This window comes from Vanellus vanellus, assembly GCF_965231255.1.
Source record: "Vanellus vanellus genome assembly, chromosome: 18".
Classification (NCBI taxonomy): domain Eukaryota; kingdom Metazoa; phylum Chordata; class Aves; order Charadriiformes; family Charadriidae; genus Vanellus; species Vanellus vanellus.
In genome coordinates this window covers 1,635,091-1,855,281 of record NC_138923.1, presented here as the reverse complement: position 1 = coordinate 1,855,281, position 220,191 = coordinate 1,635,091, and the positions used below count along the sequence as shown (strand labels likewise).

The following is a 220,191-nucleotide window of genomic DNA, read 5'->3' as shown; positions in this document are numbered from 1 at the left end:
ATCTGCCACACGCTGTATGCCAGTTCTTACTCCTGGGGAAAATGCTATGGGATGAGAGGCCAGCAACTAACACAGAAAAATATTTAATTGCAGTCTCCTCCTGTAAAAGCCCAGATATGCAGCTCCGTGTCTCAAACATCTCCTAAAGTGTCAGCTAAAGGGCCTGTCCAAGCCTGGCAGCGCAGCCAGGACAAGTTCCCCTGGGGTGTTGCTCGTCAGGTTGCCATTCACGGGACAATCCTCGCCCAGCAGGCTCCCACGTTTCTGGCTGGCTTCGGATGAAATCTGGGACACCGATGAGTGTTCTGTATTTACACTCACGTTGTTCCTGGGCTATAAATTCCAGCACAGTGTTTCTGTTGCACTGTTCCGCTCCACCCAAGTGGAGCAAGGGGAAGGAAGCCGAGCGTTGCCTGCCCTGTGCCCTGGCACCCTTCCTGGTGCTTGCAGTCAGGGGGAAGCTCTCGGGGAGTCGCATGACCTCGCAGGGCAGTCTTTGCTGGAAAGGTTACTATGGTCAAAACACTGCCACCTCCTCCAGTGCTGGGTCCGCATGGTCGCTCATCCGTAGGACGTGAATTCCCGAGTTAAAACTGGCACAGAGCAGCGCGGAGCTGTCGCAGACGGCCAGTGAGGCCAGTGGTCCCGATCCCTCGAGGCACAAGGTGGCCAGGCAGGCTGGGGAGGGAAGAGAGAAGTCACTCGGGACACTTGGTTTGCTGAGATGAGACAGGACCACCCCAACCTCCTGCCGCTGCCCCTGTGCGTCCGGCTGCTCACCTGAGGAGGGTGAGCTGCACCCTCCCTGTGCCAGATCCCCGTGTCCAAAGGCATCGGGATGTGCTCTCTGGAAGAGAGACCCTCCACCCCTGTTAGCCCCATGGGTGCCTGCTAACGTGGACCCAGGCTGGGGTTGGTCTCTGCCCACTCCCTGCAGAGGAAGCAGGGATGGGTGGACAGACAGACCGACCCTGTGGGGCTCACGTGGAGGCGTTCCCCACAGGCCTTTTTCTCCCAAATTGTTTATGGTCCCAAAAAATTCTTCCTAAGGGCTGTGCTACACTCAACACGCAGCTTTGATAAACGAGAAAAGATAAAGAGAAACAGAAGTAAGATTTACAATATCCAGCACCACATCGGCTCTTCTGTTTGTGCCTATTATTAAAAAATAACACTGAGGCAGTATTTGTGCAGACACCAACTCTGCGCTGAGCTGCTGATAGAGCCGCCTTTGCCACGGGCGCACAGGCAACTCCCGGTGACTTACACCCTCCCGAGAGCGCCTGAATTAAGGCTGACGGCTGTGGAGGTCACCCAGTTGTGACGGCAACAGGATGAAAACAAAGCTGCTGCCCACCCTGCCGCCGCCTCGGCGTGCACAGGCACCGGGGTGAAAGATGAGGTCAGCGAAACAGAAGGTGAGAGCTTTTTTTGTGGGAGATCATCAGGTTTCTATTTTCATCCTGTGTTAAACAAGTGCCTTTGGAGAGGTGCTTAGCCCTGGGGAGTGTCTAATGCCGATGACTTCTGCCGCACTCGGTGCCTGTCTGTGAACCTGAACGGCTTCCCAAGAGGTCTCTGCGTTGCTCCCGAGCCTGCTGCCATGGCACGGCTCGGCAGGGAAACAGCCTTTGTATCCAGCTCAGGTGAGGACTCGGCCCTCACCAAGTCCTCCAGCAAGCGGGGGCGAACCCTCAAACGCCCGCGATTCCCCTTCAAGGGGACAACCAGGGAGAGGGCAGCTGCCGGCCAGCCCCCGACCCTCCACCGCAACTTCTGTTCTCTACAGCTTTCCACTCGTATCTGTGGAAAGCGCTGCAGCTCCCCTGTTCTTGATTTTTATCATTTGTCCTTTTGTTGCTGAACTTGGGTGTATCTTTAAAAGCCACCTTGTCATTGCTTCCTTTTAGTTTAGGAAGGACACCCATCATCTCCGACGCTATGCACCCAAACAACCCCCTTCGCTGGAGGGTGAGCAGAAACCCCCGGGGTTGCACTGGGGCACATCTCCACCCTGCCCTGCAGCTGGATTAGAGTAAAACCCAGAGATTTCAGGCTTCATCGTGCCCGTCACCACCAGCAGACAGAAACGAAGGAAGCGGTTTTGCTATCCCAGGGTAAGGCACACTGAGCGGGCAGGACCCTCCCCTACCTGCAGTGTCTCGGTCCCAGACCTTCACGGTGCTGTCGCACGAGGCCGTGGCAATGGTGGGGCCCCGCGCTGGGCCCCGGGGAAGGAAGACACATGAGGTCGTGGTCTGGAAATGCCCTTTGTACTCGCGCACTGGGTTCCGTGTCTGCCGCAGGTCCCACAGCTGCAAGGCAACGGGCAGCGTTTAGAGCTCAGGCTCCGTTACCGTCACCTGCCAACACAGAGCTGTTTTACACCGAAGGAAAGGTGGGTTTGGATAAAGAGCTCCTCACCAATCCTCCAAGTACAACATCTACTGCCGTTGTCCCCTGCTCACGCTCACAGTCCTGGAGAACTTCAAACCCCGAAGGATTTTCACTGTTGGTGTGCGCCCACACACAAGCGTGTGCCCACCCCCATTAGAGCTGATGGGGTAAGACCGTGCGGGCAGATAACCCCGCTGCAGCCTGCTCCCGCCCTCGGCCCCGCGCTGCCTGCGACGGGACGGTCTCCTCCTCTTGGTGCTCACACACTGGGCTGAGAACCTGCAGGGCTAAATCCCTGGTTTGGAAACGCCTCGAGCAAGGCAGGGGCCCCTTACAGGCTTTCTGCAAGAATCTGGTGCTCCTCGATGCCATTACTGACACAAAATCCCAGTGCTTTAATTGGGAAGAACGGGCAGGAAGACGCTGAGCTGTGGCCCTGGCTGGTGACACCAGCATAAGGCCAACCCAGCGGGAGCAAGCAGATCCTCAGAGCGCTGATCTGCTGCCCTGCGCCGTGTGCCGCGGACATTGGAGAAAAAAACAGAAAAAAAAAAAAAAAAAAAAAAGCAGGATTTGCTGCCCAGCAGACTCACGGTTGCCTCGCCGCCCTCCCCAGCGGAGCCGCTGCTGCTGCTGAGGCAGTACCGCCCGTCCCGGCTCGCGTCGCAGCAGGTCTGGATGTGCTGCTTGGCTGGGAACGTGTGTGCCACCCGCAGCCCCCGGCTGTCCCAGACCCTGGAAGGAACGGGAGTGGGGAAGGAGGACTCCAACACAGCAGTTCCGGGACGGGCTCTCCTCGGTGCCCTCCCGCACCCCCCCGCAGTGTACCCTCGCTGCCGTCCCTTCCAACACGCCGAGCTCCCAAAGCTCTCGCTGCACCCTTGTATTTAGCTGTCCTGGATCCTTCTCAGCTGTGCTGAGCTTTTTTTTTTTTTTTTAATAAGTTCTCCTTTTTACCCACAGTCACCTCCCAGTGCTGCTTACAGCCACGGGTGTCCCCATACTGTCCTCCCCTGGCAAAAAAAAACACTCTCCAAGACCGACGTGAGCTGGAAGGTGGCCTCCAGCTGCCCCAGCAGGGTACAGGAGACCAGGTGGTTATGACAACCAACCAAAGAAACAGCCCCTTGTGCACTGGCACCTTCCGCAACCCCCACGTGCCCGAGGCTGTAACTACCTTCTCTGTGGGCACGCGTAAGATTTACCTGAGGGTTTTATCCTCCGAGGTCTGGAGGACGTAGGGCTCCCCAGGAACCCAGCACAGATGTGTGACCTGCGGAGAGGAAAGGAAGAGCAGAAACCCACCTCAGCGTGCAGCCCAGGCCGGTGTCCACCCGTAGATCCAGAGCCACTGAGTTCCCGTCCTCTCCCTCCTCGTGCTGGAAACGCTCATTTCCGTGAGCAGGAAACATTGGATAAAGTGTTTTTCTGCTTCCCACTGAAGCTTCTCCCCTACAGCGTTTGATCCCAGCGCGGTTACTGGGGTTATGTGCAGGCAGGGAGGTGCCAACAGCTCAAGAGGACACAGCGCCACAGGAACAGGGGTACCACGGGCACCAGAAGACGGTACCCACACCAGTTCCACTGCTGGGCTGGTCCAGAAGGGAACGTAGCCCCCACTGCGCACTGTGTGTCTCAACAGCCCTGAGTTAGAGCGTTCATAAATTGCTGTATGTCTCTGGGGATCTTTGTGCTCCGGGATTTGTTGTTTACTGGAGAACGGAGTAACCAGCCTCAAGCTTTGGTCTCCCTGGGTGCGCAGGGAACCTGCGCGGCGCCTCAAGGGCTTTCGTAGCGCCGAGCTCAGGGCAAATTCACTCTACGGGGCTTCGCGTGCGAAATAACCGAGCGGGCAGCGAGGTGCCGCCGTGGGACGCAAGGAACCGGTGGCTCCTACCAGATTCCTGGAGATAGCAGCTCTGCCCAGACACTCTCCGGTCTCTATGTCCCACTTGCGCACGGTGTTGTCTCGGGACCCCGTGCACAGCTGGGAGCCATCTGCAACCACAAATTAACGTAAAAAACCAAAGTCAAGAAAAGTTGCCAAGAAATCCCTGGGGAATGGGAGCGCGTTGTTCCTCACCCGGGCTCACGGCCAGTCCCGTAACGACCAGGTCATGTCCTGGGAAGCGCTGGCTTGGCCCCGAAGTCCCGTGAAGCTCCCACATCATCACCGTCTTGTCCCGGGATGCGCTGAAGACTCTGCTTGAGTCAAGGGCAGAGGTGACCTGCCGGGGACAAGACAGGAGAAGCCGGTCGGCGTCCCCACCCGGCCCAGTCGTGCGCGGGGAGAGCACAGCACTGCTGCTGTCGTGTCCAAGCCCAAGACGTGCAGAACCATGACGGGGGAGAGCAGCCAGACCTCCAGACTCTGGTTCGGCCATGCTGCATGTGCAAACGCCGGATCACCCGACGCCCACGCTGCGACTCCTGCTTGATTCCGCTCTGCCGGGTCCTGGCCACAGGCAAACCCCGCCGCAGCGGAGAAACCGCCAGCTCGAGTGCGACTGCTGCAGCCGCCCGTGCCGTGGGGAACGTCGGGCAGCGAGGGTGTGCGACCCGCCAGTGGGACCCACATCCTCGCAGAACCGGGGAGCTGGACGGTGGATGGGTGTTTGTGGACCTTCTTCTCAGAAACCATTCATTTTATGGGAAAAACTTCCTTAAAAACCCCAGTGTGCCCAGTGCATGGTTGCTTTGAGCACTGGGATGAATGAAACACCCTTCATCCCTCCAGTGCCCCACAGCACAGGGGACCCGGACCCACTGGGACTGTCCCCAGTTGGAGGTGCACCAGCCATGCCGTGCACACCCCCCGACATGTTTGCTCTCTGAGTAGCGCGTTTGGCTTTGTAATCAGGATACCAGAAGGAAAATTAAAGCCCTGCAGTTCCCAGGCATGGCTGATTTGTAAAATAATGACCGAGTTTAGTGGAATGAGACCTGAAGGAAAGCGAACGGCATCTCTGAATCAAAAACTTGACCTGGTAATTCATCCTGAGTTTTTTTCTACATGGTCTCTTGCAGGGGAAGATAAGCACGCGACCAAACCTTCTGGAGCCCCGTTGGGTCTGGAGGCATCCACTCCATGCTGCTCCCCCGGACAGCAAAATATCGGCTGGGACCTGTGGAAACATTCTGAAACCCCAGTTTCTCTGACGGAGCGAAGCAAGCCCTCTGTGGCTGCCAAACCGTCGCCCCGTCACTCCTGGTTCCCCGGTTTCTGACAGGTAATAGCACAGGAGACCCCACCGCTCACCTTGGTGACCTCCCGCTCGTGCCCGATGAAGCGCTGCAGCACAGCCCCGGATCTCCAGCTGCAAACAGCCACGCTCTGCGGAGGAGCAGGGAGAGGCGATCAGCGGCGGCAGCCGGAGAGCAGCTGAAGGAGGACTATGCACATTCTTTGTTACGTTATACCGAGACCTGTGCGCAGTCTGAGCTTGAAAAGGGAACAGATTTTTCTGGTTTTGAGCTCCTATGGCAAATACAACTGCCTTTAGAGCCCTCCTTTCCCAGGTAACATAAGAGAAGGGCCAGTCCGGTGATTCCAAGCCTGGGTGAGAGCATTTGAGGTGTCGTGAGCTATGGAGAAGGCTGTAAAATTTGATTCAATGTGCTTCAGTATGTGCCCTTGCTCTAAGCTCATCTTTTCTCTCTAAATTCAGGAACCGACAAAGTTGTTACCATTCATGGGAATGTTTAAAGCTCACGTTCAAACCACATCACCTGATTTTCTCTCTGTCAATACGTTTTGTTGCCTGCGACCACGCTTTGTGCCCTGCGGTGGGGGGTAGAGGGGGCTCACCTTATCCCTTCCTCCTGACACACACAGGTCTGGTTTGAGAGCAGCCACAGAAGTGACAGCGTCGCTGTGCACGGGGCCGTGCTGCCGAACAGCTCGAACGGGTCCCGTCTCCTCCACGGAGCCATTGGCCCTGCGGCAGGCAGAGAGACAGTGGTGTTTTAAGGCAAAGTCCGGGTGACGTTCCCCACCCCCCCGAGACCCAGGTCTGGGGGGTGACACCCCTGGCTGGGCTGCAGAACGACACCACCCACCTTTAGAGAGCTGAAGAGATGCTGCGAATGGACAAACGCGTCTCCTGGACCAGGTGGGATGGAGTACACCACCTCTAGAGCTCCTAAACACTTTGATGTTTACTCACTCCAGGCTGGTGCAAAGGAGAGCTGTATTCCCATCATTGCAGCTCCACTCCCACTAATGCCGCTCTGCGCTCTCCTCTGCTCTGCCACCAGCGTCACCGAGCATGGCCACCCCCTGCTGCCAACCTCTGCCCACAGCTGGTCCCCGGGCAGGAACCACCCACCTTGCTGCCAGACACTGGGTTATCTTTAGACTGAACATTAGGAAAGAATTTTTCACAGAAATAGTGGTCGGGCATTGGAATAGACTGCCCAGGGAGGTGGTTGAGTCACCATCCCTGGATGTGTTTAAGAGACGTTTGGATGTGGTGTTGGGGGATACGGTGTAGGGGAGAACTTTGTAGAGTAGGGTAGATGGTTGGACTCGATGATCCCAAGGGTCTCTTCCAACCCACACAATTCTATGATTCTATGATTCTATCTCCTCTCGCCGACGAGAGCTGATGATGGTCTCCTAAGAGACAACGAAGCAGTTTGGATATTTGGGACGGACAGCCACCCCTGGAGCTGTCAGCCCCCAGCGCTCTGCCTTAGCCATCACAGAGCACAACCACTGGCCATGTTTACAAGCTCAGCCCCCGCTGCAAGTTATATTTGGGGTTTCAGTCCCTCAAAGAAGCTGAGCAGTCTTTAGAAGCAAGAGTCAAAAATGAAAATCTGATCCATACATTCAATTACGAAACTAAACCCATGTGCTTGCTATATTCTCTGTTTGTTTGCTGTTCTCTATTCACTCTCATAACTGGTTTATTAACTTAAGGCACGATTATCTGGGGTTGCTTTACCTGTATTTGGTGCTGTGGAAGCTGATTTTACTCTGCAGTTTCCCCATAGCCCTTCCGACCAGCACAGCTCCCACTACGGCCAGCGGCGCTGAGCATCACATCACCACCTCAGGGACCTGCTGCTGGGACGTGACCTGTGGGTGAGGAGACACGACATTACTGGGGATCCAGAGAGGTTTCTGCTTGTTACACACACGGGATAAAGTGCTGATAATACATTATCTACATCTTAACTTCATTTAGAATAAGAGGAAAAAGCTCAGAGGACAGGACATCTGGAGCTTCCAAGTCAAACTTTTTGCGTAGAGAAGAGCCAGCTTCAGAGATGAGGTTACCGGGACCTCACAGCTCAGCTTTAAAGATAGCCAAGCCCGGTGAGGCCACGATAGAGATGGAGCTGCTGCCTATAATTTTTCTAGCACCTTACACCTCCTCTTACTCCAGTATCTGCTCTTGACTTACGTATTTCCCGGTGATCCCAATCTCGACTGGGAAATGCAAACACCTTCAGCCTGAAGTTCATACCGCTGGCTGGTGGGACCGTAGCTATAGACCGAGATAACTGCAGTCACAGGCAGCCCAAACTGAACAGGACCAGCCTGGTTTAATGTAAAGCTTGACGTGGTCTTCCCGTAGGCTGAGGAACACTTTGGGAACAGCAGCTCCTATGTCCAAACCCCAGGTCCAGGCTAAAGCAGACCATCGTGCTAAGCCGGATGCCTTCAGAAAAAAAATACCTGCTGTCCAGGCTGGGAGCAGCCTGCGGGGTCCCAGCGCATCCCTCGCAAGCGGCATTGCCACAGTCGGTCCCCGTCCGGGCGCAGGAGCCTCCGGCGGAGCAGGGCTCAGGCTGAGGCCGCGTCTCTCCCTCTTATCCCGCCGGGTCGCAGACCCAGCAGAAACCAGTTTCAATGACAGTGAATTGCCATGGACAGTAATTGGCTTCTTCTGAGCTCAAGACATACTAATTGGATTTAGTCTGTGCTAGGTGTACGTTAGCGTTGCCATCTTCTGGGTCAGTAGTATTTTGTTAATAAAAATCAGAAAAACCCCACCTGCTTGCTCCAGCAACGAAAAAAATGTGCTTCAAGGGTCTGCCACAAAAACTTGAAAACCAAATACTGGCAGCACTACGCAGGAGCGGTTGGGTTTCTACAAAACATTCCCTTTCTAATTTTACCCTGACAGCCTTTGTACTTAGCAATTAGTAATACCCAGCTAATCTCCACCTGTCCTATCCATGAATTTGCAGGCTCAAAAGATGTGAAGAACAGTAAATCTCACAGTTGAGGGGCAGTGGTAATTCAGCAATTTACTCCTTTCAATCAGACCGAGTGTCCAAATTGTTTCAGTACATCGGGAACAGACATGATTTTTCTTTGACAATGGGAGAACTCTGGAAGTTGTTTTTCCTGCAAAACAAGATTCTAGGAGCAACCTAAGATGTAAATTCTGATTTTTTAATTACGATGATTACGCTGTTTCCCAACCAGCAGTTAGTTTCCCTGCTCATGCGGTTAATGTACACGTGCAACCGTCCCTCCCCACACACCAGCTCAGACGGAGCTGGATCACAGCAGAGAGCTGCTGGTGACCACAGAGGCTGCGAGGGACATGGGAGGTGTATCTCGTGTCTATCGGCGTTCTCCTGCCTCTTGCCCACTGCCAAAAAGAGTCGATTTTTCTGCATCCTGAACCAGAACAGTAGTTGCTCCGGTGGGATGTTCACCTGAGGTTTTACCATGAGGAGGTGTCCGTACACACATTATCATGGCCCTCCTCCATCACAAAGCTCTCTGGTATAACAGGGATCCCGCAGCAGCTGCTCCAGCCAAAGCTACACCTCCAGGAGACTGAACCTCATGCTGGAGGATCTCCCATCCCCCTTCCCCCCCCAAATGCATTGCTGAACAGAAATCAAAACCCTTTTTTTTACTAAATTATTTTTAAAAAATACCCCCCTCCCCCGCCCGACCGGTGCAATCCGTACCGTGGCATAAGGAAACGACACTACCCAAAGAGCGAGTGGAGACACCCTGGCAGCGCCCGCACCCCCTCCGCCCGGGGCGTTAGACATCCCGTAGAAGAGGGGTGTCTGCCGGTCTGTGGGGAGGGCACAGGGGCAGCCCCGAGTCCCCACAGCCGGGGGTGGCCCCGCGGCAATGATGTGGGTCCCCATAGCCGGGGGTGGCCCCGCAGAAACAACGCAGGTCCCAATGCGGGTCCCCACAGCCAGGGGTGGCCCTGCGGCAACAATACGGGTCCCCACAGCCGGGGGTGGCCCTGCAGCAATGACACTGGCCCCCACAGCTGGGGGTGGCCCCATGGGAATGATGTGGGTCCCCACAATGCAGGTCCCCATAGCCAGGGGTGGCCCAACGGCAACTATGCGGGTCCCCACAGCCTGGGGTGGCCCCGCAGACACAATGTGGGTCCCGATGCGGGTCCCCATAACCAGGGGTGGCCCCACGGGAACGATGCAGGTCCCGATGCGGGTCCCCGTAGCCGGGGCGGCCCCGCAGGTGTCGAACGGGTGCCTCCCGCGTCCCCGCAGATGGGGGGAGCCCCACAAGGAAGGAGGAGGGGCAGCCTGGCGGGTGCAATGCAGGTGCCGTCCAGGCAGGTGCCGGTAACCGGGTCAGCCCCACGGGAAGGCTATGGGGCAGCCCCCGGGGAGGATATGTGTCCCTAGAGCGGGGGCGGGAAGGATGTGGGGCAGCCAGCGCAGCCCCAGCCCTGGGAACCCGCTGAGGGGGGAAGGGGGGGGGGGGGATGCGGTGCCGCCGCGCACTCACCGGGGGCCGGGCCCCGCCGTCCCCGTCCCGTCGCGTCCCGCCCGTCCCCGGCCCGGGCGGGGCGGAGCGCCGTGTGGGCCCGGGCGGGGCCGCCACCGCCCCCGCGGCAGGTGCCGGGGCGCAGCATGGCCCAGCGGGGCGGGGGGCCGCTGGCGGAGCGGGCGGCCGACCTGAGGGTGAGCGGCGGTGGCGAGGCGGGCCGGGGGGCCGGGACCCTTCCCCGGGGGCCGAGGGCGGGCCTGGGACGGTGGGGCCGCCCGCGGAGGTGAGGGGAAACGGGACGGGACGGGACGGGACCGGCGGAGAGAGGGGCCGTGGCCGTGGGGGGCCCTGGCGGGGCGTGGGGCTGTGTGAGGGCCCCCCCTGGGGACGGAGGTTCTCTGCGGGTCCCCCAGTGGGGTGTGGAGCCCACACAGGGGGTCCCCTGTGGGGAGGTGGGTTCTCTGTGGGGCTCCTGGCAGGCTGTGGGGGCCCTGGTGGGGTGTGGGGCTGTGTGAGGGGTCCCCCGTGGGGAGGTGGGTTCTCTGTGGGGCTCCCGGTGGGGTGTGGAGCCCACGTAAGGGGTCCTTTGTGGGGAGGTGGGTTCTCTGTGGGGCTCCTGGCAGGCTGTGGGGCTGTGTGGGGCTCCTGGCAGGCTTTGGGACCACATTGAGGGGTCTCCCATGAGGAGGTGGGTTCTCTGTGGGGCTCCTGGCAGGCTGTGGGGGCCCTGGTGGGGTGTGGGGCTGTGTGAGGGGTCCCCTGTGGAGAGGTGGGTTCTCTGTGGGGCTCCCAGTGGGGTGTGGAGCCCACATAAGGGGTCCTTTGTGGGGAGGTGGGTTTTCTGTGGAGCTTCTGGCAGGCGGTGGGGCTGTGTGGGGTTCCTGCTAGGGTGTGGGGCCATGTGTGGGGTCCCCTGTTGGGGATGGGGGCTTTCTATGGGGCTCCTGGCGGGCGGTGGGGGCCCTGGTGGGGTGTGGGGCCATGTGAGTGGTCCCCTGTGGGGATGGGGGTTCTCTGTGGGTCCCCTGTGGGGTGTGGAGCCCATGCAAGGGGTCCCCCGTGGGGATTGAGGTTTTCTATGGGGGTCCTGGCAGGCTGTGGGGTGCCTGTTGCAGTATGGGGCTGTGTGAGGGCTCCCTTGTGGGGAGGTGGGTTGTCTGCAGGTGCCCCAGTGGGTTGTGGAGCCCACACAAGGGGTCCTTTGTGGGGATGGGGTCTCTCTGTGGGGCTCCTGGCAGGTTGTGGGGCTGTTTGGGGTCCCTGCGGGGGTGTGGGGCCATGTGTGGGATCCCCTGTGGGGAAGGGGGCTCTCTATGGGATTCCTGGCAGGCTGTGGGGTCCCTGCTGGGGTATGGGGCCATGTGTGGGGTCCCCCATGGGGAAGGAGGCTCTCTATGGGGCTCCTGCCAGGGTGTGGAGGCCCAAGTGGGGTGTGGGGCTGTGTGAGGGGTCCCCCATGAGGAAGGGGGTTGTCTATGGGGTGGTGCACAAGGACCCAAGGAGGCGTGGGGCTGGGTGGGGGTCTGGTGGGGGCTGTGTGAGCAGGGGGGGCTCAGGGCCGCCATGGCCCCACCAAGGCTGGCGCGCTGCCCACCGCTCTGCCTTCCAGAACAAGATCGTGGACCGGTGCGAGCGGCTCCAGCTGCAGAGCGCTGCCATCGCCCGGCACGTGGACGAGGTGCTGCCTGCCAAGGACCAGGCTGTCCTGGTGAGTCCCAGCCCCGTCCCCCCGTGTGGCATGGAGCGGAGGTGGCCCTGTGTGCTCCTGGCGGAGCTGCCGAACTCTTGGGGGGGCTGGTGGGTGTGCAGGGGTTGTCCCCCTTCCCACCCTATAGCTTGAGCAGGTGGAGTGCCAGCGTGCACCTGCGATGCCTGCTTCGTCTGCCTAAAATAATGTACACAAACGATACATTTCTTGGTGTTAGTGTGCAGCCATGAAACATCCCACTAGCACCAGTGTCTTACCGATTCCTGATTTTATTTGTGAGGACAAAAGACAGTTCTTGTGGTGGCTGTTTCTCGCTGATAGTGAATTCAGGAAATCTGCTGAGGGATGGGACTCTGGTCCCTTGCAGGTTGTCACTTTGGTACCAGGGTTAGGCCAGAAGGCAGTAGGCAGGTTTGGGACTGGTTGTCCTGTTTAACTCTGCTTGCATGGTGATGATTACCGTGACTCGGGCTCAATTATTAGAGTAATCTTAACAGTTGAGCCCACAGAGAGCTGGCAGAAGCGGTTGGTGCTCTCGGTTGCAGCATGGCTGATGTTTCTCCTCTCTCCTTGCTCTGGCAGAACGCAGCCAACGAGGCGCGGGAGCTGGTAATCCAGAGGCTCATCTTCGTGGGGAACGCGTGTAAAAATGAAGAACAGCGGTTGCTGGAGAAGGTGCACGCGGAGGACGAGCGGGTGCACCAGAGCATCCTGACCCAGCAGGTGCACTGGACTGAGGCTTTGCAGAAGCTGGCTGCCCTCCGAACCTACCTGGTGGACGTGATCACCAACCTGGATGACCAGGACCTGGTGGTGAGTACTGCTCCTTGTACCCAGGGATAGGTTAGCCCAAAAGTGACCCAGAGTTTCTATCATGGCTATTATGGGATTTAAATACGGTGTTCAGCAGCTTGCTGCACTGACAGCAAGGAGGCAGAGTTGGACAAGACCTACGTTTTGTACGTCTAGCTCAAGGAACCTCCTTCACCTGGTCCTGATAAGCCCCCATGGTTTCTTGGTGGTTCTTAGAGTGTCTACTCTGCCCAATTCTGCTTTTGCTTGCAGTGAGGTTCAGAACCAGCCAGGCTCAGCTCTCCAAGCTCTTGGTTTCAAGCTGCCAGCTCAGGATGGCTACGGGTTGAGAGCTGCTTTTACAACAGTTAATTGGGCCATCAGTTTTCTAGTGTTCTGTCTAGTTTTAATCAAAGTGTGACCCTTGGGAGCACCTGCAGCTCTTCTCAAGAAGGGTCTACGCTGTCACAGAATCACAGCATCCCAGACTGGTGAGGGTTGGAAGGGCCCACTGGAGCTCCCCCCGTCCCACCCCCCACCAGAGCAGGGGCACCTCCAGCAGTGGCACAGGACACGTCCAGGCGGGTTTGGAATGGCTCCAGAGTGGGAGACTCCCCGCCTCTCTGGGCAGCTGTGCCAGTGGTCTGCCACCCGCATAGGAGAGAAGTCCCTCCTCAGGTTAAGATGGAACTTCCTATGCTCAAGTTTGTGCCCTTTACCTCTTGTTCTGTTGTCTGGAATATCTCTGTTTGGGATATTAACTGTGCAAAGCAGCCCATGCTTCCCTTCGCTCAGTTCCTTTTCTGGCTATTAAATGGTTTACCCAAGCGGTTCCTCTCATAGACGTGAGCATGTAGGCATCGTGCTGCCTGCTCCTTGCTCCGAGCCTCTGCTCGCCACATGAACTTTGTGAAGAGGTGGGCAGCAGCTCTGCTTGGAAAAACAGAACTGACCCCTCGAACGGGAGACAGATGGCTGTTCCTCTGGTGGGAAAAGCAGCTTCTGTCCTGCCCTGGCACCTCAGCTGGCTGGGCTGTGGCCTCGCTCGAGAGAGCAGAGCTTGGAGAACGAGGTCCACAGATGCCTGGGGTAGAAAGCAGCGAGCCCCTCGGTTTCTCCTTTTGCCATGTAGCGGAGGGAAAATAGGGATCATATGTTCTCCACCTTGGATTGTTGGTGCTGGTATTTGTGTCTGTCAGGAATGGATATGTGTCATGTCACAGGACAGTGAAGGGCACGTAGAGCACCCTGCAGCTCATATTTGAGCAGGGGTCAAATGTTTTCCTACCACTTTGCTAATTGGGCTGTCCCTTGCGAACACACCATTGCCAGGGGGTACAGAAACAAGCGGGACTGATCACGAGGTTATCCAACTCTGGCTCAGGTCCTCTGTGGCTTCACCCCCCATTGAAGGCTTTGAGGGTTTTTTGCTGCAAGCACAGGTTGTTCTCGCAGCGTGTCCCCGCGGGCTGGGGGAGGAGGGGGGACCTCAGGGATGGGGTTTTCACCCTCCGGGCAAGGTAAGAGCTCCTGGATGCAGCCAGGCTGGTGTCTACCAGAGGGTATGGAGTCAGGGCTGGTTCTTTGTGGGTCTGAGACCTTCTACCTGCCCTGAGCACTCCCATGTATTTCCCGTGTGCCAGATGGTCCAGCTGTACTTGCGGTCTTCTGCTCTCACACTGCTTGCGTGCACAGCAGAGCTGTGGCAGGCTCTGTTTGGATGCTCCGGTGCCCTTCTCAAGCTCTTTGTCACCTGGCCACCCCATCCCACGGGCGCAGCAGACACTGCCCCTAGCTAGATGTGGAAGATGTATCGCCCTCAGCCATTCCCACTCATTTTCTGAGTCAGGGAACTGGAAGTTCTGCAGCTGAAAGAAACGGACCCAGCGCTGGGGTGAGGAGTGGTTTCTCTGGGTCGGAAGGAGAGCAGTACTCCCTGGGGACCGAGTTTGCCGTGCCCCAGCCTATGTTTGGGATTTCGTCTGTGGGGATTTCAGCTGTGATGACTCTTTCTCTCCTTGTCCCCAGCGTGCAGAACAAGAGATCTTCGAGAGGTTAGTACCTGGCTGCCCCTGGGCCTTTCCCTGAGCCCCGCTCCAAGCTTGCCTGCACCCCCCGCGGCCCCCGCTGTGAGCAGCATGCCATTGCTTGGGTGGCAGGTGACACCCCCTCTTTCCTCCCTCGCGCTGCTTTTGTTGAGGACGAGGACATAGCGGAGAGATGCCAGTGTAGCCTCTTGTCTCTGCTTCGTGTGCTGCACTGCAGCTCATGACAGAGTGCTCTGGCCCCTGGACATGCTCCATGTGCGGTGTCTCCCCGGTGGCATTGCTGGATGCTTAGGGGAGACCTTCTCCAGCTCCTGAGCAAACCCCACAGGGCTCCTTTGGAGATGGAGCCAGCCTGTCCCTGGCCCGTTGGCAGGAGGTAGGATTGGCCCCCTGGGAAGCTGACGTGCTCCTTGCCTGGGGACTGCTGGCACTGTGTCACCCAGAGGGACACCGTGCCCAGGCTGCCACCTTCCCTGATGGCAGGGAGGGGAGAACCAAGCTCAGGTGTCAGCATTTCTGACAGTCAGCATCAGTACCGCTGGGCTGCCCTTCCTTCAGGAAGCAGCTTGGTGGCCGCGTTTCAGCAGGCACTTCTTTCCCTGGCTGCTGCAGGGCGCTGGCTGGCCCTGGCCGGGCTCTGCTGCCCGGAGGACTTTTCAGGAGTATTTTTACCCGGATCCTGCCTGTGGAGAGTAAGAAATCAGCCACAGCACGTCACCAGCAGCCAGTGCCAGAGCCTTTACTTAGAACCGTGAGTTCATGTGTGTGCTGCAGCCCACAAGGACCCAGCAGATCCTCAATCTCCTGCGGTGCTGTCTGAAACCCAGAGTCTCGGCTTGCTCTCCTGTCGTATCCCCCTGTGCTCTGACAGCGAGGCTTTGTCCGTAAAGAGGGAAATCTGATTCTCTACTGCAGCCTGTTCATTGTGCTCCTCTTATACCTTGATGGCCGCTCTCAGACGCATTTAATCTGTGTTTGCTGAGTGAGGAGGCTGTTGACTCAGGCCACTGGGATTGTATTTTGAAACACTGAGGTCCTTTCAGAAGGGGTTGTAATCAAAGCCAACCGAAAGTATCGCCTGGGAGGAGAGTTTGTCCGGAAACCCCCAGTGCAGTTTCTCTGCGGCAAACGCTCCTCTCGCAACTGCCCCAGCTCATGTTTCTGTCACGCTTCCTGGTGATCTTAAACACCTCCCAGCACCGGTCAATAAATCATTGTATTTTGAAATAACTCTTGTTTTCCTTTGCTAGGACAGAGTTGGCGGAGGGAATCTTAGAGCCTCAGGAGTCCCCGAAGTTAAACTTTAATCAGACCTGTGTCCAGAGTCCACTGCTGCATCGACTATGGGCCTCTGCTGTTCTCTGCTGCATCGCAGGTTGGTGTCTCCCTCAGCTCTCCCGCTCTCTGGAGGTTCCTGCATGCTCATTCATGTGCTGCCCAAAGAAGCATCCTGACGCTGTGTCAAAACATCCTGTGCAGGGCACAGGCAGCCTGCCCTCCTCTGCTCTCCCAGCCCCTGCTGGTTACCTGTAGCCCCTGGCCAGGGGGGCAGCAGCGGCTGTAGGAGGTTTGGGAGGGGAACAGGGGCATGAAGCAGCTGGTTGTGGCCGAGAGGAGAACAAGGGGTGGAAAAGGCTGTGTCTTTTATCAGCTCTGTTGATTAACCTCACTTGGTTTCTTTTGCTATTCCCTGGGTCACTTGGTGACCGCGGTGAAGCTGAGGCTGCCATAGGAATCTCTGTCACAGACATCCCTCTTTACCGCGTTTAGCATTGGCCTGCTGGTGACTGTAAAAGGCGGCAAACTCACCCATGTGGCGTCTGTGGGACGCTTTGACATGTGGAATGAGAAGCGACTAAATGCAGTAGCTTTCTGTTCTTAAGCTGAGGTTGTGGCTCTGTGTGTGTTAGAGAGGTTTGTGATCTGGTTCAGCCCTTGCCGTACAGCCGAGGTCGCATCGGGGGCATTTCTCAGGCCACTGACATGCTCTGGGTATGGTTTTACCAGGCTGGTGTCAGCTGTGTTGAGCAGGGAGAGACGTTGTTCTCCCAGCTGTGATCTGCTTGAGTTGCTGATTGTGAAATGTTTGCTTTTACTCTTGCTGCCAGGCCACTGTTAGAGTGCTTCAAATGTATTTTTTCTTCCTCAAAGGTGGCGACATCCTTCACAATCTGAAAACATTTGTCCCGTGTGCCCCCTCGTGAACAATCCCTGGGGTCATCTTCCCAAAGCTTTTGCGTTAACCTGTGATTTTTGCTCATCTCACTCTTGATGCTGATGAGCAGTTCAGTTTTTCCCTGTTTCCAGATCCTTCTACAGGGTGTGAGCTTCTGGCTTTTATTACTCTTGTGATTTCCCGTATTAGCTTGAGAATCTGCGCGCACTGGACAACACCCTCATTTGTTTCTTCTCCTGCAGACTCTGGTGTTGCTCTCCCTTTGTGATTAGTTTCCCACTGTTTTGAGTCTTTGAGTGCTGGCAGTCACACAGACTCCTGCAGTTGTACGTTGGCAAAGCTGAGCAGGTTCTCAGCAGATGTTCAGAGCTGTCAAGTCACGCAGGAAACCTTTCCCTAATTCTCTTCGTTGTGACATGGGTTTCTTACGGATTCCTTTTCCGGTAGCATCCTTGTCAAATGCAATGACTCTGAGGCATTCGACCCTATTAGTGGGTCTGTTGGTGCTATTATTACACTCTGGTTTGAGAGTTTGGAGTGTTTTTGTGGTTACATTTGACATGCCATTACTGCATGCTGAGGATGCCTGCCATATCCCTGCGTGTATCACTAGTCCGTAGTCCACCCAGGACCTAGCCTTAGAGATTTAATATTAACTGCAGTGGTCCTAACTTTTGTTAAGACTCGGCAGTGTTATGTTTCCCTTGGTGGTCCCTCCTCCCAAAGGCAGTTGAACAGGTGGCAGTCTTGTTTGTTTATTTGCTTGAAAAGGAATTCCTAGCCTTGACGGTTTGCCCCATAGCCTCTCAAAAACTTGGAAACCAGTGGGAAAAAGGACCTCCATTTTGCTGTCAAAAATAAACACAATTCCTTTGATGTCTTCACTTGGCATCCAGGCTTCTGTATCGCTTACGTTTGGGGTTGGCAACTCCTTCCAGAAACCAAGAGACGGTGTAAATCCCCTGGCACCTTTCTGGGAGGGATCTCGGTTCACAGCCACCCATGTTAGTCCTGCTGGGGGACAGGTAAGTGGCCGTGCTGGCTGGAGACCTGGTGGAGGACCCTCTGCAGGGCTGACACAGACTGAAGCTGTCCCTGAGATGCTGGGCTGCTCCATGGTGATCTTCTGCCCCAGGGACCAGGCTGGGGCTGGATTCCACCTTGGTGCCTGAATCTAGCTATGAGGATTTTAATTTCAGATGTGTGAGTTTGGAAATGGGAACTTGGATTTTTAAAGGTAGTAAAATGTGCTGCAGCTAACATGTACGTACTTGACAGAGACATTAACGGTGTTAACTTACCTACTCAGCATCCCTTATCTCTCTAAAGAGGCACGACCGCTCCCGTGGGTACTGTGCACAGGGGAAATAGATTTTGGGGTGAGAAGAATTCCTGGTGGAGTTGTTCATCAGAATATATGGGAATATCTGAGGGCAGATTCAGTCATGACAAAGCACTTGTCTGTGTGGGAAAATTTACCGATCTGAATTACTCTGCTGTTACTGTGCCAGCACTTCCCCTCCCTCAGATGCTCTCCTGTAGCCGTAATTCCACAAGGAACCTACGTGGGTGTCACTGGGGTGGTGTTGCCTTGTGTAGATGATCCCTGGACATGAACAGCAGACTGTAACCCCGTACCTAGGTTAGATGTGTGTTGTGTGATATGAGGTTTAGTGTCTTCTGTCAGAGGAAGATAAAGTCTCATACCGCTCTGTTTTCTATGAATTCATAGCAGTGTTTGGCTTCCTGGAAAGTCAACCTACAAACAGGCAGCGTGGGCAGACACTGCTGCGGAGACCTACGGAGGGCACAGCGTGGCGGGCAGGCAGGCTGCAAAGCGTTTGGTGGCTGCTCGGTGAAATAAATCACCAAATGAATGAGGTTGTCTGCTTCAGCTGGGAAGGGATGCTGTCTTCAGCTCCTCTTTTTGCTTGCTGTTGCCTGCAATAGCTTCCACCTAACATGCGAGCGTGCATAGCACTTCCACCTTGTACAAACTGATAATTCAGCTGTGGTTTTTGTCTCCTGCCTGGGAGCACCAGGGCAGGTGTAGCCTTCGGGAAACCCCTCGACCCACGCTGCTGCCATTCAGTGCTGGTCAGAGGGATGCTGACCTGGGTCTGTGTAGGTGCTGGAGCAGGTTGGGCTCTGGGATGACACCATTCAGGCTGCAGCATAATGGTTTGATTCTTTAAGGGCCTCATCCTGCTGCGTGCTGGATGCCGAGCAGAGGCCGGTTGGGAAAGGGCTGGATGTGGTAGGGCTCTTGCTGGCAGCAGGGCTGGGAGAGCAAATGACTCACCTGCCCCAGCATTGGGGTTTACGAGTTGGAATGAATGAAGTGAGGGTGGGGGAAGGCAGGGCAAGGAGGGGTGCCTGCAGGGAGAAGCTTGGTCGTTCGGTCTCCCAGGGAGCAGGTGAGTCAGCTGGGCATCAGCTTCTCTTTGCATAGTGGATTTACAGAGCGAGGGAAACACTTGTGTGGTTATTCAGCGCTCGTACCTGATCTGCAGACCCCCTGAGGGGTCTCGTGGGAGGAGCGTGCAGCATGGCAGGGCGAGTGGTGCCGGGTGCTGTCGGCTGGTGGGTCTGAAGCGGAGCACCCCTCAATGGGTACAACCACCCTCCGGCCAGCCCGGCTCTCAGCCCAGGCTGCAGCTCCGTGGGGTTTGTGCTGTGGCACGAGGGCAGCTGGGCAGCACCTTAATTCACAGCAAAACCAAGTCATGGCTGTGCTCATCTCCAATGTCTGGTGCCACCTCCCACTGCTGCCCCAAAAGCACTTGGAAGGGTGGAGGGGGTTGATTCCTGACTTAAGTTTTATAGGAGGTAAGGGATTTCCCCTGCCCAGCCTTCTTCTTCCTCCTTGTTCAGGTATTACAGGCTCTGCAGGTTTTCTGCCAACGGCGCTGCTGGCCTTGCGCAGGTCCTTGAACTGCCCCACCTGGGGAAGGAAAAGTTGGGTCCTGCTCACCTGCAGTGGGTGGGAAGGGACAGGGCTCAGATTTGGGTGTCTCCCAAAAGTGGGATGAATCGAACCTGCCGAGTTCCGTTTTGTGGGGATTTGGGCCAGGGTCAGCGTAAGATGAGCAGCATCTTCTCTGACTCTGCAGGACTTCTGCTGCAAGGGTGGAGAGGTGGTCTGGTCTCTGATGAGTCTCTGTGCTGTTCTGACCCTGGCTTGGAAGGGGAGGCTGCAGGGAGCCCCCAGCACCGCAGCACCCCAGGGCAGCAGACTGTGCCTCTGATGGTTGTGACTTCTTTGGGCAGTTCAGGCAGGGGCCACCGAGCCAGCGCTCACCACGTGGCTTCTCTTGCAGGCTCACAGGAGATTCACATTGATGAGAAAACCGTCAGCCCTCACCTCAGCCTGTCAGAAGATAAGAAAACCCTGACCTTCAGCCCCAAGAAAGCAAAGGTGGACTTGGACTGCCCCGAGCGGTTTGACCACTGGCCCAATGCTTTGGCTACCACGGCTTTCCACTCGGGAGTCTGTGCATGGAAGATCAGTGTGGAGAAGAGCTGCGCCTACAAGCTGGGGGTTTGCTACAGCTCCCTGCCGCGGAAGGGGTCTGGCAGCGAAGCCCGCCTGGGCTTCAACGCTGCCTCCTGGGTCTTCTCACGCTACGACAAGGAGTTCAGGTTCCTGCACGCCAGTCAGCCACGGGCGGTGGAGCTGATCAAGTCTCCGGCCGAGATCGGGGTGCTGGTTGACTTTGCAGGAGGGGAGGTGCTCTTCTACGACCCTGACTCCTGCGCCATCCTCTTCTCCCATAAGGAGGCCTTCGTGGAGCCCCTCTACCCTGTCTTTGCTGTGGCACACCAGAGCATCTCACTCGTCCAGTGAGCGAAGCACTGCGCTTGCTGCGGGGGTGAATATACCACTGTATATACAGTGACCGTATATACACTATACGGTACCTTCATGGGGGAAGGGAGCCCAGACAGGGCTATTGGCTCGTGTACAGTGGTGTTCAGACACGACCTGCCTTCAAACTATGTCTGTTTTTCACGTGTTTTATGGCAGCTTTCCTCTCCCTGTGTGGGGGCGTAGGGTCAGGGTAATGCCTGGCTCTGCCAGCTGCTTTTAGGTGAATTGTTTAATGCCTCTCCAACCAAGGGCAGCTTTCCAACCTGATGGTGGGCTTTAGAGAGCAGGAGAAATATTAAAAGATGTGTTTGGAGAAGCTGCAGGGAGCAGACATGCAGAAATGGACATCACTGGGACACAGCTGGAGACATGCTTTTGGGAGGAGCGGCCCCATACCAGAGCAGGGACACTGCAGGGGGCTGTCACTCATGGGGAACCCACTCTGGGGCAGGGGCACACCGAGGGGCTGTAGCCCATGGAGGAGCCCATGCCAGAGCAGGGAGTAAGAAGCAAGGAGCAGCAGAAAGAAACCTAACCCGAGCTGCTCCTCGACGCGCCGAAGAGTGCGCAACATGGGGGTAACACGGGGAGCTGACATCAGGGAGGAAGGAGAGGTGTTGGACTGAAGATGAACCAAGGAGAAGGGCAGGAAAGGTGTTTTTGTAACTGTTTAAAATTTCTCTTTACTTCTCAACACCCAAATCAGTAATGCAAAGGTTATGTTAATTGGCAACACATTAAATTAAGTGAAATTCCCCAACTCCAGACTGTTTTGCCTTGCTCTATTGGGGGAAGACACCACTGCTGACCCTCTTCTGTAGTGTTGGAAGAGTGAGGAAGTACATCAGCATCAACACTGAGCGTGTCAAATACATTTTATTTTATGAACACCCCTCCTGCTCCGTGGGCAGCCGCTCCCTGTGCTCAGAAGCACTCGCTTCTTTTCCTGGCCCAACCAGCAGCAAGAAATCCCACGTCCAGGACTGGTTCACTGCTCAGCAGCGGTGCTGGTCCTCCTCCAAAACGCAGCTACCCCTTCTCAATACGAGTCAGGAGGTGGCTGAGTGTGGGCAGGACATGCTCAGGGGGCACCTTTGGCTCTGCGCCCTGCCCAGCAGCCTGCAGCAGAAATCCGTGCATGCCCACAGCTCGGGCTGCCCTGTAATCCCGGGTGTAGTCATCCCCTACGTGAGCTGCCTGCTCTGGGGGGACACCACTGAGGCGCAGGGCTTTCTCGAAGATCCTCCTGTCCGGCTTAGTGAAGCCTGCATCCTCAGAAGTGAGGATGAATTCGAAGTGGTGCCGCAGGTTGCACTGGGAGAGGATTTTTTCCAGCCGATTATCAAAGTTGGAGATGACCCCCATGCGGAATCCGCGCTGGCAGCACTGGCTCAGGGTCTCACTGGCTCCTGGCAGCACCTCCCAGTTATGGGCACTGCAGAAGTCACGGTAGAGGTTTTCTGCCATCAGTGTTACAACTCTGTCTTCGTGCACACCTGAGAGCCTGAAGGTCTGTTTCACAATGTCGACCCACCACTGCTGGGAGCTGAGCCCCTGGCCCCGGCCGTAGTTGGGGAATCGCCGGCTCTGGGCTCCATACACCTCCCGGAACGACTGACTGAGAGTCTCTGGCTGCACCTGGACCCCGTGAGCCCGGGCCTCGGCCGCGTAACTCTCCCCCACCGGCTGCCGCAGCCGCAGCAGTGTGTCCTTGACGTCCCATGTCAGCAAGCGGAGCCGAAGCATGGCTTTCGCAAAGCACAGGGCTAAGGGCAACCTAGAGCAAACAGGGCGCTGCGAACCAGGTGCTCTGCTGCAGGCGAGTCAGTGAGTGTGGATCAGAGGGGTGTGGGCGCTGTCCCTTTGCCCATGTCACACCCACTTGTGACAGTGACCCCCCCATGGGGGAGCTCAGGCCCCCTCTGGGGGGTCTGCATTAAGATGTGGCAGGGGAGGGAAGGGCCCTGCTCTGAGTCCCAGGGGGCAAAGTCTCCCACGCCAGGGCAGCTGCACCCCCACCCTCCCCCACCCCTCGTGGGTGCTGCTGCGGGGCCCTGCGTGGGGCTGCTGGGTGCACCGTGGGCTGCACCCACGGTATATGGGGTGGGTGGATTGGGGGCACCGTGGGCTGTGCCTGGGGTGGGTGTACGGGGGCACTCGGGCCTGTACCCACAGTGTATGGGGTGAGTGTACGGGGGGCACGCGTGGGCGAGGGGGCGTCCACGCGGGTCACACGGCGCGGGGTGGCCTCGGATCTCCCCTGGGTCGGATTCCCGGTGCAAGGGGGTGGGGGGGACCGGGCTGGGGATACGCGCGGTCCCGGGGCCCACGGGCGACCCACGTCCTGCACCCACCTGCGACGCTCCCCGGAAGCCCCGCCCGCGCCCTCCCGGAAGTCCCGCCCGCGCCCTCCCGGAAGTCCCGCCCGCGCCCTCCCGGAAGCCCCGCCCTCAGGCCCGTCCCGCCGCTGCCGCCTCCTCCTTCAGCCAGCGCAGCAGCTGCGGCGCGAAGTAGGTGATGATGGCGTCGGCCCCTGCGGAGAGACGAGAGGCTGGAGCCGCCCCGGAGGGGGGCACACTGGGGGTTGGGGTCAGGGTCAGGGTCGGGGGGGAGCAGGCCCCGGGGGCCGCCTGCCTCACCTGCGCGCCTGAAGGCCGTCATCGCTTCCGTGACGGCAGCCTGCAGGCTGAAGGCCCCGGCCTGGGCCCCGTGCCACAGCATGGCGAACTCCCCCGAGACGTGGTACACGGCCAGCGGGTGGGTGGGATGCTGAGGGGAGCGGTGGGGAGGGAGGTCAGCCGGCGGGGGACACCCCTCCCCAGGTCCGGCGTCCCCTCCCCAGTGCTCCAGCGCCCACCCCATGATGCGAAACCAACAGTAACAGCCCCCCCGGTTTGGATATCCAGATGGGCCATCCCAAACATACACCTCTCATCACCCTCCTCCTCCAGGGACACCCTGTGCCCTCATGGGCACGCAGAAAGGGCTTACTCGAGCCTTGACATCCCTCACGAGGTCCAGGTAGGGCATCCCCGGCTTCACCATCAGCATGTCCGCTCCCTCGTGCACATCCCGGTCCTGTGAGGGAAATACGCATGCAGCCCCACCAGCTCAGGGTAGAAGAATATTTTCCAGCAAATCCACAGTTGTTTTTCCCCAGAAGTTTTGACCTGGTGGCTGGTTTTCCCAGGAGGGATCACAGAAGGGTTTGGTGAGCCCTTAATGCCACAGGAGCCCCTGGATGGCCTGTGATGGGGGAGAGCGGACACTCCCCTCACCAGATGCACAATGCTTGGGGAAAGCCGGTGGCTGCAGTCCCTGGACCTGACACCCCAAGTCATAGTAGGGCATGGGGTCACCAACTCCACAGCTCCCAGCACACGGTCCTCAGGCCCATACTGGTGACCAACTCTGTAGCAGGCTCATGGGCCTCATGTTGCTCTGTCTTATGGAGGGGGAAGAGCCTTCATCATTTCAGCTGGTGTGCCTCCTATCCCCTTTTGACTCCAACACCTCAGGGCTTGCTGTCCCCAAACCCTGCTGGGTGCAAAGGCTTGTCACCTGGGCACCACATGAGGGTTTTCCAGTCCCCACAGCTATAAACTCATGACCCTTGGTGCTGCCCCTGGCAGCCCAACCCCAGCTCACTCACCACAGCACGCATCGCCAGGCCCCTGGCGCCCGGGGGCAGCTGGTAGCATCGCCTGTCTCCAAAGGCTGGTTTGGATAGCGCAGCATCCCTGGTGACCGACAAGGCAGAGGGCAGGGGATGAGGACCGGTATGGCCCCCCGTGCCTCTCACCTCATACAGCTTCAGAGACAGAGTAGGACAAGTGCCTGAGCCATCGGGGCCAGGAAAAGGGGCTCTCCTGACCCGCCTCAGTGCCTCAGGATCACTCTGGGAGGTCCGACAGGCCCAGGCTGGCCCTGGGAGCCATGCTTCAACACCCACTGCCCTCCCCATGCTCGGAGTCTGGGGTAAAATCATGTCAGATGTTTTTCTTTTGCTCTTTTCCATAGCAGGTCCCTCAGGGATGCCCTGTCAGGGTCAGGATGTTCTTGGGACAAGGTCTAACAGCTGACTGAGCTAAGGCTTGTCCCTAAAACCACCCTTTGGGGCAACACCGTCTCCCACAACTCCCCTCCTCAATGCTCCTGGCAGCTCCCTCCCTGCCTGTCTTGCCACCAGCACCCAGGACAAACAGGTGAAGAGGTGGTGTGGAAGATCACCCAGGTGATCCACCAGCAAACCTCTCCTGGACAAGGTACATTTGTCTTCCTTTTGCATCAGGAAGTAGGAGGAGAGTGCTCCAAAGCAACCAGGCTCTAGCTGAGCCCCCTTCCCAAATAACTATCTGGGGACCCACCTCCCAGCACTGGCTGGGGACATTCCCAGCTAAGGGACAGACCCACCTGAAGGGACCGTAAAAGCACGAAGCAAACTTAGCGCTGTAGCTCATCAGCGAGACCTGCAGAGGAGAGTGGAGCCATGAGGACCAGAAGCTCAGTGCTGCATCCTGGTGCCGGGGCAGTGGTGATTCCCTCCCCCGCTGTTTTATACTCTGCCCCACATCCTCCTTCCCCTGCCAGAGGGCTGGCACCTTGCTGTCCCCATGCCCAGCCAAGGACATTCCTTTCCTGTGTGCACCAGGGCAGGGAAATGTCTGTGGCATGTCCTTGGCAATGTGGGGGTTTGCTTCTCCCACTGCTTGTCCGGGTCCTGTTGTGGTGCAGCCTCCCCCTGGGCACCGCTCCTGCCTTTGGCACACGGAGATCCTGAGCTCACCTTGTTGCCCAAGTCATTGGAGATCAGTGCCGCCTTGATGGCCGCGATGCGTCCATCCATCATGTCTGAGGGAGCAACGATGTGGCAGCCTGCAGGGAAAGACCAGAGACACCGGGAAGTGCCTGAGGCTGTGACTCTGCCTGCAGGAGGAGGTGACCCCAGGGCCAGAGGGGCCCCGGGTGCCTGCAGCTCTGCCAGGGCCAGCTCGGAGCAAAAGCACTCCCAGATGGAGCCAGGCCCAGTTTGCTTTTGGGCCTGCTGAAAGCGAGAGAGGGCAGATCTGCGAGAGTCAGATTTGGGTACCACTGCCAGGAGACTCCCCACCTGCTTTGGCGTAAGCCAGTGCCACTTCTGCCAGCCGCTGGCAGCTGAGCTCGTTCTGGATAGTGCCGTCCTCACGCAGGATGCCTAGGAGACAAACCCGGGGTTAGGCAGGGAGCCAGCTGGCCAGTAGCCTTGATCCCTAGGGTGGCTCTTGCTACACAGATGCTCAGAGCAACAGCAGGGAATGTGTTGAGAGTTGCGTAAGCACCAGGAGAACAACGACACAGCCCTCCAAGACTGGACACAACATGTGGGTGCTCCAGGGAAGGGCAGACAGCGATGGGGGACACAGACAGGTGCTCAGACAAATTCAGATGGTCAGGGCGTGAGTGCCTTAACCCCCCATGCCTCCCACCCTGCTGTCAAAACCAAGGAGAGGTCTCCCAGGCTCAACTGCACCAGTACTGGGGAGCCAAGTCCTGAGGCAGGAGCCGGCCAGGCCCCACCAGCACCCAGAGCTCCTCAGCCAAAAATGGCAAACCAGCAGAGACTCCCAGTGCCAGGAAAATGCCCGAAGAGCTGCCTGGGACCCCAGGCTGGGCACTCACCACAGTGTCCGTGAGAGGTGTAAGGGCACAAGCAGACATCACAGGCTATCAGCAGCTCTGGGAAGGTGGTGCGGATCTTCTTGATTGCCTGGATGGCAGGCGTGTTCTCCGCATCAGCAGCGGAGCCTCTCTCATCCTGTGAGAAGAGAAATGCCTCAGCACGCACAGCCAAGGGCCTCCCACCAGCTCCTCCGTGGCAGCAGTTCTGCCCAGGTAACGTTTTCTGAGCCGTGAGACCCCGTAACACGGGGCGGTGTGACCACCAACGATGGAAAAGGGTGATGAAGTAGTGCCTCTGAGCAGTGAGTGCACAACTCAGGACCACTCTCAAGAGCTCTGGGAGCTTTTTGGGTCTCGTTGCAGTCTCCCATCCCCATCCTGCTCTGCTGAGCGGCCTGCAAGCACGCCCAGAGACCCTTAACAGCTGCTGTGTGATGAGGAGACCCCCTGTCCCCATGCTCCTCTCTCATACCCCTGTGGCGACCCCAAGCCTCCTGCCACCACCACGCAGACTGACCTTGTGGACCTTGCTAGGCACCCCGAAGATGAGCACACACTTCAGACCGTCCTCGATGAGGGGACGCAGCATCCCCTCCAGCTTGTTGACTCCGTACCTGAGAAGATCAAAGCAAAGCGGGGCTGCCAGACACCCAGACCTGCTCTGTGGGGCCAGCTGGTCTGCGACTTGGCTGCTGGTCTGTGAGCATCCACAAGCAGCCACGCCAAGCAGCAGCTGGAGGTGCAGGCGAGATGTTGCCTGAACACTGGGAGGAACAATCCAGGACCTTATCTGGGGCTACACAAGCGTTATCTACTCGGCATGGACACTCTCTGCTCTGAAAGGACGAGCGTGTCCTGTCCTTGGATCCCTTATCTCGGCTTCCCCGTTGCAGATCCATCCCACCTCCCCACAGGACCATTCCCCTGGGGGCCTCTCTGACCACAATCCTGCTAATGTGGCAGCGGATGGAGACGGGATCTGCCAGTCCAGCAAGATCTAATGGGGGACCAGCGCCCGTGTCCTTGCACAGGTTTTCTAAGCGCTGCTGGAAACCCCATTCCCTTCCAACCTCCTTGCGTGCTCAGCAGATACAACGTGTGAGCACTCTAGGACATCGTGAGACCCTGGCACTAGCCCTGCCAGTATGATTCCTTCCACTCCCGTGGTGTACAAATGCTCCTGCCCTGCCTGATGCTGGGGGATCCCCAAGGCAGGGACCACAGAGGGTTGGAAGCGTCACCCCTGGCCCACGCTCATCTCAGGCCATACATCAACCCTGCTGGGGCACGGGGCACGGCAGCAACTGGCACGCAGGTTGGCGGGGCTGGATTCTTACCTGGCTTGTCCAGGGAGGCTGGGGATCAGCTCCACTGCATCAGGGCTGTCACTGCAGGAGGTGGATGGGAGAGAGATGTGAGGACTTGGCATGAGAAGGAAGCCCCTACCCTAGGCTTGTCCACAGGGAATCTTCTGGGAAGTCCAAACCTATCTAAGAGCTCAGGGAGCGCCTAAGCCAGTCAACCTGAGGTTGGTCCGTCCCTAACCCAGAGAGCCAGGATTCACTCACGTGACAAAAATGGGGTAGATGAGGTTGGAGGCATCGAAGGCGGTTGCCGTGCACTGCCAGGAGCGCAGCACCGGGTGGAAGTAGCCACTATGAAGACGGGAGTCTGCCTGCATCTTGGGCCTTCACTGGGAGGTTGTGGAAAGAGTTTCTGAAACACTAGAAGAAACCGGCAGGTTGGTTAGTGGCGGTGTCCTGGTAAGCCATGGCTATCGCTGCATGCCTGGAGTGGGACAGGGACGGTCCTGCAGCTCGGCACACGCAGGGAGCATGAGCTGCAGCCCAGCCAGCTTCAGCCCCACTCTGCCCCGCGCTGGGTGGGTGTTGCAGGACCCCGCATCAGCAGTCACAGCAGGGCACTTCCCGTAAACGGATGATGCCGACTCCTCCCCATGAAACCTCCCAGTTCTGTGTGTGAAACCACCAATTTACAGCCACCAGCGTCCTCCCGCAGCAGAACCATGTTCACGTGGTTCAACACTACCACCCTCCTCGGGCTCTGTCTGCTCTGGCTTGGGTAACCGTACCAGCAGTTTTCTAATGAAAAGTCATTGCTTAATGCATTTTACTTTTGCTTTATAATTGTGTGATACAGGATTTGCATACAGAGTAGTCAAAAGCTGCTCTGCGTAGCACAAAGTATTTGTGGCCACAGTGTACAGGTGCAGTTACAGAAGAGTATGGGCACTGGATGAGAGAGGTGCAGCATCACCCTGAAGGTACCAGGGCTACAAACCTGTAGGTCACACAACTCTGGTAGCCACTTACTGCTGGATAAAGAAAACTTGGGAGTTCATAGAATCATAGAATGGTTTGGGTTGGAAGGGACCTTAAAGATTCTCTTGTTCCACCCCCCTGCCCTGGGCAGGGCCACCTCCCCCCAGCCCAGGTTGCTCCAAGCCCCATCCAACCTGGCCTTGAACACCTCCAGGGATGGGGCAGCCACAGTTTCTCTGGGCAACCTGGGCCAGCGACTCAACCTTTAGAGTAAAGAATTTCTTCCTAGTTGGGCAAAACAGATTTCAGGGGTAACAAAGAGCAATTACTCAATATACATAAATCAAGTGTTAGACATATTATTCTTGTAACTTTTTCTTTAGCCATATTTTCTTCTTATGTAAGAGATCTAGTAATAATTCTGCGATTAGACCATTAACATTTAAATTTCCACTAGCACTGAATTCTCACCAACACGTGGTTGGTGAGAGCGTGACAGAAGGGGCTGGGGGAAGGCGGCTGCCCCGGGAGGAGGCATTTGGCTGCAGCACAGAAGAGAGCGGCAGTTACGGCCGGGACACCCGGGGAGCCGCAACCTGAACAACAGACTGTTTGTACAGAGTGGCTTCAAGGACTCCGGCTGGCTGCACACACAGGGCCGTGTCCCACAAACAGTGCAGAGGAGCTGGGGGTGTCCTGGGAAACAAACAGCAAAGTCCCTACTGGGCACCACATTCTGTTTTGAGAGCTGATACTGGAGGGAGGTGGGTGAGAGCTGAAGACGAGCTTCCTAAAGAGCAAGAAGGATTCCTTCGCCAGCACCCCCGGCAGGGCAGGGCTTCCCACTGGGAATAGAGAGGAACATGAGGATGGGACCCATCTCAGGGGAGCAGCCCCACAGTCCCCAGTCCTGTCCCAGGAAGCATTCCCCAGCAATAAACTGGCTCTCTCCGGAGAGCAGACACAGCTCACACAGCATCCCAGGACGCAGGCCAGGGGAGAAATCTTTACACCAGCACTTGCGACAGCAGTCAGCAACAGAGCTGGGCAGGAGAGGGCCCCATTCTTCTGCAAAACCTTTAATTTGAGGTGCTCACCTATTTTACATGCTCAAGATCCTCGATGGTCTTAAAGGTCCCTTCCAACCTAGACGATTCTATGGTTCAGATATTCTAGTGCTGAGCCAAGTTCTCAGTCTGAATCAGGCCACCCCAGTGCACGGGCACTTGTAATACAGGGGCGTCGCCTTCAGTCCAGGAGTTTTGCATCCCCTGCAATTACCTCTACGTGGGGATGGGGAAAAAGGCACCTCTCGATTTCTTACAAGCTTACATGTATAACACCACCGTATAAAAAAATCAGATGGTGCTTGCGGGGATGCAGACCAGCTGACAGGCGCGCTGCTGGCAGTGTCACAGCCTCACTTGGCAAGTAATTTTTAGCCCTGGAAAGCTGCCGCTCCAGTCCTTACTCGCAGGGAAGGGGACAGCCCTCGGGTCAACTGGAGTCAGCAGCCCCAGCGCAGTGGCTGGGCTCCAGGCTGGGCTCCAGGCAGGCAGCGATGGAGAACAAAAGGCTCAGTGAACGAACCCCATCTTGAGAATCCAAAAAATGTTTTAAACAGTTAATCCCACAGGCAGAAGGGGAGGGGGGGACGGGGTGGGACCAGAGGCACCTGACTCTGTATGGGACAGATAAAGACCACAGCTCCAGAAACTGCCCTCTCTGGAGAAGGAGGAGTGAGGCACCCGGTGGAATTGCAGAGTGGAGATAACGGTCGGGATGGGTGGGCCCCGGCGCAGCGCCTGTCTGCTGCAAGGCCGGGGGAGCTGGGGCCTCCTTATGAGCCCCACGTGCAGGAGAATCTACTAAGGGTTGCAGGCTCCCCTTGCCCACGCAGGGCACCCGGTCGGATGAGGACACTGGGGTCTCACAGCCACAGAGCCCCTGTGTGCCCCACGGCTGCCCAACAGCTGGGGAAAGACGGCAGGGATGCAGAGGAAAGCAAAAGTGCCGTGATAAGGGGACGATGCACCACAGATGTTATGCCCTAAAATGGGGCTGTTTGCCCGGAGACCCCCTTTGGGCTCCCAGCAGGACACACGCACCTCTTTCTCCAACATTAAAGGCCCAAATCTCTCTTTCTAAAGCAATTTGCTTCACGCAGCCCAAAGCATCAGTAAGGAGGAATTTAAGAACAGCCCTGCAGCTCCCTCCGGAGCAAACGGCTCTGCAGCAGAGTGGTTTCACCTTTGCTCCTCCAGGCCGGGACTCCTCGAGGACCAGCCCAAACCTGCAGCGCCTGAACCCGCACCATCACCCAGCCCGGGCCGGCCGCGGTGACACCGGGTGCCTCGCTGCATGCGAGGAGAGGGAAGCGACTGCGGAACGAGAGAAGCGCGCACAACCTGCCCTCCCTTCCCCTCTGCACTAGCACCGATGAAACAAACTCGGTGGATGGGCTGAAGCCGGACCCGACGCACGCCAACGGTGAGCTGCGCAGCTCTGACAGCACCGCCGAGCCGACCGCTGCCTGCCCACCGCCGAGACGTGGGGAAGTTGTTTTCCAGCATTTTAGGACACAGAAAGGGGTCACAACTATTTAGCTAAAGTCCTAAGGACACGCAAGCTCCCGAAATCCCAGATGGGAGCGAGGAGGGATTGGAGCGTGTCAGGACAGCGGAGCTCCCCGTGGAGACAACGGAGCTGCGGGTTAATTAACAGTCACTAACAAAGGTGAAGATGTTACAGCCGATTTCATCTCCCAGGTGGGGTCTGGAACGGGGGATGCTCTGGGGGGGGATCTGCGCACCCCGGGAGGAGCGGGGGCTCAGGGGTGATGTCAGCCTGCTGGGTGCTCTCCCCACGTTTCCCACCGAGCGGACACCGGGCTGCCCTTGCTGCGCGTTACCGAGGGCTGCCTGCCTCCCTGCCCGGTCGGGCCCTGCCTCTGCAGCCGTTCCCGATCTCCGGCCTCCGGGCAGCCCTACAATAGGCCGGGGTCGGGGACCGGGGACCGGAGCCGGGGCGACCGCCCCGGCTCCGGTCCCCCGGTCCCCGATCCCGGCCCCAGCACTCACCTACCGCGACCGCCGCGTCCCGCCGTGTGACTCTGCTCCGGGCGCCCTGGTTATTTGCATAACCCCGCCTCTCTGGTTAGCATAGACACGCCCCCCCAATCTCTCCGCGGGATGGCGGCGGGAAGTCTCGCGCGGCGGAGCGCGGGAAAGGGCTGGAGGCGGCGCGGCGGGGGGGGCGGAGGAGAAAGGTTTTGGGGGGTGTTGGAGTGCTGGGGGGGGACACGGAACAGGGGTTTGGGGTGCTGGGGGGCCGTGCAAACAGGTTGTGGGGTGGACCTGGAGCAGAGGTTTGGGGTGCTGGGGGGGTATGGAATAGGGTTGTGGGGTGCTAAGGGGGCGTGGAGTAGAGTTTTGGGGTGCTCGGGGGGCATACGGCTGGGTTTTGGGTTGCTGAGGGGGCACGGAGCAGGGCTTTGGGGTGCTGGGGGGCCATGCAGACAGGTTTTGGGGTGGTGGTGGGGCCTGGAGCAGGGTTTTGGCGTGCTGGGGGGGTATGGAATAGAGTTGTGGGGTGCTAGGGGGGCGTGGAGCAGGGTTTTGGGGTGCTGAGGGCATGGAGAAGGGCTTTAAGGTGGGGGGGGCATGCAGACAGGTTTTGGGGTGCTGAGGGGGTCTGGAGCAGAGCTTTTGGCTGCTGGGGGGGCTGTGCAAACAGGTTTTGGGGTGGTGGTGGGGAACCTGGAGCAGAGTTTTGGGGTGCTGGGGAGTATGGAATAGGGTTGTGGGGTGCTAGGGGGGCGTGGAGCAGGGCTTTGGGGTGCTTGGGGGGCATGCGGCTGGGTTTTGGGGTGCTGAGGGGGGGCTGGAGCAGGGCTTTGGGGTACTGCAAGTGCCTAGAGCAAGTCTTTGGAGTGCTATGGGGGCCAGGAGCAGAGCTGGGGGTGCTGTGGGGGCATGGGACAGGGCTTGGGGTGCTGCAGGGGTCTGGAACAGGGCTTTGGGGTGTTGGGGGGGGCATGCAGCTAGGTTTTGGGGTGCCGGGGGTCATGAATCTAGGTTTTGGGATGCTCTAGGAGGACCCGTTGCCAGGTTTTGGGATGCTGGGGAGACATGGAAGTAGGGTTTGGGGTGCTGGGGGGGGGGACCCGGTGCTGTGGGGAGCAGGAGCAGGGCTGGGGGTGCTGCAGGGGCCTGGAGCAGGTCCTTGGGGTGCTGCGGGGCCTGCCAGGTGAAGGGCGGCTGGAGCCATGCTGCAGGCTTGGCAGCACGCATGCAGGACATGCTGTTTTCTCCATCTCGTGAGAGCAAGGGACATCGTAGAATGGTTTAGGTTGGAAAAGGCCTTTAAGGTCATCAAGTCCAACCGTAAAAGAGTAAGAATACTCGCAATATGCAGGAGATGCTTGGATCAGATTTGTTAATCTTCAGAAAGGTTAGTTAAATAATAAGGCATCTTTCCCAAAAAAGGGACTTATTCTGGTGCTGTTCTGCAGCTCCCACACAGTAACATCATCTCCTTCAGCTGCTGCAGAGCACAAACCCCGATCCCGTGTCTCTCCTCTTTCCCCCCAGCCCGGTGCTCCGCCAGCAGCGAGGGTGAGCTGAAGGCTTCTTCCAGCGGGGATTCAAACACCAGCACCAGAACCTCACTTCTCCGATAACTGGAAAACTAGTTCTCTCAAGTCTCCATGCTCCCCTCACAGAAAAGGTGGGTTGCAGCAGCCTTCATCCTCCCATGCTCTGTAAGCAATTTCACAGCGGGTTCACTTCTGCCTTTGCTGCACGCTCAGACGCGCGCTTACGCAACCGCAACCCGCTCATTTTATTACTGGCAGAAATAAGAGACTCCATTTCTGTAAAAAAAAACTTGGCTTTTATTGAGACATTGTTCCCTTCCAGAATATGCACCCCAGATATGTAATAGAAGAGGAAAAAAGAAAAAAAAAAGGAGGAAAAAAGAGCTAGAAGGCAGGCCTTTTTTGTTATTGGAGATCTTGGGAAGACATCATCAACTCAGTCTTTTCATCTGTCCCTGACTGCACGCCAGTAGGAACTAGACAGCAGAAAATCTTTGTTGATTCAGTTCTTTTCAGGAGCGGGGCTTGTGTGTGTGCAAAGCCATCGTGCCATGAAAGCAAAGGCAGGGGAGCTCTCCTGGGCAGCTCTGCATCAATTTTTTGGTGAAAAGGACATACTATTCCTCACAAGTGGTATTTTAAAACTGCACATCAGCAAACCTCATGGGTTTAACTTAAACATACCTAAAACTCTCCTCAAGTTTCCTTCACCAGACCATGGTTAAGTTCAAATATTCAGTTTATTAGTCTTCAAAAAGATCAGCCAAATAATAAAGCATTTTTCCCCAGAAGGAGCTTATTCTGATACTTTCTCAGAGAAGAGAAAGGAAAGGCATCAAAACTAACAATTCAAGTATAAAAGAAGAAACCTATATGAGTACTAGGAATACAATAGATTTCAATCCATCTTTCTTAAGGAGATATTTTAAAAACCACAGGCCTGAGGTTGGCCTTCCTTGGTAGGAACATCCTATCCTCACTGTGCCCTGGAGCCCGGCACGCTGGGAGGCAGTCCCCCTCTCTGGAATGACCATCGAAGGCTCAAGAGGGACCTTTGATGCAATGAGACCATTCCAGTTGAGGAAAAAAAAAACCCACCAAAATGCAGCACTCTATTCTACCACGCTGAAACCTGCTGTGATCACCAATCCATCTGCAGGAACTGCAGCGCTGCAGAGGGAAAAGAGGCAACACCACATCATTCCACTGGTCCCCACTGCTGACCTGCAACAAGCCTACCGCATGATACAGTCATCCTTTCTTCATGCTGATACATTTTTTAGCCATTAATTCTGCTTCAGATTTTTAATAAAACTCCTCTTGGTCTCCCAGGGCTTTAAAAAGACACAAACTGGGCACTTTTGGTATTCAGTTTACATCCCAAGTGCTGTGGAGTTTTTTGATTTAGGTTGATTTGGGGGAGAAAGTCAACTGAGTGGACCACTGGTCCTTGTACAGTTGTACTGTATTGCTCGATACAACTGGTAACTGTTACAATTACAGCAGGAAGAGAAGGCACAGCCAGAATGCAAGAAAATGAAGGAAAAAACCCAAGTTACTTGGATAAAAAGCGTAAATGTTCAGTTTCCAAGCCTCCTGACATCATCTTCTAGATTCTAAACCCCAAAGGGTTAATGATCTATTTCATTCAGCCCCTGACTTGGTTTAAGAGCCTATTCAGCAGTCTCTCAAGTTCTCCTGGCCAGCTTCTGTACTGAGCATCCAATGTTTCTTTTTTCCTCTATTTCAGAGCCAACCCAGCAGAAAAAGCTCAGTCCCATTCCTGACTGTTCAGAACCTGGGGAGGGTGCCAAGGCCCCCATGCACGGGGAGGAGTGGTCTTTCCACAAGAAAAGCTTTAGCAGAAGTCCTCTATGGAAAAGCTTTAGCAGAAGTCCTTTATGTACAAGTTAAAGCCAAAAAGGGCTGGGCCCCAGCAGAACAGTACAATGCTCTATGGGAAACAAGAGGGGACACAGCAAGGTTGATTTACAGCATTTATATCCCTCTGAACAAAACCCAACCCCTGCACACGTCTCATCAGCAAGCTCAGTTGTCCACCTCTTCCTCTTCATTTTGCTCTTCCTCCTCCATCCTTTCGTCATCATCATCATTCTCTTCCTCTCGGCTCTTATCTTGCTCCTCCGAGTCTGTCTTCTTGTCTTTATCTTTCCTTGCTTCTTTCTTTCCTTTCTGTTCACGCCTGTAAACTAAAAAGAGAGAACACTGAAAAATTGCAAGCCAGTGTTTCCACGGCATGAACAGTACAGTAGCTGAAGTCCAACATCCACTTGCTCTCCAGGCTTACAAGGGGAGCAGTGAACTCATAGCAGCAACTCACCCTATCATTTGAGCTGTGCTGACCAGCTCCATAGGAAATCAGGTTAAGTTTCAGCAGAAAAATGCTGAAAAGGACGCAGGAGTTCACATTTACAGGCAGCACCTAAGATTTTCCTTAGATAAACATAATAGGGGAGTGATACCAGATGAGACTTTCTCAATCCTCATCAGTTGTGAAATAATGTTATCCCAGTCCTGTTAAGGTGCACATTATTTATTCCCCAGGCAAACTGCAGTGTAGGATGCTGGGCAAAGAGAAGAGAAACAAGACAGGCAAGTAAGTGTTGCTTGTCCAGCGTTCAAGGAAAACAGGACTTGGTGCTGCTTAGACTCCCTTGACATGAACTGAGGGCGATACCTTCCAGTGATTCTTTCAAAGGGGCTACAAATCGCTGAAACTCCATTTCCTCCATGGCAGAGAGAACATCGCCAGCGTTCAGCGTTTTCCTCTTCCCCTTCATTGCAAAGTTATTTGCACTAGTCAAAAACAAGAAGGAAAATACAGTTAATTGGTACTGTCATTAACTTAGTCTTCTTTATTAATGTCACAAGCACCTTAAAAAAAACACCATCTCCTAAACATTTGGGGTTTTTTTAATCACTCAGTAATAGTAGTTTAAGATACCGTCTTGTTTACATCAGTTGTTTACGCTTTCATCGAGTTGCATTGCTTTCCCACAACATTAGTTTTCTGCTCGCATAGACCTTTTCTACAACTGGGGGGAAGGAGAAAGTCTGAAGATTGGCTGTAAGGTGACAATTCCACAAAGCCTCATAAACACTTCACACCAGAGAAGCAACTGCCTGCATGGTGTATTCTGAGGCAAAGACATTACTGTGTCCTCTGCGACCAGCCCCGAGGCTAACGAGGCTGGCTCACGCTTGCCTTAACACAGCCACGTGGTGAGTAGCTTGGAGAGTGGGCAAAGGGCTCTTGCCTTTGCCAGGAAAAGCCATGCAGCCATTGTCTAAGGCTCATGGCAGTTCTGGGGAACCTGTTGTCCCTGGTGGGGCCGGGGCATCTCTGTGTACAGAGCCGAGCTGCCTTCCCCACGGGTTGTTCGGGGCAGTCCAAACCCAACTGCTGCGGTCTGGCAGACTGGGCTGCACTAAAGATTGTTTTATTTATATAAACACCAGAAAAAACTCTCCAGGAGAGCCAGCAGAGAGGTGAATTATAAATCAACTGCACTGGTTCTCTGATACGACGAGTTCTTACCATGATGTTGCATAAAGCACAAACACACTCGCTGCTCGAGAGATTGCACTCCGAGCTTCTTTGGAAATATTTACTCCATCAGGAAGCTGAAAAACAAATTCAACTTTTATCAGCAGCTGCTATAAATGACTTAAACTTGCATAATTCCCATGTCAGTTCTGTTAGGGCATTCAGAGGGCTCAGCACAACTGGAAACTAAACGTTGTTCTTGGATGCTACCACAGAAACTCTGATGCCAGCTGAAAGCCAACTGCAATTTCACTGTGCTCTCTCAAACGCAGTCAGCTACGCAGACGCAAAGTCACTTCTGGGTGAGTGGTGGGTCTGGCCACCATCTCTGGGGTGGTTCATCCAATGACTATCGAATCCCTGACACGGACCGGTCCCCCTGCCATACCCAGATCCATTCATCAGCCCCTGATGGCTCAAGACCAAACATGTAACTAAATTAACAACTAGGAATCATTTGAGGTTTTTATATAGACAAGGCACCGCTTCTGCTCTGGTTCTGTCTGGGGAGCTGGCTCAGGAAGCCCCCCTGCGAGAGCTCCTCTGCCTTTGAACGGTCCCTTGAGCGCTCCTGGGGGTTTTGCAGCCTGGGCCGTCCCTCGGGCCGGGGGGGGACCCAGCCCCCGGGGACAGCAGGGCCGGCACCACCGCCCCCGCTCTGGCGAGGCCCCGCCGGGCGCCCGGCCGCGTTTGGGGCCGCAGATCCGCGACACTGCCTATACCCCGCCGGCAGGGGCTGCCCGGGGAGGGACTGCCGGTCGGCTCCCGCCCCCCCGCCGCCGGCGGGGCCCCCGCGGGGCCGGCACCCACCGCCTCCTTGATGATGCGGGTGATGACGGCGTTGGGCAGGTTCAGGTCCTCCGGTCTCTCCGCCATCCTGGGGCCTCCTGCAAGGCAAACGGGGCGTCACCGGGGGCGACCCGCCACAAAGGGGGGGGGGCGGACGGGACGGGATGGGGGGGGGGTGGGCCCGGCCGTACCTCGGCCGCAGCGGAGCGCGCGCTCAGCGCTGCCCTCTCACCTCTGACCCCTCCCGGCGTGCAGCGCGGCCCTTCCCGGCCGCCCCCGCGGCCGCCGTTGCCTGGTGACGGGATGGCGGCGGGGCGGGAAAGCGCGGCCCGGGGGAGGCCTGGGCTGTCGGGAGCGGGAGTCCGGAGTGTGTGGGAGCCGGGGCGGGTGTGTGCCGGGGTGAGGCCGAGGGGAGTCGGGCTGGGGGTTGGGAGTGAAGGCTGAGGGAAGGCGGTGGGAGCCCTCAGGGCAGAGAGTTGGTGCCCGTGGGGGCAGGTGCTTTGGCCCCCGAATGGTTTCTGGCCTGTCCCCGTGGTGCTGTGTGAGGGCATGCAGCGTGCCTGCTTTCGGCTAAGTCATGGCTGCCCCACAGACCCGGCCCAGACGGCTGTTTCACAAGACTTTATCTCTATTGACAACCTGACAAGGTGATTAAAGTAAGCTCAGAGCGCAAGAAGGGAATAACTTAATCTGATACTGTGTCAGGGTGATATTTGAAATTGAGAATAGTGATTGACAATGCAGCTTTTTTTTTCCCATATAAAGTGTGTAATTTCCAATAGCAAGGGCAGTGTTACTAAGGGAGGGGATTCTGCCCCTCTGCTGCACTCTGGGGACACCCCCCCGCAGTGCTGCCTCCAGCTCGGAGGGTCCCCACAGCAGAAGGACATGGAACTGTTGGAACGGGGCCAGAGGAGGCCCTGGAGATGCTGGGAGGGCTGGAGCCCCTCTGCTGGGAGGACAGGCTGGGAGAGGTGGGGGGGGTCAGCCTGGAGAAGAGAAGGCTCCGGGGAGACCTCAGAGCCCCTTCCAGTGCCTAAAGGAGCTACAGGAGAGCTGGGGGGGGACTCGTTATTGGGGGGGGGGGGGGGCGATAGGACGATGGGGGAACAGTTTTAAACTGGAAGAGGGGAGATTTCGTCTAGATATAAGGAAGAAATTTTTCACTGTGAGGGTGGTGAGCCCCTGGTGCAGGTTGCCCAGAGAAGCTGTAGCTGCCCCATCCCTGGAAACATTCCAGGCCAGGTTGGACGGGGCTCTGAGCAACCCGATGGAGTTGAACATGTCCCTGCCCATGGCAGGGGGTTGGACTAGATGGCCTTTAGAAGTCCCTTCCCACTCAAACCATTCTGTGATTCTGTGATTATTGTAATGGGGATACTTTACAGACATTTGTGAGACAAGTTTATAGGTAAAGGTAATTGTATTAGACATAGTGGTATGAGTGGTATGCTGGGGACAACATATAGCATTTTGAGTTCACAAAGGTCAGACCTGAAGAAAGGGGGGGGGGGAGGAAGGGCTTGCTGACTTTTCCAGGTACAGCGATTGGATTAATAAAAACCATCACTGTGTGTACAAATCATGTCTCTTGAGTCTTATTTTTAGCTCCTTTTAATGTATTCTGTTGTTAACTCTGTGGTCGCTTTATGGCTCTGAGAGGTGAGATGCTGCAGCAGGTGTTGCATTACTTTTTAATGAAGGCATGACTGATTGTAACCTGTCCATCTGTCACCCTACAGGCGGTGCTGATGTTGGCTTCTGGATGGCTGTCACTGGTGCTGTTAGGAAAGCCATCAGAAGCTGCTGCAGCGTTTTTTTTTGTTTGCAGTTTTGCCAGAGGGCGAGGTTGTTTTGTACAGGACTGGAGAACAAAGCCAGGCTGGGTGGGGTTGTGGTCTTCGCAGGGGGTAGGCTGGAGCAGGAACAGCCCCAGAGCCAGGGGCACAGCCCAAAGCTCCCCCGCTCGCCAGCAGAGCCAAGGTGCTTACTGTCGAGTCGCCTGTGTCTTCCTGTTAGGACGGATTCTCTTCTTTCTTGGAGGCTTAGGTCACTAGTAAAATAACAACTAAGGTGCTGTGTCTGTATATTTGTTTTTAATTACAATATCTGGAGGGTTGAAGTACATCTTTTAAAGTATTAACTTGTGTTTTCATGAGGTACAGAATTGTTGTCTCATGCTCTGTGCTTTTCCACTCAGGCTGGCTTAGCCAAGCCACTGCTTGTGTGTCACCGTGTTTATACCAGTGCTACAAATAACAGGTTTTTTTGTACCAGTGTGAAATGTAGTAGACAAAAGAGTAGCCTTGCAGTGGAAAGCTTGACTACTGCAGGTCACATTTAACGTGTTTCATGTTTTACATGTGAGTGCTAACTGAGACTAGAAAGCTATTCTAGTATAACAGCTCTGGAGCTACAGGAGATAAGGCCAGGCTGTCAGCTAACCGTGACCTAGGACATACCCATTCCTGAGGACAACCCTTGGTCTGGTTCTTCCACAATTTCGTTATGTTAACTTTATTTCACACTGTGTACATCTCAGTGGTTTGTTTGTCTTTTTTTTTTTTCCTGCTTAGTTAATTTGCACAAATTTTCTGTGTTGCAGAGTATTTAGATAGATGATACCGTGTTCTGGCTCTCCCTGCTGGAGTGGGTGCAAAGATGACAACTGCAGATGTGAACCACGGGGATGAAGCTTTTTGTGGTATGGTTACTTGTCAACATCCACAGTGCTGGGATACACTCTAGAGAACTGAGGAGGGACATCCTTGGATCCGTTTCTTTCATTTTTTAGAGCCTTTTTGGAAAGGGAAGGCAAAGTTACGGTTAAATTCTGATTTTCACTAAAGAATGGAAAAGAGTACTCTTGAGATAACTAACTTGGAGTCCTAGTGAGGTTAAGGCAGGTTTTGGTTCTCATATGAGGTAGCTAGTCAGGTCGAACAGTGTTCACTGATAGATTTTTAAAGCTGGAAGTGGTCAATAGGTTGCCCAGTCTGACCGGTATAATGGGTGCCGTCACCAGAATTTATCTCAGTAGCTTGTTCAGATAAAACCTCTCTACTGCAAGGTAAGTCAGCTTGGATGGCTGACATCAAGCAAGAGAGAATGTGTTACTTCCCTTGGCAGGAAAGGTTTTTCTACAGCAGGAAATGGCTTGTTAAATTTAGGTGCTCAACTTCCAACGTGTTTTTTTCCTCATGTGTATATGTGCATATAAGTGCACTCGCTAATGACTTTATTCCACCCATGGACCTCAGCAACTTGCTTTAGTAAAGTCCTTGTCAGTGAGGTTTGTGTATGAGCTGCCTGGAGCTTGCTTTATAAACTCCCTGATCACTTATTTCCAGTGCGTGCCTGCAGGTGTGATCTCCTGTTTAACCAAGTGATTCATCAGTATTAGACAAATCTTGCAGCCCTATCCTTAAGGGTTTTCTGCTGGCTGTCAACAAGAACTGGATCCCTATGGACAGATAATTAAGAAGAAAGAATAGTTATACTATATATGTGTAGTATATAAAAATACTATATATATGTAGTATTTCTCAAGATGCACAGGAGTCTGACCAGGTGCCCACTCTTCTGTAGCTGGAGGGAGCCCTTTAGTGGTGATTCTGAGCAGCAGAGCGGCTGTTGGGGTTGTAGTACCCTCTGTGCCCTTGAAGGATGGGTTGAGGCTCGGCGGGTCTCACGTGTGGCTCAGCAAACGCTGTGGTGTAAGAAGTGCATTTTTGGCACTCAGGCCCTGGGAACATGCTCTGCATATGGGTAAAATTGCAGTTGCTGTAAGGTAAATTCTTCTTGTTTCTCAGCTAGCAATTCTGGCTATTGTTAAACGCAGCCATTGTGGCAGCTCACTCGATCGTTTGTAATTATTAGATTCTCGGTGTTCATGCGCTTTACTTTCTTAGATGAACTTCCAACACGGACAATAGTAAACATCTCCCCCAGCCATTCTTCAAGGAGGTAGATTCGATGTTCCGAGTGGCACAGGACTCCTTCCACCTCTACTGCGCCCTCTCTTCTGCGTTGTCTGATTCAAAAAGGCTCAGAAGATGACACTGGTGTCAAAAGAATTACACTGAAGGCCTCTGTGAGTTTTAAGCCTGCAGTAAGGGTGGGTGCTCTGGTAATAGCCTACCCGTTTTTCTCAGAATTTTGCAAAAATGTTACATTTATGGTCCAGTTGCAGTGGACACAGAGTAGTGTTTGTGCTGTGCAGAATGCACTGGTAGTACAGACGGGTTAAAATCTTGCTTAACTTTACTTCTGTGAAAATGATACTTCGGTATCACCATAGCCAAAGGAATGATAATAAAAAGTACAGAATATTCCTGTACAGAGTAGTTGTTGTGGGACACCTATATCGTTTCCATCATTGTTGAAGACGTATTATGACAGGTGCCACACAAATCCTGTAATACAGAAGCTGTTACTGCAATGGATTAACCTATTCCTCTTCTAAAAATGGGGGAGGAAGTGCGCCAGAAGGTGGTACACGCTCAAGCTGATGTTCCCATCTGCAAAACCTTCACTCTGGGCACCGAAAACAATCCCATTGGCTCTGCTGGAAAAGGTTAAATGCAGAGATGGGGCTCTGTGAGGGCTTGAGCTTGCAGATCGTTAAGTAAGTTCGTAACCCCTGCAGGCTTGTGAGTCACTTCACACCTCTCCCCCCTCATTAGTGCTGACTGGATCCACCCTAAGCTGCCTTTGAGAGCAACTGATGGCTGGAGGTGAGTCAGAGGGGCATCGAAGTGCGCTGGGCTGGAGTTAGGTGTGTGCCATTGGAGTGCCTTTTGTTGGTGGGGGATGTTGTTACGGGTACTTGCATTTATTAGTTTACATTTGTCTGGGAGAGCGTCTGTGGCTACTCTGCTTGTTTTGCCTTTTTTTTTTTTTTTTTTTTTGTTTAAACACTCTACATAATCCTTTTTAAACAGAAATAAGCTTTTATTTTGTCATTACATTTTTTAAATTTTCAAGTGCGTCTGTCCTCCAACTTAGCTCTCATGTCTGGAATCATTCCCTCTTTCCTTTCCCTGGAGACAAAACAGGTACTGTAACGAGCAGCCCCTTTCCCAGTGGAGATTTCATTTGCACACCATTACCACGTAGATGTCACTTGTGCACTTTTTTTCCTACCTCAGGTCTGCTAAGGTTAGATCATCTCTGACAAAGGCTTACAAATACAGCAGTTTCATCCTTCTAAATACCTTCCTGGGATCCTATTTTACCATAAACTAGTTTGGCAGTTTTGACTATTGAAAAATCGCCAGCCTAAAATTCTGCTGATGGAGTGGACTTTCCTATCTGACCTAAGAAAGATATTTGGACAAATTATCTGTACGAGTTAAGAAGCTATTTTCAGCTGTGTGGACCGACTATTAAATTAATGCTAACTTTGTTAATTCACTGTGGAAAGTGCTTTGGAAAGGAAACCTGTAGGGTAACCTCTGATTTGCCTGTCATGCTGTTTATTTGCGTTTGTTTCAGCATGAATCTTGCTTCTATTTGTATTGTGGCTCAGAAAGACCTATTTTTCCAGGCCTGAACTCTGCAGCAGGGTCAGACGTTATCTCACCTGGACAGATGAACCTCCTGCTCTTTAATAACGTTGTAAAAGTGAGTGCTTTCAGCTTGGAGGGAGGGGAATGCCTTTCTGGCTACAGGGAACGTAATAGTTGTGAAACAATATATGCAATAATCAGGCTATGCTCTGCTAATTAATTCAGAATGCAAATTTATCGACAGAGGTGGCTTGAAGTGGCCCCGTTCAGGCTGAACTAACAGTGTGCCACCAACCAGATGGGATCCGACTCCTTCTGTGGCTGCAAAACGTACAGTAAAGTTGAGTTGACCCTATTGTAGTGAAAAGTCCTTGAATTGAAAATTGTTAGGAGCTGGACAACTATTTTGGGAAAATGTCTCATGTGCCTGCCTCTATTCTTGTGTTCTCCCCTAGGCATCACCTCCTGGCCACTGAGAGAAACAGGATGCCGAGCTACAGAGACCTTTGTCTGACCCAGTATGTCTGCTTTTATTTTCTTAAATATTGTTGAATTCTATTAGGAAAAGGCTCTTCACGGTGAGGGGGGTCACTCACTGGAAGAGGCTTCTCAGGGAAGTGGTCACAGCACCAAGCCTGTCCGAGTTCAAGGAGCATCTGGACGATGCTCTTAGTTGTATGATTTAATTTTAGGTAGTCCTGTGAGGAGTAGGGCGTTGGACTCAATGATCCTTACGGGTCCGTTGCAACTTGAGAGATTCTGTGGTTCTATGTGCCCACTTCCACGCTTGGGCAAAGGGGGGTCAGGGTCATATGGTTATGGGGAGAGGAAGAAGGCAGCTGCCCTTTCAGCGGCAGCCTTCAGCTAAATTAGCTTAATCCGAACACAAAACTGTAGGAGAACCTTGGTGTGTTTTACTTTACTTCGTGTTTGTGGAGACTAGAAGTGGGGCTTCACCAGAGGGTGAGGAAGATCTCTGCCAACAAAAAGGGCAACTTACCCCTTTCCTTTGCTGTTTCTGGCATTTGATCTCTGTCTCCCCCCATCACATGCCCTGGACAAATCCGTTTGCTATGCCAATACCTGCAACAGTTAATTTTCTGTGAAATTAGTGAGCTAAACTAGCTGACTGAGAGGTTGTTGTGCCAGACTCCGGGTGAAGCCCTGGCAAGCAGTGCCCATGTGCGTGGTGTCAGCTAGCAGATAGAGCAGCTCAGCGACTTCGTGTAGCTTCAGACTGTGCGTGCGATTCAGCTCAGGTGACAGGCAATAACTTTTAAAGCTGTTTTAACTTAATTACTTTGATCCATGTGACCATCCAAAGGCCAAAATCATCATTCCCAGGAGATCTTTTGCTATATTGAAACCTATCTCTTTTATGAGAAGTGTCACTAAAATTTTTAAAGACCCAGCTTGATTATTACATTATTTTTATTGCATTAAAATAAATCAGCAATGGCTTAATACCGAGCATTTGTCAAAATCCAGTCATGCGCAGCAACACTGCAGGCTCAGAAAAGCGTTCCTCTTGAGGTCTCTAATTGTACCCTACCTGCGTGCTAGCTTTGAGCGTTTCATTTTCCTGAGATAGCTGCTTCTAAGCAGGGTCTCTGTTCAGACAGTGGAAATCTGGTTGTTAAGCTGGTCCCGAATAGACATAAAAAATACCAAAAGCCTGGACTTTTTGTCCAGGAGGCAGTGTCAGAGTAAGTCATAGAGTCATAGAATGGTTTAGGTTGGAAGGGACCTTGAAGATCATTGAGTTCCAACCCCCCCGCCATAGGCAGGGACACCTCCCACTAGACCTGCAGAGAGAGGTGACAGCCAGTCCAAGAGCCGTGTGCTGGACGCAGCTCTGCGTGCGTGGCAGCAGGGGCTGCGGGCAGAGGCTCAGCGTGGCAAACCCAGAGATTGGGTAGCCCTGATGTCTGCACAAGAGTTTCTAAGGGGCAGCAGCTGCTCCAGTGACCTGTGGGACTAGGTGGTCCTTGTCCGGGATTGCTGTACCTCACCACTTGCTGTTGAAGTTTTCACTGTACTTCCAGGGTATTTTTTTTTTGCGTGTGTCTCTGCTTGACCTCGGTTGCTTTCTTGATCAGTTGCAATGCTGCAGAAGAAGTGGCAGGTGTTCAGATCAAACGTCCTCCAAGAGACCTGGAGTGTCTCATGGTGCTACTCTTTGCTAGTGTAATCGAGGGTTCAGAATGCCCAGGGAAGAGCTGTGCTGTGAGTTTATGTAGTGCTGTAATTAGCTGTGCTCTTATTCAGGTTGAGGCTGTAGGACAGGTATGTGTTAAGCACCTTGTTGTGAAAGTCCCGTTGCCTTAAAGGAGTGCAAAGCCAAGTGCAAAGCCGTGACATGGTGACATTGTGAGGTGTTTGTGTAACATTCTGAAATTAGGTGTGTGCCCAGCCTACTTCTATCCTGCAGGCTAGAAATCATAGAATGGTTTAAGTTGGAAGGGACCTTGAGGATCATTGAGTTCCAACCCCCCTGCCATAGGCAGGGACACCTCCCACCAGCCCAGGTTGCCCAAGGCCACGTCCAGCCTGGCCTTGAACACCTCCAGGAATGGGGCCTCAACAACCTCTCTGGGCAACCTGTCCCAGTGCTGCACCACCCTCAAAGTGAAAAACTTCTTCTTGATGTTCAAGCTGAACCTGCCCTCTTCCAGTTTAAAGCCATTCCCCCTCGTTCTATCGCTACATGCCCTAGTAAAAAGTCCTTCCCCAGCTCTCCTGGAACCCCTTCAGGTACTGGAAGGCCACTGGAAGGCTCTCCCCGGAGCCTTCTCTTCTCCAGGCTGAACAGCCCCAACTCTCTCGGCCTGTCCCCCAGCAGAGGTGCTCCAGCCCTCGGATCATCTTTGTGGCCTCCTCTGGACCCGCTCCAACAGGTCCATGTCCTTCTGATGTTGGGGGCTCCAGAGCTGGACACAGTACTCCAGGTGGGGTCTCACAAGAGTGCAGCAGAGGGGAGAATCCTCTCCCTCGCCCTGCTGGCCACACTACTTCTGATGCAGCCCAGGATACGGTTGGCTTTCTGGGCTGTGATCACACACTGCCAGCTCATGTTGAGCTTCTCGTCAATCAGCATCCCCAGGTCCTTCTCCTCAGGGCTGCTCTCCAGACATTCTCCACCCAGCCTGTATTTGTGCATGGGATTGCCCCGACCCAGATGTAGGACCTTGCACTTGGCCTTGTTGAACTGCATGAGGTTGGCTTGGGCCCACCTCTCCAGCCTGTCCAGGTCCCTCTGGATGGCATCCCTCCCCTCCAGCGTGTCTACCTTGCCACACAGCTTGGTATCATCGGCAAACTTGCTGAGGGTGCACTCGACCCCACTGTCCATGTTGCTGACAAAGATGTTGAACAGTACGGGTCTCAGTACCGACCCCTGAGGAACACCACTTGTAACTGGTCTCCACTTGGACATCAAGCCATTGACTGCAACTCTTTTGAGTGCGACCATCCAGCCAGTTCTTTATCTACCGAGTGGTCCATTTGTTGAATCCATGTCTCTTCAATTTAGAGACCAGGATATCGTGTGGGACGGTGTTGAACACTTTGCACAAGTCCAGGTAGATGACATTGGTTGCTCTTCCCTTGTCCACTGCCGCGGTAACCCTTTTATAGAAGGTGCACAGGAGCACCCCAGCTGTGCCCTGTACTCGATGCTTCCTCTAGACCCTGGGGGAAGAGGGGGCTGCAGCAAACCCACTGCTGGGAAAGTGCTGAGGTTTGTGTGTCTGCCCTGCACAACAGACTTTGCTAATCCCAGAAATCTGCCCTCGGGATTGCCCAGAAATAGCCTAAACCTTTTCTGTTGCAGTCCTCTTACCATCTGGGAAGCCAGGTAATTTTTCTCAGTCTGATGTAGTTTCCTTAGTTTCAAAGCCAGCTTCAACCTTGGGGGTTTTCTGTGTGCATATGTTACCCTTTTGCCTGGAATAACTGTCTAAGCACGTGTTTGGATTTGAATATCCAGCCAAAGGCAGATCCAAAGGCTGGCAAACTGAAATTTGTGTCCGAGAACTGTGTTAAATTTTAAAAGAAAGTCGTTAACTCCCAAGCCAACCAGCTGAACGTGCAGTTTGCTGGAGACTCTAATAGAAACGCAGGTTAAGGTCAGTCCCCAGGGGTTTGAATGTTGAGGGACGTTAGAAAGTCAGTACCTCGCTGTTGGGAGTCAGTAGAGAAAGGGGCCGTTGCACACACCACCACCACCATCTCTTCCCCGCATGCAATTTAATTTGTAACTTCCCAGTTCCGGAGCTCTGCTCCCTTGGGACATTTGTATGCTGTTTTTTTTCCCCCTCCTTTACAGTGGTGCCAAGGTCAAAGGCTTGTGGCAGCTAAATCACAGCTTGAGTGCAGGACGGTGGTGCTTGGACGTTGCTGGAGAGAGTGACCGTCCCATGTGGGAGCCATGGAGCAGCTGGGAGAGCCGGGGCTCACACGTGAGTGCTCAGATGATTTCTCTGCTTAGTTTGCAGTGCTGCTCTGTCTCCTGGGTGAAGGATGGATGATGATTGTGCAGGTGCCTGGTTATCACCACTGGAGCAGATGAGTCCCCCACATGTCCTTTATGGGGTGTTGGAGATGCCCAGCTCCTTGCAGGATCACGTTTGACCTCGGGGCTGTCCACTCGTGCCTTGCACTGCGGGGTGGAGCAGACTTGAATCTGCTGGGTTTGAGAGTTAGGAGTGATTTTTTGCACACAGTGAGCATCGAGTCCTCTGGGAGGAGGGTGTGGGGGACTTCCATGGCCGTGGAGACCTGGAGTCCCACAGAGACTTTTCTTTACCTCTTCTATTATTTTTTTTATTATTATTATTTTGAAAAAAAAACCTATCTAATGGGATTCTTTTCCCCAAACCTGCGAGACTGCCTGCTTTAGAGAGACAGTGCCTTTGTTGCTGCCTTGTTTGTCTTTCCTTTTGCCTCTTAAAAGCATTTTGCAATAAAGATGTGGAGAGGGGAGGCTTTGTGTGAGCCTGGGCAGCTCCTAGGAGACAAGGTGGCATGGAAAACACCTCTCGCCCCTTGCTGCCTGTGCTGGGGAGAGCTGCAGGCTTGGCAGTGCCAGAGAGGAACAACACAAGCTGTGGTCTTGATGCTGTCGTGGGGCTGTGTGGTGAAGGAGACAAGGACATGGCAAGGCTGGGCTGGTACATGCTCTGCCTGCGTTAACAGAGGTTCAGGATACCGGGGACTGCGGAGTGGATCATTTGCTTGTTCCCTCAGTAGGACCGCTTGCTGTTGCGTGTCCTGTGGGTTGAGATGTGCTGTGCTGGTCATTGATAGCCGGGGATGTTGTGCACTGAAATATGCAATCCCAGGCTGTATTTTTTTTTTCAGGGCCAAGTAAATTTGCTGGGATAAAGCTTTAATTTTGATGGGTGGCAGGTGGACATCACTGGAGATGTCAGCAAATGGATTCAGCTTTTGATAAGCCTGAAGGACGGAATGTTTTGAAGTGCCTTAGAAATTACCCTGTATTGCTGAGCAATGCCCATCCCACCTGTGTGCTGGTTCCTGATTGTCCAGGACAGTGCTTTGACATCATTTACCTGTGTCTGTGGTGCTCAGGCATCAACAGGGCTTCTGGAGGATGTGGTGAGGGATAGATGGATGTTGAGGACAGTGGCAGGGTCCTTCTTCAACCCTCCTGTCTAGGAGGTGACAGCAGCACTGATTGTGACTCCAGGCAGTACGGGACCTCTCTTCTGGGGACCTCCATCTGTGATCTTGCTGTTAGACACAGCTGTAAGAGAGGGGTTTTGAGCCTCTGTGAGGTTTCTGTGCAGATCCCAGGGCTGGGATGATGAGGGAGAGCTCTTGTAATGTTCTGTAATATAAATACATGTGACTCAGTTCCTCTCCCAGATGTTGCTACTGCTACCTGTGAGGACAGGGGAGGAAGGACAGGGGATGAAGTTGAGGATGTGTGTCCAGGGCTCTCTTGCATGTCAGCAGATATAGCCGAGATGTGGTAGAGGTTGCAACCTCTCCAGTTTCAGATCGACAATTTGGATGAGTTCTGACATTGGTGAGCTCTGCTGGAGCTGAAGGCTTCACTGCTGGGGAAAGCCAGACCTGCCCCGTGGTCTGTGCCCATGACTACAAGGACAGCACAGAGCAAGCCATGGGGACGTTTTTCTAAATGCTGGGGTGCAAATATCTCCTTGGGCAGCTGGGGCAGGGAACAGCAGGATGTTGTCGCATAGGCTGTCTGCTTGGCCAGGTCATCACTGGAGAGCCTGCGTGTCCCACTCCTGGCTGCTGGCAAAGGACCCGTTTCTTCTCTGGGGCTCTGTGTTCCCCTCCTTGTGTTTCTGGGTTTTGTCAACTGTGTTAATCCCTACCTTACCCAAAGCAGCTGTGCCAGATGTGGGAAGCCAGGTATTTGTTATGGGCAGAGATGCTTTTATCACAGAGCCCCAGGAGCTGGAGCAGCCCTTCCCCTCCTGTGTTCACTGTGGTCCACCAGACCTCACCCTGAGCTTGCTGCTTTGAGTGCCTGTTGGAGAGGCAGGAGCCAACAGCAGTGGCCTCCGCAGCTGCCTGTGGGTTACTGCGTCCTGAAGAATTCGGGAACTCTGGAGGATGCAGGGTAGCGCTGGCAGCTATGGGGCCACCAGCCAGCCAAAGGAGCTTAGTTGGTGGCCCAGGCTTGCAGGGTCTGGACTGCATCACCAGGCTGCAACTTCTGCTCGCCTCCCACACCTCTGACATTGTCAGCCTTGCTGAGAAAGAGGGATCCACCTTTGCCCAGTATTCAAATCCAGCAGTATTGTGAAAAAAGGCAGCTGTGTTGGAGCTGCTGAGAAACCAGAGGTTGTGGGAGCTCCTGGTGCTCTGGCTCTGCCTGTCCCACAAGTGCTTCTACTTTTTGAAGTGTCCTGCGCTGCTTGTGCATCCTCTGTGTTTTGATTAGGGCAGCAAAGGCCACTATGGTGCTAAAAAAACAAGCAGCAATTAGAGAATAAATCACGTCTTTGTTAGGGGTCCCCTCTTTACCCCACCCTGAACTCTGGATCCCTGTGGCTGGAGACAGTGGGAGGTGACTGGGGGCAGAGTCGGAGCCCGCTGGGGTCCCAGGCATCGCTGTCGAACGGCTGAGCAGCAGGAGAGCTGTGCCCACAGCTCTTGCCCACGGTTGTGCCTGGTGCCTCTTCCCCTGGGCTGTGCAGTCCCCTGGGTGCAGGAGGCTTCGGCAACGCAGCGTCCGTGGGGATGGATCTGGGAGCTTCCCTGAGCGGGAAGGCGACTCTCGCAGCCCGAGTGGACTCAGCTCTGGGACTTTTTTTGGTCCGCTGATCGCTGAGCTGCATGTCATCTGGCTCATGTCCTGGCTCGTGCCTCGCTGCCGCACTGTGTGAAGAAGGGATGGATAAGGAGGCACCTGGTCCCTTTCTACCACAGAGCAGGAGCTTTGCATGGGAGCTGCCAGCAGAAAGTCCTGCTAGGCCTTCAGAGGCTCTAAATATCTTAGGAGGCAACTAAAACAGCGAGTGGCATTAGCTGGCTGCTTGGCTGGGCGCCTTCTCAAGGCCCCTGCGGGTTGCCAAGGTCAGGGCTGAGCGCTGTGGGGGACAGGCAGCCCAAACAGCTCTTTGTCTGGAGGCCTTTGGAGACTGACGGGTCATTATTTGTCTCTCCTCCCGATGCCCAAAGGGGCTGTGATTTATGGCAGCGGCATAATAGGTGTCTGTTGGCAGTGATGGATTGGACTGTCCAGAGAGCATCCCTCCTTCCTTCCCTCCCTTGCTCACTCTGTGTCCCTTCTGTTGCTTTTCCTGCAGTTTCAGGCAGTTTTGCCAGTGTAAATTCAGCTGAATCAAGCCACTGCCCCTGCCAGAGAATAAGCCAAACTTTGAGGGAAAAGGCAGCTTTTTCTAATGAGCAAATAGCCTTTCCAAGTTGCCTGCCTCTCTGCACCAGGAGCCTTTGGCTAGGGGCTGTGAAGATGGAGCTGGGGGGGTGTTTTGGGGTCCCTGAAGGCACTGGGCAGTGTGCTGGTACACACTGCCACATCACGGGGCTGAGTGACAATTCCTGGCTCGGGAGAGCTCGATGTTGCATCAAAATCACAGGTCAGGCTCTTTTGCTTTTACGAATGGGATGTGTGTGTGGCGTGGCTCCATCACGGGATGAGGGATGCTGCTCTGCCCCGCTGCGCTTGCCGGGGAATTGTCCTGTGACTCCGCAGCTTGGGCTGTGCTTGCACTGGGTCTGCATAAGGGCAGCATAAGACGCTTGTGGTGCACTAATCCTGCGCTGCTCATCTCTGTGGAAGAAGCCTGGGCAGATGTTTCTGATCCTGAAGAGTTGCTGGGCCACGCTGGTCCCTCTGCTCTGTGCTGTGGCTGGGAGATATCGCTCCACCAAGGCTCCCGTTTCTGGGTCTGTGCACTTCTATCTCCATTGGCGTGGGATCCCGTGGCAAGTTCCTGGGTGGTGGTGTGATGACTGTGAGTGAGAAGGGGCAGACTGGGGCTGGTGTGCCATCTGCAGGGTGCTGGCCACAAGGAAACCATCTGATTCCTCCTTGTGCGGAGCCTCCCTGCCGCTCTGAGCACTTCAGCAGGTTGTGGGATGGGAACTGGATCTGAGCCGGAACCTTGCAAGACCGTGCTGAACACCTGGCAGTGGCAGGGCAGCATCTTCAGTGTCCTGGAGACCTGCTGATGGGCTAACGAAGCTCTGATGGGGCTGGTCATCTGTTTTGAATGTAATAAAACATAAGAGGGCTGAGCAGAGCCTCTGGGATGCACTTGGTGTGTGGCATGTAAAGGGCCATGGCCAAGGCTGCAGCTGAGACATGTGCCAGGGGTGACTCCCGCCGAACACGGGTCTGTGTTCTGCTGTGACGCTGCCTCTACTGAATCATCATCACTCCTTTCCATTCTGCACACAGGCAGGGCTGGGCAGTGGGGTGATGGCGGGGTGATGCTGCCAGCACACGCCACTTTCATGCAGAGCTGGCCAGGGGATGCTCGGTGCAGGAGACCTGGCAGTGTGGTATTCTGGGGAAGGCTGGGGCAAGGTGGAGACATATGCTCGTGGCAGCTAAAACGAAGGGTACTGCAGAGCCTGTGATGTCCCCTGTGTCCCAGCTCCCCGTCCTGCCACATCCTGTTCTTATATCCTCTTTTCTCTGGCAGGAACAGGGCAGAATCCCCCGTTGCTGGAGCTGGAGCGCCTGCCAGCCCTGATGAAGGGGCGATGTGGGGCTGTACGATCCTCCCTGCAAAAGCAGAAGGGACCGTCTGGGAGCAGGAGGAGGATCAGCCATGCACGAGTGAAGGGGAGAGGTAAGTGATGGGGGTGTGAGAGGGGCTGTGGGCCAGGGGTGTGTGGAGGGGCGACCGTGGGGAGGAGTGGTGAGGGTGCGTGTCCAGCACCTGGAACTCTACAGGAGATCTTGTCCTTTTCTGTCCCAGAGAGGTCAATATATTTAGTATTACTTTAGCTGGTCGCGGGCTGGGAAATGGAGGTGGCTGTGCAGCACTGATAGCAGTCATCCACACCGGCAGCATGTCTGCTCGGAGCCTGTTCTGGGCTGCACACTTGTCTCCCTCGACCTTCGCTTGTCAGGGCTGAGCTCTCCCATTGCCCACCTCTGCCTGGGCCCAGGGCAGCAGGACCTGTGAATCACCCACTCTTACCCAGAAAGCCCCTACAAGGCTGATCCAGGCTCACCACAGCCCTCCCCCCCCCCATGCTGTTGTGGACCCTGTAGCCTCACAGCAGTGCCACGAGGAACCGAACTCATTGAGCACGGCATTTGCTGCAGCATGGGGTGGCATGGGAGCAGGTCCGCTCTGCTGGGGACTCATCAGTCCCCCATGGGGTCCTGCACCGCGGGGAGCAGGGCTGCATGGATCTGTGGGTGGGAAGCGGAGAGCTCTGGGACAGCCCAGCCTTTGAGGAGGGGGTTTTCTCAGAGGAACCGTCTCCGTCATTCCTCCACGCTCTTGAGCTCAGCACTGGGTGCCTCCCGGTAAGCTGTGGCGCAGCACCCAGAGTTGGTGGGTGCATTGCCAGCTCCCGGGGGAAGGGAAGGACTACTTTGGGGTCTTGCAGAGTGACCCCGTGAGTCCGGGGGACTGCATGCCTTTTGTCTTGTCACATGAGAGCCAAGCAGGTAACCCATGCCCTGCCACCCCTCCCTTCCTTGTCTCACGCCCACAGACCCAATTCTCCTGCACCCCTTCCTTGCCTGAGATAATTTCCCCTGTGAATTCCCAGCTTTGAATGCTGCTGTCCCGTGTTGCTCTGGTGGGACGGTTCCCTGAGGAGCTGAGGACAAGCTGGCAAACCCGATGGCACTAACAGTCAACAGGGATTACTTATAGCCTGGCACGCTGCGGAGGAGAGGAAATCTTGCAGTTTTTTCCCCCTTTTCCCGGGAGCTCGTTCCCAGTGGCTCAGCAGGGCGGCCAGGGAACGGTGCCGGCCGGGTCTCGGGCCCGCAGGGGAGGGCAGAGCGCTGCCCGCACCCTCGCACATGGCTGCGGCGCGGGGCTGGGGCCTGTTTGCTCAGGCAGGTGCGGCTCCCGTTCAAATCCGCGGGGCCAATGGGAGCCGCGCCGTTCAAACGTGCGGCGGTTGGACGCGCGTCCCATGGAAACCCGGCGGCACGGCTGCCTGTCACTCCCGGCTGAAACGGCTGCTTGGCTTTCCCGGGCTAGGCAGGGAGGGCTCCAATTACCGGCTAATTAGAGGTGTCCTGCCATGGAGCCCGGCAATGTCCACAGAGTCTCGCTCTGCACTCGCCAGGCCGACCCCCTGGGAGCTTCTTTCTACCTCACCACCTTCGGTAAGCGCTGCGGCTGCGGGGAGCAGGGGGTGCCGCGGTGCCCGGGGGATGTGGCCTTGGCCCTGGCTGGTGCGGCACGGGGAGCCGCAGCGTGTCGCGGCCAAAGCCCGGCGTGGTAGGAAGGGGCCGGAGAACTGCTCCCCGAAGGCATTAACGCTGAGCGGTGGCCTGCTCGCTTCTGCCTCGCTGAGCCGGAATAATGTGTGGCTCCATCGAGCTGGCGAACCGGGGAGCGCCCCGAAACTAAGCTGCAGCTGCTGAGGCGTGCTGCGGGGCCAGCCAGATGCCAAATACCCGGGTTGTTTTGTCCCCCTGGATGGGCACGACCTGGGATCGCTGTGTAGGGTGGCCAGAGCTGTGGCCCCCGTTAGGGCAGAGCCCCAGTTTCCTTCTCTGCTCCTTGTGGGTCTTTCTGTGGCTGCCTCGGTTTTGCTGCGTGGGCTTGAAGAAGCCCACGGGCAGCGGTGGCTGGGCTCTGTGGGCTGGAGCTGGCCCAGCGATGGCTGGGCTACGAGCCCTCTGTGCCCACCCTGTGAGCAGGTGAATTTGGCAGCGAACGTCACGGCCTTCGGTTGCGGTGTGTGATGGCTCGTCAGGAGCTGTCTTACGCAGAGGGAAGCTGGGTGCCCTTCCCGGGTGCTGTTTTTTAAGCAGTTTTCTTTCAAAGCTCCCACTTGTTTTCGCGAGCAGGGCAGGCAATCGCGCAGCGTGCGGTTAAAGAGGCTGCGGGGAAGCAGAGAGTGGGCATGAGTGGAGCAGGGCGTCCCTTCCCTGGGCGGCCAGGGATGCTGCTCCTTCCCCCTTTTGGCTTGTAAGCCAAACTGCTCGGGACAGCCCGGAAGCTGAAATCCTCCTGTCTTTGTCTGTAGGGCTTATGCATGCCAAATAATGTGAGTTTTGTGGTGCCTCTTGGCTCTGTAACCAAGTCCAGGCCAAGCATCATCTCTGCGGTTCCCTTCACAGGCCGACCATTAGTGGTGTGGCACGTGGCAGGACAGAGCAGTGGCAGGACAGGGCCCGCACTACCCTCTCCATCTGGGTGACCCAAGAGGTGGTCTTCAAAAGGGCTGGTGCCAGAGCCCGAGGTTGTAGATGGTGATCTCGGGGTGCTCTGCCTTGTGCCCGTGGGGACCTCCTGCCCGGGCAGTTTATCTAACACTGCTTTCCTCTGGTAAGAATTCCCCCTGCCACGTACGCCCATGGTTGTCTGTTGTTCCAGCCAGGGCAAAACCTGCATTTTTCCTACAAGAAACTAGAAAAGTGTTTAAGGAGCAGAAACCCAAATCTTCCATTTGTCACAGATCATCAGTAAGGAACAGGTTTTCCTGCCTGCTGGGTCTGCTCCCAAAGGACACCATTCGCGTGTCCCCTCCCTTAGCCTGGCAAACTTCTCTCATGGGTGGGAACCTGTTTGATTACCAGCTTGTGCTTGCTCATACCCATTTTTTTCCTGTTCTCCTTGTGCCAGCTTTGTTCATCAGCTTGAATGGCCTCTCCTGGCCCTGTGGGGTCCAGATGGAAGGGACCTGGGCGCCCTCTCTGCTGCAGCCCTGCGAACCCGCCTGCGCCCTGCTCTCTGCGACGGGGTGGTGTACCTGGGAGCTGCGTGTGGGTCCTGTTGTGAGACAAGCTGCCTGCTCTTTTGTCTCCCTCTGGGCTTTCTCTGCACCTATTTTCATTTATATCGACACAGGTGACCTGGACAAGCTGTGTCAGGGCCACTCAGCTGAAGCTGTTTCCCTCAGTTCATGTTAGGGATGTAGCAAAAGATATAAACCCAGGGGATAATGTTTCTCTGACCCTCTGCTCTTGGTGTGAGGTGGAAGTGGAGCCCAAGAACTTGCCTTGGTAGGGGTTGTGTTTCTTCCCACACGGGTCTGGAGGAAGGTTACTGCGTCTGAAAAAACGAGCCAGTCTGTCCAGACTTTGGTACAGTAGATCCTTTCCACCAGCTCAGGCTGGATCATCTCTTTCCGACAGCAGCTTCCCTCTCCGATCCCGGCCCTGTACAAGCACTGGAATTGCCAGCGAGTGCTTCCCCGGCAGGAGCAGGCTGGGACCCCTCTGGGGTCGGGCGGGCTGGCTGGGGCGTGCGATTTGTGCCTTCGTGTGCTTTGGAGACACTTGGGAGCAAATGCATCAAGAGAGAAATATCATCTGCTCCTTATGGGAAGGAGAGGACCTTTCCCACCGATACTCCCAAATAATTTCTGCTAGGGGCCAGTTTGTGGTACTTCTGAAAAAGGCAAAACTGCCGATTTTCTCCCTGCTCTTGTCTCTTTGGTGCTGGTGTAGCCTGTGACACAAGGGCCACGGGCACTGTCCCTGCACCAGCAGCAGCAGTAAAGCACACGATGCACGAGGCCATGGTCCTGTCTGACCCCATCCTTCATCGTGCAGAAGCCTTGTCCCCATGTGCTGCCCTGGGAGCTGAGCGGCCCCAGCCGGCCCCAGCCCAGCGCTGGGCGTAGAGCTTCCTCCCCCCGAATTACCCAGCACAAAAGCTTCCTTTCTCCTCCCCAGGGCCCATTCATTACTGGGCTGACTCCTCGTCATGCTTGGTTAGACCGGGGCATTTTGCTTTCGTGTTGTAACGGTTGTTACATGCTAATAGTGGAAGAGCGAGAGGGTTCCCACAGCATCAGAGATCTGGAGATAGCAGAAGGGTTAAAGCCGTGGTCCAAAAGGCTGGGGTGGTGTGGTGAAACTAGGGGACGATATTCTCACTGTTGTAAATCAGTATTGACTTCAATAGAGCTGTCCCGATCTGCCCCACCTGGTTCTGGTCTTTACTTTCTCGCCCTGCTCTCACTTGCGCATGTGTCTGTGCACACACAGACGCGCATTTCCACGTGTGCACACGTGCGCTCTCAAACATGCGGATGCACACGGGTGTGAGCTAAAGAGAGATTTGAAAATTTTCTGTCAATGTATTTTTGAGTGAAAAATGAGATACGAGTTCTCTGAATTCTTTCAGGTTAAACAATCCCATAAGATATCCTCACCCCAGCAAACCTATGCCCTTGGGTACGTCTTTTGCAAAATGAAACGTTGGTTTTTAATCTGAAAGATGCTGAGGTGTCTGTAAATGACGTTTACAAGTTTATTTTGTTTGTGGTGTTTTGTAAGCTGCAAAACAAGTGAAAATGGGATATTTTGCTTTGGACTGAATGAGATGATGCTTTCAATCTTTTGATTCTTCGAGAGCATTGGGAAATGTTTAAGTTTGGGTTGATGCAGAACAATGACACAGATTGCAGACCGTGCATCCCCCTCCAAATCCACACGTCCTGTCCTGGGAGCCCTCTTGGGAAGGCGTTCAGAGGGGCAGAGCTCTCCGTGCCGGAGCGGGGCCAGCGAGCCGGGGGCTGGCAGCCCGCTGCGTGCCCCAGCGGCGCCTCACCTAGACCCTGGCAAATGCCGTCGGCCGAGTCTTCGTGCCAGTCCGAGTACTGTGGGTGGGTTTTTAGGGCTGATGCAGAGTTGCGAGTGCATGGGAAGGCGAGCGTGTAGCTGTAAGTGAGCCGGCCGAGCAGAGCGGCCGCCCTGGGACCTGTGCCCTTGCTCAGCAGGGGTTCGCACGCGTGGCTCTCCCAGGCGCCTGTGGCCGCTTGGGGTTTCAATGCTGGGAATCGGTTGCTGGCAGACAGGTCCAGGCAGTGCTGAAAATCACAAATTGCAGCTCCAGATAAGAAGTGGGAGCTCAGGGATCTGGCACGAGCGTTTCAAAAGGCAGTGGGAACTTCAGGTTGGGTTTGGAGCTGTGTAGGAGCTGGATTTTATTCTCAGCTGTGCTGAAGGGCCCTCACCTATGTGCAGAGCAGGCTGGGAGCAGTGTGTTCTACTGCGGTTGTAGACACTGTGTTTTTATGGGGTGACTTGAAAGAGTCAAGAGTCAAGCCCCAACTGAAAGAGTTGGGGTTGTTCAGCCTGGAGAAGAGAAGGCTCTGGGGAGATCTTATTGCGACCTACCAGTCCCTAAAGGGGCTCCAGGAGAGCTGGGGAGGGACTTTTTACTCGGGCATGAAGCGATAGGATGAGGGGGAATGGCTTCAAACTGGAAGAGGGAAGAAGTTTTTCACTGTGAGGGTGGTGCGGCACTGGGACGGGTTGCCCAGAGAGGTTGTTGAGGCCCCATTCCTGGAGGTGTTCAAGGTCAGGCTGGACATGGCCTTGGGCAACCTGGTCTAGTGGGAGGTGTCCCTGCCTATGGCAGCGGGGTTGGAACTCGATGATCTTCAAGGTCCCTTCCAACCTAAACCATTCTATGATTCTATGACTTTGCCTGTTGCCAGCCAAAGGTGTGTTTGAGAAGCTCCTTCCTTCCTTCTTTCTTTAGAAATAATCCTCCCATCCTGTCCTCTGCAGAGGGGTTTCTGGATTCAGACGCTTGCCTGATCACCCCTGGCCTTTGCACTTGGGTTTCAGCTGACCCTGTCCCAAGTAGACAAGCTCATGAACACTGAGGTTGGATCTGCCCATGTAGTCCACACTGAGAACAATTCCCCAGGAGGATCTTCAGGCTGAGCTGAGTTACTGCGGTCTGCTTCCTGTGGAACCCTGGTCTGACACTTCCCTGGCTCAATCCGTCCAGCTCCGTGTCCTCCCTTCCTCTCTCACCTTAGGTAGCTTAAAAGGTACTGGTGGGTAGAAACGCCCGCTGGGCTGCTGTCTTGTACAGGTGGACTCTGCAGCACCCGTGAGGGACTGCTGAGTCCCATGGTGAGCTCTTACTGCTGTGCTCTGCCAGTCCACACGGGGAGAAGTCTTCTCCTTAAAGGCTGTCTGTGGAATCAGTTAGGTACTGAGTCCTCCTTTAACAAGTCAGATCAATCTCCTGCTCCGAGAAAGATGCCGTCATTCACTCCAGGCACCAGATCTTGGCACTTTGAGCTCTCTTCTGTTGTGCTCTGTCCCATTGAGGGGCAGAAGCGGATGCCCCTGTGCTCTTATTCAGAGCTGATCTTTTGGCCTGTTAATGACTGTTGGAACCGTCTGCCTTTGATCTCTTGACCGTGCTCCTTGCTCTGCTCATGATGGTGGTGGGCAGCAGGTCCTCTGCAAGGCTTGGCAGGCCGGGCAGCGGTGAGCTGGGCACCCAAGGCAGGCAGGTTCTGCCTCCTGGCTTGGTGGATGGCTGTGGGTAAGCCAGTGCATCGCGAGCAAGGGGGATCTCCATCCAGATCTGCTCGAAAGTCATGTAGCTCCTCAAGGCTCTACCACCACCTCCTCAGCCAGAAGCTCTTGGTGCTGCTGTGCAGGGAGCCAGGCACTTCCCTGGTGGTGCTGCCTCACTGGGAGCCAGGAGTCCCGCTTGGTCCCAGCCCCCCCGGGGCTCTGCAGCACAGCGATTGCAGGATGGTGGAGCGCTGCTCTTCCATGGGGGTTGGCTGCTCCTGGCCCTGTTGGCCACCTGACAATTATTCAGTGTCAAAACACATGACTGAAAGCATTCTTGTTTAATCCTAGATTAAAACAAGTATTGACTCCTGGTTTTAGGAGATTACCTGTCTGCTCACCAGCCTGTACTGTCTGGGATCCCCGGGAGATGCAGGAGGCTGCGATGTGGGAGCTTTTGCCATGCTTTGATTCGGGGGGGCTGGGTTTGTGCTGTGAGCAGTGCTGCATTAGTCCTTATCACTGCGTCTTCTCGATGGTGCCAGCGATAATGAACTGTTGTTGGACGTGACAGTCAGCGAAGGGATTTTTAAGGCTTTCCCGTTTCCCCAGAAGCACCCTGGAGAGATGAGGCATGTGCAGTAGGGCAAGCAGGGAGAAGGCACGTGTGGAGTGAGGTCCAGCAGCAGCGGATGGATGAACCCAGGTTAGTGCCATGGCCCAGGGTCCCCCAGCGGAGCCAGCCTTGGCTGACCCTGTGCCGGCATGTTCCTGCCACCAAAGGCACCGGTTGTCCTTGGCCTTCGTCCAGGCCGTCTGCAGCGTGGCCCACTGCCACCTTCTGCGGGGGTGACAGCCGCTTCCACAGGAGCTCAGGGGAGAGGCAAAGGGGAAGTTGAATCTGGGCTGGAGGGAGGATTTGAGCACGCCGCATCCCTCTGTTAAAAAAGGGCTAATTCATCCCACGGCGACTGTTTCATCTTGGTGCTCCCACTTCCCCTCTGCCATGGGCTCGTGCCTTCTGCCAACGGAGTTTACTGTGCACTGAGAAAAAAGTATTCAAATTTTTCCTGGAATGTTTTTGCGTCTGGAGCCGTAAGACTTTCTTGGTTGCAGAAGATGTTTCTTCCCACCCCTTTCCCCTTGGCTCCCTGAGCGAAGCCCCCATGCCCAGGGGTGGGGAAGCAGGATGGGTTTGGCGCCATGCAGACCTCGGAGCGTGGGGTCCCTCGGGTGGTGTGCGTACTCTGCTTCCTTCACCATCTCTCCTCTCCTTTCCTCCAGGCCAGCTGAAGCTGTCCATCGAGGTGCAGGGCCGGGTCCTGGTGCTGCACGGTGAGTATCTCCCTGGGGCGTAATGGCGAGGTGGCTGCAGAGCCACGGTGGGTTAGTGATGGGGACAGCACTTCCATGCCCTTTCTTCAAGCTCTTTGGAGCTTCACGGCAGCTATCGGGAACAACTCTGTGGTAGAGCAGCATGACTCTTGAGGGGGCTCTTTGATTTAGGGGCCAAACCAAAATTTCTGGAGACGTTCGTTTCTGGGTGGCCACGTGTGTTTTGCATCCACCTATATCATTTTTTTTTCTTTAACTCCTTGTGAAGAGAAAACGGGCAAATATAATTTGGAAAAGAAAAATTTGGAATGCTTTGTCTCCACTGAAACATCTTTTATGTCGGCCAAAGCCATTTGCCAGGATTTCCAAATTGTTCCATTACCTCCGAATGCTGCATTTTTTTTTAACACCAGCAGTGTTAAAACCACAAACAACAAAAGTATTTCACCTGGTTGAGGCTGGGGTTGCTGTCCCTCAAGCCATGGCATGTCCCACTGGGGACAAGAGATGCTTTTCTTTCTCTGGGGACTGCTGGGTACCGGTGCAGGAGGGCGATGCAGCACCTGGGACACGAGCTCCATCGCAGCCATAGGGCAGGTCCCAGGGAACTGCGTCACTGCAGTTTTAATGGTGTTCGTTAGAAAGACCAATGAGAGATCAGAACTAGCTCTTTTCTTTAGGAAAAACCTGTCTGGAGACACTTTGGGGGGGGGGGGGGGGGGGCTTAGGATTGCTCCTGCAGTGAAGGATGTGTGTGTCCTGGTCTCCTAGCGCAGAGCTCTGCCAGGGGCACATCAGAGCTTCATGATAAGTAAAAGGTTAAAGAATCAAGGAAAAAGCCAAGAGTTTGAAATGGTCGGTGTAAAAATTTCTTCCCTGTGAGCAGACCCAGCTCATTGTACCCTGGATTTGGGCTGACAGGGTGACAGGGGAAAGCAGGGTCCTGGGACAACCAGTGCCCTTGGGGGTGGCTATGCCTTGGCGGGGAAGGCACCCCCATCCCAGACACCTCCGTGGCAGGGCGGGAGGGGATGGAAGAGGCTTTCTCTTGAGCAACATCCCACCTTACAGCCCAGCCTCTCCCTTGCCTGGATGGAGTGAAATGGGGGCAGAGGATGACCTGAGCCTGGTGAGGCTGTAGGGACTGCCCAGCCCCTGTTCTTCTCCACTCGGCAGCCGTGAGAGCTTGCTGCCCTTTTCCGGCTGTGCAGGCAAGCTTTGTAAAGAAGCAACAGCAGGAAAATATGTTGGTTTCTTATTTTTTTTTTTTCCTCTCCCTCCAAGCTGCGTGTGGCTCTGAGGGTCTGGCACAGGCTTTACCCCAAATCCCTCCATCTGGAGCAGCCCCGGCATGAGCTGGGTGCGAGTCACTGTCTCGATCTGATGCTGCCTCCAAAAGAGGGTCTGGGAGGAGGGAAGTGGTCCAGCAAAGAGGCAAAGGAGACTCATGGTCTGGGACCTGACATCCTGCTGCACATGCCGGATGCTCCGGGTGCTCGGTGGGGGCAGAAGGAGGCTGGGTGATGTGGGGTGATCCCTCTTACTTTTTCATTCGCCACCCCAATGTCTTTAAAACCCAAAGCAGGTCTGGCTGGAGGAGGAAGCGCTTGATACAGCCTGTCCTGGAGCAGCCTTGCAAACTGCTCCGTGAAACACCAGAGGGTCCTGCAGAACCCCTTTCCCCTTGTGCCACTGGGGTTTCTGTCGGGCTGACCATGTTTATTAGGAGCACATATCTGTCTCTGACAAAGGCAAAGTCACTGCTGCCTTACCGGGCTCATTAGGAGGGAGCTTAGCCTTGTTCCGCCAGCCCGTCCTGGACTACTCAGACTCTGCTGCACGTCTATTGCCTCCAGGCACGCGGCTGGGAAACGCAGGGTTCCCAAATGTCAGCAGCAGTGCAATGCTGTGTCCCCGCTGGCGGGGCTGCCATCAGGATGTGGCCGTTGATATTTAACTTGATGATACATTTGGCTCCGGGGCAGGGAGCCCAAAGCTGTGTGAAGTCAGGCAAACGAAATGCAATTTGCCATCCGGATGCTGAACTGCATCTGCCGCCAACCTCACCCCCAGATGCTTGTATTTATAGCACGGGTGTATATTATAGAAAAAATACAATAAAACCCTTCACCTGTTTATGGGTGCCCAGTGAGACCAGGCTGCTGGGGAGGTGTGCGCAGGATCCGGTCAGGGTCGGAGACGGGTTCATCCTGACCAGGAGGGAGCACCCCATGGAGCAGAGTGCTGCGGCGTAGGAAGATGCCTTCTGTGCTGCTTTGGAGCTTGACCGTTTCATTTCTTTTCCAGTCATGGAAGCAAAAGGTCTGATGGGAAAGGAGTGCCGGACATGCGACTCCTACGTGAAGGTCGGTCCTCCTGGGGCTCTGCTCGGGGAACTTGGTGCTTTCTTGGGGTTTTGGGGTTGGCTCCTCTAAGCATGCTCCAAGCTGCCTGTCCCTTCCCTTTCCTCCTCTGTCCTGCTCTGGCTGAGCATGCATAAGGGTGCAGAGAGGTGTATAGTCTCTTGCCCAGCGCTGGAGGGCTCACTGGTCTTGTTGGCATGGTGCCTGCATGGAGCCAGAAAAGCGGAGGACAGGACCCTGCTAAGGGCTGGGTCAACCGTTCATTGCAAGAGCATCCCACTGGGTGCCCAAGGGCTGGCGGGGATAAGTGTTTGGCCAGCACGATGTGGCTCTGGACTCTCCTGGAGGTCACCTTGGCAGGCTGCTCCCACCATGGTGCGCACAGTGCAGGAAGCATCTCCCCTACGAGGGGGCTGCAAGTCAGAGACCGGCCAGCAACGTTTGTGTACATCAGTCCTTCATTCTTCTACTGTTTTCCTTCCCTCCCCTGCCCTGAGGAGTTTTTTGTAACGCAATTACTTGACACCCACAGGGTAAAGCGATCTAAACCACCCGTTAACACAGGCTCAGCTGGATGTTTGAGGCTTAGCCATCCATAAAAGTGGCTGTGCCGGTCTCCTGCCCCCGCAGCGGCAGGGCGGGCAGCTGTGTGCCAGCGCTTGCTTTGAGAGTGCTAACACGCTGCTTGTTTTCCTCTGCAAAGATGTCGATCATGCCAGATGCTGACTGGAAATGCAGGCAAAAGACGAAGACTGTGCCAGACAGCAAAAACCCTGTCTTCCACGAGCACTTTCTTTTGTGAGTATGATGGGGCAGCGGTAGCACTGACCCATCTGTCAGCGCCGTGTTCACACTGCGCAGCGGGGGACCCACGTGGCTGCTGTCCTGGGGTACCCTCTTGAAGCCAAAACCTCGCGTTTGCTTTTGCATTAGGATCTATAATAAATGTGCATCACGCATGAACAGGTCTGCTGCCGAGATGAGGAGTGACAGACATTATTCTGCTGTTTTTTATAGCCGAAATGCCTTGAACTTTCGGGCAGAGCTCTGCGGAGGCTCACAAAGCTGTCAGCACACAGCATGGCAGCGGCGCTCCCGCACGCTTGGACTTTCTTGCTGGGCAGGAGTTGGGTAAACACACTCCGTTTCCTAGACCTTACACCTGCAATAGTATGGGCATCGGTGTGAATGAGGCAGGTAAAAGGATTTCCTATAGCTACGGCATGTCTCTGTATGGGAAAGGAGCTGTACGGCTCGTTGTGTTTCGGTGGAGCTTGTCATTGCCAGCGAACCAGTCTGTGTCCGACCTCTGTCCCCACGCAGCATTTCATCTGGCGCAGAGTGGTTGTTTCAGAGCATGAACTGTGGCATGTTCCATGCGTTTACCCTTTGATGTTGGATGTGTGTCTTTCTGCAAAATTTTCTTCCCCTTAAACCACCTGAGCGGTGTCTCCGTTGCCTGCCCAGGAGAGGTGACGTCCCTTTGCGGCTGTCTGTCAGGAACGAGTGAATTAGTGCAAGAGTGGCTTGTCTGAGGAGGTTACCATCTGGGGGGACGCTGCAGTGCTCCGTGCAGAGAACGGAGGAGAAGACCTGGCTCTGAGGAGGGCAAGGGGTCTCTCTTGCTGAGTGCTGCTGGGGAAGGTTGGTGCTCACGAGCTGTCCCCTCTACTTGTTACAGCCCAGTGCAAGAGGAGGATGAACAGAAACGTCTCCTGGTCACAGTCTGGAACCGAGAGAGAAATTCCAGGTAAGGGGTTGCCAGCCTGCTGTACGATCTCTTTCAAATGGACCTGGCGTGGCAGCAGACCTGCCATCCGCTCTGGCCACCCCACGTGAGCTCCACCGGTGCCCCTGGCCTCGAGGGCTGTCTCTGACATCAAGGCTGCCCCGCACAAAGGCTGCGGGTTGGTGAAGTGGGGGGAGCTGAGCAGCGGGGCTGGGACCGGGACCTGCTGGTGGGGTCATTCTCATGGGCAACCCGTGCTGGTGAGCACCACGCTGCGTGCAGGCTGGCGGAGAAGAAATCCTGCCCTTGCTGCTCGCTGTCGGCGTTGCTGCTGCTTGGTAGCCATCAGCTGGACCAGCGTTTAGAGCTCCTGCAGCCACTCACGCCTGCGCCACTGGCTGAAGCCAAGCGGGGCTGAAGCCAGGCTGTGGGCTGGGGACCTTCCCTGCCCCTGGGGACAACGCGGTGGGGAGGAAAGTCCAGCAGCAAGGGGGTCTGGCACCTCATAGGCTGTGCTGCCCGCTCAGGCAAGTGGCCTCTGCCTCCTCGGCCAAGCTCCTGCCAGTTTTAGGTGGGCTGGAGGTGACTGGGATGCTTCAACCCAGCTCCTCCTTGCCCCTGCTGCAGCTGAGCCGTGTGGTTACACCACGCTTGCTCAAAGCGTGGAGAGGTAGGCACATCCTGGGCACTGCCTGGCTCCTGGCATGGGCAGGGACGTTTGCGAGGTCCCCGCAAAAGGGTGTTTGGGGGGAGCTGGTCCCCGGGGAGTTTTTGACAAGTGTGTGCTGATGGTCTCTGACTCTCCCGCAGACAGAGCGAACTGATCGGCTGCATGAGCTTTGGCGTGAAGTCCCTCCTGACCCTGGACAAGGTACCTCTGCGCCGGAGCGCAGCGCGCGGGACTTGGTCCTGACCCTCACAGGTCGGTGGGTGGATGTAGTGCACCCTTGGGGCAGGAGCAGGTTTCTCCCACCGCAGGACAAAGATGCTTTCAAGGTCCCCTGGTCCCATTCCCAGTATGGATGGCCGCTGTGAGTCTGGTGTTGGTGTGCCTGCTGGAGGCAGGGATGGAGAGGCTGTTAGAGGAGGGATCCTCGGAGAGGGGACCGTCACTCCGTTCTGCAGAGACACAGAGAGAATAGCATCAATTAGGGGTGCAGAGAGGTGGCCCCAGCGAGTGCTGCCCACCCTGCCTGGGGGATAGGAGATGGGGCAGCCTCGCTCAGCCTGCCGGTGTGTGTCACAACTGACACGTGGCCGAGTGGGTGCCATGGTTGGGGACGCACTCCTCTGAGGAGGAGTCTGCCTCATTCCCTGTGCTCAGCAGCCAGGTCTTCACCTGCTGAGGCAGTGGTGGGGAGAGAGCGAATGCGGAGGTTCGGGGCTATTCCTGGAGGCAGTGGAACTGCCGGGTTGTCTCTGTGCTGGAATTCCTGTCCCTACTGCCGTGGATTTGGTCACGGTACTGCTGCCCCAGCCTGGCTGCTGCTCGGTAATACAGCTTTCCCATCAGCTGGGTTTGCCTTCCTAAAGAAGCCTGCAAGGCTGCTGCTGTAAATGACTCCCGCCGACCCACTAAAACGTGGAAATATTTCATCCTAGTTGCCAGTGGTTAGGGATTTCATCCCTAGACAGCCCTGGTCAGGTATCGGCACATCAGAGTATCTCGGCAAGCTGGAAGGGGTTTGTGAAAGTGTTAATACATCACCTGAGGAGTGGAAATTTACTCCCCAGCAAGAGGTTAAAAAGCAGCTATTTATGGCAATGACCTGAGAAGAGGGTAAGAGGTAGCTTGAGTGTGGCATCCTCTGTAATTTGGACAAGTGAGATGCTGCTTTTTTTTTTTTCTTTTTTTATAACAGTGATGACAATTAGGCAGAGCTGCTCTAAACTGCAGCTCTCCCCAGGAAGAGCCTCTGCTCTGCTCATATTTGGCCTCTCCAGAGATGTCCCCTCCTTGTCAGATTTTGGCAGTGAGTTTCACAAGGTATTGCTGCGTGCAGGCAGGATGAAGTGTCCACATGTGCAGCACCCACGCGCAGCATCCTACTCTGGCAGGGATGGGAGGAGGTGGTGGCATGTGGTCCTCCGGGGACCTCAGCTGGAGCAGAGATGAGCTGGCCCTGTCTCCTGGGTGCTGCATGATGCTGCTGGATATCCCCCCTCTCCTCAGTTTCCTCACTGTGGGTTTAAAGCACTCACTTTTAAACAACCTCTTTCCTCTGGCCTCTGGGACCATGGTTCCTGCAGCCCCGTCTGACTACTGGGCTTGGTCCAGGATGGGTGATCCCTTTGGCTTCCACTGGCTGCCCGGGGAGCAATGGGAGACAGCGGTGGCTCCCTGGGAGAGAGGTGAGGGATCGCCAGCATAGGTATGGGACGAGGGCAAAGGGAGCCCCGTTGAGGAGCACCCAGCACTGCTGAAGGCAGGTTTGGGCATCCTCCTCTGGCGATAAGGCTGGAGCTGCATCCTCCTTCCGAGACTGCCGGGTGCTGCAAACAAGATATGGACGGATTTACTGGAGACTGGCTGTTTTCTTGCACCCTGTCTCCCTCTAAAAGTGTGGAAGCTCATTAATGCAGTCATGCTTGGTCCCTTCTTGCAGGGGGGATGGGACTGTAGCTGTTACTTTATCCTAAGAGAAGGTCTCCAGGCTGTGCCTCTGTGTGCAAGCATGCCTGGGCATGGCACCGCTCCTGCAGTGGGACCCCTCTGGGGCTGCGGGCAGCCAGGCTGAGTTAAACAGGGGCTGAGTACCTGCCCCTGCATCGACAGCTTCTCTCCTCCCACCCAGGAGATCAGCGGCTGGTACTATCTCCTCGGGGAGGACCTGGGCAGGACCAAGCACCTGAAGGTGGCCATGCGGCGGCTGAAGCAGAGCAGAGGTGTGTCTCCCCACTGGGATGTCCCAGGGAGTGTTGGCAAAGTCTGGAAAGAGGGGTCAACCTTGTGTCTGTCCCCGTCCTGGCATGGAGCAGCCCCCAGCCCCATGGCCACCTCTGCCCCCACAAGCACTTCTCAGCCCTGTGATGCTCAGTGGGCACCAGGATCCCAAAATACCGGTGTGGGGGAGATCCTGGCTGGTTTATCAGGGTCTACACAGGCACTGAGTTCTCCCCTTCAACCCTTGCTTCTGCTTACCTGTGGCTGTCTGGGGCTCTGTGGGGACCCCAACATTGCAGCCACGTCTCTCCCTCTTGCTGCGCCTGTCATCATGCCGATTCCGGCCTCTCGGACTCCGGGCTGATCCCATGGCCAGACTCTGGTTCCTGGGGTCTGTGCAGGATGGTGGGGAGCTTTTCCTCCTGCCTTGGTCTTGCTGTGCTGCCAGGGCATGTGGAGGAGGACGGGTTGGCACAGCGCAGGGGGAGACAGCAGTGCCTCTTCCAGATGTGCAGCCACCCCACAGCTGCTGCCGTGCAGGGCTGCCCCAGCCTGGAGGAGATGTGCCCACGACATGTAAAGGTCTTATATATAGTGTGTAGATGCAGTGTGGAGGGAAAGGGATTGTCAGGAGACCTGTGCTGTTGGGCTGATATGGCCTTTCCTTTTTTTTTTTTTTTTTTTTTAGAGCCGATGCCTGTAAGTCAGGGTGCGGTGCAGGAAAGCCAGGATGCTGCGACCATGAAGCAGCTGAAGGTGGGTACGACGGGGCTATGACCCACAAGGGGTGTGAAGATGTGGGACTGGCAGCGGAGCCTGCATGGGGTGGTTTCAAACGAGCCAGGGGACAGAGTATTAGTGAGGGTGATGCTCAGGTGGGAGCTGTGTCACTCTCCCTGTCAACACCGTGGCTTTTATAGGCAATTAGTTATCCCCAGTTGAGTATCAATTGGTGGAGGTGGGTGATGTGGGTAGTCGCCCTACACTCGCTTCCCGTTGCCATACAGGGACCTCCTGTTTATTTAATATCTTGCCACGGAGACAAAGCACCCGCCATTGACTGGGAGCAATGGGGACTGGGAGTGATGGGGATGGGACTGGCCGGCTGCCTGCCACACAGCATCACACCCTGGCCGTCTCCACGTCTCCGTAGACGGGTGCGTCTGCTCCCCTCCTCCTTTCAGGGCTGTTTGCTCTGGGAAGGGAAAGGCCCATGGTGGAGCCTCGATGATTTATAGGAAAGGCAAGGATGGGAAATGGGAACACAAACACATGGCTTGCGTCGGAAATTGGGCTCAGCCGACCCTGTGATTTATCTGTGCCGAATTCCGCTTTGCTGCTTCCCTCAGCTGCATTTTCAGTTATTTGTTTTAAAGCATAGGATTGAGCAAGGCAAACAAAGCCAGCGCCCCTCTCCTCCCTTCCTCTCCGGCAGTCGCCACTGACTTGAAAGATGGTGGCTGGGAAGGAAGACCGATCCTCCTTCCAGCTCCAGCCTGGCGGCGCGGTGGGCTGGGACAATGCTGCCGGAGCGGCCGCGGGCAGTGCCTCCAATGGCTCTGCCATGCTGCTGGGTCCCCTGGGAGCGCTGGGGCTCCCTCCCAGCCTCCCCTGGCCCTGCCACCCAGCTGCCGTGCAGGGGAGCCCGGGGTTTGGGTTCCCTCGAGCCTTTCCTCTCCTTTCCATCCCCGTGTAGGAGTGTGGAAGGTGCTTTTTTCTCCATTGCGTCTCCAAGGGGCTGTGCGGCGGCGCTGGCAGTCGGGGCTGCACGGTGCAGGCTCGCCGAGTCCCGCTTTGCGCCCTGCTGCCGGCTGGGTTAAGAGCTTCTCTTTGTCTTTCATTCCAAAATTACACCACGGGTGCAATTCAGTTGACCTCTCTGCTTCCCCCTCCGTGACTCTGTGAGCACAAAGCGTCGGGACGTGTGTATCCTCTGGGTCTGTGCTTTCAAAAACAAACTCTGCTTTTTCTTTTTTTTTTTTTTTTTCTTAAGAAAAACTCTCTCATCCTTTATGAGTGTAACGAGTGCAAGGCGTCTTTTTAATGAAGTGAAGCTCGCACAGCCGGTGCCTGTGAAACGCCGCTTAAACATCCTCCAAGTGTTTGTGAGAACGTTGCAATAACAAAGTGCTCCGTGCGGCCGAAGAATGCCGCGGGAACAAAAGCCACATCAACAGAGCAGGGACTAGGGAATACTAAATAGTTGACAGGAATTTTAATATAAAACCCTCTCTCTTCCTTGTCAGTTAGGGTTTTCAGGAAGCCCTCTGGCTTATCGTAAAGCGGCATACAGCACAGACAGGGGCTGGGGAGGTGAAAGGTGGCTTCCTGCCATTCTTCTCTGGAGCTGGGTTCCCATGGGCGGTCATGCCAGTTTGACTGTGGTTTGTTCCACGCTCGTGTGATACAAGGAGATCGGGATTACGGCTGCTTCGGGGGACTGCATTTTCATGGGCTAACGGCGAGTTTAGGGTTTGCCAGCCATGAACCGCTTCAATGGACTCTGCAAGGTGTGCTCGGAGCGGAGATACAGACAGGTCTGTATCTCCCGGGGAGGGGGGGGAGCAAAAAACTATCTGTGTGCCAGCATGTGTGTGCGCGTCGCTGCAAGTCTCGGTGAAGTTTACGAGTGTCTGTGGGCTTTCTTGTCGTTTCTGGTCTACGCGTGTGCTGTTTGTAGGGTGTTGATTTGCTATCGTTATCATTTGTAAACGATAATATTGGGAATATAAGGAAAGCATCTTCAGAGAGGTGTCTCTGGCGGATCTCTGCCCGTTGCTGCGGTGTGTAAATGTGGATAGAGGGGGAGCGTTTACTGTGTAACTTGCGGGTGGCACGCCGAGGGTGAAAGCGCTAAGCTGTGATGTGATGTCTCAATTTGCCACTCGTTGGAGGAGCGGCAGGCAGGGCGGGCAGCTAAGTCTCTGCCAAGCTGCTACTGTCTCTTTTTAAAACTGTTTTAATGTGAATGTATTTGGGAATCGAGTGTTGCTTGAAGCTGCTTCATGAGAAGCAGATCGCTGTGCTCTGTGAAAGCTGGTGCGGGTTCTCTTGGACCCGCTCGGTGTGCGACGGCGGGTGCTGGTTTTGCTTGTGCAGGTCCCGGTCTCCTGCACTTTCGAACACGATTTCCCCTCCGTGGTCTGGATTGGGGCTCCCGGCTCATGCTCAGCTTTTCTCTGCGCTCCTGTGCTGATCCGTCCTGTTGCGCTAAAGCTGTGGTGGGGCACGGTAGATCCTGGGAATCACGCAAAGAACCAGCTTAACTGAAAATGCCCACTTCTTATCAGGGCTATAGCGACCATCTCACGCAGGGAGGCTTCTCTGCTTTGTATTAATGACAACTGACTGCGATTTGTGTCTTAGACCGTAATTTTGACAATTTCTTCTGCGTTTTTTGACTAAGTTATGGGTACAGTGAGCCTCCGCAGTGCTGGAGACTCTCACCACCTTGCCACCTGCCTTCCAGCTTATGTCAGACGTTCGTATTTCTGAGTTCTGTACTCGGCGGCAAAAATGGATGTTCGGCTCCCTGTGATGGCCATGGCGGTGGGAGCGGGGGAAAGTGAACCATCAGCAGGGAGAAGCTGCTGTTTAATGGCTCAGGGAAGGTGTCTCCGCTGGCGGTGGACGAGAGAGCCAGCTCAGGGAGGAGTGGGAGACTTCTCGGCACGGTGGAGACTTTGGGCTGGGGAGTGACTGTGGAGTCTCCATGGCAGGAGAGATGCTGGGCTGGTTCCCGAGATGCCAATGGTAACACTTCTGCAGAACTCAGCTCCCCTACGCTTTGTATTTGAGATGTGAGGTTGGTTTGAAGGTGCAGAGCCACCAGTAGCCTCCTCCACTGTTTGAAGATCCAACAAACTCCAGAGAGGAAAATACTCAGCGTAGTGGGATGGGACCTACTTTTTGATCCTGCCAAGGAAAGACAGTTTCTCTTTTGAAGCCTGATTTTATGCTGAGCAATCAAGCGGGGACAAGGTGCAGAGAAATGAAAGCTCACTGTGTTTGCCCTCCCGTGGTAAAGGAGCGAGGAACCAGTTCCCCTCCTTGGCAGCTTCTGCTGAATTCTTCGTCTTCTCTCTGACTGTTTGTTCTCAAAATAATACAGGTCAGATGTTGGATTTTTTCTTTCCTTTTCTCTGTCAGTAAAACAAGGATCTTGACAAACGTCTTAGGGGGTAATCAGGTATTTACAGGAACTGTCATGCTGGGCTGCTGCTGGAAGCCAACATCAAAAAATAAATATCATTTTATTAATAAGCTCAATGCTTCTTGAATCAGGAGGAGAAACGAGCCTAAATCAATACAGCATCCATCCTCTCCAAACTCAGCGAGAGAAAACATACTCACCCCAGCTAATGGGGTGATGCACGCAGAGCCCGCTCCAGCGCAGATGCCTGGCAGGCAGGAGCGTGCTGGTCCTCGCGGCTTCCTCCGGAGCAGAGGAGTGCTGCTATTTCTGTATTACCAACTGGAAATGAAGCATTTAAGTGACTTGCTTAGAGAAGCCGTGTTAGGAATCGGTGTCAGAGCCAGACTGCCGGGTTTTCCTCCCTAATGGCTTATCAGACCTTTCCTTGCACTTGCAAGAGTCATGAGTGGAGACTTGTGTATGCTCAATAAACACTCGTATTGTGACATTCCTCTCTGTTGATCCTCCGCTCGATTTTTGCATTGCTTTTCAGCACCTTTTCCACCCCACTTTGGCTGCAGCAAGGGAGAGACCCATTGTCCGTGGGGTTCATAGAGTGACGGCGTTCACCGTGACGGTTCCTTTGGGCTCTGCGACTGCTGCCAGAAATGCGGTGTGCCCGCACGTCCAAAGGCTGTGGGGCAGTGTGTGGGTGAAAGGGGGGATGCTCGCTCATCATATGTAGTAGCTGCTTTCCCACATAACAGGCGACTCCGGTGTCTCTCTTCAGATTACAATCCCTCGAGGAAGCGATGGGTTTGGCTTCACAATCTGCTGCGACTCCCCAGTCCGTGTGCAGGCAGTGGACTCCGGTAAGAGATCAGATCATTTGTATCCCTCTTGATTTGAATGCATGGCTCTGCTCCTGTTTTGCTTCCCAGAGCATGTTGTGATTCAGAAGCTCCCATGCCTTGCGGGGCTCTGGTTACCTCCGAGAAACTTCATTTAATGAATTTTCTGTTGCCTTTAAGGAGGTCTGAGGCCACCAGGTTAGTGCTGTGTCACTATTTTGGCAGTGTGGTGCAGTAATTTTTAGAGATTTTGTTCCCTTCCCTCTCCAACCTGAGAGCTGTGCGGCTGGTTGGGAGACCTACGGAAAGCATCCGGGGGAAGGTGTCAGACAGGGGCGCAGAGGGAAGCAGGATCACAGGAGCCCTCAGTTGCCTGAGTATATCCTCTTGGTGTGGATCTGCAGGATGGACTTGGCGTCTCTGTTGTAGCCGGGTGCTCCCCACTGCACACCAGGAAACACGGGAAGTTCGTGTGATAGCTCCGAGAACATTTATGACTTTGTTCCAGGCGCTGTGTGCGTGCGTGCCTGTTGGAAGGTGAAGCTCCGGGCTGGCTGGCCCCGCTTTGTTTTCAGGTGTGGGTGTTAGAGGAAACAGACTGGGTTTGGAGGAGTGAGCGATGCAAACTGTGAAGCTATTTGGGTGTCTCCTAGCCCCAGGGCTTCTCCTCCTCCTCATACTCCCAGCTCTGTCTGGCAGGTGACTGGCATTTGTCTCTTCTCTCCGTAGGTGGCCCGGCAGAAAAGGCAGGTCTGCAGCAGCTTGACACCGTGCTGCAGCTGAACGAGCAGCCGGTGGAGCACTGGAAATGTGTAGAGCTGGCACACGAAATCCGGTGAGTATTCACCCAAAGCATCGGTGCAGGGCGCTGGGAGAGATGGTTTGAGGGAGCCCAGGGCAGCGGGAGCTTTGAGCGGCTACAGGAAGGGGAAGGCTTTGAGGGATGCAGAAGACTGGGACAGGATTCTTTGGAGTAGAAGAAGAAAGGATGCAGGGGCTGGGGAGGGCAGGGCAGGGGCATTAGGGGGAGGAAGGACCGCAGGGTTTATGGCTGTCTGCATGCTGCGGGGTGCCTCACTCCCTACCGCTCCGTCTCTGAGTTGCCCCACGCCGTCTCTTTCAGGAACTGTCCCACTGAGATCATACTGCTGGTCTGGAGGCTCGTCCCGCAGGTCAAGTCAGGACACGAAGGCATGATCCGCAGATCATCCTGCAAGTCTGCCTACGACCTCCAGTCACCACCCAACAAGCGGGAAAAGAACAGCACCATGCCTCCGCGGCCCGAGCAGCGCCGGAGCTGCCACGTACTGTATGATGGGAGCGACGGGCTGGTGCTGAACAGCTGGGAGAGGTACACGGAGATCGGCAAGCGGAGCCCCAGCACCATGCCACCCCTGTCCCGGGTCCCCTCTGCTGCGGACCAGAACTACATCATCTTAGCGCCTTTGAACCCAGGGAGCCAGGTAGGGCTGCTTTCCAACCCCGCGCTCAAGGTGCTGCCTGTGGCTGGTGGCTGTGCTTGCTGGATCCTCTCTTGGGCCGTGCTTCAGTCTTATCGAGCATCATCTCTAAATGTTTGCGAGAGCGTGTGCCATTTTTACAAGCCAGACCTGTGTCCCTTGGTGGAGCTTTCACCGTTTTCCTAAAACACTTACCACTAGAACGGTAGAGCTGGGGTGAACGACCTGCTGCCTCTTGCCGGGGCTCGCTCAAGGGGTGAGGATATGGGAAGTCTTTCTACTGCGCAGACCACAGTGCAAGTCATTGCTCTTATTTTCTGCTGGCAACAGGGCAAAAATGATTTTTCACCACTCTGGAGTGCTTTGGCTTTGCTGGGTCTGGCACGCTAAAATTTGCAGTTGGTTGTTGTAAAGTCTCTCTCAAACCTCCTTCAGTGACCGTGTCCTTTCTGGGTTGTGTCTTACAGCTGCTGAGACCTGTCTATCAGGAGAACAACGCTACTGTGGGTAAGTTGCCGATGTGCTGAAAACGCTGCTCAGAGCACCTGGCAGAGCTAAACACGGTCTTTCTAGTACTACGAATCCCTGCCCTTAGCCCTGCCGTGCTGCGAGCGAGTCCCTCGTGTTTTGAAGACAGTGGCGGAAGCCTGGGGCTTTTGGGTGGTATAATCTTGCTGCTCTCTGCATCAAACATAAAAGCAAGACCCCTACCCCCAAGCCCAGAGGAGAGCACAACTGCTGTCACTGGATGAGCCTCGTGGTGAGAAGGTCTCTGTAGGAGCTCAGAGTGGCTGAAGAAGGGAGGCTGGTGGCAGGGACTTTCCATCAGGAGCATGATAAAAGCATAAAGTGTGAAAGTGCTGAACAGTGGTGTTGTGGCAGTTCCCCAGATGTGTTTTGGGCCTCTCTGTGACATGTTTAGCTTCTCATGCGTGATGCCTTGCTGGGGGTGCTAATACTGTGGCCCCTGCTTGGAGTTTCGTTTTATTACTAAGGGAGTAATGGGCGCAAACTTGACCACAGGAAGTTCCATCTCAACCTGAGGAGGACCTTCTCTCCTGTGCGGGCGGCAGAGCACTGGCACAGCTGCCCAGAGAGGGGGGGGGAGGAGTCTCCCACTCTGGAGCCATCCCAAACCCGCCTGGACGTGTCCTGTGCTGCTGCTGGAGGTGCCACTGCTCTGGCGGCGGGTGGGACTGGGGGAGCTCCAGAGGGCCCTTCCAACCCTCACCAGTCTGGGATGCTGTGAGTGAGGATGGCCATGGCTCAGATTTGTACAGACATGAGTGCAGGAGGAAGTGCCAGGTTTGGGGAATACTCATTTCCTGGGCTGCTACGAGGTCTCTGGCAGTCTCTGGACCAGCTCTGCTCAAAACCCCTTTGAAGTATAAAATCACTTTCTGCAAGGGGTATGCTTGGTGTTCCTGGAGAACCGGGCAGGGATGGGCTTGCAGGAAGAGCGGGGTGAGGTGTGCAGCACTGCACGAATCCTGGGCTGCGAGAGGGGGAGCAGAGACTGACGCAAGGTCTCCCTGAACTAGATGTCAACAGGCGACTGTCATTTCAGGTGGGAAACTGGGGGACAGAAACAACCCACGAACGATGATGAGTCCTGGAGATACTCCCTCGAGTGTTCCCTGCGCGCTGTTTGTGGAACTTGCAGTTGCAATTTTCTGCACGCCCAGCTCCACGCAGAGCCACCTCTTGCCAGTTCATTGATTCGGGAGCTTTGGGAGGCCACACTCGCACCCTGCTCTGTTAGGATGCCCTTAGGATGAGCTGTGTGTCTGTAGAGGAGCTGACCCCCCAGGCACGATCTTGCAGGACTGTCATTACCGCAGCAGTCCCTCCCCAGCGCGGGCACAGCTATCGGCACAATTTCCAGCTAGAAAGTGTTTGTGCTGCCTGTAAAGATGGGACAGTGTCCGTAGAAGGCCAAGTGTGGGGCTGGCAAAGCGGTGGTGGGGATGCAGGAGGGGGAGCAGCGCGGGTGTGAGGCCCCTGTGCCGGGGATGCTCCCAGCTCTGCAGCCGGAAGACTTTCCCGCAGCTCAACTGCGGGGGATGTTTTGTTCCGCGGATAACTGCAACTCTTTCCTGCCGTTTGCGGATCCTGTGAAGAGATGAGCTGGACCACGGGGACTTGTTCTTACAGCAGGGTGGAATTTGGAAGGATTGGGCTGCTTCCCATAGCGATTTTTAGCGATTGTTTTCAGTTTATCTTAAGTCCTCAGAGGGGAGAGTGCAGTAGTTAACCGGAGCGGTGATTAAACGTGGTGGTGCGGAGCTGCCCACCGGTCCCACAGTGACAGGAGCTCGTGCTTCGGGCAGGCTGGGTGCCTTTCTGTGCCAGCGTGCGGAAAACAGGACTTGTGCAGCTGATCAATTCCTCTGATAAAATGAGGTGATTTAGGGATAAGAGGGAAAGCAGATCCTGAACGGCCCAGACAGATTTTATCTGACCTGCGTTGAGCGTCTCTTGTGTTTTGATTTTATCTGGCAGCGCAACCGTGAAAAAGGGAAAAGGGAAAATGTCAGGGTTATTGCATTTAGAGGTAGAAACAGCCTTTTAGGTCACGAGGGCCCCCCCCCTGCAAAGGCAGGCTGTTACAGCAAGCGGTAAACAGCAGGTCTGGATTGCCGGCAGAGCACGGTCTGGCTCCGCTGGCCTTTATCTGAAAGTAAATGTGCCATTTCCTAATACTTAATGGAATATGTAATGTTGGGTAGGTTTGTATATTTGCTTTGGACGAGACCTTATCTGCTCTGAGCCATGTTCAGAAGTGTTTTGGCTCATTTCTGCTTGGGAAGGTTACGGGTATCCGTTACAGTGCAAAGGCAGAAGCCACTGTGCAGAGAGCTGCAGCGGTGGGAGCAGAACGCCGGGGGCTGGAGGGAGGGACGCTGCGGGGTCTCCGCTGGGACACCCCTCTAGCGGGGGGCTGCAGCAGGGTTTGCTCATACGTGTTCCTGAGACGGCGCTAACGCTCCTGTTTCTCACCTGGATATGTTAAAATCCAAGCGGGGAGGTCCGCCTGCTGGACCCCAGCTCGTTTAGTTCATGGGCTTCAGGGGGAAGGGAGAAAATACTTCACTTCTTCAGTGGGGCTTCTTTTGAAGAAGGCATGAACTTTTGGTTAGAGACATTCAGCGCCTGTTGGAGTCGTTGCCTGCAAGTTTTAGGACAGAGCGCAGGTTGCTGGTGCCCAGCGGGATGTGGTCTGGGGTTAAGGGCTCCTGGGAAACGTGAACCTGTCCCACCTTCTGTCCCCAGCCCGGTAGGTGCTGCTGCTGCTGGGGCGGGAGTTTGCATATGGCGGGAGAGATGTGCACCGTGGGCCTGGGGACATTGGGTGGCCAAAACTGTATGTCACCAGAGAACACCGAGGCCCTTGTGCCTAATGGATTAGTGTCACTAATGGGAAATATTTCACAGCTGCTCCCCGCTCGGCGGCCGTGCGGTCCCAGCACACCTGAGAGCGGAGCAGCCCAGAGGGCAGCAGCTCCTTTCTGGTCCTGGTCCTGTGTGTTGGTCTCATCCCAGCTCCGCATGATGGCTCTGGGGAGGAGGATGCCTAAAGCCATCCTTAGCACTGCTGCCTCCAACAGATCACCCACCAAACCACCGAGCTGCTCACAGCCAGTTGTGCCTACGGGCAACCGGGTCCCTGCAGTCTGTGGTGTTCTCGCCTCGTTGCATCGCTGCTGAGAAAATGATAGTTTCTATCCGGGCAGAGCATCCTCGGAGCACCCCACGTCCCGTGCCTGTGCTCGCGAGACAAAATGCCGGTGGGAGCTTGCTGGATGGGAGGAAGAGGCTGAGAAATCCCATATAGCAGCAATTGCCCAGCAATAGGGGAAGGAAGGACTCCACCCACACAGCAGTAGCAGGGAACAATGGTAATTGTTGGTAATTATCAATAATACTTTTAATCACAGGATTATCAATTCCATTAGAGATTCCGTCCCTGGTTTGACATGCCACCTAATGTCTCCTGGCCCCTACTGATGCAGACTGGCAGGTGTGGAGGGGCTGCAGGAGCTGGTGTTGGCTTTTTTGGGAAAAGTCATAGCTCTGCTCGAGCAGCAGAGGTGGGAGGCTGCAAAGGAAAGCTGCTGCGCGATCCCTCCTGTGAAAGAGGATAACGGCTCGCTGCGATGAAGAGGGACAGAGCGAAAAAACAGTCAGGCTGCAAGGACTTTTTCCCAGCGCCGAAATGTAATGCTGAAAAACAGTGAATGATGTATAAAGGATGAGATAATGCTTTATAAATACACCCCCGTGTCTGAGTAACCATCACATCCCTGGGAGCAATTTGGAAAGGCAAGGATTGATCCCATGTGCATGAATGTGTTTATCGCTTCTGTCCCTTTCTCTGACACCTCCAATCTTAGTATCTTCTAAAAACTGTGATTAGCCCATCACCCAGCGCCCCATGACATGAAATTCCTGCACTTTGCTAACTCCCATGCCCAGAATCCAGAGCAGGCAGGACTTGTGTGGATAAAAAAAGTGCCAAGGTTTAAATTCCCAGTGGTTTTTTTTTTTTTGCTCCCACCCTGAGTTAGTCACAGATGGTTTTCCTTTCCCTGGAAAGGAAAGGGTTCAGTGGTGCGGGCTGGTATTCCTCAATGGTGGGAACCTCCTTGGTGCTCCTGTGAGTCAAGAATGCCCGTGTAAAGTCATGTTTGGGGTTGTTGTGTATTTCTTATTTCATGCTTTCAGTACTGCATAGGGAGGTGCATATAATGGTACCACATCTCTTCCTCCAAAGTACTGTATTCACAAATTGCGCAGAAGGCAGCGTGCGCCCGAGCAGAGGCAAGACGTGCTGGCCTGCAGCTGAGCTTGCTGTGACTTCCTTGGGTCATCGTTTGTACGTACATAGATGTGTTTGTGCCGCTGGTGCGATCTGTCTCAGTCCTTTGGTCCAGCAAGCGAGCAGCTCTTGATTGAGCAGAAATGTCAAGGGACATCTCATTTTGCATTAGGAAAAATGAAGTCAGTGCTGTTATTTCATGAATCCTTGGGAAATTTTGATAGCAGAGTGACGAATGTCCCTGCAGCTTTTGGCTCCAGCTATTCCTCTCAGGCTTTACGTGCCCTCCTCCAGCCTGCAAGAGCAGGAGCCGAGCCCGCAGCGTGTGGCGGCTCTGCGGGAGCTCTCTTCTGATTCTGTGCTTCTTTCTGCTTCCTCTCTCGGTCCAGGAAATGCGTGTAAAGGGAAATCGCACATGGGCTCTGGGAGAAAATCCAGGCTGATGAAGACTGTGCAGACGATGAAGAGCTACGGGAACTACCAGAACTGTACCATAGTGAGGCCACACATCCCGCACTCCAGCTACGGCACCTACGTGACGCTGGCTCCCAAAGTGCTGGTGTTCCCCGTCTTTGTGCAGGTAAGTGCGGCTGGAAGCGAGGTGTTGTGGATCTAAAGCGGTCAGTGCCCGGCGCAGGAGGCTGCGTCAGAGCTTGCCGCTGTAGGTTGGGTCCAGGCTGTCACGCAAGGTGGATATATTTCCCCGCAGTATATACCATGAATGCATGGATCCCCTGGATGTACTCTGTTGGAGTTTCTTTTCCCTTTTGAGCTTTCAAATCTGGTCCTTGGGTGTTTGCTCGAGTCGGGAGAAGGTATCCCAGCTTCTGGGCTTCAGCAAGCAACTTCACATAATCAAAGATCAATATGGGTTCTTCCTGTTGGTTCTTTGTGCTGTTAATTACAGTGTGCAAACAAAGGATTTTTTAGTTTAGCTGGTGGCCAGCAGTAAAATCATGGACAAGGATCCAAAGCAGTAACGGCTCGACAGAGGATATTCTTGCTCCCCAGTTCCATAAATGATTTTCTTAAAATTTAGCCCTGAAATGGAGGTAGTAGCTCTAACTACCTCTGTTTTCCATTTTGTCCTTCATATGGCCAGAACCCCGGAAAACCTCATCTGATCCTGTACATTTAAGTACATTACTGATGAATACTTTCATCTCTGAGGCTGTGGGGAACCATCCCCCCTCCCCTGCTAGCAGCAATGACACTGTCATGTCAGCTCAGACTTCCTTTGGGCTCAAACCCACGATCCGTGTTGTCCGTCACTCTGGCCTGAGCCAGCGGACTGCCTGGGGGCAAATGCGGTGCTGGGCCGGTGCTGGGGGACAGGCTTATGCTCACCTCCGTCCTCCCCGATGGCACCCGGGTGGCCGCTCACGTTGGCGCCGTAACACGTTAGCACTGGTTATGGACTGGTTATGGACACAGGTTGCCTTTTGGTAGGAACCCAACAGGCACTTCTGCCTCTTTACTCCCCAAACTTGTGTCTTGGATTGAGTCTGGGGTGTTTCTGCCACTTCAGGAACTGGTTTTTATGCTTCGCGCTGTCTCCCGCTGCCCCCGCGCGCCTGCTGGCCGTGCTGCCCGGGGGGATCCTCCTGGGCTGGTTTGGCAGGATTTGTCCTGCAGTCGGGACAACTGAACCTGTCCCGTTCTTCTCCAGCGTTAAACAGAGAAGGCGCTGAGCGCGCAGCGTGGCCTGAGAAAGGGCGGCCTTCTCAAAGCTGCTTTAACTTGCTGCGAGAGTAATCCATAAAATCATGTAGCAAATATTCTTGTCTGAGGGACGTGAGAACTTAACGTGCCACCGTTGTGGTTGTGTTTCCTGCTAAAAAGCGCCCATGAGCTCTGCGCAACAGTTAACGTACAAAGAGGCGGGCGGCTGATTTGTCTTTTTATAGATGGGTCTGATGTAGGTGTTAAGTGTGAGACTTCGCCGTGTAGCCGGACTGCAGGCTTTCTGCCCTCTTGACCGCAGCGTGAGGTGGCTTCTCCCTCGATGAGTTACAGCTTCAAGCAAAGACAAAGTGGGTTTGGTGGGTGGAAAGTTTTTCTGGCAAACCACACTTCCAGTGGAAGGTTTGACTGTTTCTTTTTTTTTCTTTATTTTTTTTTTTTTTTTTTCCCCTTTTCTAACGTAGCCTCTAGATCTTTGCAACCCAGCCCGGACTCTGCTTCTGTCAGAGGAGCTGCTTCTTCACGAGAGCAGAAGCAGGACTATACAGGTAAGACCCTTTCCATGATCTCTGAGCTTTCTAAACATGCTCTTCTGCAGTCTTTACGTAGTAGATTGAGGAGGGAAATGTTTCAATGTGCAGTACTTACATTAACATACGATATTTGGAAAAAAAACTTGTCATCAGCTTATCATGGGATAAACCGAATACCAAAACTCTTCTCTGCTGGAAATCAACTTTTTCTCTTGTCTTCCTTCATGCTCACAAAGAAGAAACTGTGCATGGCAAATGCACGCCGGTCCCAGCCCGGCAGTTGAGGCCACCGGCAGACTCGGAAAGAGGGAGTTTAAGAATATTTTGTGCCGGGTTAGAGGACTAGACAGAGAACTTGTTACCGGGGTTTTCAGAAATTCAGTTCCTGAAACAGGTCACATGCCTCGTCCAAATTCCTCTCTTTTTTCTAACTTCAGCTTCTTCTCTGCAATGTTATCAGGGGGCTGTTTAAAAAAATCTGGGGAAACAGCTAAGCTTTGGCTACATGCTGAACCTGTGTATGTGACAACTTTCAACATCCAAACTGGCCGAGTGTGGACGTGTCGGTTACATTTGCTGCTGGCTTCACTTGCATCCCACGGTAAAGTCTGCAAAGCTCTGGAATTTGGGACGGAGGAAGCGGCAGCTGGGAGAGCCCACTCATGGATTGCTCACTAGCGCTGGAGGAAACTGCCATTTCTTTCGGGGCATTTTCAGAGAATCTCACCACCGTACAGAATAATTTTCTTTTAAATTTAGTTGGAGTGAACAATGTGTCATCTTCACAGAGCCACAGAGGAGTTTTTACTTCACTAATCTTAGTTTCTGGGTAACACCTTCCGGGTGGCCGCCAGCAGAATCCCAGAGACATGTCATATCGCTGGTCTGCGCAAAACAGTACGAGATGTTATGTTAAGTGACTCCTCCCTCTTTCTGGTTTTCAATGTGTAATTGATCCCTTGCTTTGACTTGAATCGCTATTTTTATTTTTTTTTTTCCTGCCAAAGTACATGAAAAATTGCATGATCGGTTAGGAAACTTGGCACTGATTCATAAATAAACTCTTCCCCTGTCTGTGCTGCTGTTCTTTGCGGCTCAGGCTCTTCTGGGCACCTGCGTGAATGAAAATCAAGTAGACACGTGGCTGTGTAGCACAGCTGTGGTGTGATGGCTTGGAAGCGTGGTGGCCAGCCTGAAGTCAGGATGCTTCTCCTGGGTGGTTTGGAGTTGCTTGTTTTCAGGTCTGTAGTAGCAGCCAAATGTGGAATAATTACGAATAACTAATGCCGTTTGCAGCCTGGGTGGAACATGTGTGTGCATGGGGGTCTTGATATTTAGATGATGGAGAGCCTCGTGTTTGGAGGAGGTGTGCTGCTCCGTCTCCAAACGGCCACGTTAGCCATGTCAGAGACCCAGCTGATCAGGGGGACATCTCAGGGAAAGGACTCTGTTTGCTTATAATGCCCTAAGGATGCGCATGAGGCTGGAAGAGGATTTCCCAGTTGGAGCTGCTGCCAGGAAAGGGCAGGATGCTGCGGGAAGGTGAGACACTGTTTGAGAACGATGGTGCCTTGAGGCCGTGATGTCTGGGTAAGGCTGGCAGAGGGGGAGGCAAGAGGGTTGTGACTAAGCTTAGTGGAAAAAAATAGCAGCAGTGAATGGGAACAAGCATGTGGCAGCATCTGCTTTGGGAGGCAGGAGTCTCTCCCTCGGTGGGAACCCTGGCGTGGTGCTGAGCTCCGTATTGCTGGGAGCTGGCGGTTGGAGGTGGCAACACTGGGACATCAGCCACCTCCCTGGGAAAGGGCTTCTCACATCTGCAGTGTGTCACAGGGTCAGGGCAGGCTTTGCAGAGCTTCAAGGAATCAGTGCAGGTCTCTCTGGAAAGCCGGAGACTCCCCTTCTCCAGCCGAGCAAGGGTTTGGTCCTGACAGGCTGTGGGATAAGGGAAACTAAACTTCTGAAGCCAGCAAGACCTAAACCAGCCTGGACACAATGGAGTTTCCCCTGGTACAGAAGGGCTCTGACTTCTTTTTTTGCTGGACTGGAGCTCACTCCCTCTCCAGCCTTCTCTGCTGCCCGAGCAGAGGCTGTCTTGTTCCTGATCGGTCCTTTCTTCCTCGCTCCATGTGGTTTTCCATTTTCCCTCTGCTCTTCCCACCCAGCCTCTCTCAAACTGGACCACCACTCCTGTGGTTTGCAGGAGTGTTTTCTGTGGGTTATTCCGCTTTGGCTAAGCGGCTCAAGAGAGGAGAGCCCAAGGGCCGGAGACGGAAGACCTGTTTCGTTTTCTTTTCAAAAAAACTCAGAATCTTTTCCCCATGGCAGCTTCCAGGTCAGGCACTGCACCCTCATCACTGAGCAAACTCTCTCTCCCATCTCCTGAAGGAGTCAACCTATCTCTCTGGAGGCTTGCCAGCATCTGTCCTTTCCCTGACCTTACCTCTGGGGCAATCCTTATTCAGGCCTTAATCACATCCTGTCTAGACTTTGTTACAATTCCCGCTTTTATGGTCTTCTGAGATCCCTCCAGCCCGCGGAGCGCCAGAGGAACCAGCGGGATGCAGGCGATTGTGCACGAGGTGACAAATATGGGCTTTGTCCTTTTCGGTCCATCTCTAATGGACCTGGAGGCAACTTTCCAAAGCCCCGAGGTACCTTCACAGCGTGAGTCGTGCTCGGCCCCTTCTCAGCTCTCTTTTCTGCCATGCCGGCAGGATCTGCAGGTCAGGATGGTCCTTCCGTGAACTCTGCAAGCTGCCCGCTCTGCCAGGAGCCTGGAGGACATGGACCATCACGCCCACGATTTATGCTCTTCTCTGCAGGGCAAGAGGCTTTTCTCTCTCATCCCGAGTGTTGCACTGCGAGTTCCCGGCACTCCTGGCCTGGGAAGGGGTTGCCAGGTCCCTGTTTCAGTAGGTGGCTGAAATTGGCCAACGCAGTGGGTTGACCAAAACCCTACTCCCTGGCACAGGTGTTTCAAGATCTTGTTTTCAGCCTTTTTTTTTTTTTTAGACACCTTAATTTGGGTGAGAATACCAGTAACCTGCACTTACCTCCTGCTTCCACCACACTAGTCCCACTTACTCTGTCCCTTCTTCTTCACTGCCTATTAATATCCTTCTCTTCCTCATGTTTTACACCATTTCCTCATCAGCACAGCCACTGCTTATGCTTATGTGTTTGAGGGGAGGTGCATGATCCCTTCAGGGCTTCAGTGCCTGCTCTCCCCTGATGTTCATGGTGGAAGAATATTTGATTCAGGTGAGCCAAGGTGAGATTCAGGGTTGACGGCGAAAGCCTTCACCGTGGATGTCCTTTAGACAAGTGTGGTGGCGTATCTTCATCAAAGTCTAGCTGAGTGCATAAACTCCTTCCCGAGTGTATAAATTCCTTGCCGGAATAAATGCCTGGGCAGAAAATAAAAATATGTGAGGTGGTAAAAGAGGGTAAACGCATTGTGGTCTAAAAGACTTTTGAGAAGTCTAGGAGAACATGCATTTAACATGGATACATGCAGAAGGAAAAAATCCAGGAGCAAAGGAGCAGGTCATGCTTAGAGAGTTAGGGCTGTAGCAAAGCAACACCTCAAAGGCTTTGGTTTATCACTGAAGGTGGTAAAGTTTCCCTGACCTGGGAGGTTTGTGCTCATCTGGAATACAACTGGAATACTGTGTCCAGTTTTGGGCTCCCCAGTTCAAGAGGGACAGGGAACTGCTGGAGCGAGTCCAGTGAAGGGCAACTAAGATGATGAAGGGATTGGAGCATCTGCCTTATGAGGAAAGGCTGAGAGCGCTGGGACTCTTTAGCCTGGAGAAGAGAAGGCTGAGGGGAGACCTTATTATGGCGGACAAGTATCTAAAGGGTGGGTTGAAGGAGGATGGAGCCAGGCTCTTTTCAGTGGTTCCCAGTGACAGGACGAGGGGCAATGGGCACAAGTTAGTACACAGGAAGTTCCGTTCAAATACACGGAGAAACTTCTTTATGGTTCGGGTGCCAGAGCACTGGCACAGGCTGCCCAGGGAGGGGGTGGAGTCCCCTTTTCTGGAGATTTTCAAGACCCGCCTGGATGCAGTCCTGAGTGATGTGCTCCGGGCAATCCTGCTTCGGCAGGGGAGTTGGACTAGATGATCTCTAGAGGTCCCTTCCAACTCTGAAAATTCCATGATTCCATGATCTCCAAAGTCCCATGCCTGTGTACGCGCACCAATCCCACCTGTGAAGCATAGACTGCTTCTTTTTTCAGACCGGGGCTCAGCTGAGATGCTGATGTACGAAGCTGTGGTAACTTTTAATCATGTTCTCCTATTGCTCCGGTCTGTGTGAACACTGAGTGAGGAACTGCCAGTGCAAAGCTGTGGCCAAAAAAGCTGTGACTTTGAAGCATATGATCAGGGGAGCGCTGAATAGAAGTGTCTGGGTGATATCACCCTGTACGTGGGGAGCTGCGTCATTCCTGGTCTGATGAGTGATGTCTGCTTTGTAGAGGATACTGAGAGTTTGGATGGTGTCACAAGAGGGCTTTGAGGATAAATCAAGATCTGAAAAAATAGAGGAGGATTGAGAAATTGATTTAGCTCAACTGAATGAATGGGGACATTTGAACTTTGCAGACACAACCCTCATACTGGTATCACTGGGGTTTCTCCTTGGACTTGCACCCGGTTCTTCTGGAGAAGAATCCAGTGCTGGTAAATAGAATATGTGTGTGGATCAGTCCTAGGGGTGGATACCTGTCTTAAGAGCTCCCCACGAAGGATTATAGGATTTCTCTAGCCAGCTGCAGGCAGCGTTCTCTGGCCAGCCATGCAGGGGATCATCACCATGTTCTCTTTGGCATCTGAAAGCTCTGTCATAAAAGACTGCCGCTGCTTCCTCGGCTCCCTCTGCTCTGCTGGGCACAGCTATGAGGCTATTGCGAGAGAGAGAGAGAACGATGGCTGGGAAAGCATCCACTGGCTCAGCTTTTCCTGCCGAGCGCTGGATCAAGCGGGCAGGGTTTGCGCTGATCCGCCGCGCCAGTGTCTCCGCTGATGCATCGCTGCGGTTGCAGTGTGCCAACCCCTCCCGGCCGTACCCCGAGCGGCAGTGCCTCTCTGCGCTGCTGAGCAGAAGAGCTCGGGGTTAGGAGGAGAGTCAACTGTTCTTAAGGGTGAATGGGGAGGTAATTTGGCTGCCAAGGCTTAATTTCTGGGCACCTTTTCGTAATGTTTTTGTTACCATATTTTGCTTTACCAGGCGTGGTTATCGCTTCCTCCTTCCTGCAGTGGGGCTCACGCAGTCCCGGCGCTGATCTCCTGTCCTCATCTTGGCGAAGCACACCAACCCGCTGCTTTCCACCTCCCCTCCTGCCTTTCGTTTTATCTTGTTTTCTTTTAGGAAACATGCCCCTTCGTTCTGTAACAATGCTTTCCCAGTTGTGTTCTGTAGTGAGTCAAATCTATCAGCAGAAGGGACTTTTTGCTGTTTGCAGAGGTGCAGAGCGCGCCCAGATGAACAGTGTCCGAGACATCCATGTCAGCCTCTATGGACATCTTTTTTTTTTTCCTTTGTAAAAATCTATTCACACCCCCCAAAAGGTCTGTGTGACAACTGCCGTGTGGCCTTGATCACTGTGGTGTTAACACTGGTGTGCCTCTCTCTGTCTTCAGAGGAGTCCTTTTCTCATGCCAGTTGTTTAACTTCTGATTTTTGGGTTAGGAAGTTAGTTCTGGGAAACACATAAAGATACTCTGACTCTCCAAGGAGGAGCCCAGGTGGATTCCGTGTCCTGCCGGGATGAATTCAGGCACTGCATTCCTTTTTTGTTTGCTCTTTTGCTTTTATGAGCCCTGTGATTTTTCATGGTAGATACCAGATCTGTTTGCAAAGGGCTGTTAGAGACATGCTGCAGCTTGTCAGCAGTGTGATGGCAACCATGGGCTCCAGATTACTCACTCCAGCCCTCCCCTCTCGTACCTGCTGGCTGCTGCCTTAGGGTCATCTGTGGTTCGAGTTTCCCGTGCTCAGCTCTGGAGGTGGGGTAAGTGCTCTACCAGGGTCCGCTGGGGTGCTCTTGGCAGGCTCTGGCTGTGTGGGTGGAAGGGACACCCTCGTTTTCTTCCCCCAGCAGCTTGGAGGAGCAGAGGGACCTCTATAAACCGTTTTGTGCGGAGCTGCTCCAAAATCAAGTGTCTTCCTGGAAGCAGCATCTAATAGAGATGCTCTAACGTAACCCGCATTGGCTGCGCTTTCATCTTCTCTGCATCCCGAATTCGATCAGTCCCGTCTTCCCATAAAAGCACAATGTTACCTGTAAATAGTTTTCGTGTATTTCTGTTTCCACGATTCCCTATTTAAATCTGCTTGGTTTTGAAGTGATTTTTTTTTTTTTCCCTGCTGATACTTCTAATCTTTTTATCTACCCTTTAAACTTCTGTGTTTATTAGGTCTTCGTTTTCTTTCCTCCGTTTCCAGCATGACCACTTGCTGGTCGTGCTTTTTCTCTCCTTCGCTTTGCTGAGTTGCTATCCTCAAAATCCCTGAACATCTCTTCTTTGAGGCTGAGGGACCTGGGATGGCACCAGACATGGCACCAGACATATCCCAGAAAAGTTACCTTTTGGAACAAGACGGGTATGGGAGAAAGATTAGTGCAGTTTGTACTTCGTTATTCCTTGCATTAATAATAAGGCCAGAAGTAACGAAGAGGGTGAATGTGGGCACTGGGCCAACAGCCTGTTGAGAGCAGAGGAAGGGATTTTCCAAATAATACAGTGGGAAACAGACACTCCCTGGTTTCGTTGTCAATTAAAGCTACACCAGTAGCTTATTGAGAATCCCACAGAAATGAATTTGTGCGGCAAGGAGAAATCTTGTGGCAAGGGCTTGATTTTTTATTTTTTTTTTATTATTTTTTTTTTTTTTTGCTTTCAAAGCCAGATGCTGCTGCCCTGACGTGAGACTCGCCGCCACGTGACAAACTGTTCCCCGGCTTGTCCTCCTGACATGTGTCCGTCAGCCGCTGGGCACGGAGACAAACTGTACTGGCAGTGTGTCCCCATAAACAGTGACTCAGTCCCTGTCCACAGCAAAGTCACCTTTCAGAGGGTGACTTGGTGGTGGCAGCAGTGCCAGCTCCCAGTAAGCCCCTGGGATGCTGGGTTGTTTGCCGTTTTTGTGAGAGGGTTGCTGAAATGCCGCAAAACCTTCCTTGCTGTCGCTTGGTGTTGCGGAGCAGCTTTGCCTTTGCCGTGGGAGGTTTCTGGGAGCATCCCAAGAAGCGGTTAAAAGCCACCACGTGCTCACATGCTGCGTCCTGTGGTGAGAGCAGTGCGTGGTTTTGGCAGTACGCAGAAGGTCCGGCATCTGATGTGCCCGCTGGCGAACTGCAGCTGCGTCCTGGCATCTTCTGAGTGTTGCTGCATGCCCCTAACTTCTGCTGGAGAGCAGGACAGGCTGAAACCTTGGCTACGGGTATAATGATTGCACCCAGCCACTCACCCCCAGTAGGCTTCTGGGTCAAGGATCTCCGGTACAGTGGAGAAGCTCATTTTTCTTATTTTTAGAGATCACACTAATCTGTACTGATTGAACCAGGGACCTCATGCAAGAGCCAGAAGCAGAACAAAATCTACCTTTTGAGCACTTATCACTGCTCTGGAGTAGCTCCCAGCTTCTGGGACACATGAGTCAGTGCTCGAGCACAGAGCTGGGCAGATACTCGGTTCGGTGTTTGCTTTCCACCCGTCAGCGCGGTTTAAAGGTGTCAAGTTTGTTCTGTGCAACTGCCGTCGTGGGTTCTGCTGTTGTAAAAGCCAAACTGTTATTTTCTCAAAGGCAGCAAAACGGGGCACGCAAAGGCTGAGAGCAGTGAGAAGCTCCTTCACGAGTGTGTTCAGAGAGATCACATTTGCTTTTAGGTTGCAACTTCTGCAGCGTGCTGGGATTAGTCGGCAACTTATTCCCTCCTCCCGCTCCTCTGATTTATAACTTATGTAAATGGGAAGTGACATGAGAGAGCGGAGGGTGTGTTTGCCTGGCGTTAAACTGTCGGGCAGGTTTATCCCTCTTGTCACGGGACTCCACAAGCCTTGGTAGGTGGCTGACAAGCCAGGGGAGCCTCATCCGAAGCTTGCTGGGAGCACCCTGCGGGGTGTAGCAGCAATCAGCCCCTTAGGGAAGGGGTGTCTGGGCTGCCTGCCATGGCTGGTGCGTCTCCTCTGGGTAGAGGATTTCTCCAGGACGCTGCCTCAGTGCCAAGGGATGAATTCCTTATAGCTTCTTTGCTGCTCTTGTGCTTCCAGGTGACCCTCTTTGTCTACTCCGACCTGCTGCTCTTCACCAAGGAGGACGAGCCTGGGCGCTGCAACGTGCTGAGGAACCCTCTCTACCTGCAGAGTGTCAAGCTCCAGGAGGGTGAGTGTCTGCAGCGGCAGTTGGAGACGTTTGGGGCATTTTCTGGGCCGCTAGCTATAAAGGTTTCTGGCCAGCAGCAGGATAGCACCCCACCATCCCATTGCTTCCAGTATGTAGCAGTACCATCCAACTGGTACTGCCAGGTCATCCTTCCTTGGGGTGCAGGGCCAGCATCACCCCTCCTATCCCTGAATTAACCCGGTCCCCAGGAGCTCCATCTCCTGGGACACCTCAGGGACACTCAGGTTACACCACTTTCCAGGGCTTTTTGGGTACACCTCTTGGGGATTTGGGGTTGCCTTCCCCAGGGTCTCGCTGTGCTGTGCTTTTTCCCTACCGGTGTTACTCTGCCCCCAGCGGGGGCTTGCGGGGGCTGAGAAAGGGAAGCGAAGTCTTGAGGTTTCCCCCGTGGTGCCTCGAGAGAGTTCAGAGGTTGTCTCCAAGGGAGTCTGGCTAAGCCCTACTGACCTTTACTTTGCTACTTCTCCCTTCAGCCGCCCACGTTTCCCCCCGCGCCAGCATCCCTCCCCCACACGCACCCCGCTGGCAAAGGCAGAGCAAACCCTGGCTTGGTGGGAGGCTGTGGACCATGCCCTTCCTCTCTTCACCTTGGCTGGGCTTTCACGTCCAGCTGAGGGCTCAGGGAGGGCTTCAAGGGCAGGGGGTGACTTGAAATCGGTTATTTCAAGTTGAAACACTGAGGCTGTACAAAAGATGGCCTTTAGCTACTCAGGGTCAAAAGAGGAACGAATGAAGTGTTCTACCACATCCTATTTGCTATGGCGGAGCCACTTCTTGGCCCTGGGCCCAGTCCCACCTTGTTCCTTCTTTGGTGCAGTCGCTCTTTGGGTACGGGCTTGTTTTGTGTACAGTTGCCCGACTGTGTCAGCGTGGGGCTGGTGCCCGGTTCCTCCTCGAGCCTGAGCAGTAGGTGCCACTGGACCAGGACCCCTCCATGGGAAATTGTCATTAGATATAAGGAAAATCTTTCCTGTGGTGATGCTGGTCAAGTATTAGGTTGCCCGGAGAGGTTGTGGGACCCCTCCATCCCTGAAGGTGTTCAGGACTCAACGGGGCACAGCCCTGAGCACCCTGACCTGGGTGCTTTGGGCAGGGGTTTGGACTGGAGACCACCAGAGGGGCCCCTCTCCTCCGGAATTAATCTGTAACTGTGCGAGATGATGTCTTTATGCAGTCCCGTGGCCCTGACCAAAAAGGATTAATCCAGATCTGGGCTGCTTCTCCAAAGGGATCATTTTCTAGATGAATTTTGCCGCTTCCTATGATATTCTCTGGCCCAGCTGTGGGCTCCGTGGATGAGCTGTGTCTCTCCTTGTGCCCCACGTTGTTGTGAGCTTCAGTGCTGGGGATCTGCGATGCTGTGCCGGATGCCATGGGCTGCCTCTCAGTTGTTATTTCCCATTTCCAGCAACGTTTCTGCTCCCAGATTAATTCACTGACCTATTTGGTGGGGGCAGAAACGCAGCGAGGGAGACAGGGCACCGCGGCGTGAGCCATTTAGAAAAGCCATTGAAGCTTCGCTGGGGGTCGGTTGAGTTTGTTCTCAGCGCTGCTTATTTCTAAGGAACGGACAAAAGAAATTGTTCCTTGTTGCAGTGCTTGTTGGTCAGTGTCCGCTCGTGGAGCGCGCGCGTGTGCCGCCCCTGGCTGCTCTCAAAGGCTGTTGAATAACCTCATTCTTGTTCACCTCCTTGAAGAAATCGGCTTCCCCCGTGCTGGTCCCGGCTCCGTGCACGAAGGCAGCTCAGCACGGGAATGTGCCTCCAAACCTTGGGCAGAGCGGTTGGATTTCGTGAGCGGTTTTCTGCCACTTCTTTCCTTGTTGCCGTAATAACTTGGCTGGATCACATCTGGAATAGCTTAAGAAGCCTCTCCGAAGGGGATGTTTGTCTCTGCAGCGCTGAACCACCCGCCCCGTACGCCGGGAATCCAGCACAGTTGGTTTTCGGGCAGCTCACCCTCTTGGTTTGGGCAGGGCCGCTTCAAAGGCGGGTGGAACGAGCAAAAAGATGTCCGTCCCTTTTGGCAGGGATTTACTGTTGGTCTCCTAAATAACTGAATGGCACATTAATAGGAACAGGCGTATTGCTGAGTATAACAATTGAGACATCTCCGGTACATTGAAGACCATTGTGATGTTTCCTGTTTCTGCCGCTCGCTGCACTGTGCGAAAGCAAATCAGTATAATCTGCTTTACAATGCTCTGTCTTCCTGCTTTAGAAGCCGAGCGTGGCCGATGAGCACCACACCGGCCCATGTTGCCCGTGCGACAGGGTTGGCTTCCTCACTAGATACTGTGGGAATTTCCACGCCGAGGTCGCCGTCGCCGCCTCTCTGGGATCTCTGCCCTCCCTGGGTGGGCGCGCTCTGATTTGGGACAAAGAAGAGCACTCCTGGTTTGCAGCTGAAATCACAGAGTCGTGGAATGGTTTAGGTTGGAAGGGGCCTTAAAGATCATCTAGTTCCGTCCCCCTGCCATGGGCAGGTGAGGATCCCTGGGCTGTGAGCCCCATCCCCAGCCAGAATCCTGCAAACATGGACTTTTCACATGCTGCTTTGCTGCCCCCGACATCCCAACGTGCCGTGTCTTACGGCAATCAGCTCCAAGATAGTCAGAAGCCCAGAGTATGATTTATGGGGCTTCAGATCCCCCGTGGCTTCTCCCCGCTGCCCCGAGGGTGCTGGGAATGCTTGCACCCTGCCACGTCTCCCTGGGAACGTGTGCCACAGAGGGTGACAAGCTTGTCCCCTCTCGGAGCCGGGTCTGGATGGGCACGACAGCCTTCGTCTCTCCCCACGCGCCCAGGGCACCACCCTGCCCTTTGAGCTCCGCTTTGGGTGCCCGATGATGTCCCATCCTCGTGAGGGAGCGGGATGCCTGCCCGCGCCGTGGACATTGCCACGGTCCCCTGGGCCGCGCAAGGAGGCTGTGGAAAGGAGCGGGACCATCTTTCCTCTTTTCCCATCTTTTTAACCCAACGCCCAGGGTGCACCATCCAAATCCTGCAAGCGGCAGGCGTTTTCCCCGGGGCGGCACGGGGAGGTGGGCAGAGCCAGGGCGGCGCGGAGAGCTGCTGTTCTGCCGGCAGCTGCGTAAGCGCCTGCCCTGCGCGTCAGCATGGGCGCACGGGATGGGGCTTAGCTGGAGAGGGGGACGTGTCCCCGCAAAACTCTTGCCGGCACTGAGCACTCGCAGCAGCCCAGCCCTGGGGCAGGGACGGGTCAAGTTACTCGGACAGACAAACCAGTCCCCGTCACAACGCATCAGGAAGAAACGGAAATATCTTAAAGTGAGGTGGTTTTTTTTTTGTTTGTTTTTTTTTTTTTTTTTTTTCTCCTGATCATTTCTTTTTAGCATTTCGCTGAATTTGGCTGAGAGTACGCGCTGTTCAGCTGCCAAAAAAGGTGCGGACGTAGCGCTGCGTGGGGAATGGAGCCCTGGATAAGCCCGGGCGGCTGCCGCTTCCCCGGCACAAGGTTGTACCTCTCCCCTTGTCTTTCGTGGTTCTCCATGGTCCGCGGTGCAGGAGATGAGCTGGGGCACAGCAGGCTCCGGCACGCCAGCCTGACCCTCCGGAGACTGGGAAAAAGCTCTGGTGGAAGAAATTTCCGTCAGACCTGGTTTGTGCTGAAATCTGCGCTCAGGGCTGCCCTTCCCGGCTCTGCCGCCGCTCTCCTGCCTCCCCTCGTGCCTTGCTGGGGGTCCGCACTGGCTCAAGCCCGGCTGCTGGGCTGGGCAACCGGTTCTTTACATCCCGTTTGTTTTCTCTCTAAAGGCAATTATTGGTAGAAAATGGGATTTAAGCAGTTCCTTAGCCCAGGCTGGCTCCCTGCTTCGTGTGTCCCGTAGGCACTGGGCTGCTTGGCCATGTGTAGCGGCGAGCCTCGGAGGGACAGGGGCTGCTGGCAGTGGAGGCTGCTAATGCTAAGATTCGTAGCTCAATGGAGAGGGATTTGGAAGAGAACTTAATTCTGATGGTTTTGGGCTTTGTCGGGATCACTTGTTATTGCAGAAGGAATAAACAGAGGCCCAAGAGAAGTGGATCATTCCCAGGGCTGATACGCTCCGACGTCACCTTTCTTTGCTGAGGGTGCATGTCTCCAGAGGGTGACTTGTACCTCAGATGAGCCGGGAAAGCTGGGTTAAAGCTCCTGAGAAAATATGGCTGGGACATGTTGGTCTTCTGCAGTCTGCTTTGCAAGGCAGCCTGGAGAGCTTTGGTCACGGTGCAGGGAGGAGCAGAGAGCCCGGCTGAGAAGATGGGGTCGTTTTTTGTACTGCTGACCACTTGGGAAGCAGAAGTGGCAGAAGGGGACGGTGGACTCGTGGTGTGCCAGCAGCAGGCTGGGATCCTGCCTCCAAACCTCCCTTGGGGGGGAAAAAGCACTGGCTGAGGGGCTCCTGTCAGAGGCTTTGGCTTTGCAAGGACGATGCTCCTCAATGGTTCTTCTGGGATTTATGGAAGAGTGTGCCAGGAGAGCTTGAGCATTGCTGTGGAGAGTGGTGAAGAGTTTTTCTGTGGTGCGGAGGTGAGGCAGGGGCTCCCAGCTGGGCCCTGCTTTCACGGCACGTGCTTTCAGCATGGCTCCCCTTCTGGAGGAGAAGATTTGGAGGGGCAGTGCTGATGCCCTTTGGCTAGTGGCCCTGGGGCCAGGCTGCTTCACTGACCCCCGCGTTGCCCAGGGTGGAGCGGGCTGAAGCTTATGAAAACACACGAGGGCTCCTCATCCGAGAGGTCCGCAGCAGTGCTCCCGGTGGGGCTGGGCTCCAGCATCCTGGTGTGGCACTGGCGTCCTGGTGTCCCCAGAGTGATGTTCCACCCCATATCTTGCAACATGCATTAAAAGTGAAGCTGGCAGCGGAGGCAGGTCTGCCATCCCCCAAAGGGGAGCTGGAAGGGCGATGTCCAGCAAATGCCTCCGGACCGTTGCACTTCTTCATGGGTTTCATGTTGCCTGTGGAGTGACCCAAGAGGCATCGGAGTCCCTCAACGGGTCACAGCTCTTATCTTGACATTTGGGCTGCTGCCTGCGGCAGAAGAATTGCTTTCCTCTGGGGAACAGGGTGTTTCCACTGCTGTACAGAGCCTGTTCCCATCGTTAGCACAGCTCGGGCTGTTGAAATGAAGCAGAGCTCGTGCTGACACTGCTTTGAATAGGATCTGCGGCTGTGCCCGGACTGCGGATCTGATCTCATGGCAGAGATAATGTCATTAAAAGGGTTATGAAAGCTGCAGCCCGGCGGTGCTGCACGCTACCAAGGGCAAAGCTGGCGTGGGGCATTGCTGGCACGAAGGAGCGCGCTGGCTCCAGGAGATGGGATGTTCTGCTTCAGAGTTGAGGTGACCCTGTCCTGTGGCAGTTTCATGTCCTTCTGCGAGGCTGATGTATGCCAGGAGCTGGCTTCCCTTGGGCTGGGGACACTCGTGTCTCACCAGCAAGGATCAAAAACCAGGGCAAATCTTCAGGAATGACTTTTTGCTGGGAATGGGGAACGCTAGGCCTGCAGGAACCAGCCTGGTGGAGCAGCCAGAGCGTAACACATCCCCTGGGACAGCTGGTGGTGAGGTGGGGAGCTGAACTGGGCTGCTCCATGACTTGGCAAGACATGGATCGCAACGCTGGTCATTGCATCGCCTCCAGCACCGCCTCCTTTCCCAAAGCTGTGGAAGCACAAGTCCCTTGAACAGGTCTTCTGACGGATGCTGGAGGGAGCTTGGGGAGTTTGCCCTCAGCCCGATGGAGCTGGATGAGGTCTCCCCCCTGCCCCACGTTAGCCGTTTCCCATTGCCCTGGGATTCGGCTCCGTCTCCTTGTGGAGGCACCAACCCCGGCCAGGGGCGCTGATGGAGGCTGGGACAGGCAGCACCAGGCAGAGCTACCACCAGCCTTGCCGAGGGCTCGGGGCAAGAAGCTGGGAATGAGCAAGGACGTAGGAACAGGAGCTGCTCTGGTTACTCCTCCTGGGAACGAGGTGTCCACAGGGGTAAGGCGGGAGAGACCCGACCCCGGTGCCCAGGACGGCTGCGTGGGCACCGCGGGGCCTCCGCAGCCCCCGGGAAGGAATCGGGCTGCACGTGCTGTTACAGGTCAGGCAGAAGAGCCTGTGCGTGGCCTCTGAATGAAAGGAACCTTTTTCCAAAAGGACAAACCCGAAGGAGAACCCCCGGGGTAGCGCAGTGAGTCCATGCAAGACAGCATGCGGCGCAGCCTGCCCGGCGCGCGGCCCTGCAGATGCAGCATACATCACTCCCAGATCGCAGCCTGGTACTGTGGGATGACAACAATAAATATTCATTAAACGCTGTCTCTTAGCCAATTCCTCTGCCAGTGGCTCCGCTTGCAGTAATGCAGTTGTAGCTTAATTTTGATCCTGGTTTTTCTTCTTTATAGGTTCAGAAGATCGGAAATTCTGCATCCTTTACCTTGCAGAGGTGAGTGTTGCTGTTTCCCAAATTAACTTTCTAGTAGGAGGTGAACGCATACTAACAACTGATCCTTTCTGCTGGGGCAAGGAGCACTGAACAGCCTGATTTTAACTTCCTTTTTTAATTAATTTGCCAGAGGTCTGGAAAGGAAACGTAATGGCTGCAGCCAGAATATATTAGTAAGAAGCTGCTAAAAGGAATCTGTGAACGGGGAGGCTGGGCAGGACTGGGACAGGTTTGCTTTTCCCCTTCCCCCTGCGCGCAGTAGGTGGATCTTCCTCCGCACATCTCACTTTCGATTTATCTTGGGATTCTTTTGCCCGGGGGCAGATTTCCTTGCCAACTGTTTTGTCTATATTTTTGAGGCATCTTGCTTTTCTTTATCTTCAAGCACCCGGGTTTGAAGCCCTCAAATAAAATAAGGAAGCTCAATCCAAAAGATGTTTAATCATAGCTCTAGAAACACGTGTGGCTGGTACGTGGCTAAACGCTCTGAACAGCTTTGGAATCACTCAGACATTGGCACTGTTGTGTTTGTGTTGCGAAGCAGCCAAGGAGACTGCAAAATTGGTTCACAGTGACTGGACCTACCTAATCATCGAATGCTGCGGCTTTTTTTTTTTTTTTTTTCCCTCCTTTTCGAGTGACTTGACTGTGTTCCTGGTTTCAAGGCCTTGTATTTTCAGAGGTGGAAATTTTGGATGTGGGAGAGATCCCCAGGGCGCAGAGGAGAAAGGCAAACATTGCTCAGCAGCACCGCGAAATAATAAGCTATTGTGAAAGTTGGATGAAAATGTTCGGAATGAAGGTTGTTCACCTTGAGCGGCTGGGAGTCGGGCCAAAGCACTATGACGAGTTCTCTCGCGTGTTTCCCTCTTGTTCCTTCCTTGTCTCCGCGATTTCTTCCCGGGGCGGTCGGGCAGGAGCTGCCTCCTCGGGGCTTTGCTCCGTGCGTGTCCCAGCGTAACGTCAGGCTGGCGTGATGTCTCCCTCCCCGGCTAATCCTGCGCCGTGACTCAAAGGCTGCAATGGACGTTCGTCAGCGACATCCCGGCAGCGGGATGAGGCACTCCTGCGTTGTCGCATGCATTCGGAAAAATGCACTTGGGGCCTGAAATTTGATTTAGAAGCTTCGGGCCCCTGAATAGAAGGGACTGAGAGAGAACTGGCTGTGTTTCATGAGATCTTGGGAGGGGAAGATGTGTCTTTGTCAAGATGTTATGAAGCGCTTGGCTTTCTTCTGATGCGCTTTAATGGCTCTCGCAGCTCTGGTGACTGAGATCTGTCACATCCATTGCAGTTGGAGTGTAGTAGTTGCATAGAAAAGGTGAAACATTTCCTTTACTACATGTACGCTCCCCCGCAGAGGACAGCAGGTCTGGACAGGCCACGATTATGGGATTCTCTTGTTCCCCCCGTCTGCCCAGGGTATTTCGGAGCAGGTCACAAGTGGAGCAGGAGCTTCCCGACCCGCGGTAACCGGTAGGTCTGCCCCATGCCCGTACCCCTGGAGGGGCTGCTCACACCCTGCGCTGTGCCAGCCCGTGGCTTTCAGGTGACAATGGGACAGCCCCTGGGTCAAAGACGGCATCCAGCCGAGCAGGACCTCTCCCGTCCCACCCTTTCTCTCCCAGACCCCACGGGGTTGCTTTGAGGCTGGTGGTCCGCCCTGGGCTGGGGAGATGAGACTGATGTGAGATCCTGCCTGCTGGGAGGTGATTCTCCATCTGCTTGCTTTGGCTGGGTCTTTGCTGCAAGGAAGGGAGAAGGTGGCTTTTTTTTTTTGTGTGTGCCATGAGAGCGTAGCACAGCTAGAAATAGCCGCCTTCAAGGTTAAGAAGACAGTGCAATTCTAGTCTCATCAGGCTCTCCAGCAATGGGCAGTTTTGGTTCAAAAGGGGAAGCTGAGGCACAGAGAGGGGGACGTGCCTGTGAGTCAGCAGTGAGCCAGGGCAGGACGGTGTCCTCCCGACTTCCCCACGGCTGCTCTTCTGGGAAACGGTGACCCGCAATCCCAAAAGCCCCATGGAGCGGCTGACCAGGCTGCCAGGACACGGGCTGGTGGCTAAAGCGAGAAAGCACCAACCTCTGATGTTGCGGTGTGGGGGTTGTGTGACTCAATGAACTGTCCTCGGTGGAGGTAGACCTCAGGTGAACGGAGACGGGTTCTTCTTAAATGATGGGATGCTGTCGTGGGAGCCAGCCTCGGAGCATCTAAGCATCTTCTCCCTGCAGGGAAGCTGAGAGTCATCTGCAGGTCATCTCTCTTTTCTTCTTTGCATTCCCTTTTCAGGAGCAAAGCTTTTGTTACAGGGTTGTGGGGGTGTCACCGGGAGGTGGTAAGCCTTGGCAGCCCGTGGGCGGGAGGGGACGGTCCCCCCCAAAGGCGTTCATTCCTGCAGGCTGGCTGCACGCAGGGGCGTTGCGGGGGCTGGGGTGCCTCGCTGGGTGGGTGGGAGCACCAGTTTGCGGTGTTAAGTTTATTTTTGCAATTCAAGGCATGGCCAAATGAAACCTGGGATTCGGGCCCAGTGAATACGTGGGTTTGGGGTGAGGGTCTCCGGTCCAGCCCAGCGCAGCTCTCCCCGTTGCCTGATGGACGTGGTGTCCGCTGGGTGCCACGCTGCCGTCTGTGTGACCTGGTGGAAGGCTCAGCTTCCATCCCGACTGTGGGAACCGGACGGTTTCCCTCTGCAAGGGCGGCTTCCCAGGGAGAGGGGCGGGCTGTGCTTCGGGGCTGCGCTCAGGCTGCCGGGACTCGGGGTGGAGGGGGGCACCCCTGGCAGGGTGCTGGCACCCTCGGGGGCCCAGCGATGTGGCTGGGTCCTGCTGGCAGATGTGGCTGTCCCGCTGCCCACCCCCACGGCTGCTCGTGGCAGCTGGAAAGCGTTGTATAAGGATGTGTAAGGGAAGGATGTTTTTTTGGTTTTTTGTTTTTTTTTTTTTTTTTGTCCCATGGCACCCTGAAGGGTCTCTTCTCCTCCTGATCTGCTCCTGTCCTGCTCTTTGCAGCAAGCGCTTCATCCCTGGGCTTGCCAGCAGCACTTTACCTGCCAGGAGCCTTTTGCTGGTCCTGGCTGGGATGGAGGTGGTGGGTCTGGGGGTTTGGTGGTCGTCATTATCTGAGCTCTTCTGTTGCCGTGATCTGGACAGACACGGCTTGGGAGGTTGGTAGAAGCTCTCAAGCTGCTGTTTCTTACCCACAAATCATCTGCGATGAGCAGTAATGTATTTAGCGCTGCTGTGGGCTGAAGGGGAGCCCGCAGGGCCGGGCTGACTCTGCGCTCGCCGCAGGAATAGCGCTTTGCCGAGGTCCTGAGCTGCCGGCTCCTGCCCCTTCTCATCTGGAAGGTTTGTGAGTAATGTTCTGACCCAGAAGGTCACATTTTTGCATTTGGATCTGGTGTGATCCAAAATAAAAGTATGTTTCGATGTCTGTGAGTTGCTTAATTTATTTTAAAAACGAGAAAGAAAACTCCAGCAACTGGAGTGTCATAAAAAAGCTACTCCTAATCATCCTGTCTAATTGCCTGTGGGTAAATCGCTCCACAGAGTTTAAGTCCTGTGCATTCTTCTTATTTACAGCCAGATAGCAAATGGTGATCTTTATAGCCCGGTGTAGGTTACAGCAGAAGGAGTGTTTATTTTACAGGCTCTTCAGCGTGTGAACTGCAGTGCTTTGAGGTCCTGAGTGCAGGTGGCCCTGATCCTGGTGGGGCACGTGGCCTCCTGGAAGGAAAGAGTAAATACGGGTTGGTGTTGGAAAGAATGCAGAAAGAGAGGAAGGTTCGCCACTGAGCTGTACGTTCTTGATGGTTTTGCTCCTCGTGGTGGTCATGGGGTAGCAGTGATAGTCCCAGCACGTAAGCCAGCTGGGATTTTGGAAGTGAAAGTGGTACCTTTTGATCTGAGGAATACTGCGTATACCTGGAAGCTTGTCTAACTTTTCAAATTGCCAATCGGTATGTGAAAAAGTACTACCAATGCACGCAAACCCGGTCTAGCATCTGTTTCATTTCAGTATTTTAAATCCAAATGAATCGGTTTAAAGTCGGTAGAACAGATGCCGCCTTGCGAAAGCTTTGGGCTGATTCAGTGTGAACCTGTGTTTCTGCACCCCAGAGAATTTGGAGTGTGGGATTTTGGCCCCGTTTCCCCCCCTGCCTGTGTGCCCTTCCCCACAGGGCACAGACACCTCCTGCGATGGCACGGGTAAAACCTGTCCAAAGAAAACCTGTACTGCGTGGTGGGAATCGGTAGCCTCGCAGGGAGCCAGTCCAGAGACGTAAATGTGGTCCAGGACTGTATTCACACCCTTCCCCGCTCCGGAAATATCCTACTGATAGGAAACTGCAGATCAGTGTTTTATTGCATTGTTAAAAATTTTTGATTCGGACCCAACACGTTCAGACCAAATTAACTTGATATTAAGTAGCTCAGTAAGTTTTTAGTTCGAAAAGCGCTAGCAAAATGGAGCAGCTTTTCCTCTGGAAGTTTTCATCTGCAGACACTAGAGTTTCTCTTGGGAAACTGCTCCAATGGAAAATCTTTCCCGTAGCGACTTCTTGGCCTGCTGGGATGGGCACACTTACAGACCCCAGCAAATTAGCGCTGTGGATCTATGCTTCATTGTGTTTTGCCTCGGAGATGTGCATCCTCGGAGATGTGCATCCTCGGAGATGCCTCGGGGGTTTTGCCTTGGAGAGGCATCGGGGGTTGGACTAGACTATCTCCAGAGGTCCCTTCCAACCCTGACCATTCTGTGATCCTGCGATCCTAACTCTGCACAGGACATCCTCTAAACAAGGGGCAGAGAAATGACACTGTCACCCGTTGTCCCCCCCCGTCCCATGCCCTGGCTCTGTGCGGACGCATCCCTGCACTTGTGGGGTCCCCAGTGGGCACCGTTCCCGTTTGCATCCTCGAGCTTTGAACAAATGCTTTTTAAACTGGACCACAGCTGTAGTGAGGGGCAACGTTGTAGCTTGTGTAAATGTGCTTCACTCCACAGTCTTCGCTGGCGACGTCCCAACTTTGCTTCGTAGGAGAATTAATTTCCCAAAGCATTCTCTGTTCCTCATGCGCGGCTAATTTAATGACCTCAGGGATGCGGCATTGCCCACTTCTGTCCCGCAGGGAAAGAGCAAGGAGAACTGAGGTTCCCCTCTCCATACAGGGAATGTACATGCTGGAAACGCAGTTTACTGGTGGTACAGAGGACTTTAAGGCTCAGGGACATGCTGTGACGTGACAGATATTATACACCTGGGTGATGTTGAAGCTCGCTGTTCTGGACATGTCAGCAGAACAGTTTGCAAGGAGCTTTTTTGGGCACTGTCCTGGCAGATCTAGAGGACGCTTTTTAGGCAGATGGTTTGGTGTTAGGGAAAAGGGCAAAAGGGCTGTCTGGGGGTGACATCAAACCTACGCAACCAAGGGAGCAGCTAAGGTGAATTTGTTTAGTAAAGGAATTAAAAAGGAGTTATTAATGAAAGAGAGAGAAAGAGTACAAAAGGAGCACAACTAGAGCAGATGTCCTCACTGGCACTTGGCTTGATGTGACACAACGCTTGGCCTGAAAACCTTGAAAGACAGGAAATTGATGTGGCGCTTAACAAACAGTTAAAAACTCTGGTCTGAAACCTCAACATCATCTTCTATGAGCATTGCTTTGCCAGGGAGGGCTTGGGAAGCCTGGCTCTTGCTTAACGGCAAACAATCATCGCTGACACGGTAGAAAACAGCAAATAATGCCTGATAAAGTGGGCATATGACTTGAAATTTGGGGAAGTAGGAGACGATAAGGAGGATGGTTCAGCGATAGAGCAGCGGGCGTTGGTTGTTAAGGTGGGTGAAAGCTGATGACGTGTTTTCATGTGATCCTGCGGCAAAGAGGACTGTACGCACAGGTCTGCGAGGGTCAGAAGTGGGTGATAAAAGCTTGTTGGGGGAAGGCTAATCAGAGCCGTGAGCTCCCGCAGCGGGAAGACGGTAACGATAAAAGTTTGAGGTTCAGTCAACTTTCCCATTCCTCTGTTCTCTGACCCCAAAGTGACAGCCGGAAGACTTGCATTTTGGGTTGAATTTGTTTCCAACCAAAATGGGATGGTTTTGGCAGGGGACTAAGCAAAGGAAGTTGTTCCCCTTTTCCTTTTTCCCAGCGTTAAGGAGGATCTGGTGCCCTGGGTTGGGCTCTGCTGTTGTGGTTTCCCCTCCCTGGTTCCTCTGCTCCCCAACAGGGCTTCAGCAGCCTGCAGGGTGTCTCGATCCCTCCTTTTCGAACGCTCCATCGATAGTTTTGCTGCTTAAATACGAGAAAATACTTACAGAGCTGTGCCCAGCTCTGACTCCACAGCAGCGCTGGCCAAAGGGCACGGTCTGCGAGCCCCCAGCCCAACTTGCCACAGTAGGGTTTTAACCACTAAAAAAAAAAGCAGTGATTTGGGAGTCACTCAGCCTCGCCTGAACACAAAATCCTGAATTTGGTGCTGTGATGGTCACCCTGCAGATGCAAGAGTGGAGGTGTACTGGGTTTTAAATTCCTGGTGAGAAGATCAGGTGTCAGCTGGCATTGGGTGCCGCAGGCAGGGTGGGAGAGGGTAGAAGAGATGAGAGTTTATCTGTGAAGTGGACTATGTGCTCTATTGAAATTAGATCTCAATTCCCTCTAATTCGTAATAGGAAAAGAAATGATGTTTGTCAGATTTGTGGGCTGTGTTATTTGTCAGGTGGGCTTCTAGTACTGCCGCAAGGGGAAAGAATCCTCTGGGCTGCGGTGGAGCGAGGACCACAGGCGAGGCTAGCAGCGTTGGCATCGGTCACGCCTAAGGGCTTCAAGTTGAGAAAATCTAGACGCGCTCCTTGCTGCCTGCTCTTGCCAGTTTTATTACAGGAATTTGAAGCACGGTGAGAATATGAAGTGTATTCCTCTGCCTTCCTCTTCCCGCTCCCAGCCCTGTTCAGCATAACGGGGGGACTCCCTCTCCTCCACCCGCTCTGCTGGTGATGGTCAGGAGATGTTACCCAGTGAATAATCCTTTCCTGCTTGCTGACATTTCCTTCGCTTCCCACGTGTCTCGCAAGCAGTGGCTCTTTTTTGGGATGCTGGAGCAGCTCACCAAGCAGGGCTGCATCCTGCCCTGCAGCACACCGGTGTGCACCGCTTTGAGTCACCCAGCTCACCTGAAAGGTGGAAGCTGGACGCTCAGCCCACACAGGCGGAATCCCTCCGCCATGTCACGCCTACAGCGACAGCTTAACTCTTTCCTGGATAGAGGTTTCCATTCCTCCATCCACAGGATGGCAGGTCCCAGCCACCGGCTTTTTCTATGTGTGATGCCAAGAAGTCCAAACTGCAGCCTGAACCGCAGGTGTGGTGAGACAGCGTCAGACCACAACTGCCAACATTTTGAAAAGTGCTTCTGAAGGATGTTGGGACATGAACTCCTGTGCGCATTACCCCAAATACTGATGCATTCTTGAAATCCAGCCCTATCCTACATCCCCATGACATGCCCCAAATTTCAACTGCAGCTGAAACATTCATCTGGTTCAAGCGTTTTCCAGGGTTAGAAGATGTGGAGCGACACCGGTAGCCGAACCCCCAGGATGGCATAACCCGTGGCCTGGGGACAGAGCAGCTGCTGGGCAGTGACGGTTCCCAGTTCAGGTCTTCTTGGAGCAGAAGTTCATACACTTTTTTTTTTTTTTTTTTTTTTCCCCCGGCTCTAATTCTGTGGTCACGTTTCCCTGATGCTGGCAAAAAGAAGGGCTGATATGCGGTTATGGTACTGGAGACATTTAAAAAAGCCCAGGCAGCAGTGGGTGATTTCGGGGAGGGGGGGGGAACTGCTGTTCCCTGGGGCTGGCTGCGCAGGCTGGAGCTTGCTGTCTTTGGGGCTGTGCCGGGGGAAGAGGGACGGATAGCTCTGGGGCTGTGTTTGCAGCGGGTGGGAGAGCTCAGCGTTGCTGTCGCTGCTCAGCTCTGAGCCCTCTCGCCCGAGAGGACAGGGCGTTTGCAGAACGGGAAGGCGGTGGACCTGCTCTCTGTTTGCCAGAGCGGTGTTTGCACAGCAGCTCCATGCCTGGCTAGTCTCAGGGCTGGGGATTCCCCGGAGACTGTTATCTGATGAGCCACTTAAGCACAACCTGCTGACCTGTGAAAACAGACCGAGTCCGGTGCCCTCGATGACTGCTCCAAAATGGGTGGAAAAGGTTCTTCAGACTGGCGTTTCCTCCTGGAGGCGTAGCATCCTCTGGGCTGTGCCACGATGCAGTGCTCCCGTGGCATCGCTCTTCCATCTTCTCCTTCCTCAGCAGCAGCATCTGCGCGCAACAGGGTGCGACTGGCCCGGGGTGAGCTGGAGCCACTGGTGGCTCTGCACCGTGAAGCAGCAGGTCCACTTTGTGATCTTGGTGCCTCTCCTGATCCATGTGTGTCTGTAGGACAATGAAAACCCATTTCCTAAGAGCCAGCCCTGGGTGTCACAAGGAAGGATGGGCACATCTATCCTTCGCCTTCATCTATAGAGCCTCCCTGACCTGAAAACAAGCCACACAGCAACGAGCTGTGGTTCTCTGCAGAGGTTGCTGTGCCCCGCACGCAGCAGCTCCGTGCCCATCATCTGCTCGAGCACCCGTGAGATCCTGTCCCCTTTTGGTCATCCCAGCTTTCCACAGGGCCCCCGCTGTTACTGCCAGTGTTTGTTTTTTGGGCACCACCAGTGTGCCCAGCAGTCCAAAAACCACAGGAAGAGACGTGGTCCCCCACGCCCCCCCCCCGGCACAGCTTAGCACGGGAGCAAACTGAACTTTCTCATCGGACCGAGCTCCGTGGGCCATATAACAACCAGCCAGCAGTTGCCTGTGTTTTGTGCACAGGATATTCCCAGGGCTTGCTGTTTCGCCGGTGGAAGGTTTGCTCTGCGATTTAAAAGCTATTGTAGTCTGGAGCCCGTTTCCGAGGTACTTCCCCTCTGGGATCTCTGCTGGGTTTGGCCACGGACCAACGCTCTGAACGTTGGAGGCCAGGGGCCGGGCAGAGCCGGGCCGGGCTGCGAGCCCTGTCCCTGAACCGCTTCGCCATGAACCCTGCAGAGGAGAAGAGCCCGGGGAAAGGAGCAGAAGGGCATCCACCCAAGGACCTGACCACCCCTGGGAGCACATCTGCTAGCATGAGCTGGGGGAGGCGACAGCGAGAGGAGAACGGCCCCAGGCCGGGCTGGTCACTGAGTTCCAGGCTTTGGAGGCGTCAGGCTGAGTCTGGCTCGTTCTTATTGTTATATCTTTGCTTTGCAGTGACGTGTAGTGCCACGTTTGTGTACCGGATGCTGTTGTGCTGGGTCCTGCAGAGAGGGGCATTTCTGCAACGTGGGGTCTTGGTGTGTAGGGTCTGCTGGTCCCTCCCGCGATGTGGTACCATTCTCTGGTGAGGTCCTCAGAATGGACTACAGAGCCGACAGTCCCTCTTTGGTTGGTGCCTGCTGGGGTAACCAGGAGCTCTGCCTGGCCAGACCCCTTGCCTGTCACCTCCCCGCGTTCCTGGGTGCGGTGGGGCTGGGGGAGCGTCTGCAGGAGCGAGCTTTTCCCATGGAGCAAAAGGGACCTCATCCTGCAGCTAATCCCTGGCTGTACCGGGGCCCGTTTGGAGCTTGTGTTGGCCGCTCTGAGTCCTCCTCTGCCATACGCGCCCTGTGTTTTCCTCCCGCTCTCCCACGGGCAGCGCTGGCGCGGGGTCTCATGCCGGCGCGGGATCCGGTGCTGCCCCGGAGGCTCCCGCGCCTGCCGGCACGCACCACCTGCAATAACATGTTTTTCAAAATGCTGGGGCGAAGGCAGTCAGAAAGCAAACTGGCAGCCACTTCAGTCGTTCGCTTTATCTGGTCGCAAACGCCCCCTTCACGCCATCTGCATCCTCCTTTCCCGGCACTGTGAGATTAAACCCCCTTTTTCTCTTTGTAAATATTGGCAGGCGAAGCGGCGGCCTCCCTCAATGAAAACAATAGCGGGGAGGCCGGTTCCCAGAGCCAGCCCCGAGCCAGGCGGTGTGCGCGGGGCACGGCGCAGCCCCGGCGTTAGCCGACCTCCCCCCTCCAGCCTCCCCGGAACGCGGGAGTGCTGAGCTGGGCAGCTCGGTCCCCCGGCAGGGACGGGGCTCCGGGGACGCGTGTGTCACCGGTAGAGCATTATCCCACATAACGGTCAGTCCTTCGCCTGCCTGGCTGGATCGCAAAGGATTTTGCAAGCAGGAGCCTCTGCTTCAGAGGCAAGCGGGGGGGGGGGGTGCTCAGCCCCTGCGGGCTGGGCTGGCTCTTTCCCCAACACAGTTGCGCATTATTTGGGGGGAGCGGGTTGATAAAAGAGGGAGAAACCGAGCTCTTCCCTTGGGAAATGCGTGCGGGAGGGGTTGAATGTCACTGTGAAGGAATAAAGTGCTGAGATCTCTGCTGTTGTAGCACAGAAATGATAGTAAAATACGTACACGTTGGATAAATGCAATTTTGGCTGTTTGTGTCCCCTCTCAGCCTCCCCCACGATACCCAGGACACACGGCGGGGTGGTTGATTCTCTCCTCTGCCTTTTGGACCAGAGGGCAATCTCCTCTCCTGGCTTTAATATTCCCAGGCTGCTGGGGCCCGGGAATTTCGCCGGCTCACTGAGGGGCACTTTGCTCTCGACAGCCAGTGCGGGCTGAGCATCGCTTTATGCTAAATTCAATCAGAGAGATGTGGACTGTAATTGAATCAGCAAGGGGCTGCAGAGCAGGGGTAGGTGAGCTGTGCATCCGTCACGAGCAAGGGGATATGAGACGTCCTTGGAATTGCTTTAAGCCTCACGCCGGGGGAATTGCAGGAGCTCGGTAGGGACGGGAGCGTGCAGTGGTTGCAGCATCGGTGCGGGCACCGCGCTCCTTGCAGCCGTACTCGTGTCTTTTAGGCTCTGCTGAGTTCTTGCTGTCATTCATTTCTGGCGCCAAGCGCGGGGCGGGGAAATGCCAGCCCGGATTTCCAGCCTGGCAGATTGGTACCCATCCTCTCCTCTGAAAGCACGGACAATTCCTAGGGACAAGTGGTTATCACAGTGGTACAGCCTGGTGATCTGCTGGCGTGGGACTGGGAGAGGCTGAGACATCTGAAAGAAGAGTGTAGCGAGGGGGAGGTTGTTCTCTTCTCCCAAGTAACAAGTGATGGGGCAAGAGGAAACGGCCTCAAGCTATGCCAGGGCAGGTTTAGATTGAATATTGGGCAAAATTTCTTCACCAAAAGTGTTATCAAGCACTGGAACAGGCTGCCCAGGGCAGTGGTGGAGTCGCCATCCCTGGAGGGGCTTAACAGATGGGTAGATGTGGTGCTGAGGGACGTGGTATAGTGGTGGGTTTGGCAGTGTTGGGTTGATGGTTGGACTCGACGATCCCTTCCAACCTAGACAGTTCTGATTGTATGATCTGGGATGGGAAACAGCACTGCAATGCTCCGGGGGATGCTCAGAGCGTCCCTGCAACTCCGGATCTGCGGGGCAAGGGACAGCCCCGCCACCCTGTGTCCCTGAATCACGAACCTCTGTTCCACTTTGATAGCGCTCGGTAATCCCAAGTGTGGATTTTCAATGTTTAAGCCTGTTTCTGCTGTAATAATACATGTGGTGATGTCCAGACACAAGAAAGATCAGACTTTCTCTTTTCTGGAAGTCTCCTTGGAGGGGCAAAGGACTGAACTAGAGAGCTCTTTTTTTTTTTTTTTTTTTTTTTTTTTCTTTTTTTTCTAGAGGTGACGTGGGAGATTGATTTATTTACCGCTTTAGTAAGGATTTCGGATTAAACTTGAATGAATTAGCATCCAATGAAAACAATGTTTTAAATGGTGTGACTAAAAAGCATTTTCCCTTTTGGTTGGGTTGTGTCTCTGGAGTGAAAAACCGGCAAGTTCCTTAGTTGTCTCTGACCATTCTGGGAAAAACAGGCTGTCGGAGACCTGCCCTTCTGGAAGGAAATCCTAGGGGGAAATGGAATGCCTTTTTTGTGCCCTTTAGTAGAAGACTTTTTTTCTTTCTGTGCAGTTTGGTCCTAAAGTTCTGCTTTCTTTAACTTTTCTTTTCTTCTCGTGTCTGGGCACAGAAGATGATCCAGCCGTGGGCATTTCTAGACCCTTTTAAAAATGAAAAATCCCAGTGGGCAGCAAATGTTACTAACGCTTCATTTTTAGCGCAAGAGATGAGTGGTTTTAAGGGCCGGGAGACACTTTGCTGAGAGAACTTGGTCAGAAGATTTCTTAAAGGAGTGGGATTTGGCCCAAAAGAAAACCTGTCCGAGAGGAACGGGTCCGTATCAGAGTGGGTGTGTGCAGGGAAGGGGCTCGGGCAGGAGGGCTCGGCTGGGATGAATTCCCATCGTTTCTCTTATTTCCTTCCTCGCTGCATGTTGCTCGCAGGCTGTGTGTGACCAGAGCTGGAGCGTCATCCTCAAACCAGCCCCTGGCGTGTGCTCTATGTAAGGAGCAGAAGAGGCGAGGCAGGTCGGGAGCTTCTCCGAGGTCTGCCTCCCTCCCAGCCCAAAGGCGCTCCTTTTCATCAGTTCACGCTACGGCACCTCACTAATGTTTGCGTACAGCAAAGAGCAATTTCTGTCCTCTGAATTAACTCAACAGAGGCGTTTCTGCCGTGGTGGCACAGGGCGCAGATTTGCTGGTGCTCTGCCCGTGCCTTACCGCTCCGCTCCGGCTTATTAAAGCCGCTCTGCACCACAGCAGAGCATCCTCTCTTGGGAGGAGATGCCACGGTGGAGCTGATTTCCCATCTATTTTGCTTTCTGCTGCCCGGAGCGCAGGACACTGGCGCGAGCTCTCCCGTTATCCCTACATTCAACCCATACAGTGTGTTGGAAGCAAGTAGTTTGCAAACGAAGCCGGGGCCTGCGACATGCAGCTAATGACCTTCTCTCTGCCTGTGTTTCCTTTACGTCAGAAGTCGGAGTGCTTATTAAGTTTGGAAGCTTACTCCCAGGAGCAGAAGAAGAGGATCTGCTGGTGTCTGGCTGAGAACATCACCAAGCAGCAACAACCGGCACCGGCTCCTACAGAGAACAAGGTAAGCGACCCCCGCGGGAGCCCAAAAACTCTGCTCGGAGCATCGCGGGGCTCTGCCCGCCGTGGGGGGGGGGACACTTTGCTGCGGTGACGCTTCTTCCAGGCGAGCTGCTCCGGAGGCGGGCGAGTGAGTTTGTAATTCAGGCGCTGCCGCGTCTGCAGCTCCCTGCCCTGCTCGGGGAAAGAGCTATTGCATTTGCATCCGCTGCCCCGAGCCGAGGCAGGCTCCGGCGAGCAGGCTGCTGCTGACGCCTCCCGGCATCTGTATTTGGACAGCTGAGGCCACGCAACCTGCTGGACGGCGTTCCCCCCGGGCTCGGCTCTCGGGCAGGGCTGAATGCCGAGGGAGAGCTTCAGGCCGTGATCTCTGGGTCCTGCTTAAAAGGCCGAGGTCATGGGAGCAGTAGCACGGAGAATTGCCCCTTCTGAGCGCTCAGAGGGGCTCAAGCGTTTGATCTGGACCCCACAGACGGCCTCAAAGCACAGAAAGGTCATTTGATGAGTGCTGTTTTTCATACCTAGCGAGGCAGCAGCAGCACTTTTCCCACGCTGAAGAGCTCCAGCCTGGCCCGACAGCACTGTTTCGGCAGCGCTGAAAAGTGAAATGCGAGCGTGGAGCGGGTGTGAAGCACTGTCAGGCACGCCTGCCCTGCGTGGAAGTGGTGAACACCTCCTGTCCGTCTCGCTCCGGGGCTGGGGCTGCCACCGTGGAGTTTTTTGGGACAGCGGCCATCTGTGCTGGAGTCATCTTGTCCCCCTGGGGGCTCAGACTGTTGGCAGGTGACCCACTGCTCTGGGATAAGAGAGAACCACGCTCTGCTGAGTGTGTAAAGAGCTTTAAGTGAGGCACATGTGGATCTTGGGGGTAAAACCACCCAGAGATCTCCCCTGAGCTGGTGCGTGGTGGTGGAGCAGCTCCTGCCCCACATCAACATGTGGATACAGCTTTGGTGCACGGTCCGGTCTGGCTCGAAGACAGATGACTCGCTCTCACTTGTAGGTGTGGGAAAAGCAGGAGCAGGCGGCTGTGCTGCTGCCCGGCTCCGGAGGCAGAGCGACGCAGCTTTTGCTCTGCCGCATCCCAAACTGGGTCAGCACAAACATCTCCGCAGGAGACAGAGCTTTCGGATTCCTTTTCCTGCACGTTTCAGACGTACTAAAATAGCAACAACATACAGAGCCTGAGAACCTAGTTACCAACCGGACCTCTAGAAATGCGGATAGCCCAGGGCAGATAATTCAACGAGGGGACAAGAATCTGCCGTGTCTCTTGTGTTCCTGCGATGCATCTCGCTGGCGCGAGGCAGTGGCTGGGCAGGGGGGTCCCAGGCTGCTCGGCACGGGGGGGTGCGTGCCACGGGGCTGCTGCCGGGGTTCGGCACGGCTCTGCGCTCGGCGGGGTGCGATCCAGCCACGGGCTGGGGCATCCTCCGGGATGAAGCTGTGCAGGGACATCTTCAAATCTGAGCATCTCGAATAGAGCCTAAAAGGGGGCATCTTGGCAGCTCTCCATCACGACACGTGGTCTGGGACCCTTTGGGTTTTCGGGTGATATGGCTGTTTGCTCTCCCTACCCCAGACTGTGTTCATGGCAGGGTGGGGGATTTTGGCTCTCTGCGAGACTTATGAGCCTCATGGCTCCGGGCAAAGCCCTGGAGAGTGTCTGCTCCCTGTGTTACGGAAGGAACCTGGCTGCTGAATAGGTGATAAATTCTCTAGAAGACAACGTAAACCATTTTAAGGCTTTTCTGTGCCTCAGTAGCCAAAAGGGTGCTCCTGGGGTGCAGCGGAGAGCCAGCGTGGGCCCTGCAAGGTTGTGACAGGGGGGTTTTGTCTCAGCTTGCAAAAGCTGATGGAAATCCCACTGGTGGGCTATGGGGCCAGGAGGGAGAAAAAGCGGCGTGAGAACAACTACCAGGCACTTAATTGAGTTCATAGCCCCATAGCCCATCCCAGCAAGGTATAAACTGCCCAGGATGCAATTTGAAAGCAAACCTGATCCTGAAATGCAAGGAGGAGCGGATGCTTGGTGGGTGCGCGAGCTCGGTGCTGGGTGGGCGGCTGCACACGGGGCCGGGCTGCGGGCAGAAGCGCGGCACGGGCGATCCGCAGCGGGGGCTGCTGTGACCAGTCTGCGCCGCAGCTGCTGCGTCGGGGCAGAGGTCTCCGGGGATGCTGGCGCAGCGGGAGGCAGGAGTTGGGAAAATCAGTCGTTTTTTGCAAGGGAGAAGTGGTCCATTAGCTTTGCTTGTTGCCTACAAGTCATTTGATCCTGGGGCTATTTAAGGAAACAGAAGAGCGTCTGTGCTCTGTGAACAGACAAATTAAACTGGAAATATCAGCCTTGGCATGGCTGATTTCTGCTCCAAACGGGAATCTGATTTGCAAAGCCTTCAAAACTGCTCCAGCTTGGCAAGAGGCAGCTCGTCTCGCTGCAGCCGGAGCCCGGCCGGGGGTTTGCCGTGCGATGGGAGCGAAGGGCCGGTGCAGCCGCGGTGCCAGGCAGAGATGTGCCATGTGCCAGCTGTGCGCTGGAGCCCGAGAAAGGGACACTGTCTGAGCAGAGAGTGGCTCTTCAGCAGCCTCTGCGGCTGCTGTGCCAGCGTGCGAGCTGGGAACCGCTCTCCCTTCGACATGTTAACGCTGCTGTTAATGCTGTCCCCGAGTCCTTCCCCGAACAGACAGTGGCAATGGGGCAGAGGATGCCCAGCAGGATGGGCACATCTGGAAAGGAGGGGCTGGACTGGCCAAACTGGTGGAGGAAGGTGTCCACTTCTTGGAGCTGTTGGAAATCAGACAAATTTTGGGCTTTGGGATGGTACCTCTTGTTTTTCAAGGCCCCCTGAGCCGTGCCTGGGTATGGCAGCACTACGGGCAGGAAGGTCCCCTGTGGCTCAGGGACATGGCTCTGCAGAGCTGTCAGCACCTCCAAGAATGTCTCCTGGGAAGACGGTGTCAAGCCTGGAGGAGGCACCCTGGATGGTGTCTGTGTTGGCTTGGCTGCTGCTTTCAGAGCAACTGGTTTTAGAGCAAAGCTGCTTGTTTCTGGGAGACACGAGCATATGGTGCATGGAGCATCCACTTCTGGAGACGTAGGAAGAAAAAGCCGTGAGGGATACAGCTGTGATGGTTCAGCCATGCTCCCGATGGGCTTTTCCTGCCAGAGTCAGTGCAGGAGGAGCTCCAAGGACAACCATGGCTGTTGGTATGGTCTGGCTCTCCGGCCCTGGTGTCCAGGAGAAATGGTGGAAGTGGGGCTCCGGTGGCTTCTCTCCTGCCACTGTAAGACTTGGCTGAACTTCACCAAACGATGAACCCGTCCTGCCTGCTGCAGCAGGTCACAGGAGTTGTTCTCTGGGTATTTTCCTCCACCTGCAGAGCCTTCCCCGCTCTCATTCGTAGGTCCAGGTCTGCCCCTGGAGTCTGCTCCCGGCCCCTGGGCTGTGCTGAGCAAGGATCCGTAAAACACATCACCAGGGTGACCCAGCTCGGCGACAATCGTCCCCAAAGAGGGAGGCGTGGAGCCTGGAGGTGGGCTGGGTCTGGTGAGGAACCACAGCAGCGGCAATGCGATTATAGCGGGAGCGGCTTTATGAATTAATCGAGTTAGCGAGGCTGCCTCCTCGGGCCGAATAATGACCATCTGCGCAAAGCACGGCGCTTTTCTTAACCTTGCATCGCTGCGCTGGCCTTTTTCCCAGCCCGGCCCCGCGACCAATTGCATTAGCACTATTGAAGAGATGGCAACTGCAGAGCAGGGGCAAGGACGAGGTGCCAGGGCTCCGCTGCCGGGGAAAAGATTAGTGGCCCCACACCCTGCTTATAACGAACCTGCTACGACCATCTAATTCTCACTGCTTGTTTCTTTGTGTCTTCCACACTCAGAACGGCTGATTACTCTTCCTTCTGACTCCGTGACCTGAGATTACCTCGGAGATGATGGCTGGCTGGCTCTGAAAGATGTAGATTGTCCTTAAACTAAATAATTACGGACACTTTGTGGTGTGGACTTTGGGCCGTGAGAGTCCCGGACGGGCGCTCCCCTTGTTTCCCATGGGAGGTGGTGGATCCTCAGCACTTTTCAAAGCTCGGCCGCCAGTCTCTCTCCTGCTGACGGTGCGAGCAGGCATGGACCGATCCTGCGCCCCGGCCCTTCCTGGCAGCGCTGGCTCCGGTGCTGGGAATGAGCCGCCGGCGGGTGCGTGGCCGGGGGGGACCGACCGGCCCCTTCCTGGCCGTTCCTCTGGTCAGGAAGGGCAGGGCTGTTTCTCTCACTGTTTACAGCGTGCTTGACAAGTGCAAGTAAATGTGCTGTCGACAAGAGCAAACAGCGTGTAATCGAGGGATGATTGAAACCAGGGCTGGTGCGGGGAGGGCTCGGCAGAAGGCTGCCGCGGCGGAGGGGCGGCCGCGCTCCCCCGTGCGCCGGCCCCGGCGTGGGGAAGGGTAAGCGTGGGTGACCCCTCTCTTGTCCCCTGCCCTGCCTCCTCTTCCTCGCCCCGAGCACCCTGGGGTGTCCCAGGCGGTGCACCCACTGTAATCCCTGTTCCCCAACACCTCGCTGCCTCCCGTGACACCCTTTCTCTTTCCACTGGGTCACCTCCCATTTGGATGGTGGCCACGAACACCCTTGAGCTGGCACAGCCAAGGGGCTGCTGGCGTTGGGGTGGCCGTGACAAGCACTTGGGTTGGCGACAAGTGGGGTGAACCTCTCTCTCTCTGATCCATTCATGGGGTGCTTCGCTCAGCAGGAGCATAGTCAGAGCACAGTTGGCTGTTTGATGGGGAAGGAGGGGAGGAATTTGCACCTTCTCGCTCTGTTTTTGGCCCAAAGTCCTCCTGTTTTGGGCTGGGAGCCCACTGCCCAGTCTGTGCCGGCTCTGCTCCGGAGGGTCCTTCTCACCTGCTGCTGCGGGACAGGTCGGGCAGGGCATGGCCAAGGGTGTGGGAAACCTGGACCTTCATCAGAGCCTGCTTTTCTTCCATCATGCCGACGTGAGAGGCTGGGCAGGGCTCAGCACATCACAGCAGCAGCCGGAGGGCCAGCCCGACCCCGGCCACCCGCTCCCCCAGCATCTCCCTCGTGCCGTCAGGGTGCTCCAACAGAGGAGAAAACCCTGAGGTTTGTTCTGCCACAATAAGGGTTAAAACATCAACTGGCAGAACTTACCGGCCAGGTTACAGAAGTAAAGCAAATAAGTGCGGTCTTCCACGCCGGTGAGCGCAGCCCGCCCTGGGCTGGAAAAACTCCTTACTGAGGAGGGCCAAAGGCTGGTTCAGTAACGCTGTGGGTTCGGGAGGCTGTGGGATTTGGAGACGCTGCCCCCCTGTGAGTCAGGCTCTGGTTCAGCTCCGTCCACTTAAACATCTGGAGGTCCCTGTCCCTGCCGTAGGTCCCTGTGCCATCACAGCAAATGGGACCCTCGAATCCACGTTGACGACTTCGATGCATGGTGACACATGGATCTCGCCCTCGGCAACTCCAAGAGAAGGACAGTGTGTTGACTTGAATTCAGCTGAGACAGGAGTTGAACAGATAGCAGTAGGAGCGAAGCAGGCTGCGAACATAAAAGAAATAGATGCAGTTGGAGCTACCCCATCCTGATCCATCCTGAGCCATATTCTTGCTGGGTTTGTAGCCCTCTTCCATGGGAACAAGCCCCACATGCAACCAGGGCATCCATGGCTATGTGGGGGGATTTTACAGCTCCCTGGGAGGCTTCAAACCGTGTCCCAGATGTCCCTTTATGAGTTTAAGGACACTCGCATGCTGACTGTCAGTTCCCTGCAGTGCAGGTGAGCCTGGGTGAGCGCTGAGGGATCCTGGGGCTCATCTTTCCCCTCGTCATTCCCTTCTCGCACAGCAGTTGGCTTCCAGCCCTAAGGGCAGGGACACAGCGCAAAGCCCGGGGGGGGGCTAGGATTCGCCTGGCCGTTCGCGTGGGGCTGGATGGGGTGCTGGGTTGGGCTACAGGGCTTTTTAGCATCTCCCCCAGCACCGAGCCCTGGTTCCATCAAGCTCGGGCTCCAGCCCTGCTGGCTCTTGATGCTGGCCCAGGTGGCATGGAGGTGCTGGGGGCTGCTGGCCCAGGACTGCCGCTCGCTCGGCCCCAGTGCCGCTGGCTCACGGGCTCCCAAGGCACGTGTGTGCCAGGAGCGAGCGGGGAGAGGCGACGGAGCAGATGGACCAGCTGAGAGCCGCAGCTCCGGCTTTATTTGTTCGTTTGCTTAGCTGGACTCCAAAACCATTAGGAAAGCAGACGTCTCCCCCTCCGGCAAACACCGGCTCCTGTTTCTCTGGCGCTGTGCGATGTTCTCCCGGCCATGTCCTGTGGCACCGATGGTCCTTCCCGCATCCCCCCTGAGCAGAAAGGCACGGTGGTGTAGCGGGGGCACGAGCAGCCACCGGCACTTCCATCACGGCCAGAGACGTTTTTAAAGCCTTGAAGGTCTGTTTCTCGTGAATCCCCAGAAGGGCTGGTAAGAGCGAGCGTGCCGGCAGGAGTGGCGCCGGGAGCCCGGGGGGGGTTGAGCCGCGTTGAGATCATTTGCACGGGGTGGGCGAAGGCACAGACTAAGTGGTTTAAGCCAGCGCTGCTGTGATTTAATGAAGGCGCTGGAAGTGCTTTGGCGCAGTGCTGCCTGCGAAGGGGGGACGCTGCCTGTGCCAGGCAGGGCTGGCACCATCCGCTCAGCTGGAGCGCTCCTCTCCTGTCCCCAAACCACTCCCGTTTCGGGTCATTGCCGACGCTTTTTACTTCTAGCGTGGGGTGGGGGGCTGTGAGTGTGTGGTTGGGCAGACTCTGAAGCCATGTGCGAGTAACTCCTTGCAAAAGTTGCTCCAATCCTGATGTCTTTGCAAAACCAAAGGATGTGTTCGAAATGCCGGGGGGGGGGGGGCTCTGGGTGGAGATGCCCGGAGCGGTGTGGGGTTGGGAGGCATGGCTTTGTCCTGCCCCCGCGGGGTCGTCCCTGAGGCTTGGCGTCCTGCCCTGTGACGGGCGCCTTCCTGATGGAGTGGCCGGGCAAGGCTGGACAGCATGGCTGCAGGAGGGTTGCGTTTGGCTTTGGAGGCACCAGTGTTGTTTATGGTACCGTTTGGGATCCCTCAGTTCTGTGTGTAGCTCTGGCCATGGCCCTGTTGGTGCCAGTTGCAGGCGGAGCTGCTCTGCCAGGTCCTCTTCTCTCGGTGGTTGTTTCCTTACCGTGATCTGTGCCGGTAGCAGCAACGGCTTCCAGCACCGACCTCATGGTAAGCGGTGTTGGCATAATCCTTCCCAATGGCTCTGCAGTGGCTGAATGCACCAGCTCGGGCTCCTGCTGTCACCTCCTCATCCTGCACAGGGGACAATGCTCTGCCCCGGCAGATAATGCTGCAGAGAGGTTCCCCCGCTGATCAGCACCGGGTCGCCCCCGGCAGGGAAAGGGTGCTGAGGGTTGTGGGCTGAATGCCAATGACAGGATCCGTTCCTTCCTTCCCCTGTCCCACCCCTCTGCTTTTTTACTGCCAGGGATATTTGTGCCCCAGATGTCATCTCAGTAGCCTCCGGCACCGGGTCCCACCGCGCTCACCCTGCGGGGGCCGGTTACCTGGGTCGACGAGGTAGGAGCAGGCAGCAGCTGGTGCTCGGCTTGGTCAAACTGGAGCTGTATCCCCAAAACGCTGGACACGATGCGGTGGGTGTGTGCAGGTTTGGATGGCGGCTGGGTTCCTTCCTGGCTGAAAGGGGATGGGGACCCTGGGCTGGGGGTGCTCTGAGCGTCAGACCTGCGCAGAGTGTCACAGACCCGCAGCCAGCCAGGTGGCCCCGTGGAGACACCGGGCAAAAACCCGCCGGGCTCGGCTCCCTTCGCCAGTGCAGGCAGGACAGGCGCTGACCACCGCTGCCGGGGTGGCCGTGCCGTGTTGCTGCTGTCGGTGATGGCATCGTGTCGCTGAGCTCAGCTCCGTGTCCAGTGAGACCGAGCGAGAGAGTTTTTACGTTTCCCGTACCGCTGCTAAGCTGTGGCTACCCGCGAGGAAGAGGAGGCAGCCCGTTTCTCCTGCTCCATCCCAGGAGCACCCATGAGCCTGCAGCTGGCGGGGAGCAGGGGGACACGTGTGTGCCCCAAGTCCATGCTGGAGGAGAGCCGAGCACAGCTTGTCACCCTGGCGTCAGCGAACGGTGGCCACGGTGTAGATAACCACTGGCAAACGGCTGTGACAACGGCTGTGCACACATACCCCGCTGTGCCGTCTCTCCGTAGCCGTCAGGACAACTTGACCATCTCAGTCAGTGAAGCGTAATGCCAGGAGGAGAAATGTCCAGCCAAGGCAGTCGGTCCCCACCCCAGTGTGTGCGGGGGTGTCATCAAAGAGTGCTGGCCCTTGCAGGAGAAGACAAGGGGCAGATGGCCGGGCATGGGCTGTCCCCTGGGTGGAGACCGTACACCCTCCCGTGTGTTTTTTTCCCCCCGTCCCTGCCTGTTTGGGCAGAGCCGCTCGCAGGGGATCGCAGTGCAGAGGGCAAAGCGCCGCGCTGCAGAGCTGTCCCTTTTCCGTAGAAAGCAGTTTGGGAAAAAACCCAACTGTGAACCTGCAGCAGAGTTTCATTTAGCGGGAAGCACCGGAATCGGTCTGCGGATTGGTGTTGCCCCGGGGGCAGGACAGGGCAGGAGAAGGGGGAGCTGCGAAAGCGAATGCGGCGGGTTTTGGGATAATCCATAGCTCTTCCTTAAGGCAGGGCTGTCGTCCACCCCAGTACCTCCAGGGATTGCCAGCAGAGCCGTAAATGGCACGAGGGAGCGGTGTCTGGGAGAGGCTGGGGCGGCTTCAGCTGCCGCTCGACACGGACATTAATAACGGCAGAGGCAGAGCCGAGCGCTGCGCCAGCGTCTGCCGAGCCGCGGCTGCGGGCACACGTCGGGGCCGGGGCCGCCGGAGGGAGACGCCGCTCGCTCGGCCCGTGCGCCTGGGATGCAACTGGGAGCCCGGATTTGGTAGGTTTTGCTTTCAGAGATTGCAGCCTGGGGGCCGTACCCTTCCCTGGGCAGGATCTGGCCGCGGATCCGGCGCAGCGCTGTTGGGAGCGCTGATGTCCTTTTAGATCAAAGGCGTCTGCTCCGCGCCGGTCCCGCTGTGCCCCTGCGCCGGGCCGGTCCCTGCTGTCTCCTGGGGAACCCGCTGCTCCCGCCCGGCTCCCTTTGCCGCCGAGCTGGGTTTGAAGGGTCGGTAATGAGCAGCATCGGGGGGGAACGAGGGGGCGTTTGTAGCGACAGGGGCTTTTTGAGGTTTCCTTGCAAATTTGGGCTGCGTACGGCCGCGCCATCTGCGTCGGCTGGCTCTCGCCGCGGGAGCGACATCGCAGCGCGCCGGCGACCCGGGCTTTCTGCTGCGGGACTTTTACAGCTTTTTGGATACTCTCCGTTTACGGGCACTGGTGACCAACCAGCAAATTCGGCCCTTACCGCTGAAATCGGAGCTGTGCGTGTGCCCGTAGCCTCAGGGGGATGGGGAGACACCGGGCAGGGGACACGTTGGGGTCCGGAGCTGGGGCTGCTGGGGCAGCTGCGGTTCGGGGCTGGCGGCTCGGTGCTGCGGCGGTGGCAGCTCTGTGTGAACTCAGCTGCTCGGCTGAAGTACGTGCGGCGTGGGGAGGTTTTGTCCCAGGTTGATTGCTGACACCTTCGGCAGGTGATCCCGAAACGCGGGGTGCAGGCTGTGCCTGCAGACCGGGCTCCCTCCTGCGCACCCTCTGCTATGGGTACGGCTGTTGCCCTCCGTTAAGCCTTGATTACTGCTCGCCGCTGGGCTGTAGGGAGCGCAGCGGCTCTGGGGAGAGGCACAGAGTGCGGCCGCTGCGGCGTCGGGGCTGGGCGATGCCCCATTGCAGAGCAATCGACTGGGGGTGACAGTAATGGGGTAATGGGATTAGCGCAGGCGGCCGCCACGGGATCATTTCCCCCCGCAGAGGAGGACTTCTCCTTCCAGGGCTCTGAGGCGTTTTAAGCCCAGGGTTTTTTGGGTGGTTCACACAGTTCACACCCCTGCAGGTGTCCCGCCGGAGGCACACATCCACCCTCGCCACGCTGCCCCGGCGCACTGTTGGATCCTCCTGTTTGGGTTTATACATCCGCACTTGCTTTTTTCTGTTACACTAATTGCTCTGTATCAATTATTCATCCATTCAGCGATGAAGCAGGGAACGGGGAGAAAGCCCTGCTGCGCAGAGCCCTGGGCTCCGGCCGGCCCCGCAGGGCCACGGCGGCTCAAGGAAGGCAGGGAGCGGAGCTGCTCCGGGGATGCTCCTCGTGAGCGCTTTCAAAATGATTCCCGTGAACATTTTCTCAAGTCTTGGTAGTTCTGCTTTGCGTTTCTGGCTTCGCTTTCTTCCTCTCAGCCCTGTGCTGTGTATTAGACGCTGCTTCCTGTAGCCGTGTGATTATTTGGCTCTTAGTGGTCACTTTTTAAGTCTAGAGGTGCTCATCATCAATGGTTTTGGTAGCATTTCACGGGGCCAGGTAGAAGATTCTGATCTGATGGATCTGGGCACAGTTTTTCCCATGCTAAGAACTGAAAGTGTAATTTTTTTCTTCCACTTCAGGAAAAAAAACCTGTTTTGAAAATGTTGAAGTTTCCCCGGGTGATGTAGGTGCTCTTTTCCCCGCATCCCATTTACCCTCAGGAGGGATGTTACCTCCGCGCAGGGAACGCGCTACCAGCAACGAAGCCATCTGCATCCTCCCCAAAATCCCCCTGGAGAGGGACTTGGTCTCATTCCCATGGAGTTAAATGCTTTTGGGGACAGGCGAGGCACCTTTGGGCAAAGGTAGATTTAAGGGCAGCGGGAGCCAGAGAGGTTCCTCCGTGGGAAGCACCCATGACAGCAGTCCTGCTGGCAGTGTCTCGGGAGGTCCATTAAATCCTCCTGGGGTGAGAGCACCGTCGGAGCGGGTGTCCTTTGCTCTCCTGCTCATCTCGATGTCCGACAGTCTGTTACCTGCAGGGACTTTCCTGCTTTGCCAATCCCTGATTTTGGCCGAGGGCTCCTGGGTGCAGGACAGTTCTCCCAGGCGTGTTTAGCCTCCTCTTCCCCAGCATCACTGCAGGAGAACGATGCACGTTGCAAAACCTGCGCATCCATGTCAGGAGCCAGGAAAGGCTGAATTCAATTTTCCTGTGTCCAGGCGTTACTTGAGCCACGGCGGCTCCGTGACTGCGAGGAGCAGAGGTTTTGAAATAAGAAGCTGAGTGCCTCCAAAAAAATCCCTGACCTCCCAGAGCTGGGGATTTAAGCGAATGCCACGTATCACGGCATTTCTGGCAGCGTGAGAGCTGGCAGCACTGGGCTCACAACTGTGCCGTCTCTGTGGCCGGTGTTTTCCCAGCTGGAAGTCCCGGCCGTGGGCCACCAGAAAGGACACGTTATTTAAAGAAATGCTGGAGAAGTCGAAGCCGCGCTGACAAACCCACATCTGTTCGCTGAAATTTGCTTTGCTGGCTTCAGAGCAGCAGCAATCAGAAAAAACTGATCAAATTGCAGACCGAAGAGCAGAGGGTTTAAAGTACTCCTCCGTCTTGGTTTCAAGAAAACTTTTGAGTCAGTGAGTGATGCCCAAAGGCAGAGAGAGTCCCGGCAGTGGGTTACAAATGCAGAGATTGAGGATGCTGGGGCAGGCAGGGCAACGTTTGGCTTTTTTTTTGGGGTGTGTTGAGGCTTGTTCAATGGGGAAATGGATATTAGGGATTGTATTGTTGTTGCTCTGATCTCAGACCAGTTATCCTCCTTCTCTAAAATCACCCCTGATAGCAGCCCTGGGCCTTGGAGGCAGCTCTTTCTTCTACTTTCTCTTCCCCTTCTTGGGACGTGCTGCCTTGGCCACTTAGTTTGAGATAGAAACTGAAACAGTGAAGTGCGAGACCCTCCGGGGAGGATGTAGTAAAGCCCCTAGAGCTTGCCAGCTCAGGACTGGGAAGACCAATGTGTTCAGTACGGGGAGACCCAGATGTTGAGGATGGGAAGATGCAGATGCTGAGAACAGGGAAACCTGCATATTGAGGACAGGGACACCCAGATGCTGAGGGCAAGAAGACACAGGTGTTGGGGGTGTGGAGATCCAGATGTTGGCCACTGGCTCCTGAGCCACTTCTGCTGGCCAAGGGCATGCTGCAGTGAGACCACGGGATGTTTTGAATGAGTCCTTGAGGTGGAAGGACAGATGTCCCCATCACCTCTGTTCAGACAACATCAGCACTGCCTCCTCCAGCAGCCCCTTGGCTGCAATGATGGTGAGAAGAAAACCTGGTTGCATCCCTGTCCTTGCTGGCCCAAACCAGCTTTGCACAGCAGGGTGGCCCTTGGCTTCGCGCTGGTGAAGCCCCCGGTGCCTCCAGCCACGATCAGGCTTGTTGGCTCGCCATGATGGCATTACTGCCGCTTTCCTTCCCTGCCTTCCCCCCACTTTTGGGTGATGTTTAGCAGAGCTCAGCCACGGTCCTTTCTGCCAGGACAGGATTTCACAGCCCCGGTGATGCTTTCAACCCGAGATGGAAACCTCGCTCGGTGGCAAGGCTCCTGCTCATATCCTCCGTGCCACTGAAGAGCAGCAGAGTCTCTGATTGAATTAGCGCAGGGATTTAATTTAATCCCCAAATGTCTCTCATTTTGAAGGAGCCTGTTCATTTCCTTCTAGGGCCTTATCTGATGTGGGCAACCTGCAATATTAAGCAGAAGGACCGGACAGATAGGGAGCTGTTGGGGAGGGGGAGGGCTTTGCAGGGAGTCAATTGAGGGCTGTGTGGGTTTTTCCTCTAATTATTTCATGAAATAATGATGACAGTGATTCCAATACAAATAAGACATAAACAGCATCATTAAAACACACGCTGGTGCAAATGGCATCCTTGCACGGCAAGGCTGGAAACACCGCCTTTTTACAAGAAACTACCACGGGGGGAGCGAAACAGCCCCAAAGATGGGGTAAACCGAGTGTTCGCTTTGTGCCTCCCACCAAAGCCGGCTGTTTCGGGGACGGGGCAGACATCGCACACGGAGCTGAGGACATGGTGGTCTCCGAATCTTAGTCTTCAGACTGACTGGGGCAGTTCAGGTGATGCTAAATGGCTGCCTGCAGTGAGTCGGGCTGGAAGGGGACAGAGCGGGTCTTCTCCACGCTCGGAAGTGTAAAGTGGGCCCTTTTGGCATGATAAAAAAAGGACAAGGCACAGGCGGACATGGGTGGGCTCCCCTGCGGGCTGCCCAGGAGGCAGCTGAACTCGAGCATCTTTTTGGAAATCTGTCCCGCTTCTTGGACCCGTCGGCTCAGGCGGGTGCTGCCGAGTGCCGCACAGTCTCTGTGCCATCCCCCCTCTGCAGAGCGGGCGCTGCCGAAGCCGGGGCTTAAACACCTCCGGGGTATTCCCTGGGGATGACGGCAGGTTTTGCAGCCCGACCTCTGCATACAGCTCCCTGGTGACATCCCGTAGTGGGTTATAATCCCCGTGCACCGGCTCTGCAGGGCGAGGAGGTGTTTAGCAGAGGGGTGGCTGTCCCAGGGGATGGCTTGCAGGGGTTTGCTTGTCCCCACTGTGGGGACACAGCCTCCATCCGCCCCGTGGGTCCCTCTTCCCAACGGGATGTGAGGCCGGATGGGCTGATTCCCGGGGCTGCTGCTCTTTTTGAAGCTGAAGTCAACCTAATTTGTACAGGGGTAGTGGCTTCGTTAACTCCGGCTTTCTGGTTGCCATCGGGCTTGTGAAAATGCTTGGGTCTTAACTGGGGATAGAGTGACGTTTTTTCTGAGTGACTTCCTTGCGGCTGATCCTGTATAAAACCCCTGCCCCAGCCCCGCAGGGTCTGTGTAGGTGGGAATTGCTTCCTGGAGGGAGGATTTTTCTCTGCTTTGGTTTTTCTTCCCCGCTGAGCTGGTTTTTCCCCTTTGGCTTAGATGGGCTCCGTGCAAAGGGACAATCACACGGAAGAGAGGACCCGGCTCTGGCAGGAGGGGCTCGTCGTAGGCTTCCCCTGCTCACGAAAAAACTTTGGAGGGTTTTTCCTTTGGGCTGCTCCTGGCTTTCCCCTTTGAAAGACCTTTCCCAGCTGCAAACGGCAAAACCCAGCGAGGAAGGCTTAAAAAAACTGAAAGGGGCTGGTAGGAGCAGTTGCGGTTTTGCAGGGCCACGTCTGCGCAGGGCACGGTGGGGCGGCCGTGGGGAGCCCCACAGCCCGGGCCACCGGGTCAGGGAGGCTGAGCCGCTGGTGGCCACGGCCGGGCTGAGCTTGGGCAATCCGCAGATGAGCAGAGCCCGGCGCTTCCCCTCTGCATTTAATAATACGGTGCAGGAGGGGCCAGAGCTGCCGGACGAGAGCTGCTGGTTTTCTCTGCCGACCTCGGGAAGATCTCTGCAGGGCTGAGCCCCCCCAGCAGCTCCCAGGGGGACGGGGGAGCCATCAGGGTAGGGATGATGTTACCGGCTCTGTCTGTAGCCGCAGCGGAGCCCGTCTGTGCCGGCTGTGCTGCCAGGCTGAGCCACCCGCCACCAGCCCCCCCCCCCCCCCCCCGGTTTCCTCCAAATCCACCGGTGCTGCCGGGTGCTGGAGGTGGGAGCTGGGTGGCCCCATCCCACTCCTGCCCCATAGCCACCAGCTCACTGCTGGTGGGAGAACCTGGTGCTTCAGGGATCAGGACCAGGACAGGGTGCTGTGGGAGTGATGGGTGACCTGCCACCACCTGGGGATGTGCGGACAATGCTGTCCCACCCCACCGGAGCGCTGTTAGGGTTGTACAAATTGGTGCCAGCCTTGTGGTTGGGGTGTTAGGAGCAGAAAGGCTCCCCAGGAAGGTGACCAGCGGGAGATTTGGGGTGCTTCTGCCTTCATCCTTCTTTATCTTCTCTTCTGGGCAGATGCTGGAGACGGACGCTGAGAAGCCAGGGCAGATGCACTCAGAGGACAGGAAGGCAGCAGCGGGTGATGCTCCTCCAGCTGCAGAGGGACCAGCTCCAGCCGAGTCCCGGGAAGCTCTGGGAGCCACCCAGGGTCCTCTCCTGTCGGAAAAGCAGCCGGTGGCCACTGAGAAAGAAGAGGAGCAGCCCAGCTCCCTGCCAGCCTTCATCATCCCTGAGTTGCGGCTCGACAGCACCTTCAGCCAGAGCGCGGCGGGCATGGCGGGCAGCACCACGGATGGCGAGGACGAGGAGGAGGACGATGAGGAGGAAGACGAGGATGAGGAGGATGAGGAGGAGGACAGCGATGAGCACTACTTGGAGAGGAACGAGGCGAAGCGCAGCAGCATGATCGAGACGTCGGGCTGTCAGCCCGTCTACACGCTGAGCGTTCAGAGCTCCCTGCGGCGCCGGACCCACAGCGAGGGCAGCCTGCTGCAGGAGGCCAAGAGCCACTGCTTCACCTCCGACACCACCCTCAACTGCTCGGACAGCCAGGGCACCAAAGGCCACTGGGCCCTGCCCTCCCCCAGGACCCTCAAGAAAGAACTCGCCAAAAACGGCGGCTCCATCCACCAGCTCACCCTGCTGTTTTCGGGGCACAGGAAGGTACGTGAGCCGGCGCTGGCTCCATGGGGCGGCCGGCTCCTGCTCGGTTGTGGGGATGGGGGAGCTCCTGGGGTGGTGGTGTCCCGGCGTGTGGCCCCTCTCTCCGTGGCCACGGCAAAGGTGGCATCTGAGGGGCCAGGAAGGTCCCTGCCACTGGCAGTCAGCTCTGGGAGATGCTTAGCACCCAGGGAATGTCACCCAGAGCCGGTGTGCTGGTGCTGTGGGTGGGCATCTCCCACCAATGCATCCAGATCCTACAGGATCCCATGTCCTGGAGAGCTGTGGTCTGCTGAGGCTGGTGGAGGGAGAGGTGCACCCGAGTGTCTGCACTTGCAAAGAGCTGCTTGCAGTGGTGGGGACAGGGAAGAGACAGGCTCTGGAGAGCCTCTGGTGACAAAGAGTCCTTGCTGTGCTCAGGGGTGCCAGGAGCAGTGCGGCTTTCTGCCCCGGCCAGCATCTTGCAGGGCTTTGAATGTTGCAGAGGGCCCATCTCAGAAAAAGGTTGAGGTCAGCAGCGATTTCTGACCCTGACGTGCAGAAAGGAGGAGCGGAGGGCCGTGCAGCAGGAGCTCAGCACCGAGCTGGATCGTGCTCACGGGGCGCCTGCCTGGGATGCTCTTTGCGCCTCCCCGGAGCAGAGCTGGCCTTGGCTGTGCTTTTGCATAACAAATATTTACAGGAAACAACGTGCCAATGCAGAGATTGTGTGTGAGAAGTGTTGCTTGCCCCATTCTGCCCGGGTGAAGCCTTCCTGCGGCGCTGGCCCAGCACCCTGCTCTGCCCGGCCATGCCCACGCCAGCCTGATCTCTGCCAGCGGCTGTGGGCGCTGCTCTGCCCGGGGCTGCATTGCCTGGCTCGGGACCACCTTGCGGTGCTCAGGACCATGTTGTGCAGCTCAGGACCATGTTACGTGGCTCCGGACCATGCCGTGCTGCTCAGGACCACTTTGCAGAGCGCAGGACCGCATTGCATGGTGCTCCATGGGGGCTAGCTGCTCAGCAGGAAAGGCTGGTACAGAGCCCTACATGCCACCAGGCAGGGCAGCACGATGGGGTTAAACCTCTCCTTGCCAGGCTCTTGCTGCTCCAAAAGCTACCTCTGATATTGTTTCCTGGAGCTCTTTTTGGGCTCAGAGTCCCTGGCCAGCTGGTGAGAGCTCTTACGAGTCTGGCAGGCTGCTCAAATGGGGCTGCTGTGTGAAAGGGTGACCCAAACTCTCTTGGAGGTTGTTGCCAACAGTTGTGGGCTGGGGGGGGTTCAGACCCCCTCCCAGATCCTATCGAGGAGGGACACCTTTGTGGTAGGGACGCGCAGATGCAAGGGAGGTGGTGGCAGCGTCAGCGCCTGGTGAGTGTCCCGTTAGGGCTGGCAGTGACGAGTCTCCTGGAAGGAAGGAGGTTTCACAGTGCCGCTGTGTGTGCAGCCCGGGAGCGCGCAGCTCCACGGCCGGAGGCTGCTGCAGCGCTGGCTGGGAGCGGGCAGGCTGCATGCTCGCTGCCGGGGGGGACCCGGGGAACATACCCCACTCCTGCCCCGGGTTGTCCCCAGCTACGTTTTCTGGGCGGATGTTTTTTCAGCAGGGGCAAACGGAGCTCCTCCTGGATTAAACCGCTCTGCTGCCATGAGACCGGGTTTTTTTTGGAGCAGGGACCGGGGCAGCCCGCGCCAGCGGTGAGGGCACTGTGGCTGCCGGACCTCCTGGTGCTCCCACTGCCAGCCTTACCGCAGCTCGGTCTGGCTCGGTACAGCCAGTGCCTTAACCCCCTGCCATGTGCCCCCCTGGGGCACCCCGTATCTGCTCCCGTTGCCCGGCCGAGGGACCAACCTGCCTGCTGGCCACAGTGGCCACGGGAGCTGGGCATGGTGACGGGCCACCGACTGCATGGGGTTCTGGGCTACTGCCATCCCCCTGCCTACGCTTTGGAGGGACTTCTGTCAGGCTGTGCCTTTTGGGAAATTCGACGAAGGTTTCTGGAGGAGGGCACTGATGTGCAATTCCCGTATGGATCCCCTCCAGCAGCAGCACCAAGCACCGGTGAGGCCTGCACCCGGTGGCCCTGGTGGCAGGACCGCAGCATCCATCAAGGTGCTCTTTTGATTTCCCCTCAGGGAATATTTCAGAGGGGCTCGTTTTTGTTGGCTCTTTTTAACGCCGTCGTGCCCAGGGTGCCTCCCTGCTCCCCTCCTTCCCGCGGTCGGGGCTGGGAGGTGGTTGTTTTAAGAGTGTATTGTGACCGGGGGCGCTGGGACTCCTCAGGCGAGCTCCGCTGCTGCCTTTTGTCCCCGAGTGCCGCGGAGCCTCTCTGGACAATGGCAGGAAACGTCCTCCGGCTGCGTGTCGCCCCGGCCAGCCCGCCCGCCGGGGCCCTATCTGCCTGGGGAAGGTGCTTTGCAAGGGCTGCATTGTTTGGGGCCGATAAACTCCGGAAACCCGAATGCAGAATGGAAGGAAGTGTCAAAAGCGTCGAGCCCCGGGGCTGCGGGGCTGTGCAGCGGGTTCCCACGGCACGGCCGTGGGGCGGCGATCCTGGAAAGCGCCCTGCAGCCCCCGGCAGCGCGGGGCTGAGCTTGGCGCGGGGTCGAGCTGGATGCGGGGCCGGCTGTGAGCATCTTCCAGTCTCCTTCAGTAACGGATGAGCCCCTGAGCTATGGCGGTCCCAGGGGTCCCCACGCTCGGCCCCAGGCTTCGTGGCTCGGATGCTGCGCTGGTGCTGCCCCGAGCTCGAGGTGCATCCGAGGTCCTCTTGGTTTGCCCAGGCTGGCCCAGGGCGATGGTCGGGGAGTGGAGCCCTCTGGGTGCTCCTTGGACTTGAAAGCTGCCACGATATGATTTAATTATGGCTGAACTGCCTGGGGACTGCTGGGAGACCGCTGAGCGATTTTGGGTGCCCAGCCTGGTTCTGGGAGGACAAGGTGCTCTGTGGGCTGGGGAGGGGTCCCTGTGCCCACTCAAGACAGCAGGAATAGGAGCATCAGGAATGGGGATGTGAGTGTCCTCCCCGTAGGAGGTACCACTGTCAGTGTCTTGAACCTGGAGGGTTACCTGGAAGGTTCCCTGGAGGGTTACCTGGGCCACCAGCCATGGTGTCTCCTCAGGTGCTCTGGAAGGTGACATAGGAAGGGCGAGGGGAGGCATCTTCCCATGCCAGAGTGGAGAGGAGCTGGTCCCATTGCTTTGCGGCAGCCAGCCGTGGTTGTGGGGAAGGAGCCCCACGGATGCCGTGGCTCTGTGTGGGCGTGGGGACCACGGGGGGTGCTGGCAATGCTGGTCGGTGACACTTGGAGTGCCACTGCACTGGCACGATGACGCAGACGCTGTTTCTCTTCCCCCCCCCAGCTGAGCGGAGCCGACCCCGAATGCAGCTGTGACGAAGGGGACGAGACCTCCCGCAAGAAACGGAGCAGGAACCTGTAAGTGTCACATCGTGGTGGCATCAGAGCGTACCAGGGCTGTTTGCCGTGATCAAACACCTTGGCCGAGCCGCGCTGGTCCAGGCAGCCCTTAGGGTCCCCCTGTCTTGTTCCCCCAAGCTTTTTGGGGAAGAAAGGGGCAAAGACATGCATGAACTAAGGTCTCACTTCAGGGAGGGAGTTGTGATTTTCAGGGAGGATGGCGGGAGGCGCGCGGGGAGCAGCGCACAGCCCGGCGGGGAGCAGCCCCCCGTTTGCCTTGTTTCGGCAGATGGGGCGAAGGAGCCGGCTCTTGCTGGTGGCACTGGGAAAGCAGCTTCCCCAGTGTGGGCTGAGCTCCTCTCCAGCGGCCGCCGGGTTCAGGGAGAGGACATGCAAGCGGTGAAACATGAGCTGGGGGCCTCCTTCCCGCTGGCCCCATGCCGGGAGGAGGAATGGGGAGGTTTCCCACCGCCGGACGGGCTCCAGCCCTTGCGGCGCATCGCGGCGCGCGAGCAGCGTGGCGGGAGCACCGAGGGACGCGCGCAGCCCCTCCGTCTCTCCCGGTAAGGCTTCGGGGCTGCCAAAAAGTGGGTCCGGGCAAGGACGAGGTAGCCGTGGCCTTCGCTTCCCGTGAGCGCAGCTGCAGCGGGATGGGGGCACGTGCGCCGGCGGGGCCGAGCCAGCGTGTTTCGGAACGAACCGCCTCCGGTTTTGCAACGTGGGATGCGGCCGGGTGGCACGGCCACGGGGACACCCGGGGCTGGGTCTGTCCCCACTCCACGTGGCTCAGGGCAGGTGGAGGAGTCGCACGTGGTTTGAGCGTGGCTTCGCCGCGTGTGCCGCCTGCCAGCGAGCGGCACTGTTGTCCCGCGCGCTTCCCAGCTGCGGCTGGCTATTTTTAGCTCTTTTTTTATTATTTTCCCACCCCTCTTCTCCGCCACTACCTCCAACACTTGAAATTAAAATGAGTCCCTTGCGGTCTGCAGCGGGGACGTCCCCCCATCCGCGTGTCCCTGCTGCAGCGCAGAGCTGCGGGAATGGGGCTGGCACGGGGGGGCTCAGCCACCCCCGGCTCAGCGGGGTCAGGGACGGTTGCGGAGAAGGTTTTCCCCTCACCTTGAGACGGCAGCAGATGCGCTGGGGAACCCCTCGGCATCGCACCGGCCGGCTATTGGCTGCGCAGCCCGGTGGCCAGCCGTCCGCGGAGAGTATTTATGGTGCAAGCGGCTGAGGTTTGGCACTCGCCTCCCCTCCCGGCACCGGCACGCTCTGCCGGCCCTCCTCGCTCGCCGGCACTCCCCGATGTACCACGCGATGGTGGACTTTTCTGAAAAATACCTGGAAAGGTAGGACTCGAGCTTCCTGCGGGCAAAGGCGATGCGCTTTGCAGGGGATGGCGTGGAAGCGGTGCAGGGCGATGGGGCTGGAGGTGACCTCGCAGCCGTGCCGGGGCACTGGGCGCGCATCACTTTGTACGGGTGTCTCCGGTCAGAAAGCAGCACTTTCTTAGGAAACATAAATCTCGCCGTGGCATTATGTACTGCGGATCGGCCGCAGCTGGGGGCTGTGCGCGGCTGCAGCTGCTGCAGCCTGTTTTCATGCCATTTGCTATTTATTCGCAAGTGCGTGCAGGAGAAGCGGCGGGTTTTAAGTTGGGGAACTTCCTCAGGCGGTGCATGCTGGTGCATCGCAGCGAGCCCCAGAGCCTGGCGTGGGGCAGGGCTACCCGCTGCCGCTGGTTGTGCCGGGGGCTGCGCGGGTGGAGGTGGCCCACGTGTGCTGGAGACACACACAAGGGCTTTTCAGAGCTTCGAAAGCCCCGCCGGGCGCCGAGCTGCGGCGGCTGCCTTGCTATATTGGGAACACTGCTAAAATTGTTGCTCGGGGCTGTTGCTCGGGTATGGGATGGCCCATCCCGTGTGGCGGCTGGTCCTGGGCTGCCGGCGTCGCTGGCAGCAGGGTAATGGGGAGGCAGATGGTGTTTGCAGTGTGAGGCTCCGTGTTTGGATCGGCTTTTCCCACGTTAGCGCCGAGCCGGTGCCTGGCAGCCAGCAGCAGCGGGATGCGTGTCCCGCTGGGACCACAGCCCCGATGATGCGAAGGCGGTGAAACCATCCGTGTCCCCCACCAGGGCACAGGCAGCACCGGGGACTGGGGGGAGGGGGAGGATCGCCCTCTAAAATCATTCCCGGGCTCGGGGTGCTCAGCACCTTGCAGGACTGAGCCCTGTGGCTGTTGTAGCTGATTTCTTTTTCCCCTGTGGATTGCTGTGTTTTACACCTCTGGGATGGAGAGAGCTGTGGGTCCAGACAGCATCACTCGGGGTGGGGTACGCCCTTGCCTTGAATCCCTCCTGTGCCCCTCGTGTCCCCCGCCCTGGGCATGGCTTGGCCAGGCAGAGGTGGCTCCTCCGAGCGTCCTCGTGTAGACCCACCGGTGTGGGGGTGGCCATGCCACCCCCGGGGCCCCGTCCACTGTGGTGTCACCACCAGCCGTGGTGCAGGGAGAGCATCCCATGCCACCCCGCGTGTCCCCTGCACCCCTCCGTGCTGCGGTGTCATGTAGGGGCTGTGCCACGAGGGGACAGCATCGTCCACGCCTGTCCTCCCCCATCACCTCTCCTCCCTCCCACTCCCCCCCCGGGCAGCCCTGGCAGGGCCGGACTGGGGCTGGGCTGGGGTCCCACTGCGCCCTTCCCATGGCACTTCCCAAAACTCTTTGTCTCGCTGAGTCCTGGTGGCGGTTCTCCGGTGGAACTGGGAGCCCTGTGTCAGGGTGTGCGTCAGTCTGTCTGTCTGTCTGTCCAGGGACGGCAGAGCGGGGGACCTGTGCGGGGTGGCAGCACGGGGCATCTGTGCCCCAGCGCCCCTCGGTGCCAGGTGCTGGCAGTCCCAACCACCCCCTTATGGAGATGTCCCCACGGCCATGCCTGCCCCGGGCTGGCGCCGGAGAGGTGTGAGCACCACCGTGTCACGCGTGGGCTCCCAGCCCTGTCCCCACAGGGGGGGGGACACGGTGAAGAGCTGCTGTCCCCACTCTGCTCCTAACCCCGCTCAGCCCCTCCGCCGGCCCCGCTGCCTTCCCCGGGATGCCTGCGCTCTATAAATAGCCCTCGTAAATCCCGGCCGCGATTATTTTCCCCGCCATCTCTTGAAAGGCCCCACTATCCGCCCTCGGCGCTGATTTTTCCACTTTTCCTCGAGTTTCCCCAGCAACGGCGGAGCCGTCCCAAATAGCAGCGGGGCTGACACAGCCCTTACTCACGCGCGCCTCGTTCGCTCCACGCCGCATTTAAAGCTCCTCGGAGCTGAGCCCTCCCACTTCCGTGCTGGCCGCACCGGGCGGGAGCGCGGCACGGAGCTGGCGTCAGAACACCCGAGCGTCTGGCCGCGCCGGTCGCGCCAGGAGCCGCTGCACGGGCCGTCCCAGCAGCCATGCCCTTTTTCCGCGACCTTTCCAAGCCCCAGCCCCTGGAGTTTCACGCGGAGATGCTGCTGGGCGTGCAGAGACCCCACAACGGCAGCCTGCAGCGCCGGCACACCATGAAGGAGTAGGTGGCGGGCGCGGGGCGATGGGCGACGCGCAGGACCGATGGGTCCCCGGGGTGCTGGGTGTCCCCCCCCCCCAACCCCTCGCCTGCCTGCTAAAACTTGCTCTTCCCTCTAGAGCCAAGGATATGAAGAACCGGCTGGGGATTTTTCGGCGTCGAAACGAGTCTCCGGGAGCCAACCCCTCTGGCAAGCTGGACAAAGTGCTCAAATCCCTCAAGTAGGTGCTGCGAGCGGGTGGCGCGGGGGACTGGGGGCTGCGGGGGCTTAGGGACGAGCTGCGGTGGGGCTGAGCACCACCTCCAGGGAGGTTGGGGTCACCCCTTTTGGGAAAGCTGTGGACAAACAGTTTTTGTTATCCAGAGGAGCGTTAAAAACATTTGTTGGCTGAAAAGCTCCCCCGAGGCGGGTGGGAGGTCCGTGCCCGGGAGGCGGCACAGCGGCGGCGCGGGCTGGAATTTTCCCTGCTCAGTACTTTCTCCCAGTTGCCTATATGTGAAACTTTAACCGGCCGGAGGATGGTTTGAAAAACCACTTTGCTCTGGAGATGCTCCAGCAGCCGGAGACGAGCCCTTTCCGCTCTCGTGCCCGGTGGCTTCTCCGGCTGCTTGAACGGGGTGGCTGAAATCCCAACGGTCCCGCAGCCTCCTGGGCATTGCCCGGAGCTTTTCCAGTTCTTGCTCAGACACCCCGAGCAGCCCGGCTGCCCGCACAGACCTCCTTATATCGGATTTTCTTCCTGCCAGTCCTAAAGGCAGAGGTGTCTTTCCCGCAGAGCCGCGGCGGTGCTGCCTGGTGCTCTGCCCGCAGACGCTCCGGCAGTGCTGGTGCTGCTTTGGGAGCGGGGACTGGTCCCGCTGGGGCACACGGTGTTGCTTTATCGGCTGGAAAAGTTTCGCTCGTGCTGCGTCGCGGCGGACGGCGGATGAGGCTTTCGTGGCTTCGCTTTGCCAACGCGCTGTCCTTCTCCCGCAGGCCCACTCCCGAGGAAGCTCTCAAGTGGGGGGACTCCCTGGAGAAGCTGCTGCTGCACAAATGTGAGTGTTTGCCCGTCTCTTCCACCTCCGTTTGCTGCCGGGGGTATATCCAGACACGTGCATGGATAAAGCTGGGATTTCCTCTGTTAATTCCTTCCGGTGTTTGGGGGTAGACAAAGAGAAACGAGGCTGCCCCTTGCCTGTGCCCCTTCTGCTCCTGCCTGGCCCAGGGGGGATTTGGAAGACAGGGGCCGGGGGGGAGCGGTGGCGTGGGGCTGCTGCAGCCCCCCCTCCGGCTTGGGGAGGAAAAGGCGGTGGTTCGTGTGTGCGCCCAATTCGGAGCTGTGCAGTGTGTCCGTGAAACAGGAGCTGCTTTAGGCCGTTCCCCTTCTCGCCTGTCACAGCCGGGGCACCCCGCGTCGTGGTCATGTCCTACACCCGGCGCCCGTAGGGGCGGCCAGGGGGTCCTCTCCCCGTTGCTGCCCCCACTCCAAGCTCAGCCTCCCTCTCTTGGCTCTCCACGCCTGCAGGCGGGCTGAGGACTGGGGATTCAGCACATGGATGGCTGGCGCTGCCGTGCTTCGGCTGGCAGTGCCGGCATTGCCTGCTTCACACGAGGGCTCACGAGGGGTTTTTGGGGGATGGTGTGTGTATGTGTGTGTGGGGGGGTAGTTTAGGTGGCACCTTTGCCAGGTTGCTGGGCTGAGGGTCTCACGGGGCCGTTCCCCACCTGTGAGCCGGGAGTAGAGACGTGTCTCTGTCCCCACAGACGGACTCGCTGCCTTCAGGGCCTTCCTACGCACCGAGTTCAGCGAGGAGAACCTGGAGTTCTGGCTGGCCTGCGAGGAGTTCAAGAAGATCAAATCCCAGTCCAAGATGGTCTCCAAGGCCAAGAAGATCTTCGCCGAGTACATCGCCATCCAGTCCTGCAAGGAGGTGAGGGCTGGCTCCTGCGCTGGTGCGTGGCTCCGCGGCACGGCAGCTGCCCGGGGAGCTGCTCACCAGTGCTGCTCTCTCTGCCCGCAGGTCAACCTGGACTCCTACACACGGGAGCACACCAAGGAGAACCTGCAGAACATCACCCGCAGCTGCTTTGACCTCGCGCAGAAGAGGATTTACGGGCTCATGGAGAAGGACTCCTACCCCCGCTTCCTCCGCTCTGACTTGTACTTAGACATAATTAACCAGAAGAAAGCCAGCTCCCCGCTGTAGACCCAAGGACTCTCTCGGGGCAGGCTGGGAGCTGTGTGTTTACAAGAAATTGGGCGGCGGAGGCCTTCCCGGGGGACGGCGGGAGCGTGCCTTCCCGCTGCCGTTTGTGCCCCCAAGCCATATTCCTGCAGCGGACGGGTGTGGGGCAGCTGAAGGCAGCTGAAGGCAGCATGAGGCCGAGGGGACCAACAAGCCAAGCAGTCTGGTACTGCTCCATCGCCCCATCTCACCATCACTGGTACGACGCCTTCGGGGTGACTCCGGCATGGATTTTAGCCAGGAGGGAAGCTCCCACAAGACTACTGTGAAGCACGCGCCCGAGCTGCGAGTGTGGCTGGAAGGTGACGAGCGATCTCGACTCGGCGAGGAGGAGAAGGAGGAGGAGGAGGAGGAGGAAGACTTTTGTGCAGGGCTCTGGCAAGGGAACAACAGCACCGACATGAACATCTTCCCCGGATAAAAGACTTCTGAACTGGACCAGCCCCACGATGCTGCTGTGCTTCCCCGCGCCGGCGATGCCTCCCGGCTCCCCCGAAGCAGCTATCTCGCAGGAGCCCGGCGCTTCCGTCGCTCGTGGCGGGTCCCCCCGGGAGCAGCGAAAGCCGGGTCCTTCCCCTGCGCTGGAGGCGTGCAAGCCAACCGCTTCCCGCTCCCATCCCTGGTTTATTTATTGACCTCCTATAGCCGGACGCGTTGCTGTGTAATAGGAAATCCTCGTGTCCTTTCCCGTTCTGAAATTACAAGTGCAATATTTGTGTGTGTTGCGGCGGAGTTCTCCGGTGGAGCGGATGCCTTTTTTTTTTTTTTTTCTGAGTGCGTACAAACATTTTCTAAGTTAGCAGGTTTTATCTGACAGAACGCGTTCCCTAGCAGCGGGCCGCTGGGGGAGCCTGGGTGTATATATCATGCCCTGACGACGGAGGGTTTGGTGATGGAGAAAAGCAGCTCTGTGCATCAGACGCTCTCCTTACTCTGGATAACAGTGTTGCGTTTTGAGAAGCAGGGGTGATTGCTGAACCTGGCAGAGCTGGACGGACTGCCTGCCTCCAGGCGCCCAGTTTACAGTGCGAAGCATCTCTGCGGCTAGCAAAAATACATTGTCATGGTCATAGGTAAATAAAAGGAGAATATAATTTCTTGTAGCTGCCTTTTCTTTGTGGCGTGTTTCTCAAGCGCTGGCGGAGCCGGCCGGCCCCTGCTTCGCCGAGGAGCGTAAAATCCTGTTACTGCATGGCTAAAGATGGGAAAAATCTGGTTTCTGAGCTTTTTTTTTATGTCGGAGCAGCTGCGGCTGCTCCTGAGGGCAGCCCTGGGTGTAGCCCTGCAGGAACACAGAAAGTTTTGCCCAAAATGAGCCTGTTCCCAGGGACAGCGTTCACTGTTTAAACACGACGGGGCATGAACCTCTGAACGTGGAAATGCCCATAAACATAAGTGACCTAGTGTAGCTCCAGGTCCCTCTCGGAACACACCAAAAGAAGCAACAAAAAGTCCAGTAGCGCTATTTCGGGTCGCGGCTGCACGCCTCGGCAGGGCTGCTCCTCCCCCGGCAAAGGCCGCGCTTCCACAGCTCTGGTGTACAATGGAAATGTTCTGGAAAGGCCGTTCGTGGTGCGTTCGGTAGCTGAAATGTCTCGAGCCCGTCACCTGCTTGCAGTGGGCCTCGGATGGTTCAGAGATGTGCTTATGCCGTCGTGGGGCTGTGCTGTGCCGTGGGCTGGCACGACACCGCGGAAGGGCTGCTGCTGATGCCCTGGGGTGGAGGCGGTGTGGCTGCCCCAGCAATCCCACCGGGCACAGCCTTCCCCGGCAGATATGGTGTCTTCTGGGAAACTGTCTGTGTTTCCCTCCTTAAACAACCAGGAGGTGATGGCCAGGTGGGGAAACTGAGGCAGGCATGAGGGGAGCCCTCAGGGGTTGGCTGGAGGCAGCAGGGATGGTGGGACACCTGCGTGGATCTCCTGGGGATGCTTTCGGGAACCCGGGGTCGAGGCCCGTCGGCTGGTGTCCCAGCTGCGACATGATCACCAGCACCAGAACTGCTGGGACGCGGTGGGTCGGTGCAGCCTCCCTGGGAGCGCTGTCATGGTCACCCCGGCTGGCTCCTCCGAGCCAGACCTTCCTCTTTCTCCCAGCGTTGCTGAGAGCCTTCACGTCCTCTCCTCCCCAGCTGGGAGGGTTTCCCTTCATACCTGGCCTTGACACAGATTTTCTTGTCCTTTCCCCCCTCTCTCCATCACCCACGTGCTCTTGACCTCCCCTCGCTCTGTCCCGAGCCATCACTGTTAGGAAACTGTTATTGCAGGGTCACTTCACTGTCCCCCACTTCTCCGTGTCCCCGGGCACCCAGGGGCAGTGTGCAGGGGGACTCGGCTCAGGGGGCTTTGTGGGTACCGGGCAGTTCGGTACCTGCCGTTACCTTCTCTCTGCCGGGCCCAGCGAGTCCTCCCGTGGCTGTTGGTGGGGCCCAGGAGCATCCAACCCACACGACCACACGTGGTTTCCAGCCGATAACCTGCCTTGCGTCTGTAAGTTACCCGAGCCCGTCCGGCAGGGCGGGCAGCCAGGGCCGGAGCTGCCGTGGGACACGCGGTGCGGGAATCTGGTGCGCGACTTTGAATAAACACCGCTGACCTGCCTGCAGACAGCCCCTGCAGGGGACAGGGGCACCGGTGCGTGAAAAAGGCAGAGAGATGGGGGCGCGGGGTGAATCCCTGGAGAAAATGGAAATAGCCCTGCGTGAGCCATAGAAGTTTGGTTGTTGCTGTAAGAGAATTTATTGCCATCAGGCCAGGTTAGCGTGAGTCACTCCGCAAACACCATCCCCGCGTCCTTGGGAGGCGCTTGATTTCTAGGAGAGGCAGGGCTGGGGTGGGAGGTGGAAATGCTGGCCGCTTGTCCCATGTTTTCCCAGGACAGGTCTCATCATGGACCCTGCCGTGACACCAAAGCCACAGCTTTTTCCCCTCCGTGCCATCTGCTCCAAGACTTTGTGCCACAGAGCGAAGGGTATGGGAGACTTGGAGCATCTGGATGGGAACTGGATGGGGGATGTCAGCTCACGGAGGGGGTTTGTTCCATGGGGACATCGGTCAGGATGGAGACACAGCTCCACCACCCCGAGCAGCTCCTTTCGCAGAGAAGATTAGGGCACGGGGGGCTGCTGGGGCTGTTATGGGGGCACCGAGTTTACAACGCTAGCAGGAGGGGGACGAAATGTCCTTATTTAGCACAAAATAAGATGTCCAGGACAAAATCCAACCAGGCTGCAAGGGATGCAAAGAGAAGAAATTATCGAGTTGTCGAAGCCAATGCGAAGAGCCTGGGTGATGAAAACGGGAATTGGGTATTCCTCATTTGAGGCACAACCTCAAACCAACCGGAATTGCTGATGCCCGGAGGGATCACGGGGGGTTGCCTGGTTGGGGATGGCCCTGGGGAGCTGTGCCCAAGCCACCGCCACCGAAGCTGTGAAGGTGGTGGGTGGCACAAGGTGGTGGCTGCCTGTCTCGGGCTCATCCCGAAGTCTGTGTGTGTGTGTGTGTGCACGCGCGCGCGCAGGCAGCTGCCTGCAGACATCACTGCCGCTGCGCTGCCGTTTCACGCAGCGGCTGAAGGCAATTTCCCAATGCGGAAACCGGTACCTCCCCAAATGGGGAGGATGCTGTAGCGGGCCGGGCCTTATCTCGGCAGATAACGAGGATTTATCTCGGGGCTAAAAATTAGTGGTTGCTCAGTTGCAGGCAGTAACAACTCAGCTGTGTTTGTCATGTGCAAACAGGGTAAAGTCCAGCGAGGCGCGGGTGCTCTCGGTTCGTTCGCAGGACAAAGCTCACCAAGCTGAAGGCAGCCGCAAGGCAAAGCACCCCGGGGAAAGGATTAAACGGGAAAAGCGGAATAATCACCAGGGAGTGCTGAATGCTTTGTTAGGTTCAAAAAGTGCCGTGACCCCAAAGGTGAGAAAGCTTAAGACTGTTGGGAAAAATGTCCTGAGGTCATGCGTTTAACATCACGGTTTCCTCACATCCTCAGGGATGAGGAGGTTGGGATGAACCAAAAGGTCTTGGGGAGGCTGGTCAATCCCTGACCTGTCCCAGGTGGTGGGCCTTGACCCTTCAAGTGTCCCTCAGCTCAGTAGTTCTGCAGCTTCCTAACGTAGCAGCCAGAGTGTCGGGGTCATCTGTGATTTACAAAGGCAAATGAAGTTCTGAGAATAGCAGCTACACGAAACTACAGTTCAAGTTGCCGATCACATCTCGGATGGAGACTCACTGGGAGAAGCTAATGAGCAACGTGGGCATCCCACGCCGGGGGTTTGCCCCCTCGGCTAGCGCTGGTCCTCACCTGCGCACAGATGAGCGGCCGCAGTGGCCGAGCAGCGCTCAGGTTGCAAAGGGGGGGTCTCATTTCAGAGCTAGCTGACAGCCACCAGTGTAAAACCTTTCTCTTATTTCTGCAAAAAATGAAAAATTTGCCATTTTTACAGGTGTGCACCGTGCCCCGAGACACTCCAGCAACGCACAGCCTTTACCGGGCTTTTCCAAGGCACCCAATTCTGGAATATAAACTTATCCAAATAAACATGACTTTCTACTGAGAGAAATAACTCCTTGGACCCCTCATTAGACAAATATTCTCAGAATAGAAACAAGGCTACTTTATAGCCATAGACTAAACATAGCTCAACAGCTAGATATTGAAACTGCAGACACAGGAATTCCCCTGCCCTGGTGAAAGAGCCAACTTGCTGTGCGAGTCCCTTAACCCTGCTCAGAAATTTATTGAGGCTTATCAGGAGCAGAGCGAACTCTTCTTTGGGTAGCCGGGATGCCCAGAAGCCGGCCAGAAACCCGCCGCGGGAACACCCGGTCTTTGGTCGTCTGCACGGCGGGGCTGGAAATCGGGGTCGGTCTGGGGTTGTTTGGGGACTTCTGCTTCCATTGGGTTTGATAAGGGCCCGGGGGGGTGCAGAGATGCGTTCGAGGGCTCGTGTCCTTCTGCATGGTGACCATGGGGCTGAGCTCCGAAAAGCCGTATGGGGCAGTTGAGGGGAGTCTCTGCAGCGCGACGGCGGTACCCGGCTCAGCGCTGCCCTGTGCGGGGTTTCATCCTGCCCAGGGGCGCTGCGAACAGCGATGCCCTTCAGGTGCATCCTTGAATTGAGGCTCTAAGGACAAGTGCCACCAACCTTTGTGGTTGGCATGAGCAATGTCACTCCTAAGCAATCCAAGGGAGCAAAGAAGGAGAAAATAGAGCGCTTCTGAAGTAAAAATAAAAACAGTCAGACTCAGATGCTGTGTGTCAAGGAAATAAAATAAGCTCAGCTGGGCTGCTGCCAGCACAGGAAATCCAGCGGCAGTAAGAGTCCCCTGGGTGCCGCTAACTCATTCGGGGAGCATTGTTATGACCCTCTCATTGCTCATTTTGTGATTCTTCTCTGCATTAGGTCATTTTTACAAAGCTCCTCCAGCTCACACATTCCCCGGTGCTGGGGAAGGAAGGCAATAATGCCGACTCTCAGCCAGCCTTGAGGCACCGGGGAAGGCTGGAGAAAAGGACGGTGAAAAATTTCCTTTGTCGCTGAGCAGACCTGCGGGGCAGTGACACACGGGGAGGACAAGGAGGAGCTTCTCCCCAGGGTGACCCACCGCCAGCATCCCTCACCCCGCTTTGGGTACCACCGAGCTGGGCACAGGGCACAGGCAGAGCTGGAGGTGATGAACTGGATTCTCACCTTGGAAAGATGCAGGACCCCCACTCTTCTCTGCCTTCATCCTTTGGCAGAGGGCGAGGAAGAGGGACGTGGGGCAGAGGGAGAAGAGCCAAGCAGGAGGAGGTGGAGATTAGGGATGGGGTATTTGCAGAAGAGCCATTTGCAAGTAATTTCTTGTCCCTTCCTGAACTAATAGGGCAATTATTTCAGGAGGACCCACGTGTTTCTCATGGAAAGTTCCACCCTGCCCGTGCGTCAGTTCATCAGTGTAGCAGTCCTGTTCTCGCTAACGCAATCGTGGTGTTTCTAGACAAAGACAAGTGGGTGAAACCTCCTGCTCCTGGGACTGAGGATGGCAGTGACCGGTCACAGAGCTCCAGACAAACCTCCTGGTCCAGGGCAAATCAACAGCTCAGCAGCAAATGGGCTCACGTGAGGAAGGAGATCGACAAAGCAATGTGCGGTCGCAGCCCAGAAGGCCAACCCTATCCTGGGCTGCATCAGAAGTAGTGTGGCCAGCAGGGCGAGGGAGGGGATTCTCCCCCTCTACTCCACTCTCGTGAGACCCCACCTGGAGTACTGCATCCAGCTCTGGAGTCCCCAACATAAGAAGGACATGGATCTGCTGGAGCGTGTCCAGAGAAGAGCCATGAGGATGATCTGAGGGCTGGAGCACCTCTCCTACAAGGACAGGCTAAAAGAGGTGGGGCTGTTCAGCCTGGAGAAGAGAAGGCTCCGGGGAGATCTTATTGTGGCCTTTCAGTACCTAAAGGGGCTACAGGAGAGCTGGGGAGGGACTTTTTACTCGGGCATGTAGTGATAGGACGAGGGGGAATGGCTTCAAACTGGAAGAGGGCAGATTCAGATTGAACATTGGGAAGAAGTTTTTCACTTTGAGGGTGGTGCGGCACTGGGACAGGTTGCCCAGAGAGGTTGTTGAGGCCCCATCCCTGGAGGTGTTCAAGGCCAGGCTGGACGTGGCCTTGGGCAACCTGGTCTAGTGGGAGGTGTCCCTGTCTATGGCAGGGGGGTTGGAACTCAATGATCCTCAAGGTCCCTTCCAACCTAAACCATTCTGATTCTATGAAAGCCAAACAAACACCGCTCTGCTCTTTGATGTAGCTCCCATGCTTGACACTAGATGTTTGGATGAGCGCATCTGATTTTGTACCGTTTTCCTCCCACCAGTTCAAGAGGGATGTGGAGAAAATGGAGGGGGTCCTGCAGAGACTACTGAGGTGCTGATGGACCTCAGACAAAGGACCCGTGTGGAGGGATGGTGTCTAACAGCATCCTACAACTTTGGGAAGGAGAGCTACAAAGGTGATGGAGCCAAACTCTTCTTGGTGGCACCAGGTAACAAAATAAGGGGCAACAGCCAAAATGTGTGACAACTTTCAGACTTTCAGCTTGGACAACAGAAAAACATTTTCATTGTAAGGCCGATATAGTAGAAAACAGGCCCACAGAAAGGTAGGGGGTCTCCATCGTTGGAAGTGGTCAGGAGTTGGCCAGACAAAATCATGGCTGACCAGATCTGATGCTGGCAATATTCCTGGTCTGGGGGAGGGTTGGACAGGAGACCCCCCGGGAGGCACCCCTGGCACACTGAGGAGCCTGCCCCTCGCTTTGCTGGTGGACATGGGTAACGTCTTCCAGGACATAGGCACTGAGCCCACAGGAGATGTACAACAGAGGGGCAGCAGGCTGAAGTCCACCAGGAGCAGTGGGGATGAGTCCTGCATTTTTCTACAAGAAAAAGAATAATTTCTGTGGCTTGGAGATGGGCCCATTGTGTTAATGTTGGAGCTGAGGGAAGAGCTCCTTCCTCTTGCCCTCTGATCAGCTCTGAAGCTGTTCGATTCTGGCTGAAAGAGTAGAGCCAAAAATTGGGCTGGGTTGGGCTGTGGGATGGTGATGTAGAGCTCAGGGTGATGTCTCTGCTGTCTCTAGCTGCCCTGCCCCTGATCGGGCAAGATCATCTACCTAAATGATAAGACTATAAAATTTTGATCTCCAGATTGCTGTGTTTTCCAGTACTAATTTTTATAATCTTGTTTTGGCCCCACAAACATGCCACCCACCCAAAGCCTGAGCAGCACCCTGATAACTGCACAGGGATCAGATGTGGGACGGGGATACTGGATGCCTCTTGCAGCTATTGCCCAACATATTTCATTTAATTTGCCGTTTGAATGCAAACAATTGACTTAATTAACTAGATGATCTTTCAGGGAACCAAAGTGTTGTTGCGGGTAGGAAGTCTGATAAGTTAATACAGCCAATCTTTCCTTTTCTAAAATAAATAGAGAGGAAGGAAGTAGGATGGGAGTCCTCGCAAATCACGTTTTAACATAGTGTCAACTTTTATGGCTAAGCCATAAAGTAGTAGTTCCTGAAGCACTGGCACAGCATTAATTAGATGAGAATTATGGACATGCTCATTACTGCAGCTTCATTACAGCCCAGGAATTGACTCCGCGACGAGCGTAGCGGGTTCTGCTGTGCCTGCGCTCATTTGCTGCCAGGTGTCCGTGTGTCGGGGAAGTTATTTCCCGGGAGTGCTCACCACTGCTCTACATGTGCTTCCCACCAGCTGAGGGTCCAGCCAGGCTGACCACAGGGTCCTGGACAACATTCTGGGTCCACGTAGACTCTTTCGGGGTGCGCGGACCTGCAGACCCAGCATGAGGGCTTTGAGTGCAGTTGCAGTCTGATCTCACACAAGGCAATCCCTCTTTCTCTCCTCTTTCTCCCCCCATGAAGCGAGGAGCCCGAGGAACAGCTTTAGGGCCACCTCCTGAAGATCCACAGAGGTCTCAAGCTGGACCTGCTGATCCATTGCTGCAGCCACAAAGGCTTCAAGGGCACTGTAATCTCTGCAGAGGAGCGTCTTAGAGGGATTAATGTTTGCTGGGAAATGTGGTGGCCCTTATGGGTCCTCATTCAGACACGCTCCTGTTGTCCAGAGTGTTCAGGTCTCCATCTGAGCTGGTCAACCAGAGACCTCTGTGGTCTGCTGAGAGAAACATACTCCATGAGAGTGTTATTTAGTTGATGCCGTTCAGGCATCTATGTAAGAGGAGACTAATGTCCTCGTGTGCTGCTTTGTCCCCATAGACCAGGACAAGAGCTTCGAGTTCTCGTGGACCTGGAGAGGCAAAGGCCCCCGTGGAAGGTGGGAAGATACTCTTCTGTTTGTGTTACTGGTCACACAGGTCTGTGGAGGTGACTGCATTACCTGTGAGGCAGCCTGAGCAGTAAGGGTGTCATACACTGCAGATATTTTCCAGGCTCTGAAGACCACTCGTGGTTGGTCTGCTTTCTGGGTCTGCCCTCTTGCTCTGCTCATCTCCTCCACTTCTGGGGATGGATGAACCTCCCACTTGCTGCCTCAGGAAATTTAGCTGGTTTTTTACCCTCAGCGTCCTGTCTCCCCTCTGCCATGCTTTCATTTCATGGGTGGGATTTTTGAAACCATAGCATAGCGCTTGGCTTGAAGTCCCCCAGCTTATGACCCCAGAGGAGGTGCTCCATGCCAGGAGTTGCCTTGCTCACCCAGAGTCCACCAATTGACTCAGTCCCCAGGGAGCTGAACCAAAGGTGTCCTCTGAAAAATAACCCTTTCCCACATCACACGGCCAGCCGGGACAGTCCCCACCTGAGAGCTGGACTGGGACCAGATCAGTGATCTTTATTCTGCAGCTCCGTAATTGGTCCCTGCCTGACGCCACATCCCTGAGGAGTGATTTTGAAGCATTTTTTTTCCACAGCAATATCCTTGCTGTTGGTTTTCTAAGACAGGAGACAGGTGGGCAGTTGTCCGTGTGGCATCACGTTGCCCCTCCCTCCCCCCCCCATGTTTGAGCCTCCAGGCCTACTGCCAGACTCATGTTGGTGCTCCTTGCCCGTGTCCGACTGCTCTGCACAGAGGGTCTGGCTGCCGTGTGGTCCCTGGTGTTTCTCCTCCTCTTCCTCCTCACCCTGCCCAGCACGTCCTGGTGCCCCTGCCCGCCTCCTCCTCCACCTCCGCCCGCGCACGTGGGCTCTGAGCCTCCAAGCCACCTATGATGAAAAGCAAGAGCTGGCAAATCCAGGCCTTACCGTGCGAGATGTGGGGTCTTCTCATGCTGGCAATGCTGCAAGGACCTCCCGGCACGGCTTCGCATCTGGCAGACACATCTGGGCTGTCCGGGGACATTGCTGGGGGTGTGCCACAAGCTTTGCTCCTGCAGATGTTTGTCTTAGCTCTCATTACAGCCAAATTTCAGGTGGGGCTCAGGCAAAACAACAAGCACCTGGGTCCCAGTCTGAGGCCAATCCCCACCCCCAGTGCTTTCCCCAAGCACCCCAAATTTGAAGCCCTTTGCTGCCGGGCGCCCCATTTGCTCTGCTCCGAGACCATCCTCCTCCTGTTCCCCACCTCTCCACGGCTGCACGGAGTCATTGACAAACATGTCAGACTCCTCCATCGCGAGGAGGCAGCGATGGAAACCCCCGGGTTGGGAAGGCATAGCGCAGAGCCCCGCCGGGCTCCCCTGCTGCTCCCACAGCGCTGCGCTCCGTTATTTCCAGCTGCGGCTTTTGGAAACCTTTGGTGCGTTTGCCACTTTTAGCTCTGGCAGCCCAGGAACCGCTCCTGGCAGGGCTGCCGCGCCTCGTTTTCTGGAAAAACCTTAAAATGCTCCAGAGCGTCAGAAGAACAGCCAGCTAAGGCAAAACAAAACAAAAAAAACCAAATCAGGAAAACAAACCCCAGTCTTTTTCCAATCAAGCTACAACATTGTGGTTTTTTCTCAAAAAAAACCCCATATCTACTTTTTTTTTTTTTTCCTGGAGCAGACTGGCCCCTGCAAATGCACTCCCCGTTGTGCCGAGCTCCTAAAATAACTGCTGTTGTTAATGGAGATAAAGCCCTGGGAGAATCGCTGGTTCCCCTCTCGCCATCCAGCCCGCCGGACGCGCTGCAGACCCTGCGCCGGGCTACGCACCTCCGCTGTGGCAGTTCCTGTGAAGGGCCATCCCAAGACATTTATCCTCAAAGCCTGCCATAAACCAAAGGCAGCAGAAGGACGGCAAACGCTGGGGCTGGCTGGGTTTGTCGGTGTGTCCCAGCAGCGTTTAACCTCTTCGTCTGTGGGGTCGGCAGTGGGACAGACAGTGCCCGAGCCCGGGCCAGGGCGTTACACATCCCGGGGGCTACACTCGGGTGTCAGGGATTTGCCGGGTTCCAACCCCTCCTGCCATGTGCATCACGGGGAAATACAGCCCTTGGTTAAGCCAGCGATGCCCGGACTAGTTTGTTTGGACATGAGAGTGCTGAAGATCTGTTCCAGGTCAGGAAAGTGAACAGTCACAGCGCTCGTTCATCTGTTTGAAACCCCTCAAATAAATTGTTTGTTGTTTTTTTAAAATTACTTTTCACAAATCTTTTCCTAACCTCCTCCTGTCTCCCCAGGGAGGTGACTTGGCAAGCCCGGGGGCTGCAAGGCTGGGAGGGGGCAGGGACCCACCTACGGGTGTCAGAGTGGGGACAGGCAGAGCCAGGACCGATGGCTCCGGAGGTCCGGTCTGCAGTGGAGGTACCAGGATTCCTGCCGAGATACCTCCCTGAGAGAGGAGGGAAGTGGGAAGGTTGTCCCACTGATGGATGGTGAAAGTGCCCTTCTGCCGCGCGCTGACCCTCCTGGGAAAGGGCACGGGTCTGCCGTCTGTTTTCTGGGGATGTGCCCCATGAGCAGAGCTTTTTTCTGCTTTTCTGCTCCATCCAAGCACAGCTCCGAGCAAAGCTCACTGCACGGATCCATCCCGAAGGGCTGGGGGAGCCCTGCCCACAGCTGCCTGTGGTATTTCAGGGGCTTTTGGGGTCTTTCCCACAGAGCTGTGACCTCGTCCCACAGTGGCAGCGAGTGTGTCGGGGCTCTGCTCGCACCCTGGCTCCTGACCCGTCCGTGTGGGACCCCAGGCACTGAGCAGGAGATGGCTCAAGCCCTGACCTTCTCCAGGGGTGGCCCTGCTCCCTGCTCTTGCGCAGGCACAGGCACGTTCATGGGGTGCTATTTTAGAGCTCTTTTTCAATAAACTACAGAAATCCTCCAAAAATGCAGAGTCAAGACTGGCAAACTCCCCGGGGAGGATGTCCTGGTTTGGGGCCAGAGCTCTGATTTCCCGTGAATTGAGGGAGCTCTGCCAGGGCTTTTGCAACTGGACCTGGCCACACTCAGCAGTGCCGGAGCCGGGGCTGGTCCGGGTGGACATCAATCACAGAGTGCTGGTGTGTTCCACCACGTTTCTGCCTCCTGCTCCCACAGCCTTATCAGTGCTTGCTCTTCCTCCCATCTCAGCTCGTCCTGTCCTCCATCCCACAGCCTCCCTTCCCCGCAAGATGGGAGGGCAGCTCAGCACAGTGCAAGCTTTGGGGGAAACGTGGTCCATGGGTGGAAGGGTTGGTGTCAAGTGTTGTCCCCCCTCAGGTGTTCAAAAGGCAGGGGTGCAGCTTCCCAGAGCATCAAATGACTGAATTTTCTGCAGGGGCTGTTTTCATTTTAGTTTGAGGGTTTGTGGGCCACCTTTTCCACCACTTTCTGCTAACCCATGTGACCCAGCACACGGACAGGAATGAACATACCTGCTCCAGATGCTGAGAAACCCACAAAAGTGCTGGGAGGTGGCACAGAGAGACACGGCTTTGTCCCAAGCTGACCAAGCTTGGATGTGATGCTTTGTCTTGGCAGGTTTTGACTCCTGAGTAAGGTCAAAGCCAAGGGCAGACTTGTCCGCAGGCTGCGTTGTGGCATGTGCCACAATCCTGCTCCACGGGCACCAACAGGGTCTTCACACGTTGCCCTGGAGCGGTGGGACTGGCCCTTTCCTGGTGGACTGGTGTGACATGTTTGGAAATTCTTGAGCCCGAGTCACTCAAACCCAGAGGTCTCATCACAGCCAGTGCTGAGACCTTAAACACGTCCTCCGCAAGCAGGTTTTGTGCAGGCCACCCATGTCTTGTCCTCCAGCCAAGGTCTTTGGGAGAATAAGATGTGTGGCCAAGGGCTGCAGCTGCTCCTGGGGTGCGTGTGGCCAAGGGCTGGAGGGCTCACTGTGGACCCGTAGGAGCAGCTTCTGGTGTTTTCAGTTCTCTTACAGTTGTATTTCTCAACATAAGGGGTAGAAAAAACAGCTGCGGAGAGAGCAGGGGTGGCTGTTTTCAGCACAGCTGCCCCTCTTTTGAGGGTGGCCACAGGGAGGAGGAGACCTGGCTGGCTCTGTCGCCCATGCAAGCCCAGCAGTGCGAGGACGTGGCTCCCCTACCCCTCCATTTGTGCCTTGACCCTTCTGAAGCAGTTGTGGTCCTCCCAGGAGCAGTTTCTAATTTGGGACTGGATCCAGTTTGTTGCAGTGCGTTTCTTAGAAATCGGCCCAGCTTCTGTTTTAGTCATTTCCCCGCTGCATGGCTCCTGCCTTCCAGCTCATTGCCTGCCGCTGGGGCTGCGTCCACTTCACGCACCCTCATTTCTGCAGTCTGGAATCGCTTCTGCGCCTACAACGGCCACATCGAGGGTTGGTGTGTGAAAACAACAGCGAGGGGGCAATTCAATGGGAATGCACGGGGGTAAAGGGCCAGACCCGCTGGGTCACCTCCTGCGCTCCTGTCCCCAGGTGACGAGGCTCCTCCTGGACATGATTGAGGGTGGTGTCACTCTAAATGCCCAAACCCTTCCTATCCTTTGGCCGTGCCCTTGGGGTGGCTGGCGTGTAGCAGGATTCCTCCAACGGTGGAAAAAAGCACAGGTCAATATTGATGTGAGAAGTAGCTGCTATCATCCAGGGCTGGGTGGGGAAGGGAGCGGCAGTCCTATCAGGTCCTACGTAGTGACACTGTGGGATGAGTCACAAGTGGCATGGCATGCCCAGGTTCATGGGAATCTGGTGATTCAGCTCCAGGAGCCTCTATTTGCACTGCCTCCTGCCACATGACCAGGTGCTGGGACATGACATGGAAGTGTCCCTTGACCTGCAGAAGACTGTCAGCAAAACCACAGCCAGATCAACACGGTGGTGCCTGCAGGGTGGGCATTGGCCAGGGCTGAGGGCAGGGACGTGCACCAGGCTCCCAGCGAGGATGCTGATAACCCCCAGGTGAATCTTATTGGAGGTCATCTGCTGACCACCCTTCAATGGAAAGCACCAATTGGGTGCCGTTTCTCCTTGAAATGATGGGCTATAAATTGGGGTGATGTAGTGCAGGGGTTGGGGCTAGTGGTCTTGAGGGGGGTCCTTAGGCCCTGGTACTCTACATGAGGACATGATGTCCTAGTGGGTCTGTCCTGAGCAGGACTCTGCTGTGCCAATGCCTCTCCCCAGGGCATGGCTGAGGGGAGCTTCTTTTGATCAGCAAGGGGGTGGGCACTTGGTGAGATTTGGAAGACCATGTCCTCACCTGATTGAGGAGGTTTTGTGGACCATGTGCAGAACAGCACCTTGGCTGGTAGGTTGGAAGGAAAGGGGATGGGGCTTTCTTGGCTGTATATTGAACCACTGAGAACCTGAGGGAGCCTTGTGGTTACAGCAGGGAGAGGTCAGTTCTGGACCCTGCTCCCAGGGCTTCCAGCATCTTGTGTGCAGCTCTGACTGGAAAGTGTTTGGTAGTGTCCTGGCCTACATCTGTGCAAGGGGATGCATTGTATGTCCTCCTCCATGGCCCTGTGCTCCAGCAGGAGCAGCTGAAAGGGGCCACTTCAAACACAGGTAACCGCTGTTTGATCCAGCGGTATGGGCAGGAGATGGTGCTGTGTGCTGCAAATGCCCCCTCATGTTGGACCTGCACCAGACTGATCTGACAAGTCTGAGAGATGCGGCCAGTGCTGGGATCCACATCTGGTGTAATCCCAGAGGACCCCTTCCAAACACCAGTGAAGCAGTAGGATGTGGTGACGCCGTAAGCTGTGCCATGGTGCAGACATGGCTCCAGAGCAATTCCCACTTAGAACCGTTAGCCCGAGTGAGACCTGAGCCTATCTCTGGTGACAACCTGCTCCTGCTACCATCCCTCCACCTGCCCTCTCTTCCACCTTCCACTTGCTGCTGGGTGCGCTGCTGCTTCTGTCCTCTCTAATACCTTGACTGCAGTCCATGGACTTTTTGTCCCAGGGTTGTTCCTGTGGTCTGCTCAGTTTCTTGGCTTTTTCTGGAAATGCGAGCCAAGCTAGTGGCTTCCAGGGGGTTTCTGCAGAGTGCCGACGTCATTGCATCATTTTCTCATGTTCTGCTGATGGCAAGTCTCAAAGCCTTTGGAGGTGAGGTTTGTGTTTGGATGTTACCAAAGCAACCCCGGGCAGGCTGAGGAGCATTGCTTGTCTGTGGCCACATCTGTCTGACATCTGTTTCCAGGCAGTCTATACCTGCGGGCTTAGTCTCTGCTGAACTGTGGGGCTCTGCTCTGCAGAGTCGCCTTGGGGGGATGGGGGGACGGGACGGTACCTGGGTGAGAAGTCAAGAAACGGCTCTTGCATCTGATTCTCTGTCTGCCTCAAGGATTGGACCAGATTCTGGAAAGTGAATTTACAGAAGGCTGAACTCAGCATAGCTAAGGTAGGTACAGGCAAAGGGAGCGGGACAGTGCTGGCCTCGTAGAGCCAGGTTCAAACAACGGGCTCTGCAACAGCAGAGCTGCTGCTGCCCAGAAATTACATGCAATCAGCTCAGTGACTTGTACCAGACTTCTGGGTTTCCATGTCAATCCTCTCTTGGGCCCTTGAAGCTCCCTTTGCGCAGCCCTTTCCAAGAGAAATAACCTTGAGCTTTGCAGCTAAGCTCCAGCTAGGCACGAAATGAAAGTCACGCTTGGGCAAGAGGCCAGCACAAGGCTCCAGAGCATCCTCTGATGCTAACCCAACGCATGCATGGGAGATGACTGGGAAAGAGCCCTGGGAGTTTGGGTCTGTTTGTGGCTGGGACCTTGTGGGAAAGTTCCCTGTAGTTGCTTGACTCACAGCAGTTTTCCAAGAGAGCTTGCAGGCAGCACATGCCAGTGTGCGCATGCAAGGACCATATAAAGCCTGGTCCTGTGTCTGCAGGGGAGGAAACGGCCCCATTCCTCTCGCTGTTTCAGTTCCCAACAGTATGGAAGTGATTGAAAGCACATGCCATCAGCTGCCGAAGCCAACTGCTGTAGGAGCTGGGGTTTGCCGTGCTCCTGCATCCAGGCAGGGCTGCCCGTGTCTCGACGGGCGCCCGCGCAGGCTGACAGGCAGAGTCTCTGCATATGGGGTGAGGTGCTCCCCATGGCAGAGCCCACGAGTGGGTGCCGGGGTGGGAACTGTCCTTGCCAAGCTTCCCCTGCCTTGTGCAAATAGAGTCCTCTACAGTGGCCCCACTGCTCTGGGCTGTCTTCTCAGGACTGCAGCAGCTGGGCTGGTTGCATGGTGAGATGCATCTCCACCCTGGGAGATGGAGCTGGTTCTTGGCTTGCCAGAGCAAACTGGGAAGTGTCTCAGCTGTTGGGCAGGTGACAAAATTGCTCTGAGCTGGATCTTTTTGTGCCGCATAACCCAGAGGAGGAAGAGGAGGAGGAGGACTGAGCTGCCCGTCCTGCCTGCCCGATCCCACCTTGCTGGGGCTGCTCCAGAGAAATGTGGTGTTCGGTCATGATGGTTCCCTGGGATACGGTCACCCTTCATGGTGGCTTTGAGAGCGCAACATTTCTGGTGGTGAGCAGGTCTTCAGCTATGTCAACTTGCTCTGGACCACAAACTGGATTTACTGCGAGGGGTGCAGAGGAAAGGACTTCTAACGATGGCTCCTGAGGAGGCACGAACATGTTATTCACAGTTGCTTTCAGAGGAGGATTCCTCAGATACTTCACAAGGGTGGAAATTCTCTAATAGCTACATTTCAAAGAGGTGCTTGTATACAATGTGAGCCTGGAGCAGAAGAACCACTGCAAAGTAACAATTACAAATTTTTAACACCAGAAACTCAGAGGATGGAAAAAAAAAAAATTACCCTCAATTTCTTTGGGCTCCATCCCAACTCATGAGGATTCACTGGAACCAGCCAGGACAATTAATTCTGCATTTATCCTGAACACACTGGATGTTCCCTTCTTCCGCAGAGACTGCAGAAGATAAGAGCCGTGACCTGGCACGGGCTCTGGGAGCTGAGGAATTTCTAACCTCATTTTCTGATAAGAGCCCTGACAAAGCCTTCCCTGGGATGGTTTGAAACAGTCTGTTTTCATGGGCACTATGCAAGGTCAAGTCGTTTAGCAAGGACCACCCCACACTTATGTTGAACAGACCGAAATAACGATGGGAAAGGAGGCATTGGTGTTGCAGACCCTGCAGCTCAGGGCAGGGAAGGGGCTCCCTCCGTGCAGTTTAAGCAACACGCAGGTCCTGCTCACCCGGGAGAAGCAGAGGGACGAAGGGTGTTTGGAGATGTAGAACTGCCGAATGAAACATGCACATTGTCCCTCTGCAAGGGGGAGGGACCCACGGGCTGGTGTCACCCAACCCTGGCCAGCAGAAATTGACTCCCATGTGTCTGGAGTAGAGCAATATTTGCTGGCTTTAGGCTTGATGAGAACCTGGAAACTGCAAAGTAACAGTCCCTTCCCCCAAAATTTCATGAGCAAATCCAACATTTGCATCTTCACAAGGGGAACCAGTCTGCCCCCCCTGAGCAGGAGAGGAATGGGGAGTTATCTGGCCGAGCAGCGCTGGCTGTGGGCCATCTGCTGCAGATCGATATCCCAATTTCCATCTCCAGCCTCCCATGGGTGCTGCATCAGCGCTAGCGTGGTTCAGCTCAGTCCGGCAAACCGACTGGATTACTTATTCCTTAAAACAGCATCTTCAAAGATGCGCTTTCTGCACACAGCTCTGTCGCAGAGCCGAGCTGTCCTCTCTGTGCTCTCTCTGTTGGGTCTCTTGGGGCAGGTGTCTCCTGTAGAGCAGTGCAATGACCCTGATGTTAGGACAAGTCGTGTGTGCTCCAGGTGTACGCCGAGTGGCAAGAGATGCCTGGGCTGGATGTGAGGGGAAAATCCTTCCTGCTGCAGGATACAGAAGGGAGAAGCCAGCGCAGGTAGGAGCAGCAGGACACGCCAGGGTCACGCGTTGTCCTCGGAGTTTTCAGAGTTTTAACAGAGGTTTTGGAGTGCTGCGATACAGAGTTTTTCGGAGTGCTGCGGTACAACTGAAAGGTGGAAAAACACCTCTGGTTCAGCAGCTAGGCCTGTTGCATCCCAGAAAGTGTGTTTTCCACCCATTTGTACCTGCCCATCCAGCTGAAAAAAGTCTTTGCATCTCCAGAGAACTGGCCATTTGGTGGGAACTTACGCAGAAGAGGACAGGGAGTCACCCCCCCCTTCCAAAACCCTCCAGTGTGTTTGTGAAAGGGGCGACAGGAGAACATATGTGCCTTGACCTGCTAAACAAAAGGGCATCCCCATGAGAGGCTGCGAAGACTGTGTCCCACCCTGCTGTGTGCTGGCTGGTGACAACTGCGAGGAGCAGAATGCCGCAGAACACCTGGGTCTGCAGGAGCGGGACCCCGCGGGGGTTGCGAAAGGGGCTTTGGCACTGGCGGTGCTTTCTGCTGCACGCAGGCTGCTTATTTAGGAGCTGATCCAGTAAAACATTTGAGCACAGAGGTATCATTGAGTTCAGAGGGACTGTGCACCTCCTTGAAGGAGGTACTTGTGTGTCTGAGGCTATGGATCCATGTAAGTTTGTTGGATCGGGGGCTTAGGGTGTAACACAGACGGCAGGATACCGAAATGCTTCAGGGCTGAGGTCACTCTTGGCCCTGTGAAATGACTGCGGAAGATTTATTGACATTTATCTTCATTGCTGCAGAAAAATGAGTGGTGTGTTTGGGCCAGAAAGCAAAAATCAGGCTCTTGGAAAAGCAACGCAAAGTGTTTCCAAAGCTGCTGTGCACTTTAACGAAGAGTTTTCCCCCCGCCCCCCGCCACCTCGACCCATGCAATGCTCCTGCAATAACGTCCCAGCTACGCAGCTGGGGGTGGGCGAGCAGGACCGCAGGAGCCGTGTCTGGAGTCAGGGCTGCTCAGAGGGCCCAAGGCTGGGTCTGATGTGTTGCTTCCCTGGGGGCTGCCGTGGGGCATGGAGGTCTGGTGAGACCCTTCCCCTGCAGAGGAGGGGCCAGGAGACCCCAGGGAAGGAGGAGTCACACTTGGCTTCTCAGACTGCGATGAAGACTTCACGTCTTGCTTTTCTGGGGGATGGATCTGGGCAGAGCATCACCAGCGCCATGTCCTGGGCAACCTCTGCCCTCCAATGCCAGGGTTCAGTGCCGCTCAGAGGCTTTTGGCCACGTGAAGTGATGGACTTAAATTATATGCAGTTAAATAGTGTAAAGGAACAGCTAGGAAAATTTGAGCGGGGGGAGGGGGGAGCAGGCTAGTGGAGAGTGGTCCACAGGGCTTTAGTTGATGGGAGGTCACAACTGTCACGTGTGATATTTGTAGGATGCTCCCTGGACTTGGAGAGGGAGTGAAGGGCACCTCTGAGACCTGCCTGGGCATGGCTGATGCTGACCTGGCTCCTTGTTCTCCCTCCTGCCAGGTATGGAGCATGGCTGTGGAGCAGGGCTAGCACCTGCTCCCCCCACCATGGGTGCTGAGAGGGCTGAGGGCTGGTGGTGAGGTTGGACTGGTGGTGAGGAAATGCTGGACCTCATTCTAGGAGGCTCTCTGGGGAGCAGAGAGGTCCCCAAGGTTGGGGTGCTTTGGTTGATCATCACAGAATGGTCAGAGTTGGAAGGGACTTCTGGAGATCATCTAGTCCAACCCCCCTGCCAGAGCAGGGTCACCTACAACAGGTTGCACAGGACAGCATTGGAAGGGACCTTTAAAGGCCATCTGGTCCAACTCCCCTGCAATAAGCAGGGACATCTTCAACTAGACCAGGTTTCTCAGAGCCCCATCCAACCTGACCTGGAATGTTTCCAGAGATGGGGCACCTCCCACCTCTCTGGGCAATCTGGGCCAGTGTCTCACCACCCTCATCGTAAAAAAAAAATTCTTCCTTATATCTAGTCTAGATCTACCCCCTTTTATTTTAAAACCATTACCCCTTGTCCTATCACAGCAGGCCCTGATAAAACGGAGGAGGCGGTTACAAGGAGGGTGGCTGTGTGTCCTACTTGGTTGCTTTGAGCCTTCAAGGGCCCATCCTGCATCTGAGCAGCAGAAAAAACATCTGGGTTATTTAGAAGGCACAAAGGTTTTGTCGGAGTGCTCTGGGGTAGCCAAACAAACCGGAGTGGCTGATGCAGCCTGCTTGGCTGGAGGTTGTTCCTACCATGTTGCCTGGTCTCCTTGGGCTGTCCTCCCTGCTTGCAGGGGGGTCTGAACTACCCCCGAAACATGAGATCCCACCCCAGAGACCACTAAATACTGGGCTCTGAGGAGAGCCCGTGCTGATCCCTGGTAGAAAGCCCTGCGGTGCCTGTCCGTGCCTGCCCTCTGCTCTGCACCATCTGGGGCTTTTGCAAGGGAAACCTTTGGGGAGCTGAAATGTGCTGCTGAGGGTGGGGGTCTGCCCCTCCGAGCTGAGGGGGCAAAGGGGACCTTTCTCCACAGACACGCCACCCCGGGTGGTGCATCCTTAGCAAACATCTGGAGATGCTCTTGTGGTCTGTTGCTTCTGCGTGTCTGAGTGCTTTGCTAATGCCCTTTGCTGCTCTTGCGACGTCTCGTTGCCGCTTGCTCCGAGGCATATTTTTAGCACGGAGCTGCGTCTGCTCCGGCCGCGGCTCTCCTTGTGAGTCCTCCAGAGCAGATAAGGAAGCAGAGAGGAAACAATCGTGGCCTCAGCTATTTTTGGCTATGAGAAGATCCTTATTAACAGCATGACTTTTTAATAAACAAAATACCCCTTCATTCAAGGCAAAGGGGAAACAATCGGTCCATTTATCCCCTGTGCTAACGAGGCTGCAGAAAAGGAGCTAATGGGAGCTCAGTTGACTGAGCAGACAAGGGGCTGCAGAACAACAGAGCTATTCTGGGAAGGGCAGGAAAGGCTTACGGGATGGGAGGCTGAGTTTCCTCTCCGTCCCGGGGCCCGTTCCTGTCCTCCGGTGCTGCCTCCGTGGCCAGCCGGGAGAAGGCAGAGCCAGGGGTGCCTGCAGGTTGGAGCCCACCCACCCCACACAGTCTGATTTGTTGCTCTAAGTGGTTTGGGGGACGTACAGCCCCTCTGGGTCTCTTCCCCACCCTGGCACAGCATGGGCTGGAAGCTGGGGCCACCAGCACTGCTGCTGATGGCCGTGTGGGTCTGCAGGGATCTCCCTGCACTGGGGGGTCTTAGCCATCCCACGCTTCGTTCAGGGCTGGATGTTGGCATGGAGAGCCCCCTGGAGCGCCCAGTCCCCCCAGTACACCCCACAGACTGGGAATGAGTGACCTGCCCATGGGGTCAAGCAGAGCTTGTCTCTGACCTCTGCAGCTCTACCCTGGCTTGGCTGGACCTCACTCCCTGCCCCTGGGTCTAGACGCTTGTCCCTTGGGATGTCTTGCAGCAACCTGTGGTGGGAGGCAAAAGGACCTGAAATGCAGGAAGGGCCCAATGCCCAAGCCTGATGCTGAGCCAGAAGTGGAGAGTGCTTTTTTGGAGACTGGAGAGAACAAACTGCTCCTCTGCAGTCCCACAAGTGCTACAGGAGGTGTAGGTGCTCTGGACCTGACTGGTGGGACCTGGCAGGCTTTCTTGGACCCTCTAAACCAAGGATCCCACCATGTCTGTGCTGGGGAGCTGGAATTTGGAGCCCCTTGGGTTCTTCTTTTCTTGCTGATGATTCCCTGAGCAGAGCTCAGTGGGCATGGTGGCACGGGCGCTGGCGAAGGGAGCTGGGGGTGCCCTCTGGTGACAGCACACCATGTCGGGGACCGGCACCTGGAGCGGGGTGAGGGAGCTGTGGCTGCAGTGCCAGCCAGTGGTGATGAAGCGACTGGAGGGGTGGCAGGTTGGGTCTCTGCAGCTTGCTGCTGCCTGGGACTTGGTCTGTGATTTCAGACCAATGTGCATGCACTGATGTGAACCCTGTGGGCTGGCGCAGGGGGCAGAGAAGCTGTTCCCACGTCCCCCTTCCCACCTACGCCCCGAGGGGCTTAGAGCGCAGACCCAGACCTTCCCTGAGCCCCTCTGCCAGGCGGGACTGCCCCATCCCATGCTGGCTGCTGCAGACTCCTGGTAGGGCAGCAGAGACCTGACTCTTGCGCAGCACTGCTGAAGTCCCCCAGGACATGATTTGGGGAGATTTAGGCTCCGCAGTAAGAGGAGCCAAAGGAGGCTGGGTGGCTGCTGTGGGGGGCACAGGGAGGTTGACCAGGAAAGGGGTGACTGAGGACAGGACCTCCTACGCTACTGCCTCCCATGGGGGGCCGTTCAGCCCCCACACTTGTCATGCCCTTAAACACTGGGGCAGCTGAAAATTATTTTTCTGGCACTTCTGTCAAAGCAGAGTGGATTCTGGAAAGCAAGAGTGCAGCCAAGCTCCGGGCAGGGAAAATCACTGTATCGCTGTTCTTGCTTGCCTTCGATATCTGGAGATTTTAGGATACCCTGTGGTTTTCTTTTTCTGTGCTCCACAAGGGAGGTTGGCGCACTGGGAATGGCTCATGAAGGAAACGCAAGATGAGGACATCTGATAAATGTGTTTAATGGTGAGGAACGGCAGTTCTGAGACTAGGCTGCGTGGTCCTTGTTAAAGACCTCAGGAGATGCCTTTTTGTCAGTCCTGACTCAGGATGTCACGGGGCATTGGCTCTTTGCCCCAGGAGCCAGAGCAGCAGGCGATGGGGTCTCTGCTCCCAGCATCACGCTCAGGTCTCTGCTGAGCTGCTCGGCTCTTTCCTGTGCAGTTGGCCAGTGTTAAAAGAGGAATAAAGTCTCCTCTGGAGAGATAATGGCAGGCGTATTTATAAACGTTTTCAAGTGCTCTGAGCTCTGCAGATGAAAGGGGCTGTTAAAGTGCAAAGCACAGTCTTCTTGTAGATGCATTAACTGTTTATCTGATATACAGCTCAATTTACCCTGCTACGTGGAGTTTTCCAACTCATTTTTCTTGCTCTGACAGCTGATCGTTGCAGTTGGAAGGACGTACGATCTTCTGCAGCAGTAACAATGCACGGCAGCAGCCAGCCTCTTCCTTGAGACCTCAGTTCAGCGGCAGTGTCCAGACATGACTGTGTTTCCTGGGAAAGGGTGCACCTTGGAATAAGAAAGGCAGCCAAACAAGATGATTAAAACCAGGTTGTTCTTGTATTTATGCATCAGAAATGGGGTAGGGGACTCTTTGGGTTGCATGGACTCGTGGTCAAGTTGTCTGACCTGGCAAAGGCTTGGCATCCTTTGCTGGAGCAACAGGTCGATCCCAGGTTCACTGACAGGACCCATGGCAGTGCAAGACCACATCTCGGGACTCCTTAGTTGTGTCATCCAACTTCTTCAGGCATTTTCCATGTGCTGGTAAAGCTGCTCCTGCTGTTTGGGTCAGTGACAGCTCTTCCAGCGGTGACGTCCTCCCATGTGTGTGACATCTCCAGTGAAAGCTGGGGTCTGCCACAGTTGCTGGAGAAACAGGAGAGAGCAACAGAGAATTCAAGTAGGGCCCAAATTGTTATCTGTTTGCATCTACTTAGTCCTGCGCTATTCTGGGAGCCTTAGATGTGGTCAGGGCTCTGGAGGAGGTGGGGAGAGCTGGCAGGCAGACAAGCATGACTGGAGCTCTGGGGATGTAATTTCCAATCAAGTGATCCCCCACAAGCTGGGTAAACATCCTTTGATTCGTGCAATACTCCGGCAGACAAAGAGATCCTGTCATTGTGCTGTACTGGCTCAGCAGGTCCCAGCACCACCACGTTGTTGTTCAAGTTCCAGCTCAACCCAAATCCGACCCTCCCAGTACAATCCACAAAAAAGCCCCAACCCTGACGGACTCAAAGCTGCTAGGTTAGCTCTAGAGGGAAGGGAGATTTTTCTTGGTTTTCTCCCAAAGGAGTAACGAATGGGGAAATGGCTTTCAGAAACGTGCCTGGTAGTGTGAGGGGGCTGACCCCAGTGGGCTGTGAGACCGCAGCCCCACAGCACAAGCCTTGTGGCCACTTATCCCTGGAAGAGCAGATGTCTCCCATCAGAGAATTGGGATGGTGGCTCCTGTGCTTCTTCAGGACAGTCTTTTCTCCTGGTCCTGGCTCCAGTGTCCCCAGTCTGAAGCCTCTCAGGGTGCTGGGTGAGAGCTGGGGGAAGCCTGACTTGTCCCCCACTCTGGGGCTCTGATTTTGACCAACTGAGCCCCTGCCTAGAGGTTCCTGGGTCAGTCCTGATGGCCAGGCTGTCCAGAGCTACCTCCTGGCTTTTGTAAGGTGACCCATGGCCATGAGGATAAGGACAACCTATATTTCCTGCATTTTGCCTTCAGCTGGGGATATTTGTGCTTGAACGTGCCCTTGTACCAGACTGTTTCACCCTGTGGATGTTTCTGTTCCTTCTCTCTCAGCTCCCACCCTGCTGGCTGACCTTCAGCCCCAGCTGAGGAGGAAGCTGTGCAGTGTAATGCAAAACACCAGGTGGGAAATAAGATCGGGATAGGAAAAATACCACTGCACTGTCCTTGGGGGAGCACTCCTTCCTCTGAGAGCCTGGCAAGAGGCCACCTCTGCAGAAAGAAAAATGTACTGTACATCCATGTCCAGGATGGGACCTAGGGTGATGATACAGCTACTGGAGATCAAACATCCTGCAGTTAGGGTTAATAGCTCTGACATCACTCCTTGTGTGTGAGGTGAACACTCTTACAGGAGAGGGTCTTGCCTGGGATCCAAATGACCCATCAACTGGTCCTCCCGCAGCTTCCAGGCCTGAGGACTTCTAGGCCAGGAGGGACCAGCGGTTGCACAGGCTGGGCTCTGGCATAGTGAGGCTTCAGTAACTCCTCCCTTGCAGCAGCTAGGACATGCCTGTTACAAAGACCTTGGTGCTACAGCTCCAGATGACCACCCTGCATCTGATCTGGTCACTTTAGGTACTGTCCTTGGATATGATCATCTGGGGAGCTGTGTCCAGGTCACGGTTTAGCTTGTGGCCCTAGCACTGGGGCTTAGCACAGGGCTTGTGCACATAAACATTGGCATCTGGTGCCTTCAGAGATGACCTGGATTGTCCTACCCGACTTCCATCTTCAGATCAGATCTGCAGGAGCCCTGGCCTGGGTCATGGGTGCTTTAGTTACCCTAATGTGTCTAAAACAGCACTGGGTGCCCATGTTCAAGCACCTGACTCCCACACCAGGTTGCTGGACTGTGGTGGAAGTTCTCCTGGTTTGGCAACAGGGAAAGCTGGAGAGGTTTTAATGAAGGTAGGTCAGAGTCTGCAGGGTATTTTCAAGGCGGCTTGGTTCCTCCAGTTTGACCTGCCTAAGACAGGAGAGGAAAGTCTCTCCCAGAAAGAATGGGCAATGCACTTAAAAAAAAAGGGAGAGGAAATATTTCTTCATTCAGCATGTGCACAGCCTGAGGAATTTACTGCAGAAGGGGACAGTGATGGATGCTGTCTTTGGACTGGAAAGGAGGTTGGAGACATTAATGATACATTTCTGGTCCCACAGACTCCCAGAGGGTTAATGCGTCTTCTGGCCGTGACTGGGGAAGCTAGATGTCTCTGGGAGCCCTACAGCACTCGATGACTAGATGGGGAGCGAAGCATCATTCCTCTGCGGAGTGACACGTCAGCTGGAGTCACAACATCCCTCAAAGGTCAGGTTGAGGGTCCCACTGTCTCAGAGAGCAGTAGATTGCTGTCATTGCTGGTCTCAGGACAGCATCATAGGAGCCACCTGCACTAGTCCCATTTACAAGAGTGCACAAAGCGCAGTTGGTGAATTATGGCTTTTCTATGACAGGTGGAGGGCAAAATGGGGAAAGGTGTGAGGTGGAGTACGAACGTGGTCTTTCAGGTGGAGGGGCATATTTCCAACCAGCTTGTTGATATGTCTAGTGAAGCGTGAGAGCAGTCAATAGCCAGATGTGTGGAGGTAGGGAGCAGTGCGAGAAACATCTAATTAATTGAGGAAACAAGATATGCCTTGGGAAAGTGGGTAGGTGGTTCCTGGGTCTTCATTCATACTCATTTCAGAGAAGGGAATTTATGTAAAGGCAGGCAAGGGAGCGATCTTAGCCCTGGGTCCTGCTCAGCGACCATGAGCTTGAGAGCAGAAAGCTGCGCTGGAGACTTGGCCACGTGCTCAGGCACTGGGTGGCCAGCGGATAGCGGAGAATGAGAGAAGCCCTTTGGCTCATCTTGGTAGAGCCAAGCCTGGTTTCCTTTCATTTCTATCTCTCTTTATACCATTTGTGAATGTGTTGCTCCTATTTGACTCTTGAGAATAGATATTTGCTTGCACCATAAGCCTGGTTTATGTTAACGGTAACTTCCCAGCTGGCTGCCAGACTGTGAGTCATTCCATCCCTCCGGGCACAGCAATCCCTAAAATCAGGGCTTGGGCCTCTCCTGCATCCCCGGCACACTGGCGCTGTCTATTGCGGAGGGGCACAAACCCTGCCCAACTTCTTCTTTGGGAGCTGGTGCTGTGCCGAAAGGGTGCTGGGACGGGAGAGATCCTCGAGGTGCAGCAGCTGAGCGGCAGTGCAGGGTGTTTCGGTCTTGGATTCCCTCTGTGAAAGCTTATTGGAAGCATTTTAGCTCAGGTGTGAGCCAGTGGGTGTGAGGGCCAAGGCAGGTTGGGCTGTGGCTGCCACCACCGTCCCTGTGAGCCACGGCTGCAGTGCTCACAGCGCATGGCTGCCGTTGCTCACCCTGTCCGGCACCAGGAATGTCGCCGCTTCCAGCCGAGCATCTTATGCGATGCAGAGGCATGTGATGCCGGGTGATCTTCTCAGCTCTGGAGAGCCTGGGGATGTCTCAGTGCAGCACTCAGCGCTGTGGCCGCAGAGCTGGGTGGAAACAGGCACCAGAGAGGAAGATGTGAGAAATCGCCCGCCAAATTCTCATCGCCCTGTTTCCTAAAGTGTTGTCCCATCGGGACTGGAAGCAGTGAGCCTGGAGAGGAGTCCCAGGAGCACGGGGTACACGCAGTGCAAATGCAGCCAAGTCTTGGCAGGATCCTGGTTTTAAGCATTTTGTGCCAGTCCAGCACTGGTGTAAAGAAAGAGGTAAAGCCGCACACTTTCTAACACTTTGCACCAATCCATCACCTTTCAAGGGCACCAATCCATCCTTGCACTGATCCATCCACTTTTCCAGGGTATCTGTCTCCTTGTGAGCAAGGACACAATTTTAGCAGTGATGCAGTTTGGGTGCATCAAGAAGAGTGTGGCCAGCAGGTTGAGGGAGGTCATCCTCCCCCTTGGCTCTGCCCTGGGGAAGCCACATCTGGAGCACTGTGTCCAGTTCTGGGCTCCCCAGGTCAAGGAGGACAGGGATGTGCCGGAGAGGGCCCAGCAAAGGGCTACAAAGATGATGAGGGGACTGGAGCATCTTTCTGCTGAGGAAAGGCTGAGGGACTTGGGTCCGTTTAGTCTGGAGAAAAGATTGAGGGGGGATCTTATTAATACTTATAAATACTTAAAGGGAAGGTGCCAGGGGGATGGAAACAGTCTTTTTCCAGTGGTGCCCAGTGACAGGACAAGAGGGAATGGGCACAAACTTGACCATAGGAAGCTCCATCTAAACCTGAGGAGGGACTTCTCTCCTGTGCGGGCGGCAGAGCACTGGCACAGCTGCCCAGAGAGGGGGGGAGTCTCCCACTCTGGAGCCATTCCAAACCCGCCTGGACGTGTCCTGTGCCGCTGCTGGAGGTGCCCCTGCTCTGGTGGGGGGTGGGACTGGGGGAGCTCCAGAGGGCCCTTCCGACCCTCACCAGTCTGGGATGCTGCAATATGCTTCTGCCCATTCATGTTTTCTTCCTGGATCCCATGCGTCATGAAGGTGAGTCTTTCTCTGCCATCACAAACCTCTGACGAGGCACCAAACTAAGACTGCCATGCAACAACTTGTCCTCACATCACTGCCACCTTCTCCACTTAAAAATGGAGGCATAATGCAAGTAGAGACACAAATGCCAAAGATTCCCCCAGATACTTCAATATCTGTAAAACATTAACACTATTTTCCCCAGAAAAGTGTGTGAATGTTGTATATCAAAAGGCACCAATTGTGAGCGTCCTAATGACAACCAGAGCTTCTCCCTTCGGCTTTCTGGATGCCATATGGCAGATAAAACCCCCCCAGCAGCGTCGCAGCGGGGTGACAGAGCCAGCTACTGCGAGGGCTGGGTTCAAAGGAAGGGATTTCCCCGAGTCCCTGTGCTGGGCTATACATTTGGTAGAGGGTTTGCACCTAAAAACTATGTGTCTGGTACCATATGGTGTCTGGTTCGGGGCAGGGATGCCACTTCGCATCCGTTTGTCGTGTAGTTTGTTAGCGCGTACGGCAGCCCCGGGCTTCAAAGCTGTGGTACGAATCTGCCTTCCTTGTCAAGGTATTTTGGATCCAGGTTTGTTCAGCCCTGAGCGTGCGGCTCTCTTGACCCTCCTCAGAGCTGAGTTTCCAAGCGTGTAACTTTTAATGCACGGAGAAAGCCCCTTTCATATGTCTCTGTTCGCTTACTGCTGCTCTGCCAATTAAAACTAAATGAAAACCATAATGCCATAAAATCTGGGAAACATCCAGAAGAGGAATTATGAAATCATTTCCTCTTGATCTAAGTAAGTAATCAATCTCTCTCAGTGAAACTACTTGTAATTTTTGTATAATTACACTGCTTTTCATGATGCTAACTAACGCTCCACAGCATATTTCCTACCATGACTCCGAGTTATTATTGCTTTTGATGTGGGAATCTTTTCTATTTCTTTTGAAAACGAATAAGTATAATTCTATGGTTGGTTCGATACACAGATTCTAAATGTTTATGTATTTCCGCAGCGGTACTTTGTTTTTCCTGAACTTTATATCATTGCAGACCGTGATTCCCCACTCATACAGCCCCCGACTCTGTTTCTACACAGGGACGGGCGCTTCTGTATTACTTCTTTCCCAGCGACTGGTTCAGAACATGTCTAGCAGCTACTGATAAAGCTGAAATAATAAACAACTAAACTAGTTATTACATTTTAGTGCCAAGAAGATTGCATAAGAGCGGCAGTAACACAACCAGGACTCCGAATTCAACCCTTGGCCTCTGGCGGGGTTGTTTCCTCAAAGGCATTGGGCAGCAGTTGTAGAGGAGAAGACGAGTGTCTCAGAGATGAGCATCTCTCCCGCTGGTGCGCAGGACGCTGGGCTGGCCGGGGTGTTTCTGCTCACGCGCCGAAAACGCAGGGTGGGAGCTGGGCGCTTTCTGCTTGGAGCTTTCGAAACTCGGAGCTGGGTCGGAGAGCTAAGGCAGGGCACGGCACGGGAGTTCAATCAGTGCTTTGTACGGTGTTTAGAAAGGTGATGTCCCAGACCGCTGGTAGCATTTACTGCCAATCAATAAATGCAGATTTTAATGCTGCTCAGCTCCCCGGCACCTCTCTCCCCCCGGCCTTCCTGGGTGCAATTTCTGTCTTTTTCCCACAGCTTTAGTTTCAGCCCCTTTTTCTGCTAAGATGAGCCGGAGGCTGAGACAAAGGAGAAAGAGGGAGTTGGAGAGGGAAGAAAGATTGGCATATGGGTGAAATTATAACTTATGTCTCTAGAGCAGAGGCACAGGGGCCGCTCTGAGGTCTGGGAGTTGGGGAAAAAAAGAAGGAAGAAGCTGAACCTGACCAGAAATTATGACTGTTGATAAACAACAGGAGCCCAAAATAAAGCTTCATGATATTATTATTATTACTATTATTATTATTATTATTATTATTATTATTATTATTATTATTATTATTATTATTTTCAATCAAATCCTGCCAGCCCTAGCTACAAGCACTCTGGCCCCGCAGCTGTGATTGCATCCATTGTGGACTGTGCCAAACAGCGCTCACCCCAAATCTCTATATCTTGTCCTTGAACGGCCTTCGAGACCAGCCTTGGCCTGGCTTCCAGGTGTGGGGACGGTCCAGCGACATCAGCCCTGAGACTGCATCCCAGCACTGTGGATCATCTCACACCTGAGTGCTTAACCCTCCTTAGGAAGCTTGGCATTTCTGGGTCCATTTGTGGTGGTCCATTTCTTCCAACTGCTGATAGCCCGTCTCTGCTCTTCCTCCAAATGACTCTTACTCCTCATCCTCTCTGCAGTTTATTCCAGGAGATCGGTCTGTGGTTTGGGTTTCTTGTTGCCTTACACAAGTCATGCAGTTCAGGAAATCTGCTCTGCTCCAAGCTGGGGAGTAGATGCTCGTGTCCCAAGTCTCTATGTTTTTCAGGCCAAGATGTGATTTTAACCCATAATGATTTTAAGTCAAAAATGGTGATTATCTTGCTGTATTGAGTGGTGATGCAGCCTCACCTTGAATACTGTGTGCAGTGCTGGGCCCCACCATTTAAGAAGGTTGTGAAGGTCCTTGAATGCATCCAGAGGAGGGCAACGAAGGTGGTGATGGGGCTGGAAGGCATGTCCTGTGAGCAGCGGCTGAGGACGCTGTGTTTGTCTACTTTGGAGAAAAGCTGCATCGAAGGAGGTTCAAACTTGACACGAGGAAACATTTCTTTACTGAGAGGGTGGTCAAACATTGGAAAAGACTCCCCGGAGAGGTGGTCAATGCCCCAAATCTGTCAGTGTTTAAAAGGCATTTGGACAACGCCTTTAATAATATGCCGTAACTTTTGGTCAGTCCTGAGGTGGTCAGGCAGTTGGACTAGATGATCATTGTAGGTCCCTTCCAACTGAAATGGTCTATTCTGTGGCTGAGTGAAGTTCTAAATCTGAAGGACAACCCAAAATGTTGGCATTTACCCCAGAATAGATATGATAACAGATTTCCACTCAGTAGCAGTGAGTTGTTTCTTTCTGTTAACGTCAGAACATAAACATTAATGTAATCAGAAGTCTAGATAGCATATACTCAGAGCATCAGATTTAATATACTGTTGAGTTAGGACTTTATTATTAAACTATGAATTTAAAACACTGAAATGCATAGCCTATAAACTCAAAATGATACTGCCCTGCCGCAATGAGAAATTAGAAATCAGTCATTTCATTTTGGCCTGCTATTAAGAAAAGTTTTGGTTCTGGCGTGACCACACTCTCCAGTGGGAAACTTTCTCCCAGAACAACTTGACTGCTCTGCGGTGAGGCTATATCCAGAAACTCATTTTCCCACACGCTCCCTTTATCACTTTGTGGCTCCACCTGAACCTCAGGGAGGGTCTCAGGAGGGGAGGTGGTTCACTCTCTAGTGCTGCAGCCACCTCTGCTAGCGGTGGGCAGACTCCTCAACCCAGACTGGCTTAGCTGCACTTGAAAGACTTTGTGCATCTTTTTCATACTTGGCTAAACTCCACGTACCTCCTCTGTAGAGCTTGGCACGTCTTCAGGTTTTAATCAATATTGCGGTCATCTTTCACTGTCTATTGCTTTCCTAGGGTGCAACCTGAAAAAATGAAGTTTTTCCATGCGGCCATGATCTGTGGAGGAGCAACCTTTGCAGTAAATACATAGAGCACTTGCCTGCCACTCCTGGATGACAACCACGTTTATCAGGTACTAAGCTTGGAGGAGTGTTTTTTTTCTGTTCCTGTCGTAAGAAGCAACTTTTTTCTGCTGGTTGCAGAAGTCAGGACTTTCCCCACGTTTTCACCACCCATCCCACCAGTTTGGGGCCAAGGTGTGGCAATTCAGCAGTGTGGGCTGGCAGCAGGAGCCATTGCTGCTATGCTCACCATGGAGCAGACCAAGCAAGCGTGGACACTGTAGACCTGCCTCTTCTCTGCTCTGCAAGAGCAGATTAAAGGTTGAGTCCCAGGCAAGACAGGGCTTGAAGAAGCTGTTTTTGTAGCAGTTCTGGTCATGGGGAGAAAGATTCCGGACTCAGCACTTGCCTTTGGCGGTGGCTCTCACCAGCTGCTTTGCCAAAGGGCTTGGCTGGTTTGCTGTAAATAACTCCTGGAGCCTGACTGTCGTGTCCAAGCCTGTGACGGCAAAAGATGGTAATTGACTTCTAAGCACATGATCTCTCTGGCTCCTGTCCATTGCAAAAATACCTCGTGAAGGATCCATTGATCAAGAACTGCCCTGTATAGTTGGGTCACTTGCAATCTCTAACAGCAGACATGCAAGAGCAGCCAGGCATTATCTGGCCACAAAACACTGCTGCTGAGGGATGTTTGGGCTCCAGCAGAATCCACATGACCAGGGAAATTGAGAACTGAGGCTGGAAGCCTGGCTTCTGCTTCAGCCCCAAGGAGCATCCCAAAGACATGACTTTCAGAGCCTCATGCCAGGCAAAGAACATTGGCCAAAGGTCGCCTTCCCTTGCTCTCTCTGCCTCAAGATCTCTTCTACCTTCTGTAGGTCCTTCCTGCCAGGAGGCCCTTAATTCCTTCCCTCTTCCCGTGGTGGTCTTACATCTCACAGCAGTTGTCAGCAGCAGTCCTGACTGGGCTCTGTGAGGACTGGTGATAGAGGGAAGTTGCTCTGGTCACTGCTTGTGCTGCTTCTGCCCTCTCTGATCATTTCCAGTCTTCATTGTCCCATAGGTTGCTCTCTGGAACTGAGTTGCTGTACAGGCTTGCCAACTACTGACCTTACCAAGACATGTTGGGCAGGCAACCTTCTCTCCTAACTTTCTTTGAAGGAGCAGAGAAACATCAAAACACACTTCTAAAACCACATTCATCTCACTTCATAGGGGCTTAATGGGGTGTGTGTGTGCCTTTCCTAAGCAAAGGAACGAGAAGGACTAGAGGAAGGACCTTTCTTCTGAATCAACCTCATCTCATTCCTCCACGGCTTAATGTGAGGTTCCTTGCTCTGGTTTTTGTCAGTCTAGAGGGAAGCAGTTCTTGAACAGAATCTTAAAGGGTGCCTGTGGGAAGGGGTAACCAGATTTGGAGGATCGGGAGGGCTGTACTCTTCCCCACCTCCCTTTGGTTGCTGAACTTCACAAATGCTATAAAAGTCCACTTGTCTGCAAAGGAGAGCTTGAAAAATCTTCTGGAAGTCCTTCATAGGAGCTAACGTGTCAGAGATACATGGGTTGGGAGTCTGGAGGAGGACTGATGTGCACCGACGGAGAAGGGGCTGCAGGGGAGGAAGACAGGACAAAAATGGCAGACGGTGCCCAGGGCAGAGTTTGAAGATGCTGATGACAGAGGAGAGAGGGAGTTTCCATGGTGCAGCCTTGCACTGCACACTGCCTGCACCCAGCCTGTGATATAAATCACTCGCTTTCACCAGCATCAGAAAAAATAGATCCCTCCCCCCTGTGATATAATAATCAGAAAATTCAACAGCTCCCATTTAGCCAGAGCCAAAAACCTCATTCTGGAAATACTGCTCCATTTTTCAAAGTCTTTACGCCTTTGAAACCAGCTCTTGATTTTACTGGGATGACTCTCCCTTCCCAAAGAGCACTCCAGCACTGTCTCTGCAGCCCTTCTCCCAAACCGTATGAATCACTCTGGCCTCGGGGAACTGCCACAAGTCACTTGAGCGGCTAAAAATATCTCAGAGGAAGCAGGACAAAAATACACATATCCGCTGCTGTAATGCTAGGCTTAGGAGGGCACGCGCTGAATTAACCTGTTGCCTTTTCTGCTGTTTCACTCCCTTATTCGTTAGTGAAAGCAAGCAGATCCGAACAACCACAGAGGTTTGTAGGAGACTTTTTGGAAAGTTGCATTTTGGGGGGAGGAGGGGTGGTGGAAAAAACATTTATATATTTCAAAGGTGGCCCGCAGCTCTGACTTCCAGTGTCTTTCTGGCTCAGGGGTCTGTAGTGTGAGGGTTTCCCCCAGAGCGATGAGTGGAGCCTTGCTAAGCCAAGGGAGCTGAAGCGCATCTTCCGAGGACTCTTCTTGGTGGCTGATGGTACTCTTGACGGTCTGCCTTGGTCTTCAGGGCTGGGTGTTAGGAAGTGGCAGCTGTGGTCCACCTCCACCGTAGCTGCCTTGCAGGAACCTGTGTGTTACCTGAACTGTTCCCGCCTGGAAGATTTCATCCCAGCAACTTTTAAGTGAGAAGCTACTGGCAACAAGGGGATGGGGGGGCGTGCACAGCCATGCCTCTAGCTGTTGTGTGCAACGAGCCGCCTCGCAGATGCTTTACCATTTTCTGGTACGTGGGCCCTGCAATGAGTTTCTTTGTGTGTCTGGGGGCTGATGGTGGGTCTGCATAGAGAAGCAGCTGTGATGATCCCTCAGTCCACCCTATGCAGTGTGGCCAGGAAAGGAGTCCAATGTCCCACATATCTCCGCAGGTCCTAACCAGACAGAAAGAAATCAGTCTGTCTGGAAAATACACCCTTCTTTTCCTGCAATACTAAATTCCCTTCCCCAGACCAGACTCAGCTAGGTTCAGCAACATCCAGTCTTGGAGCAAGAGCATCTTCAGAGTCATCAATGGCTGTAAGCACTTGTGGCTTTTTAAGAGCCATCACGCTCAGGCATAGGCGGCATTATGGCACCCAATGTCCACAGACAACCTCCAGCTGAAGGCAGATTTCTCCTGCAATCACTTCTATTTCATCTTATCCCTTGAATTTACAGAATAGTGCTGGTTTCTTCTCCACTGTCTTTGAAAGGAGCCTGGATGCATAGCTCAGACAGAGACATCTGCATGGGAGATGTTTACAGTCAGACTGACGAGTCTGTCCCTGCACGTCCTCAAGGGAGTCTATGCAGTCAAAAGGCAATATGCCGTCACTCCCAACAATCCCACGTCAGCACTGGGATGCTGCCAGTGAAATCAAGTCCGTAGAATCCGACTGTCCTACACGCTCTGAGAAACGTCACCTAAGTGATGAAAGGTCAACCAGACTCTGAAGTCCGATGCTGCATGTATAAACACATTTAAGAAAATGCTTCCAGCAGAGGATGGATGTGAATTGTTGTTGCAGTGGCTATAATGCATGACTACCTACGCCAAAGATAACACATGCTCTCAATGCTGGTTGCTGAATATAGAATACATACTTAGGCTTTATGACAACTTGGAAGAATGTCATGTCCTAAATGGAAACTAGTTACAGTGGAGTAGGTTGGCTGTTCTTCAACTTCTGAAGTAAGAGATGCTGAAATGACAGGGGAAAAACATTTGGGTTGGGAAAAGTATAATAAAAGTTTGAGTTAGACTGCAAACAAACCAAAGAATACAAAAAAAATTGGAAACAGTCAAATAAACATCCTCCATGATGATATTTCCAGACACTAGATCTATGGTCCAAAGCTGGCCTGGATTTGTTTATGCTGGAAACCGTCATATCTGAGTTGAGAATTATTGCATTCACTTCCAGAAATAGCTAGAGAATACAGCCACCGAACATCGTCTCTTGTACAAAGGTTATATCTGCTGGACAAGGCATACCAGAGATCCCCAGGCAGCTAATGCCCATGGACTGATGTCATGAACATCAGTGTTCTGCTTTACATTGCAGGAATAGATCTTTGAGTACAGGATACCTGGTGTTTACTTAACTTAAAGGAATTTGGGCAAATGATTAAAATAAGACTTAGTTCACTGTGATTTGTAGCTGATTCCACGTTTATTCCCTCTTAGTTGCTGGAGTTATTACTTCTCTTCCCGAGGTCCCTTGTTACAAGGTGAGGTTTGAGTACACTGGAGCAGACCGCTCCGGGCTGCCGCATCCTTGTTTTCTCCAAGAAAACACCACCAAAATAGAAAGCAAAGCAAAATAACCCATTTAAGCCCATTTAACCCATTAGCATTTGCTTTATTTAGGTAGTTCTTGATTCCCCCACCCCAAAGGCAGGTGGGAGAGGGGCCGGAGCTGCGCGTCCCGCCAGTGAGCTCGGGGCCAGCTGGTGCTCGCGGGCACATGGCCAAGGAGCCCAGGCACCGGGCTGAGCAAAAAGGAACAAGGCGTGCAGGTCCAATCTGTTTGCCCCATGCTGGCCCATGGGAAAGAAGGCTCTTTTTTTCTCGGGAAGAACTCATTGGGATCAAGAAAGACATTAATAAGCCAAACGGAGACTGTCTCGCTTCACCGTGCCGCCTGGCTCCCTTCCAGCCCAGGCTGTTATTAAATTACCCAGAAAACAGGAGGAAAGAGCCCCGCACGCCAGCTTTCCTCGCAGCCTTTGTCTCCGATTTGTGCCAATCAGTCCTGAAACAAGAGCCGGGCAGCGGGACGCCTCCGTTGAGCTGTAACGTCTCATGCGGGGATCTCGCTTCGCAGCTCCCCCCCGGACCCCGCTCAGTGGCACGATGCCGCGCAGTCGGATGGCCGTCCCCGGCTCCGCAGGCGCCCGCGGGCACTGCCGCCGCCGGGGCTTGGACCCCAGGAGCACAAAGGGGACAATTTGGTGCAAATCGGAGAGGAGCGTGTCGGTCGCCTCAAATTCCGGTTTGTTTTCTGTGGTGCAGCCAAGGGGGGCTCCAGCTCATGCGCCCAATGGGGTTACTGTTCCTTCTGCAGAATGAGTGGGGGTTAAAAAAGCCATTTGGAGGTGATGGGTTTGTTTAATGAACTGGAATAGGCACATCGGGGAAGAGCTAACTGGAAGGGTTCACTGGCGACGGCACGCATCTTAAGAGCCCTCCTGCCCATCAATACGTTGTTTAAAAAGTTCATGGGCAGGATGACAATAAGGCTTCCGCTCATTTTTTGGTTTGTCTTTTTTTTATTGGTTCATAAAAGACTTTATATGGACAATTTGAGACTCGTCCTCTAGCAGAATCGGTATTTAGCAGGTTGTTGCAGTCTGTCCAGACCTGCTCGTACACGGCGCACACGGAGACATCCGTAAGGGCTACAGGAGATCCCTGAGGTTTGCAGTAACAGAGGGAACTGGGATTTACAGTTTCATAATTAGACCCTTCCATAATTCAAGACCCCTAAAACGTGCACATTCACTCTTGATACACAGAAGTCCCCAGCAAGCCTGCTCTAAAATTTCAACACTTTTCTGATGTTTATGGTTTCCAGAAAAGTCAGCATGTGTGTCAGAGAAAATGACTGAATCAGGTTAAGTGAATTTCGTTTGCTGAAATCTCTGCGAAGTCAGGTGTTTGACAGATAATGCATACAGCCAAACAAAATCCTTTTCTGCTTATTCTGCTCTGCAGTGCTGTTGCTTTTCTTTTAGGGAAGGCCAGCATTTATGGCCAAGGAATTTGTTGTCAGTCCTTGGCTGTAGTTTACACTTCAGTGAGTGCATGTTATAAATTTTGGCATGGAAATATCAACGTAGTCTCATTTTAAAAGTATTATTATGCATTTTAAAATTATCATTGAAAACCTTCAGCACTCGCATACCAAGCACTTTCCATCGCTCTTGCCATCTGTATTGTATTAAAGAATATAAAGGCTTCAGCTGTGCTATTCCTGCTGAACACACTGGGATAACTTTCTTACAAAGAGGGCCGTTTTACGATGGGCTGCCTCAACATTTTGTTGTATTTAATACGAAAAAGATCCCAAATCCTCTGCGATTCTTATGTCTTTTGTTGGGGGAAGGAATTCATAAACTTCTGTTACTCAACATTCAAGATCCCACAATGAATTCACACCATATTTTGCTATGTTTTACATATGTCAGTTGAGCACTTAGAAGTAAATATTCAGCCTTTTTTTTTTTTTTTCTTCCTTTAATTTCTGGACTGAATGGTGACTTTGAAACTCAAAATTTTGGTGGCAAATGATGAATCACCATCAGAATTCAAACCACATGACTGAAGTACTTTTCACATGTTCAAATATTCCTAGTGTCGTTTCATCCTTGAAAATAATTAGACAATAGATTATTCCCCTCTTAGCTAAGTTGTAATGACCTGTGTGAAATGCTTTGGAATCTTTATGGTTTGAGACTCCAGTAACCACAAAGAAAAGTATGAATATTTTAGCTAAGTCTTGAATTATTTTCTCCAAAAAGTAGTTAACATATTGTTGGTAATGCATGAAGCTTTTGTCCTACCACCAAGTATCATTTTAGCCATGGAAAACAACTGTATTTAATTCGCTGTCACAGTTGAGTATCTCCATGAATGATTATGAACAGCACTATGGTACACATCTGCGTCTTCTGCAGTGGTCATTTGCTTATTTTTATGTTTTGTTATTTCTTAGCAACAAAAGGAAGCTTGAAGAGCTTTTCTTCTTAGAAATTACACTAGAATTGTTTTTATGATCCTCTTTTACACTTGACAGTGTACCACGAGCATTTGAGAAATTTCCTTTGCTCATACTGCAAAATGCCTTTTGCCTGCCACCGCTGCCTGTGCTCACCCTTGCGCAACCCTGTAATCCATGGAAAATGCAACATCACTTTCAAGACCTCAGTTTGTAGATTGGAAATTCCCATCGTAGCCAGTCACAGTCTAAATCATGATACATCCGACCATTACTCAGCCGGTTACAGGTGCCCAACCAGTATTTAATGCAGCCCTTGATCGTGTCCTGGGTGAAGAGCTGCCTGAGCCCTCTACTCTGCCTGAAGCTTGTGCTGGGTAAAATGTTTAATGCTGTGACACCTTCAGTTGCAGTCCTTCTGGTCAGGCTTGGGTTGTCCTCTAGCTCTGATGTCTGCCGGGGCACTAAGTAGTCAAAATGCACCTACTGGATGTTTCTAGTTATCTGAGCTAGTCTGGGAATTTGGCTCAGTACAAGAAATAGACATTTTTGACAAAACAGTTAGAAACTAATTTTTTTTTTCTGTACCCAAACCATCTATATTTTGATTTAGAAGTGTTGCCCTTGGGGCAGTTCCCAGTCTCAGAGCCTATGGGGGCGTGCATAGAGCAGGAGCAGCCGGCCCGGAGAGGACGGTGAGATGTGGGGGGCGCACTCCGTCTCCCTGCCGCACTGCAGCAGGTTTTTCTCTTGAGATAATCTTATTTTCCATCAAGAATATTTTCAATTTGGGGGTGTTTATTTTTTTTTTTTTTAAAGCAGACCCTTTCCATAGTAATGTCAAAGTAAAAAATGCGGTTTTCTGGGAAAAAAAGCTGTTCTGAGAGTTTTTTCTACCCCCTGGCTCTGAGGACCCTTGAAATGCCTGCTGTGCTCTCACCAGCGTGCCTGCCTGTTGTTTTCCCCAGAAATGTGTAGAAGCTGCTCTGGGGCTTTCACGCATGGCTGGAAAACCGTTTGCTCAGTAAATCTCCCGCATTCCAGCTCGTGAAGGTCACAGCGAGTCTCGTTCCAGAGACGTCCTTCCTGCACACAGACCGATGCGCAGCCCCTGTCCCACGGGTCCTCATCCAGACCCACTTCTTCTCGCTGGCTGGAGGTCCCCCTCAGCAGAGCGTTGGTCTTGCAGGGGCAACTCTTCTGCTCAGGGATTTGGGGCAGAGGAGCCGGCGGGAGGCGGCTCTGCTCCATTCCCTCCTACGCTGCTTTATGTCAGCGGAGAATCCAGCCCTTTGTTTCCATCCTGGCTCCTCCCTTCCTGCCTTTCCAACTAAACATTCCCAAAATATCCCCCATCCCTTAATCAGAGAGACAGAAGGTAACCCTGATGCTGATCTGTTTTGCAGACAGTGGCTGCTCCTCCCCATGGCCTCTATAAACAGTTGTTAAGCAAAGAAATCACACCAAGACGGTGATTTAAAAAATTTCTTTTCTTTTTTTTTTTTATTCTAAGAGGAGGTTTGGGATTTCCTCTGTTGGGTTTGCATCTAGTGGAAGAAGGATCGTAACCGTTCCCCGTGTGTGTCTCTCTGCGTCCGGAGCCGGCCCCGCGTGAGCCCGGCGTAGGGGCCACGCAGCACAAAGAGCTGCTGTAAATCAACGTGGCAGCAGCAATAACATTTGACGGCGTCAAAAGAGCCCCTCGTTGGCTCTGCAGACTGGAAACGTCTGGCCCATGGCAGGGTTTGTATTTATGCTTCTTGATAATTTGTCCATACATCAGTTTAGATATTTATTTATATATTATAAGCAGAGCACTTGCCCAGAAAGAGCTCTGTTTTCTTTGGCCACCCCAAGGGTCTCTCTCTGTTTGGTTTCCAAAGCACACACGTGGAAAGCGAAGGGGCAAACTGCTGCACCAGGAAGAGTTAGTCATTTCTCAGCACAGCCTCCGGGATTATTTTTCCAGGTGGATTTTATAAGAGCCACAAGGCAGGAGGGGGTACTGTGCAACTGCGTCGATCTCCCGGCGTGTATTCTTGGCCCGACCTCAGGACAAGGTCTTCAAACCTGACAGCATCAGAAATGCAGCAAACGGGTTAAAAATTGCACCTTTGCTTTCCATCCTGGGGGAGGAAGGGTCCAAGGGGCTGCACGAGATTTTGGGGGTCTCTGTCTCTGCTGGTTCTCACAGTGCTGACGGTTGGACACGGCATAGGCAGGACTGCAGTGCCCTTTGGACGTGCCCCAGGTCTCCCAGGAGGGCAGTGGTTTGGGAACGGTGCCTGGTACCTCTGCGGGGAGCAGCGCTGCCCCTAGGCTGTGGGGAAGCCCCCCGGGGGCAGCTCGCTGTGGGTGGGCAAAGGTGGCTGTGGCCAAAGCGCCGGGAAAAACATTTATGAGCCGGGGGGAACCATGGCCCCATGAAAACTGGTGGGAATGATGCCATGGCTCGCAGCAGAGCCAAAATTTCAGCCTCTCTCCCTGTGATGTGGCCATGAGCCAGGGCCTGGCATGTGGCCGTCCAAGTGACTCGCTGCAGACCTGAGCTGGGAGCTGCTGGTAGATAAGGGGCACTGAACAGCGCTGGGCATTCAGTTGCCTAAATGCAGGTAACACGTGCTCCAAAGTACCTGAGGCACCTGCACAGGTCTGGAAGATCCAGCACAGACCTACAGGATCCCCTTTGGCATCTCCATATACCAACAGAGGCGTACTGGGCAACTGTGTCCCTTCCTGGGTGTCACTGGGCAAGGCTCATCGACGTGGTCTGGCACCCCTCATATCCACCTTCGTTAAGTTTCTCGATTTACAGCACAGACTGCCCAGCTCTGCCCTGAGCAGCCGACCAACATTCAGCCAGATCGGAGCACTGATCCAGACCGAGTCCGAAAGAGTGGCTGAAATGCTGTGAGCTTGTCTAGTGCTCCTCCTTTGGCTTCCTCTTCATCCTCATCCTTCCTTCCCCTCACTGGGAAGAAGCAGTGAGTGGAAAATCCTCCATGGACTTTTCAAGCCTGGACATCTGTATTTAGCCACTTGAACGCTGTATTCAGCCACCTGCAAGGGACTTGGAGCCTGCCTGGGTCTTGGCTGGGCTGGCTGACATCCAGAATTGCTGACCAAGGTGAAGTTGTGCCAGACTGACAGGAATATTACCGAACTCTGTGTTTCTGGGAGTATGGTACCCTGTCCTGTCCTTGTCACTGGGCTCCAGGGCTATGCTCATACAAACCAGGTCACTTCTGCAGGAGTTCATGACTTTTCAAAATGAGAGGCAGGGAGACAATCCAAGGATGGTGAGTGCCTGAGATAAATACAGCAGCGATAATTCCTACTAGACAAAGATAAAACACTTTTTTTATATAACATGACAAAAGTCATGGGAATGACAAATACAGCAGATGATAGAACATCTTGACTTTTGATAAAGTTCTGGCTCTGAAATTTCTTCAGCATCCTTTGGTCACCTACCGGCTTAGGTGAATGTTGGGTAACCACAACAGTGCAGTACACGGCTCTAGACAGGCTCTGCAGTGGCCAACTCGCCTGCTCTGCACAGGTTTACCTTCCTCAATGGTACCAGCCCAAGGAGACCTGAGCTCTGGTGTCCATGCGCCATGAGGTAAATGAATCAGGGTTTGCGTTTGGGGCAGAGTAGCAGGAGAATTTGTTTTGAGGAAGAGCAGGTGTGCCTGAGAGCTGCTTTGCTTTTTTTCCTTAACAGCCCCAATAAGGGATATCATTTGTCTTCACAGACCCTGTGTCACCTCTATACTTTGACTGCCTCCCACACAGCTCTGGGAAATGTAGGAAAAGTGCCCAGAAGCAAGTCCTGCCCAGGACAGTGCAGAGACGTGCTTATAGGGGTAGAGGGAAACTTGCAGTCAGTGCCGGGGTTGTCCAGTGGCAGGAGTCTCCCCCTCCCAGGGCAGTAAACATGGAGGCGAGGCCAGAGACTGCAAGCCCACGGCAATTTCTGCCCCACTGCCTTGATGCCTGGGCACAGGGCAAGCTCACAGCTTGGTGATGGTGCTCAGACAGGCTCCTACCGGGCCAAGGATGCTCCTCCAAGATGCTCTGCCTGTGGGCACCTCTTGACCCTGCTGCATCCAGCTGCCAGCACTGGATGTGCTCTCTCCATAATCGTGCCCAGACGGTCATTAGCCTCTGTCCAGCTCCTCCACTCAACCTCTTCCTTGGCTGGTGGGGTGAGACATCCTTCCAGCTGTACTCAGCCAGCTCCCTCTGCACCAGGATGGTTGGACATAATACACTACCTTGTGTGTGCTCCACATCTCTGGTGCTACTGTCTGAGCAAAGACTGCTTGGTCCTACCGCAGGAGTAAGCAGCCGCCAGTAGGTGCTTCAACCTCTGGAGTTCAGCTGTGTCTCAGTGTGGCCAAGGATCTGCTCAGCAGGAGATCTCTTATCTCGAGCACATACCCCACTTCTTCGTACCATTGTCCTAGCTGCCTTGACAAGGTGGCAAAAGTTTCTCCTTTCACAGTGACCCAACATTGACTTTCCAAAGGAGCTGCAGTTTCTTATCTGCAGATGGGCTCTGCTGGCTCTTTGCTGAGGGCACAAATCCCTCACTGATGCTATTCTGGAGTTTACTGCTGCTCTATACATTACCATGGGATGCTTGTATAATTTTTTCCTCAGTCCTATGTAGGCCACTTCTTATTTTTAAAAAGGAAGTTCAAAGTCAAACTCCTCCCAAAAACTCCTTGAAAAGTGTATTAAGGTGTGACCCAGTTTCTTACAAGTTCTTCAACCAGAACACTTCCCCCCCACGTCCTCCTCCAGCCATCCCTCCACCGCAGCACCACAGGGAGCACACATCAGTCATGTCCCTATCTGCTTGGGGACCTGCTCCATCCCTCCTGCTCCCACCAGGTGACCTAATTATATCCGTGTTGTGAGCAGGTAAGTGCTGTAGGGGATACTGTGATGGCAAGCTGGCTGGTGTGACCTCCTTTTTCCTGACCCAATGATCACTGGAAAGAGCTCTTTGTCTTCTTCCATTTCCCTGTGTCAATGAAACTTTGCTCATGTAAGAGCAGAACTGGCCAAGGATGAAAGAGCTTGTGGGCTGGGCATTGGCCTTGAGGCACCATGGTGGACACTTGGAGGTGATTTGCTGCTAGCAACCTAGTGGCTTAGTCCCACTGTGGAAGGACAATGAGATTCAGTAGTGGATCAAGAACATCTGTTATTCTGCACTGAGCTTCTTCCCAGCTCTTAAAGGAAGAAATGGCCTCAATGCATATGGAGCATCTTTGTTCCGGGTCACCCTTTCAGAAGGGACTCTGTAGGTCTGAGCCATGCTCTTGCCCACTCTTTAGTCTTAAAATGACTGACTGCACTGTATTTAAATCCTAAACCCCGATTCACTACTGGTTTCTACCTTAATTTGCCCATTTCTGCAGTGAGGCAGCAGAAAGAGTTCCAGTCCCTTCCATGGGGTTTAAGACCCATGGCCACACTGGCAGCCCCTTCCTGGCCTGCACTGTGCCAACGTGCCCGGCTGACCTGGGGGACCTGAGAAGGCACCATCCAACTCTACAAGCAGGGATGGCCAAAGGGTAGAGAGAGACCCATAATTACAGCTGAGCCTTCTTCATGCCCATCCTTGAGCAGCTCCCCAGAAGCAGCAGAAGTACATCAGGTGGTGGGGAGATTGGAGGTGCTGTTGGAGGTCAGACCCACAGTCCTGAGCAGTCTCCTGGACACCCGCTATGGGTTGAGGATGAGCACAAAGCTCTGAGTGGGATGAAGCCTTGATGCAGCCTTGGACAGCAGTTTCTACAAAATCCCAGCAGTGCTGCAAATGTTTAAACTTCGTGCAGCAGCATCACTTCTGCCAAGTCAGTATCTGGAGTTAATATGACAAGTCAGCCTAATTTGAGTGGGAGAATGTTGCTTCTTTTCAGCCTGAGCAGATTGTCTGCTGGTGGGACCTTGCTAATTTGCTTCCATCAGAAGAATAAATAATCACAGCGCTTCCCTGTTTTGAATTTTTATTTGTTTTGTTCTGTTTGTTTTGTGCTGTCTCATTAGCTATTGGCAAAGGACAGAAAATTGCATTTCCCTGGGCAAAACTGAATCAAACAGGAAGAGGCATTTCCACGTGTAGAAATCCCAGGCTGCCTCTCCAGAAAGTGCTGTGCCCTCCAAACCCGTCCTCTGGCTGCCCCACACAGGGAGACCTCCAACTTTCCTGCTGCTGCTCTCCACGCACACAACATCCCAGACTGGTCAGGGTTGGAAGGGCCCTCTGGAGCTCCCCCAGTGCCACCCCCCGCCAGAGCAGGGGCACCTCCAGCAGTGGCACAGGACATGTCCAGGAGGGTTTGGAATGGCTCCAGAGCGGGAGACTCCCCCCCTCTCTGGGCAGCTGTGCCAGTGCTCTGCCGCCCGCACAGGAGAGAAGTTTTTCCTCATGTTCAGACAGAATTTTCCGGGTTCTGCTTTGTGCCTGTTGCCCCTTGTCCTGTCGCTGGGCACCACTGAAAAGCGTCTGGACCCATTCTCTTGCCACCTGCCCTTTAGATATTGATCAGCATTGATGAGATCCCCTCTCAGCCTTCTCTTCTCTGGCTGAACAGCCCCAGGGCTCTCAGCCTTCCCTCAGCAGAGTGGTGCTCCAGTCCTGAGCATCTTCATAGCCTCCACTCGACCCTCTTCAGTAGTTCCTTGTCTGTCTTGAACTGGGCACAATACTCCAGATATGGCCTCAGCAGGGCAGAGTAGAGGGGGAGGATGACCTCTCTCGACCTGCTGGCCACACTCTTTTTAATGCATCCCAGGATGCCGTTGGCCTTCTTGCCCGTAAGGGCACATTGCTGGCTCATGGGCAACTTGTTGTCCACCAGGACTCCCAGGTCCCTCTTTGCAGAGCTGCTTTCCAGCAGGCCAACCCCTAACCTGTACCGGTGCATGGGGTTATTTCTCCTGAGGTACAGGACCCTACACTTGCCCTTGTTGAACTTCAGTAGGTTCCTCTCTGCCCAACTCTCCAGCCTCACACACAGCACTACAACCATTCCCTCTGACATATGCAACCGGTTCCCAGTAAAACCTCAATCCTTTCATCAGCGTAGAGGGCAAAGTTTGACCGTGCAGCCGGGGGGGGGCTGGTGAGATTCACCTCGTGGTTACCAGGATGCACCCAGAGCCACCTAACACCGCTGTCATGACTTGCTAAGCCACAGGTACTCCTGTGATCTCTAGTCCTGTCTTGAAAGCATGGGCTGCCCTACAGTCCTCTGCTCTGGGCAGGAGGAAGGTTGCTCTTGAGCGGGTGAGTGCCTCCTGGGATGACCCTTGGTGAGTCACAGTGAGGCAGGCAGCATTGATGGGAGCCAGCTCTCAGCGTCTGGTCTGAAGCCAGCTCTGAGCCCTGGCCTCTTCCCCAGTGCCGCGTCCTGCTGGGCCCAGTTCATCCCATCACCCTTGTTCAGGGTCTTGGACAGGCCTGCTGCTCTTAGCGCGTGTCCCCCAAGGCAAGCCCTCAGGGTGGAGCGTGGCGTGGGAGACGAGGGAAATCCTGCTGTCCAAAGCTGCTTTGCCCAACCACGTGAACACTAGTAGCTGCTCTGACTGCCATAAATCTGTCTTTTCCCCATCTCTGAAATCCCTTTTGGTGCCCACAGGCTTTCCCTTGGCCCCGTCCATGACTCTTCCACACTCAGTGCCAACACTCAATTCATGTGGAAACCAGATCCTCTAATTGAGGCTTTCTCTGAGCTGGCAGGAGCCTCCCCTGCTCCTTCCTGGCACTTGGCTCTGCTTGTCCAGCCCTTTCCATGCCTGGTTCTGCTGTCCAAGCTGGACTTCTCCATGGGTTGATTCATTCCTTCTGGGGGAGGGATTTTTTGTGTGTTTTTTTTGTTTGTGTGCAGAGGGCATCAGAAGACATCTGGGAATACCATGAGATTAGCCTTTAGTCAAATGCTTGAATATTATAGGGTTGGTAACCCCGCTGCGTAGCATCCCTGAACCCACCATGGCTGTTACCATGTGTCAACTTCTCTTTACCACTTGCTCAGCCACCTTTTTCACAGCACCGGAGCAATAACACACCCAGATAAGGGTGGAAAAGGCTGTGAGTAAATTAGCAATGTCACCTCCTGGCTCACTGAAGTGGGACAGGATGGAGACCTGAATGATCACGGTCACTGTCAGCTCCTAAAGGGTATGAGAGGCACATCCAACACCAGCATGTGGCTGTCAGCCTGAGAAAACCAGAAGAGATGTGACAAGGCCTTGTTGGTGTCTCTTGTCCTCTGTGTCACTGCGAGTGATCCTGGGCAGACCAGTGGGGCACCTGTGTCCTGGTGCTGGTGAGTTCTTGGATATGAGTGACGTCAGCGGGATTTAAAATGAAATCCTCCCGCTTGTCTAAACAGTCTTGCACTGAGCCCTGCTGTGTTTGTTGAGCTTCGTTGTTGCACGCCTGCTGAGGAATTTCATCCACTTGAGCCTCCAAGTGGGAAAAGACCTTGGGAGATTTGTGCCCATGTTCCTGAGGTCCCCCCTCTGGCTATATTTCCATGCTCAGGATGACATATCTGGCTGTAAGCTACAGCGAAGGAAAACACAAGAAGCTGCCGGAGTTGGCGTGAAAGGTTTCTTGCAGACCTGAGTTTGTTATTCTGATTCTGACCACTGTGCACTTTATTCACAGGTGCTGCAGGCTGTGGGTGGGCAATGGGACATGCCGAGCATCCATTCCCAATGGCCTCATCCCCTCGTGCATGCTGGATGTTTACCACGATGGCAACACAGATGTGCTGCCTTACCCCTGCAGAGCAGCAGACTGAGGATTTAGTACAGCTGGAGCAGGAAGAAGAAGAAGAAATGTCTTTTCTCCAGTGCTGAAGGGAGACCAGCAGAGCAGGGTGGCTGCAAAAAGCAGCTGTTTCCTCAGTCTCACACTGCGCGGAGTGGGTGTTGCGGCCTTTACCTCCCTCATGCCACGTTAGCAGGCACAGGGACATCTGCCCAAGTGCTCCCGCAGGGTGCAGATAGGACTGCAGGGAGGAGGACCAGCCACGGGGCCAAGACACCATCCCGGCCAGGCCCAGACCCTTGTGCCTAACCCATCTGCACTGAGAGGTGGACCTCATTCTCCAACCAGCACTCCCAGGAGGCCGTGTGGAGCCCACAGCCCCTTTCTAGCCTCAGCTACGTGAATCTGAGGAGGTGCTGGTCCAGGCTGCCTGAGTCTGCCGGAAGGTGTCCAGCATGGAAAGGGATGATCTCTGCCATGTTGCAACTTTCCGACTCTGCAAACTGGGAGCTGGCGCCAGGAGGAATTTGACTTTTTTCCCCGGGATCTGTTTAAGATGAGAGTTTCCTGGCTCAATCAGTTTGTGCTCCACTGAAGATCAGCTGCACAAGGAGATATTTATGGCTGTTTTCCTCAAGGCTTCAATCTCCCCAAAGACAGTGAGAAACCTGTCTCAGAGGTGTAGGACAGAATCTGTCCTCTGCACTAAATCTTCTCTGCCCAGCATAAACTTGTGGGTGTGAGGAAGGCCAAGAGAAAGTGGGCCTTTTTAATCCGTGAAGTCAGGAGCAGCAGGCTATCATATGCTTGAATGGAGAGGAAGATTTGTGGATTAAAGACCCTGACTTGGGACTGGATTCCTAGCTACCAACCTCTGAGATATCTGGGCCTTTTGTAAGGTATCTCCTTCCCTCCAGGGATGGGGGCTGGAGAGAGCTGACTTGGGGACTTGAGCAGAGGTGAGGGACTTGGCAGTGGATGATCTGGAGCCTCGAATTCAGGAGCACCTTGCAGTGCATGAGGCTGAAGGTGTCCTTGAAGAGGACGAGCTAGAGGCTAGAGTAAGTGCCTAACTCCAATTCCCATCCATGTAGTTTCCTTCCGGTGCGGATCTGGGGTTACTCTGCTGCTCTGGGTTTCTCTTGTGTATTTGGTGACTCTCCCAGACCTGACCATCAGCCTTTCTAACAGACACGTGCTAAATACAGCAGTAAGCATCTCAGGAAGGAAAGAGCATATGTGATGTGAAACACTGCCTCCTCCTCAAAGGAGATCTTACTATTGGCTTCCAGGGGCCTGGGTTTCACTCAGCCTTCACAAATAAAAGGAAGACACTCCCTGGAGGATGGGAAGCACGGACAGGTAATAGGACTATTAACAGCTAAAACCATTATTAAAACTATTATCATCATCAGCTTTATTAAAATGCCTCCAACTAAGTTGACATGTTAATAATGACAACACAAACGAGGCCACAGCGTTTGGTCTGACTCATAAGAAGTCAAGCATTTTCCTCCTCCACAGTAGTGGTACCAGTCCCAGACAGCCACTTGTTGCAAGACAGCACGCCAAAATCTGTATCATAGTGAAAATTGTTCCTGACAGCTGGGAGAGCCAGAGGGTGAGTCATGGTTGCTGTTGATACCTACAAGATTTTCCTGAATGACAGTGGATGCTAGAAATAGAAAATACAGTTGAGGGGAGACTGAAAGAGATAAATCACCCCAAAGCCCTGATTCATCACATTTTTGGCCATTAGCTATGTGGGAAAAAACTCCTTGGCCTCCACATGAATAAACCTGTGTCTTTAACAATGACGTAGCTTAGGGGAAACATTCGAGCCAACGCAGAAACGTTCAATTGTGTGAAGCTGAAGCTCGTCTCCATAGCACTGTGTATTTTTAGAAGTGTCAGGAATATTATCCGGACACTTCAGAAACCTCTCCTCCTTCTTGCCCTGCCTGGTGCAATGCGGCTGCGGCAGCGCTTGGCGAAGCCACGGCTCACGTGGACACATTAGAGGGAAAGAGAGCGCTGGGGGGTTTGGCTTGCATAATTTCCTGGGAAGCCTCCCAGTAAAACCTGTTCCCAGTAAGGAAAATGATACTTTCCAGCACAATTTTCTGGAAAGCAGGATGGGAAGTCCTTTTCGCTATCCCTGGGGTCCCAATACTCTCCTAATATGTGCTCCAGAAGAGGTTAAGCCTGTCCTTTCTTCCCCTGAAGTCAGTTGGGTTTCCTTTTGTTCTGTTACCAAATCAGCACCGTTCTTGGATATACAACAGTAACTTTTATCACCAGCTGCTATTTTTTTTTTTTTAATGCTAAAATCGGGTGGCTGGTCCTGGGGGCTGGCTTTCTTTGTTGTCTTTTTTTAATGAAAATACCTGGGTTAGTTGTGGAGAACAGGTGAGGTTCAGGGCCGCCATAAAGGCAAAGAAAATAGACTGAAATGTAGGAAGAGCGGGTTTCTGAGCCAGTGCTGTGCTTTTGTTCAGCAGGTATTTAGCAGGTGAGCCTGTGAGTCTTGGCAAAACCTGCCGGGAGCTTTCTGTGGGGTCTGAAGTGCTCTGCAAAACATTAGCACCTGGAAAAAGAGGAAGAATGGTTTCCATCCTGTGGGAAGAGGTTGGGAAAAGCTGTACAGAAAGTCCCTGTCCCATCCTCCGTCCTGCTTTATGGCAAAATCAGGGTTTCTGCTGCTCCAACCAATTCCCCTTTTGAGGGGAAGGTTTATATCGGGGCTCCTCAGCCCACCCAGTACACAGGTATTTGTTTATTGATATTCACCGCTGCACCAAAGGGAGAGATTGTCTCAATTAGACTGTTCCCAAGTTTAGAGTAAGCTTGTTTACTTATTCCTATAGAGAAAAGCCACCGACATACAGGTTGATCGCTTGCCCATGTGTCCATCTAGTCCATGGGCCAGGGGACTCACCCCAAACATGGATCCTGAAGCCAGGGGTTTCTCTGGCCATGGTGTCCCAAAGGCTCCCAGTGTTTTGCAGAGCTCTGCCCTGCCTTCCACCAGTCGTGTGGGCAGTCACTGACCCTTTCATCACACTGTATCCCCTTCCCAGGGCTTCAGGCACCTGCAGCGGTTAATAAACCCCAGAGAACCAGCACAAGAAGGATGTAGACCTGTTGGAGCAGGTCCAGAGGAGGCCATGAAGATGATCAGAGGGATGGAGCACCTCTGCTATGAAGACAGGCTGGGAGATCTGGGGTTGTTCAGTCTGAAGATAAGGCTCCAGGGAGATCTTATAGCAGCCTCCCAGTATCTGAAGGGTGCCTACAGGAAAGCTGGGGAGGGACTTTTTACAAGGGCATGTAGTGATAGGACGAGGGGTAATGGCTTTAAATTGGAAGAGAGGAGATTTAGATGAAATATTAGGAAGAAATTTTTCACTATGAGGGTGGTGAGACACTGGAACAGGTCGCCCAGGGAAGCTGTGGCTGCCCCATCCCTGGAGATGTTCAAGGCCAGGTTGGACGGGGCTTGGAGCAACCTGGGCTGGTGGGAGGTGTCCCTACCCAGGACAGGGGTTTGGAACTGGATGAGCTTTAAGGTCCCTTCCAACCCAAACCATTCTATGACTCTATGAACCAGCCGCCTCCGCTATGGGCATCCCTGGGGAAGAGAGGTGGGGGGAAGGTGACAAATACAACCTTGTCCAAGCAGGCAGAGTGCTGGTCTCGAGCATGATCTCCTCATTGGAACCCCTCATTAAGTGGCTATTTACAGCTCAATTGGCCAAAGTGTTTTAAAAAATCAGTTTCTTAATTCCTTTTGGTTTTCAGTAAGTCCTGAAGTGCTAAGCCCAGGTTTGCCAGGACAGGCCAAATGCCTAAGAGACGTATAGGCACTTTATAAACCATTTCCTGAAGGCCAAATGCCCACTAAGGCATGCTGTTGTGAGCACAGTCATTTTCCTTGCAAAAATAGCAAGAGAGTGCCAACTTCCCAGTAAAATGCACTGCTAATTCCAAAATTGCACTTGCAATGTCTCTAGGAGCCCATGGGCGCTTCTCAGCACGGTCCAACATGGTGTCATCATTATTTATTAAACTGTGTCACTCTCCTGGAGCCACTGGGGTGGGAGTCCTGGGGGAGTCTCAGGAGCACCCGGCTACAGGCCCTGGAGTTACAGCGATTTGCTCTTGTTGTACGTCCAGCCTTTGCCTTTATTATTAGCTTGATAATTACTTTATTGTAGAAACTCGTCACCCTTGGAAGTAATTAATTTCTTGGAACCAAGCACAACAGATGCTAATCTATTTGAAATCACATAGGAAGCGGGGAAGTCTCTACCCCGATTTAATAAACACAGCATTTTAACCCGACACTTTATTCCCTTTTAGAGGTCTCAGGAAATACCCCTTTGGGTATTCGATGCTGACTCACTGCAGGGCTGAAAGGCTCAGGATGTGATCAATTTATGAAACATGGCCTTGTTTTAATACTCTTGGGCACATTTCCTCCAGGCAGCGTGTGCAAATAGCACGACAGGAGCGACCCTGCTGCGATGGCCGTTGGCGGCTGCTGAATTCATGACAGATTTATTGGGCTGGCCAGGTGCAGAGGTTCCCTGCAAACAGCTGGAGCTCTCCTCGTCCCTTCTTGACAAGGAGGCTTTCTCACGTACACCAGCCTTGCTCCAGCCCCCCGCTTCCTTCCTCGCCCCCGGGCAAATCGCTGCCCTTGCTGCAGCCCTGCAGGGCTGTGGATGTGGTATTCCTCATCTCCACGTAGGCAAAGGTTTCCGGCCGTACCGCAATCTGCCCATCTGTTCTCTGGCTCACTGAGTCCTAAATTTGCCTGCCTGCAGATTGAAAGGACAGCTGAACTCTTGAACATTGGGGTCTGAGGATGGATAGGCAGCTGAGAGAGAGCAAAGCCCCCTGGCAAGTCGATCGAGAGGATGAAGCAAGAGCACGAGAGCTTGGGCTGCGCTGAAACAAGGTCAGGAGCAGACTGGAGCCACCTGGGGCCGGTGGGGTCCCTGATCAAAATCTGTATGGGGATGAGCCAGTGAGGGAATAAACCCCAATGGCCATGCATGGGGAAGAGAGGTCTGGCATGTGGGATCCCCTGTCTCAATGGGGAAGCAGATCATCTCTCTGCTCTGCAATTTTGGCTTCTCCGGAGCCATTCTGCTAGAGAAACTGTGAGCCCATAACCCTCAGGGCCTGGAAAAATGCTTTTTGAAATATGTCAGAAATGTTGGTAGAAATTTCTGATGAAAAAACTTTTCTTGTTTTTTTTTTTTTTTTTTTTTTTTTTTAATGTGGTCATACTGTCAGTGGAAAAATGTCTCCTCCTCTCCCTCCTCCCAGTTTTCCAACATTTCTGCAGAAATCAGACCTTTTCTAGGAATTAGGGTTTTTTTTAATTTTGTGTAAATCCGTCTTTTCCCTGGCAAAAGGTTTGTGTGGGAGGCTTCCGGACAGTTGCTTTCTATCTGTCGGGCGTCCATGAACCTAAATCCTTGAGTGAGTGCTGGGGGCAGACAATAACCAGAGGCTACTGAATATGTGCAGTCATTTAACGCACAATCATTAAATGTGCAATCATTAACAGAGAGAGGGGTGAAGAGGCCCAGGGGGAAGAGGCAGGGCTGCATCTCCCAAACATCAGGGCTCGTGCCACCTCCCGCAGATGTGCTTTGGCCTGGAGGAACCATCCGGCCAAAAAAATCTCTCTGTCACCGCAGGGGTAGTATCACGGGTGCTCTCGCTCCCCCCACCCGTTCCTTTACGCCGGGACTGTGTGGGTGTTGAGAGCTCTGTCTCCCTTTGCCCATAACAGGAGAGGAAACCAGGGTGCAGACCACTTGAATCCCTGACATTTTCTCCCCGTTCTTGCTGGGAATGACCTAATCCACACTATTGTTTCCTAGTCCGCTCGAATTTCCACTTACCCACATTTCCATTCTTTCAGCAGTTCTTAAAATATTTTTCGACCTTTTTACCAGGAAAGAGTGGGGACCCAACAATGCCTTTCGTGTTCGGTTTGGGAAAAGGTCGTTCCTCCACAATATATTTCTTGTTCTGTTTATACAGAACTTAGCAAAGAGAAGAAAAATGCGGAGTTTATTCATCCTGAGGAAAAAACAGATTTACATATTACATCCCTTCCTCACACAGGCATTAGCCCTCACTGTCAGCTGTGCTGCTCTGTCCTCTCTGCTACCCTTATTCTGGTGGATTAAGACCAATATTGATCTGTCTACCCTGCTTGTGAATTTACTTCCTAAAATTGTAGGCAGATTCAGCCTTGGAAAGAGGGGCAAGTTATGGCTGTATGGTCACCTTCGTGGTACCTTGTGCCGTGTTTTCTTTTATGCCGATTTCAACTGGGGCACTCAAAGGTTTCTCTCTTCGGCTGTGACTTGTTTAAACCCCTTTGTATACCCTCTTGCTGGGAACTCACCCTTTGACCCCAATCCATCCCAATTTATGGAGGTATTTTTTCTTAGGAGCTCAGCAGCCCACGGCTCCTTGCAGAACACATCCAAGGGCAACCTTTCCAGGTGGTCTGAATCTCTCTCCGTGCCGCTCTTTCCAGCCACTAAACGAGGTGGCAGGGACCCACTATGCCAACTTCAAGAACTTCATTGAGGTGCTCAGATTTGAGCCAGACAAGTAGGTTTGTAGGACTGACATGAGGAGTTGGGTTCACTAAAAATGGTGTGAAGATCCATGGTGATGATAGCAACCCTGGAGAGCTCTGCCTTCCTCCTACCTGTGGCAAAGGAGCCTTCACAATTGCCCCTCTACAGGTTTGAATGGACAGATGGGGAAAAAAATTCCCGTGGTAGTGGTTGGGTCAGGAGGAGAGGCAGAGGTGTGCTGCCAGGGGTATTAAACACTGAGCAACAAGTTCATTTGAGGATGCACCAGCTGAACTTTCCTCAACATCAAAATCTCTCAACATCTTGACTTCTACTACAATAACAAACAAAAGCTGTACTTGGAGACATCTCAGCTGTATTGGCTCCAGCTTGTGTCCTGTCTTGTGGGGACAGGGGACTCGTCAGCGCTGCAACCTGCGGCAGTGACTTCCATGGGTTGGGTGTCCCTTGGGCAGCCTGGCACCTTGACAGTCTACCCAAATCTCGTGTTCAATGGGGCAGGGAATGTGCACAGGACTTCTCAGGGTCCTTTATTTTCTGGTCTTCCTTTGATCCTATGTATCTGATGATGCAAAGTGACTGGAAACCCCACACAGCAAGAAAGACTAGGAATGATCCTTGTGGGATGGTGCATCCGATTCGTCCTGCCCCAGGTCCCTGTAGCAGCTTCCAAATCTCCTTATATTTTGGTGTGATAGAGTTAAAGCAGTTGGCTTAAAAGGAATCACAGCATGGATACAGTATAAAACCAGACACGGGATATAAAAAGCATGCTTCTAAATTTAAACCTCTGTTAAAAGCTAATTTAAGCAGCTAATTATACTAAAAATGCATGAGCCCCAAATTTGCCAATTAAAAGTTAATTAAACGAAAACTCAGTGGGCTTCAATTTGTCAGTTAAATCCATCTGCTTCCTGCAGCTTCCTGCAATCCCACAGCTTCAAAGCTCTCCCTGCAATGGGAACCATTCTCCGAGTCATCGCAATCAGACAGATGTCCAAAACCTTAGAAAAAGCCTGAAGCTTACTAAAGCCCAGGCACAATTAGCAGCCGCTGGGAATCTGCCCAAACATCTCACAATAGATGCGGTCGTTTAGGAGATGAAGTCTCTGGACAGGCTCGGTGCTGCAGCTGCTGTGCCTGATGGATCCCTCCCCATCACCGCCTTTGTGCGGATGGGGTGACATGTACCAGCACAATGGTCCACGCAGTGGACAATTCAGCAGGTCTTCAAGCAAGCAGCTCTATGAATGTGACTGCTCTCATGAACACTGCTCTTTTTTCCAGCTTCACAAGGGCTACCCCATCCTCTGCCTGCAGACAGCACAGAAATGTCACAGATGGAGCGATGTACTTCACTCGTAGAGAGAAGCATTGATACATTTATTGATATAAACCAGGGATTTAACTAAGTTTGATAGTAAACGTGACATTGCTTTAACAAGATTCGATGGCAAGGCACACATGGTTATTTGCTGCATAGAGGACAGGGTCAGGCAGAGCTGTCGGGGACACCCTCCTGTTGAGTGGAGGTTCAGAGGGGACCCCCCAGCTTTCTAAACTCCTCAGAGAGGAGTCTGGGTGCGGCTGGATCCAATCCTACTCCCAGACTTGGTCAACAGTTTATGTCTAAAGGGTTATATATGCACAGATCTGTTGTGTCAAGGAATCTCTGAATCTCAAGAAGTAATGTTGAGCAGCATCCCTACTCAAGGGGAGATCCTGGCGTGCAGCCCCCTGCCACACAAGAGAGCTCAAAGGGCTCTTGGGCTGTTCACTGTCTATGGGGGTGAGATGATTGACCTATAGTCATATTTGCGTATTGACCGCAGTATCAGCATTGTGGTTAGGTGGGCACATTGCTCAACTGAGCCCTTGGCTGTTGTGTTGTTATCTGCCTCCCCAAAACCACGTTGAGCCGGGTGCAGCCATCGTGAGTAGACGCACCCATGATGACCACCATGGGTGGTTATCGCTTGGGCAGGGTAACGGGAGAGAAAGGTCAGGTTGGTGGTGGAGCACACTGTCACAAGTAGCCCCCCTGGATACGTGTCACCAGCTTGCACATGCTGTGGCCGTGCCACTACTTCCCCTGGGTGCCTGATCCCTGCTTGCTTCATCTTGCAGGATGCAGCGACACCCCGGGTGCTGCATTGTCGCAGTGGGGTAAAGTCCTGGAGTCGCCAGGGTGGAGGATGGCAGCCTTGGCTGCTGTTAACAGCCTCAGTCAAGCTGATCCGCACGTGACCGGTGGTTGCAACACGGGACAATGTTCTGGGGCTTTGGTAGCTGTAATTGGCAGCTTATTATGCTTTTCATCAGCCACACCTGGTGTAGGCTTTCTTATTGTGTTAGTTAAATAGACCGGCACTTTAAAAAGAAAACCAAATCTAGATATCAGCACGTTCAATTACAGCAGGAAAATCTGTAAAGGAGAGCTGCCACCCGAGCGGACCCGAGCGATGTGCTGCAGGGACGACAGGTTCTGCTCTGCTCTTGTCCTGTGTGATGGGTACTAAATACAGTGGAACGGGAGCAGGATGCTCAGGTGTTTTGCTGCTGACTCCAAGCAGTGACCATGGTTCATAGGTCTGGCACGCGCAGTTTGGGATCAAAGGAGCTCGCTTCCAAAATAAAATAAAACCCCCCAAATATTTCTGGCCCTCCCTCTCAAACCCATGCAGCCCGTGCTCTTCAGAGCAGAAGAAAGATTTTCACTGAAGTTGTCTGGGCTTCAATTTAAATTTCAAATGGATGCAAATTAGCGCTCTACTGTCCAGTCCCTGCTTTCGCACAGACTGCTTTTCTGCGGAGCAGGGTGTTACGCCACTGCCAGTACCCGAGCATCCGGCCGTAACGCTACCGCCAGGCCAGTGACAGACAGCAGCTCTGCATTGTGGGCAGCTGGATCGCTCCGGGGGCACATTGGGAGGCAGCTAAGGCACCCCTCATCCCACCCACCGATGTGTCTGGGCTGGGACGTGGCTCCTTGCTTTTCAGCACCTGCATTTCTACAGCTGTCACCTGCCCCCGTCCCCCCGTCCCCTCCCAGCGCCATTAGTATATTCAGGGTTTTGCTTTGATCTCTCTTTGTCTTAATTTTCTCAGCTGCCCATGTGTTTCCCAGCTGCAAGTCGTCTACTTTCTATGGGACTTTTTCCCCCTCACTTTTCGCCCCCCCTTGCGGTGTGAGTACTTTTTTTCCAGTTCCAGCGCTGCGTTTCTTTCATGCAACCAATTTTGTCCTTTGTTTTCAAACAGCACTGGGATGGAGGGCTTGTCAGCTACGTGGGGGGGGGATTAAGATGTGCTGCGGTGCTGATGGGAGGGAAGCAGCTCCTGGGGATGGCTCTGTGAAGCAGAAATGGTCAACAAGATTGGGCGTGAGCTTCCCCAGAGTGTCAAATCAAACCTCCTCTGCCACGCAAAGCCAGGGATCCTCAGAGTGTTGAATTAGCGTGGTTACAGTCTCTGTACACCAAGGAAAACCTCCGCAGGCAGCAGTGCAGGAGCCCACCAGGATGCCCTGGAGGTTCCTGGTCCCCCTCTGCTCATCGTGTAGCCTCAGAGGCAGCATGGCCATGGAGCTGCAGCAGGAGCTGAGAGCTGAGAGCCAAGCTACGAACCCTGGGAGCAAAAGGGGATGTCCGTGCCCATCCTCACACAGGTCTGGGGAGAGGTGGAGTCTGGGGAGAGGATTATTGCTCTATGGCAATAATACCTGGGGAACATGAGAAACCCTTTACGACTCCCCTGTAGCACACTTTGTGTCTGCAGAAGAGCATGTCCACATGTCCATCTGCAACATCGCCTCCATGGGACAACATCAGGGCCCCTGCATGGGGCTTTCTCCCAGGGAGACCCTCTGGCTGCAGCCGGGTCAGAGACGCCAAGGATCAGGAGGACACTGAGCCTCCCACAGGGTGCTCTGGAGGGAGGAACCGAAGATCTGGCCCAAAATGCCCCTGCACCTTTTGTAGGAACGGTTGAAAGCACTGTGGTTCCAGGGAGGTGCAAGGTTGGGTGGAAGAGAGAAAATAATTATATACAGCCATGAAAGTTGCGACCTGGTGACTTGTGTGGTGGATTGAGTGGTGACCAAGGCACATAGCCTTGGACCAAGCAAGTCACCAGACCCAAAGAAGCGTAGAGCCTTAGAAGTCTCCAGCCGGCAACTACAGGCAAGGACCAGAAAGAGTTAAGGGCTTCATCCTGGGACAGCAGCAGTTTGTTGCGTTATTTTTCTCCCTTCACTAAAGGAGCATCCAGTTATCGCACTGAGCAGAAGTGACATTTCATTTTCCCAGGTTTCTTGTCCTCAAATTTGACGGCAACCCTGGTTGCTGCTAGGCAAGCACAAGAGTGCAGAGAGCTACGCTCTTTTTCCTTGGAACCGGCAGCGGAGGCCTTCCCGAGGGCCATCCCTTCTCCTGCGGGAGCAAACAAAGTCGATAGTGAAGCTCACCAGTCCTCCGGCGCTGGCACGAGTCCAACCTCCTGCCTCTGCGCTGCTGCCTTCTGCGCTCTGCTCGTTACGAGAACTGATTAAATAACCCAATAACACAGTTGGAGGCTGCAGCCCTTGCTTGAGTCTGTAACGAGCCTCTTTAAGAAAAAAATTATTATGAGGAGACACAGAGTGGACTGGTTTGTTTTAGGAGGTTTCAGCGCAGAGTGCTGCCTTGATAAATGAGGCTGTGAGTCAAATTCTTCCTGGCTCTTTATGAAAGACCGACCTATTGGAAAGCCAACTGCCCTCTGTTTATGTAAGCAATCTTACTGCCCATGGCGATGTCTTAGGGACACAAATTTGATCCTAAATTTTGGCCTTTTCTAGTGGCAGCAGATCGGAGAGGTAGCGCAGGACATGAGGACAGCTACCGGAAACGGCGGTTGTATCTGCACAGAAACACGTGCGCCGGCACCCAAACCCATTGCCTCATCCCCACTGTGCGCCCGGTTGTTGCTGCACCTGCGGCGAACGTGGATTAAGACACGCACCGTCCTGGAAGCGTCTTCTTTAGATTTGCAGCGCTGTCTCTCAGCAGCCTTTCTGCTTTATCGAAGGGATTTGTGAGCTCAGATCTTGAGGATTTAGGGCACTATTTTGCTAAACGTGTTGTTAGAAATCTGCATATCAACACAGCATTTTGCAGACATCCCTCTGCTGCTGTGTTTTTAAGCACCTAAAGTCCGAAGGCTGTGGATCTTTTAATACAACCCCAAATTAAGGATACGCTACCGTAGAAGTGTAAACGCGTCTGCACCGGGGCTGCTATGGTCCTCTCCCATGCGCAAAGACCTGTTCCTCCCTTGCCCTGGCACAGATGTACCTCTGGCCCTGGGTGGGCTGGTCAGGGAGCTCAGCCAAGGGACAGCCAGGATCGCAGGAGTAGGAACACCTCCCTGGGTGGCTTGGCTCCTCGGGTCAATGTGGCTGTACTGAGTGGACGCCTGTGCCACTCACATGGAACATGGGAAGGGGCAGGGCACTGCCGGATCAGGTCTTCAGGATGGGGCATGGTAAACCCGTGGTTGACCTTTTCTAGAGGGCTCTCAATGGACATCTGCTCTGAGCAGGACATGGGGCTGGGGACCTCCAGAAGCTCCTCGTAGCCAGCTTTTCTGTGTCAGCATCTGGACATCAAAAGTACACTGGCAGCTGAAGCTGGCACCAGACTGCAACCATGGGCAACACAAGCCAAAGGAGGTACCATCCCCTGAAGCAGGCGTGTGATCATCAAGTGTCCCTGGGAAGGGTGGCTCCCCTCCCAAGGGCACCAAAGGGTACCAAAGGGTCTGCAGCAGCTGGTAAAAGCTGGGAAGGGTCCGGAGGAGCCTTCCCCATGGCACAATTTGTATTTCAGCAGTGAGAAGGGCTAGAAGGTACTGGAGTTTTGCTCACCTGTGATCAGAGCTCAAGTTCAGTGTGCTTTTTGGAGAGGTTTCTCTGCAAGTGACCATCTTTGCTTTGCCAGCCTGGTTGTTGAGGGCAGCGCAGATGTTACCGGACTGACTGTTCTGCCTCCTGTTCTTGTGGATGCCTGTTTGAGAGGAGAATCCGTGTTGTTCAAACAAGTACAGGCTTCTGCTAAAATGAACATCAGGATTTATTGACAGAAGAAGTAAATATTGACCAGTGGAAAGTTAAAGCCAATATTTACTCTGAGTTTCCCTAAATCCAAATGTTTATGGTAAGTGAAATGAGAAGCGCTGATCCACAGGTTCCTGTTTGTGGTACTGCCTGGCCCCAGGGCAGCAGGGCTGCCATCCAGGCCTGTGATTCTCCAGACTATTTGCACCCTGATTGCCAGGCATTTCCAAAGAAGGCATTTTCTGTGGCTGTGGGCTTGACCACGAGGTGCTGACCTATATACTAAGACAAACATCTTAACAGAGAGATGAAATTAAAGATGGAGAAAACTGGAGATTTAATAGTCTCCAGTGTCGCAGTCAGGAATTTGATCAATATATGGGATAAATTCTTTGCACATAAACTCACGAAGGAGAACAAATAGAAATGCATTCCCCCTCTATGGTTGGAAAGGCAATGTAGACATCTCAGTGTCTCTGCTGTCAGCATCACTGTCCAACTGGAAGGTGGGCATGGGCACTTGGAGTGCTCGGCTGGCAACCACCACCTTGTTGCCCCTCCAGTTGCCCTCTGCGTGTGTGCGCACCAGTCGGTGGCTTGTCCCACCTGCAGGCTTAAACATCAGAATGGCCATGCTACAGCTGGAGACTAGGACCCAAATCCTTGACAATGTCTAGGTCCAAATCCATCTGAAGGTGGAGCACAGGGCACTTTGCCCAAGGTACCAAGTGGCAGAAACATATTCTGCTCTGGAGACTCAGATGTGTTTTCTTCCAGCCTGGCTGTCCAGCTCTGCCCTGCAGGAGTTCTGGGCACTCTTCTGCTGCTTCTTCTCAGACATTGGGGTCTTACCTTCGTGCACCTTCTGTTTGTATAAAACCGCCTTTCCTCAGTCCTCCACCAGGACACGGTGGAGACAGTGGAGACAAGTACCTGTAAAGAAAGGTCCAGATATCTCACTGGCACCCAGACCCAGAGGTCTCTGTTTCTAACAACACCTGCACGACTACCAAGCAGGCATCGCTCTTCAGGTACCAGTACTGTCTCTAACGCTGCGATAATCAGTTTTGTGGAAGGAAAACAGAGTTTTGTGAGCTGATTTTAGTCTGAAAGCCAGATGAAGATGGAAATCTTGACCTATTTCTCAGAATGCAGTATCTTGACATATTGGGTCAGCTTTCCTGAAACACTGGACTGGGAGGGAGGACACTGCATTCTGCAAAGAGCAGAACCTTTGGTACCTGATTCACATTTTTTATTTATCACATTCTGCAAAAGTTGAGATGGTAGTGTTGGAACCCATGTTTCTGTGTTCTCAAAGCAAAATATAAATACCGACTCTATAGAAAGCATTGATTGCATTATACATTCCTGCTGTGGTTTGCTCTGTGTACATCAGCATTTTCTTTGTGGCTGAGCATGGCCAGAGCAGCAGGAAACACGCAGCCAGTCAGTCCCATGGGGAGCTGCCCAGTTCTCTATTTGGTGTATCTCTGCTCACCACTACTATTTGTCATATTGCCAGTGAAAGTCATTCCACGAACAGATTCCAGCAGCATATGAAGAAACATGCAGTCCAGCTGCGTGTTCTGGTTGGCTGTAGCTGATGTGTACCACTGTTCCCACATTCCTGAAGATTCATAGGATCGTTATGGCTGGAAAAGACCTTTAAGACCATCACGTCCAACTGTTATCTAACTCTACCGGGCCCACTTCTAACCCATGGCCCTGAGCACCATATCTAGATGGCTTTTAAATACATCCAAGGATGACGATTCAACCCCTTCCCTGGGCAGCTTCTGCCAGTCTTTGATAACCCTTTCAGTGTAGAAGTTTTTCCTAATGTCTAACCTAAACCTCCCCTGGTGCAACTTGAGGCCATTCCCTCTTGTCCTATCGGTTGTAAGTTGTGAGAAGAGACCAACGCTCACCTCACTCCCACCTCCTTTCAGGGAGCTGTAGAGAGTGATAAGGTCTCCCTTCAGCCTCTTTTTCTTCAGATTAAACAACCCCAAGTCCCTCAGCCATTCCTCATAAGACTTATTCTCAAGACCCTTCACCAGCTTCACTGCCCTTTGCTGGACCCTCTCCAGCACCTCAATGTCCTTGTGCTGCGGCGGTCAAAACTGAACACAGTACTCAAAGTGTGGCCTTACTGGTGCTGAGTACAGTGGGACAATCCCTTCTCTGGCCATGCTGGCCACACTATTTGTGATGCAGAAATTTCCCTGTAAGCTGTTGGCGTGCTCTAGGAGCAGATGGCTTCTTCTCAGCAGCATCTGTGGCCAACAGGGACGTTGTTAGGAGGCTTAATAAGAATTTTAAACTGTTTGCTCTTCCTTGGGCCCTTTTGCGTTGTTAGTCTCGCACTGGTGGAAGACTCTGCGGCCTGAAAGTCTCTTTGTTATTTAGCAGCTTGTTCCACAGATGAACAGGTTTCCCAAGGAGATGTTGGTGATTTGAGTGATAGCAGAGCAAGCACCACCCAGTGCAGCATCTGGGATGTGAGTGATGGGGGGTTTGTGATCACAAACAGATTCCTATTAGACCCCATCCTATTGCATTTGGAGTGCTCTTATTCTACCTGCCCTTTTAGAAGTGGCACCTCCACCCTCTGAAAGTGCTCAACCTTAACCCTTCTTGAGCCTTCACCTTTCCATTAAATTCCTTGTTTCTTTTTGTCTCCCAATATTTTCCATGCAATCACGTTAATCTAACAAGCCGCCCCTCCTGCTGCTATTTACGGCCACGATGTTTTGATTTCCATGTCGCAGATGTTCTTTTTAACGGATATTTACAGTTGAAAGGAATGGGGATCCAGCTGTGCTGATGGGACAGAAATAGAGCCACGTTATCACTCCTGCATCCAGGCATGAAATGCACAACCAAACTTGCAGGGGAATAAATGTTTTTAATGCAGGCAAGGCATCCTGTTCAGCGCTGAGTTCAGTGGTTTATTGATATGCCCTGGTCTTTAGCACTCATGTCTAGGGCCCTCACTCAGTTTTTGGGAGTATTAAAACGGCAAAACACTCGCAAAATATTTTGGGGTAAGAATACTGCTCCTGTGGGAATATTCCCGCGGGAATATTCTCCCCCAGAGAGTGGGGGAGAATAGAGGACGCACAGTTTGGGACACCTCTCCTGGGATAAAAAGCTCTGGCCAGTTGAGAGAGAGCCAAAGAGCCCATTCCCTCATCTCCAGGTTATTACTTTTCTTCCACACTTAACTTTATACATGTCCTTGTTGGACTATAAGGGCAATGAAGCAGTTTCTGTCCAATCTCTAAGGCAGAAAGGGAGCAAACAGCCCAAAGAGAAATATCTTTGGATGGTGTCTCCATCCAAACAAGGGCAGGAGAACTTGGCTTTCCGGCTTGTGATTTGGCCAGTGCAGTCCAACTGGTTGGTCTCGCACAGCAGCCAGCCAAGCCCCACACGTACTCCAGACTGGATGTAGCACACCTTTGCCTTTTGGCTGGGGACATTTCACAGGAGCTGCAGTGTGAAGGTGCCATGGGAGGAGACTGGAGAAGAGACCTGGACAAGTCCCCAACACACAACTTCATATCCTCAACGGCTCACAGAGACCATGCAGGCTAATGATAGATTCTTGCTGGCCTGGCCTAGGTGGTTCTTGGACATGCTGTGCTGAAGGGTATGAGGTCCTCCCAGCCCACACCATCCTACCAGACCCCGTCTTTCTCACCCTTCTTTTCTTTGTGTTGGCTTTGGTGACTTTTCAGAGATCCCTCCATGTCCTGTACTGCACCAAGTGGGGAACTGATGCACAGTAAATTCTCAAACTCATGTAAAAATCTTCAACTGATTGTATGAAAAGCAGGTTTTCTCCCCAAATGGCTGTTGGCTAGTGATGTGCAAGCAAGTTCCCAATCAGCAGAGGAGCCTGGGGAAAGAAAATGGTCATGGGGATATCGTAGGGCACAGTGTGTGCTTGGGGAGACGGTTCATCTGTGATAGAAATAGGATGGCTTTTCCCTCTGGATCTGAACTCTCTGGCACGAAATTATATCAGCATCAGGGACCGCAGGGCAGAAGCCACCGCTCTCTTTCTCTCACTCTCCCTCAGACACACTGTCCTGCACATCTCTTACCAGTGAAGGGACTGGATCAAATGTTAAAGACTACCAAGAAAAAGTTAGAGAAACGATCCCACCCTGTTCCAATGTACACGTTTTGCAATGTAAAAGGAGATTGTTTTTTGCATAAAATAAACATTTTCTTGGCTTTTGCCCCTCAGGAATGGATTCGACTTCGAGTTTAGAGTATAAATAGAGCCAGAAAAAACTTCATGTGGCAATAAAACAGTCTGATATTAACTATACTCCCCCTGGGGATGCTGTGAAAATTCCCCCCCCCCCCCCCTTCATTACTGGTTTAAGAAAAAGTTGCACTAACGCAGTATTTTTCTTTTGCTAAACTATTTCTGGAATGTCTCTTGTTCCAACCGATTACGTCAAGTGACTCCAGCGGCTTTGTGGAGTCTCAAAGGCTCAGCTGGAAAAGACCCATTAGATCATTCAGGCCATTGTCTGCCAGAGTGAACCTCTTGCCCACTACTACAGCTACCACAGGCTTTTAGGACAAGCTCTGGTCTATCCGCCTTTGCCTTCTACTTCTGCTTTACTCTACCCAACCAATTTCCTTCCTTTCCCACTCTTTCTGGGATTTATCTCCTTTTCATCCCCTTTCTGGCCCATCCCATCCCATCCCATCCCATCCCATCCCATCCCCTCCTCTCCCCTCCCCTGTGCTGTGTGCTGTGCCTGCAGGCAGTGTTGCCATTCCTGCCCCACGGTTTTATGCCATTGTCGTCTTTTTTTTTTTTTTTTTTTTTTTCAGTTTAGTATCTGGAAAAATTGGAAGTGAGAACAAATAATGAGCAGAGCAACCGTGATGACTGTGGCGATTGCTTGATGAACTGCTGAAGGCTGCTTTTGTCACGCGTTGTAACTGTGTGTTTGGTTACCTCTGCAGCAGAGTGCATGTGCTATTTGGGATAATCTCTCAGTGCCACTGGTTAAAACAGATAAAGAAAAATGCAGGTATTTGTGAATTTTACTATTATTGGACATTTTCTAATGTCAAAATGTCTTCAAGCAGGCTTTGATACAAGTGATTTGAGATATGCCCTGCTGATCCAGCAAGAGAAAGAATAAACGCTTCAGGTGATTTCTAAGCATCTCCCCACCATCCTGTCTCCTTTATCCCATTCCAGTGAACCATTGAGATGGCAAGGAGATGTCAAGGCAGATGTTAGGGCAAGGCCCAGAAAGAAATTAATTTCCTGATGGATTTTTCAGACCGGGGCTGAGGAGGTCCATCTGCACAGGCTCCTGAAAATCCCAATATGAGGACCTCAGCTCTCCACTCATACTTCCCTGAAGTAGGGAAATCTGGATGCTTTGGGGCTAAACAGCTGGTCCTGTAATACGAAGTGCAGTATCTGAATGAAGCGCAACTATTCTGTGCAAGAGCAAAACCCACAAGCAAGGAGCAGCCAGGACAGCAGTGCCAGCTGAGTAAAATTGTTCAGAATTAGAAAGAAACATGTAGCCCTTGTTTTGGTTCAATGATTTACCAAAATTTCCTGAAGATAAGACCATGTACGTACATCATTACACCACAAATACCTTTAATCTTTAAAAATCACTTGTCAAAACAGCTACAGCTTTTAATGCAGTCCAAAGATAAGGTCTGTGATGTTAATGCCAAGCTACTTCTTTCTGAAAAATGGATCCATAAGATGCAGTGATTGTTGAGACTCTTTTAGCATATATCAGAGGAAGAATACATGAGGATCTTGAAAACCTGAATGAGGAAGTGTTCTTTTAGATGCTAAATATAGGAAATCCGTGCAGAACCAGAAACACAACAGATATCCCCAGCATTCAATAGAAGGCAAGACCAGAAGGCAGAGGTGCATTCAGCACTCAGCAAAGCTTTGGAAAGTTTCAACAAAAAGCAGAATAAAATATTATATGTGGTACGGTATGACAATGCCACGTGCATATGGAAAAAATAAAAATGTCCAAAATAGTTTAATAGGAAACATTGAAATCTTGCTCATAGGAATAGTATTTGCAAAGCTCTTCTTTCACTGGGGGTCCTCCTCGGGTTGCATCTCCCAAGATGCATCATGAAGTCTCCTGCTGAGGAGTTATGATCTGGTGTATGTGGGAGGTACGCTGTGCCTGGTGGGTCCAGTCCAGGAGAGTAGGATTCTACTTGCCTGACTGTAGGTGCCCCAAAAATGGAGGTCTCCATCAGATCCACGGGCCCAGGCATCTTCTGTGGTGATGGGGACCTTTGCCATGTGGGGTGTGAGAGCCCTGGGTGAGGTGAGTCCCCCAGACTGCACTGTTTGTGTGACGGGGTCTCTTCTGACTGCCATGGGGGTGTGACACATAACATGCTGCAGATACACATAGTTTAGACACTACAGTTAGGAAATCAAACTTTATTATCTTTGCTAACTGTTTATTCTGAGCAGGACTCAGCCTTGGATCTCAATAGAACATATTTTTAGTCACAGAACAGTCAAATTGCTGTGAAAACGTTAGAATTTGTGGTTTTGCTTTCAAATAAAATCATAAACCAAATAACTTCAAATTCCTTTTCCACATTTTTTTTTTCCACAAAAAACCTCACGCTTTTCAGTACGGTGTTTTGTGGAAGCAGGAGTTCAGCCGTCTCCGGTGGTATTCACCTTGTCTAATGGCCATGCTCTGTGCATCTCATAATACCTTATTTTCCCATGTCCATTTAAAACCCTCACTGCAGCCCTCCCAGGCTCTGCACGGGTCCCAGGTCTCTTGGCAGTACCTGCAGGTCCTCCTCCATGCACTGCTGTCCCAGCAGAGTGTTGGCAGCTTCTCCCCTGGATCCTGCCTACCTTTACAGGATCTTCATCAGGAGCCAGAGGCATGCGTTCTCCACCACCCGTGGAATGCTGAGCATCCCTGACATCCCTTCGGAGTAGGAATCAGTTTGGATTTAATTCCTCCATCAGTTGCTAATTCTCATAACAACAAACCCAGAAACACTGAATTTGTTTTCTCCCACCAGATGCAGTTGAAATTGCCCAGCGGATCCAACGTAAGCACTTAGGGAGGTCTGACAACAGGCAAACACAAAACACGGACTGAGTGCTCATTTAGCACTCATTTCTGGTGGATACCAACCTAACATGGGTGACCTTCCTTTGGACAGATGGACATGGTCCTGGGGCAAACAGTCTGGGTGGTGAGACACGGGGGGAGACGGCAACGATGCATAATACAGGCAACTTCCAACCTCATATTTCCCTCACGCTATAAGAATCGCAGTCTGTGCAATGAGTATGACAAGTAGTATATGAAATACACTGGTTTAAATATTGTCTACTGAAGTGTACCTCTTCCCTCTTGTGCATGTGAATTGTCACATAGTTTAATCGCATGATCATGTATTTTGATTTCTACTGGCTAATTGCTTCTTAACATTGTTATTCACAGAGACTTTCTCTCCTTTGTTCTCATTTCAATGAAACCGAGACAATAAAATGTCAAGAAATACCAAAACAAAAGCAAACCTTCTGTAAATGAAGCATTTAGGTGGCATAGTTGACAGAAAAAAGATGGGGAATGCACCATTATGGATTTAGTGTTGCTGTGAAATCAGCTTCATTTCAAGTTGTAGTTTCTGTACTGTTCTCTGTTTGTTTGATTAATATTTTACAAATTCTGACAGAAAATGCAGCCTGTAAAGTACAAAAAATAACATCCATGGTAATAAACAGCCTACTGAGGCTTCTCTTCCGTGATTTTACTGCAACTGAATAAAATAGCACTGACTAAACTTCAAGGGGGATTTTTTGTACAGAGAAGTTATAGTTATATATGGAAGAGAGTTATTTCTAAATAACTATCGCTGGTTTTATTCATAAAGGCTTAGCCATAGAATGGAAAATAGATTTAAAAGATGGGATATTTCCCCTGACTTGCTTCGAATGGCTGGAAACCTGGGAAAGTGTCAACGTGTTATAAACAAAACCGCGCTTCGTTTATACTTCATGTGCCTCATAAAACAAAAATATGGACTGCGACCAAAACAGCATCTGTATTTGTAATCTTACATCTCGCATAACTTCAAACTGCTTTTGGCCTGGTGGCATGAGGGATTTCGTATTTCTGAGGTTATATCTCTACCCCAAAGCCAGCAGCTCCTGGGTTTAAGCCACGAATTTAGGTGTGCATATAGTTGTTTATTTGGCTTGAGGATCCCTTTTGTTTTCTGCAGGAAGGTCCACACATGTGGCAGGAGCATGTTGTCTGGTTGGGGACCCTGAGGAGCTTTGCCCATGAGTGATGGGGTGAGAAGGAGGCTTCCTCCCAGGAGCCTGTACCCTTGGCGGGGAGTTGGGCTGGTGACCAAGGAGATCATCTGGTCCTTCTCATGTCTGGTTGTCTCCCACCATTGGGAGTGGTGTTGAATGGGCAAGGAGCACTCCAGCTGGGGATGCTGCTGCCCAAGGGGTGGGGGAACAGCATCCCTCAGCATGAGCACATGCGTTTGGATGGTCCTGTGCCACAGACCAAACAGCAAGAGCTGGCGGAGGGGCTGGGCTCTCCCACCCTCATGGTCGGCACCGAAACGGTGGCATCAGCCTGAAATGCAGCTGCAGAGAGTATGAGATGCTGATGCAAATCCTCATCTCTCCCTTTATCAGGAATCACAGTGTTTATGCCAAATAATAGTCCTAATTATAATTAGATTCAAACCTAAGTCCTAAATGAGCCCTAGATTATATTTAACTGCAATCTACTATAATGCAATGGTTAATCATATCTAAACTTAATACCAGCCTAATTTTTAAAATTGTTTTAAATTTAATTCCAACCCAAAGGCAGCTATCTCTTGGCACTTTGAGTTTAATCAGTGACGTAGATTTAACCCTAAAACTTATCTAAACCTACAGACACAATCAAAAACCTAACTGTATATTTAACCTTAAAAGTAACCCATTATTAATTATAGCTCAGTACTAAACTCATATCTTTATCCTAGCCCAGATTAACTCCAACTGTAATCCCTAATCATAGAATCATATAATGGTTGAGGTCGGAAGGGACCTTGAAGACCTAGTTCCAACCCCCCTGCCCTGGGCAGGGCCACCTCCCACCAGCCCAGATTGCTCCCAGCCCCGTCCAACCTGGCCTTGAACACCTCCAGGGATGGGGCAGCCACAGCTTCTCGGGGCACCCTGTGCCAGGGGCTCACCACCCTCATAGGAAAGAATTTCTTCTGAATATCTAATCTAAATCTCCCCTCTCCCAGTTTGAAGCCACTCTCCCTTGTCCTATCACTACATGCCCCAGTAAAAAGTCCTTCCCCAGCTCTCCTGGAGCCCCTTTAGGGACTGGAAGGCCACAATAAGGTCTCCCCAAAGCCTTCTCTTCTTCAGGCTGAACAACCCCACCTCTCTCAGCCCATCCTTGTAGGAGAGGTGCTCCAGCCCTCGGATCATCTTTGTGGCCTCCTCTGGACATGCTCTAGCAGGTCCATGTCCTTCTCATGTTGGGGACTCCAGAGCTGGATGCAGTACTCCAGGTGGGGTCTCCCCAGAGCAGAGAAGAAGGGCAGAACCCCCTCCCTCGCCCTGCTGGCCACACTTCTTTTGATGCAGCCCAGGATACGGTTGGCCTTCTGGGCTGTGATTGCACATTGCCGGCTCATGTTGAGCTTCTCGTCAATCAGCACCCCCAACAATGATAGACAACAAAACAAAACAAAACAAAAGTGGAACTCTCATTTGCTGGTGACCTGATTTTTTTTGGAAAAAAAAAAAAAAAAGATGACATGCTGCAATTAGTTGAAATCATTATTTTGGCTGCAGGTATAATTTGTTTGGCTTTGTCTCATTTCTCGTAAGAAGGGAACCATGCAGAATCCCACCCACAGACGCCATGGGGTTGTATTTAATGCAGTTATGCCAATGTTCACAGTCATGGTGGGGGACCACTTTCTAACGCCTTGTGGTTTCTGTGCATTAACTGACTGGCTTCATTTTCCTGCTTTTGCTGAATTCTGCCTTTCAGCTCCTCATTCTCACTTTTCTGTGCCTGGGCATGGGGGCACGTGGAGCTGTCTGTGCAGGGACGCACGTGTGTTGGTCAGGTCTCTCAAGCAGGGCTGGAGCTTGTGGCAGCCTGGGCAGGAGGGGGCAAAGGGGAGACAGGGGTCCCTTCAGCTCCCTGCATGTACCCTGCGGTTCCCCGCTGCCCTGTCTCCTCTCCCAAAGGTCTCTGCAGAGCGGAGCTGGGAAGGTACCTCTGCCACACGCCGCTGAAGGTGAGGGACAGCTCGGCTGCCAGCTGGACACAGGAGAAAACAGATGTGACAAGCGGGATGAAAAGGTGGTTCCTTGCTGTGGAATTTCACTTATTTCCCTCCTCGCTACATTTGAGCTTAGGAATCTCAGATGAAGAGATACCGCTCCTGATATCCCCTCAATTCCTCCTGAGCCTCCTGTTTTTAGCGGCTGCAGCTGCCCTCTATTTGCTTTGAAGTTTTTTTTGTGAAGCGCCTGCAGGGAATTGTTCTGAAGTCACGTAACAGCACCGGGGTGGGTAGGGGTGGTGTGGCTGAAGGGCTCTCAGCGCTGCTGCCTCGCAGTGTCAGTGCTGAAGGGAAACACGTGGTCCAACCGTTCACGACACGGGGCGACGCAAGGCTGCGAGTCGAGCAGCACGAGCGCTGCGCAGCCAGGCTGGGCCATGTGCTGGGGTGTCACAGCTCCCTCCGTGAACTACAAATGCCTGACCCCAGTGAGTCCCTGACCGGCATGTCATGGCCCATCTTGGGTCATGTCCACCTTGGTGTCATTGTAAGTCGGGGCTTCCAGAGCCTGGAGGAGAGCTCAGAAGAGCTGGCACGAGCTCCGAGGGAGGGCTGGGAACAGAGGTGCAATGCACGGGCTTCTTTCTTGCTCGTGTGTAGGTTCATAGGGACGATATTGTCTCCCCGGGGGGACGAAGGAGTTCTGCCCTACAACACAAGAGGATGGAGAGTCACCATATCTAGAGACCCCCAACACCTGCACAACTGTGAATATGATGGAGGGATGCAGTTCTCAAACTGGTGTTTTTAAAGATACCAAACCTCTGCTATGAAGAAAAAGTAAAGAAACTGAGCAAAAATATTTTTGTTCTGAAGCCTGAACTTCAAGATTGTAGTGTGGAGCTGCAAGGGGTGCCGGTATCCACCATGCCAACCGTGACATGATTGAAAATCATGACACATTCCCCCAGATCATAAATTTGGCTTTAATATGGTGTCATCTCTTCAGAGAATAGATCCTGGTTGTTTTTTTTTTTAACCTTCTAGTTTCTGTGTTTTCAGGCTCCTGCTTACACCATATTTTCTGTGAAACATTCTTTCTCCATTATGAGAAAATCTTTATTTAGCAGAAATGAGGAACCTTATGTAATTCTGTGATTCCTGGAGCAAAAGTTCAAACATTGCAGGAAAACATAAGCCTTGGCAACAGCCTTTACTTTTTGAAGCTTTCCTGCTTCCAGCATTTCTGACACTTCCATAACAAATGAGTCTAAATAAGAAAAGCTGGTCCAAGTCCATTTGCTTTTTTTGTGCTTCCTTCCCTCTTGTGGAATTGCTCAGACAAAGCCCTTCCCCTCCTAAGACTGCACTTGTGGCACCATTGGACAAAACCACTCAGCTCTTTCTTCACACTGCTATCCAAAGAGGCACCAAAATCCCATCTGATACTTTACTGCAGTCTTGTAAAAGGAGCTGTGCGTGTGGCCAATGTCTCTCTCCCTGTTATTCCTCTTCACTAGTCTACTGTGTTTCAGAGAAGAAAGATCACCCTGAGCAGCTCCCTCCTCCCACTGCCTCCTTCCTTCTCCCCATGGACAGCACAATCTCCCGCATCCCAGTATTTTGGGGAGGAGAAGGAGCATTGCTGGGAAGGGATGGAGGGAAGGAGAGCATCTCCAGCCTGCATTTTCCCTCCTGCCTGGATGGAAGCTGTTCATTGCGTTGGGACTGATGGGGCAGGGAGCCCAGCACCGCAGTGAGGGGCAGGGCTGGGCCCCAAGTGCAGGGAACAAAGCCACTTCTGTGGGTACCCCAAAAAACAGCTGAAATGTCAACTGACACTAATCTTGTTTGGCACTGGTACGTGTAGTTGGGATCTCCTAGAGCCTCGAGGTATCCTCTGACCCGTCTGCAGCTGTTGGGCACATTTCATTGTGCCTCGATGGGGATAATTCGGGCCAACCCCGGCACCTGCCGTGCAACCGGCCAACGCTGTTGACAGCACTGGTGAGGAAGGATCTGCTGGTGCAATCGCAGTAGGGTGCCCATTGGGGCCGTCGGTGGGTGTGTTGCTGATGGAAAGTTGCTGGCCTTCTGTGGCTCTCCACCGCAGCTGCTCACTCTGCCACAGGGAGGGAGAGGGGAGGAAAAAGGACCAAAAATGCAGAGATGGAGGGGACAGGAATGGTTTTGGCCAAACTCCAAGAAGAGTGGGCAGGAGCTGCTGAAGATGCTGTTGGACACCATGGGAATGTCTAGAGGACAAGTGGAGGCTTTTGAGTTCAGAGGAGGATGGGTTGTAGAAGTCACCTGCTCATAATTCCATCACTCTAGGTCAGAGGAACCATGCATTTAGGAACAGGATTCTCAATTAAAGAGAAAATGAAACTGAATATGTGGGTGGTTTGTAGACTGATTTGGTAAATAGCTCAGTGCTGTTTGAACGTACACTGAAATCCTGGAGTAAATCCACACGATTTGGACAGTGGTGCAGTCACAACAACACAGTTCCTGTCTGCAAACACAGCACCGAGGGGATCATTGCTGCTGGTGGATCTGCTCCAGTGAATCACAGTGAATGACCAAGGTTGGGAAGGACCTCTGGAGGGCTCTAGTCCAGCTTCAAGGATCACTACATGGCAATCTACCACAGACCTTCCCCTGGTCAAGCCTCAAGAGTGGCCACCTCTCTGTTAACATCTGAGTCCTGGTCCTGCTGAGCTCCCTCCACAGAGGTGCTTCAACACTCCACTTGACCAGATCTTGCCACCCATGCCTGGCTTTGGCACATCCCTTGGCCTACAGGATGCACCTGGCAAATTCTTTTCCATCCATTATTCTGCCTTTGTAACTACGCAGCAGCTTGTAAAAGAAATGAAAACCTCATGGCATTTTCTTGCTGGCGAAGGAATTCTTGGCCAGTGACATCCTCCATCCGCTGCCCAGCACAATATGGGGAAGGGCAGCAGGTGGCTGCATCAACCTGAATAGCCGAGCAGCAGGAAACATCCGCAAGGAATTTTTCAGGCTGTAATGCCAGGAAACGGGCTTCCAGGTACCTGACTCATGACTTCCACCCGTCATATTGCCCAAAGCCCACACTGGCTCTCTCACTGCCCCTGGCCTTCTGCATCCCCCTCCTGGCTCCATTGCAGCCCTTCCTCACTCGCCTCTTGCTTCGCTACTGAGGTTCCTGCAAGCTGCCATGTGCGGCCAGAAACTTTTAGGATTTCTCACCGTTTCCATTCCCCTGTGTGCAGGGGAAGGGGCCAGCAATGCCCATGCTTGTTCTGAAAAGATATGGGGCTGCTCCCACGGGCCCCTTGCATAGCCTTGGGCAGGGTTTTTGCATGGGTGCCTCTCTCATAACCCCCTACAGATCAGGTAGCTGGATTTTTCTCTGAAGACAGCTGAGCTTCTTGGGGCATCCCTGTACTGCTGGGACAGGATTTAAGCAGTTTGAATGCTTTTCTGAACATTGCCTGGGAAAGGCTGAATTGATTATTTTTTGAGTGTTTACCTCAGTGTGGTCATTTGTGCTGCATGTTTTGTGTTTTGGTGACTGCTTAAGACACCTGCTGCAGCTCCCACAGACCTTCTGCCACACGCAGATGCTCACAGCCGGGACAACTTTGGTTTTGCTCAGTGGAAGACTTTTGCTTTTGGTTTTCTTGCTCCACGCAGTTGAGTTATGCTCAGCTCATTCTGTGTTGTGAAACACTCAGTACTGCTGTATTTGGTTTTCCTCTGTGATGCTTTTCGTCCCCAGTATCCCAGTGTTGCACGAGGGGCTCGTGGGGAAGCAGCAAGTGCACAGCCCACTCCTTCCATCCTGGAAGCCCTGGACGCTTTTAGCTCAGCATTAGCTGTGAGCTGGGAACCCCGTGCGAGAGGTGAACTGAAGGTGAGTGAATGAAATCCCAAATGCCTGAGCTCTCTGTGATCTGCAGAGAAACCTGAGACCTTTCCAGCTGAACTGGTTCTGTGAGGGCACTGTGCTCAGGAGTCACATAGCAAGAAAATGAAGAGAAAACCCCTATGGGCACTGTAGAGTTACTGGAGAGCTCTTTTCCTATGTATTGCTCACAAATCTTTTCCCTTCTCCATTTGATGCTCAAGCTGAATCAACCCCAAAGCTGGGCTTGCTGGTTGGTGCAGGCTCACCTCCAAGAACCCCACATCCTACGGGGGGGTCTAAGGAGGCAACCTGTTCCCAGTCACCCCTACATGATTTTACAGCCTCAGGCATTTGATACAACGCCCTGAATCAGCACCGCAATTCCTAAACGAACCCAAATCTTGGTGTCGCCTCAATTCTCACTCCAAGCACAGCCATCAGTGCCTTGCTTGCAGGGGGTCAGGAGAAGTGTGGGCATGGTGCTCCTGTCCGGCAGTGCTCTCCAGCAAGACTGCTTGCAGACTGCACCCTGCTAACATCTGCCCTCAGGTCCTCACCTGGGCCACTTACTGCCTTGCGTTCCCTGAGTCTCAGGCTGCTTTACTGCCAAACTGCCCGTCTGCATGCGGGGTCACCAGCGTGTGTCCAAGTGACAAATAACCAGGATTTTCCTGACCTAAACCTCCAGCACTTGGACACAGTGGTGGAAGCTGGCTGAGTGCCATTTGCCCCTGCTTTGCCTTGTGCACCCAAAACTGTGTCCCTGTCTTTGATTTCCAGACAAATGATGGTTATTTCTGCTTGAAGATTAATATAGTAGACAGCTCATGATCTTTGCGTTTGACACCAGCACCTTCCCCCGTGAGATCCCAAGGAGATCTTATTTGTATTCTAGGAGGGGATTGTGTAAAAGTAGTAATTCCTAGCATGAGTCACTACCTCAGTGTTTGATTAATTCTCTACATTTGAAATTTTGATGAAACTAAATGGTTGGAAGCCCCAGAGGAGAGCTATGGTACAGGAGAAAATAGAAGCTGTAGAACAGAGTGTAGCTTAAATTAGTGGGGCCAGAAGGAAAGGACGTAAACCGTTGGTTGCTAACAGAATATATAATTTCAGCGCTCACTCCTTTCACCTTGCAGAAAGGGCGTGACCTTGTCCCAGTGCCTGAGGAAAGGCAACAGAGAGTGTCCAGTAAGACAGGAGGAATTCTGCCTGAGTCCCACCAGCAATGCTTCCATGGGAACATCTTCCCACTTGGCTGCAAGCTTAGAGGTACAAAACCAGCATCAAATCTAATGGCACAGATGGACCTATGGGGCATGGCGGTATCCAGCACGGAAAAAGTTGTAACTTGAGTCAGGGATGGTTCCAGTGCAGAAGAGATTCTGGAAAATGTCCAGGGTCTGGACTAGGTCCAGGACTGGACTCAGGACTGCAATGAGGATAAAATGTACCTTGGGGTAAAGGCTCAGAATATACAACATTTACAGTAAGAAAAGCAGATCTCCAGCTGAGGGAAATGGCTGTAGCGTCTCAGGTTGTGATGGTGTGTGCCAGCTGAGGCTCTGCCCTGAGGCTATAAAAGGGGTTGAAATGGAGCCAAGGCTGCATTTTGGCCATCTGCTGGGCTGGGGCCAGGGGGCTGAATTTGCCATTAGTGTTCCATGAAATATAAAACATGAGTCGAGGTCGTCTCTGGACTTCATTAACACTTTGAAATGCCAGGGGGAATATCACTTTTGACTATGGGGCCAGCACAAGTCAGCAGAGAATCTAACATTTCAGTTCCCACTCAGAAAGACCCAACAGCTTTGTTTCAGTTCTGACTGCTCATTCCAAAATCAACTGAGACAACCAGTTATTGTGAAAAAAGTTAATTGACAATGAAACCACCTGAAAGGCTTCATTCTGTTCTCTTTGGGGATATTCACCCTCTTTCATTTACGTTCAGTCTATGAATTTCATGGCAGAAAATGAACTCCTTGAAACTAATCCTTTAACTTCTCAGCCCCTTCCATTCACGTGTTCTTGGTATGGGATGAACTTCTGTTCTCAGCCTTGAAAAGGACGTGGGACGGGTCCTTAGCTGATGTGCCCAGCAGAGCATCAATGGCAGTATAATTATGCTGCTTTCCACCGGCATCAACACAGGTGCATTGTCACAGCCCATTGTATTTGAATCAGGAAGTTCCTGTACAGTTCCCAGGAAAATCACCGCTACAGACAAACCCAGAGTAGCTCCTAGAACATGGTTTTCTTCAAAAGTGAATGTGCCACCCCCTGGAAGCATTCAGATGGACATCCATGTGATGTACAGTGTCTACTGAAACTGCTCTTTTGCTTTCCAGCCAGAAATCCCCAAATATAGAGAGCAGCCTGTTTCAGTTCAGCTCCATGAGAGCACTCTCTGCACTGCAGCGTACGCTGAGCTACTCAGCGCTGTGCTGCTCCTCTGCAAATTGGATCCTGCTGCTCCCACTGCTGCAGGAGAGGAAGGAGAGAAACAAGGTAAAATAAAAGCGATCATACATCGCAAGCAGCTCTGCCTTCCTGAGAAAGGAAACATAAGGCTCACTCGAGAAAGTAAGCAAATACCAGGCTCCCTAATCCTGCTGTGGGTTCCATCGTTCAGGTTTGTTACTGGTCGCGGGCTGGGGAATTACAGCCGTGGGCGTATAGGAAACCCAAAGGCCCAACTGGAGACTTAGACTCATAATCCCTCTCCTGTCCCCACAAATTCTTGAAATGCTTTGGTTACAACAGCTGAGAAAACAAAACAAAACAAAACGCAATTCAACTCCATCCTGAGCGGAAGTAGGAGAATTTCTTGGCAATTTGGGATCCTTTTGTGAAACCGATTACACAAAGAAGCAAACAGCCCAACTGTGAAGGGAAGCTGCGTGAAGGGTTTAGTTTGGACCCGTCATCTGTGTAACTGAGTCTTAGACTTGAAGAAAAAGGAGAATTCTCTGTAGGTTTGTTGAATGTTTTCCAGGGAGCCTGATGCGTCTTTGCTGGAAGCTCCATACCCAGGAACTCTTCCAAAAGCCCAGGTGCTGCCCTCTCGTGGTAACGGAGAGAGGCCCAGAGCTGAGTTAATGCAAGAGAGGCCAGATCAAACTGTGTCAGACTTTCAAGACACCAGGTTTCGTACTGATGCTCATGCTCCATCTCTTCTGTAACCGTGGTTAACTTGAAAGGCATCGCTGGGCACCATGGCCAAGCGGGGACAAGACTTTTGGAGCTGAGCAGTCGTGCAAGGCTTTCCCACCACCTGCTTGCCCTTGGTGGAGGACTAATGCCTCCTGGTGGTCCTGGACACATCTCACGGACAGTGCAGAAATGGTTCTGTGCACCTTCCACTGCGAGCAAGGTCTTCTGGCTGCTGAGATGCCTGGGGATGTCCTGGCTGGCACCTAGACGTGCACATGGAGATGCATGGGTCGCCAGCCGGGAATGCTCAGAAAAGGGAGAGCCAAAGCAAGAAAGCAAAAGGCAAAGGCTGGGAAATGAGGAAAAGGGAAAGGCAGAGAGGTGGCGCAGGGCTATGGACTGACCATGTTGGAGCAACAAAGCTGGAGCCCATCAGAGAATTGCTGAAAGCTTCAGCTGTAAAGAAACTCCAGATACAGCTGTGACCAGGTAAGAAGAGGACAACCACAGAAACGTGAACCTGAAGCTTGACTGGTGAAATCCCACAGCTTAATGAGGCCCAACTTAGTTTGGCAGAGAGCGAGGGCATGGCTGTGACTTCAGGACTTGACTCTCCCAGTCCTGTTTCCCCCACAAAGGTGGAGGCTGAGGTAAGTCTGAGCCTTTACACACAGACAGCAAAGAGAAAGACTTCTTCCTCTGTTTCAACGTTCCCCCAGCAGCACTGTAGGTAGGACAGGCCACCAGCATTGTCACCTGGACATGCACAGAGAGAAAAACTCTTCTTCAGATATAAAATACTGTAGAAAATTGAGAAAACCTGGAGATCCTCTTCTGGAGTGAAAATGATGTGGTTGTGCACTACAGTCCACAGTGGCAATAGAAATGTGGTGGCAGCTATGATGGTGCAGAGATCTGTAGGAGGAAAGGGTTTGAGGGTATTTCATCAGGCCAGTTGTATTAATTCCAATAAAATTTAATAGTTGGCCTAACAGAAATAATTAGATTGTCATATTTGGTGAGAGACAATTATGGAATGAGCAAATTAAGCATAGCCAGTGCCGTCTCCAGACTTTGCCCTTCTGCTGTTTGCAACGTGCCATCACCAGAGACTCTGGGCAGAGGACCAAGCTGCTGTGACAGCAACTGGCAAGGCTGTATAGCATTGAGACCATTTTAGTCTGTCCCTGTTCTGCTCTTACAAGTTTTAGGGTAAGCCAGGCTCATCTGACCTGAAAGACTGAAAAGAATTGAAGGAAAACAAAGAGATATTCTAAGCTTTCATCAAAAACCTATTAAAGTCCCTATCATTTACTCTGAACACATGGAATGGCCTTTATTACAGTCATTCTTCTGAGCACAAAAGCCACTTTCAGTAACACAGGAGGGGAAAAATCATTACAAACTTGCAAGAATCGAGGAGCATCTTGCAAAAACTCTTTGTCACGAAACAGATTATAAAAGGCTATAAATAGATGACCATTATTAGAGCAACTGAGCTCTCTAACTAGGCTCGCTGCACAGGGAATGAACTGTTTCCCTAACAGGCAGGGGGGAGGCCAGGCAATCAACAGGTACATCTCAGGCTCTCCGGGGTAGAGGAGAAAGCAGGCCTAACGTCATTACCTCCTGCTTCTGGAAATGAAAGCAGCATTTGGAGAAAGAAGTTACTTAAAAGACTGATAAAAATACACATGGACACACACAAGTATTCACACAACACAGGACACTGCTGAACTTGGACAAGGTCATACCGCCGATGAGCAGAGTGGAGGGTGGCAGCTCTTGGCTCACGGAGTCCAGCTGTGCTGTCCAGCTCCTCTGCAACCTTCTGCTGCACTTTCTGTCCTCCTCCTCTTGAAAAAATGACTCCTCTGATTTTTAGAGCTTTTTTTCTTTAATTTCAGCCTAATATATTCATTCATGCTAATGATGTAATTGAAATAGTTCTTTCTCCTCTTAGTTATTTAGCTGTGGTGTTTATATGAGCTACTCATGTCTGCTTTCAGCTTTTCTGTTGTGAGATTAAGCACAACAAACTCCTTACATCTCCTCATCTAAGGCAGACCCACCATTGTAACCTCACAGCAGACTCCTATCCCCATCCTGCATCTGCCTTTAAGTTCTTATTTGCATGGCACGGTGCCTAGGTGAAAGCAGATGTTTGGCTTTTTATAGTTTGGTTGAATTTGTGGTAACTACAACAATTTTTATTTTTTTTTTCCCCCTAGATCCCTCATGAAGTCATGGCCTATGGGAATGAGCATGTTTGTTGGGAAGGTAACCTCATATTCAAACTACCATGATTGGGTCGATGGTATCCAGAAGAACTATAATGCTGGTACTAAACCTTGAGGGACCTGCCATTTAGAAGACAAGGTTTCCTGGTCTGTTCAATCCCTATGGAAATTGTAAGGGTGAGCCCCACAATCAGTAAGAGATTGGAATGCTGCAGCATTTCCGGAAGCAGGGTGTTGTGCAAATCACACAGGATGCTAAGGAAGAGTCCTGCCATCTTGCCCCATCATCCTATGGCTTTGAGACAAGTTGCCAGTGCTGTTACCTGGCTGTGGATGCTCTCACCCGGACTGCTGTTCGGGATTTTTGTCCTTGAATCAGGATGTAATGCTTTGCACGCATTCATGCAGAGATATTTGTGATATGGTGATACAGGCCAGAAGCTTTTGATGATGAGCTGCTGTGCCTGTCTTCAGCATGGAGATGACCTTTGTCAGATGCTAGGGCTGCTGTGTTTGTAAGAGGCTCACATATTTGAAAGAAATGGGCAGTCGGTGATAGGTCATCAAATTTTTCAAGGCTTCTGGGAAGATGACATCTAAGTATGCGGTCCTGGCAGAGCACCAAGGCCGCATTCACATCAGTTATAACGCGCTGTGTCTTTGCATTCAGCCATTCTGGGCAGCCAGAAGGTCTCACCGAAGCTGTTGTGTTACTGGATTTTATGCCAATGCTCTTTTCAGGCCCTGGAGTTCAGGAGAAGCAGGTAGTGATTGCACCGGCTCCAAGAGATGAAAATCTCCATGGGAAAAATTTTGCACCAAGGCAGTGGAGAAATCTCCAGCGGTTGGCTGTGGGTGGATGATATAGATCCATATATCATATATCATATATAGGCTGTGCATAGATCTCCCTGTGGGTACTGTGGAGCTCCCCGTGCCTGGCCGACCACTATATGTAACTATTCTTAAAGAATGTCTCTGTCCTCCAGGCAAGATGGAAACTTGACTTCTCTGCATTTGAAACAAAATCATTGGTCCATGGCCACTGCAAAGTGTGGATGAAACGATCAGAATTTCTCATTCTCTCTCTTTTTAATTTTTACTAGCTATTCGGTGTGAATCATTTTTTCCATTTGATTTTCCCCAAAATGACAGTTTGGCTGCCACAGAGATGTCAGCAGAAGGACTGGGAGACCAGCAGGTGGGTTTCCTCCCACCGAAACATCCATAGTGTAGCTGTCTCCAGCTGAGCAAGGAGCCCAGCCCTGCTTTGCACAGTTTATGGATTTTGAAATTGCTTTTAAAATATCATTGTTAAAACCAGAATACCTTTTTTTTTTCTTTTTTTTTTTTTTTGAATAAGGGATTGAGCGTATACATTATGGGAGAACTGGAAAATAGATAAATTTGGGTAATTTTTCCCCACTCTGAATTTTGCAGTCCTACTGATTTTATTAGATATTTTTCCTCTGAGTTGAGGCTACAAGGCTACTATTTGATCCTTTTGTATGCTAGATTTTAGCATTGGCCGAGATGGTATTTCTAAATCTAAAAACTCTTTAAAAATGGGAACATTTTCACTGGCTCTTGCTCAAAGTTTCCCTCCCTGGATTAAATTCTTTATTGGGTGTTTCCCACATAATTTAAGAAATGGATTAGTTGAGGCATATGTGGCCTTCACTAAAACTGAACTGGAGGCAGAAATGCAGCTCTGCTAACGTGGTCCTTGGAGACCGTGGGCACCCCGACCATCCAGGCTGCTGGGCCACAAAGTTCAATACGTTGTTTGTATTAGAATAAATGATTTCTCTGTCCAGCTTGATGCAATCCTTGGAGGGAGACCCAGGAATGAAAAGCACGCCGGAGAAATGCGCAGCATCTAGGATGTTTTCTTTAAAAATAGAAATGGTATTCTGAAGTCTTCAGGAAAATATGAAAAACAAGTTTTCTAGGATATACAAGAGGATACCTTTAAATCTCACTAAACAAAGCAATAAAAGACTGTCTAAATCTGGATTAGGGCAGGTCATGACTTCAAAGAGCAAGAGTTCTTCCCAAGAAAACCCATAAGTGGACTGGCCTTGTTACAGTCCTTGAGGCAGAGCTACACAACCTTTCCCGTGCCTCCGAACGCATGTGTAGCACTTCCATTTCACAGGTCCACAAAGATGAAGAGGTGCCCTTCCTCCCTCCCACATTAATTGGGCTTCTGGATATCGATATAAACAACTTTGCTCTCTTGTCAGGCTCGATCTTCGAAAACCCCTGTTTTCAGCAGGGAAAAAGATGATGGGTGATTGATACAAAGGGGTTTAGCTCAGACAGGGGCCAAGGTCCACTGTTGAAAGTGATCTTTGCATCAGGCCCGTGTTTAACAAGTAACATCAGTACGTTCGGCGTTACGCGTTGCAGCGGGGTTACTAGGGAGAGAAGTTTTTACATTAATATTAAGTACAGTGTAGATTAAGAATTCAGCAAAACATATCCTGAACATTTGTCATTTTTGCATAGGGATGAAAGACATTAATTTTTCAAAGGATCATTTCCATCACTACCAGGCTCAACTGAGCTGAAACCATGAGCCTGATCGCAAAAGTGAACTCGAACCACAAAGACCTTTTTTGGAGATTGGTCAGCAGTGTCATATGAAAGCAAAATAAAGCGATAAGCTGCAAGGAGGGACAAGGTAACTAGACGTATAACCACAACAGTCTAGAAACAAATTCACTTTTAGTAATACACATCTGTCCATTTCCCAGTATCTTGGGTTACAATAACAATAACTCGTGCTAGTTTATTAGGTTGCAGATTAATGGGAACCCTGCCGACTTCTGTTTCTTTAGCCTTACTGATATATATACAGAGGAAAGCTAGGAAGTTCCTGCAGGTCACTTCTCATGTGGAGAAAACACATTAACCCACCAAAGCTGTAATGTGCTCACTGTTTTGGGAAAACAGAGCTGTAAAGGAAACGGGCTGCAGAGAGGCGACCAAAGCACCACGTCCCTCCTCACACCCAGCGTCCACCTCCACAAGACAAAAACGTTTCAGGTTTTTGAGCCTTCTTTCCCTCAAATGGAAAAGGCCCTTTTCAAATTCAGAAATGTCCTTTTACATCGCTGATTTGGATCGTTTTGATGAAACAAAATAAGAAGTCTATTTGAAAATGAGCAAAGAAATGGGAAATGTACAAAGGCAAAGTATGAAATCTCATAAATCTGGACTGCTATTCATTGAACTCAAGATGCAAAATAGGTTAATTCCTAGCTTTTTTGTCTTAAAAATTACAACTTTCGAGCCCCCCAGCAGAACTCTGAAGACCAATGTTACTATTCCTCCACAAACAGTATTTATAATTTTTTCAGCCGGCTCTGTAATTACTGAGCTCTGGAGACATAATTTGATTGTCCTGATGAAGTATGAAGAGATGAACCAGATCTGACTGTAAATATCTAGCAGCCATTTCAGATTTGTTCATCAATGAGCTTCATGATGTCTGTGGGGCACAGAAGGCTTTAAATCCCATTATTAGGTATTTTGTATCTCTGATTCCTATACTTTAAAAATGTTTCGAGGCATTCTTTCAAGGCTTTAGCTCTGACCATTGCTATTTTTTGCTGCTTCTTATTGCCTGTTATTTGGCATAGGCGCTAGATGGTGTTCATATTTCACCTAGGCTGGGGTGGATGCTCCAAAAATTGGTGCTAGCAACATTTATGGAAAACAACAGCAATGCAGAGCTGCAGATTCTTGCAGGAGGTACAGAGCCCCCAGGCTCCAGTGAGATTTGAACTCACGACCCCTGGTTTACTAGACCAGTGCTCTAACCCCTGAGCTATGGAGCCCCTAGCTATTATGTGCTTTTTCCTTTGTGAACATTTCATATATTTTTCTTCATTAATTCTGGAGTGAAGCAGAACCTGCTCTGCTAGGTCGTGCCACTCTAAGGATTTTCTATTCTCTTTTCAAATGGCACTAACACAAACATCAGAGGTGCAAAACTAGCAACACACCAGGTCAACCCAAACCTGGATTTTCCTCTCCTCCAACTCATCCCTGCAAGGACATCAAGAGTGACACACGGCTCCCCTTTCCCCAGCCAAGTAGCTTGGGAAGTTCACAAACAAGAAGCAATGATATTTTGCCTCTTCATAGTTGTTGCACTAATTTATCAAAGAAGGAAGTTCAGCTTCTAAAATTTTTCTTTGGAAATCAGTTGTGTATTTGCTTTTTTACCTCTTGGCTCTTCAAACATGTCAATTCTTCCTTAGGGGTCTATGATGTGCTTTGGGCACTACGGCTGATGCCTGCTGTCCTGGTTTGAGGTACTTTCACATTTCTAAGCTATTCTTTGGGGTCTGAATTTTCAGGGTAATCTTTCCTGTGGTTTCATTCTTCACTGAAGGTAGTTAGAAAGGGGTGTCACAAGAAACACTCCCAGCATTTGTTCTGTTTCCTCCCTTATTGGCACACACGTTAAACTTCAAGAGACTCGGCGCTTTGGACGCTGTTAGCAAATTGATACAGTCAACAGAGAGTGCTTTTGTGGTTTTATATTTGTATAGTATAGCTCTATGCTTGTTTCTGACCCCTAGATTTTGTGTGTGTCATGGTTTAACCTCAGCTGGGAACTAGGGCCATGCAGCCGTTCACTCACTCCCTTCCCTGTAGGGTAGAAAGAAGAGGGAGAGAAAAGGAGGAAAAAAAAACCTGTGGGTTGAGATAAAGACAGTTTAATAGAACAGCAATGAAAGAGAGAGAAAAAAAATGTTAAAGAATATACAAAATAAAGTGATGCAATTGCTTTCGCCACTCAATGATCAGTTGCCGAGCACATCCCAAGCAGTGATTGCAGATTCCTGCCTTGCAGACAACCCCCATTTATATACGGACCATGATGTCTATGGTATGGAATATTCCTTTGGCCAACTTGTCCTGTCGATGGTCCCTCTCAGCTTCTATGGGTCGCTGAAAAAGTTCTTGACTTAATATAAACATTACAAGAGGAAATGGGTTCAAGTTATGCCAGGCGAGGTTTAGATTGGATATTAGGAAAAAAATTTTCACTGAAAACATTGGAATAGGCTGCCCAGGGAGGGGGTGGATTCGCCATCCCTGGAGTTGTTTAAAAAAAAGGTAGATGTGGTACTTGGGGACAGGGTTTAGAAGTGGTTTTGTCAGATTAGGTTAATGGTTGGACTTGATGATGTTAAAGGTCCCTTCCAACCTCAGCAATTCTATGATTCTATGATTACTTAGCAGCAATTAAAACCATACATGCTATTAATGGTATTCTTATAATAAATCCAAAACACAGCAGCTAGTGGGAAGAAAAGTAACTCTGTCCCAGCTGAAACCAGGACAGTGTGACCTTCTGAAAAAGTTTGTCAGACAGGATTAAGCCTGCACTGAGATTCCTAAATGCAACTGCTTTACACAAAGTGGCTGGATTATATTACATTGGGATGTGTTGTTTCCATCAGGAGGATTCTCCAAAGCATGTATCCATCAGTGCAAGTGAGTATCACGCTTCTATCTTACTTCTCTTACATCTCCTTATAGACTGGCTGGAGAAATGGGCTGGCAGAAATCAGGTGAAGTTCAACAAAAAGAATTGCAAAATCCTGTACCTGCAAGGAATAACTCAAAGAACCAGGAGGTGCTGGAGGCAACCCATTTGGAAAGCTCCTTGGCAGAATAGGACCTGGAGGTCCTAGAGAACACTAAAGTGAACAGAAGCTTGAATGTGCCCTTGCTGCCAAGAGGGGTGGTGGCAACCCCTGGGACGGGCGCCGCGGGCGAGGTCGGCCCATGGTGGCAACCCCTGGCAACACATTGTGATGTCATCCAGTGATGCCTTGTGACATCAGAGCCTCACTGCTTATATTCGGGCGCCCAGCCTCTGCCGGCCGGCTCGTGCCTGCGCGTTCCAGCTGAGCATTTTGGTGAGGTTGGAGTGCGGAGAGAGACTTTGTCTCAGCGCTGGGCTGGTGCGCTGGGAGCTGGTGGCTGCAGCTCCCCGTGCCCGTCCCCACACCCACTGCAGGTTTGTCCCAGCCCTGCCTGGCTCAGGCAGCCGGGGCAGCCAGGAGGAGCGATCGCCGCAGCAGAGGTGAGCTGTGCGGGGAAACTTCACCCTGGGGAGGGGGGCGGCTTTCCTTCTCGAGGGACCTGGGCTTCTCTCCCACCCCTCCCTGGGCCAGGCACTGACCGTGGCCTCTCTTCCTCTTCTAGCGGGACACCCGCCGCTGCACCCTTGGACAGGAGGAGGCGTCTGTCCACAACAGCTCTCCCTGGACCACTGCAGCGCCCGCTGAGCATGGCCACAGGCTCGGAGGACCGCTGCCCCTTGTGCCATGCTAGCTGGGACAACACAACCTGTCCCATGCCATGCGGCCACCGCTTCTGCTACTCCTGTGTCGAGCGGGGGGCACAGGCCAACCCCGAGTGCCTCGTCTGCAGGAGGAGGGTGGCTACCATCTGGCACTTGCTGCTGGGGCACCGACTTGAAGAGGATGCCGCAAGACCAACTGCAGCATCATCGGGCAGCAGCCAAGAGGAGGGACTTTCCCCCAAAGCGTCCCGGGTACAGCAACCGCAGAATCGGGATGCCGAGTTGGTGGGTGGCCTTCACCACATGGAATGGGGGGCCCTGTTCAGGGACCAGCCCCATCTCCCCGAGCTGCTGCGGCCCTGGCTGTGTCAGGAGCTGGGGCGCATCTTTGAGGACGAGCCTCCCCTGGCGCTCATGCTGGTGGAGATTATTGTGAACACCCTGCCTGTCTATGGTCTGCATGAAGACAACCTGGTCGAGGTGCTGCAGGCCAGCATGGGAGCCTGCACGAGGGTCTTCGTGCAAGGATTCATTAATTTCACGGCGGAGCAGCTGACGAGGCCAGCCCACCAGATCCTGATCCAGGATGAGGTCCGTGCTGCCAGGAGGTTGGAGGAGAATCCCGGGACAGCCCCCACCGGTGCTGCTGTCTTCAGCTGGCGGCGGGAGCGCGGCCCCGGGGCCGGCATAAGCTGGGCTGCCTACCAGGAGAGACAGGAGGGCGACCTGGTGGCCAGAACCAGCTCCGCTGGCTTCCAGGAGGGACAGGAGATCTGCCTGGTCAGCAGCAGCAGCCAGGGAACCATCCGAGGGGGACAGGTGTGCTGCTCCATGGCCAGCACCAACTCTGTGGCCTTCCAAGGGCAACGGGAGCTCAGCCCTGAGGCCAGCACCAGCCCCGCGGCCTCCCGGGGTGGGACTCCTGCGCCCCGACCAGCCCCCTCCAGCAGCGCTGCCGCAGCCGAGGCAGAGGCGCTCCCGGGCACCTCGACTGCTGCCTCTGCTGCCAGCCAGGGCAGGGGCCGCTCACGTCGGGGGCCCCGGCGCCCTCTCAAGAGGAAGGCGGGCAGCTGCCAGGACCCTGCCGCACCCGCCAAGAAGGCACCGCGCCGCCCATGCTAGAAGAAGGCCCCGACAGAGGGTGAAAGGAGGGACGGGCCAACAGCGGGGACACGCGCCGACCCCCACGGGCACCAGAGGACTCTGCTCAGTCCTCAAAAAACCAGATCTAACAGCAAATAAAGATATTGTTACCCCCAACCGTGCTGCTTTCTCCCCATTTTCTGCGTGCTTGGCTCCACTGTTCTCTCAGCT

The 220,191-nt window shown here is 53.7% G+C and overlaps 6 protein-coding genes and 2 long non-coding RNA genes across 11 annotated transcripts; 4 read left to right on the top strand and 4 right to left on the bottom strand.

Moving 5' to 3' along the window:
- Positions 1-517: 517 nt before the first annotated feature.
- Positions 518-7,393, bottom strand: WDR31 (WD repeat domain 31; the record flags this gene model as incomplete). Its single annotated transcript, XM_082492766.1, has 9 exons — positions 518-678; positions 2,153-2,315; positions 2,991-3,132; positions 3,603-3,670; positions 4,295-4,395; positions 4,481-4,625; positions 5,657-5,731; positions 6,206-6,335; positions 7,347-7,393. 9 exons carry the CDS (start codon positions 7,391-7,393, stop codon positions 518-520), a joined length of 1,032 nt encoding a protein of 343 aa, XP_082348892.1.
- A 2,725-nt stretch (positions 7,394-10,118) lies between these two features.
- BSPRY (B-box and SPRY domain containing) lies at positions 10,119-21,470 on the top strand (the record flags this gene model as incomplete). Its single annotated transcript, XM_082492544.1, has 6 exons — positions 10,119-10,406; positions 11,733-11,831; positions 12,414-12,644; positions 14,652-14,677; positions 15,922-16,046; positions 20,168-21,470. 6 exons carry the CDS (start codon positions 10,119-10,121, stop codon positions 20,692-20,694), a joined length of 1,296 nt encoding a protein of 431 aa, XP_082348670.1. The 3' UTR covers positions 20,695-21,470.
- A 113-nt stretch (positions 21,471-21,583) lies between these two features.
- Positions 21,584-23,089, bottom strand: HDHD3 (haloacid dehalogenase like hydrolase domain containing 3). Its single transcript, XM_082492694.1, has one exon. It carries the CDS (start codon positions 22,462-22,464, stop codon positions 21,748-21,750), a length of 717 nt encoding a protein of 238 aa, XP_082348820.1. The 5' UTR covers positions 22,465-23,089; the 3' UTR covers positions 21,584-21,747.
- A 72-nt stretch (positions 23,090-23,161) lies between these two features.
- Positions 23,162-31,780, bottom strand: ALAD (aminolevulinate dehydratase). The gene is made up of 12 exons (XM_082492667.1): positions 31,739-31,780; positions 27,945-28,100; positions 27,714-27,764; positions 26,894-26,990; positions 26,377-26,512; positions 25,829-25,912; positions 25,505-25,593; positions 25,132-25,187; positions 24,371-24,458; positions 23,710-23,796; positions 23,358-23,487; positions 23,162-23,251 (listed from the first exon to the last, which is right to left on the bottom strand). The coding sequence occupies exons 2-12, from the start codon at positions 28,055-28,057 to the stop codon at positions 23,169-23,171; spliced, it is 1,014 nt and encodes a 337-aa protein (XP_082348793.1). The 5' UTR covers positions 28,058-28,100; positions 31,739-31,780; the 3' UTR covers positions 23,162-23,168.
- A 1,113-nt stretch (positions 31,781-32,893) lies between these two features.
- Positions 32,894-35,950, top strand: LOC309679204. 2 transcript variants are annotated; one of them, XR_014269819.1, is made up of 3 exons: positions 32,894-33,110; positions 33,251-33,386; positions 35,821-35,950. It is a non-coding gene; the product is annotated as an uncharacterized lncRNA (long non-coding RNA). The 2 variants fall into 2 exon arrangements; XR_014269820.1 differs by lacking the exon at positions 35,821-35,950 and adding an exon at positions 33,578-34,982.
- On the bottom strand, positions 35,129-37,850 carry POLE3 (DNA polymerase epsilon 3, accessory subunit). Of its 2 annotated transcripts, none has more exons than XM_082492463.1 (5): positions 37,804-37,850; positions 37,634-37,710; positions 36,815-36,900; positions 35,954-36,072; positions 35,129-35,465 (listed from the first exon to the last, which is right to left on the bottom strand). In XM_082492463.1, exons 2-5 carry the CDS (start codon positions 37,697-37,699, stop codon positions 35,305-35,307), a joined length of 432 nt encoding a protein of 143 aa, XP_082348589.1. In that variant the 5' UTR covers positions 37,700-37,710; positions 37,804-37,850; the 3' UTR covers positions 35,129-35,304. The 2 variants fall into 2 exon arrangements, with proteins under 2 accessions (XP_082348589.1, XP_082348588.1); XM_082492462.1 differs by having other exon boundaries at positions 35,129-35,458.
- Positions 37,851-43,167: 5,317 nt separating this feature from the next.
- On the top strand, positions 43,168-47,509 carry LOC309679378. Its single transcript, XR_014269832.1, has 3 exons — positions 43,168-43,237; positions 43,578-43,640; positions 47,450-47,509. It is a non-coding gene; the product is annotated as an uncharacterized lncRNA (long non-coding RNA).
- Positions 47,510-47,551: 42 nt separating this feature from the next.
- RGS3 (regulator of G protein signaling 3) lies at positions 47,552-134,561 on the top strand (the record flags this gene model as incomplete). 2 transcript variants are annotated; one of them, XM_082492825.1, is made up of 24 exons in its annotated part: positions 47,552-47,582; positions 52,293-52,442; positions 60,353-60,403; positions 62,711-62,769; positions 63,470-63,564; positions 64,448-64,516; positions 65,306-65,366; positions 67,291-67,381; positions 68,068-68,135; positions 72,281-72,386; positions 73,095-73,200; positions 73,489-73,828; positions 74,293-74,332; positions 79,034-79,224; positions 80,792-80,875; positions 89,146-89,257; positions 95,672-95,712; positions 108,664-108,786; positions 123,670-124,317; positions 127,656-127,729; positions 131,378-131,479; positions 132,235-132,296; positions 133,006-133,172; positions 133,263-134,561. In XM_082492825.1, 24 exons carry the CDS (start codon positions 47,552-47,554, stop codon positions 133,446-133,448), a joined length of 3,057 nt encoding a protein of 1,018 aa, XP_082348951.1. In that variant the 3' UTR covers positions 133,449-134,561. The 2 variants fall into 2 exon arrangements, with proteins under 2 accessions (XP_082348951.1, XP_082348952.1); XM_082492826.1 differs by lacking the exons at positions 47,552-47,582; positions 52,293-52,442; positions 60,353-60,403; ... (15 more) ...; positions 123,670-124,317; positions 127,656-127,729 and adding an exon at positions 131,144-131,261.
- Positions 134,562-220,191: the final 85,630 nt, after the last annotated feature.

Bases quoted from the DNA above. Each gene is read 5' to 3' on its own strand.
- ALAD (XM_082492667.1), bottom strand. From the start codon at position 28,057: ATGCAGGCAGACTCCCGTCTTCATAGTGGCTACTTCCACCCGGTGCTG. The intron at 24,459-25,131 runs GTGGGTCTGTCC...GTCGGTCACCAG, and splicing joins TGCTTTTACGGTCCCTTCAG to GGATGCTGCGCTATCCAAAC. The intron at 23,488-23,709 runs GTAAGCCCTTTC...CGCTCCCCTCAG, and splicing joins TGAGGGATGTCAAGGCTCGA to CATCCCACCCACCCGCTGGC.
- POLE3 (XM_082492462.1), bottom strand. From the start codon at position 37,699: ATGGCGGAGAGACCGGAGGACCTGAACCTGCCCAACGCCGTCATCACC. The intron at 36,901-37,633 runs GTGGGTGCCGGC...TTTGTTTTTCAG, and splicing joins CCCGCATCATCAAGGAGGCG to CTTCCTGATGGAGTAAATAT. The intron at 35,459-35,953 runs GTATCGCCCTCA...TTTAGTTTACAG, and splicing joins TTTGAAAGAATCACTGGAAG to GCGTGAACAGAAAGGAAAGA.
- HDHD3 (XM_082492694.1), bottom strand. From the start codon at position 22,464: ATGCTTCGGCTCCGCTTGCTGACATGGGACGTCAAGGACACACTGCTG.